The sequence below is a fragment of the Alosa sapidissima genome, chromosome 3 (genome assembly GCF_018492685.1).
Source record: "Alosa sapidissima isolate fAloSap1 chromosome 3, fAloSap1.pri, whole genome shotgun sequence".
NCBI classification, from domain to species: Eukaryota; Metazoa; Chordata; class Actinopteri; order Clupeiformes; family Clupeidae; genus Alosa; species Alosa sapidissima.
The window spans coordinates 31,198,854-31,446,649 of record NC_055959.1 but is presented as its reverse complement, the minus strand read 5'-3'; the positions used below and the strand labels follow the sequence as shown (position 1 = coordinate 31,446,649).

At 40.1% G+C, this 247,796-nt stretch overlaps 6 protein-coding genes and 3 long non-coding RNA genes across 21 annotated transcripts; 5 read left to right on the top strand and 4 right to left on the bottom strand.

Moving 5' to 3' along the window:
• Positions 1-3,668: 3,668 nt before the first annotated feature.
• LOC121705327 lies at positions 3,669-6,320 on the top strand. 2 transcript variants are annotated; one of them, XR_006030766.1, is made up of 6 exons: positions 3,669-4,059; positions 4,197-4,297; positions 4,571-4,697; positions 4,893-5,296; positions 5,679-5,862; positions 5,990-6,320. It is a non-coding gene; the product is annotated as an uncharacterized LOC121705327 (long non-coding RNA). The 2 variants fall into 2 exon arrangements; XR_006030765.1 differs by having other exon boundaries at positions 4,893-5,862.
• A 10-nt stretch (positions 6,321-6,330) lies between these two features.
• On the bottom strand, positions 6,331-7,468 carry LOC121705326. The gene is made up of 2 exons (XM_042086232.1): positions 7,335-7,468; positions 6,331-7,220 (listed from the first exon to the last, which is right to left on the bottom strand). The coding sequence occupies exons 1-2, from the start codon at positions 7,441-7,443 to the stop codon at positions 6,526-6,528; spliced, it is 804 nt and encodes a 267-aa protein (XP_041942166.1). The 5' UTR covers positions 7,444-7,468; the 3' UTR covers positions 6,331-6,525.
• Positions 7,469-11,194: 3,726 nt separating this feature from the next.
• odad4 (outer dynein arm docking complex subunit 4) lies at positions 11,195-54,182 on the top strand. 2 transcript variants are annotated; one of them, XM_042086664.1, is made up of 12 exons: positions 11,195-11,415; positions 17,962-18,093; positions 19,504-19,657; positions 19,736-19,794; positions 27,049-27,205; positions 28,042-28,266; positions 36,065-36,181; positions 36,266-36,344; positions 47,110-47,196; positions 48,236-48,432; positions 50,744-50,844; positions 54,071-54,182. In XM_042086664.1, the coding sequence occupies exons 1-12, from the start codon at positions 11,299-11,301 to the stop codon at positions 54,104-54,106; spliced, it is 1,461 nt and encodes a 486-aa protein (XP_041942598.1). In that variant the 5' UTR covers positions 11,195-11,298; the 3' UTR covers positions 54,107-54,182. The 2 variants fall into 2 exon arrangements, with proteins under 2 accessions (XP_041942598.1, XP_041942599.1); XM_042086665.1 differs by lacking the exon at positions 50,744-50,844.
• Positions 20,439-24,063, bottom strand: LOC121705601. The gene is made up of 4 exons (XR_006030838.1): positions 23,975-24,063; positions 23,128-23,285; positions 21,668-21,761; positions 20,439-20,922 (listed from the first exon to the last, which is right to left on the bottom strand). It is a non-coding gene; the product is annotated as an uncharacterized LOC121705601 (long non-coding RNA).
• A 24,419-nt stretch (positions 54,183-78,601) lies between the features above and the next one.
• LOC121705597 (diencephalon/mesencephalon homeobox protein 1-A-like) lies at positions 78,602-96,151 on the top strand. 3 transcript variants are annotated; one of them, XM_042086671.1, is made up of 6 exons: positions 78,602-78,674; positions 85,048-85,190; positions 85,276-85,454; positions 95,181-95,261; positions 95,361-95,481; positions 95,613-96,151. In XM_042086671.1, the coding sequence occupies exons 2-6, from the start codon at positions 85,058-85,060 to the stop codon at positions 95,987-95,989; spliced, it is 891 nt and encodes a 296-aa protein (XP_041942605.1). In that variant the 5' UTR covers positions 78,602-78,674; positions 85,048-85,057; the 3' UTR covers positions 95,990-96,151. The 3 variants fall into 3 exon arrangements, with proteins under 3 accessions (XP_041942605.1, XP_041942604.1, XP_041942606.1); XM_042086670.1 differs by lacking the exon at positions 78,602-78,674 and adding an exon at positions 84,282-84,308; XM_042086672.1 differs by lacking the exon at positions 78,602-78,674 and having other exon boundaries at positions 85,102-85,190; positions 85,308-85,454.
• Positions 96,152-112,365: 16,214 nt separating this feature from the next.
• Positions 112,366-138,618, bottom strand: pif1 (PIF1 5'-to-3' DNA helicase homolog (S. cerevisiae)). Of its 3 annotated transcripts, none has more exons than XM_042086653.1 (13): positions 137,778-138,618; positions 137,574-137,687; positions 135,942-136,071; positions 135,396-135,521; positions 135,070-135,223; positions 133,633-133,747; positions 133,417-133,523; positions 128,849-128,988; positions 128,059-128,165; positions 123,350-123,437; positions 122,319-122,464; positions 116,109-116,300; positions 112,366-112,514 (listed from the first exon to the last, which is right to left on the bottom strand). In XM_042086653.1, the coding sequence occupies exons 1-13, from the start codon at positions 138,336-138,338 to the stop codon at positions 112,485-112,487; spliced, it is 2,010 nt and encodes a 669-aa protein (XP_041942587.1). In that variant the 5' UTR covers positions 138,339-138,618; the 3' UTR covers positions 112,366-112,484. The 3 variants fall into 3 exon arrangements, with proteins under 3 accessions (XP_041942587.1, XP_041942589.1, XP_041942590.1); XM_042086655.1 differs by having other exon boundaries at positions 128,071-128,165; XM_042086656.1 differs by lacking the exon at positions 137,574-137,687.
• A 4,264-nt stretch (positions 138,619-142,882) lies between these two features.
• kdm4ab (lysine (K)-specific demethylase 4A, genome duplicate b) lies at positions 142,883-201,176 on the bottom strand. 4 transcript variants are annotated; one of them, XM_042086649.1, is made up of 22 exons: positions 201,092-201,176; positions 190,446-190,590; positions 187,265-187,440; positions 178,054-178,168; positions 177,388-177,581; positions 176,456-176,505; positions 176,164-176,267; positions 175,932-176,069; positions 175,124-175,338; positions 174,849-175,027; positions 172,931-173,388; positions 172,716-172,842; positions 170,651-170,844; positions 170,138-170,342; positions 168,368-168,444; positions 167,680-167,735; positions 164,751-164,859; positions 163,793-163,981; positions 157,916-158,086; positions 148,719-148,838; positions 148,415-148,507; positions 142,883-143,421 (listed from the first exon to the last, which is right to left on the bottom strand). In XM_042086649.1, exons 2-22 carry the CDS (start codon positions 190,578-190,580, stop codon positions 143,296-143,298), a joined length of 3,231 nt encoding a protein of 1,076 aa, XP_041942583.1. In that variant the 5' UTR covers positions 190,581-190,590; positions 201,092-201,176; the 3' UTR covers positions 142,883-143,295. The 4 variants fall into 4 exon arrangements, with proteins under 4 accessions (XP_041942583.1, XP_041942584.1, XP_041942585.1 ...); XM_042086650.1 differs by lacking the exons at positions 190,446-190,590; positions 201,092-201,176 and adding an exon at positions 178,310-178,418 and having other exon boundaries at positions 187,265-187,384; XM_042086651.1 differs by lacking the exons at positions 187,265-187,440; positions 201,092-201,176 and having other exon boundaries at positions 190,446-190,558.
• Positions 201,177-225,229: 24,053 nt separating this feature from the next.
• On the top strand, positions 225,230-226,230 carry LOC121705600. 3 transcript variants are annotated; one of them, XR_006030837.1, is made up of 5 exons: positions 225,230-225,275; positions 225,351-225,459; positions 225,544-225,609; positions 225,884-225,963; positions 226,156-226,230. It is a non-coding gene; the product is annotated as an uncharacterized LOC121705600 (long non-coding RNA). The 3 variants fall into 3 exon arrangements; XR_006030836.1 differs by lacking the exon at positions 226,156-226,230 and having other exon boundaries at positions 225,884-226,132; XR_006030835.1 differs by lacking the exons at positions 225,884-225,963; positions 226,156-226,230 and having other exon boundaries at positions 225,544-225,692.
• A 3,737-nt stretch (positions 226,231-229,967) lies between these two features.
• On the top strand, positions 229,968-245,545 carry cdc20 (cell division cycle 20 homolog). Of its 2 annotated transcripts, none has more exons than XM_042086662.1 (11): positions 229,968-230,164; positions 231,277-231,479; positions 231,584-231,723; positions 231,812-231,908; positions 233,562-233,687; positions 233,774-233,967; positions 234,088-234,182; positions 234,721-234,955; positions 235,074-235,199; positions 245,018-245,135; positions 245,256-245,545. In XM_042086662.1, exons 2-11 carry the CDS (start codon positions 231,299-231,301, stop codon positions 245,417-245,419), a joined length of 1,476 nt encoding a protein of 491 aa, XP_041942596.1. In that variant the 5' UTR covers positions 229,968-230,164; positions 231,277-231,298; the 3' UTR covers positions 245,420-245,545. The 2 variants fall into 2 exon arrangements, with proteins under 2 accessions (XP_041942596.1, XP_041942595.1); XM_042086661.1 differs by having other exon boundaries at positions 229,970-230,161; positions 231,281-231,479.
• Positions 245,546-247,796: the final 2,251 nt, after the last annotated feature.

Genomic DNA, 247,796 nt, shown 5'->3' with positions numbered 1-247,796 from the left:
TGAGCTTTTATATTGTTTTCTTCACCAAATAGGCAATACAGCACTTTATCTAAATGTCCTTAGATCCATATTTGCAAATATCAGCATTAGGGCTGTCAAAATAACTGATTAATTTCGATTAATTAATTTGAGAAAAAATAACTGATTAAAAAAAATAACGCAGATTAATCGATTCCGTATGACCTTTGACCCCGAGCCGTTCTAGTCAGTAACCATTAGACTATAAAATGAAAGAGAGAGAAGAAAATGTACTGCCTAGATCATTGATTGGAACATTTACTTTTAAAAAACGACCTGATGGTGTTGATAAAAATAAAGTGTTGATTAAAATAAAGTCCTCTGCAATGTCTGCAGCAAGAAATTTGCATATCACTGGAGTTCGTCAACTCTAAAGTCGCACATCAATGCAAAGAAATAGTGTTGACATAGAGGGGAGTGTTAATTTATTTTCATTGTGTCCCCTAGGTTATATCTGTGGCCTGAAATGCCTTGTATGTGAAAAAAAAAACTTATTCCCAAAGCACTTTTGAATTTATTTCCTCAGCATATTAGGTCATATCATAAATTATTATGGCCATTATTTAAACAGTGAAAATAATAATAAGAGTGTTTTTTAACTTTAATGTCACTAATGCTGATTATTCAATGATTCATTTGAGTTTAAATATTTAAAATACTTTCACAGCAAAAATTATATATGTGATTAATTTAGATTAATTAATCACAGAGTATGTAATTAATTCAATTACATTTTTTAATCGATTGACAGCCCTAATCAGCATAGAACAGACATGGTATCTCTTATGGATAATGAATGATTGTTGATTGAAGAATTGTGCAAAGGAGTTTCACACAGGTGTATCAGAGATTCAGACTTACTGTATGCAAGGAATATTTAAACCATGTGAATAGGTTCCTATTCCTAGTTTTCTTTTTTAGCACAAGAAAATCAATAGAGTTTGGGATCTTTGAATGACATCTGTGACATCTGTCTTAACTGTGTGAACCCAATGAAAACGTGTGAGCCCAATTGCAAGAGATGACTTCTGCTGTGCAAAGAAGGTGTTAATGAAGACCAAGTGGATCCCAGTTTCTTTAAGCAGGTCAAAGCAATCGAGAAAAACTGTAAAGCGATGCCGTGCTCTTCAACAGTTCAGGGGCCGGTTCCCCAAAACGTTCTTATCGCTAAGTAGTTCTTAACTTATCCTTAACCTCTCTCTTAACGTTATGGCACGATTCCCGACACGTTCGTACGCTAAGTATATCATCTGTAAGTCACACTTTCGTAAGGTTGGTCTGGACCATTCGTAAGCTCTCTCTTAGCGTTGTTTGAGCTCTCAAGGCGCTAGTCGCCGCCACTGTGCAGCAGTCTTTAGAAATCAGCACAGCGCAGTAGCCTACAACACTATGGTACAGTATGTTGATGATGTTGTTGCTCAACGATGATTTTATGTTATGGACATTTTCAGGGCCGTTTCAAGGAATTTGGGGGCCCCAAGCAAAATGGACATGGAGGCCCCCCGCACGCAAAGCCTACAGGAACCACCGCATAGCCATACAGTTTAAGTTCACCCACAGTTTACGTATATAAATACAAAATTTTGACAGTGCAATACTGCAGTTGCATATATATATATACTGTGCATTAGTTTTGAACATTTGAACATTTGCAAAAACACCATCGTACCATAAAATACAATATAAATGTAAAAAAGTGCACAATAACTAAATCCAACATACTTAAACACACACACTCACATTAACATTTTTCAGTTCTCACAAAGTGAGAAAATAAAACACTGCCATCTTATGCAGAAAAAGTATGCATTGATCAAACTATAAAGAGTGCAGGTTGTTTAGAAATTTAAAAATCCAACATAAATACAAGTTCACACACACACACATAAGATTAACCTTTCAGGCCATCTTCATCAGTGGAGGTATCCTTAGGAAGAGCCTGAGGGCTGAGAAATTTAAGCAAAGCACCTTGAGGGAGAAAGAAAAGATATGTTAGCATTTCCATATTTTGATATTTAGAAGGGATGCAGCTGCTTTCACAACTACCAATTTACCAATTTGGTAAATAGATTATCACGGTCGAATAGTTTCATCAAAACCTATTACAAAGCTATAGCAATGTTATGTCATTAAATACGATAAACAGTGATTCTGGAACAGATCTGCGTCTTCCTTATCCTGTTAATAAACATATTACAGTATGTAACCATATTCCGTCCGTTCGGAAAAAAAAGTTGAGCTAACTGTTCTAGTTTGTTACAAGCAGCATGGGCCGTCAGGCAGGTAGTTAACATACACATTTTTTGCTAGGCTACCCTTCCTGCTGCGACATTTTTTTATTTATTTTTTTTTTAAAAAAGAAAATTTATTTCAGACACATTCTTGAATGTCAACAAAAGAGCTGCATTCTTGCAATTAGAGTGGTATTCAAAGTACAGTTATAAGGACCTTATGATGGCAAATACAAAAAAAAACAAAGCAAAACAAAAAAACTAAAATATGATAGACGTACCTACCAACCTACATACACAAGATATTGTGCTGTGCACCTTTGGGAAAACAGTTAGCTACTTCCATAGTTTAAATCCTCTCCCTAAAACTGCTCCAGGCTAGAACTACCACTAAGAAATAAAAATAGGACTGAAGACACATAGTGTTAACTTAAAAGGAGAATAACACTGTACATCTTAAAAACCTTTCATATACACAGCCTAACATGTCTTGTTCCTGTTGTACTTTGAGAGGTGAAAGTGTGTACAATTGGGTTTAATGGCACCAACAGGAATTCAGGCTATATCAGTAGCTAATCTATTCATCCTGCTGCGACATTACACCATTTGTACAAGACAAGTAGAGCTATTGTATCCAGTGTAATTTATCACTTACCACTATCTTGTTTTTTCTTGTCATCCTATTCCTTTCTCTTCTGGCTTCCGGACGCATAACTCCGCTTCATCATGACTGCCTGTTTTATATTTTCGCGATAGCAGCAGAGACCACAAACCTGGCTGGCTGGCTGCTGTCAGCGACTACTGAGAGGGGCCCCCTTCAGGGGGATCCCGGTATTGCCGGTAACAGTGTCGTTGCACTTTACTGCATTGACTATCAAAGGGGCGCTCACAGTTTGTCGTTGCATTTTATTTTTAACCAGTCGTTGTCTTGGGGCCCCTGGCCAGCTCGGGCCCCAAGCAATTGCTTGGTTTACTTGCCTTCTAGCGACGGGCCTGGACATTTTAAGACTAATAATAAAATATGTTCGCAATGGTTGCAGGCCTATTTATGAAGTTTACTTTATTTGGTATCAGAACTAATATGTGGTAAGCCTAGGCTATTTCGTAATGTCATTAAAGCGTTCAAATTGGCAATCACTTTTGATAATTAAAAGCTGGCAAAGAATTTGCCTTTAAATGGCTAAGATCTATAAATAGGTAAGCATGGTGTCCAGTAAGCAACCAACTAGGCCTATGGCAGCGATCCAACGTGTCCTTATATTGAATCAAAAACGGCGCCGGCCGCGGAGCCGTGTAGTCCATGTCGCTCCATATCTCTTTTTTGTTGCTGTTGCACAAGTTACTTAGCCTAGAAATCTAGACGCACCCTAGCAGCGGCAAATTCATTTGCTCAGGATGGCCCGCCAGGCAAATTAGCTGGGTTTCAGTCACGTCATGATTATGATGCGGCCAGGCGGCGCGATTTCAGATGGAGGGCAGGGTATGAAGTTAGCGTAAACATGAAGGACACCGTTACAGAGAGCCCGTATTGTATAGAGTTAGAGCCCGTTTCAAGACATAGATACAAGGAATTAATTGACAAATATGTTGGACGTGACCCGTACCTCATGAAGATGAGTGAGTTTTCGGTGGAGCTTAAAGATTTGCCGACAGTGGAGGCCGTTGACATTACAAACTATCTGGTCCTTCAGACATGTATTACACCAAACAGCAAATGAAGGCCTATAAAAGTATGGAGGCATATAACTTTTTTGTCCACAACCTCGGCACCAAACGTCTCCACGACGATCATCATTTAGTCTTCGCCAGGGTGAGTGTTTGTTCTTATATTGTTTTATGTGTTAAAAGATGCAAAAAATGCAAGTGTTAGCAGTAGCGCTATAATGTCAACGATCATGCAACACATCTTAACAACAACAATAGCCTGACAGTTGTTTATGTTTCAAGGTAAACCACTCTCAACGATCAAGCGAAACACCTCTGAAGACTTGGATTATTGCGAAGAAGGATGGAGAAGTCATTGCAGCTCATTGCAATTGCATGGCAGGGTAAGTAAGGCTAGGATGTTTATCACGAGATCTCTCTCTCTCACACACACGTAGCACTACTACTAGCATACTGCCAGTGTACTTCAGAACCAGGGAGAGCTGTAACGTTAAGGGATAAACATGTTTATTCATCAATTAAAGGGCTACTCCATATTAGTATAAGTAGGCTATATTGCATATCATCAAAAATGTGCTGATATAGATTGCACTTTGCTCCTGGTGTAGATTGCATTTTGGGGTTTAAAAAAATGTCATATTGTATTCTATTCACAGATTATCAGAATCATGTTCTCATGTAGGAGCTGTGCTTTTTTCCATTGAAGCTGGGGTAAAAATGTGAGATGCAGCTTCCTGCACAACAGATCAGTGCAAGTGGCTGATGCCATCACATGTAAAAAAGGTAGGGTGATAATTTACCTGTTGGGCAAAGAGGAGCTAAGACAGCAAAGACCCACATAAACACAGTTTGGCATCTCAATCCTGTGATGATAGCCCTACCTGTTTTCCTCACAGCCATCAGATAAACGGCAGATTTATACTGCATATAGATATGTTATGAAATATAATGATCTTATTTGTATTAACTTATTTTCAGATTCCTGCTGCTCCAGTAGCTCAGATAGACTTCTCCTCAGCAAAATCAGTGCAGCATTGATGGCTAGGGAGCCTTACCACAAAGATTTCATTCCCGTATCTAGCATGCTTCCTAAAACTCTTCGTGAATACAGAACACCAGACACACTGCAGTTACCCCCCAAAGAGCTTGGAGAGCTATGCCAGGATTTCAAGCTAGAAGAGCTCACCCTGTCCCAGGTCCAGGCTGTAGAGGGCAACTCGGAGTCAGAGTGCAGGCAGGACTTGGTTTAGACAAAGAGCTGGGCGCATAACTGCCTCTAAGCTTAAACAAGTACTAAAGACCAACCCCCAGCAACCATCAACGAGTTTGATCAAGGCCATATGCTACCCAGAAGCATAAAGGTTCACCACAGCCGCTACAAGGTATTTAGGGTTTGAATTAGGGTAAGGCAGAGGTAAGATTTGGGGTATGAGGCTGTCTACATTAAGAATTGTAACTAAAAAAGTGTTCTATGAAGTGGGAGGAGAGTCCATACCACAACTATAAAGCTGTGGTCCTTACTATGCCATCTACTGTAGACCTTTTTTACGTTAGAACAAATGTTTACTGTTTTCATAGTTCATTTGTGGTATGGACAGCTCTGAAGAGTCAACATACGTTATAGGGTTATAAGGTTAGGGTTATGCAGGAGTAGAACTAAGTATAGGGGTTAAGGTAATGGCATTTAAATCACTGAACTGGCTCTACACATCCAATACTAAGTAATAATTTCTTTTTCATGTTTTGCATGTGTACTGTGTACAGTTATGGATGCAAACATGAGGCACAAGCCAGAGGAGCATATGAGAAGCTGATGGGTCGGGAGCATGCAGGCTTCTCCTGTATGGACAGTGGTCTCTGGCTGAACCCCAAGTGGCCATACATGGGATCCTCTCCTGATGGGATTGTCGCTTGTGACTGTCACGGAACTGGCATCTGTGAAATTAAGGTGATAATACAGTCTCTGTTGTAGTAAAGTCCCTAAATCTTCGAGTCTAAAGTCCTGAACTGAGCAAAAAAGCAGAAAATATATTTGCTAATCTATTGTTCACATGTCCTTCTCACTGTGATTTTAGTGCCCATACTCTCACCAAGATGAAGCCAATCTACGTTTGTGTGCTGGGAGAAAGGGCTTCTGCCTTATCAACGATGGGGATCATGTCATGCTGGACCGGAGTCATGATTACTACTTCCAAGTTCAGGCACAGCTTCACATTGTAGATGCAGAGTACTGTGACTTTGTTGTGTGGAACCACAATGACATTTTTGTGGAAAGGATTTTGCCTGATTTTGAACTTTGGGATGATGTGATTCCTAAAGTTGAGTGTTTTTTTTAGAAACAGTGTACTTCCAGAAATACTGGGACAGCAAGTTACAAACGTACATGTGTAATGTTTACTGTTAAGATTAAATGCCATTTGAGAAGATGAATATTACATGGTGGTTTATTTACAAGATTAGATTTGTCAACAATTGCCTTTAGACCCCTCTTAAAACACCTAAAACTATCATTACATTTCAAAACATATTTACATTACATTACATATTTACAGATTGATGTGTGTCAGGGCTCAGGTACTGGACTGACTGATTATCCCTACCCCCCTCCTCCTTACTCCAATGGGACGACAGACTGAGAAAGATTAGACGAGAGACAGCAAATAACCCCAATCTTGTCAATCAATGCTAGTGCCTCACCTGGTTTTGTTGCCATGTGCTCAATCAGAAATTTTACAGTATGGTGATGCTTATAGTTTGACCACGTTTGTGCTTGGGCTAGTAAATTAGAGGGCTTCTCAATAAAAAATTCAAAACAGTCAATTATCACAGCAACTTTACATCCAAATGCCTGTCTGAATCCCATTGGCATTGTAGCTTGAAGTACATGTCGCTCTGGCCACTCAATTTGAAATTCTAACCTTTCATGAAGTATGTCAATTATGTTATGCCAAACTCTAGAGGCGGTGGGCAGAGAGATCTTGAACCTGAAAGCTAAATCTTTCAGTGGGAGATTTAGTCTCAGCCTCAGCAAAACTAAAATTAACTGTTCAAATTTTGACAGCACAGACATAGGACCACAGGTAATGTAGGGTTCACACAGCTCAAAAATCTGAATTAAAACTAAGAAGTTGGGGAGCCCTGTGTAGAACTTTGTCTTGTCTTGTTCAAAGGACTCCTGGTTGAACTGTGTGTCCAGTGCTTTGGTTCGAAGATCTCCCAGCTCTGTTGTGTTCTGTCCCAGAACATCCTCCATCTTCTCAATGTCATCCATTGTCAGCTCAGTCTGGCATCCGGCATCTGCATAGGCTGCAATATGTGAATTGCTGTGATGTTATCTTTTTGACAACCTTTTTACAAGCATGCAAGTTCTCATAACATTTAATAATAATGCTGTTTACACATCTTAGTACAATAATTTACCTAGATCATTTAATGTCCCATTGTCCCCACTGCTGCCCTCTGATTGTGGGTTGTCAGCTGGCTGCTTCGGTTCAGAGCAGTCGGCTGTCTGCGTTAGATCGGAGCTCATACCCAGGCTCTCAGCTGTCTTTTGGAGATCCGCCCCGTAACTCTTTTTTTTTTCATGGGTTTTACGGGGGTTTACGGCTTAGAGTAATGTTGTCAAATAAGCCATTACTTCAATTCATCGTGTTTTCTTACTATCTGACAACATATGGAGATCATTTTTGGAATGGTTACAGTTTATTTTCCATTAATTCCTACATACTGGACCTTTAATTATAGGATGGCCCGCCAGGCTACAAGTTACTCCGAAAGCTGGAAAACAGTGTCACCTTGTGCAAGCTCACCTCGTCCAGCAAAATTTCAAGTTCCTCTGACGAGAAGCTTGGTGCCTTTTTTTTATGTTGCTTCCCCACCATACTGTAGGCTATCTAACTCTCTCTCTGTTCATTATAGATAGGTTGCTTTTTATTGACAACATTAACCAATGGCAATCAATACCGCATTTAACAGAAGTAACTGCAGCTGCTTGCCAATCAATTCTAATTGTAAGGTACCTTACCATTAATATAAGTTTATTACATAATTTTTAGAAGTCGTTAAACCCATCAAGAAGCGGCACAAGTGGCACAATGGGATAAGGAGGGTGGATGATTAGCGAAGCGAGGGATACCCGTCACAACATATCGTGTGAACATATTACTGCCAATTTGATAATTTAGTTAATAGTTTATATTTGACTGATAACTTATACTATGTTAAAATAAATGTCACTGGAATAATTTGAGGAATGTTTTATTTGCAGAACGTGTTGTCTTTCTTAACGCCGTCATGCACCTTCGCGTAAAGTAGAAAATCGATTCCTGAGCAATCGATGCCAACTAATTCAGCACCTTCACTTGGGACAGCACCTTTGTAACGTCGAACGTAAGAGGCAGCGTGTTAAGAAGCTTCCTAAGGGACACTTCGGGAAACACACTTAGGAACATAAACAACTTTGGAAAGATATATCTTTTGAGTCTTCTTAGCATGCTAAGAGTGAGCGTTATCAGGGAACTGGCCCCTGATCGTGCATCTGGTGGCCTAGTGTAGTCATACAAAGCATCCACTAGGGGGGGGCAAAAGTACTTGGCATTAGACAGACCGATACTGAGACATGAAACCATAAGTGATCTTGGAGGTATGATTATTATACGATTATATATTAGACCCACTCAACATATTATAGCCTACTGAATATGGAGATATTGAATGATTGAAGTACTACACAAAAGACTTTTCAAAGTGAAATTCAGAGTGACATAAATGTTGCTACTGTCACAAACTTGACTGTTCCATCTGCCCGTCTGTCTGTCCGATCTTGAGAGCAGCACTGCAAAGCAATCCAGTGGTTGGCACTGGACCCCAAGTCCCCCCCCTCCCCGACACACACACACACACACACACACACACACACACCGGCCTACGGAGGGACCGAGACCGAGACAACAAGCAACAACAAGCTTTTTGATGGAAAAGTGGTGTTTAATTTCCATAAACTTTAAGCGCTTTCAGACATACGTGTAAGACCGGAGGTTCTGCAAATGTTAAACGGTGGGGCCGTATATCTGAACGACATAACCGGTCATATGGAAGTCCGAATTTAGCCGGTTGTTCTACTACTCCCCACCTAGTATATCCTCCGGAGATTATGTAAATGTGCTGTGTCTGAACGAAGCGTAGAACATGCGGTTAAAATTCACACCTAGTGAGAGGGCGTGTCGGTGACGTTTCTTTCGTGCGTCCATGTGGTTAGATCTGACTTAAATGCCAGTGTTATGATGGAGTGGCATAGTGCTGTCCAAAAAAATCTGACCTGGAAAGATGCAGACATCACGGAGCTACTGTCCATGAGGGCATACGACATTTTGATAGAACACATGAAGGGAACGGCAAGAGACACGTTGTAGCCTACAACTGCATGGCAAGGCCAAACGAATTCAAAAGACTGAATCATAATAAGCAGAAGGCGCTGAAAAGGCAGTAGCCTACAGCGACAGCGACGTCGTTGACGACAATAACAGGACTATTTAATAAATTGTTAGCCAACACGGTTTTCTGTTCATTGATAGCCTTCTCATGACCTCACATGCTGAGCTCGCTCGATATTTGTTGAGCATTTAAATATGCCTAGAGAAAATGAAAACGAAGAAAACCCAACGTTGTTCCAAGCTCCTTACGTAAATGCAATAGACACATGGGGAGAGGATGTGTTTGGAAAAAATAAACCATGAAAAAACGAACCACTTCACTGTTATGTTAGTATTTTGTTTGTTGCTTAAAAACGTTGTATATGATGGCCTTGAAGTCTTGAGTTAGCCTACTAAATTGGCTGGTATCATAAAGTTCGTGCATGCTCTCTCTCTCCAACGCAAACCAGATTTGGGGTTCCATATCCAAGTAATTCTGCTACATAACGTTGAAAACAGATAAATGTGTTTATTCGAAGCACACATACAAATACTGTAGGTAAATTTCAAGTGCGCACTTACGTGACTACTTCAAGTATTAGCCTATTAACCTATTATCCTCTTCTTTAGCCTACATAATGCATACACTTTGTAAACAAACAGCAGCTGTGACAGGCAGCGACCGCATATATTCTGCGTCATATCTCGCATCTTGTGAACTCTACAAGCCCCCACCCCTCATGACAACCACACGGAGATTCTGTAATGTGCGTGTATGTCGCTCACACATAGGTCCGTATAAGGTCAGTATAAGGTCCGCAGGTTAGCATCATATCTGAATCATCCGAAGGGCAGGACCTCCGTTTGACAAACCTCCGCATATACTCCAGAGGTTATATCTGAAAACACTTTTTGTTTAGTGAACGCATAAAACCGTCAGTTTGTAAGCAAAATCAAGAATTACGATCTTTGAGTTTGTTTATTGTTAAACACCAATTTTCTATCAAAAAGCTTGTGTATGTTAAATGTGCTTTAAAAATAAAACTGACTTGACTTGTGTAGGGAATGGGAGAGAGGCCACTGTGCGTCGGCGCATTCTAAAGTGCCCCATTGTGCCACTATGTATATGTATTATATTATATGATTCATTCTATGTATGGCCTGTATTAAGCCAAAGCTTATGATAAAGTCATAGTATAAATCTAAGGGGCCTGACTTTGTTATTTATATTTATTTATCATATTGTATAACTTCTGTATAAATGAATTTTTGTCATTTATATCTAATTATTATCATATGTATAACTTATTATTTATAATTACTGGTATATGAGTTGCAAAGTGGAAGCTGTAAGGGGGAATGGGAGAGAGACCGCTGTGCGTGTGTAGCGGGTGTGTACTCTCTCTTGCTTTGTGTTATATAGATGACGAGGCGTTGACTCTCTCTGGCTACCACAGCCGTTTATTCTGATAGAACAAATGTCTCACAGTCACACACATTTGCCATAGAGAGCTCCAGCACGAGAACAGGCTACTGCAGACTGGTTAACAGTATTTACACAAGACATGAACAAAAGTATGAATCACGAAAATAGACAACTGTACCTGATAGAACAAATGTCTCACAGTCACACACATTTGCCATAGAGAGCTCCAGCTAGCAATACGAAAACAGAAATGATTCAGTTCACGGTTCGTAAAGTATTACAAAAGTTAAGCTATCGAGCTAGATTCTAACCAGACTAGCAAGCTAGCACAATTATTAACTTGCCTTCTTGCTCGCAAAGCGCTGTGCACCGTATCAGAGTTCCGACCAAAGGTTTGGTTCCGACTTGTCCCGAACGCTTCTTCCTGTGTTTTGCAGTGTTGCTAGGCGACGTCGTGCGAAGCATTTAGTTACTGTCTATGTGTTAGGCTAGGCTTTACAATTGTCTCTAACTTTAATGTTATAAAGTTAAACACTCTCGAAGAGAAATGTCTGAAAGGGAAGGAGAGCAAGGTCCCAAAAGCACCTTTTCCACTTATATGGCAGAGGGTGACCAACTATTCCACAAAGGAGATTATGTGAAAGCAATTGAAAGTTACACCACGGTAAGATCTTCTAACCTCAGAAAACCTGAAGCATTGTCTTAACACCTCCAATTATCACTCATTTCGTTCGAAAAATCTAAAACAACGATGTTTTTTAATACTTCCAAATAACATTTGATAAATGAACCTTACATTTTTTAGTAGCCATAGGTGTGTAGATTTGAACAAAATCTGGTTTGGTTCTTACCGGGGCTTTTACTGCCTGAAATATCCGATTTTGTTTATCGTGCTCGGAGGTGGTGGGTCGTCTACTTTCACACTTTCAACAGCACATGAACGGTTAGACTCGTCGCTACTTCAAAATTCCACTGGAGCTCCAAGCGTACACGCTGCCTTACAAGACTGTTTACAGCTCTTCGAGTCACGGTAAAATGTAATTTTTGGTACATAGCTAATTTAGATACATTTATGGTGTGGGTGCTTGCGTTTCTTTAGGAATCCACCATCTTGGTTTGTATAGAAATGAATAGTAAGTGACAAATACACTAGAGCAGGGGTATTCAATTAATCTTCAGCGAGGTCCAGTTACGGAAAATGTCCTCAAGCAAAGGTCCGGAGCATCATAATGTTTAACGTGCGTGTTTAGGCTATGTATATGTATGTATAATATTAGGATGGATGGATGGAGCCTAGTTGTAGATAGATAGATAGATAGATGGATACTTTATTGATCCCCAAGGGGAAATTCAAGAAATAGAAGATGGCCTAGGCCTAATGTTTAATGTGAAATAAAATAAGTAGCCTAAAAGGCAACATTCGAAATGAGGAGAAATAAGGCAAGATAAGAGTAGCCTAATTGGGGAGAAAAACTGAGTAGCCTTGGCTATTTTTAAGATCTTAACGTGAACTTAAAATAAAATTTGAGCTGAGACAAGGATGGATATTCCACAGCTGGTTCCTTAAACCCATTAATCAGCAAGTTTAATTTAATTTTTTTAGTTTTTTTTATGTTGACCCGAAATCCTGGAAACCCAGGAATATCACGTTGTTGAATATGTAGGATCATTATGACACCCTCTGAATGCACGCCAAGTTTCGTGGAATTCCGTTCATGGGGGGGCCACACAATAAATTCATTTATGTTACTATACACCAACTGGCCTGTAGGTGGCCGGAGACAGTTTTCTGTGAATATCTCGAGAACCGTAGGGCCTAGGAGGTCCACCTTTTTTTGTATGTTGGTCTTAAGGGGGCATGTCAACCCATCCCATTACCACTTATTTCATGTATAGCGCCACCTAGTTAAAAATTAAAAAGCAAAAAATTAGGTGTTTTCATCACAATATCTCTGGCTGACATGGTCAAAACTGCACGAAATTGAAAGTGTAGGATCATTATGACACCCTCCGAATGCATGCCAAGTTTTGTGAACTTTCTTTCATGGGGGGCCTTACAATAAAATAATTTATGTGTACATTTAGTGACCGTACACCAACAAGGATTCCCGGGACACTGAAAGACCGGGGTACACGAAACTTGGTGGGCATGTAATCCCACATGGATAGCATGGAACCATTTTTTTTCCGTTTTGATCTGTAGCCCCCCCGCTGTACTGGACCCCCCGAAAGGAGGGTAGGGCAGACACAGTTTTCTGTGAATATCTTGAGAACCGTAGGGCCTAGGATGACCAATCTTTTCCGTATCTTTGGCTACAGGGGTCATGTTAACCCATTCCATGTGCATAAACAGATACACACGCACACACATACATTCACAGTAATCATACGTATGACACATACTCACACAGTAGACATATGTACGCATGCATGCACATGCACAAACACACATACACAGGCAAACACACAAGCACGCACACACACACACACACACACACACACACACACACACATAAACCTAAACGTGTACACATGCACACAATTCAAGAATTTCTCAGAATTATGAACAGGCAAGATGGGGGTGGGGTTGTATAAAATGAATTTTACATGTGAAATCTATGAACTAATCATGTTTTGGTACTTGTTGTCTAGCAGATACCAGTGAGAATTGAGTGTGGATAATGCAATTTAGTGAGACAGTTAGAATCATATAGGCCTTTCAGCGTGATTTATTTTTGTGGAAAAAATGTGCTGGACTGGGCGGCGGTCATATTTTGTACTGCTCTGCGGTACATCTAGTTGAAGAACATACTGTCAGATCTTTAAACATGTTTTTCTTATTTTTTATCCTTTTTCTTTTTATTCCCTGCTATGTCATGAGAGAAATCCTTATGTGGTACATATACTGTAACCATTACATCCCTTGTTCCTGTCAAATAGTTATGAACTGTTTGTGATATATAGTAGGGACAGAAAAAAGGGCAATGAGGGGAGATAACTTAAGTGGATGTATTATCTATGTACACCTCCTGAATTGTAATATTCCTATTGTCCAATAAATAAAGAATTAAAAAAAATAATAATAACAAAGAAAACTCATTTGTGGACCCATTCATACTCAAACCTGCTCCAAAGTTTAATCATTGAAATCATCAAACTAATTTAAAAAAAACGTTTATCTCCAGCGAATGCGAGGTAGAAGTGTTTATCCGACGAAATGGCAAGAATCTTATGTCTTTATCATCTGTAATTAATAACAAAACAAAAAAAACAGTGGTGGCAGAGTGTAGCAGTGGCTAGGTATAGGGTCAGAGACCGTGGCAGAATTATTGGTCAGTCTGCAAGTAGGTGACAGGGTTCGCATAACTGGGTTTGATGCATTTGAACACAACTGCATTAATTAAAAAAAAACATTAAATCAATCGTGTCCAAGTACGCATCGCGCACTCGAGGTGGAATAAACAAAGTTGATCCAGGCCACATCGCCACAACATTATGATTTCTGGATCATATCCCTATATTTGCACACAAGTGTGACAACAATAATGCGAATGCTTACTCGAGGAAAGTCAAAGTATCCTATGCAGTCAATCACACTAAGGGAAATAGCTTATATCTGCGCGTATTAGTCAGCCTATCTATTCTATCTATATGTGTAGGCTATAGGTTTCACATTCCCTTTTAATTCGTATCCTCTAATAAGTCTACAGTTGAATTTGAGCATGTTGCATGTCCATTTATATAGAAACATAGGACTACTTTCGAAGTGTTATCATTTTTAATAACCCACGTTTTACAATATACTGTGCAAATAAAGGCCTAGACTCGCGATCAACTAATGTTGTTGCGCTGCATTGCCTCTAAGGCTACGTTTATACAGTGACGATGAAAAGAGAAGACGCAAAAGTGGCGTCTCGTCTTCATTTTTTTATTCGCGTTTAGACGAGCATTCTCAGGGGGAAATCTTTGTTTATATGAAGACGCAAGAGTATGTGATATTCGATTGGATATGCATTCCAGACCGCTGGGTGGTGGTGTGATAGAACCCCGGTACGTCACGCGCAGACATTCTAATTTGACAGGTTAGCCAGAGAGGTAATCAAGGATCTTTGGTTTAGCCGTTTAGACGGAGACGCAACCCGGGTCGTCTTCAAAACTCTACACTCTGGAAGGAGTCTTCAGATTTTTGCGTCTTCAAGCCCCGATGGCGGGGTCGCCGTGTAAACGAAAGGCACTTATGATAAAATATTTTGTCGTCTTCCTTCGCAATCGTTCTCGTATAAACGGCCCCAAAGTGTCGCCAACTGACGATACACATTGGAAATGTGTGTACGCCAGACATGAAGTTTGTGTGGAGGACATCACATTCTCACGTTCAAGTCAGTCTTTGTACATCCGGACGTGAGTGTGAGAAGTGGCGCACGCAGCATTTTTGTGTGCACGCAAGCTTTGTACATGAGGCCCCAGCACATTTTCTTCACAAAAATAAGTCACGTTTGTCAAATTGTGTTCATGTCATACTTTGTTACTTTTTTTTGTGTTTGTAATTGAGTGTGTGCAGAGTGTGTGGTTGTTTTTGTGTATGTTTGCTTCTGTGTGTGTTTATTGAGTGTGTGTGCCTGCATGTAATTTTTTTGTGTGTGTGTTTTTGTGTGTATGTGTGTGTGTGTGTGTGTGTGTTTGTGTATGTAGGTGTGTTTGTATGTGTGGGTGCATGTGTGTGAGGGTGTGTGTGTATGCGTTTTGGTGATGTCACATATTGCGAAGTGTAACCGCAGCCTTTGTGGTTAGAAAGTCGTGTTTCATCATATCACAATATTATCGCAAATGCAGTTAATCGTTCAGCCCTACTGCATATTATCAAACTACCCAGACATGGTTGAGCTGCTGTGCTCAAGAATCTTTGCATAGGCGCGATTATAAGCCCAACTGTACCGTGCTCGAGTCCACCTCCTCAAGCGGACCCAGGCACAGATAAGCGTACCGAGCCCGGGTACAGTATGGAGCGATCACACTGGTCAAACGAATCGGAATTTGGGGGACAAACGTACTCGGGTACGGTGCAGATGGCATTGTGTGAGTATGTCCTTAGTCCTGTTGTACTAACTCTCCCATTCCCAGAAATATGTCTTTTAGATTTGGTATTGGAATTCATATTTATTCACTAATTTGTTGTGTTAGTGACTAAAATTGTCATAAGGTTTGACATGAAAGTTATTGTGTGTAAAATTATAATTGAGTAATTTTTTTATGTGAGTCAATGTATCATAATCTTCTATCATTACTTCATTAATATTTAACATTTACTTGTGCAAATGTATTACATTTTACAGTATATTTCTTCGGCAATACACAAAGTAAGGCATTTGTCCTCAATCTTTCAATAAACTTAATATGTTTTTACCTTGAAAGAAAGAAATTGCTTGTGACTTTTGCTGACGCTTTTTCCCATCTGTCCCATTGAGATTTGTATGATTTAGACCCAAAAAGCCTTTTTATTTTCATAATTTCTTCATGTCACACCAAAGGATATGGTGTCATGCTATTATGATAAATCACACCACTGTTAATGCAAAAATGTGCATTATATGTATTTCACAAACAACAAAAGACAGTCCAAGACAGGTAACTTATATCACTTAAAGGCTGTAGTGTGAGTGAGTGATTGTGTGTAGGGGTGATTTCTGTGTTTTATGTGTGTGTGATTCACCATACATCATGTAATAGGTGCACATCTTAAAGAATAAAAGTTAAACAATTTTAAATATGTATTAAATATTATATTTAAATATATATTACACCTAACTATCAGTTAAACATATGAAAAAACATTATTTATGTAGGAAAAGCATATATGCAATGTTTATATGTAATGGAATGGAAATGGGTCACACAACTTTCAAATGGTATCATCAAATCAGCCGGCGCGTTCGATAATGCAGCGCTGCGCAGATCTGGCTGAATCTTTTAATACAACGTACATTTAGCCAGATTTGCGCAGTGCTGATTCGAAACATGCCTGTTGATTTAAACATACCAGACCAGGAAGCCATGGAATTTTCTTCCTACAGATACTGGTCTTGTTATAACCTCTGTACACTTTCAAAGTTTACAATACTTTGATTTGCGATGAGTTTTTTTAGCAAACAGAACTTTCTCAAAGGATGCATCATTGACAAGGCATCTATACCCTGCTGTTATTTTCCACCGGCAAACCATTCCATTGTATTAGCTAACGTTAGTGTTGTGGCTAACTAATCCTGTCAGTATAGTCAGAAAATGAATGGGATGACAGTCAAAAGAGACAATTGCAGTGCTGTTGTGTAGTTACTCAGTATAACTGCGTTTATGTTTCACAACTACACCAACAATCAAATTAGCCTTCATCACTCAGCCAATGCTAACGTTTACGTTATTTTACCTTTGGACGTAGGCTAACATTTGGATGTTGACCAATGGCTCTAACCGTAACGTTACTGCAGTACAAACCAAGCATGTCTGATAAACACTCACACTAAACAGGTTTATTTAGGCTTCCAGAAGAAATGGCAGTGACATTTCACGTGAAAATCACCCAACCGTGAAAACACAAGCCACCTCATAAAGCCAAGTGTTGTCATTGTAGGAAGTGAAAACAAGTCGATGTGTCTTGCAGCAAGAAGCTGCACCATCTGGTGGACAAACCACGCGATGACAATACTGGACATGTAAATGAAAGATCGGTTTTCCTTTACTTAATTTAAAAATATTTATCTGTTATAGCTGTTCTAAATGCCGATACCAATAGTTTAGAAAATGGCAAATATCGGCCAATAAATCAGTCGGGCTCTAGCCTAATGTGTATTGTTTGTGTGATAATATTATTCATTACATTACATTAAATTAAATTACATTACATTACATTTGGCTGACGCATTTTTAGCCAAAGCGACTAACAACATGGTAAATAGTTTAAGTTTTAGAGCAATTCTCAACAATTTTAGGACAATTTAAAAAACATTAGAGTACAGTAAGAATAAGTGCATCAGTGAGTGCTGTTTTTAACAGTTACGTGTCAGTTTTAGACGGCTGGTGAGTGCTAGGATCAGCAAGACTTGTTGTAAGTGGTGCTATGAGAGGAGATGTTCTCTAAACAGCTGGGTCTTCAGGAGTTTTTTGAAAAAATTATTCATATTCATCCATCTCCATCCATCCATCCAACCTCTTGTAGGCATTGATTTTGCAACCCGATGAGAAGAACTGCCTTGTTGCCAGGTCCAGATGTTATGTGAAGATGGGGGATTCTGAGAATGCCTTACGAGATGCAGAGGCTTCCCTCAAAGAAGACAAGGAATTTTTCAAGGTGAGTTTTATAACATTCTGTATTAGCTGCTTATAAACAGGGAAGTTTTCCCTAAATTAAAGAATATAAAAGAAGCATAACAGATGGCCACAGAAAATATGCTATTCCTATAATAATAAAGTTTTCCTTTAATGACTAACACAGTGAAAAAAAATGACTGCCTACTTGGATTAAGCTACGGATAGTTGACTAAATGCCTACATGGTGTATGCTGAAGTGTTTCGATTCCCAGCACTAGTAGGCATTTTAACAGCTATGCGTAAAACAGGCTACCTCCCGGCAGAGCAGCTTAATTAGTGATATCGTGCAGTGATAGTTTCGTAGCCTCTTTGACAGCTCAGGAATATTAATGCAGCATACAGTAGGTGTGTTTGTCACATGTGTTTTTTAGCATCAAATTTCTAGCATGAGCTTCAAATTCATTGTGATGAATATGGGCCTCATGCGTAAAAATTAATGTCATCGTCTAGTTTGGAAGTTATCGGAACCGTGAAACAAAGTTTTCACATTGCAACTTTGCTGATAACATTTTTAAATAGATGCCAGTTAGAACATTAGCAAGTTTTTGTGTAAACTAGGCTGTTGGTGTTGTTTCATAGCCTTTTGCTTGTGGGTTATTTGCTGGATTTTAACAAGAGCTTGGGATATTGCTTTAAAGTAGGCTACTTGGCAATGGCAATGGACAAACCATCGTGACCCAATTCACATTAGGCATGAATTGGTCCGATTCAATATGTTTTGGAGTTGTTGGCCTATTTAAAAACAAAAACATTAGGCTATGCACTAAGCATTAGGCTATGGTTGTCCTTGTCGTCTTCAAAAGTTGATCGAACATTATAGGCTACCTCACAAGTTATAGGTAACTAATAATGTCTCACAAGTTGTACCGCCTGCCTGAATGGAGCCTTTAGAAGCTGCGCTGCGTTGTGTAGTTCGGATCTTTTTGGATTCTGAATTCAATCTTTGGCTACGGATTTCTTTGGAGAACAGGCAACAGAGATTGACAGCGACAGCACTGGGGCTATTTTAATTACAAAGGCAAAAGGAACTTTATCAGGATGCATAGTCTTGTGGTGATTGGTTGAGAGGAAATATACATAATATGCTCATTTACACTTCACAAACTTTAAAGCTGATTTTTTTAAAAAACTTGTTTTTTTGCTGAGTTGAGGATAGCTTTCACATTTTGGCCAACATCTCTGGGTTGGCTAAACGAAATTAAACAAATGATCCCTTGTTTTAAACCCTAAGGTATGTGGATTATGAATATCCAATAAACCCATTATTTAATTTTGTCAAACTGGACTCATTTCGTCGTGGAATGACCCAAATGATTTGTCATAATTCCAGCTTTAACATACAAACATGTGAAAATGCCACTTGAAATTATACTGTTTACTGCTCCCCAAGGGTTTGTACCAGAAGGCAGAAGCATTGTACACCATGGGGGACTTTGAGTTTGCACTGGTCTTTTATCACAGAGGGCACAAACTCCGCCCTGAGCTGCAAGAGTTCAGACTGGGAATTCAGAAGGCACAAGAGGCCATTAACAATTCAGTGGGCAGTGAGTATATGAAACATAAATGATAGTTGAAACAAAGGTCAGGGTAGAATTCTGAAAACCTTCTCTTTTTGGATTTAGGCCCATCATCTGTCAAACTGGAGAACAAGGGTGATGTCTCCTTCTGTAAATCCGATGAGGTAACTAAACATTTTTTTTGTAGTTTTTATATAATACATATGTCAAAGTATGATTAGTTTCTCATTTAATGACACACTGTAAAAAAAGAAATGGTTGTGACAACTCAAATTTTCTAGGCAACATGATGCAAGAGATTTTTGAGTTTTCTCAACTCAAGTTTACTACTGTTGACCTTACAAAGGTTTTTGAGTTTAGCCAACTTAGTTTATTTTGTTGACCTTACAAAGGTTTTTGAGTTTAGCCAACTTAAAGTTTTTTGTTGACCAAACTAGGCTATTCTCCTTACAATAACAAATAAAGTTTTTTTTTTTTTTAGCATGTAGTTCTACCTTCAACAGTTTAACTTTCTCAAGTTACCTGTACCCTAAAATTATGAAATGTTAGATATAATTGAAGTTAATTAAATACATTTTCCTTAACATAATTTTCAGTGTCCCGCTGGTTACCCCACCTCCCCCCAACATTCTAAATCAATTGTATGCACCATATTGCTATGTAGCATAGTAATGTTATACACCATTTCAAAGCTTTGACTCTTGGGAATCCAAAAATGACAACTTTTTTCATGTACAATCTGTAGTGCTTTACAGTTTCAGATTAATCTTATTATGTCTCAATTAAATTTGATCTAAAATTAATTTGAATAGGCATTTTACAAAACGGTGTGTGCATACCATGTTTATTTCTGAGGAAACACGTAAAACATTTGGCACTGAGCATATATGCAACTCTTGCTGGGAACTGCCTAAACAGACAAATGTAACTTCACTTTGACCAGAGGGTGAAAGAGAAAGGACTCAACAGTCTACAAACATTTAGTGCAAAAGCTTTGTTTTGAGAGACCTGATGCGCCGTGAGCATCGGGACCCAAGCTCAAAAAAGATGGTCTGAATTGCTTCGAAGGTATACTTCAACAATTTTGGATATTCAATGTTTATGGCATACAAAAGGCCAAAGAGGTATGCAAAGGCAGTCTGGAGGTCAGGTAAGTCATGCAGTATTATGCATCCTTCCAACACAACAGCTACATCTCGCACAGTTGGTGATGTGGAGGCATCATCATCTTTATAGACAGTCAGAATGCCAACAGACACACCTTGGACCACAGCATTCGCAGGGTCAGTCTCCTAAAGAAATCAGAAACAATATTAAATACAAAGCAAAACAGTTACACCGATATTCTACCATCATTATGCTACAGACTTTTCCATTCAACTCCCAACTCCAAAAGCAACCCAGTAGAGTGTGGGAATTAAAGGTATTATCTGGAGTGGATCCACCTGTGGGCCTGTTGTTTCTGTTGCCGAGTGCTGCCGATAGGTATGAGAACGACAGAATTTCATGCAGGGTAGACCAAATAGCGAAACGGCAGCCAACTCTAACCGAAGAGGGCATGCAACTCATTGCTGTCGTTATGATAACCATCAACAGCACTCAGCAGCCTCAAAGAACAGGGATATGGACTGACTCTCCAGAGTGTTCCTTTAACGTCACTGAAACTGGCATTGTGATATGTGTTTGGACAACATTCATGAAGAAAGCAAACACAGGGATCTGGGAATGGTGTAGAACTTTGTGTTTTAAGTACATGCAACCCCATGATAGATTTAGCTCTGTCACAATCTAAAAGGGACAGATGCTAGAGCATAAATACCATCACCCATTAGTATACCAGTTACCAGAAGTAGTTTAACATCAATCAACACACATCTGGACTGATAAACCGCTCATGGAATGACAGAAAGTGCATTTGAGCATCTGGGGATATGTTTCAAAGTTTATTATGTTCAAAATTATCAGAATTCGCTTAGAAATCATATCATTGGTAACACCACAGATACATTTTTTATATTAAACAAAGAAATCACTTACCAAACACTTCAACAAAAACTTTGATGTGTCCTCACGGATGAAGATGTAGTCCTCTCAGAGCTATTGTCTTTCGTTGAGATGCAATGTCACTTTTCTAAAGATAATAACAACACACAAATACAAACACCATTCACATAGTGCAAAACTGAAGATAAACAGTGTAAATGAAATGAAACATTAAACTGTAGATATTAAATGTAAAACGTGTTTGTTTAGCTGTTAACATTTCTACTGAGGAAGTATGAAGTGCTGCTGGAGTTAAGCTACCATGTTCAGCATTAATTATTCATAAAATATGACATTTTCATCCAAGTCATTAGTATGGAAAAACACAATGTTCTCAGTCTAAAAGTGCAAAAGTAAATATTACATTTATCATCAAGAGAAATGATCCATAATACTGTAAATTCACAATGCTAGTAAAAAAGCAAGTGAACTGCTCTTCAGAAAATTAAAATTTGCCAGAGCACCTTGCTACAGGGAGAATGTTTTGTGGAATGGTAACAATGACCAACATGGCACTGAAAAATGAAACAAACAATCTGCTCCCTTTGTATGTGCAGTTGATGGAACATCATGACTAATTTGATGCCTTACAGACAACCTCCATCAAAAATAATTCCCAAGTTTATCAACATTTCAATAGCCTAATGACCTTAACCAGCTGCTACATCAACATCATTCTCAACACATCCTAGGAACATGGAAATAGTGTCATGGGAAAGATACCTCTTGTATACTGGGCAGGTTTGATTTAGTTATCAGTAGCCCAGGCTTGAGTGTAGGTTCAAACAGGATTAATTAAAAAAAGTTCACTTTTGCCACCAACATTATGTAAAGTATGGATCAATAAAGACAAAACATAGTCATCACTTTTGTGCTGTCAGCTTCAACATACTGAGTTTGGGATTTAGGTCACATGAGTGAGGCAGCGGCCATATTTAGGGACACCGAACATAAAGTGATTACTAATGGGAACATAATTGCTCACATAACTGTCCATTAGTTTTGTTCACCTCTGTGACACTTAATTAGAAATCTAGACGCACCCTAGCGGCAAAAGTTTGAACTAGCCAACTAGCTCCGCTGGTGGGAAAACGCATGGGACTCGCATTGAGGATAGCGCGGTCCTATTGCGTGCAGAGGGAATTTGAAAGACAACCGATTATCCCGCCCCTGGGACTGAGCACTGCGAACGGTGAGTGCCCAGACCCTACATTTTAATGTGGTTCTAGCTCGTCAGGTTAACAATTAATGCTACCATTAGTAATATTGTTTTTGGCAAAGTTCAGGGTCCCTAAATATGGCCGCCACCACACTCATGTGACGTAAATCCCGAACTCAATTGTGTTTATCTACACTAGTGACTTAGATGAGGCTCATAACCAATAAATGCAGAAAACTAGGCAATTGCAAAGGAAAGAGTTCACATACATAATCAGCTTCAGGCACTTACTCACCTCTTCATCAAGCTTATCCAGGAGGTCTTCCATCTCTGGACCAAATGTTCCCTTCTTTGCCCAGTAGAGTTTTAATAGGTGAAGCACATATTTGTCAAGTGATGCACGGAAAGTGACCAGGAGGTTCTTCCTGTGATCCGATAAAACTCTTCAGAAATCTAAAAACATTGATTGAACAAAACCATGTATTTGATGCCATACATCAATATAACAATGTCTAAAAGGATCTGTAGTATAAACCATCATGTTGCAGTTCATCTATGGCCTAAACCTTGATTAAGTCAAACTTTAAAAATGGATTCTATGAACATGCAACACTGTTTGCATAGAAAGAAACAAAGCAGCCAATTTGTGTTTAAGTATCTCATTGTCCACATTTTCATCAAACTCTTGTACTTCATCTGCGCTAACATTATCCTGTGATCCTCCTACTTCATTATCCTGTAATTCTCCTACTTCAAAATTAACTTGTTCATCATCATCATTATTATCATCATCATCTGCATCATCTAAAGTGCTGCTTCTTTCTACAGTTCGATAGTCTTGAATTGAACAATTTCTATGATTTCGACTTCTATGGGAAGTAAAAGTGTGACGTGTGATGTTTGTTTTAAAAGTACATTTACGTATGGGACATTGCACAGTTTCCTGATTTTGTAAGTGGTGTCCAAGATGCTTCCAAAAATCTTTCCACTGCAGGTCTCTCTAAAGTCACATAGCTCACACTGAAATATTGAACTTGGTGTATTTGCAGTCTCTCTGTGTGATCTCGAAAGGTGTGATCTAAGTGCACCGGGTGTTTTGAACACACAAACACACGCCGTGTAAATGCACGGCCAGTGATCACCTTTGTGACGGAGGCGACAATGTTTCAGTAGCAACTCTTCAGAAGAAGTGTCAAACTTACAAAATTGGCAATGCATGCAATCCACTTCTATAACACAGAAACACAAGAGACACAAAATATTAAGACATTTTTAGTAATAACTTACACAAATTTTAACTTTTAATGGGAAAAATGTATGTCTGCACTGCACATCTAGTAGGCTATGACTGGTAAACTAGGTTTACAAAATGCTCAGATCAAAAGTATGTCTACGATTGTATCTTGTATTAATATTATGGTTGTTATTAGTCAACACCTGTGATATTCTTTATAGTATTCCGTGTAATTATTATAATTACTTATTGAATTGCATCGTTTTACTATGTAGTCTACAGATAACAATATTAGATCAATGTAGATAATAAACTGAAGCCAGGTTGAATTTGGCTTGAAGGAAGGATGGCTAACTATAGGAAGTTAGTTAGGCAAACTAACTTACACTATGCAGTTTGTACCCTCACAGCTGTAACTCATTACAAAGTTCATATTCCATGCCTGATGCACCGATGTCTTAGCTAAACTTAAGTGAAGCAGGCCTTCTCACGCCCGTTGTCATAAAAAGACGGTTTTATGCGTTCACTAAACAAAGATTATGGAAATTAAACACCACTTTTCCATCAAAAACCTTGTTGTAAAAAGCATAACTTTTAGATTTAGATTTAGTTAGATTTAAGACCTAAGTTCGGTAGCTCTGTGGCTGCCGACCCTGGTCGAGAGATGTGACGCAGGACGTCCCCTGATTGGCTAGTCAGTAGGCGATGCAATGTGTTGATTGGCTCTGCAGAAACTGTCAAGACAGTGCAAAATTCGCTGATTGGCTCTTCAGAAACAATGACAAAACACTGCCAAAATTCGTGTCTGTAAAAAAGTTTTGTAGCTTCGTAGATCCAGTTTGCACATGAAAGATAGATGTCGCACTTCTCCCATGCCTGTAGCTATAAAGCTATTCCACACACATTCAAACTAAATCCCTGTGGACAAATGTTTTTCACAAGTGCACAAAATATTTCTGCAGGTACGCATTTTTTTTGCACACAGACAAATTAATTCCACATTTACAAAACGGTTCTACACTTGTGCAAATCATATTCTCGAAGACAAAACTCTATTCCACATGTGAATATCTTTTCACAGGCACACAATCTTTTTGGCGTTGTTCTGACTCCATATATAGCGGCCAACAATGGCAAACTTCTGGCAATATTTTCTAGTGAACTCATTTGTTTTCCACAAATCAAGGTAAGGGAACATCTCTTGATTTCTGTTTTGTGTTTAATAATTGGGCTTATTACTTGACATTGATGGCTCTTTTCCATTACGGACCGGGGCTGGCCCAAGGCTTTTCCTGGGTCTTATTACACGGCTCTTCAGAGTGCTGCAGAACGTTCCATTCACATGAATGGGCCTTCCCAACTTTCGGGCCTATGTTAAATCTACATAAATCACCGGCAAAGCATTTAATGACCGCTGTCAATGGCAACGGGTTTTGTGCTTCTGATTAATGTCTTTCATATCACTACGCAAGGACTGGAACTTCATTCAAACGTGAAAGCAGACGGTTGATCAGCTGTGTTCTAAAGAATGTTTGATTCAAGTTCAGCAGCGTGTGTTGCGAACTATTTGTTTCTCAGAAAATGCCACGATGAACGGTAACAAATAGGCTAGGTTATGTAGGCTAAAGTCATGTCGTGGGGAGTTTATTATTTCGTTTTGGCAAGTAGCCGTATAATAAGCGGGATAATGTATAGAACACCGCTCCGCTGCGCGTTGGGGTCCGGTTCGCCCTGTCGGGACTTATTTTCCCAGTAATGACCAGCGTTCTATACATTATCCCTTACTTAAACACCGGTGTTTGGCCTTAGCTAACAATGCTAGAACAGTTCTAAACAGTGCTTAGCAACGACACAGCGAGCATACGTCAAATTAATTGCAAGGACATTTAAACAAGTAACATTGTAAGAACCTGTATCCTTAATTATTTTGCAGTTTTTATATATATGTAGATCTTTTTCTTAGGCAACCCTAAACAAATGCTAACGGTCTATTTTTATGAGGTTTTACCCCATAGTGGGTAGCACATCCCCAGTGCCGTGAATAAAGCTACAGTCTCACACCTAATGGCGGCCTTACATTGTACGATTTTGGTCTGTTTTCACAGTCGGCGACTAAATTTCCATTGTCAGACAGAAATCATGGGAGTTGTACTGGAATCGCGGCGCGCTCCCGTCAACTAGATCGTTAAGTGTAAGGTGCCAATCTTAGCGGTTTTAAGTCAGTCGGAGTCAGTCCTTTTCTAGTTTTGCCGTTATGACAATATTAAACATGTTTGATATTATCGCAAGTCTTTCTAGTCGTGGCTCATGCAAATAATGACATGAACTATAAAAACCAATAGTGACCTCTCTTCAACACCAAGCAGGAAGGGGCAAAGTAGGCGACAGCTGTAGCCTATATGATTATTTGTTATTCTTATAATATTTGTCATTTCTTATACATAGTTAGTCGGCTCTTCCACGTGACAGAACAACTCTATATCGGTTAGGGATGTCACGCATGAAACAATGCTGCAGAAACACGAAAATATGGCTTTGAATTTAGTAGGTTATCATTTCAGTTCCTGTTGATATCTATTGCACGATGGGTAATAATTTAAAGGAATCTAGTTGCAGTCTTGTAAATAGTGACCCTGCAAGATCCCCAGTCATTGCAAAATCATAGTCTGTGACTTAAAACTCTTTTACTTGTCTTTAGATGTGAGAGGGTCTGAGACTGTAGTCTTTCAAAAATCTTTTCCAAATCTTTGCAAATCTTTCCAAAGTCTGTCAGTGTAAGGAGGGCTTCAGTTGTCTTGGGTTTTTTTTTTAACCACATACTCATTAGCACTGTACTAGAGGAAATTGCACACTCTGTATTCTGAATTAACTTAATTGAATTAACTCTGTATTCTTAAATTAACTTGAAATAAAAGTGCTAGTTTGCATTACAAGTAAACTTGTTTACATATTGTAAATAGACATTTTCATGTATTACTGCAGATGAAGAAGAATCGTGCCAAGGTTTTAATCTATCCTCTAAAGAAGGACGACAGGTTGCATGGCCAGAAGACTCCAAAAGCTGAGAAGACAGCCAAACAGCTGCTAGGAGAGCTGTATAGTGATAAAGAGTACCTGGAGAAGCTTTTGAGAGATGATGGTATGTTTGTTTACTTGCCTGCATCTGCTTTTGGCAGTGATTATACTGACCTGAATTCACAGTGACAAAAGTCAAGAAGTGTGTTGTTCAAAGCCTTTCTTTTTAGTAAACTAGTGTTCAAAAGTAGCCTGGGTGTTCCCATGCTGCCTTGCGCGCGATTTGATTCACGCTGCTAAGGTAGCCTGGAGACCATGGAGCAAATTTCGCCTGAGATAGGGAACCAATCACAGAACAGGTGGGAAAGCAAGACGATGATGAGCTATGCACAGACGTATTTGATAGACATCCGTGGCACCCAATAAACGGATCTGGGCATTTTTTTCAAATACGAGAAAATTAACGTTTGGTTCCCAGACCACGTCTCATTGAGAAGTGGTGGCGCTAGCCAGGCTAGTTCAAAAGGCCATTTGACCCGACAACAAAAATACGGTCAATCTTAAAAGTGGCACTTACATTGTAATTATGCTTTTAAACAAAAGTTTGACCCGGGTACATTCACAAAAAGACCCTAGGTTGCATTTTGGCGAGAGTTATGCTTTAAGAGAAAAAGTTTGTTTTGTGATGTAAGGTAACTTATTCAGACCAGAACTGTTCCCCTTTTGCTCCCATAGAAACAAATTGCATTGCTCTATCTTCGTCAGTAATCAAGGATCTTTGGCCCTAGGTACAGCATATAATAATGACTTACAGTCAGACATTTCTTTTGAGTTTGAACACTTTACCTCTGCCACTTTGTTATTCCAGTATAAAATGAAAGCTGAGATGGGAAGTCCATTGCTCCTGCCGTTATGATGTCTTTTTTTCTTATTATGTCAAATATGTATGTTTTTCTTTAGACCTGGTAAAAGGAAGGACCAGCAGTGGGGAGCGTTTGCAGGACCTTATTTTAAGTTGTATCTCATATTTGGACACACGCACAGAGTTCTGGCAGCAACAGAAGCCCATTTACGCCCGTCAGCGGGACCAGAAGCTTCTTCAGCAACAGCGGAAAAATACTCGATACAATCCCCAGTCTGACCCCACACGCTATGTTCTTACCAACCTGGAGCAAATTGACAATGGTGGGTCTGAGCTTTTAAAAAGTTACAACATTTTACAACTCTTGATTTACATGACTTAGTCTTCATCATAGTCACTAAGTCAACAATTATTATATTTATGTTTATTTTATTTAGCCAACACTTTTGTCCAAAGCGACTTACATTATATTAACATTAAAATGAACAGTTAACCCTTACGTGCCTGACCGTTCAAATTTCGTTACTATTGTAACGATGACCAATCGAGTAATATGTCAGCTGTCCAATGACTGATTTTATTTCTGAAATCTTCCCCGTAATGCTGACAACATGAGCTTTAATTTGATATGATTGGTTAAGAGGTTTATGGCGCGAAAATGTTGGATACTTGAAGATGAGTCATGAAAAAATAATGTCACTTCAGTCGACTTGGACATTGAAGTGGACAGCCGGACGGCGTCTGCACTTCGGGAGATTACATCGATTGATACCCACACAGCTGGATAAACTGAGGTAAGATATATTTTAAATCGGTTCTAGTTATGGTTCATCTTAATTTGTAGTCCTAAAATTATGTTATTTGACAGTAATATGCTTTCTCATCAGCGTCAACATTATGGCATTGCGGGGGCTAGTGCACACCTTGTAAACTTTAGCTAGCTGCATTACTCTGAACTGCTTGCAATATTCTCGTTTGGTTTTGATGTCATTTTCCCATGCTTTTTGATGTTATTTTCATTTGACAATTTCATTTCAAAACCTGTTAGTATATAACCTGTAAGTAAGTTTGTTTTCTAGTACCAATTTGCTTGCATTATATTGGCAAGTCAGTATAGCATACCAAAGCTGAATACATCAATGGGCGCCGCGTTTCTAAGTTGCATTACGTTCTCTGACATGAAATAAGTTGAGCGATATTTTTAATCCTCTCAATATGTAGTTATAGAAAACAAGATGTGAAATCACATATTCTGTCAGAAATGTAATTAGAGTTCTGTTCAGTTCTGTTATACGAAGTCTTCTTCTTCTCCTAACCAGAATTTCTGCGTCTAATTCAGCTTCAACCATTTGACGTAGAAACTTTGTTCAAACTTTGTAACGTAGGTCTTGAAAAGGACACTTGAGCAATGTACTTTTCATTTCTGTAAACTTTATACTTTTTGAAATATTAACAAAAATCAAGCTTATTTTTCCCCATAGACTTTGCATTGGCACTGACTTCACAATGAGCTAATTAAATTGATTTGCACCTGTATCAACTGCCAGCTGCTCAACTAGGCCCCCTCAAAGCTATGATAAGGGATCAGATTCCAAAAATAATTCAGTGGAAATGCATGGATTCCAGTTTCTTCCAGTAGCAGCAACTGGAATCCATGCATTTCCACTGAATTATTTTTGGAATCTGATCCCTTATCATAGCTGTTCATTCTTACTCGTTGCTCGACTTATCGTGACTAAATTCAAGATGGCTGCAAACGTTAAACTTCGTGAAGATACTGTCTGTATAAATCGTCTTGTAAGTAAACTACCAGTGCTTTTTCAAAGTTCTCAATGTCTCGTTTTAAATGTCAAGGCCCTAGGAAGTCTACCAATGAAGTGTGGAGATACATTGAGCCTCGTAAATGGGTGTAAAACAGTGATTTATTTGCATGGCTAGCCCGATGCCGAAGCACCACTACTGAAAAAGTTGTTGGTAGCATCGGCTAACTAGCGCCAGATTTTGGAGTGCAGGGGACAAGTCGAGATGGGCTATGAGACATACGTTCACACTCGATATCATGTTTCAATACACTTTAGGTCAATATCACACCGGAATTCTCCTTTAAATAATTTAACCAATTAAACAACTCAACTTTTTAATTGTTCAGCCATTCCAACTGTCAGTTATCACCAACAATGACTCCTATGACTCCCGCCAAATGTTTCCTCTGCCCACAACTGTTTCAAAATAAGTCCTCACTAGCTAATTAACTAGTTAACATTGTTAGCATAGTTAGCATAACTGTTAGCAAATGTTAGCTAAGTAACACTGTTAGCACAATTAGCACAGCTTGTTAGCATAGTTAAATTTGTAACTAAGTTAACTTTCATAATACTGTTAGCATAGTTAGCTAATTAGCAACATTAGTTAAAAAAATTAACTTCAGCCATTCCGTTATCGTCAACTATCTACCTATACACAGCCATTAAACTGTCTATCAACATGCATTAAACTATCAGTCTATCAACTACTTTATCTACATTCAAGTTTTAAACTGTCTACTTTTAAACTATCAACTTTTATTAAGCTTTACAACTACCATGTCTATACTAGCATCACCTTAGTAACCATCTCTGCATTATCTATTTTAACTATACATGATATTTTACATCACAACTTTTGCATTTTCATGCACTGGTAATTCTTCGGAATTACATTTTCTAGTTAACTTATTATTGTTGTTATAGTTAGTAGTTAGTAGTACAAACTAGGCAGTTTGTAGTGAACTATTTTAGCTTGCTAACTTCTAAATGACAAACATCAGACGTGCTTGTCTCAGCATTTTCTAAGATGGCATGACTTGAAATAGTCTTCATCTTGATGCCAGCCAGGCAATCAGATTTAGGGTAGCTAAACCCATGTGTAATAAAATGACTTTTCATACTTCTAAATATTTTGAGTTACTCAGAATGCTTCAATAGTTTAGGCTACCTCTTTTTGTGTGTGTATGTGCATACATGCACACATCTGTAGTTTTGTGATTTTATTTTTTAAATGAATAAAGGTATTACATTTGTATGATTTTGCTGTTGTTTCAGATGGAGGATGACAAGACCTACACAGACCTTCTTGCAACCCTCAAGAGGAAGAGGTAGCTGACTGCTAATGAGCTTGCGCTCACAATGCTGAAGACCATGAGGGGATGGGGGAAGAAGGTATAGATTTAGGTGGCATGTATAGGGTGGTGCAGACTGCCACTAAAACACTGTCTGAAATAGACTTGTTATGTTTTTTTTCCCTCACGTTATTGTCTCAGGTATATTATGTGGTATTACCAACCGGAAGGGGTGGGAGCTTGTGCAGGCCGACGTATGCAAACAGTGCAGGGGCATGGGACGAAGAGGACCCCAGAAGAGTTTCACAGGTTTCTGGGATTGATCATTTACATTGGGTTCACTTCCCTCCCTAATATCCATTGCTACTGGGGAACCAAGTCTCTGCAGGGATCATAGGCGAAATTGTTTATGTCGCGTAATTGTTTTAAGGCTTTGGCTGCCTAGTAGATCCAGCTACAGAAAACAATCAAGATTGTCTTAGAAAACTGCATTATTTGATGGACCACCTCAAAAATAATGTCATGGGGACATGAGGTGGCGTAGAAGAGGGTCATGTCTTAGCAGTACAGTGGAAGGACACTTGCACTGTATTGGACACGTGCAGTAACCTGCCGGTCCAATTTCCACAATGCGAATGATTTGACTGATGTATGTAGACTAGTGAAGAACAATTCAGTGGTAAGTGATTACATGATTTCAACAAATGGGGGGGGGGCAGATGAGTACATAATGGGGGGGGGGGGGGGGGGGGGGGTGTTGACCAAATGAGTACATAACTAATACATAAATAAGTACACTGTTTCTCCATTGACTTTGCTGTTGTCAGTAGTTTCTTATTATTTCAAGTTTGTTAGTGCAATGCAGAATCTGGTGTTGAACCTAGGTTTTGTAGCTACAGCCAGAAAGACTTTGGGGAAAGTCTATCACAACAGCTGGCAGGCATTTATGTCAAAATTTCAGCCTCACCTTCAGCTGCTCCAACTACTACTCTGTCGTCTTTCCATCAAGTACATATTTCTGTACAGCAGGAGCCACAAAACAATTGTTGGCTTTGTTATAAAAAATGTACATAATAAAACTAAAGTAGCTTGTATGGCCCCGGAGTATAACAGTAGGCGACTTTGTTATATTGGTAAACAAAATTGCTGTCAGATTTGGCACCCACCTTTCCCTATCCTCCTCTGTGTGTGTGTGTGTGTGTGTGAGTTTGTGGTATATGTGTGTATGTGTTTATTCTCCACAAGCTTGTTCTATGTAATCCACTTTCAAATGTTTAGAACACATTGCTTTTTGAGTGATGTTGAAGTTGATTGTATTCCTAGCTTTTCATAAATAATAATACATTTTATATATATATATATATATATATATATCGTTTTCATAGTATACTGATTTATATAAGGAAGTTGTATCTGTTTAATCAAATGTATTTTATCTCTTTTCCAAAATGGTCTTCTGTATTACTGATAAAGTATGTTTTTTTTTACGTCATTCAGCATTTGCTTATACAAATAAATGGTTTATTCTTATAGACCAAATAAATCTAAACCATTGTGTCTGACTTCATTATTAGTTTTTATGCATACTATGTTATTGGTGAGAAAAGAGAATGTAAATTCTGTCAACATTCTAAATCCTGTTTCCTGCATTTTTTACACTGATCACTAAATTTATCATAACTTTTGAAAAGTTAAGGATATTCCAATTCAGTCTATTTTGTTAAATAACCCACAACTTGCTGAACGTCATACACTCTATATTTTTCTCTATCTTGTAGAGAAATATGATGAAAATTCATTTTTATGTGAATGAAATAAAATTTTGACAAATTTTGGATATACATTGGAGAGGATTTTCAAAGACTTTTCATTACTATATCAACATTACTATATGTATTTTACATCATTTCATAGAATCCTTCTGATTACAATGGTATGTATATCCCATTGATGGTATGTATTATACTCAATAAATAATTTTTTTTGTGTGAGGAGGTCATCCAGCAACAAAAATGGAATGTCTGGCATGGGTACAAAAGGGTTAAATAGTAAAATCAAATCGCCTAAAAAATACAAATATTATAGACTGATATTAACAGAATAATGAACAAGATGAACAAATAAGTCTTCAGACGCTATTTGAAGATCCTAAATGCTCTATCTCAGATGTCGTCAAATGGCGGACCCCGGTCTGAGTCCGGACCCGGACCATAATAATTTAGATTTTCAGAGAAGATTTCAAAGCTGCGCTAAATGTTTCGTTGGTTAGGATAACAACATTTACTTCAGGAGCTTCAGGAACCATCATCTCGCTTGCTGCTACTCAGCCAGTGAAATCTGTGCATTCTGATTAAGTCGGGGGCAATTATCATGCAAAACTGTGACAGTCATAGCGTCAACTAAATACCATGGCATTGTTTTGGCGTTATGGGTGTGACACTTTTGCGCAGAATTGCCCTGGACTGACTCTTATACATATTCTGAGACAGGTAATTGTTAAAAGCGCCAATTTGAAGCACCTAGTGCCAATTTGAAGCTAGGCCTACCCATTCAACAGTGAACTGAGACCACAGAATATTTACGATTTAATTAAGAGGGCAATATGATTGATCCGCCACAGTCTTAACACATCCATTCACTGCCCAACAACTTGATGTTTCTTAAAGGTTTCCAGGATTTTGGGTCAACATTAAAAAAAAAAAATAAACTTGCTGATTGATGGGTTCAAGGAACTAGCTGTGGAATATATCCATCCTTGTCTCAGCTCAAATCTTATTTTAAGTTCACATTAAGAGTTATTTGTACACTATTATCACTTGTGGTTTAGTGTCTAGTTCTATTTGAAAAGAGCATCTTTGATAAGTATTATTAGGGGTGAATAACTGTTCTTGTGGTACTACCACCTTACAAGCCCCATACTGAGCCATGCATATTTAGGTCATAATTTATATTTATTTAATAACTATGAATACGGGGTAATTACAGATCTGAATTGATTATAGGAAAGTAGAGAGTTAATTTTGATGCTACATTTAAGATTACTAGTGCAGTGCCTGTTCAAACATGCTATTCCTGTAGCCCAATTACATGCTTGCAGGTAGGCCTGCTTTAAAAAAAAGGATGATAGGGAAAAACATAATTCCAGGTAAGCATTCAATAATGAATACAGATAATATAATAATATAATAAATGTGAAGTGAGCAGAATTTAAGCATGGCTGCATGTGACATTTTAATCAAAATGGCAGTATCCTAACAGCTGTTTTGAGTCAAGGCTATATGCTTAGCCTATTGAATAACTTGATGATAGAGAAAACAAACCATTTTGTGGAATAATGAATTATCATATGAAATTTGCAACGATGTGATTCAAAAACAGTCTCTGGTGGCCTATAAGTGACATCACACTCTGTCTGCCACTCGTTGCTTGTCGCTGGTTAAGCTTTGCATGTGTGGCATTCTGAGACGTTCTTTAATTCGGAACCATTTTCGCTTGTTTCAATTTAGGACCTTGCAGTTGGAATTGTCGTTTGCTTATTCAAAGTCTAAAGACAGTCCAAAGTAGCCTGGGCTATTCGAAGTGTCTGTTTATTGCACATCATTTTTTACGTCGCTTTGAAGAGCCACTGCCTACCTGTGTGTGTTGGCATGTTGTTGCAAAATCCGCAGAGTCATTTTATGCAAGCAAACCGCATACAGGGGGTCTTTATTGTTGAGGTCAGACATGTTAACACATCTTGCACTCGCTTAACTTTGTTGCAAAATCCAGGGAGTCATTTTATGCAAGCAAACCGCATACAGGGGGTCTTTATTGTTGAGGTCAGACATGTTAACACATCTTGCACTCGCTTAACTTTGTTGCAAAATCCGGGGAGTCATTTTATGCAAGCAAACTGCATACAGGGGGTCTTTATTGTTTAGGTCAGACATGTTAACACATCTTGCACTCTTTTAAATTTTTACCCGTGTAACACTGATCCAGTTCTGCCAAAGACTTTCTTCTATCCTCACTGGTAGCTTACAGTACAGTGCTGTGTGGGAGGGGGAGTGGCTAGCGGCGAAAGCCAATGTGTGCTTCTTTTACCGATATATTTAACAATATTTTTTGCATTTCTTATTCAAACAACGTCAAATTTGGCACTGCACTTACTCATGCCCGTAGCAAGACACCTGCCAAGTTTGAAATCAGTCTGACAAACGGCCAGCGAGATATGCGTGCCACAGACATTAGGACAGACACACAGACGCTTCTTGCTTTATAGATAGATTCCAGGAAGTAGGGGCACCATAACAAAAGGCCGACTTTTCCAACTCAGAGTGGATACGAGGAAACTTGAGCATCAAACAGTCATTTGATCTGGTCTGATAGGGACCAGAATTCCAAACAAGCCTATTTGAAATATAACCTGGTAATTTTCCAACAATACCTTTGTAAATTAACAGATACCAATGATTATGTGCCCTGTACTGTAAAAGATGACCAACCCACTTTACCATAGAGGACACAATGATGAGTGCTATAGCCAGTAATGAATCTCAGGGTAGAGTTCTGCTTCAACAACTTGCTTCCTACATTCCATAGGGAGGCTGGCTTCGTTTCTGTAAAAGAAAACATTTTTTTGTCTTTTTTTACTAGGACGGCTATATGGTAATTAAATGTGATTCATCCAGCCAGATACCGAGATATTTGTATTCAGAGACTCTATCAATGCTGGAACCATTTACAGTGGTATATATGATATAGTAGTAACAATATAAATGACTCTTTATCCATATATTCATTCTTTTATAGTTTGTTCAACATAATAATCACACAGTTGTCTGTTGCTTTATTTTAGTCTTCTTGCCTAATCTGTGCCGGGAGCAGTGTAGTAGCCACATGACGGTGTGTGTGTGTGTGTGTTGGTATCAGTCAAGTCCCAGTGCTCACCACAATTTTTTTTTAATTATTATCATCATAAATTATTGGTCTGTATTGCAACGACAATTAATGTGTGTTTTTTTCTCCTGTTTTATGGTCCATAGGCAGTCCACAGGAGACCCTGAAGAGGGCAAGTGAAGTGCTGAAAGTAGTACAAGGATGGACAGAGGAAGCTTTGCCCAATAAGAGGGAGATACTGGGAAATCTACATAGCTGCATTGGTAGTTAAATAAGCTGCTGTAAACTGTGATTATAGCATCTATAAGAAGCATCTACTTTAAGAGCCATAATCTTTCTTTGCTAAGGTAATGCACTTATGGACCTTGGGGATATGGAGAAGGCCCTAGACCACCATCATAAAGACCTGGAGTTAGCCACACAGAGGTGAATATCATGATAATAATGTGGTAAAATCAAATACTCTATAATTGTCCTACTCTGTAAATACTCTATAAATACTCTATAAGAGTCATCAGGGTCACCAATGAAGTGGAGTCAACTGGGGAAGTGAAAACCTTGAGCTAGTGGGTTTAATGGTTGCCTGAACTAGGGAGCCTTGTAATCATGATGCACCTACACATACACATACACATAAAGCACATACATTGCACATGTTGCCTGACAATATCTCATCAACGACACAACTGTCAACAGCATGACATACCTGACCATGTTCAAGTATGAAAATTTAAAAAAAAAAATCATGAAATTAAATCAAATTGCATCATATCCAGTCTATACTTCTCTGCGTTCACCTGCGCACATTACTCTCGTTTGAATTACTTGCGAACCCTTGATCGCATAGATATGGCAAGCATATCTATATATGCTATGCCATATCAGCCAGTTAAGATATACACATCAACCTACCGAAATCAAAGTCCCTCTGAAATCACCGGTGTGTAAGTATTAATTCATTCACGTCAATTAAAAGTAACTTAGCCTACTCAACTTAGCAAGTGAAAAGGTGATTTAGATAAGTACATATTCCATGAACACTAACCTTGGGTCTCTTCGGAGTGTGCTGAAACAATCAAATTATCATTCTGTGTTGTTTCATTTCACTATGTTCACGTCTCTGTTTTAGCCTAATGTTAGTTCTGTTTACATTACAACCTAGCGGTTGGAGGTTTCAAAATAAAAGCCCCCCGAAACAGAAAAGGAAAAGGCCAAAAAGAGTAAATAACATATAAGGAATGCATTAATAGTTATATTAAAAAAAAGATCGAAAATCGAATCGAATCGTGACTTTAAAATCGAAAATTACATCGAATCAAGGATTTGGAGAATCGTGACACCCCTATCATGTACACAAACCAACGCTGCACACCCATTACTCTCATTTGAATTACTCGCAGACCGGATAGATATGCCACGCATGTCAGATCAAAGAGGAGACACAGAGCTATCATTTGATACCAAGTACATCCTTCTGGGTTATAAAACAGATGAAGTGACAGCAAAATAATAACTTCATATAGCTGGACTTACCCCACGTTTTTGTGTGTTTTTGTGGCAAAGCATGTAATAATCCAACGCTATGTGTTTCTCTATGGCAAAGCATGTTCATAATCTGGTTTTGAGATCCTAGCCAATTCCTGCATGGCATCCAATTCAAGGCTCATATTGCATCCCAATTTGTTCGATAAAGAAACACCTTTTTTGCCTTTACTTGGCACATGTACATGGCAGTAAAAAGTTGTTGTAGAGAATTTCATGAGTGCACACACAGGCTAACACGCAAACGCGGGTCAAGTCAGGTCAGATCTGTTCGTCACAGATATGGAGTGGAGAAAGGTAATTTTTCCTCACTAAATAAAAAAAATGGTATTTATTATGACCGCCGTTTGCGAAGTTAGCGAAGCAGTCATATAGGGATTGTCAAAGTGTTTTTTTTTTTTTTTTTCATCTACTTCCTGAATTTTTGGTCAACGATACCCGGGACACCGAACCACCGGGGCACATGAAATTTGGTGGGTATGTAGCCCCACTAGACTTTTACGGAAAAATTTCGTTTGGTCCCCAGGGGCCACTCCCCCACCGCGCTGGGCCCCCCGAAACCCAAAAAATGCAGTTTTTCCTAAATAACTACCTGAACTGTGGCACCGAGGATGAAGAAATTTTTATGGTATGTTGGTCTCACAGGGCCCACATCAACCTAGCCCATAATCACTCATTTGTGATTTGCACCCCCCCCCCCCCCCAGTAAAAAATGAAAATGCAATATCATTCTGCTTTAATCGCCCCTCTCTTCAGTTAAGATGTTCAGAACTGCACCAAATTTTATGTGTATGATTAACCTGACATTCTCTGAGGGTATGCATATGCCATTTCATCCATGGGGGGGGTCTAAAAAAATTAAGTTATGTGTACATTTAGTGACTTTACACTCATTGGCCTGTAGATGGTGGTGCACATATATACACACGCACGCACACACAGGTACGCACATACCATCAGTATCGGCAATTACAACGGCCGATACATAATTACAAATTCAGTAGGATTAAAGGAAAACCAAATATTCATCATAATAATAATTTGGCTGCATTTCCAGTATTGGCGGCACATAGTCGTTTGTCCACCAGATGGCGCATCGTTGCAGTGACACGTAATTTTGTTGGAAGTTAATCTAAAGTGGGTTGGAAAGACATTATGCTTCCTACAAGGACAAGACTGTAGTTTACCGCTGAGAACGTCTAATAAGGGTAGGATGATTTCTGCATTCTGCATGTAATTCCCATTTCTTCTTGAAGCCGAAATAAATCTGCGAATGTTTATCGGACATGCTTGGTTTTTACTGCAGGTAGGCTACGTTAATCTTAAGTTATATCAATAGCCTAGAGTAGGTAAAATAATGTTACCGTTAGCATTGGTTGAGTGATAGAGGCCAATTTGATTATTGATGTATTTGTAGAAAACCATAAATGCGGTTATAGGCTACCAAGAATATTGATAACAGCACTAATTGCATCTTTCACCTGTCATCTCATTTGCTTATAACCATAACCTAGGCTACTAACAGGAGCTAGAAGTGAGTTAGCCACAACACGTTCGCTACGTGATGGTTTTCTAATGGAAAATATAGGCTACCTGAAAAATAACCTGATGATGCATCCTAAACACCGGGCTGGGACATTTAGCTCAAAGTCTCAAAAAGCATCTGAGTCAACGTTCATTCCCAAACACCCATATACCGTAAAACTCCAAATAATAGCCCGGGCTTTTATTTTCCCAAATCGCCAAACTGCACCGGCTAGTATTAGAGACAGGCGTCTATATGAGACAGGCCTTTAATTCCCTTTACACAAAACTTTTCCTCTGCAAAAATGGAAAATATTATCGAATTAATTATTTCAAACACACTGAATGTCTACCTATGACTCGGCTATCTGATGACAATTACGGATCATCATTCATTTAGTGTTGAGATGTTGTTCATTGAGTGAGATACAGTAAGATCCAAATAGCAGGGATAGCCAGAACAGATGAAACACGTTTTAATTACGTAATTTACAGAGATCGTATCACACTGAAAGCTCATATTTTGTCACTAGCAAATAGCCTATATCGGTCCTTTGTCAAATACAGTTGTATTATCAGCCCTGACCAAAACCGTTCAGGAATTATTTATGCAAAAGTGGAACGTGCTTAATGTTTAATTCTCCCTCCTTTTCGGCATGAATGAAACAGCATGAGAGAGCATGAACCATATTGTTTCTCCCGTTTTGTATTTGCCAAATTTGACAACAGTCTACATTCAAATCATAGCCTACTTCCAGGCGCGCGCGCACATATTTTTGACCAGGGGTGCTGAATAACAAAATAATCATGGATGTCCGACGATTTCTCCCCCAGCATATGATTCGAATTTAGACAGGTAAATACGCCATTTCACCGCCGTGTATAAGTAGGTCTAAGAGTGAGAAGTTTTATAATGCCCTGGGCAGCCACATTCCACTGCAACTATTGCCACTCCGACTCATCAATAAAAACTGTGCGTGCACACACCAGTCCCATAGAAGCGCACTTGACTTTACATCATTAACCTATTTCAGTATATAGCCAGAGAATGTCCGTAGACGGGCTCTGATATAGCCTAGTCTAAGGCTATATTTTAAACACAAGGGATGAATTGAACGATGAGAAAAGTCGGACATATAGGCATAGTTCATATTGAAAAAAAAAGCTATACAATTTGGAACTCTAGCTTTTCACCGCAGTCTTTTAATGCCATAATCATAACGTGGGCAGTCTGCGCCATACTTAAGCCCAAATCACACCCAAGATTCACTACGAGATGAGCAGCAACTTGATGCAACATTCTAAAACCTTGCAACTGTGACCAGACAAGGTGAATGCTTTGCGACGGCTTGCAACGACGTGCAACATCTAATTCACACTGCTGTAACCTCCTTTTTGTAATGGTTTCGTGTCATTGCGAATCTTTAAACAGACGATCTGACGGGTTTTAGAAGAATAAATACAACCCGAAACTAAAAAACAGACCAGGCCTCTACTGGAAATCGGCCTTTAACCCAAACCTGTACCCACGCCAGGCGTTTAAAAGAGACAGGCGTCTCTTAGGGACTCGCCGATTATTTGAAGTTTTACGGTAGGCTACTTCAATCCTCTATTTTCAAAGGTGATTCAAGTAAGGAAGAGCATGGCTCAAAGTAAAGTAACTAGGACTGAAACTACATAAATTCGTCAAAGTGAATAATTTGTGTCAACTCGCCGCAATGTAGATTTAACGCACCCGTGATCTACATCTCCATTTAAACCAAATGTTTTAGAGCGCACGTTGAGCGATGTATCCAGGGCAGGGCTGTACCTACACATATTTGTTGCATGTGCTACAAAAATCATTCTTTGCGATGGATGATTTAGTACCAACGTTACACCGGTCCAATACAGTTTTGCCTATGGCTAAACCGTGAGACTGAGACGTTTTTTGTTTGTTCGAAGTGAGTGTTTAGGCTGTGAGAGGGGAGTCGATGTGCTTTGATTCCAGCTTGGTAGTAGTAGTCTATGCGATTAAAAAACACGTGTGTGTGAAGTATCCAAACAATGATAACGCTTTCATTATGGCTGCTTTAGCCATAGACCTTGAGCTACTGTACAGTGGGTTGGGTTCCATTTAGAAGTGTCGCTTTCTGTGATTCACACAGCTGCGTGAAATGTATTACTACTGATATGCAAAACTATTAACTTTTCGCCAAGAGGTGGCAGCTTAAGTCCGCTTGATACTGTAAGCCATTGGTTCCCAAAGGAGATTTTATTTGGGTCGCCAGCATAGCCTAGTGACAATTTATGTTGTGTAATAGGCCTAGCATAGGGCCTAGCTTATATAGCCTATAGTTTATTAACAGTCACGGTTTTGTCATAACTCCCTCTATGCATTTTTGCATTTATAATAGCTCTGAAACCGGGGGCGAACACGTCGCGGGGGGGGGGGGCAGTGCGTGGATATCTCAATTGCAAAATTAAACAATATTTCTATCGGGCGCCTACAATGGACTAGGCTGGGTGAACTCGGCGATTCCTTTTCGATTCCAGACTAACCATGGACCTCATAGTTGCAAAATGCAAGGGAACATGAATCAGCATATTATTTGCACAAACAATAACGGACAGTAGCTCTTCAACTTGGCCCGTTAAAATGTGTATGAACAGTCTAGCAACGCATTTCATGAAGGCCCTTTTGGACATGTCAGTTATTTGCACCACTGGGTAAAACGGCATTTTGTTTTAGACTACTGGTATTTAATTTGTGCATTGACAATAAAGCTGAATATCATATGAACTAGATGACTAAACTTATGCATATGTAGAAGAAGAAACATTAACAAAAATCCATGACATGACCTCGCTTCTTGATAGCTGTTGAAAACTGCATGGAACTGTCAGGGATTGTTTTGTTTAATAATAAATAAATAAATACATTATGCTGCTACCTTCTGCTTTTCCCAAATACAATGTAGCCTAAAGGTGTACCTTTCATCAGTCCAGTTGCAATGGATGGACTGTGATACTACTTGTGATTGTTTAGATATTTTAAAGGTTTTATAACAATGCTACAATTTTTTTGGCAAGTGCTACAAATCTATTCACCTTTGCAGCGCCAGTAGGCTACTTTGTGTGTGGCCCGCAAACACACATTCCAAACAAGCATACACAAAAGTTTCAAGAGTGGGGGATGGAGTAGAAGATGGAGACATTCATTTATATGATTTATTTTCGCTGAATGGATGTACAGGAATGAGCGGCGGTCATATTTTGTACCACTATGTGGTACATCTAGTTTCTGTAAGGCGCACACCACATACAGTATGTCTGTAAATTGCTCAGCCCCAAAGTCCCCCTCCATCATGGTTCTTAAAAAAATGGCATTTATTTCCGTAAGGCACACACCACATATTTTTCACATTTGCTCAGCCCCAGAGAATCCCTCCACCATGTCAATGATATTGCCAGAATCAGGACAGTCTGCCCTACACACACATGAAAAGCATGTCGAGATTCCATTTTAATGGTGAGATACATGTCAAAATATAAGAATTTTTATAATACGCAAAATTAAATCGTTACATGAAATTGTGGCAGATTTGGGTAGCCTAGACTCAGCTGAAAAAAACAAACAATATATAGCATGTGTGTATGACACTTACAATGACTAGGATAAATGCTTCTAAGTAAAGGTAGTGAAAATGCCCTTTAACCCTTAGAACCCGATTGACGCAAAGTGCGTCAAAAAACACACCCTTTCTTCTCTGTTACATTGCTCTGGAACTGTTCATCGCAGCGAGATTAAACCTTTATTGCGTGACAGAGCAAAAGTGGGGCTTTCCAACGAGACTACACACATGTCTGTACGATCATATATGACAATTAAAAAAAAATCATGAAATTAAATCAAATTGCATCATATTTACAGTCTATACTTCTCTGCGTTCACCTGCGCACCTATTACTCTCGTTTGAATTACTCGCGAACCCGTGATCGCATAGATATGGCAAGCATATCAGATGAAAGAGGAGACTCAGAGCTATCATTTGATACCAAGTACATCCTTCTGGGTTATAAAACAGAGTCACAGCAAAATAATAACTTTGCTATAGCTGGACTTACCCCACGTTTTTTCTGTTTTTGTGGCAAAGCATGTTTATAATCCAACGCTATCATGTGTTTCTCTATGGCAAAGTATGTTCATAATCCGGTTTTGAGATCCTAGCAAATTCCTGCATGGCATCCAATTCAAGGCTCACATTGCATCCCAATTTGTTCAACAAAGAAACTTTACTTTGTTCATGGCAATGCAGTAAAAAGTTGAGAATCATTATGAGTGCATACACCATAGCAGGCTAACACGCAACCTCGGGTCAAGTCAGGTCAGATCAGTTCGTGTCACAGATAGGCTATGGAGCGCAGAAAGGTCATTTTTCATCACTAAATAAAAAATGGCATTTATTTCCGTAAATCACACACCACATATTTCTGTAAATTGCTCAGCCCCAGAGTATCCCTCCAACATGGCAATTGTATTGCCCGATTCAGGACAGTCTGCCCTACACACACATGAAATGCATGTAGAGCTATGAGCTTGCTGTGGTGAGATGCATGTCGAAATATAAGAATTTTTATATGCTTAGTGCTAATACATGAAATGATATTATATGTGTGTGTGGCACTTACAATGACCAGAATAAATCCTTATGAATAAAGGTAGTGAAAATGCCCTAAAAACAGCTTAGGGTTATTGATGCAAGGGTTAAATGCATCAATAAGACAAACTTTCAGACAACAGAATCAGTATTCAGAGCACCAATTTTGTTTCTTTGTACTATGTCAAAAGCAACCTTAAAGGTGCTCTAAGCGATATTACATTGTTTTTAAGCTAAAACATTTTTTGTTACGTACTGCAAACATCACTTTACCATCCGCTAGCTGCCTGTGTGCTGAATACACTGTAAAAAAACACAGTTTCAGTGGACAGCCCAGGCTTCTTTAACTTTTGACGTCTTACTTTCACATCATCCAAATCCCTATTTGCTAGACTAGGCTATTAAATCTGTCATAGCCTACTGTTAAAGCTGCAGTTGGCAAGTCTGACAGATTGAGGGGACTTAGCCAACATTTTGAATGTTTACAACTCTCATGCCCCTCACCCACTACCACCGAGTACCCTCTCATTGAGTTTGTGCTCGTCAGTGCGCACCAGACTGCACCAGACTGTGATTGACAGTCAGATCTCACACAGCCCTGCTCTGATTGGACCAGAAGAACCAGGAGCTGTGGATTTTTGCAAAACAAATAAGAGGCTCTAGGTGTAGGTAGAAGTGCAGGTTTTTTTTTTTTTTTTAAACCGTCTGATATATGTTGTTCTGTCGGAGTATAGTGTCGGTTTCAATGAATATGATCAAAAAAATCTTGCCAACTGCAGCTTTAATGTACAAGTGGAGTAGAACAGCAGAGTGCATTACATATCTGCTTGCTGCCATACAGGTGTTGGCCATATAATTAGAATATCATAAAAAAGTTGATTTATTTCAGTAATTCCATTCAAAAAGTGAAACTTGTATAATGTATACATTCATTCCACACAGACTGATATATTTCATATATACATCAGCTAATTAACTCAAAACACCTGTAAAGGCCTTTAAATGGTCTCTCAGTCTAGTTCTGTAGGCTACACAATCATGGGGAAGACACGCTGACTTGACAGTTGTCCAAAAGACAACCATTGACACCTTGCAGGTCATTGCTAAAGAGGCTGGCTGTTCACAGAGCTCTGTGTCCAAGCACATTAATAGAGAGGCGAAGGGAAGGAAAAGATGTGGTAGAAAAAAGTGTACAAGCAGTAGGGATAACCGCACCCTGGAGAGGATTGTGAAACAAAACCCATTCAAAAATGTGGGGAATATTCACGAAGAGTGGACTGAAGCTGGAGTCAGTGTTTCAAGAACCACCACGCACAGACGTATGCAAGACATGGGTTTCAGCTGTCGCATTCTTTGTGTCAAGCAACTCTTGAACAAGAGACAGCGTCAGAAGCGTCTCACCTGGGCTAAAGACAAAAAGGACTGGACTGCTGCTGAGTGGTCCACAGTCAGTGATGGTTTGGGTTGCCATGTCATCTGCTGGTGTTGGTCCACTGTGTTTTCTGAGGTCCAGGGTCAACGCAGCTGTCTACCAGGAAGTTTTAGAGCACTTCATGCTTCCTGCTGCTGACCAACTTTATGGAGATGCAGATTTAAAACAGGACTTGACACCTGCACACAGTGGCAAAGCTACCAGTACCTGGTCCATAATATCCCTGTTCTTAATTGGCCAGCAAACTCGCCTGACCTTTTCGCCTGACCTGAGAAAATCTATGGGGTATTGTGAAAAGGAAGATGCGACACGCCAGACCCAACAATGCAGAAGAGCTGAAGGCCACAATCAGAGCAACCAGAGCAACCAACACCTGAGCAGTGCCACAGACTGATCGACTCCATGCCACGCCGCATTGCTGCAGTAATTCAGGCAAAAGAAGCCCCAACTAAGTATTAAGTGCTGTACATGCTCATACTTTTCATGTTCATACTTTTCAGTTGGCCAACACTTCTAAAAAAAACTTTTTTTGTATTGGTCTTAAGTAATATTCTAATTTTCTGAGATACTGAATTTGGGATATTCATTAGTTGGCAGTTATAATCATCAAAATGAAAAGAAATAAACATTTGAAATATATCAGTTATCAGTCTGTGTGTAATGAATGAATATAAATACAAGTTTCACTTTTTGAATGGAATTACTGACATCAATCAACTTTTTGATGATTATAATTATACGCCACGCACCTGTATTGCTAAACTTTTCATTCTATTTAATGTTATCATTGATTGATTTGTGATTGAATAATACCGTTTAGTTGTGGACATTGCAAATTACGTTATGGGTGGTGATGAATGCTGTTAAAAAGCTTAGTAAATTCCACACAATATGGCAAGGCACGGTGCTTTCTGCACCCAGAAAAAATCGGTATCTGCGCTGTCTTCGTACATCGGCCCCACAGTGTTTCCCATACGTTGACTAGTCTGTGGCGGGGCGCCATGAAATCAAAACCGGCCGTCACACATTAATGTTCTATGTTGTAGCCTACTATTTAAATTAAAGATAAGATAAAATCCTTTCTGAGCTGCACTTTTTACGCACGCAGCCATTTCTTGCCCCGGCCCGCTCTCTCTCGTAACGAGCCCACTGCCCCTCCTCTGCATGTGCATTTAACAAAACATTAATGATTGTTGAAGGATTGTTGTTGCCACATAGAAGCATTGCATAGAAGACGGCGGGCTAAATTGCTATTAAATCCGCTTAGCATCGTGACCATGCTGCGCTAATTTGTTCAAAACTGCTGCATTCAAGTTAACTCTGCTAAGTGTCATGACAACGTAGTAGGCCTACATTGAGGAGACTAAACCAGAGACTTTCTAATGACGAGACACAGCACTCAAAAAATCCTCCATAGAAATGCATGGGGTTAGTTTGTAACGCCAATATGGCCGTTGTCTACACATATCCCACCCCTTCCTCGGCAAAACATGTGAATACATCATGTGTGTCAATCATGTGGTGGGATGTCAATACATTGAGCCAATTATGTGGTGTGTTGTGCAGACATCGTGCCAATTATGTGTTGTGAACTCGCTGCTGGAGCAAGGTTGGTGTCGTGAAGCCTTGCACACCCGCAATTCTGCCGAATAGGATGCCCGATGAGTGCCCAAAAAGCGTTGCAATATGGCCGCCGAGTGGAGGGACTTGCCTAAAAGGACTTTGACTAAACTAAGTTAAGTTATGCACTCAAGCAGTATCTCAAAGCTAACATTAGAGTACTGTTAGCTGGATGTCGATTTCTTGTCAATTTCGTTACTCATGCAGGCGGAAAAGTGTTTTCCAAGACTAAAAAGTGCTTGTCCCAAGGAGAAGTACGAACCTTTGTTTGAACTAACTACGTAGAAAACGTTATGAATTGCATCCACACATCAGCAGCCTTTTTAACTGTGTTACAATGACAAGGCCCCCCCCCATTGTCCAAGTCAGCTACCGCCACAAATTGAATCCAATTCTGTGGGAAACACACCCATAATGTCTGTTTTCTTTGCAGCAATTGTTTGGATCCAAAATCAAGAGCCCTGGACAACATTGGTCGTGTTTATGCTCGTATTGGCAATTTCCAAAAGGCAATAGAAATGTAAGTATAAGCACTTTGTACTTAATTGCCACATTATGCAGAATTATGCGTAAACAATGTGAGTAATTTATTCTAAATGTTGTGACTTTGTGGTTGCATATTTAGTGATTGTCTAAATTAATTGTCAGGAAATTTATTGATGATTTTAAAATGCATTCTGGAGGTTTTTTTGGGCTACTTTATGTAAGCTAACTAGCTGACAGCTATTAGACTTTCCATCCAAACATCCAATCAACGGTGCAGTATCACGTTATTAAAGGCACTTATCCTTCAAACCGATTACAGAATCATGCTGTATAATCACTCGCAACACTGGTGATGTGTAGCTCAAGCAAATCGGTGCAAACAAGCGACGTTTAAGGCTATTTGGCGCATAACAGTAACAGTATACATGTATGTGATTGAACTTGCATGAAGTATTGCAAGACATAAGTCATGTCACTTGATAGTGAAGTTAGCAGACGTTTAAGTTAAACATACTGCTTACACGTGGTCACCTTCTTAAAATAATGGCATAAGTCATTTTTTGACTTTTATTTTTTTTGTTTGCCTAAATCATCTTCATTCAATTTTTGCTTAACTTTTTTTGTGTTTTCCGAAATACCTGAAAAGGATTTTAGGAAGGTGATGGCATCCTGCCTTGCATTTTATTTGTGAATGTAGGCCTATAGTGTTCAGAATAAATAACATGTACATGAAATTCAACAGGCACTTTTGCATCCTGATGTTTGTTTAGCTTACGGTTTTGCCACACCGAGGTGGTGCGTCAAAATAAAAGTTTCAGGAGATATTTTTTCTTATTAGCACCATTAGATTTTTTTTTTATTAGCACCATTTATATTACACCATAGACATGTAAAATTAACGCCACATGCATGACAGTTACTATCAAATGGTGTAGAAAAAACAGCAAGGATGGGATTCCTTTTAGGATGGTATATCCACATACAGTATTTTGTAATTTCGTATAGTTACAAGAGTTAGTTTTGTCTTTGTCCGAATGACTGTTATAAAAAATGTCTGATTTTGATTGTTTTAGCTGGGAAGAGAAAGTGCCATTGGTCCAGGATGGGCAAGAGAGAGCCTGGCTGTTTCATGAGATTGGGCGGTGTTATCTTGAGCTGAAACTGCATGACAAGGCACGGAACTACGGCTCCCAATCTCTCACCGCTGCTAATGAGATCAGTGATGAAAAATGGCAGATGAATGCCAATGTGCTAATAGCACAAGCTGAACGTAAGTCCACATTTTTTAACTTGGAGTATACCCAGTGCCGTATTAAGGAGTTGTGAGGCCCGGGGCTATGTGCCAGGAGGAGGCCCTATATCGCCAGCCTTTCTCAAACTTCTTGGACCTGAGGCCCAGTCATGGCAGACTTTGGGGTCATAGGGCCCACCTACACAAACACCCCCAACCCCCTTCAAATTATCATTATGATTATCATTATCACAATTATTATTGTTATGCTTGTTATACATGCACTTCAAAGCAGTCAAAACTAGGGGTGGGCGATATGGACAAAAAATAATATCTCGTTATTTTTTGTGATTTTGACGATGACGATAATTAGTCGATATCCTTTAAAAAATTGTTTTTGTTAAAGTCTGAGTTACTTTACAGCTCATTATTTATGAATAGCATCATTACAATAATAACCAATAACCTAACCTGTGACTTTTTAACCAAATCAACCAATGCATTGTCACTCTATGACACATTTCCAATTCTGCCCCCACTTGTGTGTGTGGCAATGACATGGTCTAGCCAGCTACATTAGAGAAGATGAATAGGCCTAACAGTTTCCCAAGAGAAAGTCTGAAGCTGAAGTTCCTTCCAAACCTTTACATAGGATTAATTGTAAAACTAAGCAGACCAACAGAGTATATCTCAGTTATTTCCTTCATGTTTTGTTTAAGAGCAATCATAGGCTAGCATTCCAAGTTACAAAATAGAAACTAATGTGTTAGCTTATGGCTAATGTATATGAGAAATCCCATAGAGATGCTAACGGTTAGCATAATCGGCAAACATAGATATTTAGAGCGAATTTCAGTCCATTTACAAGAGTTAGGCCTACATGAGAATAGTCAAAATCCCAAGTAGGCTACTCTCGCAGCACAAAATAAACATTAGGTGTGCGTGTGACAAGTTGTGACCCATTAGTGATCACGTGACACTTGCTCTGCTGCAGCCAGGGGCTTCTCTCGCATACACCTCCTGGGAATGTATGAGTCTTCAATGCGTGATTTCGAGTGTTTTTTTCCCCATAAGTAATTTAAATACTCGATAATGTCAATTTGCACATCGTTAAAACAACAATCACGATATTATCGCAGACGATATATATCGCCCACCCCTAGTCAAAACACATAATTGTAGTACGTTGAAGTATGATGCTTGCATGAGAAATACTTCTCAAAACAACAGCAATTATATGGGTGCCATTGTTTTGGGATGTTTCCCTCATGCAAGCATCATACACTGGTTGGCAAAAGGAAAAAAATATTGATATATATATCCTTTTCAATGAAATTTCATTCGAATGCCTGAATGTAAGGATTCAGGAAACACAGTACAAGCTTTTGTGTATGATAAATGGCGGACCAGATGGGCATAAATCACTGATCTGGAGATATTTAACAGGAAGACTAATTATGCTACAATAGCTTTTGGCCAGGTTATATTCAAATTTGACTATACTATACTCAATGTTAGACAGTGTATTAAATAGTCTCTGCTCTTTTTTTTGAAGTTGAAAGAATCCACGTTGTTCTATTAAAGGAGCATTTCACCGATTAGCATTAAGCTTTGTATCAGTAGAAACCCAGTAGTATCTTCGAATGACCGTGCTTCCCTCCCTCATGTCCTCCTGAGACGAGAGATATCTGTATTTTTAGACGAGAGATATCTGTATTTTTTTGTCTGGGGAAAAAACCTCTGATTACGCAAAAATCATCATTCGTCAACTATGATGGGGGAGGGTAGTTTTGAAACTGATGTGACAAAAGGTAATTTTGATATGGTGCAGGAATCCGATTCTCATTACTGCCTGTATGAGCCGCGATACAGCGACGAACAGGAGGCCTGCAGCAAGACCTGTCTGTCGATTAGTAGGAAAGCCCGGGCCGACTCGAGTAGGGGTGGTGTCAGTGCTCTCGAAGGTAGAGTATGTACGGAGCACTTTAGCTTTGGAAGCTAAGCTGGCTAGGCTAGGCAGGCAAGGCTAGGCTTTTGCCCTGCGGAGAAAGCTGATAAGTAACGACGATTTCAGCCTCAGCAATGAAGAGGAATGTTCAAAGAATATGTCTGTAATGAGTGAACCCATCATGAGTGTAGAGGGGGGTGGGACCGGGATGCCAGATACTCCTGTTGAGCCTTTTAAAGTTGTCGTGGGCCTAATTCAATGAAACACCCATGAAGGAAATGTATTATTGTTGTTGTTACTATTATCTGAATTATGATTATCAAAATTTAAAGGGTAATATACATACATTCCATTCTTTCCTGTACTCTTAACAAAACCATAATTGCTTTTATTCTGTTGTAGTGAAACTGAGCAACTATGAATCATGTGTTTCTCATTTTGAGATAGCACTTGATATAGCAAAGTTCCTGCAAGATGGCCCAGCCAGAGATGCAATACATAAGGTATGAATCCATCTAATATGAGGTTCATCTACAAGGGGTGTGCAATATTGGAGAAATGTCTCGGATTTTGTCGATAATGATAATTAGATAATATTTTGCATCCTTAAAACCTGTTATGCAGCACATGTTCCAGTACCGGGTCATTTACCCCCCCTCCCCCACCTCCTCCCAACATTCTAAATCAATTGTATGCACCATATTGCTATGTAGCATAGTAATGTTATACACCATTTGAAAGCTTTGGTTCTTGGGAATCCAAAAATGACAACTTTTTTCATGTACAATCTGTATAGTGCTTTACATTCTCAAATTAATCTTATTATGTCTCAATTAAATTTGATCCAAAATGCCCCCCTCCCCCTCCTCCACTTTTGGTGCTACCCTGACCTCTGGCTGCAGTGTAGCTGCAGCACAATAAGTAGATGCAACATATTGGGTACTGAAATGTTCACAAAAATCCATAGAAATTAAATCTTCATGTTGTATCATCCAATATTAGTTGTACAGATGTATAGTTTATCTTATACACACTCATTGAACCAACAAAGTAAATGCAAAAATAGAGACTTTTTTGTAATTATTCCATATTTTGTGTAGTCAGTCTATATCAGAACACCTGCCATACATTCTAAATAGTCCACAAGAAACCTCAAAGTGTTGCCTTTCATTTGAGACCAGGATTATGCTTCTACACAAAGGGGTTCATGTGCAGTAAGCATTTGAGTGTCAGTATGCATTTTGTATAACAAAAAGTCCCATGGGGAGTTTCCATAAACATTTTACAAAACGCATTCATACCGTGTAAATAATGGTCTAAAGCACTCATATTTTCATTCTATATTGATCTGCTTTTGCACACAGCCTCACAAGACCTGGTGCTAGGGCTCAGTTGTGTTTCTAAGGGATATCAAGTGACCCAGAGGGCTGAAATGTGGTCAGTTCAGAGATGCTTGTAATCCGGCAGAAAGCAAAAACTATATTCTAGCCTCTGTAACTCTGTTTGAGTACATCACACAGTTATTTTGACTGTTTCCTACGAAAACTAACAATGGGAACAATGCCCTTGTAAATAGGCACAGTGCAATTTCGGACAAAAACTTGAAATTTGTATTGAGATCAATGTGGTTAAGAATACACTTATTTTAAAGACGTTTAATCCTAAAAGCAAGTAAATTTGTCTGCCAGTGAGTTAAAAGGTTTTATCAGCGATGGTGGGGTAACATCACTTCTGTTGATGTTCAAACAAAACAGCTAGCTTGCTCCCTCCCCCTCCCTCCCGTGCAATTGAAACTCCCGCAAATCTGCCCAAAAAATATGCAAATTTGGCTGCCAGTGCGTTAAGTAAATTTGTCTTGTTAAGACTCCTTAAAATAAGTCAAAGTCTTCTTAAATTAAGTCAAAATGATTTTCCGAGAGAACACTAGGTAAGTCTATTCATACTTCAAATAAAACCAAATAGATTTTTTTGATCTTAAAGCGAGACGCTACAGGTGAATAGGGTAAAATTTGTTTTTTTTATTACAAATGTTCTGTAATTTAATGTTTACATATGCAAATTAGGCATTATCTAGTTACATATGCACTAATTTGCATATTTTATTTGCATACATGTTTTCATTGTGTTCACATATAAGATGGGGGGAGAAATTAAAGGGATTATGGACATCTACGTTTGTTATACTGTAAATCAGAATATGCTGTCAATAGACGTCATGTTTTTAGGCATAACATGTCATATAAATCAGGCTAGGAATAATATATCAACATTTCGTTCTCAGAGTGGGAGAGGAAACTCATTTTGAGAAAACAGCCTTGAAACACAGCCAATGAGATTCCGTTCTCAGCCTAGACTCGCCTTTGAACGTTCGCAATTGGTTGCTGATAGAAAGGAAGTGTCCATATTTGGATCACATAGCGTTACACAGGAGAAATGGAGCTTTCCAACGGCATGTTTCGGATCACGGTCGCAGAAAACTATACAGGTGCGAGTAAACACAATGTAATGAAATAAACACCTAAATGTCTAAATCTGACTTTTTTTGTTGTAGTAGTGTGAAAAAATACATGCTAAGGTAGCAAACTAGCCCAAAATCTAGAAATTGGCAAGTGCATGAAAAAACAATGTTGTCACCTGCCATGTCTCGCCTTAATATTAGAAAACTTGATAAGATTTTATTTTTTGCAGTGTAATCTTGTATTAATATAACAAATTATAGTTGGTATAGTTTTTTATTACTTCCTTTTATCAAGTGCAGTCATACAGTATGTCACAAAAAATATTTTGGGTAAGGTGCCACAGATAGGTCTACTGAAAGGTTAACAGTCTACAGATATCTTTCATCCTAACCATAATATATGTGAGGTAAGATCGTTATCTCAGCAATACCACATGCATATACGACATTTGGTAAATTAATATGTAAAGTAATTTTCACATCGCAGATGACCATTGTATTAAAATAAATAAATAAATAAATAATAAAATAATAATAATAATAATAGAAAAGGAATATATAATATTAAGGGGAAAAAAGAAAGTGAAAACACACACAACATAAAAGTGCACAAACCCACATAGGGAGAAATAAATAAAGAGTGGAGAACTCACAGTAGTTTTCTATCATTATAGCTCTGGAGATGGTCATGGGAAGTTGTAGTTTTTTCCTCGCAATTGACCATATGACCAGTAATATTTTTTCAAGTTAGTCAAGTCCAGGCTTCCATTGTTTTTTGGGCAGAGTAGTCTTTTACATTTAAGTCTGGGTTACTTGCTTTGTCAAATAAACTTGGATAGCCATTTATCCAATAAAGTAAAGGTAGAAGCAGGAACATAGATAGGTAGTGATTGAAAGAGAAAGAGCAACCTCAGTAAAATTTTCATTCTTATAGTCTCTATTCTTCCTATCAGGGAGAGTGGTAGGATTTCTCATCTTGTAAGGTTTACTTTTATGTGGCCCATCAATTTCCCATAGTTGGCTTTAAACATTTTTGATAGGTCTGTCGTTATAATAATTCCCAAATATCTAAATCCTTGAGACCAGTGGAAATCAAGCCTTCCTGACAATTGAATTGGCCAATGTCCAACTAACATTATTGCCTCTGATTTTGAATGGTTGATTAGTTAACCAGCAGTTTTTGCAGTGTCTATATCGCACACCCCATTATCTACATGTTTGATGGCAACTGATGTTTATGTTTGTGTGTGTGTGTGGCGTGTGTTATTTAGGCCCTATGTGAGGCGAAGAACCATATTACACAATGAACTGAATCAGGATGGCTGAAGAAACTGCTGAGGCGAATAAAACATCAGCTAAATAAAACATGCATATTGAACTGTACTTTTTGTGAATGTGTTCCATTCCCAACCCTTTAATTAGAATAAAACAAAGGTAACATTTTATAATAACTTCACACTAGGGATGTAACGGTATGAAAATTTAACCTCACGGTTATAGTGACCAAAATTATCACGGTTTTCGGTAGGGATGCACGATATATCGGCGCCCGATATATTATTGGCCGATAAGTGAAAAAATGAAAATATTATTATCGGTCCGATAACAGAACTATGGCCGATAATTTGCGCCGATATTTTTTAAAGTCCTAATTTAGGCCTACGTAAGGTCCATCTGGCTACACTGAGCTACTTGAGCTTGGTTGGCTATACTTTTTCCTCAATATGTCAGTGGTGTGAATGTATTTCACCACTCTAACAAAATCTGTGGATATGCGTTCATTTGGGAATCTGTGCATCTCAAAATCCTCTCGTGAATGATCCGCCATTTAACCTTACCAGAGCGGAGCTCAGCCCTATCTAGAGTCGTCTTGTGCTGATGTGTATGCACTTTACCGCGCTGGTCGAGGAAACAAATAAACAAACTCGTTAGTGGACGAGTAGGCCTAGTTCTAAGTTGTGTTTTAGTATTATATTTGCATTACTTTAGCTTGGGTTTTGTATTATTACCTAGAAATATGCTAACCATTCCTGCTTCAGTTCCAGACAGGTCATCATAATAAGTTATTAAAACCTTCGGGGCTAACCCCTTTCATTTCTGCTGCAGCAGGTTGTGCGCAACAGAGTAGATGGACAAGATACAGTCTGAGGAGTTGCAGCTTTATTCAGTTACCCGCAGTTGAAACTTTCCCTCACAAACTCTGATTTGGTCGCTATACTGTAGCTTATTCCCAGCTGAGCCGTTTATGAGTGTTTAGTCCTAAATGAAAACGATTCATACTCTCTAGCCACTCACTCGCAATTCACTGACGTCAGGTTCACTTAAAGGAGCCACACATACTGTAGGGCTAGGCTACTGTTATGTTGACTGCTGTACTGTTTTGAGGACTATTATGAGTTCTGTCCATCATTTGGTGGTAGGTAAAATTACTGCAATACAATTATGCTTATTAAATGCTTTCCCCAAATCACTTTTCACAATTTTTTTTCAAGAGTAATATTATCGGTTATCGTATCGGTATCGGCCACAACAAACCAATAAATATCGGTTATCGTTATCGGCCCTAAAATTCCATATCGGTGCATCTCTAGTTTTCGGTATTATCACGGTATTGTGTCCGGTATTATCACATTAAAAGTGTGTTCAATATGTTCAGAAAGCACTGATAGGCCTACACAAGCTGAAATAGTTTCAAAAAGTGTCCCGTTCACTTTTTCATGTTTAATTGGCTATGTGCTTATAGCTTAACTTACCCTACCATGACTTGGAGGTTGCTATTACTGTTATTTGGATCCAATGAGTGAGACCAGGCTTGGAATTTCACCATTCTGGGGGCAAGGCCACTTGGTCTTCAGTTGGGCATATTTGGTGGGGGGCACAAAGGGGGACACATGTCAGGGCACCACTTGAATTTCCCCTAGGGATCAATAAAGTATCTATCTATCTATCTATCTATCTATCTATCTATCTACCAAGGCCAAAGTTAACTATACAGTAGTAGGCTATAAAAATGATCAAAGTTGTATAGCCTATTCACTGCAGTAGACCTGCATCACTGTATGAAACATTACAAAAACATAAAACATGACATATTCCATAGAACTGCAAATCATCTAATCATCTCATATTTACAGTACAGATATCTAAGCTATATTTAACATTTATTTTATATTTGGCCTGTTATGAAATCATGTATTGAACAATTTAAGCCCAGTTCAGCAAACTCAAATAGCCTAGATGCATGCTTAGCATTTTGTGATCATTAAGGCTACTTTCACAAACTCTTAGTCAGCTGTCCTCTGATTTACCGATATCTAGGCGATATTTGTAACATTTATTTTGTATTTGGCCCGTTATGAAATCATGTGGAACAATTTAAACACATTGTAAAACGTAAAGCCCAAATTTGGACACATCCATGCATGTCGAAATGTACTGCAAATTCAAAACTGGATTACTCTGGAACGGCTAACTGTACAGGGGACTGCTTTACACCTTTGTGTTCAGTAAGGTCTGCTGTTTATTCTGATATATGGTTTGTCATGTGCTAAACGTGCAAAACCTTCAGTAGAATTTATGATTAAATTGATAGGCCTACTTGTGATGTCTGTGTGATGAGTAGGCTACTTCACGAGTAGTTCTACTGAGAAGAATGGGTGAATTTAGACGCACTTTCTTTCTTGCGCTGTCACTTTCTCCACTGCGTAAAAGACTAAATTAATTTGCGCTGTGAATGCTAAGATTATTTTGACAGGCCATAGGCTAAATAAAAATCGCTATTAGTAGGCTAGGACGCAAAGCAGAATATTGAAAGAAGGGCAAGGCCACCGTGGCCTGTAAACCTCTGATTTTCAAAGGGACATCACGGCCAACGCAAGGGGCAACGACGTGGCCACCGTGAAATTCCTACCCTGAGTGAGACCAAAGTAAGTGTTAGAAATAAAACTTCAGGCTACTGCGTTCTCCTGATAACGTGAGTGGAATGGATTTAATGTGGACACGAACATAAAAAGACGCAGAGTGACTAAATGATACAGTGCACGTTTTGCATGAAAATGTTCGCCTTTTAAAATCAGCAGGTCGAGCCTAATCCAAATAGCAGTTAAAACCATCTAATCAATTAGACAACAGAATCAGGAGGGTATCAGTTTTGCTTCATTGTACCAGGCCTACTGTATGTCAAAAGCAGGCTCCGATGAAGCTGGGAAGGATTAAACACACGGTTTCAACACCATGGTAATCAACCGTGATAATTATGATATTTCAAAAGAAAGCGATAATTGTTATCGTCAACATTTTTATCACGGTTTATCATTATACCGGTAATCGTTACATCCCTACTACACACAATTCACCATTTATTAAGCCTTTGTTACTTATTAGTTAATGGTTTGTTCATTATTAGTAATTTCTTGTTCATACATTATCATCAGTAAAGCTTTTGTTCACACAGTTATAAATGGTTTGTTCATAGAAAAAACATATCCAAAAATATGTTTGTAAGTACATGATTTATACATAATAAATAATGAAACAATCACTTATAAATGAAATCATTTTCACATTATTAACCAGTTGCAAACTATTACACAATGCTTTGTTCATCATTTGTGAAGCTTTGCTTTTATGTTAATTCTCATAAATAAAGTATTTGTACACACAGTTATAAATGGTTTGTTCATAGTAAATAAGCCTATATCTAAAATATGTTTATAAATTATTGTTAATACTTAATAAAATTATGGAGGGACCTTGATCTGACAACTGCGGTGCGTTGGGAGAGAAAAAGGAAGAACACAGGCTACTATTGGCCAATCCTCTCCAATTCATTAGAATTGGACTCTGGGCGTTTGGGAACAGCTGAGGGAGGAGGCTACTTGAAACGGCGAGTTTTTGGTCGGTGTGAGTGAGCGGACTTTCAGAGGCCGTTTACACGACACCGCCGGGTGGATTTTCTCTTACCGCTTTCACACCTTTAACGACTCCGGCAAGAAAAAACCTCTCATGTACACACAGAGGTGTAACCGGCTAAATATGCTGTAGTGCATATGCCAGACCAGTCGATGGCGCCGCTGTGCAGAAGCTTCACAATAATTTCGCGTGAATCGCGTAGAAGAAAACATTGTTGAAACAGTTTGTTCAACTGCCAGAGAATGTCTAATAAGTGCTCTGGTTAAGCAGTCGCATGAAATAAGGAGACTACAGACAATTCGGTTTTTAATTCAACTGTTAAACTAATAAAGTTCATTTTCAAGGTATGTGACTACTATGTGAAATTTCAAATGCTTTGCCTACGCATTGCATTAGGTCTGAGCACCACTGGAGAAAACACTAACATGCAGTAAGCTAATGTTTAACTAAGTTAAGCTAACGTGTGCTTCTAACTTAGCCACTAAAAGCTGATAGGCTACATTGTGCACATAAATCATGACAGGGGAAAGAAAAACATTTTAATATGATAAATAAATGGTTTGGTTTGTTTTGACAAACAACATGTCGGGTCGAGTGCCGTGGCTGAGTTGAGAGGTGGGGCTGTGTCGTCATAAAGTTGCCGGCTTCGCACCTACAGGCGTCTACATGGCGAAAGTTAGCCGGCGGTTTCAAAAGTTCCCACTTCGGAAGCCGGTTTCAAAAGCTAGCGGTTTCAGTCTCCTAAACTGCCGGCGTCGTGTACATGCAAGGCGTAACCGTTAACAAAACCTCACCGGTTTCACAAAAACCGGCGTCGTGTGCATGGCCCCTTAGACATGAAAAACAGTTAAAGTTATCTCACCTCAAGTTTATGCTGCTCTGCTTTGAAATTCCAACATAGATTTCTTCTCACACTAATTCCGAACATTTCTGTACTAACGGTTTTGACCAGCGCCATCTAGTGGCTGAGATATGACATGTGTGACAACTTACCTGTGTGACATCTAACCCCGCTCTCCCCTATTCCTACATTCTCATCTGTAAATCATGTTTACACACAGTTAAAAATGGTTTGTTCATAGTAAACACGCATATCTATATTATATTTTTGAATTGACTGCTGTAATACCTCTGGGCAGAGATAGTGTAGTGAATAAGGAGCTGGGTTAGCATGCAGTAACCCATGAAGTTGGGGGTTCAAACCCTGGCATCCACCTATGTGGCCTTGGCCTTTGATTTCATTGACATGTGAAAGTGTCTGCTTTGGGTGAAATTGTCTGCTAAATGAATAAATGCAAATTTTGCTTCATTTCATCACATTGTTATTAATCATTAATCAGACTGCAGTTAACGTGTCATCCACTCATCTATCTCTCATGCCTTCCTAGGCAGCTGCATTCAGCTGTTTGAGAGCTGGTGCTGGTTCTGAACTGCTATTGGCTCGGCTGATCTCAATAGGCAGGATTTAGCGAGACGGTGACTTTGGCAAAGCAGGCAGGGAGGCAGACAGTGTGATGCAGAGAAGTGGGTAATAATAGAGTGCTCTAGCCTCCTTAATTGGTTTGCTAGAGAGATTGACTTCCTAAATCGATATTATGGATAAATGTTTGACAAACATTAAATTAGTTAATTACATTAAATTAGCCCAATGTAGCCTAATCACAACTGTGTGCACTCATAGGCTTTGTCTGGAATAACAATGGAAAGCTGACTGACTGTGGTGGTAGTGTCTTCAGTAGCCCTAAAGACTACAAGACTGGAAATGAAATAGCCTGCTATCCAAGATCGTTATTAACTGTCTGTTAAAACGGCAAGTAGCCTAGCAGCCATCCAATGTCAATACTATGAATTTAGGCCAGGATACTAGCAGTGTCTCCTTGAGGAATTAGCTTACTAGGCCTTCTGGTAAACAGAAAAAAACCCCTCACATTTGCCTGAAGGGGTTTTAGCCTACATGTACATTGCAAAATATTTTTAGGCTGCAGCTTTTTTTGAACGAATGACCAACAATGTATAGGCTAAAGTGACTATGATTCTATCATTTCATGTGCCAGAATGAAACAGGCATTCTTTGGGGAAAAAATATGCAGTGAAGGATAAGACAATGTTTTGAGAGGGTTGGTTGTCTTTTTTTGTCAAGTGGATGTCATTTTGGTTGTCAATCACAGAATTGTACACAGTTCCATAAAGAATCAAAAACAATATATTATATGTATGTGGTTTTGATCTTGAAAAGGGTTAAAAAAAAAAAAAAAAACAGCTTAACCCAGTGCCCACTTAAAAATATGGTTTGCACAATGCCCCTGCATGTGACACAAACAATGTTATCATTGTCAATAGATCATTTGAGAGACACAATACTCCTAAAGTGACAGTGCACCATTTATAAATTAGTTAAACAGCATCACATTAGTAGTATTTCGTAATATATTAAAACAAAATTACTGTGTCAATATTATCATTTAAATAATATAAAAGTGTTTTACGTTTGTCATAAATATACACCCTTTGTGGTTAGTCATTTGGTGATTTATTTTGTATTTATCATGCCCTTTAAGAAGCTTTAGTCTTAAGGGGGGAAATAAAAAAAATAAAAATTAAGGGAACACTTCAATCATACACTGGATCAGTACTCTGACACTGTTTGGTTCTGAGCACAAGTAAAACTTTTGAGGCGAGTGTTTTATTTCGCAAGAACTTTACTTTTCATATTGCATGCGTGTTTACAAGTGTAACCCTGTCGAAAATACATAGTTAAGTTTCCTTTTGTTTTGTATGCATTTAAACACTAAACAGGCCTCACACTATAGCAGCGTCCTTACAGAGTAACAATTGAACCACCAACTCACACATAAGACAACGTCCTTACAGCAACAACTGACCTACTTGCCTCAGGCCGCATCCTTAAAACCACATCATTTTCAGTGTCCCGCCGGCGGGACGGTTACCCCCCTCCCCCACCTCCCCCCAACATTCTAAACCAATTGTATGCACCATATTGCTGTGTAGCATAGTAATGTTATACACCATTTCAAAGCTTTGACTCTTGGGAATTCAAAAATGACAACTTTTTTTCATGTACAATCTGTATAATGCTTTATATTTTCAGATTAATCTTATTATGTCTGAATTAAATTTTATCCAAAAAGCCCCCCCCCCCCCCCCCCCTTCCTGCTTTTTGGTGCTACCCTGACTTCTGGCTGCAGTGTAGCTGCAGCACAATAAGTAGATGCAACATATTGGGTACTGAAATATTCACAAGAATCCATAGAAATTGAATCTTCATGTTCTGTTATCCAATATTAGTTGTACAGATGTATTTTATACACACTCATTGAACCAACAAAGTAAATGCAAAAATAGAGACTTTTTTGTAATTATTCCATATTTTGTGTAGTCAGTCTATATCAGAACACCTGACATACAATCTAAATAGTTCACAAGAAGCTTCAAAGTGTTACCTTTAATTTGAGACCAGGATTATGCTTCTACACAAAGGGGTTCATGTGCAGTAAGCATTTGATTGTCAGTATGCATTTTGGATAACAAAAAGTCCTATGGGGAGTTTCCATAGACATTTTTCAAAATGCATGAGCATACCTTGGCAAATAATAGTCTAAAGCACTCATATTTTCATTCTATATTGATCTACTTTTGCACACAACTTCACAAGACCTGGTGCTAGAGCTCAGTTGTGTTTCTAAGTGATATCAAGTGACCTAGAGGGCTGAAATGTGGTCAGTTCAGAGATGCTTGTAATCCGGCAGAAAGAAAAAAATATATTCTAGCCTCTGTAACTCTTTGTGAGTACATCACACATTTATTTTGACCGTTTCCTACGAAAACTAGAGGTTCTCAGCTTTCTATAGGTCCAACATTTGATGGTAGGCCCCAAAAGAGGTGGGAACAATGCCCTTGTAAGTAGGCACAGTGCAATTTCAGGAAAAAACTTGTATTGAGATTTAACGATAGGTAAATTTGTATTGAGATTTTACGAAATGCAGCAAAATCCTTGCTGACAACTTCCTTACAGCAACAACCAACACAAAATAAAAACCATAGCCTACTATTTGCTACACCAGCACAGTTAATTGACAACAAATCCTGTTCAGGCGCGCAGGAACCTATTTTTGACCAGGGGTGCTGAATAACAAAAATAATGGATGTCCGACGATTCCCTCCTCCCACCCCCACCCCCCCACCCCCGGACATGTTTAGGACTTTGACTGATAAATACGTCATTTTAGTGCGGTGTGCGGGTGATAGCGAGAAGTTTTAGAAAAGTCCTGGGCAGCCACAAATTCCAATGTTCCGCGACAGCACTCCGAGTCCACTGCGCCCACCCTAACCACCACAGAAGCGCACTTGACATTGTTAGCCTATTTCAGTATAGCTAAGGAAAATTACTTTTCTGATCGTCAAAACCACACCAGTGATGTTAGGCTTTAAATATAGGCTAATAATCAGGCTGCAATGATCTCGCAAATAATTTCTGAATAGCCTAAAGTGTGTCGTCTCCACAGCAAGTAGGCTATGTGTCCTAATAATTTCTATCTTAGCGACTAGGATAGTGAAATGATTTCACTAGCTATGCATTTATTATTTTTGCAAAACTGTAAAACACAATTAAAGTTTCTTTCAGCTTATCCATGTTTTTTTTGAACGTGTAAATCGCATAGAATATGTAGGCCTATATCAACCGTAGGCCTACACACTTGATCGCTATCCAGTGGTGGAGGAAGTACTGAAACTCAGTACTTAAGTAAAAGTACAAATACACAGAGAAATATTTACTTTAGTAAAAGTAAAAGTACCACAATGACAACCCTACTTAAGTAAAAGTAAAAAGTACCTGCTTTTAAATGTACTTTAAGTATAAAAAGTAAAAGTATTTGCATAATGATTTATTCTCTAAATATCTATATTCTAAAAGGAAAAATCAGTATGGGCTGTGGCATTTTAATTAAGCTAGTTTTAGGTTATACTCGACTAGATAGTTTTAAGTTAATGCCAATTATGCTGATTGAACAGAAAAGTTGCTGAGAAAGGTGTCTTTATGATTAAGTTCAGTTTCACTTGCGCAGACGCATAGACATTGAATGAGCGCTCACGTTACTACCCCCCCAATTGTAGGCTATGCATCTTTATTTAATCACACACAATTAAGGAGTATTTCCTAATCTGGGAAATGTTACGTTTTTTCCGGCCACCGGTTCATTAATAGTCTACCATTCATTTGTGCCGCAAATGATCAGACGTGTGACAGAAGCATGGGCATAGCTGTAACTTCGCTGATCCGCGGATAGCAATCTCATCGGAGAGGAGGCCCTAACGCTGCAGATAACAGACAGAGAAAGGCACAGAACACAGTTGCATGTACAGTGTAGCCATGGGTCTGGTGAATATAGCCTACCGAATGCAGATGGCTACAAGCTGGAAAATTTACTTAAGTACAGTAACGAAGTATTTGTACTTCGTTACATTCCACCACTGTCGCTATCACATAGATGAAACCACGCTATACGGTTATTACAGTAACTGACTCACGTTCACGTTGAACTCTATAACTGTTGAATTTTAGTAGCCTATATTCGAACCTATCCATAACCCTTTTTTGCTATTTGACTCATCATTTCACATACAAAAATATAAATAATGTCAGACAGCGAATTAGTAATTATTTAAATATATATATAATATTTTTTTAAAATCTATCTCCTGCCAGCAGTGCTGCAGCACCCTCAGCACCCCCCTTCCCGCGCCCTTGATCCCGTTCACTTTACATGGGCTTACTGTACGTCATCCGTCGCTGAACTGAATTGTGGGTCCGTTGCGTCGCGTTGCTCCCGTCGTTCGCGTTGAGAAGTTCAACTTTTGCTGCACCGACAAGTACACTTGAACCCCTAGAGTTAGTTGTTGAGAGAAGAATGTTGCAAAAGCTCCTTAACATTATGGATAACATCTCACATCCACTGAACGAACTACTGGTCAGACAACAGAGTGTTTTCAGCTGGAGGTTGCTTCAACTTCGCTGTAACAAGGACCGTTATAGAAAATCATTCCTGCCCAACTATTTACAACAACTCTAACAGGGACTATATGCAATTGTATTTATTTATTTATTTATTTTAACTTGTATGTATGTATATGTGTGATATATGTTTATATTATCAATTGTTGCTGTAACACCATAATTTCCCTTTGGGGATGAATTAAGTAATTAATCTATCTATTAGCATGTGGTTTACTGATCAATTCTCAGAATAAGTAGGTAAACAATTGTGTCTATTTATTCTGTGTTTCTCAATGACATTGATTTTCCCCTGAGCATAACAATGTAATTGATTTGGTAGGGATGGAGAAAAACATTGTTTTGGGATAAATGCAGAGACCAAATTTCCTTCACAGGATCAAAAGAGTATATATACTTATGTTCTCCTTTAGGAGGGCGCCCACTCTCAAGGACAAACTGATGAAAAGCTTGTCCCTCCTGTCTCTCCTTCTAAACCTTCCTCTTGGCTTCGGAAACCTAAGGGCACGTACAGATGTGGCTCATGTAATCATTGTGATAATATTGCTCGCCAAAGCTCATCTATTGATGTGTTCAGCCAAAACATAATGTACTCAAAAGACTTTGCTAACTGCAACACCACATTGTTTACAGATAGGAGTGTGCATGTTTTTATGTGGGACACACTATACATAAGCTTCGCGATAGACAGAATAGGCAGAGCACAAGTACGCCATAAAAACTGAGAATCCTAACTATCCAGTGGCACTACATTTTAAAGGCTGGTCACACTGATTTAAAAACTTGTGATGGCCATTGAGGTAATCTCTAAGAATTTAAGAGGTGGGGACAGGCTCAGTTTCTCGATAACGATTGAAGTAGGTAAACAATTGTGTCTATTTATTCTGTGCTTCTCAATGACATCGATTTTTCCCTGAGCAAAACAATGCCATTGAATTGGTAGGGATGGAGTCAAACATTGTTTTGTGTTCCCATCTTGTTTTACCCTCCTACTCCAAATAACCAGCTCATTTATTTGCATTTATTTAAGTTGAATTGAAGTATTCACTTTCAATTCAATTAAATTTATTATTATTTAAAGTGCAATATCACCATTGACCATGGTCTCAGAACACTTGGTATAGTTAAAACAAGCAAACAGCAGTAACACATTAAATAAAATGAGAAACAAACAGACAATCAAACAAACAAACAAGCAACAAAATTGATACAATTAGTATACAAATCAGTAACAAATGTAAAAATATATAAAATAAGATAAAATAAAGGATAAAATAAAGGAAAAATACTAAAATAATAGTTACAAAATGTAAAAATGGGCAAAGAAAAAACTGTGGTATTATAAGTTTAAAACCAGGCCATAGTGTTTGGAAAAAAAAAATGTTTTCAATCTGGATTTAAAAGTGTCTACAGAGCTTGCTTCCTTGACGATGCATTCCATTGAAATGCATTCCATTTTGCCATGGTAATTTCGCAATTTGATTTCCAATGTTCAATGTGAGCTTGCATTTTATTAATATATTTGGAAAATGTGACAATGCTACCCTGAAATCATTCTGGATTACTTTTAAATAGAATTAACATTTTGCCCGTTTTTGAGCGCATTTATTCAAATGGAAATGAAATGGCGCCCCCATGATTGCATTGCACTTTGCCACTCCCTGTGCATAGCAAAATTCAAATGACAGTTCAATCAGCAAGAAAACATTGCATGGAAACTACATTGCAATCTGTCAGCCCTCTAATCAATGCGGGATCTACGTCAAGTCTTTGTTATTCGATACAGATCGATTGGTCAGTCCTTTCATCAAGGCGGGTATTCCTTAATCACGTTGAACATTCACATTGAACATTGAATTTCAAATTGCGAAATGACATTTGAATTATGAGACTGAAGTACAGTAGGCTACCATGGCAAAATGGAATGCATTTCAATCCATCTTTATTCCATTTTTTAATTAAAAGAATTAAAATTGAATTGAGGATCTCATAGCCAATTTGCATATTAAAATAATACATTGTAGGCTACAAAGTGTTTGAAATTGCATTATTGAATTGCATAATAAATTGTCAGTTGCATAATGCAATGTTTTATTGAATTGGAATCGCAAATTGCATTGCCATTTATGCTACATACAGGTGGGTCTAAAAAAATTTGAATATCGTCGAAAAGTTCATTTTTACTGCCTAATTTAGTTCAAAAAGTGGATCTTTCATATATTCTAGATTCATTAGATATGAAGTGAAATATGTCAAGCCATTTTTTGTTGTGATCTTGATGATTATGGCTTACAGCTCATGAAAAACAAAAATGAGTATCTCAAAATATTACAATAAGGTTATAATACAGAAATGTCAACCTTTTGAAAATAAATGAACTAATCTGACTAATTTGACTAATCTAAAACAGGTCATTTATACATTCAATACTTGTTCTGACTGCTTTTGCACAAATTACTGCATCAATGTGGAGTGGTATGGAGGCAGCCTGTGGCACTGCTAAGGTGTTATGGAAGCCCAGTTTGCTTTGATAGCGACCTTAAAGGAATTATCCGGAGTAAAATGCACTTTAGATCAATTTATGGATGATTGGGAGTACATACGTTGAGTTGACATCCAAATCATGTCATTCGGATGTGTTTTGAGAAAGTTTGATGTTACCGTTTTTAGTCAAAACTCGTTAGCCTGGAAGTGACGTGGGCATGTAATTTCGCCGCTACAAAACGCTATTTTTATACCTCTTCTAGTCGATTGCTGAGTGTGGAGTAACACGCTCTGGAAATTCACTATTTCGTTGCCGTTTTTTTTTTTTTTTTTTTTTTTTAAACATAGTCCAGTCCATACAACTTCATTTCAATTTCGAAAGAAATACTGGACTATGTTTTTAAAAAAAAAAAAAACGGCGACGAAATTGTGAATTTCCAGAGCGTGTTACTCCACACTCAGCAATCGACTCCTACGGACTTTCCCCTGAAGATGGCAGCAAAGATGGCAGCAAAGATGGCAACATTTCCGGAAAGGTACTGGCTTGATGAAATTCATTCTGGACTCTCTATCCGACCACTCTATAAGACCTCGGGATACTTCGGTTTGGCTTTAGGGACCCTCTACTCACTACCACGTAAGTGTAATGTTGTTTGGAACTGTAGAGGAGGTATAAAAATAGTGTTTTGTAGCGGCGAAATGACATGCCCGCGTCACTTTCAGGCTAACGAGTTTTGACTAAAAACAGTAACATTGAACTTTCTCAAAACACATCCGAATGACATGATTTGGATGTCAACTCAACGTATGTACTCCCAATCCTCCGTAAATTGATCTAAAGTGCATTTTACTCCGGATAATTCCTTTAAGGTCATCTGTAATGTTGGGTCTAGTAGAATGGAGAGACACAGAGAGAGTTGGCCTAGTTGAGCAGAAAGCAGTTGATACACTGCAAAAACTGCTTATCTAACAAAATCTAACCAAGTGTTATTAATCTTATATCAAGATAAACAAAACTAGTTGGTATTGTTTTCAGTATAAAGAGACTTACCTATCGCTTTTTTGTGAAATCATTTGACTTAATTTAAAAGAAATTTGACTTATTTTAAGACATCTCATCTTGAAAACAAGCAAATTTGTCTGCCAGTGCGTTAAGCAAATTTGTCCTAAAAACAAGCAAATTTGTCTGCCAGTGCATTGAGCAAGTTTGTCTTGATAAGACTCCTTAAAATAAGTTAAAGTCTTCTTAAATTAAGTCAAAATGATCTTTTGAGAGGGCGCTAGGTAAGTCTTTTCATACTAAAAACAATACCAAATAGATTTTTTAATCTTAATATAAAAGTCAAAGTCAGCTTTATTGTCAATTTCTTCACATGTTCCAGACATACAAAGAGATCGAAATTACGTTTCTCACTATCCCACGGTGAAGACTAGACATATTTTACCAATTTAGGTCCACAGACAAACATAACATTCAAGTAAACAAAAAAGTAAGTAAATAAGTAAATAAGAGGGCACATATAATAATGAAAAAATAAGAGCAGCAAAATTTGGTTGAAATTGTGCATAGACAGTCAATAAAATACTAGTGCAAAGTCAGGCCAATAAAAGGCTTGGGTAGTTCTGTTTGACCTAAGTAAGAAAGAAAGTGGCATAGTGGTGCAAGTTATGTAAGAGCAGCAGAAGTGTTGTGTTTTCAGGACAACAACACCAAGTTGTAAAGTGTACAAGTGTGCAAGTGGAGTGGAGTAGTGCAGGCGGCCATTTTGGGTCCAATGTCCAGGATGTTATGTAGCTGAGGGTGGAGGGGGGAGAGGAGGGAGAGAGTTCAGCATCCTTACAGCTTGGTGTATGAAGCTGTTGGTGAGTCTGGTAGTGCGGGAGCGCAGGCTTCTGTACCTCTTCCCAGAGGGCAGTAGATCGAACAGATTGTGAGCGGGGTGACTTGCATCACTCACAATTTTGGTCGCCTTGCGGGTGAGGTGGGTGGTGTAAATGTCCTTCAGGGAGGGGAGTGAAGCACCAATAATCCTTCCAGCTGTGTTCACTATGCGCTGCAGGGCTTTCCTGTTGTATTCAGTGCAGCTTCCGCCCCACACAGCGATACAGCTGGAGAGGATGCTCTCAATGGTGCCTCGGTAGAATGTGGTCATGATGGCTGGTGGAGCACTTGCTCGCCTGAGTTTCCGCAGGAAGTACAGGCGGCGCTGAGCTCTCTTCGCCAGTGATGCAGTGTTGGTGGTCCAGGAGAGGTCTTCGCTGATGTGCACCCCCAGGAATTTGGTGCTGCTCGCTCTCTCCACCACAGCACCGTCGATGGTCAGTGGCAGGTGTTGGGTGTGACCTCTCCGGAAGTCAACAACAATCTCTTTGGTCTTGCTGACGTTCAGCAGGAGGTTGTTGTCCCTGCACCACTTGGTCAGATGGTCGACCTCCAACCTGTATTGAGTCTCGTCGCCCTTAGTGATGAGACCCACCAGAGTTGTGTCGTCAGCAAATTTCACTATGTGATTGTTGCTGTAGGTTGCAGTGCAGTCATGCGTCAGCAGGGTGAAGAGCAGCGGACTGAGCACGCAGCCTTGGGGGGCCCCTGTGCTCAGTGTGATGCTGCTTGAGGTATTGTTGCCAACACGTACTACTTGGGGCCTCTGACAGAGGAAGTCCAGTAGCCAGTTGCAGAGGTAGGTACTGAGTCCCAGTTTGTCAAGTTTGCAGATGAGTTGTTGTGGTATTATGGTGTTGAATGCAGAACTGAAGTCTATAAACAGCAATCTCACATATGAGTCTCTTTTTTCCAGGTGGGTGAGGGCTGGGTGGAGGGCAGAGCAGATTGCATCCTCTGTAGACCGCTTGGCTCGGTATGCAAACTGGAAGGGGTCCAGGGTGGGGGGGAGAATGGCTTTGATATGTGACATGACAAGCCGCTCAAAGCACTTCATGATGATGGGTGTCAGTGCCACAGGGCGGTAGTCATTGAAGCAGGATGGAGCAGTTTTCTTCGGCACAGGTATGATGGTGGCAGCTTTCAATAAGATCAATAACACTTGGTTAGAATTCATTTTTTGCAGTGTACAGATGCAATTAGTTTAACTGGCTCTTTGATGGGGCCTAGTTGAGCAGCTGGCAGTTGATACAGGTGCAAATTTAATTAGCCCATGATGTCATAGTGCCAATGCAAAGTCTATGGGGAAAAATAAGCTTGATTTATGTTAATATCTCAAAAAGTATAGTTTACAAAAATGAAAAATACATTTCTTAAGTGTCCTTTTCAAGACCTACGTTGAAGAAGAAGAAGAAAACTTTGGATAACAGAACAGTGCATTTTCATGCACTGTAATAATAATAAGAAGAAGACTTCGGATAACAGAACAGTGCATTTTTTCCGGGCGCCGGGAGATGACCTTGAAATACGGGAGAAACCCGGGAAAAACGGGAGTGTTGGCAGGTAGGTACACCCTACACATAGACCTCTGAAGTGCGCCTACAAAAAGCTACCATCTTTGCCCAAATAAGGGGATCTGGTATCTTGAGAGTGAATCTTGAGGTATCTTGAATTTTCTATAGGAAAATAGAGGGAATTTTTAATTATTGCACCTGTTAAACTCTTGCGGGGACAAAGAAATCGGAAATGCAGACGTTTTGCTCTACACAGTTTTGTCCTCTGTCTCCGAGTGGGTACTGTCATCTTCAGTAGGTGAAGAAGGCACACTTTGATCTTTGCTACCCCAACACACTGCACACTGCGCAGCCACTGAGTCGCAAGCAAGCAAGCGGGCTAGTTGAATAGCCTATGTTGTAAAATTGTTAGAGAAGAAATTGTATGATTAACACATCACATTATACCTGTTATTGAGTGTTGTTGATACACAATAGGCAATAGTGCAGGTGAGACTTCCAGGTAAAATAGCGGGATACGGGTGGGTCGGGTCAAATTTGCTAGATATCAGAAAGTCCTATTGGATTTTGTTTTTTTCCATTACAATCCTATTGGATAGTGGAAATCCTAAAGGATTTATTGTCATACCAACAGGATTCCAATAGAGTGTGTATTGTGATTGTTAAAGTCCCATTGGATTCTAAAGGGCTGGAGGGTGGTTCTATGGGATTTGGACTTTCCAATAGGATTTTTTTCTCCCCAATGGGTTTATTTGTTTGGCTTATACTTTCCAGGATTTTAGCCTCTTTAGCTTACTTTGAACTATTACAGCTTATAACTTTTTATTGAAACAACTGATCATGGCTATATGATGCAAAGATGAACTGAAAGTACAAGTCTTCATTAATCAGACTTTATTTATCATTTGTGAAGACATACAACAAAAGCCATTGGCCTGTACAGCAGCAAGAGATAGGGAAAAAAAGGTACGCATGAAAGGGGAGTTCATTGCAAAAGATTAATCTATTTCAATGCCATTTGGCTGAAGTGATGCATACATCATTTTCTCAAATTTCATAAATACGACCTTTCTGACTATGTCACTGTATTTCACTGCAACTTTAGCGGGGGTTGCAGTAATCAATTTCAAATACCCCACGGTCTCTGATGCAAAAATTGCATTTTCAGAATGAAAAAAGTTGAATAACCAACACAGGCACATTACTTTCTAAGCTGATGATAGATAGTATTTTTCCAATGCTTCCGTTTTTCAGTTCAACTGTATAGCTATTGTGTTTTTGCATGGTTCCATATTTTTCTGTTGTGAAAGGTCCCCATATAGGAGCTAGCAAAAACTGCTCAACATTATCAATTTCTTTGTGGTGTGGACATCCAAGTGGTACTATATTTTGTAACTTTAGAGCTTTTGATCTTTTACATTACATTACATTTGGCCATTACACATTACAACGCCGCCGCGTTCTGGATCATCTGAAGGGATTTCACTGCGCAGGCTGGGAGACCTGTCAGGAGAGCGTTGCAGTAGTCAAGTCATGAGATGACTATTGCCTGAACCAGAATTTGGGTAGCATCTTGAGTCAAGTAAGTCCTGATTTTCCGTATGTTGTAGAGTGCGAAACGGCATGACCGGGCGACTGAGGCAACATGGTCTGAGAAGGTTAGTTGGTTGTCGAGAACAACTCCTAGATTTCTTGCAGTCCTGGTAGGTGAAACAGACCGAGAGTCAAATTTGATGTTGATGTCGTGGTGTATGGTAGGTTTAGCTGGGAGGACCAGCAGTTCAGTCTTTGAGAGGTTCAGCTGGAGGTGGTGTGCCTTTATCCATGTAGCTATGTCTGAGAGGCAATCCGAGATCCGTGCTGAAACCAAGGGGTCATAAGGTGGAAAGGACAGATAGAGCTGTGTGTCGTCTGCATAGCAGTGGTATGAGAAGCCATGTGAACGGATAATCTGTCCCAAGGAGGTGGTGTAGATAGCAAAGAGAAGGGGGCCCAGCACTGAGCCCTGGGGGACCCCTGTGGTGAGATGGTGAGGTGCAGATAGCTGACCAAGCCATGATACGTTAAACGAGCATCCTGTGAGGTAGGATTCAAACCAGGAGAGAGCAGAACCGGAGATTCCCATGTTAGAGAGTATAGAGAGAAGGATGCTGTGATTAACCGTGTCAAAGGCAGCCGATAAGTCAAGCAGAATGAGTACTGATGACCGAGCGGTCGCCCTGGCTTCTTTTAAGGCTTCTGTTACAGACAGCAGAGCCGTTTCGGTAGAGAGGCCGCTTTTGAACCCAGACTGATTTGGATCCAGAAGGTTTTTCTGTGAAAGGAAGTCAGAGACCTGTTTGGAGACTGCTCGTTCAATGCCTTTGGATAGGAAAGGTAGGAGTGAGACAGGGCGGTAGTTCTCGACTTGAGCAGGGTTGAGAGAAGTTTTCTTAAGTAACGGTGTTACCGGGGCCATTTTGAACGCTGTTGGAAATGTGCCGGAGGTTAGCGAGGCATTGATCACATGTGTGATAGCTGGTGCGATGGTCGATGGACTGAAGTAGGCTCGTAGGTATAGGGTCCAGCGAGCATGTGGTAGGACGGCTGCATGTCAGGAGTCTAGATACTTCACTCTCGGAGAGAGGCGCGAATGCTGAAAAGATGTTCCAGCAGCCCCTAGAGGTTGTAGGAGTGCGGTATCTGAGTCTGATGCGTTGTGTGGGCATGTAGAGAATTGACTGCTGATTGCCGCCACTTTGTAAAAAATGAGGCAAGGGTATCCGCAGTAAGGCTGGATGGAGGAGGAGGCAGCTGAGGGTTGAGTAGCGATTTGAAGGTTGAGAAAAGTTTCCGAGTGTCTGTAGCGCTGTTGATTTTGTCGTTGTAGAAAGCCGTCTTAGCAGCAGTGATGCTGGCTGAGAAGGAGGTTAGGAGACACTAAGCTAACGCACGCTTCGGACGCCGCGACTCCCCGAGTCAAGGTTGCATAGCAACGGCAATGTTTTATAGTTTGTCTTCACCGAAATGGAGTTCATGGCACCAGAGCCTGTCTACGGAGGTGGCACTAACCCTGTGTGAAATCGTCATGTTTGATAGGTTGTTAATACTGTTCTGATCAAGGTCATGCAAAATAAAGCTATCGACTCAATACGACTCTGCCTCTGATTCCTAGTCTGCTTATCATTATCTGTTTTTCGTGAAAAAAAAAAATCTCGTCTCATCATGTCTTTAGTGTCTAAATATAACCAGCCAATTCAGCTAGGTTGCAGAAAGCTAACACTAGTCCTCGTCCTGGTTAGCACAGCCCTTGTGGCTTTTTTATAAGTTAAGGATTATGTACTGGATTTATAATATATCAAAAATACTACTAGATTTATACCATACTATTACTATCTATGAGTTACAATCTGCAAGCAATCGAATAACTCAACAATATCTCAATAACAGCCAACAAACTCTCAGCACAGTCAAACCAAAGTAAAGTCGTGTTGATAAGAGGCTGAACCTTGCAGACAATTTACTTTTATAGACCACTGAAATCATGCGTGAATCACACGTGAAAATGACCATCACGTTAGGTTGTGACTGGTTGTGAGCGAGATCTAACGCCCTTCTCCACCCGCGTACATCGGAACTAGCTCCCGGTTAGCATTTATAATCGTTTACTACTTTAACAGCACTGACAATCAAAAAATCTAGTGGAAACTAGATGGCAGAAGTATGTAGGCCAATCGGCCCACCAGCTTTTTCTACTTTGCCACCTACAGAGTTTGACAGGTACGATATTTCGAAACGCCATGTTATTTCCCATAGACATTTGACGACCGGACACGGATGTTTCGGAGGCGGGACTTATTCCGGACAGGTCTATTTATAAAAGTAGACTTATGGGGGGTGACCCAGCTAACAATTTATGGGGAACCTTCGTTTTTGGTTACAGGAACGTTCGTTTTTGGTTCCCAAACGTTCCCTGAAGGTTAATTTTTGAGTAGGTTTTAGTTCCCATGGAAAGTTTTGGAAACGTTGCAACCTTTAGAGAACCTTCCCCTAACGTTCCCTAACCGTTGCAACCTTTAGAGACCTTCCCCTAACGTTCCATAACCATTGCAACCTTTAGGGAACGTTCCCATAACGTAAACCTGCACTATCGAAGGCAGAGCAGATTAAGAAGTAGGCAGGAGGGGTATTCCATCAACCTCGCTAAAGGCCAAACCTGGCTTATTTCGATAAGTCTTGCTAATTTTAGTGAAAATTCCGTTCCATTAATGAGGTTAATGTGAATCCCAGCTTGGTAACCATGGGAATTTATGCCACAGAACTAACTCCGTAGCAGGTTAACTTTCAAGATAAATTAAGCTGTGTTGCAAAAAAAAACAATCAGTCGGAAAACGAGTCCAAAAAGATGGTTCCGACCTGTGCTCTCGTCACCTGTAGCCTACAACTTCAAAAATAGAAGTAGGCCTAGAAATTTTTTTTAGACAGTGCACCAACCATGGATTTACACGTTCACTAGCGCCAAAAAAATGTAGATTATGCGATTAAAAATGTTTTAACTTCACATGCGTGTGGTTCTAGGAATCGTGCTACTCTGTGTCACTTACGTTCGGTGGTGGTGTAACGTGCAGCGAGACGGCTTAAGAAAGGAATTAGGCCTACATTCTTGAGTGTTCGCTGGTTCGCTTCCCATACGAAGTATTAAGGCTACATTGTTTATCACCTTAATAATGGCATTTTTAGTTATAATCTAATCTAATGAAAGACATATGTCTACTGCTGATAAAGGGTCATGCACATTTGGTAGGCTGTTCAGTGACAGCTTTGCCAGTGGGCTATATTATATCTGATGCAAGCCAAAGGATAATTATTCTGTAGCCTAGGCAGCTAATAATTACAACTGCTTCATGTGTCGACGATTGTTCATGAACGTCAAATCAACTGTGTGCTACACAGATTAAATACTAGGCATACATTGAATTGAAAGCCATTGCAACACTTTGGGACTTATGGGAGACAATAGGCTATTATATTGATACTAATTTATTTTATGACCACCTACACCTAGACAATAATTTGGAGTGAACTCTTAATCTAAGAACGTAAGATAGATAGTTTTGAATATCCATATGCATATCCATAAGTTGTTTTGAGTTTATACTATTTATTCATTCACTCGTTTTGTTCAAGCATAGACTGTAGTCTTTGTGTTCAAGAGTGAAGTCAATCAAACTCGCAATTGATTTCAAATCATTAGCATTGTTGTTTTAAATGTACTGTATGCTTTCATTATTCTCCCATTTCTGTAGGCAATCTATTTTGTTCTCTCAATGTTAAATTTGATGATTTTCGATGAAAATCCTGTAGATGCCGCTTGCCAAATCTAACAGAAATCGTCTAGTATTGTCTTAATTTTACGACTCTTTTCCCCAATCTACTGTTTTGGTCTACTGTTCTACCTCGTGCAGGAGCAGAGATGAAGCTGACTTAAACCTCGCTTGAATAAACGAGGCCAAGATGCCGCTAACTTGAGTTAATGGAATGGCTTCAGCTCCAAGTGAAAGTCTACGCTAGTTCAAGCCAGGCTGTTTCTGTTAAGCGCCGCCTTCTTTAGCGAGGTTGATGGAATACCCCCAGGGTCTTGTTGAATATTCACTGATTTTATGCAAATATCACCAGTTAACCTGCTCACCATCTAAACTGGAACACCGGCAGTGACTTATGTTAAAAGTATTTATCTGAGTTAAATGTTAACGTTAGCCCAATGTTGTCATGCGATGTAGCCTAGTAGGCTAAGTTACAACGTTTCATAGCAGTGCACGCGACAATGTGTCATATCGTAGCCTAGTCCAAACAGTCTTGGTTCACATTTCTCCCATCTTTTCCCAGAAAACGATGTTCATGTTGATTGAATGGGTTTAAAAGATCCCCCAACCTGGGATGTATTGCCTGTAAAGAAGGTAATTTACGGCGAAATCGAGGTTGGTAATATATGCGATGTGGAGTATTTGGAGGAGTCACGTCCAGCCAGAATTATAGAGTTAGGTTGGTATTTAAGTCTATACACAGAAGCATATCCTACAACTCAATATAGAAAATAGTAACATTTTGTTATGTTCACAGATGCCACTTTTCAGGAACAATGTCTTGCTAGGAAACCTCTAGGAACTGTAATGAGTTTTTTTGTTGTTGATGTTTTTGTTGTTGTCGTCTTTATTAGGGAGCAGAAAAACGTTGCTAAAAGCACTGGGGAAACTGGAGCTTTGAATAAAACATTTAGCTTAGGCTTTAAAAGAACGCCCAGACCAATATACTGTTGACAGGAGCATCAATCTACTATTTCTGCAGTAAGGAATTTCCATTAGGCCTACGAGTTAGCACACTGATGATGATAATGCTAGCCGCCAGCCTTGTCAAAGTTAACTTTGCTAACGTTTTGCTGAGCCTACCCTATGACCGACTAACTAACCGACAAACTCCCTTAATAAATTGACTACATTTGTTGCACACTTGAAACAAAAAGTCTTCAAAAGTATGTATAAGGTGGTTACATTTATTTCCATTCCAATAACTTGTAGGCTATGCTGCTTTAATTTGTTTGTTCCTACTATTTAGTTTATTTTCTTGAACTGCTATTTCTTATCCTGGACTGCCACCTACTGGATAGAAAAGGCAACAACCTAGTGATTATGTGAATTAAAATCTACACATTTGAATGGCCAAAAAAAGGATTAATCATAGGTGTATTTCCACTTGGTGTTAGGGTAGCCTCCTCTGCACATGCCATTGACAGTGAGTGGTAACTTTAGTCATTTGCATTTGTCATGCTAAAAATCTGGCACCAGGCACTATGCTGATACCTATCAAAGGGGAATTTATAATAAAAGAGAGACACGTTGATAGCCTGACGAGCCAGACCCACATTAAAATGTAGGGTCTGGGCACTCACCGTTCGCAGTGCTCAGTCCGAGGGGCGGGATAATCAGTTGTCTTTCAAATTCCCTCTGCACGCAATAGGACAGCGACAGCGCTATGAGTCCCATGCGTTTCCCACCAGCGGAGCTAGTTGGCTATTGCAAACGTTTGCCAACTTAATAAAAGCTTAACTCGTGTCACACTGTTCGCCAACAGCAACATCCATCTTATTTGTTTTCAAGTAGCAGGGAATTCAAGCCAAACCGTTGCAACTCTGCCATCAATCATTATGTTAAGCCCACCTAACGACTCTATACACGATTGCATTGGCCTGATTAAGTTTCGATTTCTGGAGCTGTATGTAATGTAATTTGCTGCCGCTAGGGGCGCGTCTAGATTTCTAGGCTAACACATTGAACTTTAAGTCTTTAATGTTGGTTTGGCTGTTCATTGATTCACTCATCTGCCAAACTTGCTTTTAAGATATGTTCATAGCAAAAATTGATGGAATTTTTTTAGATTAATGTCACAGAGTGTGTAATTAATTCGATTCAATGTTTTAATCGATTGACAGTCCTAATTATAATAGTCTCCCTTTACATACAAAGTTTACATACTGTACTATGATTTTTTTTTTTTGTGGTTTAGGGAGCATAATACTAGGGATGCTATCTCCTGCTAAATGTAATTTTTGTAGAGGTCTGTGGAATTGTTTTTGAGTCATATCTAACAACAGTTGTGGCTGACACAAGTGAGGAGTAGCCATTTCGTAATCAAAATTCACGTGTATATCCACACATGTTGCCACACTCACTACACTTGCCTGTAGGCTAATTAGAACTAGCCTACATTTAGATTAATTAGATTAGATATTGTGCTGCCAAAATCATCCCGGTTTTCTTATTATTTTCTTTTAGTTGCAGTCGGTAGCCTACCGTTTAGGACAGGTTACACCATCGAAACTTATCTGATGGTCAGCAAGAAGAGTAATATCGGCACGCTACTTTGCGCAAGTTTACAGCAGAGAGCTGAGGTAAGGCATGTGTTTGAGTGTGCGCGCGCGCCTGTGTGTGTGTTAGTGAGGGAGGGAGGAGAGAGAGGGTTGCTTAGGCTACTTTGCTTTGAAGTCCAGACGTTTCCGTTGTAGGCAGTTTAACATAGCCTAGAATGTTTTAGACAAGGCTATTGCATACCTGTCAACACTCCCGTTTTTCCCGGGTTTCTCCCGTATTTCAAGGTCATCTCCCAGCACCCTCCCGTTTTGTTATTTCTCTCGGAAAACTCCCGTAATTTGCATGGCCATCAAACTTCATTTTAAAATCATTGATCCATTCAGGTTGCCAGGTTGTGTATGAAATACACCCTACACATACACGACCACTTAGTTTCAATTTCAACTGTTTTGTCATAGGCTAAAACCTGGCAACCCAAAACTCAAATAAGGAAGCGGGTGCCAACTGCGCAGCCTGAGTCTCGTCGTAAGCAAGCGGGCTATTGAATGGCCTACTCCAGAACTAGCTGTTGTGAAATTGTTGGGAATTTAATTGATTAACACATCACATAAACTGTTATTGAGTGTTGTTGATACACTGAACTGAACAAATCTGACAGCAAGCAGCTTTGGAGTTTTAGAAGTCGGCTGCAGGCAGGCAGCTGGTGGATACATAACTGGCATGCGTAAGGTAATGGTAAGGTAAAGCAACAACCGAAATGCAGTGTTGAACGTGTATGAAACGTATTAAATATGCAAACACAGATCCGGTATAAACACTACCCCCCCCCCCCCCCCGAAAAAAAAAACCTCCCGTTTTTGGAAAGCTAAATGTTGACAGGTATGCGCTATTGACTGCATTTATTTATTTGTTAGCCTACATGTATGTCTTGTGAAGTAGCCTAAAGTAGGCGAACATTAATTTTGGCTACATAATATTGATGCAACCACGTTACTTATCATTAAAATTAGGAATTTGCGGGTGGGGTCGGGTTTGGATCAATGTTAAACGCATATATTGTCAGGTTGGCGGATTGGCTCACTAAAATGAAGAAAAAGAAGAAAAAAAACAGACCCGCGCATAGGCAAATTGTGTCCCCGGAACATAATCTGACAGCAGCTTTGGAGGGAGGCAGCAGGTGTAACCGGCATGCGTAGGCTATCTCTTTCGGTAAGGTAGGCCAACTTGGCTATAGATCGGCCTCAGCTTGTTTTCTAAACGTAGGCCTAACATGCAATTGAAGAGAGGATGGTCTATTAGGCTAAACAATGTGAAAAAAACTGTCTCGATTGACAGCCTTAAGGACCACTAATAGGCTAGCCTATAACATGTCAAGTGTTCTTTGAAATCCCTCCCTGCCAGTCCCCTAGACCTGCACAAGTCGGCTATAAAGTCGCAGGCTGTGCCTTGTTTGGAGAACAACCGATTGAAAAGTGGAGGACGAACAAGAAAGGTTTACTGACAGCTATGACTTATTCAGCCTAGCTCAGATTGTAAGAACTGTCGAGAACAATATGAATCTTTGAGAAGACATAGGTCTATTTGGATGCCTTGAAGAGATGGATCACGCAGGTAAGAAATTGAATCCAAAATTTGTGTTTTCAGCGGGTATAGGCCTGGCCTACTATGTCACAGCTACTGATGAGAACCTGTAAAGCCGGCAGAACTGTAATCTAACACAAGACAGAGTGAAATGGGGGCACAGACAGAGGCCCCACAATGGGGCGTCACTAGATCTCGAGCTGCACTGGGGCAGAAGACCCCCAGGGGGGTACGGGGGCATGCTCCCCAGTAAGAAATGTTGTATATTTTAATGTTTAAATGTATCAATCTGGTACACTTTGAAAAGAAATCCAGTGGTTAAAATTGATTATTTGTATCTCCTTTCACCTAAATTCTGAAAATCTTCCCACCTGACCATCTCAGAATTTCTTGAAAAAATCTAGTAAGATGATACACTTCTTAATAGGACAAATACAAAATATTAGGTCTTTACTGGTAGTTTAGTCGTTTTTGGGCATTTTTTTGGCATCAAATGCTGAAAAGCCATTTTTAAACAGCAATATCTGGAAAACTCTCTCACTTGTAGCCTTCAAATTTTCTACAGTCAATACGTGTTACCAATAGCATCCAGACATGAAATGTCAGGGATGTAGCTCAAGTATAACCTAGAATGGTCGGTACTTAAACTTCTTCCAAATTGGAGAAAAAAAATAGCACATTGAAGACTTGTTGAGCCCCCAGTTTTTCAGATAGAAGACTTAGATTTTACAGTAAGCACCTCTGGCACCAGGTTAAACACTGTACAACATTTGGTCACTCTTAGATGATTAGTTTCCCAGATTTTAAGGCTCAAAAATGGAACAAAACACATCTTCGCCCCACTTAAGAGCCATATTCCAAAAAACTGAAACAGGTATCAGGTCCAAACTTAATTTTTGAAAGATCAAATTCTTGTTGAAATCATATAAAAAAATTGGGAGGGTGTTCAGCCTTATTTTGTCAAAATAGTACATTTCAGCACTCCATGAAATTATGCAGAAGGCCTAGTGGTCACCTGTGTTGTTCAGCTAGTTAACATAATATTTAGCTAATTATTTTGGCCATCTATACATGCTATATATTCCTTTTTCAGGATAGTCTGGGACACAGCACTTCAATTCTGGGGCACGTGTCCCAGTAAAATGGCCCCTAATGAGCAGCTGACAGTGGATCTCGTACCAAGAAGTGGCAGTTCAGTCCAGTTTAAATATATTTCAGAATAGGCCTACACGAGCAAACAAAAAGTGATTGAACTGTAGCCCATTTTAATTTTGAATGGTGTTAGGGACACGAACATTGTGGTTATGTAGGTGTTATCACCAAACTATATCATATCCCCAAGTAAATTTCCCCAAGTAAATAGCCTCAGAGTGACTGTCATCAGCAATTGTATAAAATTAGTTAGGTTGATGCACAGGAGATAGGCCTAACATTAAATCACTGACCTCAATGTCAAGCTCATTTCAGGTTATTTCTAATAGTCTAGCAATTTCATTTGGTCTAATATTGGCTTATTATTTGCATGCTGTTATTGCTAGTTTATTCTACAATTAAATTAGTTACCATTTCAACTCGTAAAGGGTAATGTGTGATGACACAGAAGGTTGCAGTTTGGTGAGCTAATTCCTTTTTATAGGCTGTAGTTTTGCCCCTTGAAAACCCCCGTAGGCAACAGGGCATCTCGTCTGTCTCATCCTTTAAACTATTACTTACCTAAACCTGGCTGTTTTCTTTAAAAAAAAAGAAGAAAAAGGAAAAAAAGAAACATATATCCATCTATGGGGAAACAGATTGTGTATCAGGGTTTGTTGTTCTAGTGTTTCAGTTCACTGATATGAATGAGTCTGATGATCCGTCAGGTCTAACTAGCCTACTTTCAGAAAAATTAAACTGAATTTATCTGAAGTTATCCAAAACTTATTTTGAAGAATTTAACAAAACTGCCAACACGAGCCTATAAAAACTTTCAAAACCTATAAAAAACCTTTTGTTTGTTTCATTTGTCTTAGCTCTCCCCTACAAAAATTTAATATCAAACATTAAGGAGGTAGTGGCTTGTAGTAGCTTGCAGTGGTGAGATACATGTCAAAATATAAGAATTTTTATAATATGCTTTTTGTATTTTTATTATTTCAAAATTAAATCAATGCAAGTATTAATACATGAAATTGTGGCAGATATGGGTAGCCTAGACTCTGCTGAAAAAAACAAACAATATATAGCTATGTGTATGGCACTTGACCAGGATAAATGCTTCTAACTAAAGGTAGTGGAAATGCCCTTAAAACAGTCTAGGGCTCTAAGGGTTAAACATACGCTCATAAATCTTAAATAAACAACTGAATTTGCTTAAACAGTGTTTCCCATACATTGACTAATCTGTGGCGGGGCTCCACAAAATAAAAATCGGCCGCCACAGATTCATATTCTATGTTTAATTTAATTTAATTTAAATTAAATATAAGGTCAAATCCTTGCATTCCCATTGAGCTGCGCTTTTTACGCACGCAGCCTTTCCTTGCCCCGCCCCGCTCTCTCTCGTAGCCCGCTGCCATTCCTCTGCATGTACATTTAACAAAATATTCACGATTGTTGAAGGATTGTTGTTGCCACATAGAAGCATTGCATAGAAGACGTCTGGCTAAATTGCTATTAAATCCGCTTAGCATCGTGACCATGCTGCGCAAATTTGTTCAAAACTGCTGCATTGAAGTGAACTCTGCTAAGGTCTTATCACAACATAGTAGGCTACATTGAAGAGACTAAACTAAGTTAAGTTATGAAATCAAGCAGTATCTCAAAGCTAACGTTAGAATACTGTACGTGAACCTTTATTTTAACTATGTAGAAAACGTTATGAATTGCATCCACACATCAGCAGCCTTTGAACTGTGTTACAATTGCAAGGGTTCCCTCAAACGTCTTAAAGTGACAGGCACTCAATTAGACCTATACACTACCCCCCTTTGTCCAAGTCAGCTACCGCCACAAATTGAATCCAATTCTGTGGGAAACACTGTTAAAAGTCACTTTTTAAAGAGGGATTATGCAAAATTATTGTACATGAAGGTCCACATGGACTACAATTGAATACAAAGTGACAAAATAAGTGATGAGATGACAGGACCACCAGTGGCCAACTCTGTTGCAAACTTTTGGTCCGTTCATGCCACCTCGGAATATTACGCCCCTGATCCACTAGCGATGCGAATTCCCCAAATCGCGACGCTACCCTCCATGAAGACGCTTTGATGGGCGTTCCCTTTTGTAGATGTGTGGAAACGGCAGGGCAAGAGCAGGTAGCCTAGTAAAACAACCAAACAAAATGTTTTCCTCCACTATTTTGAAATCACCGAGGGAAAGTCACATCTATAAATTAGTTTGCAAGTTGGGCGGTCATTTCAATCATGAAGTTGTCCCTGTAGGATTCTAGCCACACATCATACAAACACGGGAATGTAGACACTGCTATGATGGTGGTAGTGGTATATCTCACAAACACTTTACTCAACACATAGCAAACAATCAAAATAAACAGCAGACCTTACAGGACATGAGGATATGAAGCATGCCTCTGTACAGTAAGGTGTTCTTGAGTAATCTGGTTTGGAAATTGAATCAAATTTTTACATGGTATCCAACTTTGCTAAAATTCTAATGTAATAGCAGCTAGTGCTGGGACGGTATGGATGTTTTCTTACCGCGGTCGGTAAGAAAGAAATTACCGCGGTTTTGCGGTATACCGATTTATGAATTTTGTTATGGATTTTGTGCCGCCATCAGCCATCATAGCCAATTAAACTTTAGACAGCCGCAGCAACTTCAAAGACCACTGGACCAAATGCTTCAGACATGAAAGAAATAAGCAGTTTATCAACAAGGCTATCACGATTTTAGAACTGTTACGTTCATGACGCTTATGCTAATGTTACAACAGTAAGTGTCCTTGTCCAGCCGTGACCCACTGGTTAGCACTCTGGACTTGTAACCGGAGGGTTGCCGGTTCGAGCCCCGTCCAGTGGGCCGCGGCTGAAGTGCCCTTGAGCAAGGCACCTAACCCCTCACTGCTCCCCGAGCGCCACCGTTGAAGCAGGCAGCTCACTGCACCGGGATTAGTGTGTGCTTCACCTCACTGTGTGTTCACTGTGTGCTGTTTGTGTTTCACTAATTCACCGATTGGGTTAAATGCAGAGACCAAATTTCCCTCACAGGATCAAAAAAGTATATATACTTATACTTATACTTATATAGTAGGCTACCGCACGTTTTAATGGCTGTGTGGCTGTTGCAGGCTTCAAAACCCATCACTGAATTATGTCTATATTTTGCTGGTGCTAGCTAAACTCAAACTGACTTTCACAGTGACAGCCATACAAAGATGCCAGAGAGAGGCAGCTAAGTTAGTCATGACAAACGGGACAATGCTAATGTTAAATATATTACACTTTCATATTTTTATTTTGTCATTTTCTTACATCAATATGATCGTCACTGACATCAAAACATGGTGGATGCACATCAATACCATCTCATCTAATGAGAACAGACGCGGACACTTGTTAGAATCCATGACTCCAGAGGCACCCCAACTCCTCAGCTGGTCAGTCAACAGCGTGTGTAGGCTAAACTCAAAAATATCGGAGAAATGTCAATAGGGACCTAGCCATTTAAGTGTGTCAAAATAAAAGTCTAGTCTTCATGTATTCACTAACACTGTATTATTTCATGGATGAAGGTAATACTGTAGCAGATGTCTCTAAGAATTGCGGCCGGCCGCGGCCGTTACATGAGAATATAGCACGGCCTTCGACAGCCGCTATGGGGTATAGAGGGTTAAGGCATAAACAAAGAAATTTACAAAATGACAATTGACACAAGACAAACGATGACGGATAGAGCGGCGTAGGCTAATCGCCAACGTACCCGAGACACCTAACAGTAGATATACAAGACAGACGGCAAACAAAAATGAACAAATAATAAAATAAATAAATAAGAAATAAAAAAATATTAATATTTTTAAAAAAAGTCTGTGTTAACATAGTCCAACTCAGTCCAGTGGCAATGATAATGGCGCACAGCTGTGTCTTCAGACCAACCCGGAGGATTTAACGTTAACGTTAGGCCTTGTAGGCTGCTGCAGTCTGGAGATCACTGGAACCATAACAGTCTGAAGTCGTGGGCGATCTTACAGATCAGCAACTCGGTGGACTTTTGACAACGACAGTTTGCTCTGTGAGATTGAGTTCTTCAACTTTAACGGTAACCTTAGTCCGCTCAATCCAGACTCTAGGCAGTTGGCATGGCAGCTCGCAGGTCAGCAGCAGCTCGGCGACCGCGGCAGATCTTTCGCAGAGTAATCTTTTCCCGAGAAAGTGCAGCCCCGCTCACGGATGGATGGAAGAATGTCAGCCCAGGGCAAAAGCTAATAGCCATAACAAATTCCCAATGGACCAACGTTAACGACATCAGCCGACTTGGAAGCAGTAGAAGGGACTAAGAATAACATGAAAACTATGAAACTACGAAAATAACGTAAATAAAGAGAATACATTTAACTAGACAAATTAATACAAAAAATGAACATGACATTACATAAAATTACGAACATTACATTAAAAAAACCTAGCAACCTATACCGTTACATGTCATCAGAGGACGTTGCTAGCTGTAGTTAATGCGACAAGTGTTTCTCACTTCCAAGAGGTCATTGCCAGCTACAGTAATATCAGAGAGGATTAAAGCTAGTAATCAAGGGTCTTTGGTAATATTGAGTGGTAAAAAAGGTTCAGCTAATTTTGCTGCTGCTGGATTTGAATTTCGGACATGGTTTGCTGTCAAATCTTGTCACAGGGTAACAGACATGGAAATGTGTAAACATGCGCGACTATTGGGAAAATCAGCAATAATGATGTGATGTTAACATTTGCAAACTTAGCGATTTTTGGCGATCACTGGTCACAGTTCTCTCTTAAAAGGAATATATGTGTCTCATCCACAGATGTTTTGCTATGCAGCACTGTGAAGTGAATGGATGCAACCTTCATGCAATGAATTCTTTGAGTGCTATGTACCAGCATTTACAACATTCCTGTAATTGGCAGACATCTGTTCAGGCATTAACTCTTGCTGAGAGACTGGGTGGTAAGTGCGACATAGAAACCAAATCACACACATAGCCTACATTATCACACTATTCCAGTTAAATGAACATAAGTACTGTTTTAAGACATCATTCTAGAGGCTCGCTATGGTTCTCAGCACCGGAAACAGCGTCGGAGCCGCACAGCATTCACAGCACAACAGTTAGAAGCATTGGAGAGGATATTCCAGAAGACCCACTACCCTGATGTTGTCATGCGTGAAAGACTGGCCATATGCACAAATCTGCCAGAGGCACGTGTTCAAGTAAGTAACCCAATTTGACGTTTTAATTTGACATTAATTGCACTTACATATTAGTTTAGGTCATTCATTTAGGTCAAGATTTGCTGAATGTTTTCCTACCTGAAGGCACACGGCATCCAGAGGTGGTTAACAAATTGTTTAAGTCATATACTGTATGATGTTTTTTAATGAGGTCTTTCCCATTTCACATCTAAGCCACATTCATGCTGCATTGCTATCAATTGTATTACCAATGAAATACCATTTAAATAAAAAAACATTGAGTGACATGACACTGTCATGACACATGAACCCTAACCCTAAATGTCACTTAATAACAGAAGCGTTATGTCATAAACGTTTGATTTCAAAGTCAGAAACTAGTGCTATTTCAGTCCATTGGCTGCTGTTATAGAAATGTATTACGTCTCGCGCGCACGCAGAACGTATGCTCGGCGTCGGTGTCACTTCGGTGTGTTCCGCGCCAATTTTTTGACCCACTAAAGGAGATGGGAGCCGACTGATCAGTCCGACTGCTTTTCTGCCAACGGTCAGTCGTTAGGTTGGTGTATCCCGGCCCTTAGACGTTTCACTGAACGCCTAGCCTAGAAATCTAGATGCACCCTAGTATGGGGGGTTTTTCCTGCCATTAATACAATTAAAATGAAAACAGTGAAATTAAAATGAAAATCTCGTTTTGCCATTTAATTTTCAAAGTGTCAGTGCAATTATCCTGCCAAATTTAAAAAATAAAATGAAATATATACATTTGGCTTTTAATTTTCCTGACAAACACGATACATTTGTGACAAAAATAAAAATAAATTGAAAACGTCTATTTGTCATTTCATTTTCATTACCATCCTGGTATATTACTGCCGAAAATGAAAATGTTAGTTGGAAAATGAAAATGCAAACTTCACTTTGACTTTGCCTTTTCCTGACAATGCGCACAATGTATGCCAAAATGATAAATAAAATGAAAACTGACACCTGCTTGCGATTTATTTTCCCATTTCTCGATTTTTATTTTCATTTTCAAGTTCACAACATGCAAATGAGCTGGATTGTTAATGAGATGTATGTGGGTGGTGCTCTGGTGACGACAAATTAAATGCGCCTACCATGATCATGATTTAGCTTTAGATCAATAAACGCGGTTGGTTGACGGCAAGATGGCAGCCAGATCGGTCCAAGACGAGGCCGTAGCGGCCCTAGAGTCCCCTTGTATCACACGAGGCCGGCCCAGGCAGGATATCCCTGCCGAGATGATTACAGCTTATGTGCAGTTAGGAATGACAGCAACAAAAATCGCGAGCCTGCTCAATTCATCGGAGAGGCATTAACTTTGGTTGGTATCATTATCATATTGTCAGAGCATTTTGTTTTAAATTGGGCTTGATTTTCAAAAAGCCCGTTTTCATCTTCTCATTTCACCACGTGGACAGTTAATAGGATTTTTTTACATTTTACCATATATCATTCTGTATGTGAGGATCATCTGTCCAAAATGCGGGCTTGTTGCTTAGTTTCTTTATTGAGATAAGATTTTTTGAAAAACATTGTCTATAAATCCACTGAATTTGTACTGGATCTGCAGTACCACTTTGCACCACATGTGGTGCTCTTTTAATACAATGGAAGTCAATCTAAGAGTAAGAGAGTCACTTGTTTGCTGCACATATCCAATCTAAACACACAGTTTATGGTTCATAGTTGAATTGCTCCAAATAATAATTGTAACATTAACAACATACTACTCATACATAAATCTTATTTACAGGAAATAAACTGATCAAGTAAATTATAAACACATACGACTGACTGGTCATCATACATGCAGCAAGAGGATTTAGTATAATTGCCATCTTTGTAACGAGTTTTCAACACCAGCTTCAACCTATCAGTGCCTATGTGAGTACTTTAATAATTACTAGCCACCTGGTTAGGTCCTCTGTGAAACACAGACAAAGAGCATCAAGATGGAGATCAGTGCTTTGTCTCCATGTGATCTGGGAAAGAAGTTGGAAAATTAATGTAACAAAGGAACATATAAAGAAAAAGAGGTTTCTAAAATTCAATTCATTGTCAGATGCAGAAAAATCAATACTAAGGAGTTATCTTCTTTTTATGAATGCCTCTTGGATCCATACAAGCCCTCATACCTTGTTATGAATACTTCCATGTGATGGAAACACACATGGTCATCTTCATCAAGTGAAATACCTAATCTCAACTGAAGTAACGCTTCAATCTGACAATGCACTGAATTTTAAAAACCTCTTTCTCTTGAATATGTCCCTTTATTACATTAATTTTCTTGTTGTGTGTCCTGTGTTGTCAATGTTGTTGGCATCTGGCGGTGCTTTTTCTGTGTATGCGTTTTAGACATCCTGCTGCACACTAAATTTCCTTTTCTAAGGATAAATAAAGTGAAACTTGAACTTGAAAGCGAGTAACATTTGCTTAATTCAAGTCAAAATTATCTTGCTGAAAAGGTACAAGGTAAGTCTTTTTATTTTTGATCTTAATATAAGATTTATAACACTTGGTTAGGTATGTAGTTTTTGCAGTGTAATGGTGTGTGTGTATTCAATGAAACTTGGCATACCCCCAGAGGCTATCAGGGTAATCATACACATTAACCCTTAGAGCTCGATTGTCGCAAAGTGCGTGAAAAACACATCCATTCTTCTCTGTTACATTGCTCTGCAACTATTAGTTGCAGCGAGATATTGCGTTAATTGCGTAATTGCTTTTCAACGAGACTTAGCACTTGTCTGTATGATCAAGTACGCACATTTTAAAAAATCCTGAAATCAAATTGCATCATATTTACAGTCTATACTGCTTTGCTTTCACCTGCGCACCCATTACTCTCGTTTGAATTACTCGCGAACCTGTGATCGCATAGATATGGCAGGTATGTCAGATGAAAAAGGAGATAAAGTTAATTGATACCAAGTACATCGATCCTTCTGGGTTATAAAAACAGACGAAATGACGGCAAAATAATAACTTCATATAGCTCCACTTACCCCACATTTTTGTGTATTTTTGTGCCAAAGCATTAGAGATGCGTGGATGGGCTATTATTTTATCCGAAACACAACACAAAAATCATCATCTGTCCATCCAACTGCACCAATATTTTTTGACCAATTTTCAAAACCGCACCCGCCCGCCATCTGCTGGTTGTTTTAAGGTCTATAGGCGATGCAAGGCGCTCTTGCCTGTTCTAGAAAAGAGACTGATCCAATGCAGCAAAGATATTTAAAAGCTAAAGCCCCTATAGTAGTAGCAGTGTTGGGGTAGTTACTCAAAAAAAAGTTATGAGTTACAAGTTAGTTACCTCTAACTTGTAACTCATTAGTACAAGTTACTTGTTACTCGTTAGTCATTTTGTAAAGTAACTTGTTACTCGTTACTTTACTTGGTCTCTAACCAGGGTGCAATATTCAAAGAGCTAGGCTACATTGTTAATATTCGCAATTTCAGGTTCAGTACTGGTCAGCTAAAAGTAGCCTAGGCCTACTTTCACACCGAACAATAGCCTAGGCCTATATTCATTTTGTCACCTTTGATAAATTTACATTTTATTTACTTTTATTTTACCGTTATGTGTGTGTGCTTTAACATCAGTAAAGCTTTGGGCATCATTCAGCATTTTGTTCTTCCATCGGAAATGACTCCTCTACATTTGCTGCCTGCATCCTTTCTGTTTTTGTTGTTTAGAAAACGTTTTATACTATGGCCTTGAAGTCTTGAGTTAACGCATTAGGTAAACATTGTTTGCTGGTAACCCGCCTCAAATAGTCTACACTGTACGATGCAGAAATGCGCACTTGGCCAAACAGGTGCTTTCTCTTCGTCCTCATAAATTAAACTACAGGTTCGGTAGAGATGTTTGAATAAATTAATGTTTTGCGATTGACAACGTGATTGACAACTTGTGATAGGCTATACTAACTTTGCAAAGTTAGCTTAATGCATCAATTGTGAACAAAGTTGTGTAGGCTACACAGCACCAGTTGTAGTCTGCATAAGCAGTCCTTGCACAAACTGTTTTGATTTGCATGGGGGCAATTCCAAGCAAAGGTCATCCTTACCATGGAAAAAAAAAGTTGTGCATACGCAAATAGAACTGTTGTTAAAATCTTCATTTAGGTCTATATTTTATTGTTTGTAACTGATCTGATTGATTTTGATGGAGAATTACACTCTTTTTACATCCTAAATATGGTGTGCAACCATACAGAAACAACATTTTTCACATGGTAATATTATACATATTTAAAAAAAGTGGATAAATGGACCCAAGGTTCAAACAAATTGTGTCATTTAACAAATTCCAGATTGACAAGGGAATGGTAGAGTAATGTCTATGCTCAGCTTGCCTTTAAGAGCACAACTCCTTACATTTGTAAGGCTTTTGTTTTTAAGTCAGCAAGTTCCATGGCCATGTCACATCCATAACGTTTTATAGGAAACGTTTATGCTACACATACAGTGTTGATGCGACAATGTCCATAGTGTCTGTGCAAAACTGATTTATATCAATGTAAAGTGTGATGACCAAATTGTGCCCCTTTCTTACTTTTAAAACCCTTAATGGTGCGTTATGGATGTGACGTTATGGATGTTACATAATGTGAATTTACAAGACTGGAGATTTTGTTATACCTCAAAGCCGATAAAACGTCTGTTCTAGTGGCATGTCAGTTTCAACGCATTTCACCTTAGTGTTTAGGCCTACAATTGACATTTCAAAGATTATTACAGTAGGTTGATCAAAACCACAAGGCCTTGCCTAACTATTAGCAAAACAAACATAATATTAAAATACCTCCAGTGATTAGCCTAGCCATAGCCTATTTTCAAGTGGCCTAATAACGAAAATCTGAGCGATTATCTTCCTGTAACTGTCATACTGTTGTTGTACAGTAACTGGATTATCGTGTTAGCTGGTGAAGATGGCTGACTTTGCAGCTGGAGTTAACATAGCAACCTCATTCTGTTGCAGATCTGTTCAGCCTGCCGCTCACGTCTGCTTAACACAGTTTAATTTTAATTGTGACGCGATATGCCAGCATTTGAAGTGTCAGGTCCTTTGTAGATAATACCCACAGAGTAACATTAGTAACGGTAGCAATAAACTAGATGTACCGCATAGCGGTACAAAATATGACCGCCTCTCAGTCCTGCATATTCTTTTCGCAAAAATAAATCGCGCTTGTCAATTTGTCTCCATCTCCTACTCCTGCAACTCATGTGCATGTAAATGAGTGTGTGCATATGTGAGTTTGCTTTTGTTTATAAGAGTGTGTGTGGTGTGTGTGTGTTTGTGTGTGTGCATGTGCATATGCGTGCCTGTGTTTGTGTGTGTGTGCGCGTGTGCGTGTGTGTGTTTCCATGCGCACATACGTATGCGTGCCTGTGTGTGTGTGTTTATGTGTCTGCATTCATGTGGGTGGGTGTTTGTGCATGTGTGTGTGTGTGTGTGTGTGTGTGTGTGTGTGTGTGTGCTTGCCTGTCTGTATGTGTTTATGTGTGTGTGTGTGCTTGCCTGTCTGTATGTGTGCGACTGTGCGTGTGCATGTACTTTATGTGTGCAAATCACAAATGAGTGGGTATGGGTTAGGTTGATGTGGGCTCTTGAGACTAACATACCATAAATATTTTGTCATCTTGGGTGCAACGGTTCAGGTAGGGCTAGTTATTTAGGGAAGTGGCCACCAAGTTTCATGTTCCCTGGTGTTTCAGTAACCCGGGAATCACTGACCAAAATTGATGACGGTAAAAAAAAAATAATATATATATATATATATATATATATATATATATATATATATATATATATATATATATATATATATATTATATTTTAAATTACTTGTTGTCCTGATTCTTCCTGTGGATCTTATTGGGCACTGAGGAAGCAATAATTTCATCGCTAGTTTTTCATGATTACTATTTCAATTGTTTCATATCAAAATTCACTACTTAATTATGTGTTTTATGTAGTTTGTCGAGGACTGGTTCAGACACGTCACATCCATAACGTGAAACCGTCACATCCATAACGCCAGTATTTCCTACATAATGCATTACGAAAATGACGCATAATTTCAAAAACACACTTTTTGTGTTCATTCAAGTCTCCTTCATGCTACATATATCATAGGTTCGGCAGTTTCCTTCAAAATTCACAGAGTTTGTAGAAAACCTGTAATCTCTCACAAAAGTGTGTCCATTTCATGTCACATCCATAACGCTGATAAAATGCCTTGTATTCTTAGGATGAAATTGATTATATGAAATTTGAGGATTTCTCAGCATTCAGAGGACAGAGGTTACATTAAAAGTTATGCAAATGAATTCACTGATACTAATTTTGCCCCCACTCTAAGGCATTTTGTTTACCAATATGAGTCCAATTGTCACATCCATAACGCTGGAACTGCCCATATAGGTGTGGGCTTAAGCCAACCTGTTTGAGGGAGAGCGATGCAGGAAGAGAATGCGTGCTCTACCATGTGCACTAATAATGTATGTAGTCAGAAGAAGCTACAGTAAGAAACACTAGTAGCTACCTACCTAGCTAGCCTCTGTGATGGTACTTCAGACTTTGGTTGCTACTATTCACAACTACCATCATCATTATCATCTAGTTTCCAAGGTGTGTGCACAGGTAGATAGATAGATAGATAAATGGATATATAGATAGATACTTTAGTCATCCCGAGGGAAATTTTAATAATTTAAACAGTTTAGTTAGCTGGCTAGCTAGCTAGGAGCTGGCTGAGTTTGTGTAATTTCCTTAAGTGGAAAGAGATTTTGTTAAGGCCTTAATAGATATCCTTTGTTTGAAAATAAATCGTTTCTATTCTTTCCTCTTAATTCCATGTGTTGCAACTCTCACTGGTAACTTTAACTTATCCAGCAAACTATTAAAAATTCACGACTGTAACAAAACACTGCAACTCTCGCTTGCCCTCGAACTAGTCCATCTTCCTGTTTCCGCCTTGTCGCGCTCGTCTGAAAAAAAATGAGTGGTGCGCTACCTCGCGCTACCTGGCTTCAATCCTGGCGCGCCAGCAAGATCTACGTCATTTTGACGTCACGTTGTCGCGCTACCGGTCGGGTGCGTCGAGTATGTAGAAGCCCTTAGCATTTTCTGATCATTAAGGCTACTTTCACAAACTCTTAGTCAGCTGTATATCCTCTGATTTTAATATTTACCGATATCTAGGCGATATTTGTAACATTTATTTAGTATTTGGCCTGTTATGAAATCATGTAGAAAAATTTAAACACATTGTGAAACTTAAAACCCAAATTTGGAGACATGCATGTCGAAATTTGCTGCAAATTCAAAACCGGATTACTCTGGAACAGTTAACTGTACAGCTTTACACCTTTGTGTTCGGTAAGGTCTGCTGTTTATTTTGATATATGGTTTGTCATGTGTTGAACGAAGGGTTCGTGAACTATTCCACCGAGATGAATAGTTAGGGAGATCAGACGCAGAACCTAGAATTTATGATTCAATTTAATCATATTAGGCCTATTTACTTGTCTCGCGAACCGTTCACCACGGCTAACATCGTTTAAACGCTGAGAAAAAGCTCTTTCATTTAATGTGGTACTTGTGATGTCTGTATAATGAGTAGGCTACTTCGCGAGTAGTTCAACTGACATGAATGGGTGAATTTGGACGCACTTTCTTGCTTGCCGTGCGCGGTCACTTTCTCCACTGCGTAAAAGACTAAATTAATTTGCACTGTGAATGCTAAGATTATTTTGACAGGCCATAGGCTAATAAAATACACTATTAGTCGGACGCAAACCAGAATATTGAAAGGAGACAACAAGGCCACAGTGGCCTGTAAACCTCTGATTTTGAAAGGGGCATCACGGCCAACGCAAGGGGCAACGACGGCCGTGAAATTCCTACCCTGATGTAGGCTGATCTATATTTTAAATAGACCAAAGCAATTACTGCATGCTGCTATGGAAACAATAAGTCAATATATTAGAGATATTGTGAGTAACGCAGGGATGGACGTTAATTACTGGAATTTTAATTGTAATGCGTTACCTTACTTCCTTACCCAATAACTAAATTACAGTGACGCATTAGGCTACTTTGTAACTCGTTACCCCAACACTGTCCAATACTGACAGCTGGGCTCATAGTTTGCAGGTTTGCTTGTGGCCTACCAAGGCGCTGCAACAAGACGCGACATGGGAGATGAATCATCGGTCAACTTGCACTGTATTCTACTTTCTTATTGCACACTGGAGAGAGAAAAATGCTGGTAGGCTACCATAGGCTACTTAATTTAAACTTTCTGTTACCTTTAGTATGTAGGTGTGTAACAATATTTTACAATGTATATATATATTTTTATTTGATTAGTTCAACCGCCACCCGCCCGAATTTAATTAAAATATTATTTTCCGTCACGTCATCCGCCCGATCTGCGGATTATCCGCAGAGTCCACGGCTGTAACCACCAACCGCGCATCTCTACAAAGCATGTTCGTAATCCAATGCTATCATATGTTTCTCTATGGCAAAGCATGTTTAAAATCCAGTTTTGAGATCCTAGCAAATTCCTGCATTGCATCCCATTTTGTTCGACAAAGACTTTTTTGCCTTTACTTTGTTCATTGCAATGCAGTAAAAAGTTGTTGTAGAGAATCATCATGAGTGCACACACAGGCTAACACACAAGCTCGGGTCAAGTCAGATCAGTTTGTGTAACAGATATGGAGCGCAGAAAGGTAATTTGTCATCACTAAATAAAAAAATGCCATTTATTTCTGTAAGGCACACACCACATCTTTCTGTAAATTGCTCAGCCCTGGAGTCCCGCTCCACCATGGTTCTTATATTGCCAGATTCAGGAGAGTATATGGCCTACACATACATGAAAGTCATGTCCAGCTAGCAGCTTGCTGTGGTGAGATACATTTCAAAATGTAAGAATTGTATAATACGCTTTTTGTCTTTTTAAAAATCAAATCAATGCAAGTATTAATACATGAAATGGTGGTAGATCTGGGTAGCCTAGACTGTGCTGACAAGAAATATATATATAGCATGTGTGAATGGCACTTACAATGACCAGGATAAATGCTTATAACTAAATGTAGTGAGAATGTGCTTTTAACTAAAGGTAGCAAGAATGCCCTTAACATAGTCCAGGGTTGAATTTGGTGCAGCTCAGAACATATCAACCAAAGATAGTGGCGATAACATAATTTTGCATTTAATTCACACATTCAAATAAATTCTAGGAAATTAATAGCATACACGCTTGCCAATTGTGTAGAGGGTATAATATTGGTCTATTTCTGGGATAAAACTGCTCTGATCTTTCCTTAAACTTCATCTGTGTCAAGACTAAGCTAATATACAGGTGCCCTCTAGTGGTTGATATGAAAACTTTTGACAACCCTTCAACTGAGATCAAGGTAAATCGCAGTAGCAGATTAAACCAGAGGTGCTGATGACAAAGCAATAGGGAGTAAGAAGTCACGTGACGTATTTGTCTTAACACGAGTTTAAAACTGTGTTAAACTCTAAAAAGTGGCTAAGCTAGCAACAGAGAAATTGCCCTGAGAAGTTGGATTTGAGCGTATGCACACTTTAAGATCAAATCTGTGTAAGAATGTTTTAGGCCCCAGATCACTTATTTATGTGACGAGCAACTATTGTTTTGTTTTTTTTATCTCTAGGTATGGTTTAAAAATCGCCGTGCTAAATTTCGCAAAATACAGCACATTCTTCAGAAAGAGCAGTTGCCGAAGCAGAAAGAGGTAACTGCAAAGAACATTTTTAAATCAGCTGATGTGAAGAAACTGCCCTCTGTCATCACCTTTGAAAATGATTTGTCCTTTTCCTCTACATTAATGGAGGAGGAGCCTAAACACAAATCACCTACAGGCTTGAGCTCAGTAAAGCAGTCCAGGGAGTACAACAACAAGGACACCTCTTACAAGCCAGAAGAATTAACAGATAACGTCCAGTTCCCCTACTGTAAGTACAATAGTCCTTAACCAAGTGACATATTTTCTTTCATCTTCAGTGGAAAATAAATGTAAAATGTTAGGACTCATTAAATAAAAAAGAAAACCAAAATAATTTCAATAAAATTGTTCACTCCACAGCAACCTGTTTAGGTGTCAGCACTGGGATCTCTCAAATACACTCCTACACCTCTTCACCAGTCAGCCTCCTCTGCCTGCAGGAGCAGTTTTCCCAGAACACAGCCACCTCCAACAACCTGATGCATGTCCCCTCTTTTCAAATGTGTGCTCCTGTTTCCATTCCACACCTAGGAATGAATATCAGTATTCCAGCAACTCTTTCTTCCGTGCCCTGTTCTTTCATTCAATCTCTACCCCATCATTCACGATTCTGGAATGCCCAACCCCTTCAGGCCTCAGATGGGCTTCCTAACCATCAAACCACCAGCATTGAAAACTTGTGTCTTAAAGCCAAGCACCACACAGTAGCTCTTGGTTTGGACACTCTATCCAACTAAGTGCTATCTGGTGTCATGGTCTGACCAGGAAAATCACATCCTTCGAACACTGAATGCAAGACTAAGTTGGCCACTGTTTTGTGTTGGTCCTTATTCATCAAAGATCTACATTTCCCAGATATCTTTGTGAACACACAGATCTCACAGAATATTTTATTAGAATTAGAATTAGAATCGTAAGTTCAAATTGTGTTCAAATAAAAAAAATGGCTTAGGTAAATGGGCAATTATAGTAGATTGTGCACTTGTATGAGATCTTAAAGGTGCCCTGCCACACGTATTTCATTACTTTGTGGTAATGTCTGAAGTTCTACCATGGACTCTAAAATTTTTTGTCGAAAACATAACTTGGTTACCTTGTTTCAAGCCATTCTAGCGTGGTATAGAAAGCCTGCAGGAAGACTCAGCTCGATTTGCACCAGTTTTTATTAATATTCAACGAGCTAAGCTGCTTGACTGTGATTGGCTAACAGCTAGTCGGTTTCGTCCGTAACATGACGGCTGTTATCAACTAATTTTAGCTTCATGGCATGAACTTAGCTTGGCTAGCAAGTGCTAGCATTGTCCAAATGGGCATTAAACCTACTAGCCTAGGATAGCGAGTGCATTAAACCTGTATAACATAGCACTTCCTTGAGTTGACAATAACGTTTTACTTACGGACTGGGCACTGGTCGTAGACTGCCGCGATGGTAGCCTACGGCTCCAGGCTTACAGCAACCTTTTTGCAAAGCCTGTGACATTGTTCCAAAAAATAAACTGAAGCCATGGTCCTCAAGTCTGGATTATTGGGCAAAATGCATTGTTGAAGTTATATTCGTGCATAGCGCACAAGCCCATTGACATTCAGTCATCCTTGCATAGTATTTCAAACATATTTTTAAAAAATACAAGTAAAAACGGCTAGAACAACTGTCTGAGCTATGTGATATTTATAATTTTATTCAATTTCAGTGTCCCATTAGTAGAACTCTATGGATAATATATTGTAACAATCTGCAAGGTTGTCTCAGAATGGTTTTTATTGGTTATGCACCAAAACACACGAACACATAATTCCGGGCCAGACCTGGCCCTTATGCTCCAGCACTAAACATCTATGTGAGGCTGTATCTACAACACACACTAGTTAGACCCGGTTATGAACACTGTAATCAACTATAAACATAAACACAACAGACAGGACATACAACGTTGTCAACCCACCTGGTTTAGAACATGAACATTACACACATACACACGCTGCACAGCATCATGGGAGCACAGTCATGAACAGCTAGGCTCAGATCATTACACAGCCCCCCGAGACTTAGTCCATGTCCCCTTGACTCAAGTCTTACCCTACGTCAGTCCATGAGCCTGGCTAGGACGCGACACTGGCGTTGTGGGCGCCCCGCTGTCGCGGCGGTGACTTCCGGTGAAGGCTGCACGGTGACCGGTGTTAGAGCCACAGCTCCATTGGGGTCAGTGTCAAAGTCTCCACGACCCTCAGCTGAGGCCAGGGGTCGATACGGGGCCAGTCGATCACGGTGGAGAGCCACAACTCTCCGACGCTTAATCAGTCTCGCACGATAGACCACTGGCTAGTGAGTTTCGGGGAAATGCCTTTCTTTCTCTCCGGGCAGTACACCCAAACTTTATCGCCGGTCTGGAACTCCTGGCCGCGACAGCGCGTATCGTAAGCTCGCTTTTGACGTATTCCAGCTTCACTCATAGCCTGCCGGGCCAACTCGTGTACTTCTTTCAATCTCTCGCGTAGCTGCTTGTAGTATTCCAGCCCTGGCTTACCTCCAATCTCCGCTTCCGGAGGCGAACCGAACACCAAGTCCACCGGCGTGCGTAGCTCTCGCCCGAACATCAGAGCTGCCGGTGTGCATTTCGTTGACTCTTGCACCGCTGTGCGATATGCCCAGAGCACCAGGGGCAAGTGTAAGTCCCAGTCCTTTTGTCGGCGGTCGGCCAATATGGCCAGCTGCACTGCTAGCGTCCGGTTAAACCGTTCGACCAGCCCATCGCTTTGTGGATGCAGAGGTGTCGTTCTCGTTTTCCGGATGCCCATGCGCTGGCAAACCTCAGCAAACACCTCCGCCTCGAAATTCCGCCCTTGGTCGCTGTGGAGCTCTTCCGTTGCCCCGAACCGGCAGAACATCAGTGACCAGTCTGTCCGCTGTCGTGTGGGCGCTCTGATCTGGCACCGCATACGCCTCCGGCCACTTAGTGAAATAGTCCATGGCCACGAGCACTTAGCGATTTCCCCGCTCTGTGACTGGCAGTGGGCCCATGACATCGACAGCTACCCGCTCCATGGGAGCCCCGACTGCGTATTGCTGCAGCGGAGCGTGCGAGCGTCGCGTGGGGCCCTTCTTCGCTGTGCAGGCGTCACAACAGTGAACATGCAGTTCAACGTCCAGCCTGCATCCCGGCCAATAGAAGTGGCTTCTCAGCCGACGAAGAGTCTTCGCAATGCCGAAATGAGCCGCCCCCACTGCCCCATGCACATGTTCCAGTACACAGGCTCGTAATCCAGCAGGAACCAGCTACTGGAAAATGTCAGATTGTCTATCGGGAGCTCGCCAGTGTCTATACAACAGTCCTTGACGTGCTACTAATCCCGGCCACTGTGAATAAATCGCTTTGGTCTCTGGATCGAGTGCTGATACGTCAGTCCATGGCGGTCGCTGACCGGCTTCGATCCATGACCACACTTGGCCGAGCGTGGCGTCCTCCGATTGCGCCTTCCGGATCTCCTCCCTTGACATCACGTCCACTGGCGACTGCGCGTCCGTGGCCCCAGCTGCTGCTCTGCAGTGCTGCGTTGTGGCGTGGGGCTGCGGTGCGTTGTCTCCGGTCTCTCGATCACTGTAGCTGGTAGCGGAAGGCGGCGAGACGACCTCGGGGTGCTGCTGGCGAGCGTTGACCCTCTCGCTGGCGTGAAGCTGGCGAGCGGTGGCTCTCTTGATGGCGCGGCGCTGGCGCGCGTTGAGTCTCTCGCAGGCGTGCTGCTGACGAGTGTTGGCTCCCTCACTGGCGTGCTGTTGGCGAGCGTTGACCCTCTCGTTGGCGCGGCGCTGGCGAGCGTTGAAAACAGCGACTCTCTCTCTCTGCCAGCGGTGATGCAGCCTGTAGCCGACGAGCGGGCTCCGGTTGAGCCGCGGCCAGGCTCCTCTCCTCCCTCCGGTGGCAGTGTTGGCACTGGTCTGCTGCACACGGACGCCTGGACAGGGTGTCCGCGTTGCCGTGAAGGTGATCCGCCGAATCTCCATGTCGTAGTCCTGGAGCGCCTCCAACTAGCGAGCCAGCTGGCCCTCTGGTTCTTTGAAGTTCAGCAGCCAGGTGAGAGACGCGTGGTCTGTTCTCAGCAGGAACCGTTTGCCGTAGAGGTAGGTTCGGAAATGGCACACTGCCACCACCACAGCCAACAGTTCTCTGCGGGTCACGCAGTAATTCTTCTCCGCTCGGTCCAGTGAGCGGCTGAAGTATGCGACCACTTGCTCGCCCTGCTCCTGAGAGGACGGCGCCGACGCCCACGGTGTCCAGGATAAACGGCAGACGAGCACTGGGGCCTCTGGGGCATCCCTCCCGCTGTGCCACCTCCCTCTAGTTTGACTGGGGCGCGCGCGTGAGGGGTGCTGGGGCGGGACAGTACCTCGCGATGTGTCCCAGCTCGCCACACCGGTAGCATCCGTCTCCGCTGGTCGGCCTCTTCCACTCGCGTGGGCGGCGTTGTGGTGGCTGTGCTGTGGTCTGTTGCGTCGTCTCCAACTCCTCCCCGTCTTCCTCCATCGATGTCTGGCGTACGCAATGCCTCGACTCCGTTGTGTGGAAGATGTTTTCCACCCGTTCGGCCTCCGCCAGCGCCACGGCCAGCGAGCTGGGGGCGCTCAGGCGAAGGTGTTCTCTCAGCCGCTCCAGGTGGATGCCTCGCACAAACGCTTCCAGTGCCATCTCTTCATGTAGACTCTGGCTGTACGTTGGGTAGCCCCGCCGGGCATACAGCTACAGGTCAGCCGCGAACTTGCCCAGTCTCTCGCCCTTGTGTCGCCGCCTGGAAGCGAGTTGTTCTCGAGCATCGCTGGTGAAGATTCTCTGGCCGAATCGTCGTTGCAGAGCGGCTTCGATTGCGGTCCAGCTTGCTTGCTCTGCCGGTGGCAGGTCTTCTAATACTTGTAGCGCTTCCCCCTCCAGGGCCAACGCCACCTGTACGCCCGTTCTCCCCGCCGACCAGCCATTCAGCTTGGCTGCCAGACGGACCTGCACCAGGTATGTCGCCAGCGGCCTCTCACCACTGTAGCGGGGCAACTTGGCGTTGGAGCGCCCTTCCGCCGCCGTCGCGCCGGGGACCGGCCGATTTCCCTCGCTCCCGCGTGGAGCGGGTTCCAGTGGCGGGATGCTGCCATCAGCCCGGTTCGTCTCCTCCTGTGGCCTGGGGCTTCTTCGTTACGGTCACGCTGCAGGCTGGCTCCATCTGCTGGGCCCAGCAGGTGGCCATGGGCGAGCGCGCTGTCGAAGAGTTGCAGCTTTCTCCTCCCGTCCAGTAGGGGTCGACATCCCACTTCTGACACCAATGTAACAATCTGCATTAACAATAAAACAATCTTTTATTGGTTATGCACCAAAACACACGAACACATAATTCCGGGCCAGACCTGGCCCTTATGCTCCAGCACTAAACATCTATGTGAGGCTGTATCTACAACACACACTAGTTAGACCCGGTTATGAACACTGTAATCAACTATAAACATAAACACAACAGACAGGACATACAACGTTGTCAACCCACCTGGTTTAGAACATGAACATTACACACATACACACACTGCACAGCATCATGGGAGCAGTCATGAACAGCTAGGCTCAGATCATTACAATATGTTCTACAATTTTGTAGAACTTAATATTGTGTGTTCACAGGTGATGGTAAAATGTTGTTTACTTTGTGTTGTCTTCATTCCTTGCCACTGTTGCCATATGGCTTGTAGGGGGTTAAGGGTTAAGGCTGCCAGATCTCAGGTTGTTGTGTTCCTTAAACGTCTGTATATTAATTCATATCATCACAACAATTACTAATGACTAAGGTGGCTGTGTTCTGGGAAATTACAGAGTGCTGTATTGTTAAGTATTTCTGATATTGCTTGGTATGTTAATATGTTGCTGATTGGATCATAAACGGCCATGGCAACGAAGAGGACTGCCTGAAGAACTTGTAGGAAATTGTTGGTATATTGTGGGGGCCCGCAACAAGGGTTTCCGGTTTGTAGGGTTATGTAGACATTTGTTAGCAAAGCCTATATACTACTCCTATATACAACTTGGTGCATTAGCCTCAAAATGTATTATTATTACTATTTTCTTCTCTATTATTGTGTTAAATGTTCCAAATGTAAAGCACATTGAACTGCATTCTGTGTATGAAAGGTGCTATACAAATAAATATTATTATTATTATTATTATTATTCATAATGGTCAATAATATGGGTGATTATCTATGATTATTCGTTTTATGTATCATCATAAATAAGAGACACTCACATTGTAGAAATATATATTAGCTGAGCTCCCACACCTACAGTATTTAGTTATGGGACAATATTCAGAGGATAACACATAATTATGTCCACCCTGTCATGGACCTATGCATTACCATAAATATGTTGTCATGGAATTTTTTTGAAAAATATGAAGTCCCTATCTAAAAGAGGGTTATACATTTGCTTTAAATTGTAAGTAAAACATTTTACATAAACGTCTGTTTTTTTAAGTGACTCATACAGTTCAGCCACACACGTTTTTTGAATAGGGAGAAAACGTTGATATTTGGACATACTTTTTTATTTGTATATTATTATCCCCTACTTATGGATAAATTGCCGTAGATTGTATATATATTTTTGGTATTATTATTTAGTTATTTCGCTGACGTTTTTATCCAAAGTGACTTACAGGCACAGCGCCAGGATTTCAGTTTTGGATGGGCCATATCAATTTTGGATGGGCCTTATATTTAGCCTTCATAAATTAGTAGCTTGCTGCTTGCCTTACTTAAACAACACTGATTGATAACATGCTATTGGCGGTTTAAAGCAAATTTGGTTGCTTATTCTATTAAATATTTTTCCATTACGTTTTCAATGCTTATCTGTGACGCTCTCCACGTCCCAGTGGTTCTGAAAGACGCACAATATAAACAGTGCAGTTTTTCATTGTTGTTATTAGCTATAGCCTATGTTTAGGTTCAAGCTCAATATTGATAATGTTTAATAAAAGCTAAATATATTGTCTTTGTTCTGCAAAGTCATGCTTTTCACCCTATCACAAAAGGCTGAATACATCATGACTTGATTATAGTTTACAGTGCCATACACACAGATTTTTTTCATTTAATAGACAACAGGCTACACAAATTTAGAAACATGGCTCATTTTACTTCACAAGGCAACAAAACAAATACCGTAGTGTAGCAGCTGACAAATTCTCTTAGACTATAAAATTTAGTCAGGGCACTCAGGTGCGTAGGTACACCATACCTATTCTAAGTAGTTTTTCTAAAACTGATAGTTCCGGTCCTTGACTGTGATTGGCTGAATCACGTTCGATGCCGTTGTAAAATGTAAAATGTAAAAAAAAAAAAAAACACACCTTGACCGCATTTCATTCTATATTATTGCGCTACCATAACTTGATACAAAAGTTAAAGTAGTCGCATCTCGATGTTGCTTGGCAACCATTCAGATAGAGGAAATATATTTCTTGGCGGAAGAATGATTATCTAGGAATAACATGTTATATTTCTAGTTACTGTGCCTTTACTTTATGAAACTTTGCCAGGTATTTATAATGACAGTTTTAGAAAAGCAATAAGGCACTCGAGTCCGTAGGTTACACTGATTCTACAAAAGCTAAGGGGGGTTTTAGGTACTCCGCTAGCGCATCGTGCCTAACAACGCCCCTTTGCTGTTGTAGAATCAGTGTAACCTACGCCTCTCGGGGCTTATTGCTATAATGTTGTATTTTAGTAAACTGTAATTTTTCAGTTCTAGGAAATGTCTATGATGTGGTTATTAGTTTATTTCAATACAATCGTGAAATATTCCAAGTCCAACTTTTTGTAAAGAAAAATTTAGGCTGGGCCTGTGGAAAAGTGGATGGACTACCACCCATGACGCCATACCTGTTACATATATCTATTATTACAAGGGATAGTCCCTCCGGAGAAACTCAGGGTAAATTATTGCAACGCTTTGTATGCAGGCTGCAATAACACCTGTCTAAAGAGCTTACAGCTTATACAAAATGCAGCTGCTCGCACACTCACTAGAACTAAAAAATATGAACATATTTCCCCTATCCTGGCATCTCTACATTGGCTGCCTGTTAAAAGTCGCATTGACTTCAAAGTATTACTTCTAACGTACAAAGCCATTAATGGCCAGGCCCCAGAATATATTAAAGATCTCCTAGTCTTATATAACCCACCCAGACCGTTACGATCACAGAATACTGGCCTTCTTGTAATTCCAAGAATCTCAAAAATGACAGTAGGTGGCAGAGCTTTTAGCTATCGCGCACCCCTCCTCTGGAATAATCTACCCTCCTCAATTCGATTAGCAGACACCCTCCCTATTTTTAAGTCTAGACTTAAAACATACCTCTTTACTGCCTCCCATAGTTAGGTGTGGTGTGGAACTTCACCCATCTCGGGGATTTTGGAATGGACCACCCTGCTGAGTCCTCGTGTGACTGACCACCATCTCACGCACGACTGGGGTGCCACTGACCATACCTGCGCTGGTGTTGACTACCCCTCACCATCCCTTATTTATGCTGCTATAGCATAGTGCTGTCGTGGACTTGTCATGTGCCATGCCGTACAACCCCCTCCCCTCCCCTCTCTCTCCTACCCTCTTTCTCTCAACTCTCCCTCTCTTGCCCATTCTCACTATGATTTACTGTAACAATATATAGCACTACTGATCACTTCTTGACATTAACCACATTGATTTCAAGTAATACCCATTCTACATTTCTCTTTCTTCTCCCTTACTGTACCTCACTTGTGAGGTATATCATCACCAGTCATCAACCATCCATGTGCCTGGCCCTCCTCTTACCCATCCCACCTGAAGTCCCATCCTTGACTGCTGTATTACTGTCCCCCTACCTGGATTCCTGGCCCGTACAGCCCCATCACCTGCCTATGACAACTCTGCCCGGATTCTGGCCTGTCTGCTGACCCACCACAATCCCATCACAACTTTCTTTCCTGGACAATTCCGACGCCGGACTATTGCACTTTCTCTCACTAAATCATGATTATGCTTTATCATACCGGACACGTAATCATCCCACCTTCTGTAACCTTCACCTCAGGTGCTTTAAACACCATGTCCTTCCCTCCACACCTGACTGTCATATGCATTTGTCATTGTTATAGACCTTACTATCCGTATTGACCCTAGGCAGATGGGTCAGGCCCTTGAGTCGTGGATCCTTCCTTCCTTCTTTCTTTCTTCCTTTTCTTTTCTCCCTCTTTTCTTTTTCTCTGATTGCCTACATTCTGTAAAGCGCCATGATACATGTGTAATGTTTTGGTGCTATATAAGCACAATAAATTGAAATTGAATTGAAATTACCTTGCTCAAGGGCACAGCGATGACAGTTTCTGGCTACTGCATGCTACAGTAGCCCAGCTCTTTTATCACTACGCTACCAACACCCCTACATGTAGATATTTTATAGTGTGAGTGAATTACTGAAAAATAATATCTTGAATATATCAGGGTGGACCAATGTATTTAGGACCAATGTGTGTGCACAAAATGTCCACCCTGTCAGGTAAATGTCCACCCCGAAAGTGTGGATGGTGTTTGACATTTTTTGACAATGATGGGGTGTGTTAGGAGGTCGCCTAGGCGCAGCATCCAAACTAAGCCACGCTTCACTGTCTAGGGTATATTTATTAGCTGAAGCCCAGCGAGGTGAACACACAGCGAGGTGAAGCACACACTAATTCCGACGCAGTGAGCTGCCTGAGGGGTTAGGTGCCTTGCTCAAGGGCACTTCAGTCGTCCCTACTGGTCGGGGTTCGAACAAAGTTTTGTGTTTGTATAACATGTTCAGCAATTTGTGGGTTAATTAAGTGGCAGAGGAGAGGCAAACATTAAGGGACAAAATTAAGTTGCGGGTAATAAATAAGTAGGCTATCACAACCAATAATTGTGTTTTTCTTAAGTCTCTATCTCTTATTCAAATACATTGTGTTCACTGCCAAAATATATGAGACTGGGTGAAGTATGGCGGTAGTCTCCATAAAGTGACATAGTTGGCATCTATGAATAAGACAACATAATTAACATTAGAATTAAGACCAGACTAGCTGTACAGAATAAATCCTCATGGTAATTTATATGCCACCTCTTTAGTGAAACCAAGTCAAGACCAAATTCAACCAGGATAACCAGGCTTACAGTATGTAAGGTACGGAGCATTCACTGTCGTGGATGACATTACTGTTTTCCGTGGGAGAGAGTAGGCCATTATCATCTAGCCTGCAATTATCTGATTATTATGTAATTGCATACTAATATCTGTTTATATTCGTATTTGCTTTCCTCTCGCAAATTCTGCACACATCATTGACAGTTCAATAATTCAATAAACTAGATGTACCGCAGAGCGGTACAAAATATGACCGCCGCCCAGTCCAGCACATTTTTTCCACAAAAATGTCACGTTTGTCAAAATGTGTACATTTCCTACTTTGTTCCTTTTTTGTGTGTTTGTAATTAAGTGTGTGCAGAGTGTGTGGTTGTTTTTGTGTATATATGTGTGCTTCTGTGTCTGTTTATTGAGTGTGTGTGCCTGCATGTAAGTTAGTTTTTTTGTGTGTGTGTGTGTGTTTGTGTATGTAGGTGTGTTTGTATGTGTCGGTGCATGTGTGTGAGGGTGTGTGTGTGTGTGTGTTTGTGCGTGCCGTGTGTGTGCATGTATGTGTATGTATGTGTGTGTATGTGCATGTGTAGTGTGCTGTTCAACTACTTTACCAATAACCTGGACCAGTGAATCACCATCATTTAACAATGTTAACAAACATCAAGTGTTATATATATATATAGGGGTAGGGAGGGGTGAGAAGGGTTAATGTAACAACAACATATTACAGTTATAGCACTTTTCTTGACACTCAAAGTGCTTCACAGGAGAGGCGGAATCTCACTAAGCACCACCAATGTGTAGCACCCATCTGAGTGCTGCACAACAGCCATTATGTGCCAGAACGAACACTAGGTTTCCGGTGGAGAGTGAATAGTGAAGGAGCCTTAGTAAAAGTGCCCCAGTAAAATTCTAGCGCGGCTCTAGCTGGAAACGGCATTCACGAGCGCATCTCCGTGCCTGCTTTAATCATGGCTCGAGCCTGTCACTTACCAGCCAATAATAATAATAAAAAAAAAAGGAATAAAGAAAGGGGCCATAATAGCCAATCAGGAAATACAGTAGCACCTCTGTAGCTGGGTAAGATTGAACGCAACAACCAATGAAAATCGTTCACATGATTCTTCCGAGTGTTTCGTTGTACTGCACACACATACACTTTGGAATCCGGCTGGAGCTCGTTACATCACTTTGAGCACAGAGTAAGTCGTCCCCTGTTTAATGTTACAACAAATTCACAACTTGTTTGACAGAAAAAATGACAAGTTGATCGCTGTTAGAGAGTGTTACCCACATAACTAGCATCTGTTTTTCAATGCTTAGCGTCATTGTAGCCTAAATTTAGCAACAGTTTACCAGTTTGTGCTCTCACTTACACACACTCACACCATGCGTAGGCTGCATGCACACATGCGGACAATTAATAAGGATTTATACGTATACTGTAGAGAGTCCTGTAAAAGTAGCCTATACTGTTTGTGAAGCTGTCCTACTGTAAAACTAAACATAGCCTTCTGATAAACTATTCAGAGATGGACATCAGAAAATTCTTCCTGAACAGAGGCAGAGGGAGAGGAACAGTGAGGAGGATGAGGGAGGTATGATCATTTTGCCCACATTAACGGTAACATTAACATTTATGCTGGTAATAGCCAATGCTGTGATTTGATCAATGGTTTAATGGCAAACTTAAATAAGTTTGCTGCATTGCAAATGTAGCCTATAATACTATACACAGAATCAGAGTAGCCATCTGTGTAGATTATTATAGGCTACATTTGCAAATTATCACCAAAAGTCAGTATGAAGGCTTTAGTAGGCTATTTAAGCTACAAAAAACTGCAGTATTGCCAGGATGTCTATAAGACCCTTGCCTGGGAGGGAAGTAGATCTCAATTTTGACTAAAAATAAGCTTCCCTTGTGTTAGTAGGAAAGCCTATTAAATTCATGCAGTGAGTATAGGCCTACTTATGCCTATGTGTTTGGATGTTGCTGGATAGTGGCTGCTACAACAATTGAGGGAGAGAGTGCTGGAGGAGGAGGAGAAGAAGGTCGAAGAGAGGGAGAAGAGAGGGGAGAAAGAGCACAGGCTAGGCAGTCCAGTACCAGGCAGGGGGAGGAGGAGGAGGAGGAAGAGGAGAGAGACAGGCAAGAAACGGATGAGGACATGATGGGGGCTAGATGTGAAACTATTCAGAGTATGGAGGAGGATGTCTGTGACCTAGGGGAGATATGTGATGGTCCAAATCAGGCTAGCCATTTATTTCATATTGCGCGCACAGTAGAAAAAAACACATTTTTTTAATGTATTGGGAGTTGGGGGCCTGTGCCCCAGCAAAGCTCTAGGTCTAGAATCGCCCCTGGCAATAGGGCATTGGGATTGACATTTGTTTGGTGGCTTTTGGCCACAGGGAAGAGTGCCACCTACTGGCCAGCCACCAACACCACTTCCAGCAGGAACCTACTCTTCCAAGGAGGTCCCTTATCCAAGTACTAACTAAGCCTGCTTAACTTCAGTAATTCAGCAAAGTCAGGGTATCTGCTGGTCTGGCTGCTGGCTAAAAACAAAAGGTGAAAGCCATATATGATTCTAACCGTCTCACTGAATTGCATTATGCACACTCAGTTCTCACTGGTATCTGCTAGACAACAAGTACCAAAACATGATTAGTTCATAGATTTCACATGTAAAATACATTTTATACAACCCCACCCCATCTTGCCTGTTCATAATTCTGTGAAATTCTTAAATTGTGGGCATGTGTGCGTGTACGTGTTTATGTGTGTGTGTGTGTATGCGTGAATGTGCTTGTGTTTGTGCCTGTGCATGCATGCATATGGCTACTGTGTGTGTATGTGTCATACTGTGAATGTTACTGTGAATGTGCGTGTATCTGTTTATGCACATGTGAGCATATGGAATGGGTTAACATGGCCCCTGAAGGCAAACATATGCAAAAAATTGGTCATCCTAGATATTCACAGAAAACTCTGTTGATGTACAGTCACTAAATATACACATAAATTTATTGTATGGGCCCCCCCCCCCCCCCCTTGAACGGAAGTCCATGAAACTTGGCATGCATTCAGAGGGTGTCATAATGATCCTACACTTCCAATTTCGTGCAGTTTCGACTATTTCAGGTCAGAGATACCTGCGATTACAACATCTCATTTTTGCTTTTTAATTTTTAACTAGGTGGCGCTATACATGAAATGAGTGGTTATGGGAAGGGTTGACATGGCCCCTTAAGACCAACATGCAAAAAAATGTGGTCCTCCTAGGCCCTACAATTCTTGAGATATTCACAGAAAACTGTGTCGGTCCTACTCTCCTTTCGCGACGGATCAAAACGAAAAAACAATGGTTCCATGCTATCCTTGTGGGGCTACATGCCCACCAAGTTTCGTGTACCCCAGTCCTTCAGTGTCCCGGGAATACTTGATGAAAATTACTCATGCGGGGGAAAAAAAAGGAAGAAAAAAACTCTGGCTAAACCTATATGACCGCCGCTTCGCTGCATGGTGGTCATAATAAGGAGCTGGATTCTTATACTGGGTTAGATTTACATTACATTACATTACATTTGGCTGACGCTTTTTAACCAAAGCGACTAACAACATGGTAAACAGTAAGTTTTAGAACAATTCTCACAATTTTAGGACAGTTTAAAAAAAACACATTAGAGTACAGTAAGAATAAGTGCGTCGGTGAGTGCTGTATTTTAACAGTTACTTGTCAGTTTAAAACGGCTGGTGAGTGCTAGGATCAGTAAGACTTGTTGTAAGTGTTGCTATGAGAGTAGATGTTCTCTAAAGAGCTGGGTCTTCAGGAGTTTTTTGAACGTGGAAAAGGATGTCCCTGCCCTTGTAGGAACTGGCAGTGTGTTCCACCAACGAGGAACAACAGATGAGAAAAGTTTGGATTGGCTTGAGCGTACCGGTGGTAGAGCTAGACGTCGTTCGTCAGAGGAGCGCAGCGGTCTGGAGGTAGTGTAAGTCTGTATGAGGGCATTCAAGTAGGTGGGAGCAGAACCGGAGACTACTTTGTAGGCAAGCGTTAGAGACTTGAATTTGATGCGGGCCGCCATAGGTAGCCAGTGTAGCTGGATGAGCAGCGGGATTTAGTACATTTTAAGTTTACTCTGTGTCTTTCACAATAAGCTAATAAAACACTTTTAATTAGAGGTGTGAATAGTCACTGATCTCCCGATTAGATTACGATTATCATGTCAGCGATTTGATTTTGATTCTTTAATGCATCACAATGTATCACGATGCGTCAAATACATTTTTTTATACAAAGTCTGAATGCAGCAGACATTACTTGTCAACAAAATACAGCATTTCCTGAGTAGGACAAACTTCACATGGAACATCCATATCATCAAACAATGTAAACAGAAATGTTGTTAGGCTTACATTTAGCAAACACATCTTTACAATTTTATGTCAACACTAATTACCATATGTACAGAAACCAATTTTACATTTTCTACATAAAATTACATAGCCCTTCAGTTACACAGCATATTATAGGCTACATTGCCTAATGAAAGCGGAAAGTTAAGAGACATAGGCTACCGAAGTTGTGTGCAAGATCTGCTCCAGTGAAATGTGTGTAAATGGACAGACAACCAATCTGAACACTTGCGTGTGCACCAACCAGTGGAATATTCCACATTGTCAGCTTTCGCTGGGCCTAGCAATACAGCTACTACTACACCTTTTATAGTTATTGCACATCTGAAATCTCTCCATGATCTGACAAAAAGGTTTTGTTTTTCGCCAGGTAATGCACAGTCCTATTGCATGGTATGCATGGCACAAAATTTTCAGCGCTATTGCTACACAGAAAGGCTTGAGCCCCCCAAAAAATAGCCTAGCGCCACCCGTTTCAGTCCTTGAACAATCATGCACGAACCGTATGGGACGAACATAGACTGGCCACAGAACTTTCGCAAAGATATGCTTCTATTGGTTACACGAGACGAGCAAGCTTTCCCCCCCCCCCCCCCCCTTTTACGGTCTATGCGTGCGAGGCGAGCAGCATGTGTGCGCGCCGCTTTCGTTGTTGTTTAAAGATTGAATGGGATTCGGAGCCAAAGGCTACAATTTAGACCTACTCCTCAGACTCCACTGCTGATTATACGATACAAAAATGCAACTTTAACAGAACCTTCAGGGAATGTTTTATAGGGAGGGAAAGTAATCTCATCGCCATCTAGTGGTTGCGTTCCTAGAGTTTAGCGGAGTGGATGGGATTTTTTTTTTAGAAAAAATATATCTCGGTGCACATTGGGATCATTTAATGCCTTCCATATGTTAGAAACTGGGGTCACATCTATTGCTTCAAGTGGTCATACCTTATTTTCAGGATCAGTTTTGTTTTGAGTTTTTGTCGTAACACGGTGATAAGGAACTACAGCTGCATGTGACGTCACATGTTTGGGCGCTTAATCTCTAACTGATCAATACGCAATTTGCTTAACATATTTTTGTGATAACGGAACGTGATGTAAACCGCGTGGTGATAACCTTTATTTCAGGATAACTGGTGTTGTGCTTCTACTCACATGAAGAGCTAGCTGTAAGTGTTAAGTGTCAATGCTAACCAGGCTAATAAACAAACCATGCTACCGTGAGTAACGTTGAAGGGTAGTCACATGACTTCTTTTGTAGTTCGTTTTTAAAACAAAAGAAGCAATTTCGATTTTCTTAAATAAGGCAAAATAGGGTCTGACATTTTCACAGTTAGAATATTATTACTGTATAGACACTGAAAAATATTTTTGGTGGATAACATTGCTGATTTGTCTTAACAATATTTTTTTTAAAATAGGTTTATGGGACTTAACATTGGAGCTGCTCTTCGATAGGAACGCAACCACTTGGGGTGCTGGTTTTCACTTCTCCTCCCTATGGTTCGACAAAATAACCATTATGACTTAATGGGAATGTTGGTTATATTAAGATTACATTTTGTATCCTTTAACAATAAGGGAACTTTCTACAAAGATCTGCTGAAGGCTACACAAAACAACTTCTGGGAACGTTTGCTGAAGGTTACACAAATTTAAACCTTTAGGGAACTATCTATCTATCTACGACAGGAACGTTTGTCTATCCGTGTGTGTGTTTGTGTTGCATCTCTCTCAAACTGTTCGTCTGACTGATTTCAAACTTGGCAGGTGTCTTGCTACAGGCACGAGTGAGTACGTTTGACATGGCACATTGGGTTATTTCCTGCTTTTAATGCTGTAGCCACTACCCCGCTCAAACAGCACACTGCAGCACTGAAACACACAGTAACACATTGGTAGTCAAGCAAGTGCTTTTTAGGGCAGGCTAAGATGTTTGGATGATTATCATGTCTGACCTCAACAATACAAAAAGACTGCCTCTGAATGTGGTTTGCTTGCATATAATTATTCTGCAGATTTTTAGCCTGGGAAAACCCTGACAAACTTCCGGCAAGAAGGGTCCGGTGTCAACCAGGCTAGCGGATTTTGCAACAACACGCCATCTTAAACAGGCATGCAGTGTCTATTCCAAACGATGCAATGATTTTTTCATAAACTGACAGCCTACTTTGGACTGTCTTTGGACTTTGAATAATCAAACAATTCCGATTGCACAGACCCAAATAAAAACAAGCAAAACAAAACAGATGTTTTTTAAGAATGCCACACATGGAAAGCATGACCAGCTACAAACAGTGGCAGAGTCTGACGTCACTTATACCAGAGACTAAAAAATAATTGACTAGATGATTAGTACAAATCAGATTTGACTATGTAAACATCCCTACATTTTCAGTACTTAGTTAGACTTCTTGGTGTGGATTTAAGGATTTATACATATTTTATGGATGAATGACAAACAGTAACATAACCATTCACACTGTTTTTTAAGAGTTAAAAAGAACAGGCTGAAATTGTATAATAAAACCTTTTTTATTAAAAGCTTCAGATCCATGTGGATGTAAAACTGTAAGTGTCCATATAAAAAATGCAGGAAATTAAAAGATACGACTTGAATCCGTCCTCTCATTTGGCTTGTTATGGGCCCAAAAACGTATCCATGGAAGACTAAAAACAAATAGATAAAAAAGGGAAAACATCAGTATGTTAGCAGTTTGTTTAAGAGAAACAAATTGAAATCATAATATGCTTAAAGGTATCCTATGCTGTTTCAGGTATTTTTGGCGACTGTAGAGCTCCCCCTAGAGTCGTGATATATATTAATATTTCACTCTGCCATTGTAAGTAGCCTACTTCTCGTGGCTTGTTAAATGCTTTTGTTGTGGAAGCGAAGGAAAGGAAAACGATTCTAGAGAGATGTTCTATTGTTCTATTCTTGAAGTTACATGGCCAAACTGTGACACCTATGCTTACTCAAGATATCCATGTCTTCTAATAATTTGTTTAAAGAGACATGGCAAATTCTCTGGCACTGGTAATTACACTGGTGTGAGGCTATTTCTGGTCCACTCTTAAGAAGGATATGGAAGACGTGGTTTTAATAGTATTCTATCAAATGTCATGGCCTGCAAATGATTTTTCTTGACTTTAATTTCTATTTTAAATTATGCATCCATACATCAGGTGCGATGTTGTCGGCAATGTCAGCCTAATGACCCCATTAAGACAGTGCCACCTGTTCTCCAGGGGCCTCATTACAGAAAAATATCCTAACTAGATCTTAACTAGATCTTGAACAATATTACTGGTTAAAAAAATGCTATTTGGGAAGCGTTTTGCTCATGGCCTTTAGCTAATTCACTGTTTGCTATTTGGGGCTATAGCGTATACCGGAGCAAGCTCTGTAGTAGTTGATCGATGAAAAATACTGTCTCCACGGCCTATTTGATGTGTTTTAATGCAGAAAAACACCGGTGGGTCAATTTTCGCTGGAATTACACTTTAAGATGGGATTCTTTCCTAAATGCAGTTAGGAAACTGACTTTTCGCTTCTGTAATACCAAAAATCCTAAATGCCATCCTAAACTGAACTGAGGCCCCTGGTCTGCCTTGGTCTACAATTGCAAGTGTTGAAATATTTTGACTTCAGTCTGTAAACTCTGAGAGAGAAGGTTTGTTTCTTGTTTCTAAGGTTTGTTTCTTGTTCAGAAAGTTCAGTTCTTACAGAAACAGAAGTAATAAAGCAAAGCAAATTCCTTCATTGGTTATTTTTCCTATGCAAGGTAGTGTACTAATATTCAGGGTTCTAAATGAACTTTTTTGATCACCAGCCAATGTGGCTGGTAACTTGAAAGTTACCAGCCAATCAGAATTTCCACTAGCCATTTTTTTTACCTTCATGATTTCATTTTTATAAGTTTCTTATATTAAAAGGAGATATCAATTATCATCAACAATGACAAGCCAGCTGGAACCTGCCACTCGTTTTCTCTCCCTCTCGTGCACAAAGTATCATCTTTATGTAACATGCTGTTGGTTCATGTTGACATTGTAAACTTTCTCTAACAAGAGATGGTCCCTCCTCTGTCTCTTGGTGCCCTACGCACAGTGCATGATGCGTGTGGTGGTAGCGGCAGCACTGATCAGGCAGCTTTTTTAAACTGAAACTTTTCGCCTACAAGCTCCTCACGTTCCTCTCCATCTAACTCCATAAACAATAAAATAAACAATCTTGCAGCTTCAGTTACATGACATCAGCCCCCCATAAAGGAAATAGGTAGGCTAAAAACAATGTGTTAACGCAATTAATTGCGTTAATATTTTGTAACGTCGTAATCATTTGTAATCGCTGTGATTAATGCGTTAATTTTGACAGCCCTACTTTTTATTTTACTTTACTAGCTAACTCTAGTGTTAATTTTGTCACCTATTTTTAATTTAGTCTTAGTCTTGTGACGAAATGTCCTTTTTAATCTTTGTCATATTTAGTCATTCAAATATCATTTTTGTTAGTCAAGTTTTAGTCTCGTCATTTTAGTCTAGTTTTAGTCAAAAGAAAACTAAAGCTATCTTAGTCTTAGTCAGTTTTAGTCAACACATTTTAGTCTTTTTTTATAACAAATTATTTCTGATTACCATTTCAGTCAAATAGTGTTTCACACATCTCAATTTTCTAACAATACAGGGCTACTCGACTGTTATAATTACTCATTCTGATTTTTTTGTCAGTCAGTACATGCACAGGTAAGTCGAGCTACAGTTATAGCTCGGCTGGGATTTGGCCATAGACCGTAAAAGATTTGACTGGACCACTGTCATGATCTTCATAGACCAGTGTTTCACAAAGTGTGGTCCGGGGACCACTGGTGGTCCGCAAGCTATCCCAGGTGGTCCACGAGCAGACGTGGTAAAATATAATATAGATGAGTTGTTTGCAATATTGAACCAACTTGTATGTAAATTCAAACTGTTCTACAACACTGTCTATGTCAGATATGCCAGTTTAAATCATATGAATCCTCTGACACAATTAAACAAAGTGCAAAGACAATAAGCAAGGTGGTTCAGTGAGTATTGTGTAGGTCAATATACTGCTAGGTCTATTTTTTTTAGCTAGGTGGTCCGTGCGTTTCTTTTTTATTGATTAGTTAAGTGGTCCTTCATCTGAAAAAGTTTGAGAAACACCCTTTTGGACCCAAGTATGAATGTTTTACTCCACTCCACCAATTCGACACCACGCTAGATGGCGATATGCGCCCAAACGCAACACAAACTCTCAATCTTAGCTAACTTGCTAGCGAGCTTTCCATATTAGCTTACTTGTTAGCAAACTTTGCATCATCAGTGTAACTAGTTAAATAGTTGACATTACTTGCTGAAAATTTTCGTATGGACATTCTGGGGGATGTTAATTTGTATATGTATGAGAGAAGCTTCAACTTCTGGGTATGTAGCATTGTGGCATAAAGCCTAACTCTGGCAGAAATCTCCAGGGTTCTTGTTCCATGTAGTTTCCTGCTGCAGCCACAGGGTTGCAGCAACAGCACATAGACTAGCCTACTGGAAAGCTGCTGCGCATGAACCATGAACTCATTCGGAATATTTTGAAAAGGTAGCAGCTATTCTGTCTTCTCATTTTATAGACGAAAATGGAAGAGAAATTTTATCTTAGTTTTTATTTCATGCAAAACATTTTAGTCTCGTCTTTTTTCGTCAACAATAATGCATCTTAAGATAGTCTTAGTCAGTGTTTCAGGACATTAGTGCAGTCTCGTCATCGTCTCGTCTTAGTCATGGAAAAAAAGGTTGTTGACGAACATTTTTCCTCTCGTCTCGTCTGACAAAATGAACACTAGCTAACTCCTTCCTCTTTGTATGCTCCCTGCTCTGGCTCTGTTCGTTCTTCTTCTTCCTTGTGTTTTTTAGTAGACGCTCCGTTCATTTGCATTTTAATGGTCAGGACTGTGACCTCAACATTTTCAAAAAGTTGTGATTTGCCTGTCTATATAGCAACGCCAGGGTGGCATTTAAAAATATTTTCACTCTGGAACCCCTTTTCAAAAAAGCGGCAACTTGTTACCAACATGGTAAAAACCTTTAGGGAAACAATAAAAACAATATTGATTGTAATTGTCAGTCATAAACATACTATTACTACAGTAATAGAAAGGAGGAGTAGACTGCACAGGACAAAGGAAAAACTGCAAGGACAAACCAGAAAAGTAAAATGGAAACAGAATGTGTAGGGGAGCAGGCACTCACCTGCAAAATCAGCCTCTCTTTTCTCATTTTATTGTAAAATGCCAAGACATCTTGGTTGGCCTTCACAATATGTGGATTGAAGTCAAGCACCCGCAACCCCTCCAGGCTTCGTGCACGAGACAGGGCTACGTATGCTTGACCACTTTCAAACACCCGTGCCAGGGAAATTTCAACACAGTCCAAAGTCATGCCCTGTCACACACACACAAAATGATGACCACATATGAATTGAGATAATGAATTAAGGCATGAGTTAGAGTACCAATCAAAAGTTTGGACACATACTCATTTATGGGTCTTTCTTGTTCTGACTATTTTTAAGTATTAAGTAACATGTATGGTAATGTAGGAAACAAAAAAGTGTAAACAAAGCCGTCAGCATCGTACTTAGGGCCAGATTACAACCGTGGTGATGTCCTTTACCAACACCACTCCTACTCGTGTCATATTGCTTACTGTGTGTGTGTGTGTATGTATATGATTATATATACATCAGTGGTGCGCAGGTTCATTAACAAGAGGCATGCACCTGAAATTTAAGTCAACCCGACCGCAACTCGAACGGCAAATATTAATTAAGACAAAAATTATACCCAACCTGCGATCCATTTTTGACCTGCTTAATGTGCGCCTTTGGTTAATGTTGCCTGACATGTATCTATCTATGCTATTCTATCTATTATTGAGCTATGTAGCCGAAAACCTACACAAACAAACTAAAAGCCCTCCTTAATCACGTCAGCCTACCCATGATCTCCCCTATAAAATGCTGCACAACATGTTTAACACACAACATGTTTAACTTTTACAACACTGGCTGTAGGCTAAAAGTCTAACATAGGCTACACATGACCTCTCAGGGATCATAAAATACCCGTAGGCTACGATGAAAGGTGGTAAAGTGTCAGCATTATTTTACTGAGCTATGCTACTTCTCATCACGTCTTGTGCCAACATTGGGCCTCATTCACCAACCGTTCTTACGAAGACATTTGTTCTGAAAACCCACTGACACATTTTTTATGAAGATTCTGACATTCACCAATGTTTTCTTGTTCTTAGGTAAGAACAGAATCTATGAACACTCAAAAGCACTCTTACGCACATTTGAGAACTGACTTGTTTGTGCAAAATAAATGGTTATTGCAATTTCACCATTTCTGCAGGTGTAAAATATGATAGAATTTAAATGATAACTATATTTTTTTAATTTATGAAAATTTTGAATAAAAATATACTTATTTTTTAATAAAATAAATTCCACTATTTTACAAAGCATTAAAGTACTTTGAAATAAATTAGCACAGCAAATAACACCTTTTCTTTTTTTATACTAACTACTAAATATAAAAACTCATTTATGGGATTTAGCATGATAAGAACAAAAATGCGAACGAATCTGAGGTTTAAGAACACCTTTGTGAATCTGTTTAAGAGTTTTCGTGGGACCTTCTTAAGAACAAAGTTAAGAAAATACTTAGGAAGATATTGTTGAATGAGGCCCATTGTGCCTAGCCTAAAACAAGTTGTTCAAGTGGTCAGTGCCCAATCTATTGCTTGAGGTCTGACTACTCTGGCTTACCAGTGCCGCATTTGTAACCAACCATTATGGAAGCATATGTGTAGCTTTATTCAAATGAGAATGCAATCTGCAATATGCAATTCAAAAAGACATTACATTATGCAATTGCCCATTCATTATGCAATTTAATATTGCAATTTGCAATAATTTCCAACAAATTGTATTTTAATTTGCAAAGTGACAATGCAATCCTAAAATCAATTTGAATAATTCTGGTTAAAAAATAGAATAAACATGGATTGAATTGCATTCCATTTTGCCATGGTACTTCGGTCTCAAAATTCAAATGGCAATTCATTTTGCATTTCAATTTTCAGTGTCATCATTTAACTGTCAATTCGTTTTGCAATTTAATATTCAAAGTGCAATGTAGGATTGCATTTTGAAAACATTTGGCAAAACCGACAATGCCAGCCTGAAAACATTTTGGATTATTTTGGGCAAAACCTTTGTGTTGCAAAATTCAAATGGCAATTCGATCTGTAATCTGTCAAGTCACTCACCAAGGCGGGAAATAGCAGGGCTCTACACTAACATTTTTTTTCAGGAGCACTTGTGCGCCCAAGTTAAAAAAATTTAGGAGCACAGACAAAAATTTGGGAGCACAGTCAGTTCTGTACTTAACTTACACATACTGTAATCTAACATTATACTGCAGCTAACAGATAAACATGCCAGTGCACCAATTGCGAATATTAAGAATGACTGACAACATTTAGGCTACAGGAAACAGGATTTTAAAGATCAGTGCCTACTTTATTTTCAGTCTGTTCCATTTTCCTACATTTTGTTAATGTAAAATAATATAATACATTGCCATATTTGCATTTAGCCTGTATATCAGGTATCCTGCCAAATGTAGGCTAATTTATTTATTTGTGAATCCATCTATAGCTAATCCAAATATGCCCATGGTGACCTATCTGACTGAATACTGCCTAATAAGACTACTACTACTAAAACAGTCCATTTTCTCTTCCACAAAACCCAACATAGGCTAATCAAGGATATATGTTTTATACTTTTAGTTTTTATTTGAAATATCTGCATTGATGGGGGCAGTAGGCAAACGTTAGGCCTACTTTCGTTTTGCACTTCAGCTTGTATTCGGTGTAAACAAACATACATGCGTGGAAGCCTGGAGTTGTCAGTAGCGTTCTACCTTTGAATAAAATGGGAGTATTACGGGAGGGTACTTTTGTGCCGGTTCGTTCGCTACAGCTATATTTTGCATATTGCAGCCAATACGTCAACTGGGCTAAAAGGCAAGTTAGGTTACCTTTCCTTCTCTCACTGCATTCAATCTTTGAATCTTGGCTGGCTAGTCTAACTTTCCCCTTTTTCTGCGCGCTCTTGAATTTGATAGAAGCGACTACTAGCGAGTCACAACGCGAAACTGCTAACGTTGATGGGAGGTGTAGTTTTTATGCTGACGTGATTCTATGGTTTGCACCAGTAATGTTTATTGATGTTGCGGTGTATTTTGTAGACAAACATTGACATGGTTAGAAGTCATTCGCACCAGTGCGCCTAAATATTTTTTTGCACTCGCACGGCATCATTTTTACTCGCATGTGCGAGTGAAATGGGCGCACTGTAGAGCCCTGACTAGGCTACGTCACTTCCGTGTTTACGTCTTACCCAAGGAGTTTGCAGCTGCAGGTTTCTGGCCGATAATGTAGAACACCACCGTGTCAACGAGTCTGACTCAACGGACAGATTAAATGGACTGAGTGGGCTATCTAGCCCTACTTGTCCGATTTGATGTCAACCTGGTCCGTTCAAAGATTTGAGGCCTTACAGCTAATGGGCGCTAGCCAGTGGGGAGATTGGCAGATTGAATGGCCATTTGAATTTTGCAACACAAAGAGCGTGGCAAAGTGCAATGCAATCACGGGGGGCGCTATTTATTTTCCATTTGAATAAAATGCCTCAAAACGATGGCAAAACGTTTTGCCCAAAATGTTTTCAGGCTGGCATTGTCAGTTTTGCCAAATATGTTTTCAAAATGCAATCCTACATTGCACTTTGACTATTAAATTGCGAAACGAATTGACAGTTAAATGATGAAACTGAATATTGAAAATTGAAATGCAAAATTAATTGCCATTTGAATTTTGAGACTGAAGTACCATGGCAAAATGGAATGCAATTCAATCCATGTTTATTCTATTTTTCAACCAGAATTATTCAAATTGATTTTAGGATTGCATTGTCACTTTGTAGATTAAAATACAATTTGTTGGAAATTATTGCAAATTGCAATATTAAATTACATAATGAATGGGCAATTGCATAATGTAATGTCTTTTTGAATTGCATATTGCATTCTCATTTGAATAAAGCTACACATATGCTTCCATAAACCATGTTGGTCGTGCCTGTTCTGTGGCTGTGATACTTTTAAATGGCTTTGCAAGAAGTGCATAGAATATAACCAGCACTGCTGTCAACTTCTTTAAGAACCTCTCCAAATACTTTACCCGGACACTACAGGAGGGTTAAAGGTGCTATAAGCAATGCAGGGTAACATCACTTCTGTTCATGTTCAAACAAAACAGAGAGCTAGCTCGCTACTCCCTCCCCCTCCCTCCCGTGCAATTAAAACTCCCAAAACGCGCATCTTGTCAGTGATTTGCTGGAACAGTTTGTTATGTTTCTATGGGCAAGGTATGCCCAAGTTGTTTTGTGGCCGTTTTTGGAGCCTAGACTGTCCACGTTCTTTTTATAGTGTATTAGGGGCACAGGCAGCAAGCAGAAAAAAAAGGTATTAGCTTAGAAACCGCGTTACATCGCTTATAGCACCACAATGGAAGCATCTTTATTTGCCATCACAGCTCTCAAAATGGTAAGCCTAGCCTTTTGAATCCTTTTGCATTCCTAAAGCAGATGATTACAGAATGCCTTTTGAAGTCAAGGTTCCGGTTTTCATTTGATTGTGGCTATTGTGTTAGCTGCCATTTGCCAGGAAACTCCCAGCCCCCTGCCATGTCTGTCCCTACTCCTGAACTCAACTACTGAAAACTGAACTGTAACGGTCAAAATGACACATGTATCTGTGTTAAGTATCATGTTTCATGTCTCAGTGTGAGAAGTAAGAGGGTTTCAGTTGTAGAATTGTAAAGTAAGTAAGTAAGTAAGTAAGTACATACATTATATATGTCTTTCTGTGATCTGGGAGAAAATGGTCCATTTTCTGATGGAAAACTCCCACCACCTCTTGGTGATCTGATAAGGATACCCTGTGGAGACTGGAGTCTCCAGATGTGAATACCGTCTATATGTTAATTTCTGCTTTGTAATGTAATGCAAGATGCCTCTGTTCTGGCTGGATACTTGAAGGTGGAGAGAACTTAGTTCAGAGAGTTTTTCTGCTTAACAGAACTCCAATCTCTGTAGTCAAACCTATGTTAGGGAGTCTTTCCTGCTTCTCAGGGCTCCCACTTCTGGGTAGCTGAATCTCTATGTAGGGAGTCTCTCTGCTTAACAGAACTCCTTTGTGTATATTGTTGAAATCTATGCCAGGTATGTTATATTTTGATTATTAGGTATATATTGGAATTATTTAATTGTCTTTGATACTTTATCGTTTACTGTGTGTTGAATATTGTTTACTGTGTGTTTAATTGTTTACTATGTGTTGATTTTTTTAAATTGTAGTGTATGATTATTCCTGACATTGCAATAAATTGTTAGCCTATGTTAATTGGTAATCTGTAGCATTACTTTCCGGAGGTTATATTTCTAGTAAGGAATCTGCTTAATCAGATACCAATGAATGTGTGAATTCTTAGTTAAATGGTATATATATTGAGTGCTCGTTAAACCAAGCACAATCAATGAACCGTCTTCTGTAATTGCACCAAGTCATTGAACCTCATTGAACCTGAAGTGAATTCTGGGCCCAGGCTGATTACGGTTAAAATGTCAAGGTCAATGAACGGGCAAGCGATATCAAACTCCGTATGTTAACCCGTCCCTGAACTAAGAAATATTGCTAAAGGTGTTGGGGTTGGATCCTATATGATTAACAGTTTTTGATAGAGAGATAATCCTTTGGAAACACATATTACGGATTGTTGATTGATATTTCACAGCCAACAGTAGATACGTGGCTAGCCATCACTGTGTGTTCACTGTTGTGTTGAGTGTGTTTCACTAATTCACGGATTGGGTTAAATGCAGAGACCAAATTTCCCTTACGGGATCAAAAGAGCATATATACTATATGTCATATACTGTTTACACTCCACTACCTGTCTATACTGGTTACACGCCAACTGCATTTTGTTGTCTCTGTATGATGTCTTGTCTGACTCTGCATAATGACAATAAAGTTGAATCTAATTCAATCTAATCTAAATCTATGAAAAATTTTGCTAGTACAAGTCAAAGACATCAAGTTTGATAGTCAAGTCAAAGTTATTTTTAGTTTGAAGTAAGTAAATCTGAAGTCTGACTCAAATCCAAGCCATGTGACATCTCTGGCATCTCTGTTTTCGCTTTTTGGCACAAGACTGCAATCCAAAGTCTATGGAAAATCCATTACAGGAAATTCTAAATGCTGTAAAACAACCCTCTGACAGTCTGGGAAATAAGCACGGTGTTTTAGTTGACTTAGTACTCACTTGACTTTTGTGAATGGAGATGGCCCAGGCTAATTTAAGAGGCAGCTGCAGTCTACTTATAAATTGGCCTCCATTGGCCTTAAGCACCCATCGCTCCCGTCTAATCACTTCTGTGACTCCACAAAGGAAGTGTACACGTGGAAGACCTAAAAAGGAACATAAATAACAAACACTTAGTCGATGAAATGAGCAGTGTTCACAGCACCTACTGCCAATGGTACTTTTACCAACCGAACATAAATAGCTGTTTTTTAGACTAATAGGTTTATTTGTGTTTGCAGTTAACATGAAATATGCATAGCAGTGGCACCTGATTTCAACAACAAGCCCACGTTACATGCTGCACCTGTGCGCCCACTTTGGGGGACTGTGGTTTACTGTTACACTGGTGACTGTTACATCCCTAGTCACATGCAGCCATGCCTAAATTCTGCTCACTGCACATTTATTATAAGCTTATGTATTATAATATAATATTTTGCAGGCTATTGTATTATAAGCTTATGTATTATAGTATAATATTTTGCAGGCTATTGTATTATAAGCTTATGTATTATAGTATAATATTTTGCAGGCTATAATATAATATTTTGCATTTTTTTTTTTTTTTTGCAATATCCCCCCCCCCCCCCCCCCCCTTCTTGTGTTTTCCAACTAGACAAATTTGGGGATTATTAAGTTCCTCTAACCACTGTTCCTGTAACTCTTTCAGCTCTTACTTCAGGGCAGGGTCTTTTCCCTTTTCCGCATAGGAACCCTTAGTGACCTAGGTCTACATTGATTGGCCCAACTTATAAGTCACGCCCACTGTCAACCTGCAATTGAAATGGGCAATCAGTTCCTATGGCCACTGCGAATGCAAATGGCTAGACCAGTTTTGGGGGAGAGTAGTTAGTAGAACTGTTTCGAAGTGGACTGTTCCTATAACTACGTTCCAGTAACTACTTGGCTAATTCTTCCATAGACATAGACAGAAAAATGTATCCGAATTCCCTTCTGGCCCTAGATTTGACATATTATCATTAACATACCTTGATTGCCAGGCTGAAAGTCCAGCACAACCCCTCTAGCTCCATTGACAAGACCTCTCTGAACATCCAAATTCTTTGTCAGCATAACCTGGATGTAAGAGGGCAGAAAATGAAATCCCAGACCCCAAATAATTTTCATTACCTGTAGGAAGTGTCATGAATTGGTTAAACATACATTTGAGAGTTAGCCAGCTAGCTAGCTTTAAATGTGAATCTAATAGCAAGGTAATGGCAACTGTCTCAACACTCCAAACAGCTACATATGTGGGATCCATTAAAGGAGAACTCCAGTAATTTTTCACATACAGGTGGATCTCAAAAAAAATTGAATATTGTGGAAAAGCATTGACTCTGGACTGGACTTGATAAAACACTGTGAACCAACACCAGCAGATGATATGCCACCTCAAATCATCACTGACTGTGGAAACATCAGACTGGACTTCAAGCAACTTGGATTCGTGCCTCTCCACTCTTTCCTCTAGACTCTTGGGACCTCGATTGGACCTTGATTGGACCCTGATATCCAAATTAAATGTAAAATTTGTAGTTTGGACCACTGAGCAGTGATCCAGTTCTTGTTCTCCTTAGCCCAGGTAAGACGCTCTAACCTTGTCTCTTGTTCAGGAATGGCTTGACACTAGGAATGTGCCACTTGTAGCCCATTTCCTGGACACGTCTGTGTGGTGGCTTTTGATGCACTCCAGCCTCAGTCCACTCCTTGTGAAGTTCCCCCAAGTTCTTGAATCGGCTTGACAATTCCTTCAAGGCTGCGGTCATCCTTGTTGGTTGTGCACCATTTCCTACCAATTCCTTCCCTTTCAATCAACTTTCCATGAATATGGTTTGAAACAGCACCCTGTGAAGAGCCTGCCCTTTCAACAAAGACCTTTTGTGGTTCTCCCTCCTTCAAAGACCTTTTGTGGTTCACAATCCTTCTGGAGGGTGTCATGAGTGTCTTCTGGACAACCATCATGTCAGCAGTCTTTCCCATGATTTTGGTTGTGTGTACTGAACCAGACTAAGAGATTAAAGATGTCAGGATTAAATTTCTGTATTGTATAACCTCTTTATTCTAATATTTTGAGATACTGATTTTTAATTTTCATGAGCTGTAAGCCATAATCAGACATTAAAACAAAAAATGGCTAAATAGAATCTAGAAGATATTAAAGATTCACTTTTAAAAATAAATTATGGAAAAAATTAACTTCACATTCTAATTTTTTGAGACCCACCTATAAATCTCTTTCTCGGTCACCAAGTATTGTAGCTATGGAAAATAAAACAGTGCTACCTAGCTCGAGTTGCAGCAGCCAACAGCTAGAGCAGTCAGGCAGGTACAGTAAAACCCAGTAGGAGTAGAGGTAGAGGTGTGCAGGTTCACACTCTGTATAAATAGCAAGACTGAGGCCTCATCAACATGAGAACAAAACGTTTTGAAATCAATATTTCTCCTTTGCGTCCACTCTACATTATTTCCAGAAATATCCTCGTCCAGACAGAAACACAAAAACTGGGTGGAAACGCTGTAGAAAACATTCCTTGTCGGTGTAGAGGTTTCACACAAACTTTCAAAGAGACAACACCTGGAGCATGTGTCCTATGGAAAATTCGATTTTTTAATTCAACTGTAACATTATTATATTTTCAAGATCAAGGTTTGTGATGGCTATGTGGAATTACTTTGGTCATTTTACGTTTGGCATAATGTCTGGTGTAGAGCAAATTATGCTAGGGAACTAAAACTAGCTTGCTATGCTAGAGCCAGGCAACCCTACCCTTGCAGTAATAGTAACATAAACGGTGCGCTTCTAGTTCAGCTACAAAAGGCTGCTGCTTGCTGCTTGGACTGAACGGGCACAGAGTCTTTATTGCAGACTGCAGACAACACAACAGATGTTTCAAAATAATGTAATTTTTCAATGCATAAGCATATCCAAGACCCATCTTAATATTTGAATATCAAATTTGCATCATGCTAACCTAATCCCAAAGATAAGCATTATAGGCATTAACACACTGTGGGATCTTTTTGTAGTCCCTATTTTTTGTAGTTCTTGTGTGCACACCGCATGGAACTAGCACTTTAATTTTTTTATTTTGGGGTAGGGTCTTTTCCCTGTGCATAAGAATCATGACTGATCTACATGTTGATTGGTCAAGCACAAAAGCCAACTTGGCCAAGGCAGTAGAGGCATCATTAAAAGTCAGTGTAAAAAGTAATTCAGCTTCTGTTCAAATTTGTAAAAAAAATAAAAATAAAAAAAATGCACAAGACTGCTGCAAAGGCTGACAAGATAAATACTTTCTGGACAGATGAGAAAAAGCGTTCACAGCGCTTAGCACCCTCGGTGGATAAAAGCCCTCGGAGCTGACCTGTTTTTTTCCGCAGCGCTGAAAGTTGAAATCTGTTCAACTTTTAGAACAGAGCTGGGCTTGTCAATGTTACCTCTCTCTTGTCGACCAATCAAAACTTCGGAATCTAGCAACAATAAACACTTGACTGAAGTGCTCTGAAAATTAAAGTTGAGCGCAGCATCAGTGCAAAAAACATGATTGGTGGACACAGGCCCTAACAACAGTGTTTCCTGATACCATAAGCTTCTAGTTTGTCAATAAACTTCAGTAAATGCTGCAGTAATGCCGTATCCTTCTTTACTTTAATGTTCATGTAATAAATAGCTATTACCCTTAAAGAAGCAGATAAAGTTTTTTGACATCAACCCTTTTGATGTTAATTTGGTGTTTTTATGGATTACAAAACATTATGAATGAAATACACCATCAATTCTGGAGGATTTCTGATTTGAACTGTCAATGTTATGTCTCCAAATAGTGAATTATATGAGCTTGGATTTTTTCATCAGTGGCCTACTCCCATAGGGGGAAGCTTTGTATTTACCAGACTATTCAGTTTAAACACCTGGCTCACAAAAACATGCTTTTCAGTTGGGATGAACCTTTTCTGGAATCGCAGGGAATATTTCAGACCAAATAGCACAGAGCGGAGTTGGACTGGTGCCAAGATCTTCAGTGTTTTCCCTAGAAATGTTTCCAGCAGCCCCCCCCCCCCCCAAAAAAAAGAAAATGTTGAAAAAATGACTCCTTAAATGGTGACTTCTGGTGGATTTTGTGAAAGAAATGGACAGATTGAGTGTTACAAATTATGACATAACCATCAACACAAGCATTTACAAAGCATGCTTATTGCAGTACAGGATTATTCATGTTTTTCTTTCACCTTTTTCATTTACATTATTAGTAAATAGCCACTGTACAACTGTACACTGTAGGCAACTGTACAAACTATTACTATTTAGAATTATTTACGATACATGATACATTCAAAAATAATTTGTGTCCTATTTTTTTTTAATTAAGGCATTAAGACAAAAGGCAAAAGATGTTTTTTATTCCTCCCTTTAGTCAATTTCAGCATGGGTGTCTTAACTTTTGCACAGCACTGTATAAACTATATAGACTTCTCCTTCATGTCATTACATTGTATTGGTGCTATGCAAGTCGAATTGAGTGCCTGTCACATTAAGGCCGTGACGGCCCGTGGGGCTTGCTTGATTCTCACGGTTTTAAGCTAATTTAGTAGCGTTGTTGTGCATGGTGCATAAGAATATGTGGATGAAATGAATTATGTTTTCCCATGTCATTTGGTAAAATAAATGCTCAAAAACTTGAAGAAAATCTATCTTGGATTATAGGAGATAATCTTGTGTCTTGTATCATTTCTATAATTTTGGTGAGCTCTACAGGAATTACAAACTATCTCCAGATGTATGGCTAGCTAGACCTTAGTTTCACAGCCTAGGTATTTTAGCAACACAGGGCTTGAAAGCATTGCCTGTATCACAAACAAAAACGAAGCAATGCGTGGAATTTATCTGGGAATAGGCTACTGAAGGTAGGGGCGAGCTACCTCGCTGGCGTGTTTAATTTGGTTCCTTGGTTAACATAATGTAGGCTACGTTTTTTTTGCACAGAATTGCATCTGCTAATAAACTTAAACATAAACACAAACAAGCATGATCTCCTGTGGAATCCCTGACTGCGCCTTCAACGTTAGCCTACTATTATTTGTTGACATCAAACCTGAACGAACGGCAGCTGTTCCTGAAGTTCACTTTTTTTTGCACTGCTGATGAATACATTGTAGGGGAAACACTGATCTTAACTGAAAACGATCACCTCTCTCTCCTGCACCCAGCATTTTTTCTGCCAACCTTGAGCCAAGCCTCTGATAAGCGCTCAGTAGCCATACAAATACAACACGCTGATGATATCACAACTTAGCTAAACCAAAACACTCTGCACAAGCTGAAACAGAAACCCGCCAGCCTCCACTGAAATGCAGACCTTGGAGAAACATAAACAACCAGCTCAACAGTGCCCAGCCACATCCACTGGACACGATAAGGAGGGTGCTGCTGAAATGACTCAATGTCAATCACTGGCGTCAAACTTCCCACAATCTCGGCAAACAAATGGATGTAATGTGCATGAGGAGATAACACCTATCAAACCTGCTGAGAGGCTATCAGGAAGGACTTGAGACTTGACCAAATCCTAACTGACTCAGGTCAGCTCAGGTAGCTGTGAGTGAAGGCGTACAGGCAGGCTACAAAAGGGACGTACAACAGACGTGACAGCGGCAATACATTGAAATTGAACTGTAACCTCACGCTCGTGCTCACCTGTGCTCCTACTTTTAATTGTAGTAGATTTCCAATCTGACTTTGGGCATCAAGGGTCCTGAGCATGTTTGGGTTGCTATCCACAGCCTCAAATTGATGAAGAGTACCTGAGCAGAGAAAGGGCAGCATATGCTATGTGATTTCAGTGGGAATTTATTTCTGGTCAAATTCTTGATTTCCTTCAATGAAATAGAAACTTTGAGAGAGTAAGTCTCTCCTTAGGTCTATAATGAGGACAGCCTACCTTTTAAGAAAATGAGATGTCTACCTTTTTGAGGCTAAATGTATCAACATTTCGATAAAACTTGCCATAGGGCCATATCTAGGTCACATTCCTACATTTTATGAGGTTTTACAAATACCTCGAAAGTCCAATTTTCATATATTTGAGCGCATGTCAAGTCAATATGGACATGGACATATCAATATGCACATGAAAAGTGCAAAATGCCCACTCCCACAGTAATTGTGACCACCCCTACATAATTTATTTTGTCCCAAGGTCCTTTTATAACCGTCAAGGCCTGACCCTTGACAGTACCCAGCTCAAAAACGGTGATTCCAGAGACTGGTGCAATAGAGGGATAGAAGAGACAGAACAGGAGGGAAGGGAGAAATAAATAGATAGATAAGCAAGTAGACAAATACATAAAAATCAGTCGAGTCATGAGGAAACATATTAGCATACAAGGCTGTCAGTGGGATGCAATACTTATAAATGAAGTTAAAGCAAAGAAAGATGTAAGTGCAAATTGAAACAGAAATACTGAAATTGATAAAATAATCAAACCTGGTAATTGCTGGAGCTTGTTCTCATTAGTAAGTTCCACATCATCTTTATGTGTGCAAAGCCTGGTTGCTAAGATACCATCTCTCTCAATGTTGTGGTTAGCACTCATTATGAGCTTGCTAGTGATTTCTGTGGTGACTCTGAGAGACATTGCAAGACATTAATACACAGGGATTAAAGTTAAAAAAATGGTTTAGGAGTTATAATACCTTCAATACTTTAAGGAACCTTTATATTCTCAAAACAAACAGTACAGAGTGCAAACAAAATACAAATAGAATACATTACAGATACTTTGGCACCATCAATGTCAGGCTGTATTCAGAGTGTGAATTATAGAATGACAACCAGGAAGGTCAAGTTCTTCACATTACTATTAAGTAAATGGACAATTGTACACAGGTTTAAAGAGCAGGCTATGCCTAAAACATACATGCATGGCCCGTCATTTGACTCCTGAACATTATCCCACCCATTTTCCACACACGAAAACATTAAACTGACAAGGGAGTGGACATGGGAGAGGGTCAGACCCCCTAATAACCCGTTATTTTAACTTTAGCTGGGGAGGGGGGGTCTACTTCCGACATGGCTTTGCGTGTGCATGTGTTCTTATGAAGTTTTTACCATTTTTACTTTCGTTTTGTTTATATCGGGATGTTGAGTAACAGAATTTTATCTGACATATCTCTGGATAATGATCGCCCAGCAAACACCCGTTCAGGGAACGTTCATGTGTTTTCCCACCAGCGGAGCTAGTTGGCTAGTTCAAACTTATGCCAACTTAAAAAAAGCTTATCTCGTGTCACGCTGTTCGCCAACAGCAACATCCACCTTCTTTGTTTTTGAAGTAGCAGGGAATTCACGCCGAACCGTTACAACTCTGCCATCAATCATTATGTTAAGCCCACCTAACGACTATACATGATGTAACTGGCCCTATCTAAGTTTATTTTTTCCAACGGAGAGTTGCTAGACTAGCCCGGGCAGCGAATTAAATTTGCTGCCACTAGGGTGCGTCTAGATTTCTAGGCTAAGAGATTACAGGCTTTCTACAAACTCTGAATTTTGAAGGAAACTGCTGAAACTGGTATATGTAGCATGAAGGAGACTTAAGAAGAACATAACAAGTGTTTTGAAACTATGCATCATTTTTGTAACGCATTATGTTGTAAAAAACTGCCGTTATGGATGTGACAGTTTCACGTTATGGATGTGACGTGTCTGAACCAGTGTACATAAAGCACATACTGTACTTAAGTAGTGAATTTTGATACGAAACAATTGAAATAGTAATTATGAAAAACTAGCAATGAAATTATTGCTTCCTCAGTGCCCATTAAGATCTACAGGAAGAATCAGGACAAGTCATTTAAAATATAAAAAAAGAAATATGTTTTTTTCTTTTACAGTCATCAATTTTGGTCAATGATTGCGGGTTACTGAAACACCAGGGAACATGACATTTGTACTTGGATGGGAGACGACCTTGGAAAACTAGGTTGCTGCTGGAAGTGGTGTTGGTGGGTGGCCAGTAGGTGGCACTCTTCCCTCTGGCCAAAAAAGATCGATCCCAATGCCCCAGTGCCGTGACGGGGACACTGCACTGTAGGAGATGCCGTCCTTCGGATGAGACGTTAAACCGAGGTCCTGACTCACTGTGGCCATTAAAGATCCCATGGCACTTATCGCAGAGAGTAGGGGGTTCCCTGGCTAAATTCCCAACCTGGCTCATTCAATCTGGCCCCCTAATCATCCTCCACTGTAATTGGCTCATACACTCACTCACTCTCCACCTCAAGCTGGTGTGTAGTGAGCGTTCTGGCGCATAATGGCTGCCGTGCATCACCCAGGTGGGTGCTACACATTGGTGGTGGTTACTAGTGAGGTCCCCCCATCCATGTGATGCGCTTTGAGTATCGAGAAAAGCGCTATATAAATGTAATGTGTTGTTGTGGTTATTTGTTGGCCACTCCCCCACTGCGCTAGGCTAAATAATTAGCCCTACCTGAACCGTTGCACCCAAGATAAAATGCTTATGGTATATTAGTCTCAAGAGCCCGCATCAACCTAGCCCATACCCACTCATTTGTGATTTGCACAAATAAAGTACATGCGCGCGCGCACACACACACACAAAGACAGGCAAGCACATACACACACATACACAAACACCCGCACACACAAACACGCACGCGCACACACACCCACACCGTTAGCACCCTAACACACACACACACACACACACACACGCTCTTATACACAAAAGCAAACTCACACATGCACACAGTCATTTACATGCACATGAGTTGCAGGAGTAGGAGATGGAGACAAATTGACAACCATGATTTATTTTTGTGGAGAGAATGTGCAGGGATCATATTTTGTACCGCTATGCGGTACATCTAGGTTATTGCTGGCGTTACTCATGTTACTCTGTGGGTATTAGCTACAGAGGATCTGACACTTCAAATGCTGTCATTGAGCGTCACATTTTAAATTAAGCTGTGAACGGCAGGCTGAACACGTGCAACAGAAGGAGGTGGCTATGTTAACTCCAGCTGCAAAGTCAGGCATCCTCACCAGCGAACACCATAATCCAGTTACTGTACAACAACAGTATGACAATTACGTAAGGGATAATGTATAGAACGCCTGTCATTATCGAGAAATAGGTCCTGACAGGGCGAACGAGACTGACAGCTTTTTAAAAGCCCAAACCCGTTTACAGCCCGACATTATTCAAATGTCTGCACGCACGCAGCTCTTTTGCCTTCTTTTTGAGTCATTTATACATTTTTTAACATAATTTATTCATGACTAAGGTAGGCTAGGCCACTTGGAAATTGGAACAAAGAAATAAAATAGCCTAAGTCCTCTGTAACATCATAACATCTCAGCACTCTGAAGTTTGCGGGAACCCTCCCATACGCAGTCCCGACATTAATTCGATATTGCGCCAGCTCTTCAAACCACTCGCCATTTACAGTACGATATTAAAAGGCCTTTTCTGCATGTACTGTATGTTTTTCTTCACCCATTGGGTGTTCATGTTGTACTTTTTGTCCTATGTTGTCTATGGATGTCTTGCTGCAAACCAAATCGCCCTTAGGGAACAATAAAAGCTTTAAGTAAGTAAGTATATCTTTACAGCGAAAGCTGACACACTTCTCCGTAACCATTTGTTTCCCCTTTGCAGGGTTGGGTTTTGTTGCTGTAACAAACGATGTGATTGTAAGTTGATCCTGGGCACTGGCAGGTGTGGCCAAGCGTTGATCATCATGCCTTATCAGCGACAAATTCCCTGTCTTTCTGCAGAATGTTGCATTCTTTGGATTTCACATAGGCTAACCCACTGGCTCATTATACGTCAAAACTTTACCACACCTCCGACTTTGCTTTCTTTGCCAAAGCAACTAAAATGTAGTCGCCAGAGGCCAGCCTCCGTTTTACCTCCTTAGCATCCATTTTTGCATCTTTCTCGCAGCTAATCGAAACGCATCACCTCACCGCTCATTTAGCCTATCGCGCATACTGGCCCGAGCCTGTGTGAAATGATAGAAATTAAGCCCGAACCCGACCGAAACCTTCGGGTTCGGGCAAACATCTTCAACTCTAGTCCTGATTTGATTGAACACTATTGGACAATAATAAAAAGTTATTGTTTTTTTAAATGTAAACAAATGTATTTTAAATTATTATTTATTTTATTTAGCCATTTATTTATTTATTAATTTATTTATTTCATTATTAATTTTTTTTTGTATCAAATATGAGCTCTTGATATGGCAGGTAATCCACTGCATGTTCTTTTATGGGCATGCCATGTGCATATCATCATTACCATCTTTGTCAATAATCTATGAAGTTTGAGTCATGTCAAGCAATGCATGGACAATTTTTGACACATTTCCTGTTTATCTGGCGAGATATTTAAATGAATTGTGTTGCCATTTTAGCATAATTACAACATATCTAAAAAAAACGTTGTAATTTAGAATCAGCAACATCTTGTCATCATGTACACCAACTTTGACATGAATCAGATGAATCGTCTAAGAGAAGTGCATAAAAATTGATTTTTTGATTTCCTGTGGGCGTGGCTAATAGAATGTATACAAGTTCTTTCATCTTTGGGAGTTACACACACCTACCAAATTTGGTGTGTGTACCTGAAACTATACGCCAACCAATGGGTCCATCATGTAAGGCGGCTAGAGAGTCCCTGGGCCACCATTTTGTCCTTAGAGCTTTGTCAGATACCTGTTGTGTGTGCCAAATTTCATGGGTTTTCGCCCATGGGAACCAAAGGGCAATGTATGCAGGGAAAAAACAGGGAAAGGGCAATGTACGAAAAAACTGCTAAACAATAGTAATCCTTACAGAAACAAAAGGGCTCTTAAAAGGTGTAGTGAAAGTGGCAACAAAGCAAGTCATTTTCTTGTGCATTAACTTCTGCTACCCAAACACCAGGTCACCAATTATCCTCTAGTTAGTAATCAGACTTGGTTTCATATTTGATCGTGCATTAGGTGCTTGAACATTTTGAAAAGACAAGAGAATAATACCTGCCCACTCGTACAGCCTGCAACAGAGAGATAAAGGCTTGGTCTGTCTGCCTGCGCACCTCTTTTAACTCCATATTCAGCTGAATGCACTTCTTCCAGCTTCTTGCCTACAGTACATTACAAACAAATCCCAAAAACAATATAATAAGTACAGGACACATTAGGAGTTTCTAAACATACTGTGGCTTAGGACAGTGGAAGACTTTGATCCTTTACCTGGAAGCAAAACTGTGGTTTGTCTTTTCCTTTACCTACGGGTGGTAGTTGAAAGAAGTCTCCACACACAATTACCTGAATACCACCAAATGGTTCTGTGGACCTTCTGATGGACCTGAAGCAAGGAGAAAAGTCAAGGGTCAGGTTAACATCTCACCAGTAGGGTTGGGCGATGTTCCCTTAATTGTATGGATTAATTGTGATGGACGATGTTATCGTGTGTGTGTGTGTGTGGGGGGGGGGGGGTAGTAAACAGTTTACAATGTGTCCGTACAGAAATAAATATATAATTTTCTACATAAAAAATATAAAATATTATGTAGGCTATATATGGCCTGATGAAAGTGGACTGACTAGGCTACCGAAGTTATGAGGAAGATCCACTCCAAATCCTTGTAAAAGACGGATAGACAGCCAATCTGAACACTTGCTTGTGCACCAACAAGCGGAATATTCCACATTGCCAGCCTTCCTTGGGCCTAGCAAAAAAGCTAGGCTACTTAAGACTATACCGCGGTCACTCATCTGGCCCACTCTGTACCAAATTCATGCTACGCATCCCACGTTATTAGGCTACCGGCATGCAGACTATGAGCGCAGCGGAAAGTGAAAGTAAGGGGATGCGATCGCACAGTCCAGGCTAGGAGGACGAAGTAAACAACTTTTACAAATAACGAATTCCGATTACCACTCCGCTGCTGTCTGGGGCTTTTGCTAAATGCAAATGCAAAAAATACAAGCCTTACAGTGAAAGACGGATATCTTCGTATCCTATAAAATACAGGGGTCATAAGTATTGGCACCCCTATGTTAAATTCCCATAGAGGCAGGCAGATTTTTATTTTTAAAGGCCAGTTATTTCATGGATCCAGGATACTAAATAATAAAATTTTGATCAACTTTGAGGGACAGCTATGACAATGCAGGATCATCCAGACCAAACGTGACGAGTTTGCTATATACTATTCCTATTTATGTACAAGCATGCAAAATTTGAGCCTCCTACATGGTTTAGTTCTTGCGCTATGGGCTTGTGAACTTTGACAAAAAAAAGAGGCTGAACAAAATCGACACCCCCCTCCCCCCGTAAAACTGGCTGTATCTTGGAAAGTATTGATCTTACATAAAAGTAATTTTACAGTGTCTCCTGGGTAACATAGGTACACCTGGTATTTTTTTTGAGACCTAAGTGCATGGGCCCTGGTTGAATTAACATGGAATGACCCTTATCCAAACAACGTCAAACTCTCAAGCCTGTAGCAAGACACCTGCTAAATATGGAATCAGTCAGATGAATAGTTTGGGATATGCGAATAACAGACAAACACAGACATTCCTGTAAATAATAGATACCACAATATCAATAAACGTGCCTTTTACATTTTCAAACCATTCCATCACTAATCTGTGACAAGGAAATGCAAAAGGCCCATTTACCTAGCAATTGCCTCCAACTTGTCAAAGAACTGGGCGTCAACCATGGATATTTCATCAATGATAAGGTGTCTGCAGCTGAGCCAGTTCTGTACAACACCAGGCCTCTGAGCCAACTCAAGACAGCTCTCCAGAGAACCTGATCCAGACCCAATACCTGCCAGGGATAAAAAAAAAAAAAAGTATTTTCAAAGATATTTTACAAGAGACAGTCTACTGAACACCTGTGATACAAAGTTCTTCCCCTTCAAAAATGTATTTCTTGCCAATAGTATAGGCGAGGCCTACTCAAAAGTTTTAAATAGGTTTACTAGGTAAATCCATCAAACCTGCAAAGTTGTGTAATGTTGTTCCCCCAATATGACATGCCGCTACACCTGTGCTTGCAGTGGCATAAGTGCTTTTGGGAGGAAGGGATCCAATAATCCTCTTCAACAGGAAAGACTTTCCTGTACCTGTGAAAGTAGTTATTAAAAGAAGAAATATGAATTAACCAATATGTTAATGGAACAGTTGTTGTTGAAAAAATATCAAGGAAGAAATTGAATTGTTAGGGTAATTTATAAGATTTTGGGTAACACAGGCTACATTGGGGTTGCCACGTTTTTTTTTTTGAGTGACAGTCCCGGAATATAATCTTTTCCGACATGAATTGCCCCAGATTTTAGTTATGTTTATACATCAAATCCTGAGTCCATACACAGATACAAAAGGCATGTCTTTATTTGAACAGTAGCAAATAATCCTGTCTGATCAATCATCCAATTCATATCACTAGCTTTACTGACCTGGAGTTGTTCCAGGAGGGCTGTGCCTGCAATTGGTCTTTTTTATAAAAAGGGTCAGCCTGTTAAATGAAATGAAAATAAATGTACCAGCACTCCCGGTGAAGAAGACATTCTTTCCACTGAGGACGGCATTCAAGACAGCTAACTGCTCTTTGCTGAGTTTTCGTCCAGAGGATAAAGCAATAATTGGCTTTTTTCTTGGATGTAGAGATATATTCTGTAACAAGGAATTGAGCATACTGTAAGTTTCAAAAGGCACGATACATGGAGAGTAAAATTTTCTATCTTCTGTAGGTCATGAAGACACTGTATCTGTCTAGTAATTCTTTTCACCAAACTGAGGATCAATCACAAAGCTGTTTTAATGGATCCTTAAAGCAACACTATGTAACAATTCAACACTTTTGACAATCCGACTCCTCCCTAGTGTCACCTAGATTTAGCACCATCTTGGATATTCATCTGATGGTACAGTTGCATGCAAAGGTGTGGACACCCCAGGGCAAATTATTTAATTTTTTTTTGTGATTCTAAGACCATATGAACCAAGAGTGTCCGTCTCCGACTTTTGCATTGAAGTGAGCTTCGATGACAGTATTTTCTTGTGTCTTGCATTGTATACTGCTTCCTCTAGCTCATTGTAGTGCCAACTTGAATGGCACTAATGACAAAAGGATCATCATTCAATTTAATGTGGATTATTCCCATCACCATTAGCCATAACCTCTTTAGATATAATGTCCAAAAATGCATAACTCCAAGAAACAACTCACCGATCTTGTCGTCGTCACAGAATAAGAATGTCAATAACTCAATTTTGACAAAAATATTGATAGAACCGTTTAATTCTAAGGGGACGTTTGTTTTGGTCTACTTTTCTACATTGTGCACGAGCAAACATGAAGCTGCCTAAGATTGCTTGAATAAACGGCAAGATGGAGCTAGCTGAAGTTAATGGAACGGCTTCAGCATCAAGTTTAAGTCTACACTACTTTAAGCCAGGTTATTTCTGTTAATCGCTGCCTTCATTAGCAGGTTGATGGAATACCCCAAGGCTATGTTTCACGATTCTCGCAAGATATATCCGGGTCGACGAGACCTGCAGTTCCAAGGCTGGTTTTCCCATGGTCATGGTAGGGCAACGATTCCCCTACTACAAGTTAATTTACCATCAAATTGGCTTCGAAGCTGTTATATTAAAGCTGGACTTAGCCAACATTTTGAATGTTACAACTCTCATGTCCCTTCCCCACTACCACCGAGCACCCTCTCATTGAGTTTATGCTTGTCAGTACGCATCAGACTGTGATTGACGGTCAGATCTCACACAGCCCTGGTCTGATTGGACCAGAGGAACAGGGAGCTGTGGATTTTTGCAAAACAAATAACAGGCTCTAGGTGGAGGTAAAAGTGTGTTTTTTTTTTTCTAAAACCGGCTGATTTACGTTGTTCTGTCGGAGCTTAGTGTCGGTTTCAGTTAATATGCTCAAAAAAACTGCAGCTTTAAAAGGTAAAAAACTTGCATAGTGCTGCTTTAAGCCCAGTCATTTCACAAAATGGTGATTAGCCTATCGCCACAACCCTATTTTGTCCTTAAAAGAGCTTATGCCGACAATATGGCCCTTACAAGAAATAACTGCAGTTTTTGTTCGAAGTAGACTAGGCTACAGTGCAGTACAATATTATTTGCATTTCTGCAGTAGGCTACAGTAGGCCTACCTTACTATGTAATGTAATGCAGTTGATCATGTCCAAAATGTTGCATTTCCTGCAATAATTCCTCCAAAACTGCAGTTTTGATAGTAGGCCTACTTGAAGTAGTGATGTTATTTTCTGTAAGGGAGATGGCCATATCTTCAACCTTCTCACAGAAAAATAGACGATTTAAAATAGGCTAAATTGCTGGTCAAATCGCATACATACCATACTATCATCATGGTCTGCTCTTGGTCTCTTAACTTGTAGACGTCCATTCATCGCAGTGCAGTTTCTCTCAGTGCGCCCGGCGAGCCGCTGGTCACTGGCTGTGTTCTTACCATGAGCTCTCTCTAGCACTGCTACATCCTTTTGCTGGAGAGGACTGATTGCGACAAAACTCCGTGGAAGTCCAGCGAGAAATTTGTCCCGATCATTTAAAGGCTTGCTTGACTTCCATGCCAGATGCTTGATCCTCAAAGTCTTAATAAAAATGTATAGTTGATCTGGAGGGCAGTCTGATATTAAAATCTGGATGTTGTCAGGCAGAATTTTCACGGTACACTTGCCATCCTTTGAAAAACGTGTAAACAGTTGCAGATCATGAAGTGTGAAGTTCTGATGAGATTTGCCATCATGCAGTCGTATAACAATTTCTTGAAATTCATTTCGTTCCAAACTGATAAAGGCACGTCGAACAGATCGACTTGTTGCAGCCAGACCGGCTTTGTTAAGGCGCTCTATAGTGACACAACATTGAAACTGAATAACAGTGTCCCCCTCTAACATTGTACTTATGTATTAAAGATAACCTACAACGTACCCTACAGAATAATTGCGTCTCAGCAAGTAAAATAAACTGTGCAAGCTGCAGAACAAGAACGTAACGTTCGTTAATCTAGTTCGGGTACTTTAAAAACCTACTACTACAACATGCCGGCAGAACTACCCAAATAGATATTGTAAGAGAAAAAAACCGTAACGCATAGTTGCGTTAACACTGTGCTGCTGTCAAATTGGCAACTACAAACAATCACACAACATCTTCTGGTTACTCGACAAAGGCATTTAAAATATCAGTGACAGATTTTAAAAGTTACGTTTAAAGACGTTTAACCAATGGAAGTGCTGCATTTTTAGCGCATTGACGTCAGTCATAGCAATCCGTGTTGGTTGGCTGAGCTCGTTGGCTGCCATGCACCCAAAGAGTAGGCTTGTTCGAACAGATGCAGTTCTGCATAGATCTGACTTGATCATGGAGGTAGCCTATTAGATATAACTGGAGCGAATGACTAAGTAGACTCAATTGGTGTACTTTCGTGAGGACACTTTCGTGCAGCACCCTGTGTGCTTACTAGCGGAGTGCGCACATTTTAACAGAATAGTAGTAGGCTTGTTCGGTGACTTTCTAATCTACATCAACGTGAACTGCAGAGGCTAGCCGGGAGGAGCTACAACAGACGGCAGCGTACCTAGCGTTCATGACAGCACCGGAAAAACCAGAGCCCGTCTACGGAGAGCCTTGGCACTTCCTATTAAGCCCCATTGTATGGAAATTGGTTGCAGTTCCATTAGAATTCCACTGGGGGTGATCGCGGGCGAGTGCAGGTTGAATGGGGGTCTATGGAGCTAGACGGCTAAATGTATCTCTTTCACCTGCTTGTCGTGGAAGAATCGTAGATTTTATTGTAGTTTATGCAAGTTCAATATAGATTTTAGATCAAAAGTTGAATGAACGAGTACTTATGTCCTTTTCATTTCTTACAGGTTGGGTCATTGTTGCCCACATCACGCTAGCATTGTGCTAATGAATGATGTCATTGACATATTTGAAAGACTTTTTAGAAGACTTACGTGACTTCAAAAAACGAGCATATCCGTATCCGGTCGGCAAAACGGCAAATACATCCTTCTTTGAAAGGAATGACTTAAGTGCATTGTGTTGCTCAACTTTCAAAGAAAAGCACAAGTCGAACTCCTCCAAAGTTGACGCCAACGCCGATTCAAACAACCGCTCTTCGTTCGCCATAGCCACCTTCCTTGTTGCTCACCGTCACAGGACTGTCGTCATCCTGTTAAGCCCGCCTTAAGACTCTAACAAAATAGAGCACTGTGATTGGATGACGTCCACGGCGTCAGCCAATAGAAATCCCTATGGTTTGATACTAGACGTACAGGCTGAGCAAATTAATTTGCTGCCGCTAGGGTGCGTCTAGATTTCTAGGCTATTTTTCCCCATCAAGAATCAAACATTCTTTAGAACACAGCTGATCAATTTTGAATGAAGTTCTAATGCAATAAGTGACCGGACTAATTGCGGAGTGATATGAAAGACGTGAATTAGAAGCACAAAACTAGAAGAATTAGAAGCACATTTTCCTTGACAGCGGTCTGTTATACTTAGCAACGGTCTGTTATCGAGAAATATCAGACCACCAAACATTGGAAAGGCCCATTCAAGTGAATGGAGCATTCTGCAGCATTATGAAGAGCCATGTAATAAATTACTTTAATGACCATGGAGCACAATGAAGAGAGCAGCACAATGTAGAATTGTATTACAATCTGACTGCTATAGAGATGTCACCGCACTGGACCGGCATATTATGCACTCCTGACTGGCCTGAAATGAAGTATTGGTAACAACAGGGGTATAAATGTCAAGCATATTTTGTGGATTACATTCTGCTAAAACTCCTTGAATTACACATAGCCTATAGCTTCATATTTAAAACACTGGCAAACAGGACCCACATTGTCTAAAATAAAAAATAAAAAAGAGCTTGCAGCAATGGAATTGTTCACTCTGCAAGTAATACCTAATTTGTGATTTATCTACTTGCATTATCTCAAGACCTTGGAACAAACATTGGTGAAAAGTCTAGACCTAAAACCTCCTACAAAGCCAGCTGATGCAATACAATGTAGCCAATATACCAATCTACCAGTTTGCTTATCAAACTGGTAGAAGTGTTGATGATGCAAAACTTTTTATTTTAGATACAGTATATAAACAATTGGAGAAGCCTGGGTCCCATGTTAGGCTTTTATTTGCAGATTTTTCTTCTGCTTTCAACAAAATGCAGCCACATATCTTGATCGAGAGACTAGCAAATGTTTTTCAGGTACCGAATCAACTATTGCTGCTACTTTTACATTTTTTAACAGATAGAACACAGAGAGTCTTAGTAAATGGTCAGTTGTCCCAACCTATTACTTCAAATACTGGCTCGCTGCAAGGATGTGTACTCTCTCCCTTCCCAACAGGTCTTCCCAACAAGGAAGCTACCTAGTCAAGTTTTCAGATGACACTGCACTGCTATCTTTATTCCAAGGTCCACATTCCAGTCATGGGTTAGCGTTGACATCATTTGTGAAGTGGTGCGACAATAATTTTTTAGATTTAAATGTAGCCAAAACAAAGGAGCTCATAATTGATTTTAGGAGGACAAAGGCAGAACCAATAACAAGTGTCATACATGGGCGGGATGTGGAAATCGTTGATTCTTACAAGTACTTATAGGTACAATATTTGACAGTGAGCTCAAGTTTCATGTAAACACTGAGACAATTGTCAAAAAGGGACAACAGAGAATTCATCTGCTGAGGAAGCTTAACTCCTTCAGTGTCTCTAAAACCTTTACGTAACTTTTATCAGTCCTTTATTGAGTCTTTTAACTTTTTCTTTTTTTATGTTGGTTCAATAGCCTATCAGTCAAAGACAAGAACAGTCTCAGCATCATTGTTAACACTTCATCAAAGATTATTGGAACACAGATAAATAGTCTGAGTGCTCTGTTTAACAAACAGGCAGTCCAAAAGGCTAAAAGTATCATCAGTCAGCCTGATCATGTTTTAGGTGGTGAATTTTCATTAATGCCCTCTGGGAGGCACTATTATTCTGTCAGGACAAAAACAAAAAGGTATTCTGGATCCTTCATCCCTACATCCATTAGATTATTAAATAAGGTTGAAGGGATAGAGTACACTACTGAAAATTTTGATTTACTGAGCGCTGTTCATCACTGACAGGACAGGGTGCCTGACTGTATGTGTGTGTTAAGATGTATATGTCTTTTATTTTCTTATTTATTTTATTTTCTTTAGGTCTTGTATTTCTATATTTTATATTACATAACTTTTTTTATTTATTTATACTATTTATTGTAGATTGATGGAGACCGGGACTGCAAACTTAATTGCCCACTGATGGGATTAATAAAGTTTTCTGAATCTGAATCTGAATATGATACCATGCTGACTAGTTGAACAGATTGAGAAACTAAATGGAGACTGTAGGATTGGTATAACAGGCAGACAAAATGATCTGTAAATACTTTAAAACCAGTATGCATATGTGTTTTGTGCTTGTGCCATGTCTGCCTTCTTCAGGGCACATTAACAAAAATACTCAGGGGGGAAGGCTGCTCAGGTTAAAAAGGCTAGGGTGCAGGTGCCTGTAATTAGTCCTAACAGAGCTATAGTTGTCTCTATTGAAGGAATGTTCTAATTTGAAATCAGTATAACGTTTGAAATAACCTAAATTATGGTGCTCTTGTGCTCTGTGAATGTTCACAATTTTTTAGTGTCATGTGGTTCTTTCATTATGTACTGAAGATGAATGAATATAGTATGTGGGGACTGCATTTCGGGGGTGTCTGGTGGACCTTAAGCAGCAGAAAATTGCTTGCTGATAGTTGTACTTTGTGGATGTGCACAATTGGTTCAGAAACTGTTTGAAGTGGTACTCTCAACATTTAATCTAGGTCAATTGTATGATATTGTATATTGGGGCCGCATTTGAGGGGTGTCTGGCAGGCCCTTTGCAGCAAGTAATTTGTCTGGCATGGTGATTTTTGGGTTCGGTGGGATGTGCTTTTTCATTTCAAGGTGGTTTCATGTGGTACCTCCTTCGTTTAAGCTAGGCCATATCTGAGGGGCCCTTTTGGTGTTGGCCGGGCCCTTCGCAGCAGATAATTTGTCTGGCAGGGGCCATTCATTGCTCCGTGAGACCTGCCTGTTCATATCAGATTGGTTTGAGATGGTACTTTTGAATGTTTGCCAGATACCGTATAACACCGGCACATCCAGACTGTTTCATACTTTGACAGGTGCCGCTTTGGCACCCTGAAGTATTTCTCAAAAGTGACATCATTCAAGAGCCTTTTTTACCACATAAAATCTACAGAACTGTAGTTTTAGAGATAAGCATGTCATGTTTGTGGTCAAGCTGGATTTTAATTGCCAGCCATTGTTGAGTGAGCCAAATTAAACTTTCACATAATGAGTTCAAATGTAATGTAATATTATATATTTATGTAATAAACACTTTGTAAGAGTTGACAATATTTTATTGATTTTTCAATTTATGTAGCCCTGTGGGTGAAGTACACAGTGAGAAAAGAAAGTGTGGGTAGATCGGATACAAACTATAGGACTCCAAAAAGTGTTACAATTGTAAAAATCTGTGTATGTACAATGTACAGGTGAATGCTGCTCAGTGACTGAATGCATATTCTGTGTTTCCCCAAAATAGTTTAATGCAACACTATCCAACACAAAAAATATTGTTAAGAAATAAAGAAAAGGATTTTCAAATAAATATATAGACAGTATATGTGCATCCTTGGGTTGAGATATTGAGATACCACATACTTCTCATTGTCCACTCAACCCTACAAATAATTATTGGTGTTTAGAAATTCAGGGTTTTGTGACATGATAATGCAGTCTACTCCATGATGGCTCAAAAAATGACAGGCTCAATGTAGTCTTCTCTATAGCGTGAATTGATGACTCGCTGTCTCTTGGAATCCTGGTTGACCTCCTTCTCCACAAAAACACCTTTGAAGCGCATATCTGAAGCAACGGACTGCAAAAAAAAATCAAGGAATAACAGTCAGTGAGTGAAACAATGTTGAATGTTCATCTATTAAATAAAATAATTAAGGCACATCTATGATTTGATGGTAACACTTTATTTGGTAACACTTTATTTTAATGTGTCGCTGTTACAGTGTACCTACCTAATTAGGTACAGTGGCACAACCTGTGTAACAACATGTACTATCAGGTACTATCATTGTACTTGCATTATGTATTTGTAGGTACCTACATATAGTTGTTACATTGTAATACTGAGTGCTTTTACAAAACTTTGCCAATTTGCCTAAATTTTCATCAGAGGCAAAGAGCTGACCTGAGACCTGCTGGATGGGGTAAATCTGGTCATGATAGATTTGATATACAAAGCATTCTTAGCTCCAGTCAAGGCCTCATTGTCTTCAGTACATGTAACAGCTGTGCTGCTACAACCTTGTTATTCTTTGATACAGTGGAATAAACCTATTAAGTGTACCAGTTAATTACTTACATGTACATATGACATATATGTTGTGTCTTCGATGTCTGAACAGTCATGTGTGTACATTCAAGGATCATTGTACAAAAAATTAAAAGGTAATATGTTTGTAAGGAAATATTGTATTGCTAAAGAGTTCCCAGCACATATTCCCAGGTACTTAGTTACACAAAATGTACTACCCCAAATACCTCACATATACAGAATAAATAAAAGATTTCTGCTATCAAGAGAGTTTGTGCACATTGAATACAAATTCTAGAATTGTTGTCCCTCTTCCTTGAAAAATTGTTCAGCCCACAGTTTCCCAACAAGACTGATATTCTAAACAAATGTTGGTGTCAGGGGCAACCGGCACTCTGAACTATGGTGGCAGGCTGCATTTTCAATCTACACTGCAAAAAGTAAAATCTAACCAAGTGTTAATCTTATATTAAGATAAAAAAACTATTTAGTATTATTTGAAGTATGAATAGACTTACCTAGCGTTCTCTCGAAAGATCATTTTGACTTAATTTAATAAGACTGACTTATTTTAAGCATTTCAAGACAAATTTACATAACGCACTGGCAGACAAATTTGCTTGCTTGTAGGATGAAACGTCTTAAAATAAGTTAAACTCTTCTTAAATTAGGTCAAATAATTTTACAATAAAGTGTCAGGTAAGTGACAATCATTGAAAGTGACAATCATATTCAATGCAAATCAAACCAGCTAATAGGCTAACTGAAAGAAAATCATTGCACCACAGCGCTATGAAGTCCCTGGTCTACACCCAGGGCCAAGCCTTCTTTCCTGGGTGCTATGGTCCTATTGTGCATGCCAAATCGGCTACTTGCCAAAACAAAAAAATAAAAACTCTACGATATGTCTCTACATTTATTTGTTACCGTTTCGTTGTGGCTTTTGCTGAGAAACAAATAGTTTGTAACACACGCTGAACTTGAATCAAACATTCTTTAGAACACAGCTGATCAACCGTCTGCCTTCACTTTTGAATGAAAATCCGTTGCCATTGACAGTGGTCATTATTTAGAGGTCCTTAGACGAAATAATGACCGGTTTTCCTGGAGAGAACGTGTTTGAGTTAGAATTTAAGAAGAAAGGTTTACGATAGAAAAAAACAGCTATGGTAACCTACTTACAATAAGGATTTGCTTGCAATACACTAAATAGCCTACCTTGCACTGCTGTTTGGTTGTCCCAAACTTTTAGATGATCCATAATCCATACATATTAACTGAATCTTAAAGTGCCCATATTATGAAAAAATCACTTTTTCTGGGATTTGATGTGTTATTGTGTGTCTCTGGTGCTTCCACACGCATACAAACTTGGAAAAAAAAACACCCATGCTGTTTTGAGTGAGATCAGGGTTTCTGGATGTATCCTGCCTTCAGCCTCCAGGGTGAGCTGGTCAAAATCGGCAAGGCTTTTGACGTCACAAGCCAAAACATTTCAATATTCCCACCCATCACCTCCTTTTAGGGCAATTGCGTTACGTGGATATAATGGAAACCTATGGAGCTACATCGAAGTTACTTACTAAATCGTTGAACAAACGTGAATAAAAGGCACAAAATAAGGTTGGTTTAAGAGTTATCTGTTTGTTCATGGGATTCATTCTAATTCCATCACTTACATATTTCCTACAACTAGGTGAGATAGCTAAGCTTATGTTGTAGGCTACTGAAGTTCCACTGTTAAATAGCTAGCTAGCAAGCTAACCGTTTTACATAGAGATTATGGTAGGCTAAGTGTTAGCTACGGGCTATACTATGTAAAACGAAGATGTTGGGGGATTTTGAATTGGCGTGTTTCAGACGTTGCATAATCAACACCCCACCTCTCCACACCAAGCCTACGAGTTCAACTGTTTTTTAAGCCTACATATCTCAGAAAATAATGTAGATACAAGCTTAAACCTTTGCACAGTAGTTGTTGGGTAATATTTAGCATTATTGACATAAAGTATGAAGCAAAGCCAAGATGGTCAGGCTAGGCTGGAGGCATTTGTTGATTTGACACGAATGACCCTGGTAACAGTTAATGGAGTGGGGCGTGGGTAAGTGAGCAGCAGCTCATTAATATGTAATGAGCAGCAGAAATGGCACACTTTGACAGGGACTGAAAAAGAGTGTAATAGAGGTAGGTAAGAATCTTTTCCTACAAGCTATTTCCAGCAAACAACTTCAGAAACATGTTTTCTGGAACTCATAGACCTATTTTAACTTGTTGAAAAATAGTCATAATATGGGCACTTTAACCGGCCAGTTATCAATCTTGAAACCCGAACGGTGTGAAAAATAAAGCTGATGAGTTATTTTCATGACGAGCACGTTAATGAAATGAACGGAATGTTGAGTTTTTAAGCGAGTTCTTTATCATGTTATGACAAAGTTTACATCAATTATCATCTTCTAATGTATGCTTCCTTATGCTGAGAATCAGGGAAAGTCTGCTCCCTTTACCCCAAACACAGGATATCATTTGTGTGTGAAGCATGTTTCAATCAAGACATTACATAAGCTATTTTTATTGTGGTATTATATCACTGCTTGGTTGAATTTCACATCGTCATGCATTCTTTAGAGTGTGTAATAACCATAGGTTATTTCATATCACTCCTCAAGTAGTCTGGTCAATTCTTGCAATGGAACTTCATTCAAAAGAGAAAGCAGACAGTTGATCAGCTGTGTCTGAAAGAATGTTTGATGAAATGGTAAACAAATTAATTTGCAGAGTCATATCATGTGGGGTTTATTTTTTCATTTTGGCAAATAGCTGTGTAATAAGCGGGATAATGTATAGAACACCGGTCATTATCGCTTTCATCTATGTAACAGTGTATCTATGCAACAGGCCAATGCATTTTAGTCTTAGTATTTCAGTAATGTTAAAACTGTAATTGCATAATTTCAGAAACTACACTGCAAAAACTGCTTATCTAACAAAATCTAACCAAGTGTTATTAATCTTATATCAAGATAAAAAAAACTAGTTGGTATGGTTTTCAATATAAAGACTTACCTAGCGCTTTCTTATGAAATCATTTGACTTAATTAAAATAAAATTGACTTATTTTAAGACATCTCATCTCGAAAACAAGCAAATTTGTCTGCCAGTGCGTTAAGCAAATTTGTCTGCCAGTGCGTTGAGCAAATTTGTCTTGATAAGACTCCTTAAAATAAGTTAAAGTCTTCTTAAATTAAGTCAAAATGATCTTTTGAGAGGGCGCTAGGTAAGTCTTTTCATACTAAAAACAATACCAAATAGATTTTTTAATCTTAATATAAGATCAATAACACTTGGTTAGAATTCATTTTTTGCAGTGTATTGAGAGGTATGCAAAATGAAGAGAAAGGGTGACATCGCACGTTTCTTCCACCCAAAGAAGAGGGATCAGCGTGACACATCAACATACCATGAACAAAATAGGCTCAGTGCTCACGGAGACTGAGGTTCAAGTCTGGCTTGAGGTAATTTCCTGAACCCACACCTCATCTCTCTCCTCGCTCATTTCCTCTCATCTCCTTACTATTTTGTCCAAAAAAAGGCTAAATGGGGTGAGCTTTATATGATGACAGAGGCTGCAATTATATTATGGGGTTACGGTTGAAAACATGGACATGCATTTTCTTTGAAATTGAGCAAATAAATGCATTTAAAACCTTTTTCTTTTGCAAAAACAATATCTTTTTATGGGAACTGACTGGGCGTTGAGTCAGACAAAACAGGTGCTCTTCGGCTCAGAGATTCCAGATTATATTGTGTAATATATGTAATGTGTATTTTGCTAAACTGTCATGCTTCATGAAATGTTGTATCGCGCATCTATTTCGGGCAAAACTGCGCATGCGCAAGGCTTCACGACACCAACTTCGCATCAGCAGCAAGATCACAACACGATTGGTACAATGTATTCACAACATACCACATGACTGGTACGTATTCACATGTCGACTTTTGGCCATGGAAGGTGCGGGATACGTTATGAACCAACCCTATGTATTTCCATGGAAGGTTTTTTGAATGCTGTGTCTCATCATTAATAAGTCTCAAGATTCAATCCCCGAATTCCAAACTTCCTGTTGATTGTGGTTGTTTTACAAGTGATAAGACCTGCTCAGAGTACAGCAGAAGTGCTGTTCGCTCTGTTAATGCTTATGTACCATCAAAATAATTTCGGAAACTCTATTTTAAGGTAAAAAAAACTTTTTATGGGGAACAAATTCAAAAAAATTATTAGGAAGATATGGATATGGTGAATGAGGCCCATTAATCTTAACAGCTGGGCTACACCAGATGCACAACGGTAGCGTTCTATTTACAGAGTGTGTGCTGCTACAATTAGCTTCCACTATTATCAATGGCTCCACCAGAGACGAGAGTTGTATGCACATTTGAAAAAAATTAGACCAGTTTTCTAAAATTATTTTTACGTTCTGATCTTCTTGGTGGAGATACCTATCTATATATTGATATTATTTTTGGGCTGCTTACCAGTCGTGTCTTCACACGCTTTGGTAGATCTTCATTCAGGCTATAGACATCATCTCTCTTCACACTGAGTTGTGAGCCATCTTCAAAGTCCACCTGGCAAACATTACAAAGTTAGAGGAACAAAATTAATAGCACACTACACTCATCACAGATGTCCTCATGGCATAATTTGAAATAAGGACACATACTATGCAACATGTAAGCATGTTTCAGCATCATTTTCATAAATTTTTGGTTACAAAAGAAACCTACAATTTCAGTCAAATTGTCTCCAGGTGAATAAAATGTGAAGGACTCCTCTCACCATATACATTGGAATCACATGTTCTGCTACAAATTTGGCTCCATATACCAGTCCGTCTGTCCACCGCACCTGAACCACAGTGCCCTCTGGTGGTGGGCCGAGCTCTACACAATCCCTGTTCTAAAAAATCCATAAATAAAAGCATGCACTACAATTTAAAAAAAGAGTTCACATTACATTAAAGAAATACCAGTGCTTACAATGTCGCAAAAGTTAAGCTTTGTATGAAAAGATCAATAGCTTGAAAACATGAACTTAAAGGGGCATTTTGCAATGATATAGACTACATGTCTATATATAGGCTGACACCAGACATAATTTCACTGCATTTTTTACTTCCAGTAACTATATGCATGTGACAATAAACTTCCTTGTATCCTTGTATGTCACAATGACCCTTGCAAGTTTTTCAGCTGCCTGACAGGCCAACAGATAATTTACAACCCAAACACAGAAAAAGTTGACATTGTGTAAAATGCAAACAGAATGTGATTTATCTACAAATCTCATAAACCCATATTTAGCTGCAAAAATATCAAATGTTGAACATGACAAATTTAATTTAATGGAAAATATGTTTATTTTAAATTTGATGCCAGCAACATGTTTCAAAAAAAGTTGGGACAGGGGCATGTTTACCATTGTGCTGCTTCACCTCTTCATTTAACAACATTCTGTAAATGTTTAGGAACTGAAGAGACCAGTTGCTAGAGTTTTGAGAATGAAATGTTGTCCCATTCCTGCCCAATACAGAATTTCAGCTCAACATTCTGGGGTCATCTTTTTTTTTTTTTATTGACAATTTGACAGGTCTAAATTCCATTTTAGCACCTGGACCTTTCCTCTATGGAGAAATACTGTTTAAATATGTGCAGAATGAATGGCATTTGTTTTCCTGAAATATTCAAGGTCTTTCCTGAAAAATACATTGTCTGGATGCCAGTGTTTGTTGCTCAAAACCTCTGTCAACCTCTAACCAATAATTTAGAATTGATTGTGCCTTACCAGATGTGCAAGATGCCCATGCCGTAGGTACTTATGCACCTCCACACTGTCATAGATGCTGGGTTTTGAACTGAGCATTATAACAAGTTGGATAAGTTGGATAGTCCCTCTCATTTTTAACCCAGACGGCTACATAATGTCAAAACAGAATTGCACATTTTGATTGGTCTAACCACAGGACCTTTTTACCTCACTCACACTTTACCTCAGTCCAATTTCAATGACCTCAGGCAAGGTGGCATTTCTGTATCATGTAAATACAATTTCTTCTTTTGCAAGGTAAAGTGTACACTTGCATTTGTGAATTGAGTATCAAACTGCTCATAGATAATAGGGCTTTGACTCCGAACTTCGTTATTCGAATATAATTCGAATATTTAAAAAAATAATATTCGAAAGAATATTAGGCAGCCCTTAATATTCAAACCATTATTTTGTTAAACCATTATTTCAAACCAATTCATTATTTTTTTGTAAATGTGTTTGCTTGTTAACGATGCTTTCAATTCAGATTCCGAGGCTTTTTCACGCCTCGTGAAGTTGTGAATCGCGAGCTCATTAGCAAGGCTATGGTAGAAGGCTGCATTGACTCTGCACTTAATAAAACAGTCCAGCATCAGCAGATGACGTGACACCCCAAATCATCACTGACTGTGGATATATTAAACTGGACTTCAAACGATTTGGATTCTGTGCCTCTCCACTCTTCCTCCACACTCTTGGGACCTTGATTGGACCCTGATATCCAAATGAAATGCAACATTTGTTTTTATGTGACAAGAGGAATTTGGACCACTGAGCAACCAAGGCCAGAGCCAGGATTTTTCAAATACCGACGTCAGGGGTGTCGCTTGGAATTTTGGGCACCCAAAATGCTAGGGGGTTGTTCTGAGCCCTCCCAGCCCCCCAAACAAAATTTTGAAAAATGAACCCTTTAAACTAGAAATGCAATTCCGAGGAATTGCACGAGGGGATGCAATCTGCTGGTTAGGGTGTTGGTGGGGCTGTTAAGCTTGATGCTAGCTGGTTGGTAGGGTAATTGTGATACCTGCAAAGGTGCTTTTGGAGTAACCAAATTTAAATCTTGTGTGACATGGCATTCTTGAGATATCACACTCAAGGTGTTTTTGACCTTGACATTTGACCTTCAACCTCCAACATCAACTCACTTCATCTTTGAGTCCATAAAAACACTCGTACCAAATTTGAAGCATGTACGTCAAGCTGTTCTGGAGATATAATGCTGAATGCATGAGCTATGGCTGGGACTTTTATTTTGACACACAGGAAACACTTTAACAGGATGTGTAGTTCAGGTAGAGCTAGATTGTATGCTTAGAAGCTGAGACAGTTGGAGTCCTCACAGGTGACACCTGTGCCAGTGTTCTGATTAGAGATGCACCGATAGATCGGCTGGTGACCGGAATTGGCCGATTTTCACGTGATTGGCCATGACCGGCGACCGGCCGGTCAGTCTGAGACATGCCGATTTTATGCCGGTCAAATGCACTCGCCCGCTGCAACTGTAACAACACCCAGCTGAGTTTGCAAAGTTTGAAGAAGCTAGCAACCAGGCCAACACTCAGGGCTGGACGTAGGGCTACACAGAAAGCACTAATAGGCTATTGAGTTTTTCTATGCAGCGAACGCTGTGCTTTGCCATATTGCGTGGAATTTACTAAGCTGACACTTCATAGGCTATGTAAACATCGCTCATCACCGCCCATCCCTGCCGCTAATTGCGTGCCCACAGCTGAACCACAAGCGCAGCTGAACGGAGATAACCGATTGCGACAATAAAAAGAATCAAAGTTTAGTGATCATAGGCTACATGATAATAAGATGTCAACAAGCAGCGACATACAATAGCCCTAGTAGTTCTACTCCACTTAAAAAAAATACTAGAACTATTTACTGCACGTAGGGCTATGCCTAGCAGATTGAGAAGTGGATCTCGTGAAGGTGAACGATAGCCTATTAGAAAGGCAAACAAAAGTTAAAGTTGCGTTTGACATTGTAGCCTACAATGAAGAAAACTGATGCTCTGAATACTGAATCAGCGGTCTCTGAAAGTTTCTATAGCCTAATTGATGCATTTAACCGGATTTAAGTTTTTCATCGCAAAACAGACGTGCGCTGTTTTCATATGGTGGAGCACCTAATTGCTATTAGCACTTCTCCTCCCCTGTGTTTGCGTGATAGCCTACTCCCACTTTTCCCTCACCCTCCCATAAATTCATCAATGCATATGAAAATATGTTCCATGCAGCATGTTCAAATGTATCATGAAGATTGTTCTTATTGGATATTGGATGTGAGAAGAAAAAAATGGATGTTCTATAACAGTGCATTCATATTAGTAGTCTGTGAAATGAATGTCCCACACTGTAGTTGGCATTATAACATATGGCATTATAATTACACTGGCATTAGTTTGATACTGCAGCTGAAGTTAGACTTGAAGAAGAATCTGTCTAATCACCGGTTCCATTTTTTTAACAGCCATTTCATTATTGATAAGTTGATTAGGCCTACATTTCTATATGAACATGTTCTATTAAAGAAAAGATAGAAAATAACTATTTGTGTGCGCTGTAAAATGGTTAGAAGAAATGAAATCGGAATCGGCTAAAATAGGGCTGGGCGATATATCGGTATTACGACTACGACCGATATATTTTTGAAAACGATATGTAGTTGAGACAATATCGTAATACCGGTATTATGTCAAATAATGGGCCATTTTATCAAAGCCACTTGCTCTTCTGTGTTCAGACCATTCAGATAGCCGCAGCTCTGCTCAACTGCGCCCCTTGCGTGTGCACGTTCTCCCTCGCAGCACTACAAACTTTCAAACATGACGGACACCGAGTCAGATTTTGTTTACCTTGATCAGAGGTTGGTGCTGATGCCTATTCCGTCGGCACATCAACGGCTAGACCGAGAAAGTAAAAAATCAAAATTCCACCGGAGCTCCAAGCGGTTTTGTACACGCAGATTTCAGTTACAACACTGTTTACAGCTCTTTGACTCACGGTAAAATGTCATTTTTGGTACATAGCCTAGCTAATTTAAATACACTGATGAATGCTTGCGTTTAGAGATATACAGTAGCAGATCTAAAGTCCTCAGGGAGACAACCTACACGCTGATTTTATTAAGAGGATATGCACACGACTCGCGAGCAGTTAGGGCATCATTTTTTATGATTCCTGAAACCCCATTCAATCGTGCATAGGGATTTTTCTTACGAACCGGAACATGCAAAAATGAACGCATACAAAACGACGGTAGCGTCTATCACACTCTTGATGAGTGACTCAGTTACGTTGTTTTAAGTAGCCTAATTGTTTAAAACTATTTTTGTTGTTAATAGCAACATGTCTAGGCCATCATAGTGTACATTTGCTTGTCATCTAGGCCCCATCAAACCCTTACAGGTAAAAAAAAAAACTGCATTGTGTGACAAAACTGCAGGATTTTTCAATATTGTTGTGCCCAAAATAGCCTATTGCATTGTGCAGTACAATGTAGGCCTGCGTTGTCAGTCAGGGTCAACTTTTGGTCTTTTGTTATTTGCACAGCTTTATCAGAGCAACTGTAGCCTATGCCTATAGCCGCAGCTCTGCTCAACTGCGCTACTATGTTATTGTTTACACTTTTTTGCACAGCTCTGTTAGAGCAGTCTGAAATGAATATAATTATTAATGTGTTGTCATAATTGTTGTGTTGAGTGAATATATGAAGCACTTCGCTCTTTCTGTTTGAAATATCAATATCGTATCGATATCGTATATCGCCAATCAGCCCCAAAATATCGGGATATCAGTTTTGGTCCATATCGCCCAGCCCTAGGCTAAAATCGGTATCGGCAGGTGAAAATCTATGAAAAATCGGAAATCGGAACCGGCCCAAAAATTGCAATCGGTGCATCTCTAGTTCTGATTAGCCTGGGAACTGCACTGAGAACTACTTAACGAGCGCAGCTGGCTCTATTATGACATCACAGCCCCCATTCAAGTCTATGGGAGAAAAATACACTTTTAATTACAAATATCTCAAAAAGTATAAACTTCTCAAAAATGAAAAATGGATAGGACGGTAAAGCCTTGGAAGATCTATGAAACGGTGTTTCAACCAAATTTGTACGTTAAGCGGTTTGAGCTGAATAGCGCGCACAAAAAGGTAAAAAGAAATATCCCCGGATTTCAATAGAGGGGATGTATCCCCTCTAATTATAACTTCTGGTGCATTTTTTGGAAACAAATTGATCAATTAACAAATATATTTCATACATTATAGCATAAATCATGCTACTTTAGCAAAAGTAGCCTACGCAAGACTAAACCATAGAGGGTTTGCCAACAATGATGTACAACCATAAATTTGTTCAGTTTATAAAATGTTTTGTTGATAACTTGAACCAACACGTTTTTCCACAATATTCTATTTTTTTTAGATGCACCTGTATATCTCCAGAGCCTTGTCCCAAATTGGCTTTGGATATTTATACTAGATCCTGCTAAATCTGTTAGGAATGCTCTGCTTCTCATCAGCGTAGCGAATGCTGCATTTTACATTTGCAAGGACTGCAGAGCGTGTAGGCTACCTTCTGACAAAGTGTGTCACGTCTTGACTCTCACTCACTTAGAGGGCCCTGCACCTATCATTTCCCTCTCTTCTCCTCCTCTTTCTCCTCAACTGCCTGATTTCTATCTCCTGTCTTGAATTTCTTAAAACAAGTCTCTAAATTACTGACCAATAATTGATATAATCTGACAATAGGGCCATGTTTGGGCCATGAGATAATATCAATCACAACATTAATTATCCATCCTATATAACATTAATATAGCTTGTTAGCTAACTGCATCTCTACTGAATTTTAAGTTAAGATGTTTATTACAGGTTAGCATGTCATTGGTAGCCCTAATGCATCTTTTATTGTATTCAACCATTACCTACCTTGGTCGCATTCATTAATTAGTTTAGGACACATGATAGCCGAGTCGACACCACTTTGGTTTTGACATGTCAGAGGTATCTGCAACGACGTGTCACGTGATTGTGCGTTGATGCAAGGATCATGGTCTCTCGGCTATTTGTACTTAATAAATGAAACGAACCTTGAAGAAAAAATACAGAGGACATGACCTCGGTGTCCTCTATGGTAGCTGCAGACTCCAGCCTCAGTCCACTCCCTGTCAAGTTCCCCCAAATTCTTCAATTTGCTTTGCTTGACAATTATCTCAAGGCTGCAGTCATCCTTCTTGCTTGGACACCTTTTCCTACCACACTTTTCCCTTCAACTTTCTATGAATATGCTTTGATACACCACTCTGTGAACATCCTGGCCTTTCAGCAATGACCTTCTGTGGTTTACCCTCTTTGCGGAGGGTGTCGATGAGTGTCTTCTGGACAACTATCAAATCAGCAGTCTTTCCAATGATTGTGGTTATGTTTACTGAGCCGGACAGAGATTAAAGGCTCAGGAAACCAATATTTCTGGTTATTATATTATAACATCTTTATTCTAATATTTTGAGAAGCTGTAAGCCATAACCATCGACGCTAAAACAAAACAACAAATCCAATCTATATGTAATGAATCTAAAATATATGAAAGATTCAGTTTTTAAAAATACATTATGGGAAAAAAAACTCTTCGACAATATTCAAATTTTTTGAAACCCACCTGTATATGGGTATACGAGATTTGCAAATTGTCACATTCTGTTTTTATTCACATTTTACACAACATCACAACGTTTTTCTGTGTTGGGGTTGTAGACTGATGGTCTTACAACTAACCTAGGCAACTAGGCATAAATACCGATCTTTAAAGGAGAATTCCGTGTGATATTGACCTAAAGTGTATTGAAACATGATACCGAGTGTGAACGTATGTCTCATAGCCCATCTCGACTTGTCCCCTGCACTCCAAAATCTGGCGCTAGTTAGCCGATGCTACCAACAACTTTTTCAGTAGTGGTGCTTCGGCATCGGGCTAGCCATGCAAATAAATCACTGTTTTACACCCATTTACGAGGCTCAATGTATCTCCACGCTTCATTGGTAGACTTCCTAGGGCCCTGACATTTAAAACGAGACATTGAGAACTTTGAAAAAGCACTGGTAGTTTACTTACAAGACGATTTATACAGACAGTATCTTCACGAAGTTTAACGTTTGCAGCCATCTTGAATTTAGTCACGATAAGTCGAGCAACGAGTAAGAATGAACAGGTATGATAAGGGATCAGATTCTAAAAATAATTCAGTGGAAATGCATGGATTCCAGTTTCTTCCAGTAGCAGCAACTGGAATCCATGCATTTCCACTGAATTATTTTTGGAATCTGATCCCTTATCATAGCTGTTCATTCTTACTCGTTGCTCGACTTATCGTGACTAAATTCAAGATGGCTGCAAACGCTAAACTTCGTGAAGATACTGTCTGTATAAATCGTCTTGTAAGTAAACTACCAGTGCTTTTTCAAAGTTCTCAATGTCTCGTTTTAAATGTCAGGGCCCTCGGAAGTCTACCAATGAAGTGTGGAGATACATTGAGCCTCGTAAATGGGTGTAAAACAGTGATTTATTTGCATGGCTAGCCCGATGCCGAAGCACCACTATTGAAAAAGATGTTGGTAGCATCGGCTAACTAGCGCCAGATTTTGGAGTGCAGGGGACAAGCCGAGATGGGCTATGAGACATACGTTCACACTCGGTATCATGTTTCGATACACTTTAGGTCAATATCACACCGGAATTCTCCTTTAAAAGAAGAATAAGTTAATTTTATCGTTCAAATTTGTTTTCCAAGTTATACTCCTTTTAAAAAGAAGCATTGCAATTTATCTTTAAGTGTTCAAATGTTATTCAGCAGACACTCTAGACTGTGTTTAAACAAAATGTGTTGATTCTGAAAAGCTGTGTAATCAATAAGGAAATCAAGAAAGAATTGGACCAACAAGCAGAATCAACAATGACATCAATATTGATCAAATCTAAATACTAATTAGGTGAGATAATTCACTCCCACATATTTGACTTCCCAATCCCACCTGATGACTACTATTTCCATTTAAGCGCTAAAACCCAGCTAAAACGGCACATAACTTGGGTGATACTTGGGTGAACGGCACATTACTTGGGTGAACTACTAATCAATTACATTTCTCTGATCATGTGGCCTCAGTCTAAAAGTCATATAGGTTTATCCGATACAATCTTCAGAAAGATCACAGTCTAGGCTCTTCTGTAATCTTTTATTTCTATATCTGAATGGCTGGTGGTCTAGTATCTCTTGAGAATTTTCTGTTTTGACTTATTTTCTTTTATTATTATACATTTATTGCTTTTATTTTTTTCTGTGTTTTATTTATTATTTATCATTACCTCTAAGTTGTACTTGAATGTTTATGCCAAATCACATTGCCCATGACTTTTAGGTGACTCTCAAAGGATGTTTGTAAAAACAAACTCTAACAAAGCAAAACAATGAACAAACTACTTTGAAAGCACTTAAAGTGATATTCCCCCATTTGGGGAATTACACTCATTTTCCACCTCCCCTCGAGTTAAACAACTGAGTCTGGCGATACCACTTTTAGCTCCAGCCCAACATAGATCATTGAATCAGATTAGACCATTAGCATCTCGCCTGCTAGCATCACGTTTAAAAGAGACTAAGATTTCCGGTAATTTTCCCATTTAAAACTTGTCTTTTCTCAAGTTGGAACAGAAAATGAAACGTGCAGATTTTCTAGGCTGATTTTACATGGATGTATACTCTCATTCTGGCGTAATAATCCAGGAACGTTGCGAACGTAACATGGGCGCTGCAGCACAATATCACGCAGCACCTGAAAATAGTCCCCGTAGGCATTCCAGCAACAAGTTTGAGCTGCAGCAGATTATTACGCCTGGGAAAATTACTGGAAATCTTAGTCACTTTTAAGCGTGACACTAGCAGGCGATATGCTAATGGTCTAATCCAATTCAATTATCTATGCTAGGCTAGGGTTAAAAGTGGTATCGCCAGACTCAGAGAACGGCTGGATGAACTGGAGAAAGGTAAAAATCAATTGTTTAACTCGAGGGGAGGTGGAAATGATGGAATATCCCTTTAAATTACCATAATCTCTAAAACGATACACTTACAGTAATGCTTCAACTTTTTTCCTCTTACCGTGATGTCTTCAGGGAAGAGGTTATCACTAAAGGAGCCATCATCAAAGATCACCTCATAGAAGGTTGCCTTTGTCAGCTCCACTACTTCAGCTTGGTAATAGCGTCCATTCTTGTGTTTGCAGATTACTTGCTGGCCCTCCACCAAATCTTGGAGGGATACCTTGTTCCGCTGAAGGGAAATACAAATGGATGGTTGACGTTTTAGGGGGAAAAAAAGTTTTTGAAAAAAAAAAACATTCAGATATTAGGCATGGAAATCACTTAGTCCTGTTGTACTGACTCTCCCATTCCCAAAAATATGTATGGTCTTTTAGATTTAGTGTTGGAATTTATATTTCTTCACTAATTTGTTGCATTAGTAGGGTTGGGTATCGTTTGGGTTTTATCCGATACCGGTGCTAAATCGATACTTTTAAAACGGTGCCGGTGCCAAAACGGTGCCTGAACCGGTACTTTGTTTTTAAAATGTTTTAAATTAAAATGGTCTAAAGCATGAATTGCTTTTTTTTATTGATAAGACAAATTTGAACATGAAATTGAACTGTTACAATTCAATTTCCTATCAATATCACATTGCTCCTACGAATAATACATTTAAATGTTAAAACAGCTTGCCATGCATGCACACACAATGGTAAGCTCTGCTTTCAAGTTTACCCAGTGTAGGCGGTTTGCCATAAGGTATGTTAAAACCGCTTGCCATAGAACTGCCAGATCATGGACAACTGCATTTGCAAGCAAGCTAATCTAACAGGGACTCTACTTTCCAGTTAATTCAGTGTGTTCCCAAATGCTTCAAGAAATGTCATGTCTTAATCCATAACACATAATAGTTTTGAACATGTTAGACTACATGTCGGTTTGAAGTGTTTAGATTCCCAGCGCTAGCCTAGTAGGCATTTTAACAGCAACTATGGCTATGCGCTAACACCAGTCAGCTGAGTTTAATTAGCGATAACGTATGGAGATGTTTTCGTAGCCTCTGACAGCTCAGTGACATCAGGTATGTAACCTACATATTTATGTTTTTGCCAGCTAACTTTTAACATGATCTTCATATTCATTGTGATGCTATATGGGCCTCATGCACATGAAATATTAATATCATGCCATTATGTTGTTTAGAACACACCGTGAAATAAAGTTTTCACCTTACAACTTTGCTGATAACATTTCAAATAAATGCCAGTTAGCGCATTAGCAAGGATATTGTGTAACGTATAGGATGTTGTTTCATAGCCTTTTGCTTGTGTGTAGTTAGGCCCACTGCTAGATTTTGACAGGAGCTCGCGATATCGCTTTAAAGTAAGCTACCTGGGCTCACGCAAGCTGTCAAACACTGTCCACTCGCCTATGTGGTGCACCCCTCTGGTTTATACATCCAGTGTTTGTGTTAGCTAACTGTATCTGAATGTGTTGCTATCAGAGCAAGACAGAGATGGCGCATGACATGCAGTGATGCCTCGTATAAAAAATAAATTAAAAAACGCTATTTAAGCACCGAAATGAGGCACCGAAATCCACGTTGTTATTCGATGCAGTTACTACCGTTTGCGTCGGCACCGGTGCCATATTAGAACCGTGTTTCGGTGCCCAACCCTATGCATTAGTGACTAAAATTGTCCTATGGTGTGACAGGAAAATGATTGTGTGTAAAATTATAATGGTATTTTTGTATGTAAATCAAAGTATCATAATCTTCTTCCATTACTTCATTAATATCTAACATTTCCTTGTGCAAATGTATTACATTTTACAGCATATTTCTTCATCAATACACAAAGTATGGCATTTGTCCTCAATCTTTCAACAAACTTCATATTATTTTTGACATACCTTGATATAAAAGAAAGAACATGCTTGTGACTTTTGCTGACCCTATTTCCCATCTGTTCCATTGAGATTTGTATGATTTATACCCAAAAAACCTTTTTATTTTCATAATTTCTAATGGTGTCACGCTATATGATAAATCACACCACATAACACATCTGTTAATGCAAAAAATGTGTATTATATGTATTTCATAAACAACAAAAGACAGTTTAAGACGGGTATATAACGCAAGGTTCACTGTTAAAACTGTGTAAAACAGAATGCCACCAAATATTGTATTTTTGTGGCACTTTTGTGGGGTAAATCAAAAATAAGCTGAAAGAGGCTAAGGAGGACTACAGAAGGAAGGTGGCACAGTAGTTGCAGGAGAACAACATGAAGGAGGCATGGGATGGAATGAAGACCATCACTGGCTTTAAGAAGAGCAGCAGCTCTGTGGAGGGAGATCTGGACAGGGCGAACCACTTCTACAATAGGTTTGACTGCCCTGCTTCAGCTCCAATGGCAGTGGTCTGTCCACCACCCCCTGCTGACTCAGACACTGCTCTTGCTTGCTTGCCTGCCCAACCCATACTTCACCCCCAGTGCAACACTCACCCCCACCATCACAGGCTATCGCACCCCTCCCCCACATGGTGACCACGAACAGTGTGGCAACAATGGCTTCAGTCAATAGCCATCAGTCTCCAGCCACCCGACAACCCCCTCAGACGCACCCCCCCCCCCCCCCCCCCATCATCACAGCAGATCAGGTCAGAGGACAGCTGATGAAACTTTGCCCTAGGAAGGCAGCCGGGTCTGACAGACTGTGTCCAAGGCTGCTCAAGTAGCGATAAGCAAATGAAGCTTTGGTGAACCACTGAAAGACCTGCTGTGTGAAGCTAGCGACACTAATTAAAAAAATCCAATATGGCCACCACATGTAGATTTTTCAACATAAAAGTCCTTACCCAAACCAGTATATATAACCAAAAATACTGGTTTACTTAAGGACTTTTATGTTGAAAAATGAATGTGTGGCAGCCATCTTTTTTTTTCAGCTAGTGTCACTAGCTTCACACTGCAGTGGTTCAGTGGTTCACCAAAGCTTCATTTGCCCATCACTATGCTCAAGGTCTGTGCTGCTGAACTGGGGGAGTCACTGAAGCACATTTTCAACCTGAGTCTCCGTCTCGGACGAGTTCCAACACTGTGGAAGACATCATGTCTCACCCCCGTCCCTAAGAAGCCACACCCAAGTGAGCTTAATGACTATAGGCCTGTCACTCTAACTTCACACGTGATGAAGACAATGGAGTGACTGGTCTTGTGTATACTCAGACCCCAGGTACGCCATGCACTAGACCCGCTACAGTTTGCATACCAGGAGAAAGTGGGCGTGGACGATGCCATCACTTATCTTCTACACAGGACACATTCTCACCTAGATAAGGGGAAAAGTGTTGTGAGAACCATGTTTTTTGATTTCTCAAGTGCTTTTAACACCATCCAACCCCTCAGATTGGGAGACAAGCTCTTGCAGATGGGTGTGGACGCTCACCTGGTATCCTGGATTACAGATTACCTGACCGAGCGGCCACAGTTCGTCAGACTGAAGAACTGTCTCTCTGACACTGTGATCAGCAGCACCGGAGCGCCACAGGGAACTGTGCTCTCTCCAGTCCTGTTCACCTTGTACACGTCTGACTTCTGCTACAACACTGAGTCATGACACATGCAGAAGTTTTCTGACGATACTGCAATTGTGGGGTCTATCAGGGACGAGGAAGAGGAGGAGTACAGGAGCCTGGTGGAGGACTTTGTGCAATGGTGCAAACTCAACCACCTTCAACTCAACACTGCGAAGACCAAGGAGATGGTGGAGGATTTCCGCAGGTCTAAGCCCGCTCTGCTACCAGTCTCCATTGATGGGGTCAATGTGGAGGTGGTAAACACCTAAAAGTATCTGGGTTTACACCTGGACAATAAACTGGACTGGTCAGCCAATACTGAGGCACTCTACAAGAAAGGGCAGAGCAGGCTGTACTTCCTGAGGAGGCTGCGGTCCTTCAATGTGTGCAGCAAGCTCCTCAGGATGTTCTACCAGTCTGTTGTTGCCAGCATCCTGTTTTATGCTGTGGTATGCTGGGGAGGAAGCACAAAGAAGAAGGATGCTGGGTGACTAGACAGGCTGGTAAGGAAAGCTGGCTCTGTAGTGGGAGCTGAACTGGAGTGCATCACTTAAATATCAGATAAAAGGACCCTGAACAAACTGATCAACATTTTGGACTATGACTGTCATCCACTCCACAGCACTATTACAAAGCAGAAGACCTTGATCAGCTGGAGACTTCGCTCACTATCATGCACAACTGACAGACTGAGAAAGTAATTTGTCCCCAGGGCCATTGAACTGTTTAATGCTTCACTTAAGGAAAGAGGAGAGATATACTTCTCCGCATAGTCTGTCTGCCTCTCCACCCTCTCCATGTTTGTGTACTGTCTGTCCACTAGCCACTTTTTACCACTGTCTTACTGCTACTACCACTGTTTGCGTGCTGTATTAGCCCATATGCATAACCCCTCTCTGCATCCCACAGCCAGATTGTGGCCACACTTATACCTTTACTTAACATAGTTATATTTCTATAGTTTTTTTATATTACCTTGCCTACTCTCTTATATGTCCATATTTATTTTATGCTGGTCTCTAGACTTTATTCTTGCACTGTTGGACTTACTCATTTGCACTATCACCATGACACTCACTCTCACAGAGCACCTTACCTCACTATGCACAGAGAATCACAGGCTCAGTCCCTGCCTCAGTCATTACAAGCGCCTCATGCTTAATCACCCACTATGTGGATTCTGTTTTAGACTTGATTTAGATTTAGTGTTATTTAGTATAATTTGTATTTTAGTATATTGTTTATCTTGTACTGTCCTTATTGCTTAGTTGTGTTTTTTTATATTATATACTTTTAATTACTTTTTCTGCTGTTAGTGAATGTTGTGTGTGATGTCTATATGGTACTGAGACCTCGAATTTCCCCTTGGGGATCAATAAAGTATCTTTTTCTTTCTTTCTTTCTTTCTATCTATCTATCACTGCTGCGTGTACACACAGGGAATCCAGACTGTTTTCATTTGAGGTCCCCCAAATGGTGGAACGACCTGCCAAGTGCCACCAAAGCAGGGGTGTCCCTCTCTGTTCAAGAAGCTCTTGATAACCCAACTCTTCCAAGGATATCTCCTCTCTTAACACTTCTAACAATCTAACACACCTAACATGAACTTCCCTCTCTTCCCGTCCTCTACCTCCTCTTCTACTTTGATTCGATTTTATAATGCTGCCACTCTTCTCTAGTAAAAATATTGACAGATGCAGTAGTAATTCCTACCTAAAATCTCCACATGTACTGTGGCTTGAATGCTATTCTCTTTCTGTAAGTCGCTTTGGATAAAAGTGTCTGCTAAATGAATAAATGTAATGGGTTGCCCCAACCCTACTCCCTAACCTAAATATGTGCATTAGATTTGTAAAGCAGTATGTAAGAAGCTAAACAGATTAATGACACGGATGAAAGGGGACACTAATTTACCTCGATGGCCCAAGTGTTCTGCAGCAGAAATACAGCCCTTGCACAGATCTCAACTCCTATATCCCAGTCAGTTCACCAAATGGGAAATATCCCATAAATAAAACGAAAAACTATGTGCCCGACAAAAGGGACACACTCGGAATTTAAGTTGTCTGGCCTTCCAATCACACCATGTTCCACACCAAAGCCTCAACAGCCTCCAGACAGGTGGCATTCTAGTTTTCTACTTAGTGCTATACTTGTTCACGCAATGAGATGAGGTTAATACACAAATGGTGCACATAAAATTAGTACAAAATGTTGGAGCTGACCATCAGCATGGCTCCTATATTGGCCAATTGTTATCTATATAACAATTATGGAAGCTTTGAATGTCACAAAAATGTCACAAAAAATGTCATGGTTCACATGGATGGAAAGCTAGAATAAAAACACTAAGAACAAAAGAACACTACCTCTGGGTGTGAAATACCCTTATGACGATGGCAGGTGATATATACTACAAAGGGCCAGTCATCAGGATACATGAGGACACCTGCGGCTTGGGCACAGGTTGGGTGGAAGGCAGTTGGACAACGACCATGTGAGCACTGTACACAGCAACCCATTGTCTTCTTGGTGAACTTTCTACAATAGTAACATTTCTACAGAATGGATACAGGAGAAGAGTTTTAGAACAGAGATCTAATGAACTGTAAAAAACCTGTAAAGTTTTTTTTATTACCAGTAATCACACTTATGTTCTGTCTAGACTGGCAGTTTCAAATTACAAATAATAATAATAAAAAATGTATACATTCTTACAAATTCTTACAATGCTACACCTATATCCTATAACAATGATATCACTATTAGTCCAACAGCAAGGCAACAGAATTAATTATGACTGCATCTGTATTTTATACATTTGAGCGCAATGTGCTAATTGGCACAGCGCTCAGCAGAAATGGCTGTTGTTATTGTTGTAATGAGGAGAGGTGCATGAAGAGTTATGGATGAACTAAAGTCTGATTTAAAACCAATTTCAGAAATGATAATTACTAGTCATTACATATTATAAAATATTATACTGTACACAACTTGTTTCCATTCTAACAATGAGCATCTGTACAGATATCAAAAGCAAATCGTTATCATACGGTTTAAGATATAATTGCTTTTTCACCAAGCCTTCGTGTACATAGCCGGCTGTGTAATGGGTTCATCCTTGGCCCATACTACATCTTTTGTCAAGTTTCACGAAAATTGGGCTAGTAGTTTTATGTTATGCTACAAACAAACCAACCGATTATCAACTTGATGGAGCATCTCATGTGAGGTCCCTGGCGGAGGTATGCACTTCACTACCATTTTAGCTTTTGGCTAGTAAATTGTATTCATTAGCTGATTAAAATGCTGCAGAATCATACTCACAAGTTTAAACCTCTGCAAAGGGATCTTGCTGAGGTCAACAGGACCACGGTCTACCACGCTTACAAAGCGGGCTTCCAAAACTGCCACAGCACATAATACATGCACCCACCTTAACAGACAAAATGAATGGATAACATTGAAAGAAAAAAAAATTAACATGACAAATTAATACTTATGCATACCAGGCACACACAAAAGCATATAATTAAGTTCTAATGAACACTGAGGTGGGATGTTGTGAAATATTATCACCCTAATGTTAAAATGAGTCAAAGACAAATTTGAGACATGTTTTAGATCTTTCAAAAAAATTAGCTTTTCAAACTCAAAGGCCCCGCCCCTTTGCCTCTACACTATATGGACAAAAGTATTTATTTCACCATTGAATTCATGCGTTTCACTCAGACTCACTGTCATAAGTGTATAAAATAATGCACTTAGTCATGCAGCCTACATGCAAAAACATGTGAAAAAATGTATCAGTCTGAATAGTTCAGAGAATTCAAGCATCATAGGGTGCAAAAAAAGGTCCATAAAGACATGGTTAGATGGGTTTGGTGTGGAAGAACTTGACTGGCCCACGGAGCCCTGACTGACCTCAACCCAGCTTTCCCAGCCAACATCAGTGCCTGACCTCACAATTGTTCTTCTAGATGAATGGGGGAGATAACCCAACAGACACACTCCAAAATCTTCCCTGCAGAGTGGAAGCTGTTATAGGTATCCTATGCCTATAGATTAAAAATGGGATTTCATAAAGGTGTCCCAATACTTTTGTCCATATAGTGCAATTTAACACAGTTCATATTCAAACAGATCATGGTGTGCTATGATTTGGACTGTGCTGAAAGTAGTACAAGCCCAAATCAGAAAAAGTTGGGATGTTGTGTAAAATGTGAACAAAAACAGAATGTGATAACCTGCAAATTTCTTGCAAAAACTCATATTTAGTTGCAAAAAGGACACAGATACCATATCAAATTTGACTATTTCATGGAAAATATATGTTAATTTTGAATTTAATTCCAGCAACATGTTTCAAAAAAAGTTGTGACAGGAGTAACAAAATGCTGGAAAAGTTGTGTAATGATAAGGAAAACAAAAGGAGGAATGTTTCACAACAAATTAGGGGACTGGCAACACGACAAATATCATCCCAGAGAGGCAAGGTTTCTTAGAAGTAAAGATGTGGGGGTATTCATCACTCTGTGTAAACCTGTGTGCACAAAACTTAACCTAAAATTGTTAAGTATTTGGGGAGTTCATCATCTACAGGACATAATATTATTAAAACATTCAGGGAATCCAGAGAAATCTTTGTAAACAAGGGAAAGAGCTGAAAAATTGGAATTGGATGGCCGTGGTCTTTTGGACTTCAGATGGCACTGCATTAAAACCAGACCTGTTTCCAGACCTGTCAATCAGCACGTTTTCATGCCGGGAATAAATCGTTTTGAATCAGTTTATTGCCCAAATTCCGTTTATGTAAATATTTCGTTTAACCTGTTTACAAGCAAGTAGAATGTCGCAACTGAAATCCTATATCCTATACCAATTCTTTTTGAAACATGTTGCTGGCATGAAATTCAAAATAAACAAATATTTTCCATGAAATAGTCCAAATTTTAATTTTCAACATTTAATGTGTTGTCTGTCCTTTCTGCTGCTAAACATGGGTTTATGAGACTGGTATTTTATCACATTCTGTTTTTTTTTGCATTTTACACAACGTCCCAACTTTTTCTGATTTGGGGTTGTAATATTGTAGTGCTCCACAGCATAATGATTATCTGCGTCGCACTAAAGACTGTTTTGCTGTTTGGAATTGTGGAGTGTCATAAAAGCTAGACTATGGAAATAGCTCATTGCAACACACATTAACACTTTGTACAATTTTACATAACCTGAGAATCCTCAGAGCCACTAATCATTGTATACAGTTATGAATGCATTATGAATATAGTTCTGAATTCATTTTTTTAAATACATGCAGGTCTCTTAGTTTTCATTTACTTTGATTGAAATTTTGGATAAAGACTGAAGTATGAGCTACACATTTCAGATAGAATTTTCATCATAAGGAATGAAGCTAGCAGATTTATCAATACATTGAAAATCATATCACAATTTTGCCATTAACTGCCATAAATGATGCACAGTGCTTGGACCCGTAACAATCAGAATAAATTAGGGTGACCAGACGTCCTGGTTTAACCGAGTAAACAAAAAGCCTTTCGAGGCACAAAAATGTCCCGGTTCACACCAACCACTATCAAAGTGTCCCGGTTGTCAGCGGGACATAGCCGGCGTGGTCTACCCCGATCATTAACTAAACCCACATAGAAAGACTAGCCTAGAGCGCCCAGCGTATGATTTTGACAATGTGTGCGCATGTGTGTGTGTCCGTCAATCATAGTGGTCTGCATAATCTTTGCAGCCAAAGTTACAATGTATCTCTGTAAACATTGTTGCAATGCCTCTTCATATCTGCCTTGTTTTAATGGTTAGGCTACACTACAACAATGCTGAAGAGAAAGTCATCATTCTCAAAATAACCTATGGCTGTGAGTTAAATGTTTTCATGCATGTCTGGATAATGGGTGAGGAATGTTTAGGAGGCAAAAAGGACCTATTCTCTGACAAAGTGCACAGAACTTGTGTATTTACATAACAATATTTAATACATTTTCCCAGGGGTGACACCCGTTTGGCCTAAACGCGAAATTGTCTGACCAGGCGAATGTTCACGTTTAACGCGGTCACGTGTCAAGTGTCTTGGTTTTAGTTCTGAGAAGTCTGGTCACCTTAGAATAAATATGAAAGGAGTCATGTCGCTTCCCTGCTTGCTTCCACTCCAATAAATAACAGTTATAGAACGGTCACAACATGTTTCTGATAGTTTACATGCACAATCAGCTTGAGTACTTACTTGTTGTTATTGGCTCTTTTCAGGGCTCCTCCTCGTAAAGAACATAAACAACAATCCTATTGAGGAAATAAATTAAATGCTGTGTGGGTCATTCCATGAAACAGGTGCCTTTTCCATTATACATTGGTCAAAATTTTCATCAAAACTACATCAAGACATGAGCACCCTCCAAAAAAAATCATATTTGCCCACCTCAGCCATACCCCCCCCTAAAACTAGCATAGTTAGCTAATCGGTACAGTCCAAGTGACATTATGAGAACAGCACTTAGCATTGCAAGCCTAGCCCCAAAAAGATCAAGTATATTTCATTCTGAATATTACAAATGTTTGATAATAATATAACATTTATGTGGTGATATTTTAGATGTAAATGTCATGTTGGTCAATCCGGGCATGGAAATGGTCATGGACTTGTGAAAAATGGTTAAAATAGTATGATGCTCTTCAAGAATAGTATTTTCTTGTTAACAAGAACCCTTGATTATTGACTTTAGGCTTTAGAAACACACAAAAGGCTCTAGTTTGTGCCTTTTGCATCTCATCAAATGCCTGAACGCAAATGGCACCCGCTTCATAGAATGACCCGTGTGATACCCAGTGGTAAAAATAGCTGGAATTAGTCATCATCAGAACATCAACTTTAAAGGGCCACATCTTTTAGATCAGAAACTTTCAGGGATGCTAACCTGAGTAATTGCACTGGCTTCACAACGTGTGCACCTCCAACCATCCAAAGATGTGTCATTGGAAATGCCATAGCAACCTTAAGAACACATGTAGAAAAAGAAAGGTTTTAAAAAATTGCTGTTACATGTGCTCTTTAAATAAATTGACATTCACATTGACAATAATGGAATATATGATATGCTGCTTCTGAGTTAAAGGGGGAATATGCTATGGGCTTGCAAGCAAAGGGGCAGCATGCTAAGGCAACTGCATATGTTATAGAGATGCACTGATTGCAATTTTCTGGGCCAATTCCGATTTCCGATTTGTCATAGAGTTTGACCTGCTCAAACCGATTTTGGCCGATCTTTTCTTTAATAGAATATTTTAACATAGAAATTGAATCAACTTTTCAATAATGGAATGGTTGTTAAAAAATGAAACAAGTGAACAAACAGATTCTTCTTAAAGAAGAATCTCACATCCCTTATCCATCTAAAAACACAAAAAGAAATCATGATACATTTGAACATGCTGCCACAGAACATATTTGCATATGCATTAAGGCTTAATGCATTTATGGGAGGGCGAGGGAAAAGTGGGAGTATTGCGCAAACACAGGGGAGGGGAAGTGCTAATAGAGATTGATTAGGTATTCCGCCATATCAGAGAATGTCTCATAAGACGGACTCTGGCCATACATATAAAAACAGCGCACGACTGCTTTGCAATAAAAAAAAAACCTCTGCCTGTTAAAAGCAGGTGTAATCCAAATTCCGGTTAAATGCGTCAATTAGAAAAAATTTCAGAGACAGCTGAATCAGTATTCAGAGCATCAGTTTTCTTCATTGTAGGCTACTGTCAAAAGCAGCTTTAACTTTTGTTTATAATATTGTATTTTCACTTCCCATTCTGCAAGACTAGGGTATTAAGTCATAACCATAGTCTACATGCAGTAAATAGTTTGAGTATTTTTTAAGTAGAGTAGAACTACTAGGCCTACTCTGTATGTCGCTGCTTGTTGACATGTTATTATCATGTATGATCACTAAAATTGTATTCTTTTTAATGTCGCAATCGGTTAACTCCAAGTGCGCTTGTGGTTCAGCTGTGGGCACGTAATCTGCATTGTAGAGGGGCAGGGAAGGGTGGTGATGACAGCTGTTTATGTAATGAAGTGACATCATGCAAACTTGCTGTCTTCTTCACACATGCTGAAGAATTTCCGCGCACCACAGGAGTGCATTTGACTGGCATAAAATCGCCATCTCTCAAAGTGACGGGCCGGTCGCCAATCATGGCCGATCACGTGAAAATCGGCCAATTCCAGTCATCAGCCAATCAATCAATGCATCTCTAATTTGTTATGTATTTTCTTGAAGCAATGCGTTTAAAAAGTCAAACTTATCAAACCTGTTTTCATCAATTTGGCCTAAACAATGATACTAAAGCAGTTATCAGCATTTAAACACAGATATTCCCATAAGTATAACATTCCATCTTTCTGAAGCAATCACATATGGGAACAATGTAATGTGTCTCTCAACACATTTTAAATTACCGTATTTTCCGGACTATAAATCGCACGGGAGTATAAGTCGCACCAGTCAAAAAATGTGCCATGAAGAGGAAGAAAACATATATAATATAAATATATATGTTGCACCTGAGTCGCAGGACCAGCCAAACTATGAAAAAAAGTGTGACTTATACTCCGGAAAATACGGTACGGATTATTTTCTGAGTCTGAGTATGAAACTACTGACAAGGATTAGGAGGTGGGGGCTTACTAGCGTGGACTCGAACGCAACACTGCACGCAGCTGACCAGGTGGCTGCTTCCATCCTCCTGTAGGTATGGGGTGGAGAGGTGACCTTCTGTGCTACCACTGGAGTTAAAGCACATTTCAGGGATTAAGGGCAAACTGCTTTGCCTCCACTCTCCTGGGCCCTTACTGTTACAATTTCTGTTGATGCCACTGCTGGTAAAATCACTCTAAAAGTCAGTAGACAAAAACACAAAGAGGTTATAGTCATGCTGAAACTATGTCTGATCCATGAGAATTATTCTTAAAACTTGATTAATGAATGCAATGGAGCAATTAAACCGAAGGCCCTAAAGGTTAGAGCATGAAAAACAGATTACACTGGAGAAAAAAAAATCACACATTCTACAATAGTTCTCTTCATTTAATTTTAAACGTTCCTCAAGCTTTTCATCACTACACAATCAAGAGTATTCCGAGAAACAGCCTGGTTGTGGGTGATTAGTAACCAATTACAAACAAAAGGCCGCTGCCATACCTGGTTGTATGTATAGAAGAGCGTGCAGATTGCACAATATGGGGGTTGCTGGCCCATGCGCTGATTGTATGATTGTTCTGCCTTTATGTTGTGGGGCTGGTGCTGCCACAGATCGGTGAGGAGACGAGTCCAAACCTCACCCTTTTCTGCACTGCTTTTCTCATTGTCCTGATTGGATGTCTCATCTGATGGTGCTGTGTATGGTAGATTGAAATACATTTGTTAAACTATTAAAAAAAAAGATTTAAATAGCCAGAGGTGTGGGATATTATCTACAATAATATCTCTTGTAGTGTTACACATGTGCAAGCTGACATTAAATATTTCTTAAACTGACCAGTCCACAACAAGGAAACGTATGGTTATTTACAGTATATAACCTTGGTTCTCTGAAGGAGCTAAAACCAAGACAGAAATTGGTCACAGAAGCACTGAGTCACCGAGTATTGTCGATACTAGGGCTGTACCGAAACATCAAACTCACGATTTGGTTTGTATCACGATTTTTGACCCACGGTTCGATACATACCTCTTTTTTTTTTTTGGAGGGGGGGGGGGGGGGGGCTAGACTTTTTATTAAATAACATTTAATAGCCTACCTTGGAACACCAGAGGATTAGAATATAATATTGTATATCTGTATTATTTTATATCCTGATATAAAAAGAGGGAATACTGAATTTCTGATATTCATGACAGGCTAATCTGCATAAAGTGTGCTATAGCCTAGGCCTACTATTTCTATTACAACTCTACCTCTTTCATCCAGCTGTCTGGTTGAAACCTGGAAATATTGTAAACAAAGTATCGTAAAACCACCAATTACCAACCCTTTCGTTCGAAAATTCTAATACTTCAATTCTAATACTATTTTTAATACTTCAAAATAACATTTGAAAAATTAATCTAACATTTTTCAGTAGCCAGTTTGGTTCTTACCGGGGCTTTTACTGCCTGAAATATCCAATTTTGTTTACCACGCTCGGAGTTTAGTGCTGGGCTGGTGGGTGCCTATTTCCAACCTTTCTCACGGCACATCAACGGTTAGACCGAGAATTCTCGTCACAAATCAAAATTCCACTGGAGCTCCAAGCGGATTTGTACACGCAGCCTTACAACACTGTTTACAGCTCTTCGAGTCACAGTAAAATGTAATTTTTGGTACATAGCTAATTTAGATACACTTATGGTGTGGGTGCTTGCGTTTCTTTAGGAATCCGCTGTCTTGGTTTGTATAGAAATGAATATTAAGTGACACATACACGTAAGAGGTTGGAAATACGGGACGGTTGGTAATAGGTGGCGTTCCTATAGAATAGTTGGCTAGCTTATCATTGTCTACTGGTTGGACTGTTCAGTTTCCCCATGTGTGTTTTAGCTAAGTTTCAAGGTAATACTTGTTCTCCTTGGGACAGGCCCTTTTGGGAAACTTTGGTATTGAGATGATCAGTCAACTTGAATGCAAGAGTTTTAAACAAATGTGTGCCGCATGCTAATGATGCTAACTGGATTTAATAGTCATTTAGCTAGTCGTCTCTTATGCATACTTGCTTTCACGATTGTGAATGTTTTATTTAGATTGTGCATGCAGAGTCGCATGTGTCCATTGAGCGAGCGAGGGAGAGCGGGGCAAAGAGAGGGGGTTTACTTCTATATTGTTTAGTAAAGTTGCACGCATAGTTTACAATGAAAGCACCGAGAGGTACGGAATTATTTGTTGGCTACCAGTAAGTTAGGCGGGAGATGTGTGTTGCTTATGCGGCCGCGTAAGCTGCAAAGCGCTGCGTGAAACACTAGAAAGGGTGTGTCACGATTCTGCGAATATCCCTTTAAGTGTGAAGTATATGAATATGAAGTGGAGTACATGACTGAAGTAACACATCCTGAAGTATAATTTGCTTCAAAAAATTACATTCATACCCTACTTCACAAGAATACTCTTATTCCACTAACTTCTACCCAACTAACTATGACAATATTGTTAGTTTTAACAGGGTTAAACAGGGTTCAAGCTAAACAGGGTTCAAGTTAAGTTAATCAAAAAGAGGGAGTTGAGGAGACAGACCAAGTAGTGTTCTCTCATCATGATCATTGGTGTTTTCTAGCATCAGAGGATGCTGATGAGGAAGCTTGCTGAGTTGATGGCGCTGGCTCTTCATTTTTTTCTTTTCCTCAATGCCTTTCAACTGCAACTAATAGGAAGAACATAATTTCATTTTTAACTTCACATTTCTAGAGAAATCATCAAACTGTATACAATATCTTTTATAATGAGCTGACCTTGACTGGGCTTGTTTTTATTACTGTGTGTGTACTAGACTGCTCTGGTCCTTTGTTGGGCTTTTCCTCCAAGTTGATGTCAGTCTTTACACTGGCTGGTAAGTCAGATAATGGAGTCTTCTCTGAGTTGTGCTGATAACATGTGGCTGTCTGTATAGAATAGTTGTGCACGTGTAGGGCTTCACTGGAACTCAGAGTTCTGTGAAAGAGAAGACTTGCCACTCCTGGTTTTGAAACAGATCTGGGTAGGGCTGAGAGGGAATGCAGCACACTATCCGTTTCTTGGTTTCCAGCACTGGTTCTAACCAAGGGGATATTTAAACTTGTCTTCATAGCACACACAGGTAATTGTCTCTTTTCCATTTTATTCAGTGTAGTATCTTGAGGTAAATGCTCAGCTATTCCATGTTGCTCATCCAATTTGTGCTGACTGGTGAGGCATGTGTAGTCAGGTACACCTGAAATACATTAAAAAGAGAATGAGAGTGTGCTTTCCTAAAGACACAATAATGATTGTGTATGAAGCTTTTTCTCTTAAAGATAATATGTAAATTATGGACTATAACAATGAAAAAACATGGTATCTGCTCATTCATATTTGCAGGAAATACAAAATTCTGTGAGCTGACGAAATAAAAATTGCCAAGGACAAACAAGAACATAAATATAACTAGAATGCATTTTCAAGAAAATACAAAATGTGATGGAAGATGTATCTTCAGCAGTTGAAAGAGGGCATAGAAAAAAAATTGTAATCAGCCCAAGGACCCCTTGGCTGAGAGAGACACTGAGCACGGATCCCCACCCCCGCCCCACTCATATTCAAATTTGCCGTCAATGACAGTCAACTCATTTGAATGTCACTCAGCAACTGTAGGATGAAAGAAACATGTGCAGTGGTCTCTTAATTTTTTCCAGAGACATATCTTATATTGAGAACTAGGGACGTCACGATACCAAAAATTCAGTAGTCGGTGCCAATACCAGTAAAATTAGGAGGATACCACAGTAAAATAAAATCCCATGTGCTTAAACATGAATTTATTTATTAAAATATTTGTAAAATATCAAAATGGCATTTCTATAACAAACATACAGAGCATAACAGTATACAGTACAATGATTGGCCTTAGTGCAACAACTTAAGATTCATACATTCCAGAGGTATCATTTTTAATGGCTACTTTAACCCCGTCTTCACCAGTTCAAGTTTTTTTCTTTTTTTTGTCTGAAGAAACTAAATTATCAATGTCATGTTGGTGTACATATGCAAGAAGAGAATATACAGCATCTAATTGCAACCATATCACATACACGTAATTAAATCAATTAAATTACTTTTTTTAATGAATTGTGCAAAAAAACCATAGCCACGTAGCAATATTGAGATTTTAAAGGTTACTGCAATCTCGTCTGACGTCGGTTTTTATCAATTTTTGTTAATTCACTTCAGCCTGGCTCTGCCCACCTAGGTCTGGCTACAGTGGATAGTTCGAGGATAGTTCAAAATCATAACTGAGATAAACACAGTCATTGTCTCAATTTACATTCCGGGGAACCAGCTAAACTGATGAAGACAGCGCTGCAACGTTGGAGGACAGTACACATTGGTCGTAGTGTTATCCGTTTGCTTCGAAGTCTGAAATCATTCAGAGTATTGAGTAAACCAGGTCTAGTGTTATCCAATTGCCTGCAGTGAGATTTTTAAATACATGCTTGTTGCCGCCCCACGAGTTGGGCAATTACATTGTTCGTGGCCAGACCCTTAATCTTTCTAGATTACCAGGGTCTGGATTTTCCAGGCTAAGATTTTGCCGTGGCGGTTTACAAGTAAGCCTTTTTTTTTTTAAATGCTCCTGTATGTGTAAGTGAAAAAAGCTATTCAATTATAAAAATAGTAATGCATGCAGGCCTTCACCTCTGATTCCACAAGATGCTGACAAAGTTGGCCAATGTAGATAGGCCTTCTTTCCATACTCCTTTTCATCATCCTCTTCAGATTCTTCCTCCTCCTCAAATGTGCCTTTGAGGAGCATGTTCTCCGGAACCTCTAAAGCTATTTGGTGTCTCTTCAGTCCAATCCTATGTTTGGTCGGGCTGTTTGAAAAAGAGTGTGCATGGGGCAATGGTTAAGTTTAAAACACTCTTATCAATTTTAGTGATAAAACTGTCTCTGAATGCATGATCACAAACCTCTTTGTCGGTTCTCCTGCTGTGTGGTCGTCTGTGTTGTGTTGTAAATTCTGAGCATAATCACTGCCTAAAAACTCAGCTGCCTCTGGTGTGGGTTTGGAGTGGTCAACAAGACCAGTGTCTTTCCCTGCTAGCCACAAAGCATAGCGTTCTGGCTGAAACTTCTGAACAAAGACATCCATGGAGATCTTCACCATGTCTTTCCTACATGAGCACTAGTATGAAAGTGAAAACATTATATGTTATATACATTGCAAGTATTACCTTTTACAACCAAGACATACTGCAATGGCAAATTAAACCAAGCCAAAGGATCTTAATTGCAAAACAATTTTCTTAGGAATGTTTTTCATGGTTTTGCAAGCATGTCAGAATCAGTCCTTTGGAAAGATACAATGAAAGATAGCAGCAGCTACTCAGCAGCCCCACATCAGAAAGGTTCCTGGTGTGAATACACACATGCAATCGGACTGCAACAGTGGCGGTATGCACATACCATGGATCGGGTATGAATGAGGAATGAGTAAAAGCCTCTTTCAGTGCGTTTCCAACTTAAGTCCCGTTTCAAAATTAAAATATATTCACCATTCATCTACATGCAAGGTGTACATTACAGAAGATTGTCTTTAAAATTAGAGAAAAAAAAACTTTATATTTTGAAATTAAATATATAGGGCTACCTATATATGCCTTATGTTGATTGTATAATTTTACAGTATTAGGCTGTTATAATAGCGCCCCCCCCCCCCCCCCCCCCCCCCCCCCCCCCCCACACACACACACAATATGTTGTATTGGTAAATCTCACCAGAACAGCATGTTTTCCATAATCAATCCATCTCTGCATTGCAAAATTTGTTGATTCAGCACAGTTGAATCCATGGTTGAAACCAGCATGGTAACTGTATGGAAATGTGACCATAAATTCTCCTGCTTCCTGAGTAATCTAGTCCAGGGCAGAATACATTAGACTATCATTAACTTCCAATACACTTTAAAATAACTTCAAAAAGGAAAATTACATGATTGCTGAAACATACTTTTTCAAATGGAATGCCGTATTTCCGTAGAATTGAGGGAGATATAAGAGTCATCTTGTGTCTCAAAAAAGCTTCACAGTTCTGTGAGCTTCCAGGAAAAAAACCTGAATGCATGAGCACAGGTTAGAAAAAAACCTGAATGCATGAGCACAGGTTATATGTAGTCATACTAATTATTATTACTACAAAACGATAACAATAATGTTTATTATTATTATTATTATTATTATTATTATTATTATTAATGACAAAACATAAAACGGTAGACCGGACATAATCCACGCTTACTTACCTTTGGCTAGACGCTCCAATCGTTTGCCGTGCTCAGGGGGAACACAATACCTGTTTAGTACAACACATTATTAAACTTCTAGTGTTGTCTCTTAAAGGAAAATTCCAGGTTTTAGCACTTTAAGGCCATTTTCTGGTTTGTTTTGGATGAACTAGAGTGGTGGACACCGAAATTTTGACGATTGGTCCTGTCTCGACTTTTCTGACTCGTTTTGAATCGCCTTTTCACTTCTCAGGGTGGCTGGCAATGGGCATACTGTAGTAGGCTACTCAAACATGTCCTAAAACAACCCTTAACGTTCGTTTTCAAAACTGTGCAACTCACCGAGTGGTTAGTGGTGTTCGTTGATGTTCCAAAACAAGTAGCGTAGCGAAATACAGTTTCTGTCGTCTTTTATTTGGCATTTTGTAAAATCCCATTGATTTCTGTCATTGCACGTTGATATTACTGCGCCACCGTCTATGCTTCAGGTTCAAATACGAATCATACATTGCGCCGATATATTTGCTTTTAATAGTCAACGAACTCCACTAACCACTCGGTGAGTTGCACATGTTGGTCAGTCTTTGACATGGCCATAGTCAAGTGGTGTTTTTTGTTAAGAGTAAATGCTCTTTCAATCAAATGTTCACAGACATCCATTTGAGGTGTATGTTACAAAGAGGTAGGATGGTTATATATCTAGTATGCTATTTCAAATAGTCCAGTGTAGGGAATGAATTGTCTACAAAAATAAGCTGGCCTGCTTGTTGGCTAAAAAGTTTCTGAATCTACAACACTTAATATAATAAAATCTTGTTGAAATATCTTGTTGAGGATATGAAACCCACTGTCTTTTGGAACTCACCAATCCTATTCTATGAAACAAAATGATACCTATGCCATTTCTATACAATGAAGGGTGAACAATAAAACATAAAAACTATTTTTACCAGGATTTAGGTTCTCCAAAATGTAGATAGTTGATGCTGTAGAGGTCCATGTCTTCAGTATGCCAAGCAAATGTTGTTTTCCACATGCCAAAGTACAAGTAAGGCGTGTTCACCCCCTCAATCGTGATTCCACTCTCCCTCTCCACTGTATCTAAGATTGTTTGAAGGCAACCCACGTTCCACTCCTTGACAACCTTAACAACAACAAAAAAAACATTTGTCTTTACTGCCAAACTGAGTCTAAATTTCCTTTAAAACAGTAGGCCACAATAACATATTGTGTTGTGTTGTATCGATCCACTATATAGGGCCTAAACATAATATCGACATTACATACAGTACATGCCATTTGATTGGAGGCCAGTATCACTTTGTCCCACAGCAACATTAAAATAGTTCAGATTTGTGTACATTGTTTCTGTTAATAATGTATTGTATTAAGTGTCCATTTCATTATAATATTCAGATTTATAATCTTTTGGCTTGACTAAAAAATGTTAAAATACAGCCTTTCTGGAATGGTTCAGGAAATGCAAGGTAGCCAAGATGGCATTTTTTTGAAAGAAACAAGATCCACTGACAACTAGTCTGTATACCAATGTGTACAATGCACATTACATATAACCTTAAAAGTCATTACAAAAGTTAATTCAGTTTAACACTCACTGGGTCATACAATGTTCCATTTACATCTGCACCATAAATAGGAGGATTGAAGGTCACATTTTTCCAGTATTTTCTTTCCAGCTCTTCAAAATTGTCATAGTGTGGGCTGCAGAACCTTTGGGTAAAAACACATACCATGGCAAAGATTAGTTAAGGATGTACAGTGAGTTGAATGGGGCAAGCTGAGCTTTATAACAGCCTGTAACGATAAATTGTATGTATCAAAACCGAAATCACGACACACATATCCACGAACCTGTGTCGCGGTGTGAGAAGGCAGAATCGCGACACACCGCTTCCAGTGTTTCCCGCAGCGCAGGCGGCCGCCTAAGCAACATTCGTCTCCCGCCTTAACTACCTGTAGCCTACATTGTCCAAAAATAAATAAATAAATAAATAAATCATAATTTCATAGCTCTCGTAGCTTTCATTGAAGAGCTATGCCTGCGACTTTATCAAACAGTATAGAGATTGCTAAGACACGTGACCAAGATCATGGGTACGTTTGGCCGTTTGCATTGGTTTACATGGGCATGGATTGCCGCGGATCCCCAAAATGCTTTGCGTTCACCCATAGACTGTCTCCAGAATAAGTCCCGCCTCCTAACTTCCGTATCCATCCAACCTTCGGTCGTCAAATGTCTATGGGAAATAACATGGCGTTTTGAAAGATCTGTAGGTGACAAAGTAGAAAAAGCTGGTGGGCAGATTGGCCTACACACTTCTGCCATCTAGTTTCCACTGGATTTTTTGATTGTCGGTGCCATTTAAGTAGTATAGTCTATAGTATACTACTTAAACGGCACCGAAAATAAAAAAATCCAGTGGAAACTGGAGAGGTCTATAGGAAAATGCCATGATGACGACACATTCTCAATCTCTCTCTCTCTCGCTCGCTGGACACACCCCTCAGCATGCACACATTAAATCCAAATTAAACAATCGTGAAAGGCAGCCACCCTATAACGGCAGCGTCCATTGAGACTAAATAGTCGTTGACTGATCCCATCACTTATGAGAGTGGCAGAGTGCACTGCACGTACGGTAATGGTTAGGATTCAGCTCACAGCAGCTGCCCCGTCAGGAAACATATTATTGCACTTTGAGATCAATATCAGAGGTAAAGTCCTATGCAAATATAATGTATGATTATTCTTTGCATCATTACAACATCTGGATCTTAATGATTGTATGTGAAAACAAAATCTTATAGTTTAGAGGAAAGCAACTATGTTAGAATTATACATTTATTGTCACAGAAACAATGCAATTGTGCAAAACAGACCAGCATACCAGGCCTCATAGCATTCATCCTGCAGTGAGAGAGGGGATAAGAGAACATACAGTATCATGAGCTTTCCACGCCAACCGAACCACTACTCACGGATGAAGGGAGATGTGGAGAGGGAGTACCCGAGCCCTGATTTGAACCTGCTCCCCATGTACCGCCTGTACAAGGAAACCAATCCAACATCCACTACAAAGTTCTGGCTCTATAGGGACATATTCAGGCAGCAGAACCTCAGTTTTGGGCAGCCAAGAAGTGACACTTGTGAAAAATGTGACGCCCTCTTCTCAAAATTAGCAGCTGCTACAACAGATGGAGAAAGGTCGAAGATTGCAGCCAAGAGGGAGCTTCACCACCGGAAAAAGCACACACAGTTGCAGGCTGACACAGAGTGGGCCAAAGCCAATGATGACTGCCATGTAATTTGTATCAACATGCAGGGGGTAGTGCACACGTCAAACCTGACACACTCCAACGTGTACTATCAAAGACAGCTGGCCAACTACAACCTGTGTATCCAGGGGATGGGCACTGACGATCCTCTTACAATGTGGCTCCGGCATGAGGGCATCGCTCACAGAGGTTCCATCGAGGTGGCAAGCCGTCTTTTGAAGTAGGCAGAAACATCTTTCGCTCCCCTAGCCCAGGCAAAGGAACAGAAGCTCATCATGTATAGTGACCGATGCTGTGGGCAGAACAACAACTGGCGAGTCCTAAACCTCATGGCCCTGCTCGTATCTAGAAGGTACTTCAGTCAGATAGAGCAGAAGTTTATTGTGTGTGGTCACTCCTTCCTTCCCTGTAACCGTTCCTTTGCCACGCTGGAGAAGAGGCGTAAGGTGTCTACTACCTACACCCCAAGCGATGTCGCTGAGATGATCCGTGGAGCCAGCAGCAGCATCCATTCAAAGTGATTGAGATGCAAAGTGCGGACTTCAGGCAGTTCCCTGATGCAACACTGAAGCGTCCATCTGGCTTCCTAAGCACATCCATGATGTGGTTGAAAGTGACAGGTAAAAAACTAAAGAGTTGGGTTTCTGAGATTAAAATCATGGGGATATGTGCGTGAAGGAAGAATCTTTATTGAATTTCTTGTTGAATCATGATTTCAACTGAGGGTTATGTAAATAGAATATTTCAGTCTTTTATTTTGTATAACTTTATGGAACACTCCAAACACCTGTTTTTGTGGAGTGTTGGAGTATTGTGTGTAGATTGATGAAAAAAAATTAAAAGAATCCATTTTAAAATCAATCTGAAAAATAACAAAATGTGGAAAACTTGAAAGGGTCTGAAAACTTTCCGGTTGCACTGTATCTATGATGAAGGTTCATTTGAAACATTGTTGAACGTTCAGATGAACATGGTGACATTTTTGTGAAATTCATTTAGTGTCAACAACATCCTCACATAGCCATCAGACCAAAGACTGTTGGGTACCATTCCAACAGATCATTTGTTGTGTCAGTGTGCCAGACATCTATGGACGCAGTGCTCGCCAATACAAACTTGACCAAAAGGACCATGACAAAATGATGTCACTGCTTCCACAATTTCTTGGATAATAGTTAGACACTATTCAATTTAATTTTCAATGACTTATTTTCAACAACCTAGCAACCAACTGAATTATCATAGCAACAACCTAGCAACCACCACAGCAAGCAATATGATTACCCCAGCAACCATCATAGCAACCGTTTTCTTTTGCATAGCAACCACCATCACTATGTCAACCTAGCAACCACCATAGCAACCAACAAGATTACCCTAGCAACCATTATAGCAACCACTTTATTTTGCATATCAACCACCATATGTTCCCTAGCAACTACCAGGCAACCAACTGAATTATCATAGCAACAAACCAGCAACCGCCACTATGTCAACCTAGCAACCAACATGAGTACCTTAGCAATCAGCATAGCAACCGCTTTATTTTGCATAGCAACCACCATATGTACCCTAGCAACCATATGATGTACCCTAGCAACAACCTAGCAACCACCACTGAAATGTCAGCCTAGCAACCACCATAGGAACCCACATGATTACCCTAGCAACCACTTTATTTGGCATAGCAACCATCATTATTGCTATTACATTATACACTATTGTAACTATCTCTGCATTATCTGTTTTAACTCTGTATGGTATTTTAAGATCATATTTTTTGCATTTTCATGCACTGGTAATTCCATGGGAATTGCATTTCTAGTTATTGTTGTTATTATGTAAGGGTGTATAATGTATAGAATGCTGGTCATTATTGGGAAAATAAGTCCCGACAGGGCACCCTGAAGGGACTTATTTTCCCAATAATGACCGGCGTTCTATACATTATCCCGCTTATTACACGGCTACTTGCCAAAACGAAAACTCCCCACGATATGACTTTATCCTACATAGCCTAGCCTATTTGTTACCGTTCATTGTGGCATTTGCTGAGAAACAAATAGTTTGCAACAACACACGCTGAACTTGAATTAAACATTCTTTAGAACACAGCTGATCAACCCTCTGCTTTCACTTTTGAATGAAGTTCCAGTCTTTTTCTAGTGATATGAAATACCTGAATTAGAAGCACAAACTCCGCACTATTTTTTTCAGAGGTCCTTTCCTCAGAAATATTGACCGCTAGAACTTTGGGAAATCATATTCAAGTCAATGGATCGTCCTACTTGCCTTGTGAAGAGCCGTGTAATAAATTATATTATAGATAGATAGATAGATAGATACTTTATTGATCCCCATGGGGAACAATATTATTATTATTATTTTCCAACCTATTCTTCAATAAATCTTTCAATCCTTCATGAGACATGTCAATAAATTATAAATAAAAAAAAACAATGACATAAATTATGAAAAATATTTGTTTAAATAATAAATTGAAAGATATATTGATGTATATAAATTACGGACATATGTATTGACCAATACATTGACACATACAATGATGAATTGACACATAGATTGATACATAATTAAAGATATGTCACAAAAAATCCTCCAAACTAAATGTGATTCAGTTTTCAGTCAGAATTTTCATTTCAAGCATTTCTTTAGGATGCAATGTTTCATGCCGATACAGGCTAATTGTATGTTCACTCAGAAATCCATTCTGAAAAAGCAAATCACTCGCCCAGAGACACTTCACTCTCTCATTCATTGACACACACACACACACGCACACATACACACACACACACACACACACACACACACACACCTCACTTACCCACTCAATTCAAGCTGCTACTCAGTGTTCAGGGGCCGTATTCACAAAGCCTTTTATCTTACCACTAGGAGTACTCCTAAATCGCACTAAAAGATTTTAAGAAGAGTTTTCTCTTAAAAGCTATTCACAAAGCCTTTCAGACCTACTCTTAGTAAGGAAAAATGACAACTCCTAAACTAAGAGCGAGTCTTCGTTCCTATGGATGACGTCATTACTCATGCACAAGCTTGACTGAAGTGACCACCTTGATTGGCTGATGATTGTAACGCGGGAATGATTCCAAACACCTCCCTTACGATGATGAGTGACAGGTGACAGGTCTGAGAATGCGTGCACTACACAACTGGTGCAAAGGACGGAAATTGATGAATAACTGAATAAAAAGGCCTAGCCTAAATGAATAAAGAGTAAGGCAAAACAAATAGCCTAGTAGCCTAATGAAACATAGGCCTACGGATTGATGCAGTAGGCTAGGCTATCTTTGCAACATTATTAAATTAACCTGTCACCATATACCTACGTTTGCAAAGAGGAGAATATTTTAATTTGATTCACAATGAAACGTTACATTTAATTTAAAGCCCCACCTATCCCTCATCGCTCTAAGAAAGTGGTAGGTCAAGCTTAAAATTGTCAAATGTATTGACATAATGACAAGTTCTAAATATATTCTCTTCACCAGAGTTAAAATCAGCTGGTGCTGCAGATATAATAATAAATAAATACATAATGTGCCATTGTAAATTAAACACACATATTTCTGTTTTCCAGCAACATATTAGGAAGCATAGGCCAATATTTTACAGCATTGTACACTATATTCAATGAAAAACCAACATGCTGGGATGTGATGTAGGCCTACTGTTTAATACACAGGATCACAAGAGTGGCTCCCGAAGCAGACGTTTCAGTCAGATTCTCAAAGGCATAATACTGTTGCGATCGAGTCGCCTGTCCCATACCTCAAGTTTTTTGGTGAAGGCAGTAATCTTATCTGCTAGGTGAGGTAGGTGCTCGTCTTTGCCTTGTAACTGGAGATTTAACTCATTGAGCTTTCCAAATGTATCGCTAAGATAGGCCAGCTTCGCCAAGAAATGTTCATTAGTGAACGTGCTTGCAGATTCAAACATGCTCTCTTCCTCCAAGAAGAGGCGACTCGGAGCTCAAACACGCGCGACAGCACTTTACCTCGGGAAAGCCACCTTGCCTCGCTGTGAAACAGTACAGCCTTTTGGTCAGCTACCATCTCTTCGCAAAGTGCGGAGAATAGACGCACTTTTAAGGGCCGGGTCTTGATGAAATTCACCACTCTCAACCTCGTTCAAAATCTCATTCAGGTTGTGACTAAGCTGCCTTGACACGAGCGCTTCCCTATGAATAACACAATGCGTCCATTGCGCATCGGGTGCTACCTGGGCCTAGGCTACAGATAAAAAAATAAATAAAAAAAAACAGTTTTTCACGTCAGCATGTCACCCCACCTGGCATGTCTCCAGTTTGAGAAACACTGCTGTAGGCTACCCTTTCGTGTCTTGGTTCTCGGCAAGTTTGATTCATTATAACCAGCCTTGTGCATCGTAGATGATGGCAATTTACACATTATCGATGGGGAAGTAGGTCTACATCTCATATTAGCCTACACGTCATGTTATCTTAAAGTTAAAAAGTTAAATGTTAAGAGAAGTGAATGTTGCTGGATTCATAGTAGCCTAATAACGAAGACAATGCCAGGCTGAATGAGACCTTAACTGAGGGTGATCTAATATTATCAAACGGTCTAGATTCTCGGCAAGTTAGTTATTAACCAAGCCTTAGGCTATTCTAGTATCGTAGATGATTGCGTTCATGGCAATTTACACATTATTGATGGGGAAGTAGCCTACATCACATAGGCTACAAATACACGTTATCTGGGTAGTTATAAAGTTAAATGTTAGAGAAGTTAATGTTGCTGGCTTCTGACCACGCATCAGGCTAGCCTACTTACTGAACAAGACCATAACCGAGGTATAGGCTATGCGTCTATGTAATCAAAACGGTTGTCTAGGTTCGCGGCAAGTTATTAACCAAGCCTTGTTTTTAGTGTATCGTAGATGATTGTGTTCATGGCCATTCACATATCGATGCTGTCAGATCGAAACAACGTGGATCTAATTTGATTGGATGTCGTGCCACACACACAGGTGCAAAAGGAGATAGAGCTGTCAGTGTTGTGTGAACATACTTTTTAATCTTTGGGTTCGAGGAAAGTAGCGAGTCTTTTCAAGTCAAAAAGTCCAAGTGAAGTCACGAGTCACTGATGTTAAAGTCCATACCTAGAGATTGGCATGGTTTTATTTCAGTTAGCCTAATAGCTGGTCCGATTTGCATTGAGAGATGATCTTATGGAAAGTACCCCATACTGCATAGGGATCATGCTGTATATGACCCCATTTCAGTAATATATTCCAAAGTCACAAGGACTTTGTGTTACCTCAGACTCTCCCAGGTGTTTAAGAGTGCAAACTCCACCAAAGGCAGTCTATGCATTATGGGGAGGGGCTTTCCACACTCATGCATTCTTTCCCATCACTTCACACTCGAAAAAAGATCTCTCACTAGAACACTGAACACAAAGATTCTCAGGGCACAGGTGGGAAAAGAAGAATGACTCACATTAACAAAAATGAATGTTGTACATGACAAAGCCCCTAGCTGAATACAGTGCCTCACACAGCACAGTGCCTTTATACAGTAAAGGCTATCAGTGATGTTGCTAAAAAAATGGCATGTCTAAGGTTTCTACCATTGTAATTTTGGTTTGAGTTCAAGAAAAGTCTCAGACTTGGTGAGGCTGCAGGCTGACCATGTTAGCTCTGGCATTAGTTAACTTTACTTTATGCTTCATAAAGACCTCTTTATGAAAAGACCTCTTTATGAAAAGACCTCTCCTGGACCACCAACACTGCATCACTGGCGAAGAAAGCTCAGCGCCGCCTGTACTTCCTGCGAAAACTCAGGCGAGCAAGTGCTCATCCAGCCATCATGACCACATTCTACCGAGGCACCATTGAGAGCATCCTCTCCAGCTGTATCGCTGTGTGGGGCGGAAGCTGCACTGAATACAACAGGAAAGCCCTGCAGCGCATAGTGAACACAGCTGGAAGGATTATTGGTTACACCTCCCACCTCACCCGCAAGGCGACCACAATTGTGAGTGATGCAAGTCACCCCGCTCACAATTTGTTTGATCTACTGCCCTCTGGGAAGAGGTACAGAAGCCTGCGCTCCCGCACCACCAGACTCACCAACAGCTTCATACACCAGGCTGTTAGGATCCTGAACTCTCTCCCCCATCTCCCCCCTCCACCCTCAGCTACATAACATCCTGGACTTTTAGACCCACAATGGCTGCCTTGCACTACTCCACTTGCACTACTCCACTTGTACACTTGCAACTTGTTGTTGTTGTCCTGAACACTTCTGAACACACTTCTGCTGATCTTACATAACTTGCACCACTATGCCACTTGCATACTTAGGTCAAACAAAACTACCTCAGCCATTTATTGGCCTGACTTTTGCACTATTATATTGACTGTCTACTGTATGCACAATTTCTACCAAATTTTGCTGCTCTTATTTCTTCATTGTATGTGCCTTCTTATTTTTACTTTTTATATTGTTTACTTGAATGTTATGTTTATCTGTGGACCTAATTGGTAAAATATGTCTTGTCTCCACCGTGGGATAGTAGGAAACGCAATTTCGATCTCTTTGTATGTCATACATAACTACAGTTGTGTGGATTTAACTCTGTGATATGTGGATAACTTTCAGTGGCTCTTACAAAGATACATTAGGTATCATTATTAGGTCATTGGCATTCAAGCTGACCAGTCTTAATCACTCTTTGCAGCAGGCCAATCTCTGATGTCAGGCTATATCCTCCACTCCTTAGTAGATTAACATGACGTTGACTTATGCATGTGTTTGCCATTATTTTATGAGTTGCACATGAAAGTTTTGTAGCTTATCTGCCAGCTGCATGTTGACCTATAGTATTTTTTTTAATTGCCCTACAAAATCCCAAAGTCAAATGCTATTTCTATTTCTCATCAGAAACAGGTGTAATGTATCACAAACGTTATTTACCAAAACTTCAGCAAGGCCTCTTTGCCGGAGTTTGTTATAATAACAAGATGTGGTAATAGTCTGCATGGATTGCAGAACCTGAACCCAGTTGTGGGTTTAAAGATACGGGAACAAAGGGTAGCGGTGTTGTGCATGTTGTGTGATGACACATACATAAACAACGACTCGTATGTACACAAGAATGTAACCCAACGTAACCTTAACTCAGCCTATACATTCAGTTCTCATGTATAATGCACATCCCTAATATAAGGTTTTTAAAAATAGTGGGAAAAGGGTGTATTTTACACAAATTTTTCCAACCAACATTGTAAATGTTTAATTATGTTTTCAGTGTTGTCAGTAATTCATTGTTTTTGTTCATTATTGTAATTCGGATGAAGATCAGACCCCATTTCAAGCCAAATGTATACCTAAATTCTGGTAATTGCAAAGGGCTTACTGACTTTTCTTATCACTATACACACATGTATAAGTGTGCATTTTAACTGCACTCCATGCTTGCATGAATATGAATTAAAAAAAGATGAAATTAATCAAAGTCTTACCGATCACTATTTGCAGTCTTGCGAAACTCTCTGACTGTCATGGCCTTTTTCTGGATGTTGTATTGGGTAAACAGACCTGACTGGCCTGTGACCACCTGCTGAATTGGTGCTGGGATTAACAGATCATCAATATCATCATAAGACTGTCGGGGTTTCCACTCTTTAGGGGGGATTACCTGGACACAATAAAGTTATGTTTTTTTAGCATAAACATGAACTCTGGAAAAAAAATATCACTTTCCTAATTCTCATCTCAAATAGGGTGGCCATTTCCATGCCAAAAAGGAGTACATTTTGCGGCATTTAGCAAGAATAATTACATAGGACTAGTGAATTCTGAAATACTCTCTTCATTGCAAGACAATTTGATCTACAACATATCATGATGTATGTGTAACAGAAGTGGAAAACATATTACTGAAAAGACAAAAAAACAGTAGCCTATTTGTATTTATTCAATACATTGTGGTGTCTGTTTCAAAAACTGACCAGATGAACCTGCCTTGCAAAGTGCACAGTGCCACAAAGCATTTCTGGATTTGCGCAAAAAAATGTGCAAATTTAGCTCACATGAAAATAAATAACAAATAAATGAATGCAAAAATACACATTTCAGTTCTTAATAGTGATGCACCAATATATCGCTTTTTTGCTGCCATCAGCCATCTGCGAAACGGCCGATATTAGTAGTTCAAACCAACCTATTCTAAGAGTGCAAATCTAAAAACTTTCCATAAGGGTGTAGCAGAGGGATATGCTAGATTAAAGTTCTTTTCTTTTTGAGGTGAAGTCTCAAGTCAAGTCTGAAGTCACTGTTTGTGCAAATGAAGTGCATCTCAAGTCCGAGTCTCAGACTCGAGTCCCCATCTCTGCGCCAGTTGCTGCAGCAAGCATGTTTGTGAGCCCCCATGTTCATGTCCCCAGCTTAAAGTGCATATGTCAGGTTAAAAAACATTTTTGACAAATGAAGGTACATGAAGCAAGACAGTAGTGAGTTGTGATGTCTCTTGAAAAATCAACTTTAAATACAATAGAACAATATTTACAGTTATTTTTATAACTGAATTTATGAACATTCCAGACAGTGATGACCTCATAAGAGGGAGTCCAGCAAAGTTGAGCATAGGGGAGAATGGGTTTTCACTGCATTTTCTTTTACACTTATAAGGCCAAAAATGTCCTCTATGACATACCAGTGGTTCATAAGCATGAGCCTGACTGGCAGGGACAGTTCATCCTAGGGTGTTTTTGTGAATGTACATGAGTCAAACGTTTGTTTAAAAGCATAATTACGTCTGAAGCACCACTTTCAAGCTTGTCCGTGTTGTCGTTTTTGGGTCAAATGGAGTTTTGAATGGGAACTATTTTTTGATACATGATTGCGTCAAAATCGCTATTTTTAAAACACTAAGAAGGCTCGACACAACATAAAACTTTGATCTTAGTATCATCAGTGTCTCTACACATGAACTCGAGCATTGAGAACATTGTTCGTGTACACAGCGTTCACTAAAAGAAAGGTTTTGAACAACTCACTTGGATTTTCTCCTCACCGCCATCATGACAGTCAAGGAGTGAGTTGTCCAATACCTTTCTTTTTAGTAAACTATGTGTACACTAACAATGAAACCTCTCTCATAGGAAACGGAACTTTACATAAAATAAAAAGTACTAATATCTGATGATTATTAAAAAGTTAAAGTGGTTACAAATATGGGAGTCCTACCACATAGACCGCAACAGTACCGCCCACTGCTGATTCCGGAAGTAAGAATTCAATACAATTTCTTCATTGACAACTGGAGTATAAGCCATAAAACCATAACCGTCCATGGTAGACCTTAAACCAGCTATGACATGACTAAGCGATTGCACATGCTCATATTAAGGCCAAAAGTTAATGGGGCATCAACCTTGTTTTGAGAAAAAAATGTTTTATTTGCGATTTAACAGAAAAGTACTACACTACCCAACATCCTAACGTGTAAAAGCTGGTAAAAGCAGAGCCTTTCATTGGTAGAGATCGCCGTTGCCTTGGAAATGTTTATGCCACTGTTCCCGCGCCTGTCGAGGCTGTCAGAACTAATGTGTGGCCAGCCGATAAAAAAGTTTCTCATCTTGAAAGTTGAATTTACTCAATGAAAACCATAAGAAGTCAGTCATCTTCTTGTGTGAGATTAAGATATAAGCATGTTAAACTATTGTTAGGCTGCGAATGTTCGAAATGTGCAAGTTTGAAAAGGCTCATGGGATGGTAGTTCCTTCACTTGGAATTTAAAATATGTACACAGTCTTGTACCTTCGCCTTTATTTTGAAATGATGCGTTATGATTATGAGTCACGTCCTAGCTGGTTAGCCTACCTAAATACCTAAGGCTAAATACCGGAATTATCCTTTAAGCCAACTGATGCGGTGAACTACGAGGTAGCGTAGGCCGCTCAAAGGGCCTGTACTTGTTTGGAACATGCTGATGTTAGGCACTTTTGCGAAGTCCTCAACTCCTGTGTTGCCTTTCGAAGTAGGCTACTCGACAGGTTTGTCTTTGACAGGGTGCTTTGTTTCCATGTGGCGTTTTAGTTTCTCTCATGTGCCAGCAATCCACTGCACACCACACACTGGGGTTTCTGTCCCTTGTTGTCCTCAACAAAAGTAAATTCATACTTCAAATATTCAGGGTTATTTTGCCATATTTATGGCAATGACTGGCATACAAATAATGTTTATCAAAATAAAAGGTCAGACATTAGATCTAATAGCGTTTTTTTTTTTTTTAACCACAAGCTCCGCGACCCACCCAGAACGGTTCTGCGACCCACTTTTTAGACCCACCAGTTAAGAAACACTGGCCTAAGGCATGGTCTAAAACTCTTTATACGGATTTGTCCAGACGGTGATTGGAGAAATGAATGGGAAACTTACTTCCCGAAACTAAGCTCTCTCGAAAGGGAGGCTGGACTGTTGAGTTTACGGGTTGTGTTTAAACAGTCAAACCTTTTCTAAACTCTAAAATCTAAGCAGTCGTACAGAAAATAAAGGGCCCTTATACCAAAGGCTAATTATCTTGTAAGGGCATACAAGGTTGTACAAAAGCACAGAAATCAAATGTCATGAGTTATGTTAACTAAATTTGAACAAGATAGGTGATCCAAGGCATACACAGGGGACACAACTGACACTTACTTTGGCCAACCCAGCTCTGTGTGCTCCTTGTGACTCCATGTAGGCGATGTACTGACTGAAGTTTCCAAATTCTTCTTTGCTAGGATAGAAGGTCATAATGCCTCTAGACCCACAACTAGACTCTGTGGCCATCATGACAAAAGACCTGCAAAACAGATGTGAAAACGCTTGTAACGTGATGCAAGAATAACATGTTTAACATCATTGGGGAATAGTCATGGCTTAAAGGTTCTAGAGAAGCTGATCCTAGAGTTGAACTGGCAAGAAATATTTGGGCAGGGTACTACTACTACTACTACAACTACTACTACTACTTGCTGAAGGTGTTCAAATATCAGGGTAGTAGCATTAAAATCAGAAGTCCAAGCCTTGTAGAACCCAATAATGTAACAAAGAATGTAGTACAGACACTTTTTAACCCAAAGCAACTTCCAACAAGGGAAACAATCAAGGTAGAGTGCAATAAGCTGCTAAGTTAGTGCAGCAGTAAGTGCTACTGCCATACAGTCAAGAGTCAGTTTTAGTCAGGTGGTAAGTGCTAGAATTAGCTAGTCTAGTTGTAGGTAGTGCTACAAGAGGAGATACTCTCTGAAGAGCTGGGTCTTCAGGAGGTTTCTGAAGGTAGAGAGGGATGCTCCTGCTATGGTAGGAACTGGTAGTGCAATCCACCAACGGGGAACAACAGATGAGTAAAGTTTGGATTGCCCTGAGCATATGGGTGCCAGAACCAGACGTCATTCATCTGAGGAGTGTAACGGTCGGGAGGTAACATTAGGGCTGGGCAAAAAATTGAAAATCAAAAGGTTTTTTATTCAAATTGATTTATTTTTTTAAAAATCGATTACTGAAACATTATCTGGCATATGCTATGTCAAAGGCTATAAATGATCTGGCATAAGTGTGTGTGTGTATAGCATAGGCTATGTCCAATGTCTCTAAACCTTATCCAGTTGCTGATGGGCAGCAAAATAAGCAGGATCTGATGTCAAAAGTAATGGCACTCATTAATGAGGTCATCCATAATAGTGGGGGGCCTTAAGCACATAAATAGGTCATTTTGCGCAAATTCTTCTAAAAGCGCCAAATTTGGCACAGATGTAGCTCAAGTTATACTGAAATGATTTAGCTAGGGCGCCGGAGCCAGCGGCCCTCAGGGCCAAGATGGTGGCCAAATCCAATATGGCCGCTACCCGAAAAGGGTTCTATAACTTTTGAACCACATAAGGTACAAATACAAACTTGATGTCTTTTTCAACTTAATTGATCATTGGAAACACATAGGAATGTTTATATTTATGACCCAGTAGATCTGGACCACTTAATCCTCCAATTCCAATATGGCCACTGTCCAAAAAAGCAGTTTTGACTGTAGACTGCCAGCGTCCTCTTCTATGTAGTGGTATGCTGGGGTAGCCTGACTAGCCACACCCACATTAAAATGTAGGGTCTGGGCACTCACCATTGGCAGTGCTCAGTCCGAGGGGTGGGATGATCGGTTGTCTTTCAAATTCCCTCTGCACACAATAGGACAGCGCTATGAGTCCCATGTGAATTCCCACCAGCGGAGCTAGTTGGCTAGTTCAAACTTTTGCCAACTCAAGCTCAACTCGTGTCACGCTGTTCACAAACAGCAACATCCATCGTCTTTGTTTTCAAGTATCAGGGAATTCAAGCCAAACCGTTGCAACTCTGCCATCAATCATTACGTTAAGCCCGCCTAACGTCTCTATACGCGATTTGATTGGCCTGATAGAAGTTTCAATTTTCCAGCTCACAAGCCAACGGAGAGTTGCTAGACTAGCCCTGCCGCTAGGGTGCGTCTAGATTTCTAGGCTAATGCTGGGGAGGAAGGATGCTGGGCGACTCGACAGGCTGGTTAGGAAAGCTGGCTCTGTAGTGGGAGCTGAACTGGAGTGCATCACTTCAATATCTGATAAAAGGACCCTGAACAAACTGATCAATATTTTGGACAATGAGTGTCATCCACTCCACAGCACTATTACAAAGCAAAAGAGCTTGATCAGCTGGAGACTTCGCTCACTGCCTTGCACAACAGACAGACTGAGAAAGTCATTTGTCCCCAGGGTCATTGAACTGTCCAATGCTTCACTTAAGGGAAGAGGAGAGATGGACTTCTCCGCATAGTCTGTCTGCCTGCCTCTCCACGTTTGTGTACTGTCTGTCCACTAACCACTTTTTACCACCATCTTACTGCTTCCCTGCTTGCGTGCTATATTAGATAGGTAAGATAGATAGATAGAGATTACTTTATTAATCCCAAAAGGGAAATTATGGTGTAATTAATACTAACATATGCATAACCCCTCCCTTCATCCCACAGACAGATTGTGGCCACACTTACCTATACCTATACTTAATACTTTATAATCAATACTTGTGTAACGGCTGTAACCCTATTACGTCAACCCATTCTTGCACTGATATAGTTTTTCTATAGTTTTTTAATATTACCTTGCCTACTCTCTTATATGTCAATATTTATTTTATGCTGGTCTGTAGACTTTATTCCTGTTGGACTCATTTGCACCATCACCATGACACTCACTCTCACAGAGCACCTTACCTTACTTTGCACAGAGAATCACAGGCTCAGTCCCTGCCTCAGTCATTGCAAGCGCCTCATACTTAATCACCCCTAAGCACACTATGTGGATACTGTTTTAGACTCGATTTAGATTTAGTGTTATTTAGTATAATTTGTATTTTAGTATTTTTTATCTTCTAATGTCCTTATTGCTTAGTTGTGTTTTTTATATTATTTACTTTTATTACTTTTTCTGCTGTTAGTGAATGTTGTGTGTGTGATGTCTTTATGCTACTGAGACCTTGAATTTCCCCTTGGGGATCAATAAAGTTTCTATCTATCTATCTAGTTACACCCCATTGTTTGCGCCAATTTATCTACAATAAGCCAGTGGTTCCCAACCTGGGGTCCGCGGACCCCACTAGGGGTCGCCAGAGATTCCAGGGGGTATGCATAATGTTGTCTGGGCTGAGGTTGTAAGGTTACCAAAATGATATTTGTGCACATTAAATGTATAAAATCCCAATAACACGCCCAATTGGATAATCAAAATTCTGTATAATCCAAATTAACACATATTTTTGTTCCACATTTAAATTCATGTAGCTATTTATTACCTCTGACCTCTGAACTTAAGCAACCTGCAGGTCGGGCTACAGTAGGCTAGGTATTGGTAATTCATCCCCGGACCCCGATTGTTGAATAAAACAATGTCTGAGAAACGTAAAAGTACCGATGATTCATCTGAATCAAAGAAGAAAACAAAGCAATATCTTGAGCGTTACCTTGATTTTAGTTTAATTGAAGGACAGGACAGATTTCGGCCAGAATGCATCATTTGTTGTGAGAAGCTAGCAAATGGCAGTATGAAGCCAAGCAAACTGAAACGACACCAGGAGACCAAACACTATGAGACTACTGGTGAAACTCGAGAATATTTTGAGAGGAAGAAGCAATTGGCACTATCAAGAAGATCCACGGATATTAGAAAAGCTTTTGAAAGAGCGGGTAGTGATTTACACAGAGCCACGGAGGCATCATTTGACAGTTCGCTGTTGATTGCGAAGGCTAAAAAGCCACACAATATAGGAGAGCAGCTAATCAAACCCGCCTGCCTGAAAATTGTGGAGAGGCTGTGTGGATTGCATGTTGTTGATAAAAGTGAAAACAATACTGTGAAAGACAGAATAAATAAAATGGCTGCGAACTGCCAAAACCAGCTGCATGAGAAGCTGAGGAATGGTAACTTTGCTATTCAGCTGGACGAAACGACAACCGTGTCAGACGAGTTTCCTCATTGTTTATGTGTGCAGTATATTGATGGTGAGGACTTGAAACAATCTTATGTCTACGAATCTAGCAACAACAACAACAACCAGCCAGGATATATTCATGGCTGTGGACTCATATCTCTCATCCAACAATTTTGCCCTATGAAAGCCTGGTCGCATGTTGCACTGACGGGCCGCTGCAATGATGGGCAAAAACAAGGGGTTTAGCGGCCCCCTGAAGGAAAAAGCCCCAGGGTGCGTGATTTTCCACTGCATGCTACACCGGCAAGCACTGGCAAGTAAAAAATGTTCAGAAGACCTTAGCAACACCCTGTCAACTGTTGTTAAAGTTGTAAACTTTATTAAAGCTCACCCAACTAACAAGAGACTTTTTGCCCAGCTGTGCGAGGATGAAGTGCATCAAACACTACTGTTACACACGGAGGTGCGGTGGTTGTCGCGTGGACAAGTGCTTGTGCGTTTTATACTGCAAGACAAAATCAAGGAATTCTTGCAAGATCACAATTGACCACTGTGTGAACAGCTGACTGATGCGTTTTGAATCAAAGCGGCATACCTGGCGGACACGTTCACGCTCTACAATGAGACGAACAAGCGGATGCAGGGACCTGAATCTAATGTCATACCGTGCAAAGACGCCCTGGGCGCTTTTGTGCGCAAACTGGATTACAGAGTTGAAAAAATGTCAAAAGGGGAATTACAGCACTTTCCACTGCTGCTGAAGCAGTCTGCTGGCACTGTGCGTGCGTCTTTACGCACCGAGTTTACCTGGCACCTGAACCTGCTCCGTGAGGAGATTAAGAGCCGCTTTGCAGACATCGTAAGTACTTATCAAAGGAAGCGTAGGTGCTGGACCCCTACATTTCCAACCTCAAGGATGAATACCTCGGCTGTGAAGATGAGCTTTGTGACCTTCAATCTAATTCTGTGTCAAAAAAATATTTACAGGAAACGGATACAAAAAGTTTTGGATTATCAAAAGACAAGCTATTGCTCCCAGACTGGCCAAACACGCAGTAACCAGGGTTATTCTTCCCTTCAGCACTACATACTTGTCGGAGACAGCATTCAGTGCCCTTGGGACAGTAAAAACAAAAGCCAGAAACAGACTTGATGTCCACCAGAGGGGTATTTCACAAAGGCAGAATTAAGACATCCAAGATGGCTATTTCTGTAAAACAGCAGGAGTAGGCGTGGTAGACAAACTGAATGCAAATTTACGTATGCACCCACGTGTGAGTGCTTCCTTGTCTCGACACGCAACATCATTAAAAAAAAGCTCTTGCCACTGCAAAGATGCACATAGTATGACATAGTATGACAGCCGTTTCAATCAGCTGCTGTGCTGCTCGAGTGTTTTGCTAAAAAATGGAGGACAACACGATCAACCTGTGCGACATGAGAGAGACGAGTGATAGGCCCTAATAACTTGGAGTTTGATGTGGAAGTAGGCCTACTTCGGGTTTTTGGTATATCAAACTATGGAGAAGAACAAAGCAGTAGGCTGCGCAAACGAGTTCTACGTACTGTAGGCGAAATTTGTTTGACATTTCTAATTGTAAACACAGACACAGCTACGTTGAAGCCTGCAGTCATGTTTGTCACTGATGTAATGGCAGTCCACTCGGCTTATTGTGTTTCGAGAATGTTACACTCCTGTTTGTCATTGTGCACGAAACTTCACACCAATAAATCATCAGAAATATTGCTGGCTTGCGTCTACAAGCGCCCTCTTTACGTTCGTCCTAATGCCTGTTAGTTGTTGTTTGTGGATTGGCCTATATTTAGTGTTGAAAATGGAAACGTCTTTAGACATGAAAAATCGATTTTACAATCGATTCAATGAACACTTATGTCTCAAAAATTACAGCCCTAGTCACAACCATCACACCTGATATCACATCCTTGGTAAAAGGTATGCAAGCCCAAGGTGGCCATTAGTTTATGAATGAATAAACTGGCACAGAGTAAAAAACAAAGGAATAACCTGTTTATTGTTATTTATGTTTATTGTAATTAATACACATAAATGTGTAAAGCTGTGTCCCAGCCTGTGTTGTTGACATGATGTGCAGGTGAATATCAACAAACTTGTTTAAGTCCCCTGTTTAAGTTAATTGTTTGAAGGAGAGCTGTATATATACAGTAGGCCTCGTATCTTCCTTATGTAAGAAGGTACAGTCCACTCTGTACATCTGTTCAGTTGTTAAAGGAAAACTGTTAAAGTTTAATGTTTAGCTCTCACGAAAAGAGACATGGTTAAATGTCCTTGAAGTTATTATTTCTGTTCATATACACCTGGTGACAAACAGAAGGAAAGAAAACTATATAGATACTGATCTTAACAATGAGTCGTTATCTTTCTGTTGTAATGAGTTGGACCTATTCTGTTTGGTTGTCAAAAATTAAAGTGTGTGTGTGTGTGTGTGTGTGTGTGTGTGTCAGTGATGCACCTGATAACATAAAAAGGAAGAAATTTGTCTATATACAGTGTAAAACAAGGAGAAAAATAGAAAAAACCTACGAGTGCTGTTTATTTTTGCAAATAAAAGTTTGTAATTAATCACTTTATTCCTTTTGTGTTTGTATGCGGGTAAGAGTTCGGGTAGGGGGCCCTGGCTTGTCTTAGACACAGGCAAGGGGGCCTTCAAGGAGAAAAGGTTGGGAAACACTGCTCTAAGCGATGCTGGGTAACGTCACTTCTGTTGACGTTCAAACAAAACAGAGAGCTAGCTCGCTACTTCCTCCCCCTCCCTCCCGGGTTGTCCAAAGAGATAGCTTTTTTTTACAGTGTATTCAGGACACAGGCAACTAGTGGATGGTGAGGTAATGTTTGCTGTAAGTGACAAAAAATGTTTTAGCCTAAAAAACGTATGACATCGCTTAGAGCACCTTTAAAGATAATCAGGTCGCTGCCATGATTTTTTTTTAATTTCATCTTATTACAGATTCCTTGTTGAATCGGTACCTCCTTGAAAATTCCTCAGCATCAGAAAACTCCATAGGGTTGAGACTAGGGCTGGGCGATATGGCTAAAACAATATAAGTATTTCATCTCAGCTGATATCGATAATTATTGATTTAAAAAAAAAATCTATTTCAGATAACAACCAGAAGAAAAAAATGTTCAACTTAAACACTTTTATTTTAAACTTAACCTTCCTCTGATTTTAATCACCTCAGTTATCAATCAAAGCAAACAGGGAAAAGAAATAGCAACACAATCATGAAAAACACTCAAATAAATAAATGTGCACATAAGTCTGAATGAAAAGCAGCACTGGTTGAAGCCTGGAAATATTGTAAACAAAGTAGCTTAATTTGCTAGTTTATCATAGTCTACTGGTTAGACTGTTCAGTTTCCCCACGTGTGTTTAAGTTTCAAATGAATACTTTTTCTCCTTGGGACAGGCCCTGTGGCGACTAAACCCGAGCCGTCGGTTCCAAAACACCAGTTACCAGTTAGTTCAATAAACCCTGTGTTAGTTAACCTAGAGTTCTGCGCATTCACAGCGAACTTCTAAAGGCATCATCTATTGAGAGTCGAATCCATGAGTGAAACCGGCAAAACGAAGAGCACCGTATTTTTCAGAGGCGGAGTAGCAAGTTCTCCTCGAGGCTTACGAGGAGGAGAGAACTGTAATAACAAAAAAAGAGCAATAGCTGAGCGTCTGCCAAGGAACGAGACCTTGCTTGACAGAGAATAGCCTAACTGACCGTGTGTAAATGCATAAGTTTAGGATAGCCTATGAATGTCAAAAGCACAATTAAATAATTCAGTGGACATTACGTATTGTATTGATTGCTTTGAATGACGCTTTCTTAAACTAGCCTACCTTGCCACAGATTGAGTGGGCCATAGACTCCTTGAGAATCCCAAATGTAATTTTCTATTTTAACGCGGATTCCGCAGCTGTGGGCCAAGTTAAACCTTTGCGCTCCAGCATCTGAAGGGTGATGAATGTCGGAAGGCATGGGTAGCCTATCCTCTATCCCCCAGTAGCATACCCATCAAGTTCTCCTGTAATTGCACATATAATTAAGTTACAGCCTACACATTAATTAGTCTGTAGTGGATCTGATAATATTCTAGTAAGGTGTAGGCCTGCCCTAACGCACCCTGTTGAAATATTAGGTCATATTAGATTCCCGGTACATCCTGGCATCGTGTAGGCCTACTGGGCCCACCATTTCGGCTCCACGTTTGTGATAAGATGTGAAGCATCACATATCTGGCAATTATTCAAATAAAAATGTGTTTTAAACACCAACACCATTAAGAGAGCATCCAAAAATAGAAGTGGCCTATGACCTATCCATTCGATCTTAAGGACATTCTGAAAAAGCCAAAGCCTGTTAATTGAAAGCTCACCAGCTAAGACAGCCTATTGTCGGTGCACATTTGGAACCTTAATATGTGATGCCGACACTTGATCCTCGTGGGTTTGTGTCCAGGTAAACGAATGAAGCTGCACCTGCTTTAGCACAAGGCAAACTTTACGCACCGACCGACAGCTTGCCGATATGCTCTGCGTCTTCAACACTACAAAAACTCCCAGTCGGAGAGCGATCGTCGATGAACATAATTTGGAGAGTCAAAAATTGTAGCCTATTAAAAAACGATTTTATCCCAAATGCAATCAACATTCTTAACCAAACTTAGTGACAACACACATACCTGGCTGAGCTGTTATGCAGTCTATATTTTAACTTATTTATTCATTTTCTATATGTTTTCCCTTTTTTGTATTGTACTTGTTTTAATTATATCTTCAATGTATCTGAGATGTTGTTTGTCCATCTGTCTATGTCTGGTGAGCCAAAGACAAATGTCCACTATGGTGTAGGCTAGCTAGCCTACATTAAAGATTTATTTTATTCTTCTAATCCACCATGCTTAATGTAGGTATGGAGAATGCTTTTCAAGTAGCCTATATTTAGGATTCAGCTGAAAAACTTGCGCCCTTGAAAAACTGGTTTGGAAAAGAAAGGATAGGCTATCATGTGATATCATGGTCTTATCGCCCTCGCACGATGAATTGCACGGATGAATATAACATGATTTTGTGCTTCTTTGTCAATCAGACCTTCGTCAAAATAAAACGCCATTGTGTGACAAGTGTAAAAATAGCGGCTTGGTTGAACATGCACTGAAATAACCGAACATAATTTAACATAACCTGAACAAAACTTACCCCCTACCAGGTTAAGTTCAGAGCCTATGTTACCATAGTTACTTACATAGCCTGATCATTTTTGAATGTTTTGGAACTGAAATCCCAGGTATATAATATAGGGATGTAACGATTACCGGTATAATGGTAAACCGCGATAAAAATGTTGACGATAACAATTACCGTTTTCATTTCAAATATCATGATTATCACTGTTGATTACCACGGCGTGGAAACGGTGTGATTAATCCTTCCCAGCTTCATCAGAGCCTGATTTTGACATACAGTAGGCCTGGTACAATGAAACAAAACTGGTACCCTACTGATTATTTTGTCTAATTGATGGTTTTAACTACAATTCGGAATAGGCTACACCTGATTTTAAAAGGCGGAACATTTTAACCGCAAATGTGCACTGTATCATGTAGCCACTCTGCATCTTTTTATGTTCACGTCCACATTAAATCCATTCCACTCACGTTATCAGGAGAAAACAGTAGCCTAAAGTTTTATTTTGAACGCTTACTTTGGTCTCACTCATTGGATCCAAATAACAGAAATAGCAAACTCCAAGTTATGGTAGGGTAAGCACATAGCCAATTAAACATGAAGAAAAAAGTGAACGGGACACTTTTTGAAACTATTTCAGCTTGTGTAGGCCTATCAGTGCTTTCTGAACATATTAAACACACTTATACACATTAAACACACAAATACCGTGATATACCGAAAACTGTAATAGTTTTGGTCACTATAACCGTGAGGTTAAATTTTCATACCGTTACATCCCTAATATAATATATATACACACACACACACTATTATCTGCTCTGCTGGAGAATGGCCGTCACTGCTCCATCACTGCAGGCCAGGGCTAGGAGGACCCTGTCTGGCCCATCATGCACCACATACCCAGTTAAGTTCAGAAGTTCAGAGCCTATACCATAGTGACTTACATAGCCTGATCGTTTTGAAACTGAAATCCCAGGTTTACCGCTTACTCTGGGCTAACATAGCCTACCCAGTTAAGCCAATAAACCTGCTTTCTGGAAGGAATACCCCCCAGAAAGACACAGAAATGGGGGGGGGGGGTTCGGATAACAGAACAAGCCCCCATAGCTCCCATTCATTTTGCACTCCCTCGTGATTGCCCCTAGAGGAACTATGGGTGAAATGCAACCAGTTTCGATACAATATAAGTTAACATGCTCTCCGTAAACAGGCTCTGGCGTAGTAGGCTAGTTTGGAAAGAGATGTTGTTTCACTTCGCCCTGGTCATCGACACAGAACAACATTTGCACTGTTTTCGAAACATCTGCAGAAGATCGACACAACCAGAAACGTCATCTTAACGGATGGATAAAACTACATAGGCCTACATTGATTGGATTTCCAAGAAGTATGCTGCTGACTTCTTTAAAATGACTTCAAGATGTGTTTCTCACCAATATTAGTAGTTAGTTAGTGACGGGTGACCTCGCGAGAGGGAAATGCCAGGTATCGTTAACGTCAACGTTAACTAACAAAATAGCATTGCATTGGCAGCTTGCACATGCCAACATTTCAAGGACACATACATTACAGTTAACAAATGAATCTTACTCGACAATACATTCTCGAGTTGGTTCCACTCACCTTCACGTCTGTCAATGTAGGCTAATAGTCGGACTGTGCTTTCGTTCTACACTTCAACAACGTCCATAATGTGTGTGGCTTCTTCTTCATTTGGATCGAATGTCAGATAGGGCATATATCGCCATCTATAGTATGGACGTAAGCAAGGCAAGATACAGGCAGAGAATTTTCGGGGGAGAACAGGGTGGTACTTTTTTATTGCTAAAATAATACATTTCCAATTATAATACGTTTCCATTATATACTGTTTCTACTACAAAATATTATTTCACTCTGTTTTTGCATTTCAAGCACTATGTTTAATTGAAATAAAACATTCTAGTGATCATTTAACAGAAACGACAGCTCTGGCTTTAGAAAAGGAAACGTTATTCAGCTAGTTTAAAGCTGCAGTTGGCAAGTTTTTTTTTGATCATATTCACTGAAACCGACACTATGCACCGACAGAACAACATAAAAAAAAAAACGCACTTCTACCTCCACCTAGAGCCTGTTATTTGTTTTGCAAAAATCCACAGCTCCCTGTACTTTTGGTCAAATCAGAGCAGGGCTGTGTAAGATCTGACTGTTAATCACAGTCTGGTGCGCACTGACGAGCACAAACTCGATGAGAGGGTGCTCGGTGGTAGTGGGGGAGGATCATGAGCAGGCGCGCCTGCATGGTGTACGTCCGTACGCACTGTGCGTACCATCAGGCTACACAACAACGAGAGAACATTTCCCTTGTGTGTGTGTGTAATGTGTATTCACACCAAATTGCCTCACCATACCTTCCAAACTATGCACAGTATCCCATTAGCTGCATGCCATCAGGCTACACACACACATTTTGTCCGAGCAGGAGACAGAATACGCACGCAGGCACGCAACTAGGCTACTTGTTGTTTTCTTTTACTCGGCTATCTATATATGGTTATCAGCACACAATGTTGAGCTAATTCACTAACTCAATACTCATCATGGATATCACAAGTTTAAACAACGAAAACAAAAAGTGTGGAGGCAGCAAAACTAGAGGAGTTACTCCAGATGGGCAAGAACAAGGTAGGCAATTGGTGTGCTTGTCAGAAGATTAGCCTGGATTACAGCTGTTTAAAGGATACAAGGATACAAGGAAGTTTATTGTCACATGCATATAGTTACTGGAAGTAAGAAATGCAGTGAAATTATGTCTGGTGTCAGCCTATTTGTGCATTTATGGGGGTGGTAAAAAGTGCAGTAGAAGAGGGGTTTAGTAGATTAAGTGGCAAGGGCTGCATAACCAAGGTGGGGGAGGATTGGGATTGGGGGGGGGGCACCAACAAGGAGCACCCAAGAGCAACAGGGGCAAGGAAAAACTCCCTTACCAAGGAAGAAACCTTGGGCAGATCCACGGCTCAAGGGGCTAATCCAACTGCCAGGGGTCTTGGTGTGTGTGTTAGGGGGATGACAAGGGAGATGGGATAGTGTGCTGTGTATGTGGGGAGAGGGCAGTGTGCAATATGTGTGTTGGAGAAGCTTCCTCATGAGACAATGTGCTGTGTATTGGGGGGGGGGGTGCAGTGTGCTGTAAGTATGTTGGGGATGTGTGTTGGAGAAGCTTCCTGATGAAATAATGGGCTGTGTATGTAGGGGAGAAGGGGGGGGGGGGGATGGGGGTGCAGTGTGCTGTAAGTATGTTGGGGATGTGTGTTGGAGAAGCTTCCTGATGAAATAATGGGCTGTGTATGTAGGGGAGAAGGGGGGGGGGGGGGGTGCAGTGTGCTGTAAGTATGTTGGGGATGTGTGTTGGAGAAGCTTCCTGATGAAATAATGGGCTGTGTATGTAGGGGAGAAGGGGGGGCAGTCTGTATAGGGCTGTATCAAGTTGTTCAAATGAATAGGTCATTGTAGACGTTGTTGTTGTATTATTGCATGTGGATGTTGTTATGCTATGTAGGCTACTTTTTTGCTGACCAATGCACGGGGCTAAAACCGGGAAAGGGACAAATATTGTCTACGCGGTTTTTTGTTTGTTTGCGGGGGACGGGGGGCAGGGTTGTGCACAATTCGAATTGCAATTTGGCTTCCTGTTTGCTACCTCAATTGAAATGCAAGTGAAAGTCAAGAATTGAATTGGAATTTAAGAGCCAGTTTCAATTCAATTCTCGAATTTTGCACAAACCTGGCGGGGCGGGGGGGGGGGGGGGGGGTGCATGAGAGTTGTAAACATTCAAAATGTTAACCTACAGTTGTTCGCGTCGAACTTATGGCATCATCTATTGAGAGTCGAAACCATGAGTAAAAATGGCAAAGCACAGAGCAGCCTATTTTTCCGAAGCGGAGCAGCAAGTTCTTTCTCGAGGCGTACGAGGAGGAAAGACATATAATCACTAAAAAAAGCAATACGTGCGCGTCTGCCAAGGAACGAGACCTTGCTTGGCAGAGAATTGCTGACCGCGTAAATGCGTAAGTTTAGGATAGCATATGTATGTCAGAAGCACAAAAATTCAGTAGATAGTAGGCTACATATTGACTGCTTTGTATGAGGCTTTCTTATACTAGACTACCTTGTCATAGATTCATAGACCGTGGCTGCGGTGGAGGATCCGGCACCGAGTAGGCCTAATGAATACAAAAACGTAAGAAATAACCATAGTTGGTCAACCATAATTGGTCTAAACATGCATTAGCTCCAATGCTGAACATGACTGGGATGTATTTCAGATGTCTGCAAAGGAACTTTATAGGTCCATCTCCAAAGGCAAATTGCTAAGGCAGATTTGGAGATGGATACTTGAAAGTAAAGATCGAGGTAAAGAAATGGGCTGTGCAGAGACTAGAGCATAATTTCTTCATGTTTTCTGTCAGTGCATTAGCCTGGCTAACGTCAGACCTCATCTCATTGAGATGGGGTCTGGGAACTAGACATTAATTTTCTCATATTTGAAACGTGGTTTACGAATGACCAGAGACATTGGGCGCTACGAATGTCTATAAAATGCGTCTGTACGTAGCTCATAACGGCTTCGGTGTGTCGTCATCGTCTTGCTGCCCTCCCTCCGTTCTGTGATTGGTTCCTTCGTTGAAAACGAAGTCCATAGAATCCAGGCTGCCTAGCAGCGTGAATAAAATTGCATGCGCAAGGCGCATGCCCATTGCATGAAACACGCAATGGGCAAATAAATGTGACAAACAGTCTTACGTGCATTTTTTTTATTTCTAACTGAAGTGATTGTGACAGATTTCATCACGCATTCTTTGACCATCTCTGATATCAATTTACTAAATGTGTTCCTCGGGTACCAGCTCCTCAATATCAGGAACTAATTCATTGGGCAACGCTGCAATGTTGTGCAATATGGCACACGCAACAATGATATCACATGCCCTCTCAGGACTGACCCTCAGCCCACGCAGGCACTGAAATCTCTCCTTGAGAATCCCGAAAGTCATTTAGATTTTAACTCTTGTTCTGCTTTGGGCCACGTTGAATCTGGTTTGCACTCCAGGATTCGGATCAGGGTATGGGGTGATGAGTGTCGGAAGGCATGGGTATCCTCTATCCCCCAGAAGATACCCATCAAATTCTCCTGTAATTGCACATATAACATTAAGTTAGAGTCTACACATTAATTAGCCTAAAGTGGATCTGATTATTTGCATAAGACGTAACGCACCCCGTTGAAACTTGTTGCTCAAATTAGATTCCCGGTACATCCTGGCATCGTGTACTGACCCTGGCCATTTCGCCTCCACGTTTGTGATAAGGTATGAGGCATCACATATCATCTGGCAATTAGTAAAATTAAATGTGTTTTAAACATCAACAACATTAACAGAGCGTCAAAAAATAAAAGTGGCCTATAGCCTATCCATTACACCTACTTGGACATTTATGCTGTGGAAACCTTTCCTATTCACATAATCTGCCTCGTTTATGGATGGCGCTTTAATAGGCACTTGCGTCCCATCAATGCAGCCAATGATGTTTGGAAAGCCTGAAATAGCCAAGGCCCATTAATTGAAAGCTCACCAGCAAAGATAATTTCGTTGCAAATTTGGAAAAATGCTGCTGACCTGCCAGTTGGTGAAAGTCCACTTTGATGATCCTCGTAGGTTTGTGGCCAGCAAAACAAGTTGCGCATGAACCGCTTTAGCGCAGGGCAAACTTGACGTACCGCCCGACAAACAGTTGCCTTGCCGATATGCTCTGCGTCTCCAACACTGTACAAAAAACTCCCGGTGGCAAAAAAACGGAGAGCGATGCACATCGTTTGGAGAGAATAGACCTCTGAAGTTCTCCTACAAAAAAGCAGCCATCTTTGACATCCGGTATCTGGCGATTTTTCCTATGGGAAAATAACATGGAGATTTTGAATTATCGCACCTGTTAAACTCTCGTGGGGATGAAAAAGTCTGAAATGCAGACGTTTTCCTGAACACACTTTTGTCCTCTGCCTTCGAGTGGATACTGTGATCTCCGGTACGTGAAGGCGGCACACTTAGATTTTTGCTACCCCAGAGATAGGTAGTTAGCTTCAATTAACAACCGGATCTCTTTATATGGGCAAAGATGGCCGTTTTGGTTCTTTTTTGTAGGCGAACTTCAGAGGTCTATTGAGAGCGAATCCACGATGCGTAACGTTCGAAATGTGGGGATGGAGAATGTTGTTTAAATATATTAAAGATTCCGCAGAAAAACGGTAGCGCTCTCGCAAAAACTCATTAGGCAGTCCCTCCAGGATTTTGTGAGGATTTTTTGAGATTGTTGCGATCTAAAATGCCTGATTTCGCGACAACTTTTCTAAAAAATTGCGATGGAAGTTGCAGTGTTTTTAGCTGTTTGTTGCGAAGAAATTGTGAAAATTGACTGGGAAGTGAAAATTACAAAAATAGTTGCGTTTTTTTTTTTATTATTTTAATTGAGGGCAATTAAGGTTAGTAAGACAAAAATCACACTGATCCTCTTGATGCTTATTAAAAAGGATAAGTAAAGGTAAATAGTAAGGGTTACAGAAAATCAAGGTAGGCCTACTTTATTTGTGTAAATACTTTGACTGGGGTAATTCACAAAGCAGTATAACCTTTCGTAGAACTGTCCAAAAAAGACAGCCCCCTAAAAAGATGGCATCATGTCATGTTTCAATACATTCATATATGCTGTAATTCATATTAAGTTCATATATTTGTAATAATTCATATTCTGTGACTTGCATAATTACTAATAGCCAACTAAGTATCTAGTAATTTTATATTGATTTAAACTATTAGACTACACTTTTCTTTAATGTTATTACATTGGTGGTGTGTACGTCTAATTGACTGCCTGCCACTTTAAGGACGTGAGTAGCGTAATTACATTTCTAAGTGGATTGGAAGGCTTGCATCTCACTGTGTTCGGCTACGAGTGGAAATAACTTTTTGCATAGTGCATTACGATATGTGGATGGAATTCGGGATGTTTCTATGTCATTAGTTAAAATAAATGTTAAAAAATAACTCGAATGAAATCATTCTTGGATCACAGAAGAGGTAAATGTCTTGCAATGTTATTGATTTCTATGATTTTGGTAGCACTACACAACTGAGCCCACAAGCTAGCAAACATGACACGAGCTAAAAGACATCTCCAGGTGTAAACGTTTGCCAATGGGTTGCATACTGTAGCCTACTCAAATGTCAGTAAAAGTAGGCCTTAATTAACTTACTTTCATAGCCTAGGTAGGTTAGCAACACCAGGTTGAGAGATGCGCAAGTACAGCAGATCATTAACATTAGCCTTCTATTTATTGTCATTAAAACTGCAGAGGAGTGAACATAGGGCAGTCTCTGGTGTCTGCAGAAGTGAGTGTGGCATCTGACTTAATATTCTGCACGAGGGACTGTTGTGGTAGGTGAAATTTCACGGGGAAACCATGATGATTGGTCAAATTTGCGAAAAAGTTGCGGTGTTTGGACAAAATTGCAAGGTCGCCCAGAATTCACGAGGATTTGCTGAATTTGCGTTAATTGTTGCAATCGCAACATCGCGAATTCCTGGAGGGACTGATTAGGAAAAGAAAGGATATCATGTCGTGGTCTTATCACCCTCTCACAGTGAATAGCCAAAATGATTTGTGCTTCAATGTCAATTGGACCTTCCTCAAAAAGAAACGCCATTGTGTAACAAGTGTGAAAACAGCGGCCTGGCTGAACGTGGCTGAAAATACCCGAACATAACCTGAACAAAACCTACCCCCTACCAGGTTAAGTTCAGAGCCTAAGTAACTATGTTACTATAGTTACTTACATAGCCTGATCATTTTTGAGCTTTCTGGAACTGAAATCCCAGGTTTACCGTTTACTCTGGGTTTACATACCCAGTTAAGTTCAGAGCTTATGTTACCATAGTTACTTACATAGCCTGATCATATTTGAGCGTTCTGGAACTGAAATTCCAGCTTTACCGCTAACTCTGGGTTAACATACCCAGTTAAAGGGACACCAGGCAAGCCTGATGCTTTTTCTCTACGAAACTCCCCCTCGCTCGGTCTGAAGCTCTTTTCCTTTTCTTTGCGTCTTCCGTCAAGGGTTTTCGCTGCTTCTTCGCCGGCTCTGCCATTATACACACGTTTGCAACAATCTCTAGCGTTTAGTTAGCCTGCCTCTGTGCTGTAAACTGATCCTGCTTCGGTCGGCGGGTAGGATACACCGAACTTGCAAGTGCATATTCTTTCTACAGGCAGTAGGGCGGGCGAGAGAGCCTTCATTCGCCCCGTAATGAGTCATTTAACCATATACCGACTTACGAAGATTATTAATTAACACAAAAACGTTGCCTGGTGTCCCTTTAAGCCAGTAAACCTGCTTTCTGGAATACCCCCCAGATGCCTTTCCATCTGACTCGCCTTGCTGCTGGCGAGCGTTGAAAACAGCGGCTCTCCAGCAGTGAAGCAGCCTGTAGTCGACCAGTGGGTTCCGGTTGAGCCGCGGCCAGGCTCCTCTCCTCCCTCCGGTGGCAGTGCTACGTCTCACCGTCTCCACCTTAGCTGGGTCGGTGGCCACTCTGGCAGCTCCCACGACATGGCCCAGGAACCCGGTTTGCCTCCGGAATAGGTGCAGTTTGAGCCCAGCACCCCGTATGGCGTCGAACACCTTCTCCAGATTTCCTATGGCACCGGTGAAGTCTGTTGCATGACACAGGATGTCGTCCAGGTAAACCACACAGCATGTTTGTGGACTGCCCGCCAGGACACGCTCCATCAGCTGCTCGAAGTTCACTGGCCTGTTGCATAGGCCGAACGGAAGTACCCGGAACTGCCACAGCCCTTGCCCGATGGTGAACGCTGTCTTCGGCCGAGGTTCCGGGGCTAGCTCAATCAGGAGCAGGAGCGAGGGAGGGGGTAGGAGTCTTTCCGGGTCACCTGGTTGAGGCGCCTGTAGTCAACACAGAACCGCCACGAGCCGTCCTTCTTCCGGACAAGTACAGCCGGCGCAGCCCAGGGACTACTGATTGGCTCTATTACTCCTGCCGCAGCCATTTCCTTGATCTTTTCTTCAGCTGCTAGTCGTTTGGTGAACAGTAAGCGGTGAGGTTGAAGTCGGATGGGCCGGGCATTTCCAGTGTCGATATCATGTTGGATAAAGTATATGGTAGGAGCAGGCTTCACTCAGTTTGAGAGTGCTTGGCCAAACTTAAATGTTAACTCAGAAAAAAAGGGACCGCACTTTGCATATATGTGTTTTATTGCACAGACGCGTTTCGGCTTAGCGCCTTCCTCAGTGTGCTCAAGTGGGTACATATACAACCTCACTATCGTGTTGGACCAGGCTCGTTCGGGTGCAGTCCTCATCTCTTGCGTCGAAGATGTGGATGTACACTGCTAGTAGCCTCCGCACCTTGCTGCCTTGTGCTTCACTCAGCCCCTCACAGCTACGAGTGCAGAGTTCATTTATGGCTTGTCTTGTCTCTACAAAGGGCAGCGCTCTCTGAGCGGAGAGTGGTGTTTGCTCAACCCGGTTGGCGTGAGCTGAGCCCTGGCGGACTCAGCAAGCGGACCTGGATGAGACCTGTTGTTTTCGCGGGCTTGCGTTTCACGGGCCAGCTCTCCGCACTTCATGCTCTGTTTTCCCCGCCGTGTGCAACACTACGCTGCTCGTCCCCAAATGTAGTGTGAACCGAGAAATGTCCACCACAGCCCCCCATTTCTCTAGCATGTCCAGGCCGAGAATGCACTCATCCTGAATGCTAGCCAACCAAAGCCGGAGGCCCGCCGTCTCACCGTTGATGCACACCACTTTTTGCCCATACAGTTCCGCTCGCTCTCCGGTAACTGTTGTGATGCGCGTTTTTGTCTCTTCCCAGCCTCTGGGTCAGCGAGATGGTGGAGCCAGTATCGATCAAGGCGCAACACTGAGTCCCGTCTAGCGTGCAGTCCACATAGAGTCCTCTTGTTTGGCCGAGCCAGCCCAGCAGGTATGTCGCCAGCGGCCTCTCACCATTGTAGGGGGGCAACTTGACGTTGGAGCGCCCTTCTGCCACTGTCGCACCGGGGACCGGACGGTTTCCATCACTCCCGTGTGGAGCGAGTTCCAGTGGCGGAATGCTGCCATCAGCCCGGTTCCTCTCCTCCTGTGGCCGTCTGGGAAGGAAACTCATCATCGCCGGGGCATTGGTTGCAGCTTTCTCCTCACGTCCAGTAGGGGTCGACATCCCACTTCTGACACCAATGTAACAAATCTCAAAGTTTGTCTCGGAATCAATTTATTGGATTAACACACTCCAACACACGAACCCCGTTACACAGGTAACACAAGGGAGGTCAATCAAACAAGCATGATACACAAACAGGGTAGTCACATACAATACATGGGGTAAACACATGAGGTACAACCTAAAGTCAAGTCAAGTTTATTTATATAGCGCATTTCATACACAGGTCATTCAATGTGCTTTACATAAACAAAACCAAACAATAATAACAAATAAAAGCATAGAAAGGCAATATAGTCAAAGAATAGTTCAAAAGGTAAAGATCTTAATAAAGAGAAAACATAAAACACAAGGTAAAATCATTTAAAAATAAAGAATAATTAGTAAGCAAAAACAAAGGCAAAAGTAGTAAAAAAGTAATAAAAGTCAAGGTAGAATAATTATCAACCCAGATAGCAAACATACACTGGGACGGAACTGGGCCACACCTACCACAACGTCCGGCACGGATCTGCATAATGGACCTGATCCGGCGTCCAAACGCACATCGGTCCAAAATTGGTCTGGATCTGTTTGACGGATCTGGTACCAATAAGGGCTAAGACTGGCCCAGTTCCGTATGGTAGTCTGTGTTACTGACGTGTTCCAGATCTGTTTATCATATGCAATACGGGTCCGCTTATTGTGTGTGGTACAGACCCGTTTATCAGACATCAGCCGGCTTTATTTGAGATGTGAAATGTGATTGGTAATTAGGGCTAATTATCCTGAAAAATCTGTTTGCTACACATTTGCTAACAGGTTCGTTATAGGTTCACCCAGGCTAAAGTTCGTAACGTTTTCCCAACAGCTCAACTGATAAACATAAGCTAGGCTACAAACACAAGGAGGGTAAAAAAACTTTACACATAAGTGTCTTATTATTTTTTTTATTCAACAACCTGGCTGTAGAAGTGCAATCCCAGACAAAGTTTAAGTCGTGTTAATTCCACTGTTCCCATCGATATTCAGGCTGTCCTCCTCAGTCATCTCCATGGTCAATCTGAAACAACACAAAATAAACATTAGCCATTTATTCCTTTTTGCAAATAGGGTCACAATTACACTCGTTTTTTTATCATCAGTGATCCTGTTAGCGTTATCACTGTTTTTTCCAAAATAGTTATTGTGATGGCTGTTTTGCTTAAGTTAAGCTAGTTGTTGTTGCTGGAAAATAATAGTAAAGTTATCAATCGCTCGGTTGCTTGTTGTTGTCTCTGAATAAACCAACAGAGATAAAAAGCAGATAGCCTACTACCTTGAAAAGTTGGGCTGTCCTAGTCCAACCCCAGGCTGGCACATCATGTCAAAAGATTGATAGTGAGCAAACCAAAGATCCTTGATTAACATTACTGCTTGGACTTCTGCATGCGTGGCAAGAATATGGGGTTGTTTTATAGCACTGTTAGATCTGACACAAACAACAATTGACTACTTTTACCACTGCTAGGTAATAATAAAAATAATGAACGAACATATGATCAATATTGAGCCAACTATATCTTCTTTTCCAGCCTTACTGTAGAAATGAAGTGGCCATGGGAGCATAGTGCACCCCCATGGTTTCTAAATTTGTGCCATTCCAAAATACCTTTTTTTTTCTTTAGCAGCCAGTTGACAATGAAGTAGGGAAAGGACAGTCAATTTAGCAGAATCAGCACCTTAATTAATATCATTACCACCTGGGTCAGCTGTGAAAAAATGGTCTTTCGGCTCATATCCGTATCACAGGTTTGGGCCAAATCAGTGTTTTGTATTTTAAACGCATCTCCTGACTTCCAGTTGAGTTGCGGAAATTGGACCTAGGACAAATCTGTAAACCGGTGATAAAACAGCATTGCTAGCAGAGCTGAAACCTGTATCAGGAGTAGACCTGGCCCACAGTCAGATACCGTATGTCCGCTACAGGCGGATCTAAAGGCTTTTATGCGGATCCGGCCCAAAGGAAATTGCTATCTGGGAAGGCAGATTCAGAATTTGTAATTCGGCGCAGTTAGCAGAAATCATCTGAGAACAGTTTGGTCTTAAGTCTACATTTAAAACTGGCTACAGTTGGGGCCTTTTTGATGTCATCCGAAAGTTGGTTCCAGAGCTGAGCCGCATAAAGCTGCTTAGTTCTAACAGTAGGTTTTACTAACAGGTTTTTCACCTGGGACCTGAGAGGATGAGAAGGTGTGTACTGCTGAAGCATGTCTGATAGGTATTTATAGGTCCTGCTCCATTTACTGATTTAAAAGCAAGCAATAGTTTATAATAGTTAGTTAATAGTTAAACTAGATGTACCGCAGAGCGGTACAAAATATGACCGCCGCCCAGTCCAGCACATTTGGTACACAAAAAGAAGTCATGCTTTTCAAGTTGTTGTTATGTTTTATTTTGTCCAATATTTTTGTGTCTGTAATTGAGTGTGTGCAGAGCGTGTGGTTGTTTTTGTGTATAGTGTGTTTCTGTGTGAGTTTATTTGTGTGGAGTGTGTTTGTGTGTGTTTACATGTGAGTTTGTTTTTTATGTGTGTGTGTGTGTGTGTGTGTGTGTGTGTATGAGTGCATGTGTTTGAGTGTGTTTGTGTGTGTGTGTGTGTGTGTGTTTTCAGCCTTTGTGTCTGCGCATGATTTGTCTGTGTGTGTGTTTTTGTGTATGTAGGGTGTGTTTAATATAATTATTCAGATAATTGTATTTTTGTTTTAGGTCAAGCATGTTTGTTCATGTTTAGTTATTTATTGTTGTTATTATTAGTAGTAGTATTATTATTATTATTGTTATTATTATTCATTTTTTAATATTTGCAGTTTTGTGTAATTATTTTAATTAGTATATGGTTATTATATGTATAGCATACATATTGTTTGTGTGTTTAATGTGTGAATATTTGTTTAATAAATGATTTTATGAATTTTACAACTTTCTTTTTTCCACACCTCATTATGATTGGTTGTATAACATATGTTGAGGTGGAAAAAAGAGGGGGGAAAAAACTGTTTTTTGTTTTTACTTAGGCTGTGCAAAGTTCAGGCCTTCATTTGGTGGAGGCTTGGAGCATTTTTTTGTGAGGTTTTTGTTGTATAATTTTATTCTTAGATATAAAGTATAAGACGTTAGACATAAAATAACATTTTTCTATGTATTGATTGTAATAAAACATTATTTATTGACAATGCAAAGTATTTTCATTGTGTTGAAATATTAACTACACATTGTAACAACTATTCATCTCAATTTTATTATTTAAGGAATATTGTGCCACAGGGGCGCAGGAGAAATTTTTAAAGCGAGGGGAATCAAATTGTGAACACAAACTTATAGTCATATTGGATTGTCACCTCAGGTTCACTTTCGACCATCATATTTTAAACTTGCCAGAATATTAAGATAATACCATTGTTTGTTTTCAAAATTTTTGTTGATAAAAAAGATCAAAACTGTGAGATGAGCATAACGCCAGATCTGCACTCTACAAGCTTCTTGCAAGCCTATGTGCAATTCTGCTTGAATTTGAGTTTTGTTAATTTATTTCCCACTACTTGGGCCAATGATAGAATTATTTAATAGCAACATGGGATGTTGATATTTTATGAAGCCATGAATGAACAAAAGTTCATCATGTTTATGATCCAAATAGCCTACATGATCAAATAGTTAGGCCTACTGACAGGCAGACGTACATGTAACATCGCTAAATTCCCAGCTTGTTTAGGACCCCACACCAGAGAGGGTTAAAGCGGAGCTAATCAAGGATCTTTTCCCACATTGAACGCGTAAGAATGCTATACATCACTCTGGGGTGTGGTAGCCTACTCTCTGGGATTTATGCACCAAGGTAATTGAAGTAGCCAATATGATGTTTGAGATAAATGATTTAGAACAATAACGTTGGGTAAGACTTATAATGTAGTGAAGTTAGTAAGTTAGTGAAAACGAGTTGATTAGTAAGCTATTGAGTTTGTTATCAATAAACAATACACATAACAGCTAATGTTGGGATGAGCAGGCTAGGCTACTATAAATTCTCACATTATACCTGGGACTGATTCTATTTATACCAGGCCAAATAAAGGCCGGCCCCCAGAAACTTTAAGCTGAAGACAGGCACGCTGCTTGGTTGGCTCAGCCAAATCACACACTGCATGCGTGAAACAAACACTAACAACTTGGACATCACAATAAATGAGTATGTTCATAAATAAATTTGCACTGATAAAGAGTTTTAATTGACAGAAATCATTTTGTTTGTGTAGGTTATCATCTAGAAATTACAAGTCTTTCTAAGCATCCCATCAGTGGTTTTCAAAACTGCTGTAAATGGTTGTGCTAGGGTTAGTGAGTCTGGCCATGCGAGTGGAACTTGGACGTCTCGTCTTACCTGCTGATCCATTAATATATTCACTTTTAGGTTCATCTCTGGTCAAAACCTGTGTCATATTAATAGCATAAGCCGTATCTGCATTAGATTGCAATCTATACTTGGCATTGACAAACATGAATGCATAAAGCCACTAAATGATGTGTGCTTACTGCGCTAAAGAGTTTTACATAGTTAGTGTTTAGCTTATTATTATTTAGGGTAGGCCTACGTATAAGGTTCTTTTCCCTTATCAAAAGTGAGGGATACGATGTTTTTTTTTTTTTTCAGCACTGCAGAGGACACATCTCCCACGTTATACGGGACGTATACGGGATCGTAAGAGGCAGTATAACGCATGACCAATAGAAAATCAGTGTTCGAGCAAGAACTTGTGAAGAACTAGAAAGTTTAGGTTAAAGAACTATCATTTTCAAGTCGACGAAATGGCGGTTTCAAATTTTGACTGTAAGAAACAAAACGTATATGCATACAAAATTTTAACTGTTAACTATGCTAGCGTAGTTTAGGCTATAGTTTAGGCTATAGTTTAGCCTAAACAGCACAAGCAGACGCATAGCATGAACGGACCGTGAACAGGTTATAGCCTACTGAAGAAAAATAAATAAAAATAATTTAGGTTATAATGAGAAGAATTTGCTTTTTTAGTTAGAATTGTTTTGTAATGTAACGATTAGAATGTAACGTTACTGCCACATTATGACAATAGATTAAACATCGCTAAAACATAGGCTACTTATCGTCTTTGTCTACCATTTGTACTTTGTTTACAGTAGCCTACGAGTCTTGTGATGAGAACGTGCAAAGGAGCAGTTTGGCCCAAAAGGTGGTGAAGATCGCCAATGATACCATCAACTTGATTAATTCAACAGAGGCAAAAAAAAGCCGCAGTCCAGCGGACTAAATTCCTCGAAAAGAGGATTGAGAGTTTGAGCAAGGAGTTACAAGAAAAGACGGAGAGGCTGGCGTTGTATGAGGATGATTGGTGTGGATCAGGTTAGCCTACTAATAAAGTTGCTCTAATGACTAAAGGATGGATGAATGGGATTCTTTTAGAACATTATTCTACGTAAACAATCTTAATTATAGGAGTGGTCAATTTAAATATCAGAAAGTCACCTGCTCATTTGTTACTTTTCAGATGTGCCACCGCCAACAACGACTCGGCCATGTGTACAACAAGAAGAGGAAGGAAAAGAGAGTTAATTTGTTGTTTTGTAGACTATGTTAAGATAGTCTAATTGTTTAGGCAATGTTCGATTTGTCTGTTCCAAGCATGGTTGATTATCAATGCTGTTGTGTTTCGTGTGTAATTGTTTAGTTTAGTTTTCATTTGTGTTGTTAATTTGTTTATAACAGTTATTTATAGCCTATCTATTTTTTATTATTTGGATGTATTATTTTGAATTAGAGTATTGGCAAATGTATTTATTTATTTTAATTAGCCTATGGCTATTACATGCAGGCTAGTGTGTATTATAGATTAGATAATGTCTGTATTATGTTTGTTTAATAAATTATTGAATTCATTCTATAACGTTCTTTTGTCCACAAGTCATTATTATACTATAACAATAGAATAAATGGTTAGCATCATAAATAGATGTTGGGGTGTTTTGAAACTTTCCATTGGGGTAGGGGGTGGGGGCTGTAAATGGTGGTGACTTTAATTGGGGGCCAAGCAGCGAAGCTGCGAAGGCACCCATTGTGTTTCTTAGTTTTCTTATTATTATAAATCCTCTGCCATTGAAGTCTATGGCAGCCCATAGAACCGTCTGGTGAAAAGTTGTGAAATTTGGCACACTAATTAGGCAGTACACCATGATTAATTTCAGCAAGTTTTAAGTCCGCACCCCGAGCACTCTAGCGCCACCAACAGGCCAAAGTTGGACATACTTTCACGCACGTAACTTCTGACCCGTTGGCTCGATTTTGAAAAATGAGCTATCCTTTGAATCCTTGGACCAAGCTGAGTTCAACGCACCCTATGACGTCATTTTCCGCCATGATGGATTTTCCGCCATATTGGATTTTAGTGAAAGTGAAACTAATCTTTCACAGGTCACAAATTTTGTCCGATCGTCACCAAACTTGACACACATGATCTTCAGGCCATGCCTCATTAATGCATTGCTTTTTGTCTTCGGAACTAAAACCGTTCGCGCGTAACAGCCAATCGAAATTTGCGGCGAAGCCGCCAAACAGGAAGTGAGCTCATATCTCAGCAACCCATTCATCTATCATAACCAAACTTAGTCCATGGACTCAGGACCCAATCAGGGGGACGCTCAAGAAATCTGGTGACCTTTGACCTCTAGGGGGCGCTGTAATTAAGAAACATGCCTTTTGGCCTGTAGCAGCAGTTGTGCTTAGAATTGAAACCCACTAGTGGTGTCTGGTACTACTGTTGAAGGTCCTTAGGCCGACCCAAGCAAACTTGTGATGTCATCATAATTGATTCGGCCGCCATATTGGATTAAATAGAAAACACATAAAAGTTTTGGCAGGTCACAAATTTCATCTGTTCCTCACCAAAATTGGCAGAGACCATCTTCAGACCATGCCTGATGAGTGCATTGCGTTCTGGAACAATTGACAGAAGCTTTGGCCTGTACCAGCCAATCAAAATTTGCGGCGAAGCCGCCAAACAGGAAGTGATTTCATATCTCAGCAACGCTTTCATGTATCAAAACCAAACTTAGTACATGTACCTCAGACCACATCGGGAGGACGCTCAAGAAATTTGGTGACATTTGACCTCTAGGGGGCTCCGTAATTGACAAAAATGCATTTTGGCCAGTAGTTGCTGATGCGCATTATTTTGCAATGGAAGTCAATGGCAGCCCATAGAACCGTCTGGTGAAAAGTTGTGAAATTTTGCACACTAATTGGGGACAGTCCAATAATTCATTTCACCAAGTTTCATGCCGGCACCTCAAGCGCTCTAGCGCCACCAACAGGCCAAAGTTGGACTTGTGTTTACGGACGTAACTTTTGACCTGTTGACCCGAATGGCAAAATGAGGTATCATTGGAATCCTTGGGCCAAGCCGAGTTCAACACACCCTATGACGTCAATTGTTGACCTCTATGTTTAAATCACAGCAAGTGTGATCATATCTCAGTCAATCTTTTATTTTTGATGTGAAACTGATGACAGCGAGTTCCATCCAGTTAATTCTAATGCGTGCGTGCAAGGGTGGGGCGGGGTGGGACGGGACGGGCAGGGGCGGTTGCGGCGGTGGGCTGGCTGGGTGAGGGGGCGGCGACACTCAGCCCTGGTTCAGCCACACAAAATCAGTTATGTTTTGATGTGAAACTTGACCTTGTAACTCAGCCAATCTTGGGTTGTTTGACATGGAACTTGTTGTGACTGCTTAATGCCATATGCCTGATGCCACGGCATTGAGTTGCATGGCAAATCTGGACTTCTGGACTGCTGAACTGCCTGCTTGGCCCCCTCATTGCTGCTTGCAGCTATATTTTTGGGTAGAATTGCAACTTTGTAGTACAACGTCACATATGTTTATAGGCGTAGGCCTATTTGACATCCTCAAATTGAAACCGTTTTTTGTCTCCATTTAGTTAGGCTGTGCAAAGCTCAGGCTTTCATTTGGTGGAGGTTATCATCTAGAAATTACAAGTCTTTCTAAGCATCTCATTAGTGGTTCTCAAAACTGCTGTAAATGGTTGTGCTAGGGTTAGTGAGTCTGGCCATGCGAGTGGAACTTGGACGTCTCGTTTTAGGCTACCTGCTGATCCAATAATATATTCACCTTTAGCTTCATCTCTGGTCAAAACCTGTGTCATATTAATAGCATGTAAGACTTATCTGCATTAGATTGCAATCTATACTTGGCATTGACAAACATGAATGCGTTCGCTTTATGCATAAAGGCACTAAATGATGTGTGTTTACTGCGCTAAAGAGTTTTACATAGTTAGTGTTTAGCTTATATTATTATTTAGGGTAGGCCTACCTATAAGATTCTTTTCCCTTATCAAAAGTGAGGGGGACGATGGTTCTTTTTTATCAGCACTGCAGAGGACATATTTCCCACATCCCGCTCTGACTGCGCGTCTGTTGTGCTAACAATGCGTAAGAGGCAGTATAACGCATGACCAATAGAAAATCAGTGTTCGAGCAAGAAGTTGTAAAGAACAAGAAAGTGTAGGTTAAAGAACTATCATTTTCAAGTCGACGAAATGGCGTTTTCTTCACCGTCTAAGATTGCAAAATTGGACTCTGAAGATAATTCCTATCTGAGGGAGAGGTTTCAAATTTTGACTGTAAGAAACAAAATGTATATGCATACAAAATTGTAACTGTTAACTATGCTAGCGTAGCCTAGGCTATAGTTTAGCCTAAACAGCACAAGCAGACGCATAGCATGAACGGACCGTAAACACAGGTTATAGCCTACTGAATAATAATAATAATAATAATAATAATTTAGGCTATAATGAGAAGAATTTGCTTTCTTGGTTAGAATAGTTTTGTAATGTAACGATTAGAATGTAACGTTACTGCCACATTATGACAATAGATTAAACATCGCTAAAACATAGGCTACTTATTGTCTATCATTTGTACTTTGTTTACAGTACGAGTCTTGTGATGAGAACGTGCAAATGAGCAGTTTGGCCCAAAAGGTGGTGAAGATTGCCAATGACATCATCAACTTGATCAGTTCAACAGAGGCAAAAGAAAGCCGCAGTCCAGCGGACTAAATTCCTCGAAACGAGGATTGAGAGTTTGAGCAAGGAGTTACAAGAAAAGACGGAGAGGCTGGCGTTGTATGAGGATGATTGGTGTGGATCAGGTTAGCCTACTAATAAAGTTGCTCTAATGACTAAAGGATGGAAGAATGGGATAGGCTATTTAGGATCTTTTTAGAACGTTAGTCTGCGTAAACAAGCTCAATTTGTTTTTGACTCTTTAGATGTGCATGTGCCACCAATCATCCTGCTGCATACAGCTGACAGCTGCAGCTGCTCAGCTTAATTAGGCTACTTTCCATTTCGCATCGCCGACGTTGAGTTGTAAGATATCTAAATCAACTAAAGCTTGACTGAAATATTGTAAACATTTACTTTTAAAATGTATGGGAGTAAATCACGTATAAGAGTATAAGAGTGAAACCACCGATTTATTTCGACGGGTTTCCGCATGTTTCTGCTGAAAAACTGCTAGGTTCATCTCGAGCTGCACGTTATCATGAGCGCATTTACAGCATAAACTTTGCGAAGTACCTGGAAAGGCTGGCAAGCAAGCCGCAGGGGATTCACTTCCCTCTTAGGTAGGCCTAAGCTAAGGCAGCAACACGCGCTTGAGAGATGCGTGTAGACATCAAACCATGGAACGAACACAAGTTCACCCGACTGCTGTTCCCGCTGTTCATTCTCGTGAAGTTTTTTCGTTTTTCATGCCCTGAATGCTAATTCGGTTTTATCTTCCTACTGTATGATTCACTGTCGATATAACTGCATACGTGTCTGTCAGCTTGACTCAAGGGGAGACGGGGGAGGGAGCCTTCATTAACTTGCGGGGCCCTACGCAACTTGCGCATGTATGCGTATAGGCAGAACTGACCCTGCATTTAAGTGATGCGCAACAGCCATTATGTGCCAGAATGTTCATCACACACTACATTCAGGTGGAGAGTGAAAGAGTGAATGAACCAATTACACACTGGGAGGATGATTACTAGACCAAATTGAATGAACCAAGTTGGGAATTTAACCAGCAAATCACAAAACCAAACTCTGCAAAAAGTGCCATGGAATCTTTAACAACACAGAGTCAGAACCTCAATTTAACATCTCATACAAAGGACAACATCTCCCCAGTACAGTGTCCTGTTACTGCAATAGGGTATTAGGATCAATATTTGTTTGGTGGCTTTTGGCCACAGGGAAGAGTGCCACCTACTGGGCAACCACTAACACCACTTCCATCAGGAACCTACTCTTCCAAAAAGATCTCTTACCCAAGTACTAACTCAGCCTGTTTAGCTTCAGTAATTCAGCAAAGTCAAGGTATCTGCTGGTCTGGCTGCTGGCTAAAAACAAAAGATGAAAGGCATAGGCTATATGATTCTAACTGTCTCACTGAATTGCATTATGAACACTCAATTCCCACAGGTATCTGCCAGACAAAAATTACAAAAACATGATTAATTCATAAATTTCATATGTATAACACATTTTATACAACCCTACTATGATTTTATACAACCCCGCCCCCATCTTGCCTGTTCATATTTCTGAGAAATTCCTGAATTATGTGCATGTAAGTGTACGTGTTTATGTGTATGTGTGTGTGTGTGTGTGCATGTGCTTGTGTGTGTGCCTGTGTTTGCCCCCTGTGTTTGCCCCTGTGTGTGTGCATGTGCATGCATGCGTACATATGTCTACTGTGTGTGTATGTGTGCGTACATATGTCTACTGTGAACATATGTGTATAGTATAATATAGTATAATATATAGTGTATCTGTGTATGCACATGTGTGCATATGGAATGGCTTTACATGGGCCCTGGAGGCAAGCATACGCAAACAACTGGTCATTCTAGGCCCTACAATTCTCAAGATATTCACAGAAAAGTCTGTTCAACCATCTACAGGACAGTTGGTGTACAGTCACTAAATGTACACATAAATTAATTTATTATATGGCCCCCCATAAACAAAATTCAATGAAAGTTAGCATATATTCAGAGGGTGTCATAATGATCATACACTTCCAATTTCGTGCAGTTTTGACCATGTCAGCCAGAGATACCTGCGATTACAACACCTCATTTTTGCTTTTTCATTTTAAACTAGGTGGCGCTATACATGAAATGAGGGGTTAATGGATAGGTTGACATGGCCCCTTAAGATCAACATACATAAAAAAGGTTGATTCTCCTAGGCCCTACGGTTCTCGAGATATTCACAGAAAACTGTGCCCGGCCCCCTACAGGCCAGTTGGTGTAATATAACAGAAATTAATTTATTGTGTGGCCCCCCATGAACAAAATTCCACGAAACTTGGCGTGCATTCAGAAGGTGTCAAAATGATCCTACACTTCCAATTTCGTGCAGTTTTGACTATGTTAGGTCACAGATACCTACGATTACAACACCTCATTTTTACTTTTTTGTGTTTAACTAGGTGGCGCTATACATGAAATTAGTGGTTATGGAATGGGTTGACATGGCCCCTTGAGATCAACATACAAAAAAAAGGTGGTCCTCCTAAACCTTACGGTTCTCGAGATATTCACAGAAAACTGTGTCTGCCCTACCCTCCTTTCGGGGGGTGCAGTCCAGCGGGGGGGCTACAGATCAAAACGAAAAACGATGGTTCCATGCTATCCATATGGGGTTACATGCCCACCAAGTTTTGTCTACCCCGGTCTTTCAGTGTCCCGGGAATCATTGACGGAAATTTGGACATGCGAAAAAGAAAAAAAAAAAAAAAATCTGACTAAACCTATATGACCGCCGCTTCGCTGCGCGGCGGTCATAATAATAGTGTTTAAAAATTCTGTGCCTTACTGGAAGCCAGTGCAAGGACTTAAAGCCTGTGTTGCAGGTTAACCACCACTGTTGATTAATGGGTACATAAAGCACTCAATATATGTATATAATTTTTAAAAATGTCTCCAAATGGTGTTAAATGCCAGTTTTTGTTGTTTTTAGCATTAGCGGGGGTTTTTTACGCAATTCGGTGATGACGTCACGTTGGGAACTACATGATCTGCGCTTCATTCATTTCAATGCATTTCAATGGACATCGCGGTTACACTTTCAACATAAAGTTTGTATATTTACACTTCGAATTTCGTCACAGCATTTATATCACAGCTACCCTATGATCTACCAATGGTAATAACGGTGCCTGATATCAATTTAGTAATTTTTTTCTGAATTTCGGGAGGTCTCGTTTTGGAGGGTATGTTTTACATTCATTCCTATGGGAAACAGTCGCGGTTACACTTTCAACATAAAGTTTGTATATTTACACTTTGAATTTCGTTACAGCATTTATATGACGACCCTATGGTCTAACAAAGATAACAATGTCTTCCGATTTTAGTTTAATGCAATTTTCTGAATTTGAGAGGCCTCGTTATGAGGCTACATAATGCACCTATTTAGTTCAATGCATTATGCTTATAATGTTACAACACTTTTTTTGTTACGGTCAATGAACAGCACCGAGTGAAAGTCAACATTTTCTTTATGTCTAGTGATAGTGATCATGTCGTTAGTTCAGATAAGTAGGCTACCGGGCAAACTTAGTCAGAAGATCAGAATATAAAGCATCATGATAGCTATGGGCTAACTTTGTCATGAGCTCTCTCTCTGCCTGGTAACACGTGCTGATTGAAGTCTGATGACCTCCACCTGTTCCTGCTCTGCTCTGCCTCACCCTCGTTACCTACCAGCTGCACTGCATTCACCACTCATCATGCCCTCTATATAAAGCCTTGCTTTTCAGTCCACACTTGTCAGATCGTCTGCAACCAGCACCAGTTACCTGCCTGTTTTTGAAAACGCCTCTGACTCTTTGCCTGTGATCCCGGACCCGCTCGACTACTTCTGTGTTCTCCAGCCCCGGTAATCTTGACCTGCCTTCCGTCCCTCTTCTACGACTACCGCTTAGTCCTTGACTGTACTGCTGCTTCGTTTCAATTGCTGTTGTGTGTGTGTTTCCCCCAGGACTTCCCGGATCATCCAGCTCCTGCCATCGCTGTTCGGCTACTGGGGGAACACACACACGCAGACTCTTGGAACTCCTGTACCCCCCCCCCGGAACCCCTGAAACCCCCAACCCTTAAATAAACGTTTGAACGTGACGCTTTTGTGGTCCTCGTCCTGTTTGGTGTCTGACAAACTTTCCAGTCCCACCTGTGAGCCACCCCTGTTGTTGCAAACTTAGCTTCTAGCCACCGCCGATTAGGCTGGTCGTGTCTTCAGCATGAATATTTTCGATAACTACTGCTCGTGATTGATTGCCATTGACATCGTCAGGGTACGGCTTACCAAAGAGGGAGATAATATGGGCAAGTCGCAGTTTTGCAGGTGCTTGTGTGGGCTGTGCCGTCCCGATGGAAACTGTGGTGGAGAGCTGCAGTAACTAGGGAAGCGAGTGCATTTTGGCCGCTGGTCGAGGAGCTCCCCCCGTGACCAGCATATGACATGATCTATCTAGCTATCTATCTACCTGTCTATATACATATCTAGGCTATCTATAGCCTATCTATTTATCTATAATCTGCGCTATCTACTGCTGAACAATCCCTTACTCGTCTCTCTTTACTCCTCTCTCGTTACTCTCAAGGGTCTCAAGGTGGGCTTTGGTCTGTAGCCTCCCCAAGGTGATGTAATGCAATGCATTGTGGGGGGAAGGAGAATCACTTCAAACGCTGTGAAATAGTACCTGCTTTTTCGTATTATATTCCGTATATATATCTATCAAATACAGTGGATAACAGTTTAATTGTTTATTACCAACAAGCAAATTGTGCAAATTCGTTGGAAAATGAACCCTGCAACACGGCCTTTAAGAATGAGTAATGTGGTCAGTTCTTTTAGTTTTTGTTAGAATCCTAGCTGCTGCATTTTGTATCACCTGAAGCTGTTTAATAGTCTTTTTAGGAAGGCCTGTGAACAGTCCATTGCAGTAATCAACCCTGCTGGAGATAAATGCATGAATGAGTTTTTCTAAGTCATGTTTTGACATCAGCCCTCTGAGTTTGGCCATTTTTTGAGGTGGTAAAAAGCTGATTTAGTTATCGCTTTCATGTGGCTGTTGAATTTTAGATCACTGTCAATTAATACACCAAGATTTTTAACAGTATACTTTGCCTTCAACCCTTTTGTGTCAAGGAGAGTAGCAACCCTAACTCTTTCCACCTTTTTACCAAATATAATTACAGTTTTTTCTTTGTTCAGCTGAAAACATTTTTGAGACATGCAGGTGGTGATCTGTTCTATACACTGACACATAGATTCAAGAGGACCATAGTCGTTTGGTGACAGAGCTAAGTAAATTTGTGTAGCTATGATATGATATATTTACTACAAATTACTATATGATATAGTAATTTGTAAATCTGCATAGCTATGATATGAAAGCAAATTATTTTGGATGATTTGTCCAAGTGGGAGCATATAGAGGTTGAATAATAGTGGCCCCAAGATTGACCCCTGGGGAACACCACAGGTCAAGGATGTTGGTTGAGGTACAGTTTCCGATGGCAACAAAGAAGCTCCTTTCTTGTAGATATGATTTTAGCCAGCTGATAACTATGCCTGTAAATCCAACCCAGTGTTCTAGTCTGTGTAGTAAAATATTGTGATCAAAAGCACTAAGGTCCAGTAGCACTAGGACTGATGTGTTACCTGAGTCTGTGTTGAGGCGTATGTCATTGAAAACTTTAATGAGAGCTGTTTCAGTGCTGTGATTTGCCCGAAAACCAGACTGAAAGTAATAAAAAATACCCATTTGATGTTAGAAAGGTGGTTAATTGATTAAAGACTACTTTTTCAATAATTTTGCCAATAAAAGGTAGATTGTATATGGGATATAGATTGGATAAAGGAAGACTACACAAGCTAACACATACATGACAAGGTAAACGCAATTACACTCACTAAAACCAACATCAATATTCCACACACACACACTGCACAGCACCATGGGAGTTCACAGTCATAACCAGCTACATGTAGGCTCAGTCAAAGTCCTTTTAGGCAAGTCCCTCCACTCGGCGGCCATATACCAACGTTTTATGGGCACTCATCGGGCACAGTCTTTGGGTCGAACTGCGCGTGCGCAAGGCTTCACGACACCAATCTTGCTCCAGCGGCGAGATCACAACACATGATTGGCACGATGTCTTCACAACACACAATATGATTGGCTCAATGTATTCACATCACACCACATGATTGGCTCAATGTATTCACATGTCGACGTTTTGCCGAGGAAGGGGTGGGATATGTGTAGACAACGGCCATATTGGCGTGACAAACTAGCCCCATGCATTTCTATGGAGTATTTTTTGAGTTTTTTTCAGATTCTCTTTGTGTTGGTGCTGGACACTATTGTGCGAGTTGGGCTCCCTTTTCATGCAGGTACTGTTGGTCATGGTAGAGCATGTTTAATCACTGCCATTTGAATTTTAATACTTATTTATTTCATTTTATCAGGGTAATTTCTAGAAGGTTGTGTCTACTCTTCACGGAGGACACAGGCTTCTGCATGGAGTTTTAACATTTGTGATCACCTCATTGTGACCTGAGCTGCTGGGCTGCATTGGTAAATTTCTTAATATGCACATTTTTCATTGAATGTTTTATACCTGCATTGGAACATGTCTTAAACTACTTTCTCTGTCCGTAGCAACGGAACATTCACCTTTTTGCCCTCATGTGTCAATGAGCTGTGGACAGTTGAGCATATTGAAAAGTAGGCCTATATTTTCTAGCTATGTTTGAGTGGACTATGCTATGTTGTTTAATGAGGCTGGCAACTAACATGCTTGTTCTCTCCTAAAAGGGACCAGGCCAGCCACTGTTTTCCTGTAACTTGTATGCATTTCTTTATTGTGTTTGTTTGGTTGGTTATCTGACTTTGCCTCTGGGCCTACTACCCATGTGCCCCGTTCATAGTAGCATTGTACATTAACAAGTGGTGCTATTGATGCTGGTGGTTCTCCTCCCTAACTATGTCCTCTGCTTAGGCTATCCCTGTACAAGGCCGGATCCACACTGATGCTTTGCCCCTTCTTGCCAAGGGACCACATTGGGAGACACTGTCTTGGTGTGTACTAGTCTATAACTACAACACGGTGTGATATTTTGTAGTGGTATCTAAAGACCTTAAGTGTGTAGTGCTTGCTGCAACAGGACACGTGTGACATTTTGTAGTGGAATCTGAAGATCTTGAGTGTGTAGTGCTTGCTGTGTTGCATGCTTCGTCTGGTGTTGGGTTGCTGTCTTTCTGTCTCACCAGGGTCCTCCTGAGCAGGGGTTTTGCATTGGCTGATCCGACCTTCCTAGACTGAGGAAAATCCACCAGTTTATAGCAGTATTTTAAGATTAAGAATTTTTCTACTCCTTTTGTACTAAATTGTAATAAATTTGAAATACATTTACATATCTGCCTCTTGTCCACTGTCCCTTTGCGGGGAACATATAGAATTAGCTACACTACATTCAGGGAAAGATCTGTGGGTCCTCCTGCGAAGATATACCGCTTGACGGGTACCACAAGTGTACCTGCAAATAATGTAAGATAGGCTTATGCTGACTGCATCAGTGATCAAGGTATTCTAAAAGGTTATCTATTAATTGTTAATAGGCCTAACTTCTATTCAAGTCATATTTCTGTAACAATTATTTCTATTTCTTATTCACTCGTTCAAATATTCATACAAAGACAGCAGAGTTCACACAGTTCTCACCAGGTGAGTGAAAGTTAGAATGGTGGTCATTTCAGATGTTTTTTTTCAGCACTTCATAAAACTCATTTTGAGAACTTTAAATTATTTGTAGGATATTGTTTGTTCACAACTTGAGCTGTGTATGCAAAGACACAGAGTTCAGAGTTCACAAATTTTGAATAAAATATAGGCTACTTTAAAAACTATTTTTATTAGTATTTAATTTGAGTTATTCCCATGAATTACATTTTATATTGATATGGCATGATGGCAATATAAAATAAACACCGCTAACAATGGTATTAGTTTGCGAGCCTACATTAAATGTAATGGATTAATATTCAACTAAGGTAGACTGCTGTTCACAGCACTAAGCTATTTACAGTTACTGACATACAGAGTCTCTGGCCCTCTCTCACAACCAGGCATAGTGAGCTGGCCCTCTGAAGAAAAAGTTTGGGGACCACTGCCATAGAGTATCCCACCATCATGGTTCTTATATTGCCAGATTCCAGACAATCCCACCTACACAGATATGAATATATATTTCTACTGGCATTCTTTCTAGTGACAATGCAAAAAATATGAAGGGGGGGGGGGGGGGGGGGATCATGATGCAAATATATAGGGTGACATAAGACATATGCAAATATTATCACAACATATAGGCCTACTATCCCAGACTGTCCTGAAAAAGGAATATATATCCCTGTACAAGGCCAGATCCACACTGATGCTTTGCCCCTTCTTATATAGAGATGGCTATTATAAATGACCAAGATAACTAGCTTAAAGGAATTATCCGGAGTAAAATGCACTTTAGATCAGTTTACGGATGATTGGGAGTACATACGTTGAGTTGATCAAAATCATGTCATTCGGATGTGTTTTGAGAAAGTTCGATGTTACCGTTTTTAGTCAAAACTCGTTAGCCTGGAAGTGACCAGGGCATGTCATTTTGCCGCTACAAAACGCTATTTTTATACCTCTTCTACAGTTCCAAACAACATTACACTTAGGTGGTAGTGAGTAGAGGGTCCCTAAAGCCAAACCAAAGTATCCCGAGGTCTTTATGTGGTCGGATAGAGAGTCCAGAATTAATTTCATCAAGCCAGTACCTTTCCGGAAATGTTGCTGCTGCAGCTGGCATCTTTAGGGGAAAGTCCGTAGGAGTCGATTGCATCACGTCGTTGCACGACATCACGTCACGTGACATTTCAAAATTCCAACCTGTTAGTAAGCTAGGGTTTGCTGTTGCATACAACTTCATTTCAATTTCGAAAGAAATACTGGACTATGTTTTTTTTTTTTTTTTTTTTTTTTTTTTTTTTAAACGGCAACGAAATTGTGAATTTCCAGAGCGTGTTACGCCACACTCGGCAATCGACTCCTACAGACTTTCCCCTTTACCTCTCCATAAAACCTGATGAATTAACCCTGTTAATTAACCCAAGCCTGCCAAACTTGACACATGTATAAGAGATATAAAGACATGGATGACGAATAATTTCCTGCTTTTGAACTCAGAAACAGAAGTCAAGGTTTTAGGTTCTAAAAATATGAGGGATATCCTATCCACATCACAGGCTACATATAGTGATCTTCCACTGACCTCATCCACAAGTGTTAAAAACCTAGGAGTTATAATTGACCAGGACCTAGCACTAAATAATCACATAAAACAGATCACCAAAACGTCATTTTACCATTTAAGGAACATTTCAAAGATAAGGAAGTCCAGATGCCGAGAAATGAATCCATGCTTTTGTCACCTCAAGGATAAACTATTGCAATGCTATAACACTGGCTGTAAGAATACCTCTAAAGAGCTTACAGCTTATACAAAATGCAGCTGCTCACACACACAAAAAATATGAACATATTTTCCCCATCCTAGCATCTCTACACTGGCTACCTGTTAAAGGTCAGTGACTTCAAAATATTACTTGTATCTCTTGGTTGGTTGCCTGCATTGAAAGAGGACACCTCATGAAGACGCTCTTTTGTCTGCTTCTGACAGAAGAAGCACTTATCTATGCTGGCAGCAGCTGCTGCTGAACAAGTGTACAAAGTCCCTCTAGATGGACTTGATGCAGTTTGAGGTGTTGCTGCAGGTTCAGAAGATGGTCTACCACGTCTTTTCTGAAGACACTGAGTCCTGCCTGCTTCACATGATTTCTAGTAGTGAATGTTAGCATGCTGCAGATGCTCACTGTTCCAGGTGGATTTGTAGCAGTTCCTGTGCCAAACTGCTTTGTTCTGTTGTAAAATAACTGCACTGTAACATTGTAATCGTTGGCTGATCTGTGATCACCAATCTCCATACTCTCTCATGGGCAAAAACAAGAAATTTGGAATATGTCTCTAGTGATGGGTCATTCACCAGTCCACACATATCTGCCATTGGATACATAGCCCAAAATCTGTTTCTTTTAGAATATGTGTGCCATCACCTGACTAACAGAAAGACACACCTCAGAATATAACCTAACTAGACTCTGCCACCATGAACTATGAAAATGTGCTTGCTCAAATGTAGAAGGCTAGAAAGTCACTATATCACCAACCATGAAGAACAGAGCACTATGTGCTTCAGGTTATTAGATATTCTAAATTGTATAACTGCCAGCTAAACAGCCAACTGTCACTGCTAGTGTCTCTTTCTCTTTCTCTCTCTTACACACACACACACACACCTGTCAGTTTGTCTATCTGATCCTTTCACCCTTTCTTTTTTTCACACTTAACATAGGCTACTGTAGGCCTTACAGACTTCAGCTGATAGCTATGTAAAAGTATTAAACTTGATTTAACAGAGATCTCTGCACTTTGTGCTCTGAATGGGTGTAGACAAGAACTGGCAGAGAAGGCTAGGCCTACACTCAAGCACAATAATAAGCATGAATTGATATATTGAATATATGAATTGAAGTATTATTTTTTTAAGCGGACAATTTCGAGAATTTTAGGCACAATGTCTTGTTAAAGAGATCAATTATCAGCCTAAAAATGTTTTATAATGTTGTATTGTTTATGTGGTCCACTTTTGCACACTACCTTGTAGAATATATTTGCTTTTTGGCACCAAACCCTATGCTATAATACCAGCAATGTGAGGTTTATGGACAAAACACCAAATTTGACCTTTTCTGAATTTGACCTTTGATTTGGGTCCTTCAAAACCTTCAAAAAAATGGAGACATGTTTTTTTTCTACTCTTAAGAACCCCTAGAACAAAGATATAATACTCTCCAAAAATTAACATGCGAATCCCACAAGCCCCCAAATTAGACACATAGGCCCTCCTACTAGATGTACTCACGGTCAGTTCGGGAGAATGACCCTCCGCACTCCAGTTCAGAAGGTGGCGGTAATGCATCTTATGCTGTTTGCCAACCGCCTAAAACCATCAACAAGAGGAAGAAGCTGGTGATGTTTGAATTTACCAATCACGACAACGCATTTTAGTCATTTAAACTGAGCGGCGAAGCGAGGAAGATATCATAGTGGCGCCAGCTCGTAAACGGCTTTCAAACCATCCTAAGATTTAATAGTTCCGTTTCACTACACATCTAGGTGAGTAAACCGTTAAGGAACGTGAAACGTGTCCTAGAATGTACTTATGTATTTAGTTGGATTTTGTTTGTTAGCAGTAACAGTGCTAATGCCTAACACTAACTTTAACGTTAAGTAACGAATATAAACGTTAGAACGTCTATCGATATTTTATTACCCAAATGTCTGAACTAATCAAATTACACGTAGCTTCTAAGCAACAGTGATGCTGTATCTCTTGTCGTCTTTTCCTTGTGATACTAACGTTACTGTGTTTGTAACACTATCGGAACTCCCCCTATTACCGTCGGTCCCGTATTTCCACCGTCTTGCGTGTATGTGTCACTAAATATCCATTTCTATACAAACCAAGACAGCGGACAACTAAAGAAACGCAAGCACCCACACCATAGGTGTATCTACATTAGCTATGTCCCAAAAATGACTTTTTACCGTGACTCGAAGAGCTGTAAACAGTGTTGTAAGGCTGCGTGTACACAACCGCTTGGAGCTCCAGTGGAATTTTAATTTCATGACGAGAATTCTCGGTCTAACCGTCCATGTGCCGTTGAAACGGTGTAAATAGGCGACCCATCAGGCCAGCACTATAACTCCGAGCGTGGTAAACAAAATCGGATATTTCAGGCAGTAAATGCTCCCGTTAAGAACCAAACCAGATTTAGTTCAAATCTACACATCTATGGCTACTGAAAAATGTAAGGTTCATTTAGTAAATGTTATTTTGAAGTGTTAAAAAACATCGTTGTTTTAGAATTTCTGAACAAAAGTGGTGATAATTGGGGGTGTTACGATAGCTTTGGCAACACTGTACCAAACAGTCATGCTAATAAAGCCCATTTGAATAAAAAAAAAATGATAATTTGCTATAACGTTATGCATATCTTACAACCCACTGGATAGCAACGTTAATCGTAGACGTTAACGTTAGTTTTATATTGCTGGTAACATGGCGATAACTTAACTGTACAATGTAACGTTCGAGAAAACTGCAACTATGTGAATAGCACATTCATGCAGCCTTCTTATTTTTTTGTCTGTTGCGTAACTCTTGACTGCTAAAGAGTAACGTTTGTATTTTATTGCTTAGAGCACATTTAATCTTGCAAAATTCTCCTATAGCCCGAACTTTGAGGAGCCATGGCCCAGTTTGGTTTCGAGAACGACATTCACAACGTTCTGAAGCTCGACATGCCTATTGCAAATGCCCCAATGGCCAGGTGGCAAAGGAAAGCATCTACGTCGACATCCAAACCTCCAGGTGCTACTTCACCCGGAAATCGGTCAGTCAGCACATCCAAAACTCCCAGCAAAACGCCAGGTATTCTGAAGAAGGAAGTACTTTATGCATGTGGTTGAATGAAATGAATGAAAAATTGTTTCTGTTGTCCTCTTCACGTATACATTTATTTTTTCCTTACTTAGGTAAAAATGGGAAAACTCAGTCTACACCTTCAAAAGTAGGCGGTGACCGCTACATTCCCACTAGAAACAACAAACAGATGGATGTGGCCAGCTTTTTGCTGTCAAAGGAGAATGATTCAACTGAAGCAAACTCGTCAATGGTATAGTCACCATCTCTTCTGCAATTTTTTTTTTAATTAGAGAATGCTTTCAATGTCTCTTCTAATCAGAAATATCTGCCTTGGACAGCAAAACCAAAAGGCCTGGTCGATGACACTTAATGGATATGACGTTGAGGAGGCAAAGATCTTGCACTTAAGTGGAAAACCACTCAATGCACCTGAAGGTACATCTCATAGTGTGTGTGTAAAAACAGCATGGCAAATGGTTTTGCCCTTTTTGTAAATAACTTGTGTTTTGACATTTTCATGCACATTATTCTATTGGTTAGTGCGTTTTATTCAGAGGAGGGTGGGGGCACCCCGGGGGGGGCACCCCAGGGCTGCACCGTATTTCTGCCGATATTTGATACAGCAATATTTTCATTCTGGCCGGTTGCCAATGCCAATACAATACGTACATGTGTGTACACCTTTTCAAATGTCCTTTAATGGTGTTTGTTACCTGTACTATAAATTACTCTTATTTTAATGGCAGATAGATATACACACATTTCCTTTAATTCTACCCAAAATGCATATTTAAAGAAAGCTCAACATTCATGCTTCCTCTGAAACCCGAACAGTTTGTGGATATCGATATGTCTGCCAGGAATATCTGCAGAAATGTTGATCTCTGCAGATGCCAATGATGCAATTCTTAAGCTGATTCTCATGTCACACCATTAATATTTTTTAACAAAAACAATGCACATGCCGCAACTATTGACACCCCTTTGTTTTAATACTTTGTAAAGCCTCCCTTTCCCTTAGTCCTCAGCTATAACCAAGATGGAGAATTAAATACAGGGGTCTGCTCACATCAGTAGGCATTTCAGTTTAGTCATCCATCCCTGTAGCATTTAGTAAACCTGAGCCATTTCCATTTGTAATTTAATGGCAGGGAGAGCGGTTTCCTGGCATGTCTTCTGAATATTTTTTTTGGAAAGGAGGTTCATTGTGCTTGTAACATTCTAACTTCATTAACAGTGGTGATGTAGCAGAACTTCTACCATGGTAGTATAACTGTTATGCTATGTTGTACGACTTCTATCATGTTTCTGCACATTTAAGCAATATATCATTAGTGGGACACCTGGTGTTGGTAAAGGATATCGGTGTATAGGTGTTTTGGCCATATATACAAAACCCAAGATAATTACAGCCTTGATATCCTTTGCCTTCACCACTTTCACTTAATTTTATATTGTTTGTATGTATAGTGTGTATATTAGTTAATACTGTATATTAGTTAATACAACAGAACATTACCAACTAATTTAGTTTTAATGAACAAAATCTTTTGTTTATTGAGATTTTTGTTCATTCATCCTCCATCCATAAAAGTTTTGATCTTAGCTTTGGCATTTCACATTGCCGAGCAACGTAACACCACTCTAGTCAAGTTCAGCAAGAGGCAATATGTGGTTGTGCACAGAGTAATTTGTATAGTCTTCTTGTCTACATCTCGTTAAATTGAACATTCACCTACTCTTAATTTACTCATTTTCTCACTCAAATGTGACATGAGATTGCTGCTGTCGCTTCGTTTGATCTAACTGTTACTGCAGTTTAATATAGACTAATCAAATGGGGATATTAATATTCAAAGTCTGTCTTGAACCTGTAATTTGACAACCATATTAGGGGTGTGTACAGGTAATTTTCAGGCAAGTTGTAGGTCCACTTTTCCCCCTCCATACCTATTCCCTTGTGTTTCAAAAGGTTAGATTCTTCTACTCTTCTTTGCCAGGGCTGCCAATTGGCTGCCTATACATTGAACTCAAATGTATGGTACACTGTTTTGGCATGTCTTAAACAAAAGCATTTCCTCACCTCAGGTTATCAGAATAATCTGAAAGTCCTCTACAGTCAAGTGCCAACACCCGCCTCGGTCAAGAAATCCAGATACATCTCTACTGTGCCAGAGCGTATTCTTGATGCCCCGGATATCAGAAATGATTTCTGTATGTTGATCAGTGTTAAATATAATTGAGTCTTTTTCATTAGATGTTTTTATATGACTTAAAATAACTTATGACTCAAATTGTAGATCTACATCTGATGGACTGGGGTTCCCGGAACATATTGGCTGTGGCCCTGAGTAATACAGTGTATTTATGGGACTCTGCCACTGGTCAAATCGTTCTTTTGATGAGAATGGAGCCAGATGACTACGTCAGTTCAGTATCATGGAGCAAAGATGGGACTTTTCTGGCCATAGGCACCAGTGATTGTAAAGTGCAGGTCTGTTGTTTTTTTTTTTTTTTTTTTTTCCCCTTACCAAAGAATTGAGTTCCTGGCTGTCATTAGTCTGTCCAGTTAGGACCACCTTTAAATGTAAATGTCTACTTAATTTCATTGTAGTTGTGGGATGTGGAACACCAGAAACGACTACGCAGCATGGCCAGTCACACGGCCAGAGTCGGCAGTCTCTCATGGAATGACCACATCCTTTCAAGGTACAGTCATCTCTCAAATAACCACTCGCTGGGAATGGGGATCGTTAGGATTTTATCGATACCAATCCTACTTATCGATATCGGTTCTTATCTACTTCTCTCCAGGAAAAAAAAAAGGAGGACGCCCCCCTAATACATTTGTATTTTCTGCTACAAAGTTATTGAGGGGGTATGCATGTATGTGTGCATGCTTGCTTGCTTTCAGGGTTCCCACTCTTAAGTCTATGACCTTTTGGGGAATTAATAAATGGGTATTGAACGAACAAAGTAGGGCTAACGACAACCACTCAAGCAAGAAGCAATGTAAAAAGCTAATAAAACAATCAATACCATTATGAAATATATGTGAAATATAGCAAGTAATAGAAATTTAGGTTTTTTTTTTTTTTGTCAGGGAAAAAGTCATGGAATTTTACATTTGACTTGGAGTGGGAACCCTGACATTAACTCGTATGTAGAATCACTGCCACTCTGTGGCTTTGTTTCAAAGTCTTTGCTTTACTTTGTTTTATTGAACTAAATGCTTCTTATTTTGTAGTGGAGCCAGGTCTGGTCACATTCATCATCATGATGTCCGTGTAGCAGAACATCATATCTGTACCTTAAGTGGTCACAGCCAGGAGGTTTGTGGGCTGAAGTGGTCCCCAGACGGAAGGTTTCTAGCTAGTGGAGGCAATGACAACATGGTGTTTGTCTGGCCAGGTGTACAGGAGGGTAGTGTCAATATGCAAAATCCTGTCCATAGCTTCAGTGAACACCAAGGAGCTGTTAAGGTAAAAATGTCGTTGCTGTATTATTTTGATTAGGTAGATCGGTGATTGTTAGTCTTTTCTTTTCCACAATGCATTCATAGCAGATCTTTCTTTTTTCTTTTTTCCCCTTCCGATCTAGGCATTGGCATGGTGTCCATGGCAAACGAATATCCTTGCATCCGGTGGGGGTACCAGTGACCGACACATACGCATTTGGAATGTCAGCAGTGGAGTTTGCATGAGTTCACTGGACACACGCTCTCAGGTAGTGAAGTGTAACAACTTTGAAGGAATAATTGTATAAATGTCACTGCAAACTATTTTTCAGGTGAAGGCCCTCGATTTACTGTGGCGTGGGTAGGACTGTTTTTAGTGGCAGGCTAACACATAGTGATGACTTGCGCTAGCTTAGCACCTGTGAACTCTGCAACTAGATGGACTGGAGGATATGTGTTGAAAACGGTCTCCACTGATAAATATGACACTTGCTAACTTGGAAATGAGGTCCTAGTGAGTAAGAATGCGGTAAAGTAGAATGCTGGCGATTTTTCCCATAGATCTGTTAATTGGTCATTGAGTACTGTAGGTACGAAAAAACGGCGACGGGGGGGGCAGGCAGGCAATCGTTTCTGCCTAGCTGGAGTTGCTGCAGCCAACAGCTAAAGATGCCAGGCTGCTACAGTTACACTCTGGGGGTATGTTCATGAGCCCTCATGTTCATGCCCCCAGAGTGTAGCACTGTAGGTGCCTGATGACCTTGAGAGAAACCGATCTACCGTAAGACTTCAAATAATAGCCGAGTCCCAAACTGAGGCCTGTCCCTTTTAAACGCCTGGTGCGGATACAGGTTTGTGTTAAAGGCCGGGTTTTAAATGGAGGCCTGGTATTTTTTTTTTTTTTAAAGTTTCGGGTTGTATTTAATCTTCTAAAACCCGTCAGATCATCTGTTTAAAGCCCAATTCACACCAAAGATTCGCAATGAGACGAAACCGCTGCAGAAAGAAGTTCCACCTTCCCCCAACATTCTAAATCAATTGTATGGAGCATAATAATGTTATACACCATTTGAAATCTTTGACTCTTGGGAATCCAAAAATGACTTCATGTACAATCTGTATAGTACTTTACATTCTAACTTTCATTTGAGACCAGGATTATGCTTCTACACAAAGGGGTTCATGTGCAGTAAGCATTTTGGATGACCAAACGTCCTATGGGGAGTTTCCATAGGCATATTTTACAAAACGCATGAGCAGGGATCTAAAGCAGGGATTTTCAACCGCTGGTCTTTGGCCCCCTGCCTTTTTTCCATCATTACCTTTTCCAAACCATTTCCAGAATTGTTGCGCATTGGTGTGAATATTGAAAATATCTAAAATACTATAGAGGAAATGAGATTCAAACTGACACAGGATATGTTAGCTTTGAAGGCCTACGTAACAGTCTATCCTGTGCTTTGCTAATGATGTGTTTTGCGTCCCCAACGTCACACACGCTCATTCATATAGTAGGCTACAGTCTGCGCGATATAGACCAGCTCAGACGGAGTTCACGTTATGTTTTCGTTGAAAAGAAGCTTAATAGTTTCGTGAAATTTGGAGAGGAGTGGAGCTGTTAACTAACGTTTCTAACTAAGGTGAAGTTAGCTAGTTAGTACCAGCATGGATCGCTATTTTAGTAGCCTAAGGAAAGTAACAGATGTCAGGACGGATGGACAGGATTCTTCTGCATGCTCTTCAGACAAAGCTACAACTTCGGAGGAAACATGGTGGAAACGAGAAAGAAAATAGTGACGATTAAATGTTAGATATGGATTTAAAGTAACGATTGACAAAACTGGAGAGGAGGCATCACTGTTTCGTATGTTCAACGTTGAGGCCATGAAAACCGCCGAAACTTGCGTCATATGGAGACACACATTACAGTTTCTTGAGTAACCTATACAGATTTTCCGTGTCGCAGACAGCCGCTCATGAGCGAGTGCTGTGAGGTTTGTTTTACCCTTTCCAACTATACCTCTGTGAGCGTTTTTTCCACACTGGCATATCTAAATTTAAGGGCAAGGCTGGAACATAGACACACACACAATAGTGGTCCGTTGATTACTGGCACAGAACCAGTTGAAAAACCCCTGGTCTAAAGCACTCATATTTTCATTCTATATTGATCTACTTTTGCACACAGCTTCACAAGACCTGGTGCTATGGCTCAGTTGTGTTTCTAAGTGATATCAAGTGACCTAGAAGGCTGAAATGTGGTCAGTTCAGAGATGCTTGTAATCCGGCAGAAAGAAAAGAAACTATACTCTAGCCTCTAACTCTGTGTCAGTACATCAGTTATTTTGACTGTTTCCTATGAAAACTACAGGTTCTCAGCTTTCTACAGAGGTCAAACATTTGATGGTAGGCCCCAAAAGAGGTGGGAACAATGCCCTCGTAAATGGGCACAGTGCAATTTCAGGCAAAAACTTGTATTGGAATTCATGTGGTTAAGCCAGTATGGTGCAGACTACGCACGCTAACGTTATGATTAGATGGCATTTAAAGACTGCGGTGGGGAAAAGCTAGAGTTCCAAATTGTATAACTTTTTTCAATATGAACTATGCCTATATGTCTGACTCAATCATTCAGTTCATCCCTTTTGTTTCAAATTTGCGGATAGGCGATGGTAAGCTTGTTTTTATGCTGGCAACAAAACAAAAGGGTTCGCAAACGTTATTCTTAATTCTAAATGCATACCATCATGGCGATAAAGAGATAGAAGTAGGTTATGATTTGAAATGTAAGCTGACTGTTGTCAAATTTGGCAACTAAAATACGGGAGATTATATGGTTCATGCGCTCATGCGGTTTCATTCGTGCCAAAAAAGAGGGAGAATGAAACATTATGCACGTTCTACTTTTGCTTAAATAATTCCTGAACGGTTTTGGTCAGGGCTGATAATGCAACTGTTTTTGACAGAGGACGGATATAGACTAGGTTGCTAGTGACCAAATATGAGCTTTCAGTGTAATACTCTCTTTGTAAATTATGTTTGATTAAAACGTGTTTCATCTTTTCTGGCTATTCCCGCTATTTGCATCTTCTCACTCGATGAACATCTCCACACTAAATGATTGATGTCCCATAATTGTCATCGGATAGCCTAGTCAGGGTAGACATTCAGTGTGTTTGAAGTGATTAATTCCATAATATTTTCCATCTTTGCATAGGAAAAGTTTTGTGTAAAGGAAATTATATAGACGCCTGTCTCTAATACTAGCCGGTGCAGTTTGGGAAAATAAAATCCTGGGCTATTATTTGGAGTTTTACGGTATATGAAAAAGGAGAATTCCTGCGATTTTTAAGTCCAAAGTTTACATGTTTATTTTGAGTTCAATAGCATTGTACTCAAACAGTACAATGAACACACGAAGTCTGTTGACAACAGTTAAGGCGGGTGGCGCTTGTCTAGCTAAGCAGTGTGTGTTCTGTTTGCCAAATGGATTCTGTTATGAAAGATCAAATAGAAAGAGATATATCTTAATCATGGAAAAAAATGTTGTGGACCAAAATAATTGTCATACTTTTTGTTAATGAATAACACTAGTTACCATCTGTATTTCTTCAAATGATAACTGATATGTAGTAATTTACAAAATAACTAGTGGCTTTAAGGAAAACTGCTAACTGTCTATTTGTATGTAACCAAAAAATACAGTGGGTACCACTTGGAATTGTCTGGCTTCACGCGTGATTCTCACCTGACCTCACACGTGGATCACATGTCTTTCACCAGTGAAGCTGCAATGATCCAAACAACCACCAGGTGTCACTTGTGAGCAGGGTTAGGAACGTCAGCTTTTGCTGCTTTGAGTTATGCGCGCCAGTATGCTACAGTATGGACCACATATTTGGCCTACCCAACGTTTTTTCAATTGTTTCCACACTATTACCCGCTGATGGCTGCTAGGCCTACACTACGTCTCCTGCAACAGTCAGCACTTACCAGTTAGTTCAATCAACCCTGTGTTGGGTAACCTAGAGTTGTGCGCGTTCACAGCGAACTTATAAAGGCATCATCTATTGAGAGTCGAAACCATGAGTGAAACCGGCGAAAGGAAGAGCACCGAGGCGGAGTAGCAAGTTCTCCTCAAGGCTTACGAGGAGGAGAGAACTGTAATAACAAAAGAGCAATACTTGAGCGTCTGCCAAGGAACAAGACCTTGCTTGGCAGAGAAAAGCCTAACTGACCGTGAAAATGCGTATGTTTAGGATGGCCTATTTAATGTCAAAAGCACAAGTAAATAATTCAGTGGACATTACTTATTGTATTGACTGCTTTGAATGATGCGTTCTTAAACTAGCCTACCTTGTCACAGATTGAGTGGGCCATAGACTCCTTGAGAATCCCAAAATGTAATGTTCTATTTGAACGCATGTTCTGCAGCTGTGGGCCAAGTTAAACCTTTGCGCTCCAGCATCGGAAGGGTGATTAATGTCGGAAGGCATGGGTAGCCCATCATCTAACCTCCAGTAGCATACCCATCAAGTTCTCCTGTAATTGCACATATAATTAAGTTACAGCCTACACATTAATTAGTCTGTAGTGGATCTGATAATATTCTAGTAAGGTGTAGGCCTGCCCTAACACACCCTGTGGAAATGTGTCGCTCAAATTAGATTCCCGGTACATCATTCCTGGCATCGTGTAGGCCTACTGGGCCCTGCCTTTTCGCCTCCACGTTTATAAAGATGTGAAGCATCATCACATCATCTGTCAATTATTAAAATAAAAATGTGTTTTAAACACCAACACCATTAAGAGAGCATACAAAAATAGAAGTGGCCTATGACATTACATTACATTACATTACATTACATTACATTTGGCTGACGCTTTTTAACCAAAGCGACTAACAACATGGTAAACAGTAAGTTTTTAGAACAATTCTCACAATTTTAGGACAGTTTAAAAAAAAACATTAGAGTACAGTAAGAATAAGTGCGTCGGTGAGTGCTGTTTTTAACAGTTACTTGTCAGTTTAAAACGGCTGGTGAGTGCTAGGATCAGTAAGACTTGTTGTAAGTGTTGCTATGAGAGTAGATGTTCTCTAAAGAGCTGGGTCTTCAGGAGTTTTTTGAAAGTGGAAAAGGATGTCCCTGTCCTTGTAGGAACTGGCAGTGTGTTCCACCAACGAGGAACAACAGATGAGAAAAGTTTGGATTGGCTTGAGCGTACCGGTGGTAGAGCTAGACGTCGTTCGTCAGAGGAGCGCAGCGGTCTGGAGGTAGTGTAAGTCTGTATGAGGGCATTCAAGTAGGTGGGAGCAGAACCGGAGACTACTTTGTAGGCAAGCGTTAGAGACTTGAATTTGATGCGGGCCGCCATAGGTAGCCAGTGTAGCTGGATGAGCAGCGGGGTAACATGTGCCCTTTTGGGTTGGTTGTAGACCAGGCGCGCCGCCGCGTTCTGGATCATCTGAAGTGGTTTCACTGCGCAGGCTGGGAGACCTGTCAGGAGGGCATTGCAGTAGTCGAGTCGTGAGATGACTATTGCCTGAACCAGAAGTTGGGTAGCATCTTGAGTCAAGTAAGTCCTGATTTTCCGTATGTTGTAGAGTGCAAAACGGCATGACCGGGCGACTGAGGCAACATGATCCGAGAAGTTTAGTTGGTTGTCAAGAACAACTCCTAGATTTCTTGCAGTCCTGGTCGGTGAAACAGACAGGGAGTCAAATTTGATGTTGATGTCGTGGTGTATGGTAGGTTTAGCTGGGATGACCAGCAGTTCAGTCTTTGAGAGGTTCAGCTGGAGGTGGTGTGCCTTCATCCATGTAGCTATGTCTGAAAGGCAATCCGAGATCCGTGCTGAAACCAGGGGGTCGTCAGGTGGAAAGGACAGATAGAGCTGTGTGTCGTCTGCATAGCAGTGGTATGAGAAGCCGTGCGAACGGATAATCTGTCCCAAGGAGGTGGTGTAGATAGCAAAGAGGAGGGGGCCCAGCACTGAGCCCTGGGGGACCCCTGTGGTGAGATGGTGAGGTGCGGATAGCTGACCAAGCCATGATACGTTAAACGAGCGTCCTGTGAGGTAGGATTCAAACCAGGAGAGAGCAGAACCGGAGATTCCCATGTCAGCGAGTATAGAGAGAAGGATACGGTGATTAACCGTGTCAAAGGCAGCCGATAAGTCAAGCAGAATGAGTACTGATGACCGAGCGGTCGCCCTGGCTTCTTTTAAGGCTTCTGTTACAGACAGCAGAGCCGTTTCAGTAGAGTGGCCGCTTTTGAACCCAGACTGATTTGGATCCAGAAGGTTGTTCTGTGAAAGGAAGTCAGAGACCTGTTTGGAGACTGCTCGTTCAATGCCTTTGGATAGGAAAGGCAGTAGTGAGACAGGGCGGTAGTTCTCGACTTGAGCAGGGTTGAGAGAAGCTTTCTTAAGTAACGGTGTTACCCGGGCCATTTTGAACGCTGTTGGAAATGTGCCGGAGGTTAGCGAGGCATTGATCACATGTGTGATAGCTGGAGCGATGGTCGGGCTGATGGACTGAAGTAGGCTCGTAGGTATAGGGTCCAGCGAGCATGTGGTAGGACGGCTGCATGTCAGGAGTCTGGACACTTCACTCTCGGAGAGAGGCATGAATGCTGAAAAAGATGTTCCAGCAGTCCCTAGAGGTTGTAGGAGTGCGGTATCTGAGTCAGATGCGTTGAGTGGGCATGTAGAGAATTGACTGCTGATTGCCGCCACTTTGTTTGTAAAAAATGAGGCGAGGGTATCTGCAGTAAGGCTGGATGGAGGAGGAGGTAGCTGAGGGTTGAGTAGCGATTTGAAGGTTGAGAAAAGTTTTCGAGTGTCTGTAGCGCTGTTGATTTTGTCATTGTAGAAAGCAGTCTTAGCAGCAGTGATGCTGGCTGAGAAGGAGGTCAGGAGTGTCTGGTAGTTTTTGAGGTCGTCAGCTAGTTTGGATTTGTGCCATTTCCTCTCCGCGGCTCTGAGTTTGGTGCGCTGCGATCGGAGGGTATCATTTAGCCATGGATGAGAATGTTTAGATCGAGCTGGCCTTGTGGTAAGAGGGCACAGCTCGTCTAGACACGAGGTCAGTGTGGAGCAGAGCGAGTCAGTGGCTTCATTAACCTCCAGAGAGGAGAAGGTGTTGAGTGGAGGTAGACCGGAGGCAACCACAGAGGAGAAGTGCGTTGGAGACAGGTTCCGGATGTTGCGGCGGAACGTGACCATCGGCTGAGGAGCTGGAGGCTGTTCTGACAGGCTGACGTTGAACTGGATGAAGAAGTGGTCAGAAAGATGGAGAGGCGTCACCATGAGGGTGTCTGTGCTGCAGTTCCGAGTGAAGATCAAGTCAAGCTCTTTGCCAGCTTTGTGAGTCGGTGGGCTTTGAACCAGTTCGAGGTCAAAGGAGTGGACCAGGGCCAAAAAGTCCGCTGAGCCTGGGGCATCTAAGTGGATGTTCATATCACCGAGAACAAGAAGCGGACAGTCATGCTCAGGGATGGAGGATAGCAGAGTGTCAAGTTCGTCAATAAAGTCGCGTAGTTGGCCTGGAGGGCGGTAGATGACCAGCACGTAGAGTTTTGCTGGGGCGATCACTGTGATGGCGTGGAATTCGAATGAGACATATTTGTTTGAAGGCAGTAGCGGGGTGAATTTCCATTTGTTGGAGATCAGCAGGCCCGTCCCGCCCCCTCGTCCAGATAGGCGAGGGGTGTGGGATAGTGTAAGGTTAGTGGAGAGTGCAGCCGGGGTGGCAGTGTTCTCTGGTTTGATCCAAGTCTCAGTGAGAGCAAGGAGTTCCAGTGAGAGGTGGTTGGCATAGCCAGCTATGAAGTCGGTTTTGTTGACTGCGGATTGACAGTTCCACAAGCCCATGGAGAAGGAGGTTTCGGTAGGTGATGACCGTTTAAGTTCCTGGAGGTAAAGGCGATTTCTGCCCCTTTTGGCATGATGCCGTTTTCTGCGATGGCCGGTGATAACAGATATGGTGGAACGGCACATTTTTGCCTTTGTCGGTGCCTGTGCTCGGTGAACTTGCACAGGTAAACTTGCTTGTCTTGACCGTGTCCGTCTTAACCGTGGCTGGCTAAACCGAGGGCTGCCGCTTATGCTGCCGCTTCAGCAGACGCCACTATTTTTATTCTGCTAGGAATTGCATGCAGCTGTCCTCCTGTCTCGCTAATGATGCATCAGCGTAGACCGCCCTCTGACGTTCGCACAGCTTAGATTGTTCAAAAGGGTGTTAATTACTGTCAACTGAAAGTCCGCTCGCTCACACCGACCGAAACTCACAGTTTCAAGTAGCCTCCTCCCTCAGCTGTTCCCAAACGCCCAGAGTCCAATTCTAACAATTGGAGAGGATTTGGCCAGTAGTAGCCTATGTGTTCTTGCTTTCTCTCTCCCAACTCACTGCAGTTGTTGTCTGATTACCTGAGAGGTGCTCCGATATTATAAGGAGCTAGTCACGTCTGATCCCGCCCTCTGACGTTCGCACAGCTTAGATTGTTCAAAAGGGTGTTAATTACTGTCAACTGAAAGTCCGCTCGCTCACACCGACCGAAACTCACAGTTTCAAGTAGCCTCCTCCCTCAGCTGTTCCCAAACGCCCAGAGTCCAATTCTAACAATTGGAGAGGATTTGGCCAGTAGTAGCCTATGTGTTCTTGCTTTCTCTCTCCCAACTCACTGCAGTTGTTGTCTGATTACCTGAGAGGTGCTCCGATATTATAAGGAGCTAGTCACGTCTGATCCCGCCCTCTGACGTTCGCACAGCTTAGATTGTTCAAAAGGGTGTTAATTACTGTCAACTGAAAGTCCGCTCGCTCACACCGACCGAAACTCACAGTTTCAAGTAGCCTCCTCCCTCAGCTGTTCCCAAACGCCCAGAGTCCAATTCTAACAATTGGAGAGGATTTGGCCAGTAGTAGCCTATGTGTTCTTGCTTTCTCTCTCCCAACTCACTGCAGTTGTTGTTGACCCATCCATTCGACCTTAAGGACATTCTGAAAAAGCCGAAGCCTGTTAATTGAAGCTCACCAGCTAAGACGGCCTATCGTCGGTGCACATTTTAAAAAACTGAAGTGATGCTGACCTGCCAGTTGGTGAAACTACACTTTAATGATCCTCGTGGGTTTGTGTCCAGGAAAACGAATGAAACTGCACCTGCTTTAGCGCAAGGCAAACTTTACGCACCGAGCGACAGCTTGCCGATATGCTCTGCGTCTCCAACACTACAAAAACTCCCAGTCGGAGAGCGTGTGTAGCCTATTAAACTATTTTATCCCAAATGCCATCAGCATTCTTAACCAAACTTAGTGACAACACGCATACCCGGCTGAGCTGTTATGTAGTCTATATTAATTATATAACTTATTAATTTTCTATATTTTTCCTTTTTTGTAGTGTACTTGTTTTAAATATCTTCAATGTGTCTGAGATGTTTGTCCATCTGTCTGGTGAGCCAAAGACAAATGTCCACTATGGTGTAGGCTAGCTAGCCTACATTAAAGTTTTATTTTATTCTATTCTAATCCACCATGCGTAATGTAGGGATGGAGAATGCTTTTCAAGTAGGCTAGCCTATTTAGGATTCAGCTGAAAAACTAGCGCTCTTAAGCTTATTTGGAAAAGAATGGATAGGCTATCATGTGACGTCGTGGTCTTATCGCCCTCTCACGGTGAATTGCACGGATGAATATTACATGATTTTGTGCTTCTTTGTCAATCGGACCTTCGTCAAAATGAAACGCCATTGTGTGACAAGTGTAGTAATAGCGGCCTGGTTGAACATGCACTGAAATAACCGAACAAAACCTACCCCTACCAGGTTAAGTTCAGAGCCTATGTTACCATAGTTAACTTACATAGCCTGATCATATTTGAGCATTCTGGAACTGAAATCCCAGGTTTACCGCTAACTCTAGGTTAACATACCCAGTTAAGCCAGTAAACCTGCTTTCTGGAATACCCCCCAGTTGTCTATAGGGGAGGATGCACCAAGATCCATCCCCTACAGTGTTATTCTCCCCATCCTGTAGCTTTTTTTCTTTTCATGTGCCTTCAATTGACTACCCACTTTTTACATACAGATATCATCATTGCTGTTTGTACCAAACTACAAGGAGCTGGTATCTTCACATGGCTTTGCTCATGAAAACATCAGTATATGGAAGTATCCCTCTCTTACCAAGGTGGCAGAGCTTGAAGGTAGGAGAGCTGGTGAAACTACTCCTATTACAACAAAGTTCACTGATGTTGCTTTGTGTGAGTTATAATTTAATAACTAATGTTACTTATTTAAATGTTTTATTTATTTTACTCTTTTAGGCCATGACGGCAGAGTTTTGAACATGGCCCTCAGTCCTGATGGCTCCACAGTTGCAAGTGTGGCTGCTGATGAAACAGTCAGAATGTGGAACTGCTTTGAAAAAGATCCAGTCAAAAAGACTACAAAACCCACTAGCAGCATTGTCCATCAACCTATCCGTTAAATCAGCCTGTGTTTTTATATATACATATACTACGGTGAAAAATGTTTTGTACAAAGAACTTTTTTTTTTTTTTTTAAAAGCCTCAATAAAGGATGTCACCGATTGGTGAAGTGGTTTTACAAGGGAGATTCCAAAGGGCTCCAGACTAACTATTTGCATTGGTTGCACTGGTGCGCCTAACTTTTTATGTAGGTGCACCAGCACAAAAGTTTGTGGTGCCCAAATTTTCAGGCTAGCTAGGCTAAAAAGGTCACCTTTTTATCACTCTCCATATACATTCTGTGTCTGAGCTTTTGTCAGAGCATGGACCAGGAATGATCGTTTTGATTTGGATTTTTGATCAATATTACTGATTCTTGACACAATCCGTAATATTGAATAGTGTGTAATTATTCACATCAGTGGCAATCTGCTCGACCCTCCACACACACGGAAAATTATCGGTTGTCATGTTTCTTTCATATTTTTGAATTCATAAACTTTATATATTTTGTTAATTTATAGTATTTTGATCTGCATAAATACTAATGGCTAAAGATATTTAGTCATTTGAATACTTAATATTGATTTTTAAACTATTACACTTGTCTTGTCTAATGCCATTACAGTGGTGGTGGTTGGGTAGGTCTAATTGAGTGCCTGTTACTTTAAGAAGAACAAAAAGTAATTAGCTTTCATTCTCTTGGTTTTAGGCTAGTGGAAAATAGTCGCACATAGTCCAAGGCTATATGGATGCAATTTATTATGTTTGTCATTAGGTAAAATAAATGTTAAAAAAAACGTAAGTCTAAGAAAATCTTTTTGGGACCTTAGAAGAGAATTGTCTTGCAATGTAAATTTTTTATGATTTTGGTGAGCACTACATTAATGATAGACATGACACGTGTGTTAACAGACGTAACTCTGAAGATGTAAAAGTTTGCCCATCAGTTGTGTAGCTTATTTTGGAAATGTTATTAAACCTAAAACAGTAGACCTAAATTAACTAAATTCCATAGCCTAGGTAGGTTAGCAACTCAAACTTGAGAGGTGCAAGTCAGCAAATCAACTTAAAGGGGTGGTTCAGGGTTTTGGACATAGGACCTCATTTCCAAGTAAGCAAGTGTGATATTATCAGTGGAGACCGTTTTCAACAAGTTTCATCCAGTCCTTCTAATTGCAGAGTTCGCAGGTGCTAGGCTAGCGCAAGTCAACGGCACACAGCTGCAGGTTAAAAGCTGTGTGTGTCTGAGGAGAAAAGACACATAGCTACAGGAATCATGGACTGTCATTCTTAAAGGGGAACTTGGCAACTATTTCAACGTAATAAACCCGTTTAGAAATCATTTGGATGGTTAAATCAAAGATTGTTAAGGCGGAGCAAGATACTTCGTAGTAGTTCATGTCTATGGGCGCGAAATGGGGATCGAATCCTGTCTGCATAAAGAGGCGTGTCGATGACGTATTGACGAGCGTAAGTTGCAACCGGCCAACAGCAGCGGCAGAAATAACCGGCGCACACCTGATATAAGGTTGATTTTCTCCAGACTGGATTGCTCAAAAATGCTAAAAATGTACCTGAAATGTTCAGAAGGGTTTGAGGATCATGAAAATGTGCCCGAAATTCACATTCCTAACTCTATAGAACCAAGACCTTAGCATATGTGGTGAAATTCTGAGCTATGCCCATAGACTTCAATGGAGCAGTCGCTGCCTCTGCTCTGCATAAAGGGGGATTTTGACCCCCCCCCCTCGTGCGATCCGGGTTCCCGGAAGTGGCTCCTGATGAAATATCTTGCTCCGCCTTAACAATCTTTGGTTAAATGACCTGTTTCGGTGAAAATGGTGACTTTCCCCGCTGCGCCTAGCGTCCTCAGGCGAAAAACCAACCTTGCAACATTGAGACTACCGTCCCGGAAAGAGAAGTGAGAAACAAGAAACTAGTTTTAAATCGCGTTTCTTACCTTGTAACATCCACATAGTTCTGCCAAACTTATGCTAACCGTTCACTAGCTTGTAAACAAATCCATGTGCTTTATCGTTACCTTTTCCCACAGTTTGAAATAGCATAATGCACAATTTCTCCAGCAGAGGGGGAAATCCTGCCAAGTTTCCCTTTAAGTATAAATTCGACAGTAATAAAACTAGGTATTGTGACGTTTCTAATTTCGGGGATAGTTTTGTAGTATTGGTGCACCGTGCAACACTAGTCAAAGGACAACTAACACAGTCTGTGGAGAGACAGCAGATGCGAGGAAAGTCTAGGCGCTCACCCTTATGACGTTAGGTGCACCAGTGCGACCCAGGAAGAAGTTTATAGTCGCACCCTTAAAAATTGGTCACTCTAGAGCCCTGTTCTGGTTAATAATATGGTAATATTAAGTCTTAATTTTGTTGC

Coding starts and splice junctions, on each gene's coding strand:
- LOC121705326 (XM_042086232.1), bottom strand. CDS start 7,443: ATGAGCTCCGATCTAACGCAGACAGCCGACTGCTCTGAACCGAAGCAG. Junction 7,221..7,334: donor TGGGACATTAAATGATCTAG/GTAAATTATTGT, acceptor CACATATTGCAG/CCTATGCAGATGCCGGATGC.
- odad4 (XM_042086664.1), top strand. CDS start 11,299: ATGTCTGAAAGGGAAGGAGAGCAAGGTCCCAAAAGCACCTTTTCCACT. Junction 18,094..19,503: donor AAGACAAGGAATTTTTCAAG/GTGAGTTTTATA, acceptor CTGCTCCCCAAG/GGTTTGTACCAGAAGGCAGA. Junction 47,197..48,235: donor TTCCAAAAGGCAATAGAAAT/GTAAGTATAAGC, acceptor TGATTGTTTTAG/CTGGGAAGAGAAAGTGCCAT.
- LOC121705597 (XM_042086671.1), top strand. CDS start 85,058: ATGCAGCACTGTGAAGTGAATGGATGCAACCTTCATGCAATGAATTCT. Junction 95,262..95,360: donor AGTTGCCGAAGCAGAAAGAG/GTAACTGCAAAG, acceptor ACATTAATGGAG/GAGGAGCCTAAACACAAATC. Junction 95,482..95,612: donor TAACGTCCAGTTCCCCTACT/GTAAGTACAATA, acceptor TTCACTCCACAG/CAACCTGTTTAGGTGTCAGC.
- pif1 (XM_042086653.1), bottom strand. CDS start 138,338: ATGTTAGAGGGGGACACTGTTATTCAGTTTCAATGTTGTGTCACTATA. Junction 137,688..137,777: donor CAGACCATGATGATAGTATG/GTATGTATGCGA, acceptor TCTCCCTTACAG/AAAATAACATCACTACTTCA. Junction 133,748..135,069: donor AAGTTGGAGGCAATTGCTAG/GTAAATGGGCCT, acceptor TCCTTGCTTCAG/GTCCATCAGAAGGTCCACAG.
- kdm4ab (XM_042086649.1), bottom strand. CDS start 190,580: ATGATGGCCACAGAGTCTAGTTGTGGGTCTAGAGGCATTATGACCTTC. Junction 177,582..178,053: donor ATGGAACATTGTATGACCCA/GTGAGTGTTAAA, acceptor GTTGTTGTTAAG/GTTGTCAAGGAGTGGAACGT. Junction 170,845..172,715: donor TGATGAGAGAACACTACTTG/GTCTGTCTCCTC, acceptor TACCATACACAG/CACCATCAGATGAGACATCC.
- cdc20 (XM_042086662.1), top strand. CDS start 231,299: ATGGCCCAGTTTGGTTTCGAGAACGACATTCACAACGTTCTGAAGCTC. Junction 231,480..231,583: donor AACTCCCAGCAAAACGCCAG/GTATTCTGAAGA, acceptor TTCCTTACTTAG/GTAAAAATGGGAAAACTCAG. Junction 235,200..245,017: donor CACTGGACACACGCTCTCAG/GTAGTGAAGTGT, acceptor TTTTACATACAG/ATATCATCATTGCTGTTTGT.